The following is a 261,814-nucleotide window of genomic DNA, read 5'->3' as shown; positions in this document are numbered from 1 at the left end:
AGTTTTATCGGCCGTATAAACTTGCAAACATTCGCTTACTAACTAAATCAACAACATAATGCGTAAACGCGACTGAACGAGGACGTAGAAAGAAACAGACACACAGAGACGGCGTTGTCGGGCCTCAAATAAAGGTTGCTGTCTTTTCGCCCACTGGGTGCCGGCCTGTCACTACATCGCGATGCAACAGCAAGTTAAGGGGGGGGGGGGGGGGTTATAACGCAGCTGAGAGCTTGCGCGGACAAGTAACGCCCGGAAAAATCATTTAACCAAAGGGACTATACTGTTTTCGCACATAAGCAGTCTTAAAGGGCCTCTCACTGCAGGTCTGGCCGTTTTGAGCTGACAAGCGCAGGGCATACATAGCGCGATAACAATCGTGTCTGCAAAGTATTACATCGCTACGCGCCGCGAAAAGATCTGAAATTTCAATCCGAATGCAGTTTCCCTCTTCACTCGCGGCCGCCGCGCTCCAAGCCGGACGGTGACGTAATAGTGCCCCTGCGCCTACGTAACCGTGTCCGCAGTGTGACGTCGCTTGTGGTGACACGTGACTTCGAGAATTATTCAAGGCATCATCTGTTATCTGTGGGATCTGTTGCTTGAATTGACGAATTGAAGTTTCGAGAAATAATAAAACACAAACGGAATGTCTGAGCGTTTTTGTTTTTTATTTCGCACCGAAGCCAGAGAGATGTAATTCTGCTTCGTCTGCTTGTTCCCACAGTCGTGTGGTCACGTACGCAGGTACCGAAACTATGCCATTTTCTACCGTGTTCCAGCGCGTGATCATGCTTTGCAATCCGCTTGTTCTGCCTCAGTATTCGTGTAGCACTGAATTATACGGCTAGTCATGTTTCCTTGTGCACAGCGTGCAAAATCGTGCGCTGCGCGAACGAGACAACAGCTCGCGCGGGACGCCGTCGGCGGAAGTGCGTAGCGCCGAAAAAAAAAGCGAGTAGCAAAAAAAATGAAGGCGGGTCCTGTGACGTGTGCGTCACGCAGTCCTCGAAGTCCGGTATGGGAGAACGCAGGGAAGGAATTTCGCTAGCGTAGGCTAGACGGGGCGAGTGGAGAGCGCGTGTAGCTTGGCAGTGGAGCCCGCCTGCTGAAATCATGAGTTCGCGGCACTGAGATATTTCTATCTAGGCCATTAAAGAGCCGATTTGAAAAATTTTTACGGCAGAACGCTCCCTAGAGGACACGTAATAACTCGCAGCGTATAAACGAAATTTGCTATGGGGCCTGGTGAGGGGCCCTTTAAGTGTGTCTGCCGAATTTTACTAGCTGTATAGAGTTTCGTTTAAGTTTCGTTGAAGTTTATTGACATTACGTAATTTTACAATACATGCTGTAAACATTCACTTGCTAAATTCACAAGAACCGTGTCACGCGCGCGCAGGCAAGCATGACAACATCTAATTCAATGACCGCGGACCCTCGCTGTCAGAACGCTAGCACGAAGAAGAGCGGCAGCAGCGGCGAGTCAATTCCCCTTCGTGTTACCTCTCGCTTCAACGCGAAGCAGGCGCGCGAAAACACAGCGCACACGACTCATCAGCTACCTCAGCTCGGCTGGCCTTCGAACCCAGCGTAGATTACCTCCAACACGCGCACTATGCGCACGGCCGCGCTCAGCCGCGGCGTGCGCCGGCATGCGCAGACACGGCCAGAGTGGAAACGGGAGACGCACGCTACCCTGCACCCCATCCCACCACCTTCTAGCGCTAGCGCATCTTCCCACTCCCCCAACCCTTGCGCGCCGAAAGTCGGCGCGCAGCCTCCCCGGCTTCCTCCCTTGCGCACGCATTTAGACGCCGCCTCACCAAGCCACCATCCTTCTCGGTTCACCCCATAGGCGTATTTTGCCCCCCCCCCCCCCCCCCCACACACACACACACTACCACTGTGAGAAGCGGAGGGGCAAAGTACGCCATTTGCCCCCCACCCCCACTTTTGAAAGCGGGCGCTTTCGGCTGCACGCTGGAAAATCCAACAAAACAACAGCTATAAGGCCAAATTTTCTTTCCGAATGCGTTCGTAATCGCATAATTATGCGCTTTTCTTTATTACGTATCCGCTCTTTGGGCAGTGAGGATTGTCTTTCCTGTAGGGTTGGTAATATCGATGAACTAATGATAGATTAAATGTATCCCGCAATACGATTAATCTTCATCGATGTTCACCTTTCATTTAATCGACTTAATCGATTAGACCTGTTCGATTAATCGTTTTCGAGAGCTTGAAAGGAGTGTTGTGAAAATTTTGAAATCGTGTTGCAATGGCGGCGCAGGAGCAGTGACTGTTGCACGGCCGTGGTAGAGACTTTGTCGACTGTTTTTCCGAGTTCCTAGCGATGCCGAGCCGAGCGCTTCCCCTCTCTTCCCCCACATGCCGCCACGTCGCCCGAATCCGGAGGCGTGAAATGTCCTCGCAATTCAAGGCATACTATAGCAACCTTGTCGTTGATCGTCGTGCTACCAGCCGTGGTTGCTCAGTGGCTATAGCGTTGGGATGCTGAGCACGAGGTCGCGGGATCGAATCCCGGCCACGGCGGCCGCATTTCGATGGGGGCGAAATGCGAAAACACCCGTGTACTTACATTTAGGTGCACGTTAAAGAACCCCCGGTGGTCGAAATTGCCGGAGTCCTCCACTACGGCGTGCCTCATAATCAGAAAGTGGTCTTGGCACGTGAAACCCCATATTTTTTTTCTATCGTCGTGCCACTCCCAGTCCACTATTTTTTTTTGTAAAGACGTGGCACAGCATGCGCGCCGGTTCGAAGCATGTCTATTGACAGAGCGATGGCGTTCATGTCGATTCCAGCAAATCTATAGCGTCCGAGGATCTTATCTCGCGTGCTGTTTTTGTGGTCATTCTAAGAAGGTGTCTGTTTCACCCAAACATCCCAGCCAATTGACATCCTTCGCTCTGTGGAAAAGAGCATGTTGGTTTAAAACCCTATACCAGTAAATGACTTTTTCCCTGTGCATATCGCAATTTCTTGCACATTTCAGTTCCAATCAGTTGGCCGAAGTGAACGGACGTGTCGTCGGCGCGCTCCGCAACCACCGAGACTCCGCAACCACCGCCCTTGCCCGGGCCGCTTTCGCCGGGAGTCATATGGGAAGAGGCTTTCTCGCCGTTTCCCACCAACCGCCTTTTCTTCCCGGGATTTTTTGCCGCTCCCCGAGCCTCTACAGCTCTGAAGCAGTTCCAACGCGGCTGCCCCTGCCGGGGCCATAGCTGCCTTCGCGTGTTTTCTACACCATGAACCAAGAGCGCCAAGCGACCAGCTCTTCCGAGGCCCATGTTCTAAACGGGCGTGCAAAGGGCCTTCGGCCAATTCACCGCTCTGTTTCGATGGAGCATTTATCTACCGCAACGTCATTTTCCAACGAGCAGAAGACGCAATCGGCGACGGAGAACGCCGCCGCGCGTCCCTCGACAACAACGAAGACGCCCGAGGTCCGAGGTAGATACCGCGGGAGTGGCCGCCGATCCCATCATCGCCTATTTTCCCTCCCATGAGACACTCCGACCGGGGAAAGGATGGAGGAGGATGCTACCCCGAACATTTACGACGACAAAACTGACGACGACACAGGTGGCTGTTGGAAGACAGTCATACATAAGCGACGCATCCGTCAAACGCACGCTAAGACGCAACCCTCCGAGAACATCTCGGGCATTCCGGACGCCTCCCAGCCTACCGTACGCAAGCGCAGTCGGAATCAGAACCTGCCTCAACTTCCTTTGCACGCGGCCTCACGGAGGACTTTGCCTCGATAAGTGGACGCGCCCAGAACTCGCCAGTGCTCTATGGAGTGCAGCCGGCTTGACCACCGACAATCGTCAGGGCGTCATATTCCGACTGCGACCTCAGCAGAACTTGGCAATCATCAGCACACCCCAGTCACACGTAGCCGACGCATTGTACAAGGTGAGGGAGCTGAACCTTGGTCAGCGGATCTATCCCATCAACACATATTTTGCGGCCCCAGACAACTCATGCAAGGGAATTGTTCCTGGTCTTTTGCCCGGTACACCGTCTTCCAAGCTAGTGGATGAGCTTTTGGCTCCTGGAACTCAAATACTTCAAGCACGAATGATGGGTCAAACCAACGTTGCGTTGGTAACATATGAAGGACTTAAAGTGCCTCGCTACGTGTGTTTCTATGGTGCAGAACTCCGCTGCTACCCCCATCGACCCCGCCAACTGGTCTGCAAGATATGTCACAAGCTCGGCCATTGGGTTAATTACTGTCCTACGCCGCACGTGGTCATTTGCGCGACGTGCGGGACTGACAACCCCACCCCGTCACATCCGTGCACCCCACACTGCAGATCCTGTGTCGGGACCCACCCTACAGCGGATCCAAACTGCCCGCGGCGCGCTAGGCAGACACTGAACAAAGCTTGGGTGCGGAAAGCTCTCGAGAAAGAGCAGCGTGAACTCCAACCCTCCAGCGACCCGACCACTACCACAGATACGGCGGAGACCCGAACGTCGCGCGCCCCTACGAAGGAGACCAGACAAGACCGGTCGGAGACCCGTTCGAGATCCCGTCGCAAGTTCTGGACCCGCTCCAAGTCTCGGTCCCGATCCCGCGAGGCATCGGTGCGCCTCCCAGAGAAGTGTCCTCCTTCCTCATCTTCCCAACAAGCCTGCAAGAAGGCCCTGCAGACCAACGCCCCAGCCAAGGTGACCCTGGTCCCTTCAGGGGTGCAGCGGACCCCGGAGAAGAAAACAGCAGTGGAGGGGCCTCGGGGGGTAGGTCGGGCGGAGGGTCCCCCACAGCTCGCTCCGCCCCGTAAATCTCTCCCTACCCCTTCCCCTGTTACCAATTCGTTATCAAATCCCGATCCTCTAATAGAAATAGTCCGCCTACGTCGTGACATGGAGGCGCGCTGTGAGCGCCTGCAAAAACAAATGGACGCGCTGGTGGCAGACATGAGCACTAGTATGCAGGCGGCTCTGGACAGGATAGAACGCCAAATGGAGGCCCTTCAAATAAGGATTACGGAGCAAGTTAAATCATGTATAGAGTGCACTTTCGCCCGCATGCAAGTTCCTGAGCTTAGCGGTAAATACGAAAGCGCGCTTTCCGACCAAGGCTCTCGGCCGCAACCTTCAAATGTGGGCACCCGGCGCCCGCATCCCTATGCACGACCGCCTGCTTCCTCTCGCGATGATGATGGCGCCACGTAACGCGGAGCAGCTAGTGGTGTGGCAGTGTAATTGTAGGGGATTCCGCCGAAAATGAGGTTCCCTACAGCAGTATATCGCCACATCCACGAACCCTCCCGATGTCATCCTCTTAGAGGAAGTCAATCGCACCCCTTCTTTATCCGGCTACAGCACGCTCTCGGGTGTCTCTCCTCTTGTGGGAGCCTTAGTTTCGAAACATGTTACATGTCGCATGCATACCACTAACATTGACATTCCTCACCAAATATTGGAAATAATTACGCAAGGTAAACGCAGCAAGTGTCTGGTTATACTCAATGCATACAGTTCCCCCCGTTCGCGAACGCAGTGTTTTCAGCACCTACTAACAGAATTTGGTAGGTTTGGACGGGTTTGTGTGGTGGCCGGCGACTTTAACGCTCCGCATACTGCATGGTGTTACGTTAAATCGCAGGCTAAAGGGACCCGCTTATGGAATGCCATCTGTAACATGAGATACACACTGCTTACCGACCCAGAGCACCCCACTCGGATAGGCAACAGCGTATCTCGTGACACCTGCCCTGACCTTACCTTCGTGCGCAATACTGGCCCAGTCGTTGCGCACGGGCCTTTAGAGGAGCACCTTGGTAGTGACCACTACATTGTGGCGACCACCTTGTCATTACGGGGTGCGCGCAGGCCCGAGCGAAATGTGCGTATAACGGATTGGGCGAAATTCAGGGAACGTCGCCAGGACCCACCTGAGCGCCAAGGGTACGAACGCTGGCTTGACTCTCTCGCACAGGATCTAGAGGCCACCACGAGCACACTGCGCACCACAACCTAGACACCAGACATAGACCCGCATTTACTTCATCTTTGGAACTCCCGCAGAGGGTTGACACGACGATGGAAACGACAACGCCTCAACCGAAAACTTAGGAAACGTATAGATCAAATTACACGGGAATCTCAGGAGTATGCAGAGATCCTTACGAGGAATAACTGGCGAGGATTTTGCGATCGCCTCTCAGGCACATTGAGCACAGCAAAAACGTGGTCGATTCTTCGCTCACTCACAGATCCCACCGCAACAAAGGGAAAAACATTTCAACAGCTGCACATCCTAATGCACGAGTACAGGGACGATGCCTCGACACTCCTCAGAGAGCTAGAGAAGCATTGCATACCCACAGGCCCGCCGCCGCCAGTACCCTGACTATCCTTATGTAGGCGAGACGAACGAATTGCTCGATGCAGACATCACATCTGACGAGGTGCGGGTGGTCCTACAAGACCTACGCCGCAACACGGCACCGGGAGCCGACCACATCCGATTCGCCACCCTTCGTAACCTCAGTGACGCGGATATTAACCACCTCACCCATATCTTCAATGATTGCTGGCGCAAGGGCATGCTTCCCCAAGCATGGCGACACGCCGACATCACACTGATCCCCAAACCGGGCAAGCCTGTTAAGGTTGAAAACTTACGACCCATCTCCCTAACGTCATGCATTAGTAAGCTCATGGAGCATGTACTCTTGCGGCGTCTGCAGCCCTTCCTCGAAGAAAAATCATTCTTTTCTAACTCTCAATTCGGATATCGGGCTCATCTGTCTGCCAAAGATGTGCTTTTACAATTGCGGGAGGAAGTCATAGGACCTCCGTCGCCCGCCCAAACGAGAGCACTCATCGCCTTAGACCTAAAAGGGGCATTCGATAATGTTGAACATGACCTCATCCTTCGCAATGTTGCACATTCACACTGTGAAATTCGTATGTACAACTATATCCGCGCATTTCTTCGAGATCGCACAGCCACCGTAGGAATGGGACCGCATCGATCCGGCACGATTCGCCTTGTAGGACGTGGGACACCCCAGGGCTCAGTTCTTTCCCCTACTCTATTCAATATCGCGCTCGCAGGGCTCCCCCGGCTACTCGACCAGATCCCTGATGTCGCCCACGCTATTTATGCGGACGACATTACTATCTAGTCGACACGGGGTTCCGACGGAGCCATCCAGGACCGACTGCAGCAAGCAGTCGATACAGTTTCCGAGTACGCGAGAAAATGCGGCTTAAGATGTGCTCCGGAAAAGTCGGAGCTCATAATCATTCGCCCCCGGAGCCGTTCCTCTACTCCCCCTATCACTGTGCACGTGGATGGCACACCGATACCACAGGTTAATCGTGCTCGTATCCTCGGCCTACACGTCCAAGCTGATGGCAGGCCAAACTACACTGTTTCCCTTCTATCCAGACAGATTGAGCAAATTCTGGCCATGATCCGGAGGGTCTCCAACAGGCGCTCCGGCCTTCGAGAAGAGGACCTGCAGCGCTTGGTGGAGGCATGCGTGAAAAGCCGCCTTACATACCGTCTCCCATTTCAGCGGTTGACCCAAGCGCAACAACTTCGCATAGATGCAATGATTCGCAAAGCGACGAAGCTAGTCCATGGCCTCCCGAATTATACTTCCACACGCCGTCTCCTTAACGTAGGGACACATAACACACTAGGCGAGTTGCTAGAGGCACAATGGGTCAGCCATCGCCAGCGCCTCCTACTCACTCCTACTGGCCGCCATCTTCTCACACGGCTAGGATACTCTGTCCCACCCCTTGAGTCTGAAACCCGTCCAACGATCTTGTCGTCAGCGATACGCCAAGCACTAAGTATTCATCCATTGCCACGTAATATGCACCCCGAGCATGACAAAGGGCGGCGCAAAGCCCGTGTACGATACATTGGCCGCATGCTTGCAAACATCCCGGAAACATATATTTTATACACGGACACATCACGCACTCAAGAGGGCTATACCTTGGTAGTTTTGGATGGCACCGAATCCCTGAGAGACTCTGCTGCAATGCGCGGAACAAATGCCGCTTACGGAGAAATTATCGGTGTTGCTCTTGCAATTCGATACGCCATCCGTGTTCCTGAGGAAGTGTATATATTGACGGACTCGCAACAGGCATGCCGGGCGTTCCTATCAGGACATGGCATCCCGAGAGCGGCGCACCAAATTTTCAAACAGATCCCGCAAAATACACCAACCACACCTCCCCGCATCCACTTACTCTGGACCCCTGGTCATACCTCGCTGCCGGGTAACGAACGCGCACATGCGTTTGCCCGAGAAATTTCCCTCCGGGCGACTCCGCGCGGTGAGGCGACTAGTTCAGAGTGGGGGGATCCCTTGCTCCGTTACAAAGACATACTCCGTCATTATACACGCATTCGTCGCACCCACGCCGCACCACCGCCGTCCTTCTCGCGGGAGGAAGCAGTGGCATTACGCCAGTTACAAACCGCAACTTTTCCAAATCTTGTCTCTCTCAATAAATTCTACCCACACTGTTATGGAGATCGTTGCCCTGGCTGTGGCAGCTCGCCCACAATCTTCCACGTCACGATTGAGTGCACTGCAAACCTCTTTCCTCCCTTGCCAACTCTCCTTTACCCCCTACGCAAGAAAGAGCTGTGGGACGATGCCCTCCGCGACGGACCTCCCGAGGTCCTCCGAGCTGTGATACAACGGGCTCGAAACATCACCGGAATCATCTTAGGGACATTGGACTGAGGGTTCCTCCCACACTGCTCTCGCCATTCAAATATTATTAATAAAGATGTTTTACTCTCTCACCTTCCACTTTTGCCATTTTTTATTTCTTGTTTAAGTGTACTGTATAGAGGGATTCACTAGTGCCGTGTATCTTATCTAATTCTTCACTAAGTGCCAATTTTATAACATATATTGCTTATCTTTTCTAAAGCCACTAGTGCAAACTATATTTAGTCTTTAATAAGTCAAAGATTATACTTTATCAAACGTTTATATTGACACGTGGACTTGTTTATCTTTTTCTAGGTGAGTGCTTTTCACCGCCTAACACATGTTATCGCTCAACGCGTAACGCACCTGCGTGTATCGGAAGTTTCTGGAATGTTATCGATGGTTCTATCCACTGTCTGTTGTCACTGAACCTTATGTAATCTGATTACATGTATGCGCGACGCGAGTGGTGTAGAACTTTCTGGAAGACACACGGGCACCAGCGATTACTCTGGAACGTTCGATGGCTCGTCTATAAAAACCGAAGCACTTGACCGGCAAGTCAGATTTTTGACGATCGCCGACCGTGTTCGCCGCTCTTCCTGCACTTTGAGTGTAACGTGCTTTTGTGGGCGCAAGTTCGCCCAATAAAAAGTCAGTTTCGTCATTCTTCACAGTTTTACAGCTGCATTATTTACCGTCCTACCCCGTGACAATATACTTGTGTGTCTAACTTGATTCTGCCACTCAAACTTTAAAACAGGGTCCTACAAAAGTAGATAGCTATGTTTCAAACTTTTTAAAGGTGCCCTGAAAATTTTCGATTAATCAATTAATCGATACACGCTGCTTTTGCGCAGAAAACTGGCACCATGAAGGTTCCCGCCATGACAAGTTTCACGTTGCACTTCTGTCATCATGCACAGGTTTTTGAGACCGCCTAATCATATTTGAAGACACAAAATTAGCTTGCTGTATTTAACCTCATGACGAGGGGAGGAGGGGGTGGGGCAGATGAATTATATTAGCCACGACCAACGATGACGTGCCTTACGGCATAAAATTGTTGGATTATCAAATACTGGAACTATTGAATACGTTCCCGTTACGTACGTTTTCCCGGCGCCAACTTTCGCAATCGAAAACACAAAAAATGGCCCAAAGAGAGGTACGCTCATTTTTTACCGGTTCATACGTTACCGGAAAACATGATTTTTCGGCACCAACGTCCAGTACATCGCCAAACTGCGATCGTATGATACGTTTTGTGGCCGCTAGATCCCACGTAAACAAGGAAATGCGCGAGGCGCGATCGAGAACAGTATATAGCTGCCCACCGCGGCAACTTCACCGTAATACTCTCCTGCCCATTTCCCGTGAAAACGCCGGCGCGCACTCAGTTTCTCATTTCGGTACCAGCAAATCTTCTCCGGGGTCGTCGCAAAAGGCATTCACAGCTATCACCGTCAATTGCGGTAAGCATCTTCGCATATCTGTTTCACAGCGCGTGGAGCCGTCGGAAGCGTAGCGCACGCTTTTAATAGGCTATAACCGAAACGCGCCGCCGTCCGCCGTTCCCTGCTGCAGACTGCGATCGTATACGTTTTCCCGGCCGCTAGATCCCATGTGATCAAGAAAAGGCGCGAGGCTCGCGCGATCGAGAACAGTATATATAGCCACCCGTCTTAGGTGAAAACGACGGCGCTCTCAGTTCCTTATTCCGGTACTAGCATTCACAGCTATCGCCGCCAAACCTCTTGTGATAAGCATCTTCCCCAAACTGTTTTACAGTTCGTGGTGCGTAGTGCCATGGACAAGAACGGCACCGAGAGCGGCGCTGCTGCGCCGGCGTTGAGAGCGCCGCATGCGAAGCAAAATTCTTTTAGCGGGTGGTACCCCTCTCCCATCTCTCGTTCGCACCGCCTTGATTGCCTCCTGCACTGCGCGTGTTTGGGCACGTTTCGTGCCGCGCGCGGTGTGTGCCTACTGGTGTGCGCGGGGACATTTCATTCGAAGGGCGATGTACAGTCTGTTTCACATTTAGGGGGAAACTCTGAGCACATTGCATCGCGGTGCGGCGAGCGCTTGAGTCAGGCGGAGGCAGCAGCTCGCGCAGGTGCTCGAGGGGCGGGATCTTGAACGGCGTCGTCTGCTACGGCGGCGCGCGCTGGCCGCACTGTCGGGAAACCGTCTACTGTCAATTGCAGGGCGCCCATCTCATCGTTACTGTGTGAAATGAGCCGGTATTTTTTACTAAGCGTTGTGCGACGCCCACTGATACGCCTGCAAGGTAAGTTCATCGCTGCAGGGCAGTCATAGACGACGTACTGATTCCATACATTCTTGACGGCCCGTTTCTGGAAGGCGACTATATATTCTAACGCGATAGGTCGCCGATCCACACTGCTCGCGTTGTGCAACAACTGCTGGAAGAGCGCGCAGTCACTCTCTTGGAGTGGTCGCCTCAATCCCCGGGCGCCAACATCATTTAAAATTTCTGGGGCCCGTTGAATGTATCGCTGCCGCACCATCCCCTCTATCAGTCGCCCGAAGCTAGGCTTCGATCCACCATCGTCAGCGACTGAGACGTGCTGCGAATGAACACATCCCTGATCAAGTCATTCTACACTTCACTGCCTTCAGGATGAGCGCTGTCATCGCTGCCGCTGGGGACATGACGAAATACTAACCGAAGTTCCGAGCGTGACGTGTCCAATTCCCCGCCGGCGGGCAGGGTCTCTCTGGTGTAGTGATTGATTGTCTAGAAAAATCACTTCCAGCTCATTGTCTTAACCTAAAACATTCCTTTAATCGTACCCGTTTGTTTCATCGTGTTCGACCCCCATAGTAATCATTGTTGAGTGCTTTGTTTTCCTTTCGAGTCAAACAAAGACTGAGCACTTTGCACGCACATCTTGGTGCGTCTTGTCGCTGCTTATTACGGTAGCACACACAGTGAACAAATATACGTGCACGCGCTCAGTACCCCACCCTTTCGAAAGAACAAACGAAGCATGCTGTTAAAAGAAGTTTGTGGAACTCCATTATCGCTAATGAAGGCTCAGAGTTTGGCGCCGCACAACGTTTAGTAAAGAATATCAGCTCAGCTCCCGCAGTGCCGATGAAATCGGTACTCTGCCCCTGACAGAGCACGCATCCCGACAATGCGGCCAGCGCGCGCCGCCGTTGCAGACGACGCAGATCACGACTCCGCCCCTCGAGCGTCTGCGCCTGCTCGAGCTGCTGCCGCCGCACGACTCCATTGCTTGCCGCATCGCAATGCAATACGTTCCGAGTTTTCCCCTAAGTGTGAAACAGACTGTACACGCTTCTATTTGCCTTTAAGAAGATCGGTACGCTTGACGATTATTTTTATGGCTGCAATGCGGCGAAAGGGCAGCGTCTGCTTAACCATGTAAGTGACGCTGAGCAGGTAATTGGAAACGACATCGTATGTGCCGCCGGAAAAATCGTCAGCACATACGATGCGGCACATACATACGGCACATACGAGCTAAAGTCATTTTTGCAGTTTCTCACAATATGTTTGCTACAAATCCGTGTTGTCTCTGATGGCGACAACGGATTTCCATCGACACTGTGCGGAAATAAACAAAATATATCGCTGGATAGCACAAGTACGACATGCGCACACAACTTCAACTACTACGTCCCCTACAATATGGAATAGAGGCAGCAATGTAGACAGCTTGGCCATTTTTTAACAGTGCTCAAGAGGCGGAAGTTGAAAGTATTAGTAATCATTCCCGCTTCAGCAATGCCGGCGCGACCAAGACGCGGGCGTGTATCGTCCAGTAACTCGATCGATCGGTGCAGTGGTGAAGCGGGAATGAACTCCGGTCATGTTCAATGCATCGTGCACATATTCAATTCCTCGGCACGCGTGAACTTCGGCCACTGCTAGCGCACACAACAAAAGTGGTTTCCATTCTTGGGCAGCGCACACACAAACGAAACACGAGAAAGAAGACAGGATACAGCGCTCGTCGAACAACTGAAAATTTTTATATGAATAAAAGGATTATGTACCGAGTAATTCTTAAATTCATGTGGGTTACATATAAAAACCGTCATACACTTAGGAGTGATCAATGAACGAGCACGCTTCGTTTGCCAGTTGTTTACTTCGCTCGGCGCACCGCAGTAATTCATGTCTGTCGTCTGCTTTTTTCGTACCATTTTCTTGTGAATCGGCAGAACTTCACTGGTGGCATCAACCCTTTCATGTTTACATTGCTGTCGTGACAGTTAACAACACAATAATAATTTCCGATCATCCGAAGAGGCGCCGTCGCAAACAAGAGACGTTTCGCCCGCAGCGCGAACTGAACGCGGGCGCGATCGTGAAGGGAAGCGGCGGCGGAAACCTACCCCCGTTGGAGGTGAAATCGTTCCGCCAGGGGAGAAACGAGCGCTGGCGTCTAGGATGAAACTTGGCGTGCGGTCGTCCATTCGCACAACACGCTTTTAGTAGGCGATAACCCAAGCGTGTGCGTGTGCGTGCGCGTGCGTGTGCGCGCGTGTCTGTCGAGAGGATGGATGGAAAAACTTTATTGAGGTCCATGAGGTCGCGCTAGTTTCCTAGCCCGAAGCGGGTCGCTCCCACATTGGGACCGAAAGCACCAAAAGGCCTAGCCTTTCGGTCGCTTGTTGTCTTTGTCGCTGCGTAACACGGAGCAACGCCAGAGCATATTACTAAGATCTGGTGTCGTTACATTTATCGCATGTTGTAGCAGTAGAGAACTCCGGATGGATCTTGTTGTTTAATAGCGGGTTGATTGATAGCCTTAGCGTAATGGCCTGAGCTCTATTTAGTTTACTGTGCGGAGGGAGGAAAAACCTGCGTCCTAGGTAGAAGTACTTCGTTAGCTCGTTGTACAAGAGGAGGTGGTCCCTGCAATCTGGAACCTCAGTATCTTCTTGCTTTGTGGCTGTGCGGTTATCAAGTCCTCGTGCAGCATTGTGGGCAGATTCGTCGAGGTTCTCGAGAGCACCGGTGATTTCTCCCATATGAGCTGGAAACCAGATGATCGTGTGGGGTTTGACAACCTTTCCGTCGAGGATTGCCAGGTCCTGTCTAGAGATGACTCCTTTGGCAAATGCTCGGACAGCTGCCCTATAGTCACTGTGGATTCTGGATCTCTTTGGGTCTAAATGTGCCAATGCGATGGCTACCTGTACTGAAATTTCTGGTTGTGTGGTGTATGTGGAAGCCGAGTTGACGAGTTCGTGCACGTTTGTCGTTCAGAAGGACCGCTGTGAAGGCTCGTCTATTGGACATGAAAGCCGCGTCGACGGACGAGCATTCTTCAGCCTGATTTTTAGATCTCTCAAGTAAGGCTTTGGCTCCGGCTTGCCTTCTGCCCACATTATGAATGGGGTGAACATTCCTTGGAATAGGCATGACTGTGATATTCTCCGCAGATCTTTGGGTATTATGTATTGCTCTAATTGGTATACCAATCCGTTTGAGGATGTGTCTTCCTGATCGTGTGATGGAGAGTCTAATGAACTGGGCTCTTTCTTGTGCCTCGGCTATTTTCTCCAATGTATTGTGCAGCCCTAGTTGCATGAGTCTTTCAATTTCCGTGTACAGAGGTAGGCCAAGAGCTACCTTGATTACCTTCCTTAACAATGCATTGAGTTTGCCTCTTTCAGATCTCTGCCACTCGTGCGTGGCTGCTACGTAGGCGAAGTGACATAGCAGAAAGGCGTGAACTAGTCTGACGACGTTGTCTTATTCTCCAAGCCCATCTCGGCGGTTAGTTACTCTTTTGATGAGCCTGAATGTGTCATCCACTTTCTTAGCGATACGTAGAATCATTTGATTATTGGACCCGTTGGCTTCTATCGCCAAGCCTAGAACTCGGTTGGAGTCCACCCTTGGGATGACAGTTCCGCTCCGATAGGATGCCGAATTTCATTTTCTATCGGCACCTACACTACATCTCCAGGCTTGGAGTGGCGCCTGACACCGGCAGAAAGGCTGAGAGCCAGTGGGACTATACTAGTCCAATTAGGAAGACCAACTAAGCTTCAACCAAAGACACTCCCTCACAAGAACAGGAATTGGCCACCCTGGTGCAGTATTCGGCCACTCCCTCCCGAATGACTCATTCGATCAACCAATGGTCCTCAGTCCCCAGCAGCTGCGGAGTACCTGACCAAGGTGGCGGTCCGACCTGTCAGACGCCAGTGGAAATTGATCCTGGCAACAGTTAACACCTGAACTCTCTCGAGTGAAGCTACCTCAGCAGGCCTCATTGAGGAACTATCAGGCATTATTTGGGATATCGTTGGCCTTAGTGAGGTTACACAAGCTGGTGAGGCTTATACAGTGCTGACTAATGGCCACGTCCTCTGCTAGAGGACTTCCAGGTAAGAAGCAATACGGGGTAGGATTCCTAATCTATAATAAGGACATAGCGGACAACATTGACGAATTATACAGCATTAATGAGAGGGTAGCAGTAGTCGTAATAAAATTATTACGTACACAAGAAAGGTACACAATAAAGGTAGTACAAGCCTACACTCCAACCTCCAGTCCTGATGGTGATGAAGCAGATCAATTTTATGAAGATGTTGAATTAGCGATGAAAAAAGTACAAACTAAGTATACTGTAGTAATGGGCGACTTCAATGCAAAAGTGGGGGGAAAAGCCGGCTGGTGAACAAGCAATGGGCAACTACGGCGTCAATTCAAGAAACACTAGAGGAGAGATGCTGGTAGAATTCGCGTCAAGGAATATGCTGTGAATAATGAACACCTTCTTTAGGAAGCGTAGCAACAGAAAGTGGACCTACAAAAGCCCTAATGGTGAAACAAGAAATGAAATGGATTTCATACTTTCTGCCGATCCCAGCATAGTGCAGGATGTAGAAGTGTTAGGTGGGGTAAAGTGCAGTGATCATAGGTTAGTGATGTCTAGGATTCCCCTCCATTTAAAGAGAGAAAGAGTAAACTTGGCCAAGAAGAAACAGGCTAGCCTAGACGCAGTAAGGGTAAAAGAGACCAATTTAGGCTGGTGCTTACAAACAAATATTTAGCCTTAGAACAGAGGGATAAGGATGACACAGAGGTAATGAACGAAACCATAACTAGGCTGACTTCAGAGGCAGCAACTGAAGTGGGAGGTAAGGCACCAAGACAACCAGTAGTCAAGCTCTCCCAAATAACAAAGGACCTAATAAACGACAAAGAATGAAAGTGTCCAACTCAAGAGATCAGATAGAATTCGTAGAACTGTCAAAACTAATCAACAACGAGAAAGTAAGGGGTATTCGAAATTATAACGTGAGAAAGACTGATGAAGCAGTAAATAATGGACGCAGCATGAAATCAGTGAGAAAAAAACATGGCATAGGACAAACCAAAATGTATGCATTGAAAGACAAGCACGTTAATATCATGAGAAATATCGAAGATATAGTAAAAGCAGTGGAAGAATTCTATACTGACCTGTACGGTACCCAGAGCAGCCACGATACCTCCATTAGAAGTAGTGATGAACAGGTTACAGAGGCTCCTCGTATAACTAGCGATGAAGTTGGAAGGGCCTTCCAAGACATGAAACTGGGAAAAGCGGCAGGAGAAGATGGAATATAACAGTCGATTTAATCAAAGATGGAGGAGGCATGCTTGAAAAGCTCTCAGCCCTTTATACTAAATGTCTCACAACTTCAAAAGAAATTGGAGAATGTCAACATTATACTAATCCACAAAAAGGGAGACGTTAAAGAAATGAAAAACTACAGGCACATTAGCCTACTTCCGGTCTTGTTTAATATATTCACCAAGATAATTTCCAGGAGAATAAGGGCAACACTTGACTTCAATCAACCAAGAAAACAGGCTGGCTTCAGGAAGGGACACTCTACAATGGATCACATCCATGTCATCAATCAAATAACGAGAAATATGCAGCGTACAGTCAGCCTCTCTATATGACTTATATGTATTACGAAAACGCATTTGATTCAGTAGATACACCAGTAGTCATAGAGGCATTACGTAATCAAGGAGTACAGGAGACTTACGTAAATATCTTCGAAAATGTCTACAGAGATTCCACAGCTACCGTAATTCTCCACAAGAAAACTAGAAAGTTACCTATCAAGAAAAGGGTCAGACAAGGAGACGCAGTCTCTCCAATGCTATTCACTGCATGCTTGGAAGAATTATTCAAGCTAATAAACTGGCATAGCTTAGGAGGAAGGATCAACAGCGAATATCTCGACCATGCACCTTCGGTTTGCAGATGACATTGTCCAGTTCAGTAACACTGGAGACGAGTTACAACAAATGATTGAGGACCTTCACAGAGAGAGTGTAAGAGTGGGGTTGAAGATTAATATGCAGAAAAAAAAGATAATGATCAATAGCCTGGCAAGGGAACAAGAGTTCAGGATGACCAGTCAGCCTCCAGAGTTTGTGAATGAGTACGTTTACCTAGGTCAATTATTCACAGGGTACCTTGATCATGAGAAGGAAACTTACAGAAGAATAAAAATGGGTTGGAGCGCATACGGCAGACATTCTCAGATCCTGACTGGAAGCTTACCATTATCAGTAAAAATAAAGGTGTACAATCAGTGCATTGTACCGGTGCTAACATATGGGCCAGAAACTTGGGAGACTGACAAAGAAGCTCGAGAACAAGTTAAGGACCGCGCAAAGAGCGATTGAACGAAGAATGTTAGGCGTAACTTTAAGAGACAGGAAGAGAGCGGTGTGGATCATAGAGCAAACGGGGATAGCCAATATTCTAATTGACATTAAGAGAAATAAATGGAGCTGGCCAGGTCATGTGATGCGTAGGTTAGATAAACGATGCAGCATTAGTGTTACAGAATGGGTGCCAAGAGAAGGGAAGCGGAGTCGAGGACTGCCAAAGACTAGGTGGGGTGATGAAATTAAGAAATACGCAGATGCTAGTTGGAATCGGTTGGCGCAGGACAGGTGTAAGTGGAGATCGCAGGGAGAGGCCTTTGTCCTGCAGTGAACAGGAAATAGGCTGATAATGATGATGTGTGACTTCTGACGTTGTCTGTCCGTTTTATTTTTAGGCTGTTTCAACATAAGAGTTACACTAGCACATGTTCCCTATCAGAAGCCGAAAAAAAGTAGACATCTCATATTTTGAGGAAAGGGCTCCTTCTTGGGTGGCATGTACCGAAAGTTTGAACAGTGTAGTTTATTTATGTGCTTTGAAAATATTTACTGAATACCTGCTATCTCACAACTTTTATGCGTTACCCATGATATTTACTTGCTTTTCCATGTTTCCTCGGTAAACTATCTCAAGCACGGTGTTTACATTTCGTTGAAGTAGGAGCTGTGTGCTGAGAGACGAGCGATGGATGTTTAATCTATGTGGATCCATTGCAACCTTTGTAGAAAGCAACTTATTCAACCATTCCAAGGTGTCATTCAGCCGTTAGTCAAAATGTTTCCCAGACTCCGAAAACAACTGCTAGAAGTACGAACTTCAAATTCTGTGTAAATAGGGGAAATTTTTAGTGGAATGCGTTGCGAAACTGTCATGTATTTGCTTGAAATGTAATGTAAATAATTACTGAACCCTGATTTGTTCCTTATGTTAGTTCGTCATATACGAGGCTAGCAGTTTGTTTCACCGGTGCATTTAGTGGACTAAACAAGGCACCTTGTTCATATTTGTGGAAAATTAGGGGCACGGTATGAGTAATGTGTAGGCGAGGTTCCAAAAGGGTGGGCTAAATGCGCATTTTTACCATATATTACGTATACAAGTGGTCCAGAAATGTGGTTAACCGAGGTGCCCGATTTTTATTAATCATATCATAATAAGGCAACAAACAAGGACACCAAGGACAACAGAGGGGAAATTACTTATACTTACTAATTGAAATAAAGAAATGATAAATGATAAATAAAATGTGCGTGTGTGCGTGTGCGTGTGCGTGTGTGTGTGTGTGTGTGTGCGTGCGTGCGTGCGTGCGTGCGCGCGCGCGCGTGTGCGTGTGCGTGTGCGTGCGTGTGTGTGTGTGTGTGTGTGTGTGTGTGTGTGTGTGTGTGTGCGCGCGTGTGCGTGTGTGTGTGTGTGTGTGTAAAATATAAAAGGATCCGAGACTGACAAACTGTTTATTGTTTACATTCGATCTTCTTATTCTCTCTTTTCACTTCCTCTTCTTCTTTTGACCGGGACATTACATCCTCCGGGTCTTTTATTGCCATGTCCATCCGCGGATGGTAAGGCACTAGGTTATCTACAGTTGTAACTTTTATTTTGCCCTGCTGGTGCTTCAAAGTGCATCGACTTCAGTACACCTTGCTGCTTGACCGTTTTGAGGACAACATAAGGGCCCGTGAAAGCATTTTTCGAGCCATCAAGACGTTTTAGTACTAACACCATGTACCTTTATACCTATCGTATTCCTCTGATGTCTTCCTGGATTCTGGAATATGGATATTCCCTACTATGCCAAGTTCATAATCTGCTTGTAACCACGTCGTCTTCTGAAAGGCAGCAAACTGAGGGCTACAGCCAAGTCCAGCTGTGTGAGATTGATTGTGATGCCCAACCGCTGCCTCAAGAGCACACTTCCATCCTCCCCGAAATTTTGCGTATAGAGAAATGAAGGCCTTCAAGTCACGTATTAGGCGTTCCGCCAGGGCATTTCCTTCCGGGTGGTACGGGGCTGAAAATCTCGAAGTGATACCCTTTTCTGCTGCCCACCGACGGAGCCTCTCGCTGCGGAATGCTGGTCCGTTATCAGAGACAATCACCTTGGTGTGTCTAAATGTCTCTCTTTCCATCGTTGCAATCACACTGTTTGCATCTTCTCTTCCGGGTTTGGCTGCCGCCATTCGTGTGCACTGGTCTACAGCCACTATAAAAGGCTGAGTCCGGCGCACACCCTCCCCTTTCTTTTTGATTTCAGCGAAATCGAGATGAACGACTTCGAAGGGGACATCTGAATACACAGGAATGACCATCTGGTTACCTTTTGGGCGGAACTTGGTTTTGATAGTCTGACATTGATGACAAGTCTTGACATACTCATCTGCATCGGCTTTTATGTTCTTCCACGTAAAACGTTTCTGAATCTTCCAGTAGGTACGCCATAAGCCACCATGCCCTCCTGAGTGTGGACTGTCGTGATATAGCCGCAATATTTCAGATATGCAGCTTTAAGGGACAACAAACTTTCCATCGATTAATTTTGGCTCTTCAGTGTCTTCCCATACACTTGCCACGTGTGCCTCTTGATAGGTGTTTATTGGCGGTATGTGCAATCTTGATAACGCGTCTGCGTCAGGTAGCTTTTCACCAGGTCTGTGGCTAACATCAAAAGTGAACTGCTGAATTTCGCTAATCCATTTTGCCAGTCTTCCCTTCGGTTGTGTAAGGCTCAGAAGGTATGTCAAAGCCTGATTATCCGTGAAAAGCTTGAACTGACGGCCCTCCAAATAACTCCTGAAGTATCGTAACGCCAGCACTCCTGCTAAGGCCTCCTTTTCCGTGGCCGTGTAATTTACTTCCGGTTTTGAAAAGGTGTAGGAGTCGGTCTTGGTGTGAATCTCTTTGATATAAAACTGCTCCCGTGCCATAATTGGACGCATCAGTCGAGCTCGAAGGGTTTGGCGAAATCTGGTAATATCCGGATTGGATGTGAAGATATTGAGCGCACCAGTCCTTTATATGCATGATCGCAGCCGTCGCTCCACACAAATGGAAATTCCTTTTGAGTGAGCCTTGTAAGACACCTGGATATCGCCACAAACTCTTTAATGGACGCCCTAAAATGTCCTGCCAGACCTAAGAACATACGCAGTGAGTGAACATCGTAGGGCTTATGCAGTTCCTTGATTCGTTGAACGGACTGTTCCTTTGTCGTCTTCGTGAAGCCTTCCAGGACTCGGCCAAAGAACACCACCTTTCTCTGAAAGAATTCACTTTTCTTCTTGCTTATCTTTAAGTGTGATTTGCTCAATGCTTCTAGTACATGAGAGACATGGGAACACTGCTCTTCCTCGGTACGAGAGTAAATGATCATGTCATCGACATAAACATTGCAGAAATGTCCTATGAAATCTTTAAGTACACTGTTCATCATGCGCTGAAACCAGGCGCCCGAGTTCTTCCAACCGAATGGCAGACGGTTGTATTCATATATATCAAATGGCGTTATAAATGCCGTGTACTTTTTTTATTTTTCCTGGAGGGGTACCTGCCAGTAACCTTCGCACAAATCGATTCATGAGAACCATTGGCATCCTCCAGTATCATTAATGGTGACGTCAATCAAAGGCATAGGGAATGAATACAGCTCTGTTTGTGTGTTGATTTGCCGATAATCAGTACACAGTCGCAGGGAACCATCTTCTTTAGGGACAAAAGTTATGGGTGACGCAAAAGGTGATGTTGAGAGCCTTATTATTCCAGCGCTCAGCATTTGTTGGAGCTCTTGTTTTAGCCATGTTTTGTTTTCATGAGAAATCCTGTAGGCTCTCTTCTTTACAATAGTCAGTTCAGTTCAGTTTATTATTCTTTAAATAAAATGAATTGGTAAGAGAAAATATACAGACGAGGGTCCCAAAGTCAAAGACTGCAACGGGACCCTCGGTTAATAATAACAATGTGGAGATGTATTAAAGAAGAGCAAGCTAACTAAAAGAAACACACAAAATCGCGAAAATACAACATAGAAAAAAATATTGCTACGGAACAGCCGCCACAGTGTGGCTGCACTGAGGAGAAGGAAGACGTCGTGGCCACCGCTTGATATAGCGTCGCCATCATTGCCACCGTTTGTCTACGTGTAAATATATTGTAAATAGACTCGTACGTCAGCTACACGTAACATTAATTTGGTGGAGGTGGACGTTCCCCGTACCCGTCATGGAGCTTCGCAGCGGTCGCAACGGCGACAGTGCAACTTCGGCTCCTGCTGGCGGCACTTCATCTACGCAACCGTCTCCGCCTGCAGCCCCGACCTACGTCGCCATTTCCCCACCTCGGGATCCTGGTGTTTTCAACGGAGTCGGCAGTCCTGATGTTGACGACTGGCTCCGCTTATACGAACGTGTCAGCACCAGTCACAGGTGGGATTCGACTATTATGCTCGCGAACGTTCTTTTCTACCTCGACGGAGCTCCACTTGCATGGTTCCAGACTCACGAAGAGGAGATCTCGAGCTGGGATCTCTTCAAAGAGAAGCTCCGCGACCTTTTTGGCAATCCCTTCGGTCGTCAAGTCAATGCGAAGAAAGCCCTAGCCACACGTGTACAGACGTCGACCGAGTCCTACGTGTCCTACATTCTCGACGTCTTGGCCCTTTGTGCCAAGGCTGACCCGACCATGTCTGAGGACGATAAGGTAAATCACGTCCTCAAAGGGATTGCTGACGACGCCTTCAATTTACTGGTGTTTACCAACGTCACCAGCATCGATACGATCCTCAAGGAGTGCCGCCGTCTTGAGCATGCTAAAAGCCGCCGGGTATCCCAGCACATCACGCGACTTCCCAACACAGCTGCTACGTCATCCTGTGACGACCTCTTCCACCAGCCGTCGCGATGTGACAACTTGACCCGCATCATTCGTCGTGAGGTCGAAGCGGCACAACCGGCGGTCCCTTCATTTCCGTCACCTGATCATTCTCCGGTGACAATCTCCTTGATCCAGGCCATCGTCTGTCAAGAGTTATCCAACGTCGGCCTGCACTCCATTCGTTCCGCATGCTCGGAACCTCTCTCTCCACGCACGGCCCCACCGCGCCCTTCTTACTCTTATGGACAGCGCAACCCCTCCGAATGGCGAACCGTGGACGACAAGCCGATCTGTTTTAACTGCCGACGCATTGGACATGTCGCTCGCCACTGCCGCAGCCGCTGGACTTCCCCGACACGCTATTCTCCTAATTACTACCCTCGCCCCTCTAGTGCGTCCTTTTCCTTCGCCCCTTCTATGCCCACCCCATCATCTGACCCTGCGACGCCTTTGACGCGAGCCCGCTACTCCCGCTCGCCTTCTCCCTCCCGTCGTCAATCTCGCTCGCCCCCGTCTCGCCGTGCTCCTTCTCCGACCTACTCGCCGCACCCCCGACCGGAAAACTAGACAGCACAGATTCTGGAGGTGAAGCTGCAAAGACGACATTGGCTCAAAATCCTCGCTTCACCTTACCGACGAACAAGAATCTTTTGGACGTTCTCGTCGACGATGTTCCTGTGTGCGCGTTGATTGAAACCGGGGCGCATGTGTCCATTATGAGTGCTGCTCTTCGCCGTCGGCTCAAAAACGTTCTGACGCCTGCCCCGAACCGATTTGTACAAGTCGCCGACGGAGGGACTGTCGCTATTGTTGGCATGTGCTCTGCCCGACTCACCATTGCTGAGAGACACACCGTCGTTCTCTTCACCGTCATCGAGCATTGCCCTCACGAAATCATTCTCGGTCTAGATTTTCTTGCCCATCATTCTGCCCTCATTGACTGTTCGGCCGGCTCACTTCGCCTTGACTTGCCTCTTCTTGCCGACCCTGTGGACCCGCCTCCCAGCCATCTGAGCTGCATAGATTTTATTCGCCTACCACCTCACTCTATGACACACGTAGACTTGTTGTCCTCACCAGCTGTACCTGACGGCAATTACGTGGCCGCACCAATTCCGGCCGTTATGCTTACACATGGTGTTATCGTGCCGCACACTGTGCTGAAAATTACTGGCAACCGCACCTGCCTTCCACTCGTCAATTTCGCGCTAACCGCGCAAGTTCTGCCTCAGGGGATCTCCTTGGCTATAATTCGCGCTTTGCAGGATGATGAGGTCGAGCCATTCACAGTGGAAGATCGTTACAGCTCAGCCCATACCGTGACGTCATCGCACAGTACTGACGTCGACATTAAGAAGATGGTCTCCTCTGACCTTACACCTGCTCAAGCTGCAGCCCTTTGCCGCGTTCTTGAAGGCTATCGCGACATTTTTGACTTTGACAATTGACCCTTAGGTCAAACATCCGTCGTGACCCATCGCATAAACACTGGCGATGCGAACCCTATTCACCGACGTCCATATCGTGTTTCTGCGTCAGAACGAGTTGTTATCCAACAGGAAGTCAAAAAGATGCTTGCAAAGGACATTATCGAGCCTTCCTGTAGTCCCTGGGCTTCTTCCGTCGTACTTGTCAAAAAGAAGGATGGAACGTGGCGTTTTTGTGTAGATTATCGCCACCTGAACAAAATAAAAAAAAAGACGTGTACCCTTTGCCACGTATTGATGGCGCTCTAGACTGCCTGTACGGTGCCACTTATTTTTCTTCTATCGACTTGCGGTCCGGATACTGGCAGATATCCGTCGACGACATGGACAGAGAGAAGACTGCATTTGTTACCCCTGACGGCCTTTATCAGTTCAAGGTGATGCCTTTCGGTCTCTGTAACGCGCCCGCCACCTTCGAACGAATGATGGACTCTTTGCTTCAGGGGTTCAAGTGGTCCACCTGTTTGTGCTATCTGGACGACGTCATCGTTTATTCACCCACATTTGACACGCATCTAGACCGCCTTTCAGCGATTCTTGACGTGTTCCGCCGCGCCGGTCTCCAGTTGAACTCGTCAAAATGTCACTTCGCTCGCCGCCAAATCACCGTCCTTGGACACCTCGTGGACGCCAGAGGCGTGCGACCTGACCCGGACAAAATTCGCGCCGTTACGAACTTTCCTGTTCTGAAGTCTACCAAGGACGTTCGTAGTTTCGTAGGGCTGTGCTCATATTTCCGACGCTTTGGGAAGGATTTTGCGACCATCGCCCGTCCCCTTACCGACCTCTTGAAGAAAGACGCCCTATTTTCTTGGGGACCTGACCATGCCGCATCTTTTTCGCAGCTCACTACTCTCCTTACCACGCCTCCAATTCTGGCCCATTTTGACCCGTCTGCTTCAACGGAAGTTCGAACTGATGCCAGTGGTCACGGCATAGGAGCAGTATTAGCACAACACCAGCGTGGACATGATCGCGTTATAGCCTATGCCAGCCGACTTATATCACCCGCCGAGCGCAATTATTCAATCACAGAGCGCGAGTGCCTCGCTCTTGTGTGGGCTGTTGCCAAGTTTCGTCCATACTTGTACGGACGCCCCTTCTGTGTCATCACTGATCACCACGCGCTCTGCTGGCTATCCTCGCTCAAGGACCCCACGGGACGACTCGCTCGCTGGGCGTTACGCCTGCAAGAATATACCTTCTCTGTGGTATACAAGACGGGACGCTTGCACCAGGATGCCGATTGTTTGTCCCGCTACCCCGTCGACGACCCGGCTGATGCGGACACCATCACTTCCGTTTTCTCTGTGTCCCAGTTGCTCGAAGTCGGCAATGAGCAACGCCGCGATCCTTCATTACGAGCCCTCATCGACCATCTGGAGTCAACGCCTGGCGACGCCTCTCTCCGGATGTTTCTCCTTAAGGAAGGGACACTATACCGGCGCAATCTCGATCCACACGGCCATGACCTTCTGCTCGTAATTCCATCACACCTGCGTTCGACTGTCCTCCAACAACTTCACGACGCTCCCGTGGCTGGACACTTGGGCGTCTCGCGCACATACGACCGTGTACGCCGTCGATTCTTTTGGCCGGGTCTCGCCCGCTCCGTGCGGCGCTACGTTGCCGCTTGTGAGCCCTGTCAGCGCCGGAAGAAGCCCTCCACACCTCCAGCTGGATGTCTTCAGCCGATCGACATCCCACCGGAACCCTTTTTCCGTGTTGGTCTATACCTTCTTGGACCGTTTCCTCTCTCGGGCTCCGGAAATAAATGGGTCACCGTCGCTACTGATTATGCTACGCGGTACGCAATCACCAGAGCCCTCCCGACAAGTTGTGCTACTGACGTTGCTGACTTTCTGCTCTATGACATCATTTTAGTGCACGGTGCCCCGCGCCAATTACTCATTGACCGTGGCCGCAGCTTTCTGTCGGCAGTCGTCGAGGACATCCTCCGCTCCTGCTCGACTAAGCACAAGTTCAGCACGTCCTACCACCCACAGACCAACGGCCTCACGGAGCGCCTCAACCGGACCATCACCGACATGCTATCCAAGTACGTCGCGACCGACCACCACGACTGGGATCTTCACTTACCATATGTGACGTTCGCGCATAATTCATCGCGTCACGACACCGCCGGCTATTCACCATTCTATCTCCTATATGGCCGAGAACCCGCGTTGCCCTTGGACACTTTGTTGCCCTCGGCCACACGTTCAACCACTGAATACGCCCGCGACGCGATCGCACACGCCGACCACGCGCGCCAGCTCGCCCGCACCCGTCTCGAGGCCTCGCAGGAGCATCAGAGACGCCTCTATGATTGCCACCATCGCGACGTACAATTTACTCCGGGTTCTCTGGTGCTTCTCTGGTCCCCCATTCGACGTGTGGGCCTTTCCGAAAAGCTGCTGTCGCGCTACACTGGCCCATACCGTGTGGTGCGACAAGTGACCGATGTCACGTATGAAGTCATCCCCGCCAGCCTCTCAGCGTCATCGTCGGCTGCAAGTGACATCGTTCACGTGGCGAGACTAAAGCCATATCACACACCTTTCGCCGCGGATGTGTAGATTAAGCACCGGGACGGTGCTTCTACTGCCGGGGGTGATGCTACGGAACAGCCGCCACAGTGTGGCTGCACTGAGGAGAAGGAAGACGACGTGGCCACCGCTTGATATAGCGTCGCCATCATTGCCACCGTTTGTCTACGTGTAAATATATTGTAAATAGACTCGTACGTCAGCTACACGTAACAATATAAATGAAAACAAATTGAATGTATACAAGCCTAAAGTGCAAAACAAAAAACTGTCGATACACGCAGTTGACAAATGTAGTGTAATGAATGACGTAAACTTAGTTACACATATAAAACAGCTTAACGGCATGACGGTATGAAAGGATGAAGATTTAATGCTGACGGGTAAACCATTCCACGGTTTTATAGCAGCGAATGATGATGTCATTTTCACATAGTTAGAATGAACCATAGGTAGCAGAAAATTGGAGTTACGCGCAAACCTGGTATTCTTGTTATTGATGAGGTGCCTGGAATCGATGAATTGGTATGAGAGCTGTTTAGTCAGTAATTTATAAAACCTAATTATTAGATGATAGTTGAACAAGTTCGTTACAACAAGGATGGTATTTTGACGAAGTAGCAGAGTAGCACTCGTGAAAAACCCACTGTTAGTGATAATGTGTATTGCTTGGTTTTGTAAGTGCTGAATAGACACTACACTGTAAGTGCTAAGAAGCTACACTCTAAAACAAAATTACACCCTTTAGGTCGTATCTTGCCACACAACAATAATCGTCACTTGTCTTGTCCGCATTTCCTTTCTTTAGTCATGTCACGAAGTTCAAAAGGTACTTCAGGTACAGAAGCTGCAGGTGGGTATGTATCGAGGGCTTCGAGGCATATAAGTTCGGGAAAAATTGTCCATATATTATTAGCGCATTTGACAGTCCTCATATGTGTCGGTGGATGGAACGGAGAATGCTAGGCATAACTTTAAGAGACAAAAGAGAGCGGTTTGGATCAGAAAGCAAACGGGTATAGACGATATTCTAATTGACATTAAGAGAAAAAAATGGCGATGGGCAGGTCATGTAGTGCGCAGATTAAATAACCGTTGGATCATTAGGGTGACACAATGGGTACCAAGAGAAGGGAAGCGCAGCAGAGGGCTGCAGAAGACTAGATGGTGCGACAAAATTAGGAAGTTTGCCGGTGCTAATTGGAATCGGTTGGCGCAGGACAGGGGTAATTGGAGATCGCAGGAAGAGGCCTTCGTCCTGCAGTGGACATAAATTATTATTATTATTATTATTATTATTATTATTATTATTATTATTATTATTATTATTATTATTATTATTATTATTATTATTATTATTATTATTACATTTGTCGGTGTCTGGACACTTGAAACCAGGAACTCGGTCACTTCATCTTTCCAAGAAAGGTTCATTCTGAACTCTTAGACAAAGGTACACCCTTTGGGGTGTATATCTGCCACACAACGATAATCGTCATCTGCCTTGCTTGCGTTTCCTTCCTTGAAAACGCCGCGCCCGCTACTTTCCTGTCGGGAATGCCATGTCATGCTGATAACGCGCACGCCGTTCGTTACTGGGAAGTACCGGGCTCGCAGCGTAAAAGAAAGGAAATGCGGACAAGACAAGTGACGATTATTGTTGTGTGGCAAGATACGACCTAAAGGGTGTGATTTTGTTTTAGAGTGTAGCTTCTTCATGTCGGGTCTTGACAGTATAAACAAGAATTCGACATCACATATATAACCAGCGCTTCTATACTGTGAAGTCCTCACCAGCCAAATATATATTGACTTTCGTCCAGGTATGCAGTGTTCGAGATGATCCATCATATGTCATCTGCCTTCACCATGATTTGATTAATCAGACTCACTGAAGCTCCTGTGTCAACTAGAGCACTTACTTCTTTTCCGTTAATACGCAGTGCAGTTTGCAAAACGTTTGATCGAATCAAGTGGACAGCCTCGTTCTGGTTACACGGGTGGGGCTGTGCACCCACGTTTATTCGTTTTTTGTCTCCTTGACGTCTCTGCTGCTGAGGGAATAGTCAGAAGCTGGGCTTCTGGTGGATGCTGTCATCGCTGTCGCTGTATTATCCGGATGAACTCTGGCAGAATGAGTCCAAATATACAGTGCAGCGAGCCCCGGGGCTCCATGGCACACTTCCTTAAGACACCCCAGTAGGTCTTCAATTGTCTTGGATGACCTCATTTGCACTTGCCTTTGACATTCCTTTGTCATGCCGTGAATTACTAACGGCACACTGGACGACTCAGGTAAAGTAGGATCTGCTAATAGTAACAGCCGTCTCTTCTCGTAGAAATAGTCAATTAATGAACTTGAGCGTTGTTTGAAAAATATAGCTTTGTCCCATTGGTCGACCGGGTCTTGGTCAAAAGTTGAGATAAAACTTGCTCTCCAGTGATCCCAAGCGTCATCCTGATGGTCTGTATTGCGAAACTCATACCATTTCTTGGCATCGTGTACAAGGAACAACCTCATATTTTGCACTTTGTGTGTTTTATGTGCTTACAGAATCATGGGCTCAGTCAGACCAGGGTATCGAACCGGAATTGAACCGAAAAGACAAAACTGAAAAAAAAAGAAAACGTTGCTTTGTGCGAACTGAAACGGAAACTTAACGTTATCATTTTTTTACAGCGAAGCTTTAAGGGCTACTTTCCCCAGGATCGTGTCCGTCTGTTAACACAAAACTATCATCACCACGATTGGCTCCAGCGTCATCTTCTTCCACAGCTGGCTCGTTGGCGCCCCTCGGTGCTACCGCGTGAACGCGCTCGTGCAAGTGCTCCTCCGTTCGTCGTCGACCTGAATCAATCAATCAATCAATCAATCAATCAATCAATCAATCAATCAATCAATCAATCAATCAATCAATTAACTAACTAACTAACTATCCAACCAACCAACTAACCGCCTAACAAATTAACAAAACAACTAATTCACCAATTAATTAATCAACTAACTAATAGATCAACCAAATGGGCAACTAATTGAACGAATAATTAATTAGCCAACTAACAAATTAAATGAATCACTAATTAAACAACCAACTATCCAATTAATTAGCCATTATATTAACTAACTAATCAACTAATTAAGTAACTACATAATTAACTAATTAAGTGCCCGACTAATGAGCTAACTCCTTGGTTGATCAACTAACTCATTAATTAACCATCTGCTTAACTACATAAATGGCACATATTTAGCTAATTAATTAACCAGCTAACTACATGAGTAATTAACCAACTAAGTAAAGCTTAATTGCATAATACATTAACTAATTAATTAACTAATTAATTAACTAATTTAATTAACTAATTAATTTTACAGTCTATCCAACTGATTCATTAACCGACTACTTAATTACCTAATTAAATAAGTAACGTTTCTAAACTAATTTCTTAACGAAGTATTTAACTAATTAATTAAGTGATTAAGGATATTATTAACTAATTTCTCAACTAAGTCATTAACAAATCAATTAACTAATCCATTCACTAGATCATCAGCTAATTTATTAACACTATAATGAACTAACTCATTAACTAAGCAATTAATCTATCAGTTAACTAGCTCATTAACTAATTAATTGACCAATTTATTAACTGTTTATTTAGCTAAATAGCTAATCAAGTTGCCAGTTAATTTTATTTATTGATTGACTGACAATTTAGGTAATTAAGAAATTGATTAAGTGATCAGCTCACTGGATAATTAATGAGATAATCCGGTGATTGAGTAGTTAATTAGGTAAGTAAGTTTAATTAATTAATTAACAAGGAGTAATTAGGATTAATTGATTAATTATGGTACTTTTAATTAACAGAAAATAATTATAGGATTTAATTAAATAACCAAATTTTAAATAGATTTAGTTAATTAATCATTTAATTAATTACGTAACATTCAAATAATTCAGAAATAATTAATTGAAATTGATTAATTAAGCAATTTAAAGAATTTTTAATTTAATTTTAATTACGTAACTTTCGAATGAATAAAAATTAATTAATTAATTAATTAATTAATTGAGCAACACGCGGACGTAACCAAATTTACGGCGAAGCTGTTAAGGGCTAGTTCCCCCAGGATCGTGGTCGTCTGTAGACACAAAATTCGCCATACGAGGACCGATCCCGAAGATAGTGCGATACCAGGCCGACCCGCGGCAGAAGTGAAGCAGGCGTGAAGCGCTCTCCATACGTGGACTGATCCCGAAGATGGTGCAATGCCTGGCCGACCCGCGGCGGAGGTACGAGGGCCGATCCCGAAGATAGGGCGATACCGGGCCGACCCGCGGCAGACGTGAAACAGGCGTGAAGAGCTCTCCATACGTGGGCTGATCCCGAAGATGGTGCAATGCCTGGCCGACCCGCGGCGGAGGTACGAGGGCCGATCCCGAAGATAGGGCGATACCGGGCCGACCCGCGGCAGACGTGAAACAGGCGTGAAGAGCTCTCCATACGTGGGCTGATCCCGAAGATGGTGCAATGCCTGGCCGACCCGCGGCGGAGGTACGAGGGCCGATCCCGAAGCTGGGGGGATACCGGGCCGACCCGCGGCAGACGTGAAACAAGCGTGAAGAGCTCTCCATACGTGGGCTGATCCCGAAGATGGTGCAATGCCTGGCCGACCCGCGGCGGAGGTACGAGGGCCGATCCCGAAGATAGGGCGATACCGGGCCGACCCGCGGCAGACGTGAAACAGGCCTGAAGCGCTCTCCATACGTGGACTGATCCCGAAGATGGTGCAATGCCTGGCCGACCCGCGGCGGAGGTACGAGGGCCGATCCCGAAGCTGGGGGGATACCGGGCCGACCCGCGGCAGACGTGAAACAGGCGTGAAGAGCTCTCCATACGTGGGCTGATCCCGAAGATGGTGCAATGCCTGGCCGACCCGCGGCGGAGGTACGAGGGCCGATCCCGAAGATAGGGCGATACCGGGCCGACCCGCGGCAGACGTGAAACAGGCCTGAAGAGCTCTCCATACGTGGGCTGATCCCGAAGATGGTGCAATGCCTGGCCGACCCGCGGCGGAGGTACGAGGGCCGATCCCGAAGATAGGGCGATACCGGGCCGACCCGCGGCAGACGTGAAACAGGCGTGAAGAGCTCTCCATACGTGGGCTGATCCCGAAGATGGTGCAATGCCTGGCCGACCCGCGGCGGAGGTACGAGGGCCGATCCCGAAGCTGGGGGGATACCGGGCCGACCCGCGGCAGACGTGAAACAAGCGTGAAGAGCTCTCCATACGTGGGCTGATCCCGAAGATGGTGCAATGCCTGGCCGACCCGCGGCGGAGGTACGAGGGCCGATCCCGAAGATAGGGCGATACCGGGCCGACCCGCGGCAGACGTGAAACAGGCCTGAAGAGCTCTCCATACGTGGGCTGATCCCGAAGATGGTGCAATGCCTGGCCGACCCGCGGCGGAGGTACGAGGGCCGATCCCGAAGATAGGGCGATACCGGGCCGACCCGCGGCAGACGTGAAACAGGCGTGAAGAGCTCTCCATACGTGGGCTGATCCCGAAGATGGTGCACTGCCTGGCCGACCCGCGGCGGAGGTACGAGGACCGATCCCGAAGATAGGGCGATACCGGGCCGACCCGCGGCAGACGTGACGCAGGCGTGAAGAGCTCTCCATACGTGGGCTGATCCCGAAGATGGTGCAATGCCTGACCGACCCGCGGCGGAGGTACGAGGACCGATCCCGAAGATAGGGCGATACCGGGCCGACCCGCGGCAGACGTGACGCAGGCGTGAAGAGCTCTCCATACGTGGGCTGATCCCGAAGATGGTGCAATGCCTGGCCGACCCGCGGCGGAGGTACGAGGGCCGATCCCGAAGATAGGGCGATACCGGGCCGACCCGCGGCAGACGTGAAACAGGCCTGAAGAGCTCTCCATACGTGGGCTGATCCCGAAGATGGTGCAATGCCTGACCGACCCGCGGCGGAGGTACGAGGGCCGATCCCGAAGATAGGGCGATACTGGGCCGACCCGCGGCAGACGTGAAGCAGGCGTGAAGCGCTCTCCATACGTGGGCTGATCCCGAAGATAGGGCGATACCAGGCCGACCCGCGGCAGACGTGAAACAGGCGTGAAGCGCTCTCCATACGTGGGCTGATCCCGAAGATGGTGCAATGCCGGGCCGACCCGCGGCGGAGGTACGGGGGCCCATTCCGAAGATAGGGCGATACCGGGCCGACCCGCGGCAGACGTGAAGCAGGCGTGAAGCGCTCTCCATACGTGGGCTGATCCCGAAGATGGTGCAATGCCGGGCCGACCCGCGGCGGAGGTACGAGGGCCGATCCTGAAGATAGGGCGATACCAGGCCGACCCGCGGCAGACGTGAAGCAGGCGTGAAGCAGGCGTGAAGCGCTCTCCATACGTGGGCTGATCCCGAAGATGGTGCAATGCCGGGCCGACCCGCGGCGGAGGTATGGGGGCCGATTCCGAAGATAGGGTGATACCGGGCCGACCCGCGGCAGACGTGAAGCAGGCGTGAAGCGCTCTCCATACGTGGGCTGATCCCGAAGATGGTGCAATGCCGGGCCGACCCGCGGCGGAGGTACGAGGGCCGATCCTGAAGATAGGGCGATACCAGGCCGACCCGCGGCAGACGTGAAGCAGGCGTGAAGCAGGCGTGAAGCGCTCTCCATACGTGGGCTGATCCCGAAGATGGTGCAATGCCGGGCCGACCCGCGGCGGAGGTACGGGGGCCGATTCCGAAGATAGGGTGATACCGGGCCGACCCGCGGCAGACGTGAAGCAGGCGTGAAGCGCTCTCCATACGTGGGCTGATCCCGAAGATGGTGCAATGCCGGGCCGACCCGCGGCGGAGGTACGAGGGCCGATCCTGAAGATAGGGCGATACCAGGCCGACCCGCGGCAGACGTGAAGCAGGCGTGAAGCGCTCTCCATACGTGGGCTGATCCCGAAGATGGTGCAATGCCGGGCCGACCCGCGGCGGAGGTACGGGGGCCGATTCCGAAGATAGGGTGATACCGGGCCGACCCGCGGCAGACGTGAAGCAGGCGTGAAGCGCTCTCCATACGTGGGCTGATCCCGAAGATGGTGCAATGCCGGGCCGACCCGCGGCGGAGGTACGAGGGCCGATCCTGAAGATAGGGCGATACCAGGCCGACCCGCGGCAGACGTGAAGCAGGCGTGAAGCAGGCGTGAAGCGCTCTCCATACGTGGACTGATCCCGAAGATGGTGCAATGCCGGGCCGACCCGCGGCGGAGGTACGGGGGCCGATTCCGAAGATAGGGTGATACCGGGCCGACCCGCGGCAGACGTGAAGCAGGCGTGAAGCGCTCTCCATACGTGGGCTGATCCCGAAGATGGTGCAATGCCGGGCCGACCCGCGGCGGAGGTACGAGGGCCGATCCTGAAGATAGGGCGATACCAGGCCGACCCGCGGCAGACGTGAAGCAGGCGTGAAGCAGGCGTGAAGCGCTCTCCATACGTGGGCTGATCCGGAAGATGGTGCAATGCCGGGCCGACCCGCGGCGGAGGTACGGGGGCCGATTCCGAAGATAGGGTGATACCGGGCCGACCCGCGGCAGACGTGAAGCAGGCGTGAAGCGCTCTCCATACGTGGGCTGATCCCGAAGATGGTGCAATGCCGGGCCGACCCGCGGCGGAGGTACGAGGGCCGATCCTGAAGATAGGGCGATACCAGGCCGACCCGCGGCAGACGTGAAGTAGGCGTGAAGCAGGCGTGAAGCGCTCTCCATACGTGGGCTGATCCCGAAGATGGTGCAATGCCGGGCCGACCCGCGGCGGAGGTACGGGGGCCGATTCCGAAGATAGGGTGATACCGGGCCGACCCGCGGCAGACGTGAAGCAGGCGTGAAGCGCTCTCCATACGTGGGCTGATCCCGAAGATGGTGCAATGCCGGGCCGACCCGCGGCGGAGGTACGAGGGCCGATCCTGAAGATAGGGCGATACCAGGCCGACCCGCGGCAGACGTGAAGCAGGCGTGAAGCAGGCGTGAAGCGCTCTCCATACGTGGACTGATCCCGAAGATAGTGCAATGCCGCGCGGACCCGCGGCGGAGGTGCAGTTCACCATTAAGGGGCCCACATACACAGCTTCGCTGGTCATCCTTCTTCACAGAGTGGGAGGGTACTGAATTTTTTCACTCCGGAAAGAAACAGAAAACAAATAATAGTTTTCGGTTCAGGTTGGCCACCATCTCTTAAAATTGTTATACATGCATTGTCTACCCTTGTGGCCCAACCGTGCTGTCTGATTTTTAAGTGCACACGGTTTTGCTTTCATTTTAGAAGTGGCAGCACCGCTATTGCGATTTTCGACATGTCGCGCCAGTAGAGGGCAAGTTAGTAGTACATTTAGAATAAAAGGGAAGCGGCGGAATGCAGAAATGTTGCCATGTCATGTTGCCAGCGCTAACGTTTGCAAATGCCATTCTGTGCCTAAAATTGGATATATTGTCGGGGTTGGAAGTTAACTACAGATCGGTGGGCCGGTTTGCTTTGGGAGCCCACAGCAAAACCGCAGATGAGGCAGTGAAAAGGGACGTGGGTTGGGCCTCGTTTGAAGTCAAAGAGGAGCAGAGCAAAATTACCTTTGAAGAAAGACTCAAAAACATATCAAAATGAATGGACGGCTAAAGTGCCGTGTGTGTCCCCATTCTCGTTCTTTGCCCTGTGTCGGTAACGATGTTTTTAAGTAATATGGAAAGTGCACAAGTATCTGTACCTAAAATGTGTGGACACAGAATGGAGGAAGAGGTCAAGGAATTGGCAACTAAGTACAGGATAATTGAAAGTATATAGACAACCAGGAGTAATCAGAAAGATAGTGAGAGAAAAAGAGACAGCGAATTGGATGCAAAGAATGGAAACAAAAAGACCATGGAGGTTTACAAGAATGAGAAGAAAGGAATTAGAAGGGAAATCTGTAGGATAACACGGAGGGAAGTGCCTTGCTATTTGAGGTTCGAGCTGGTTGCCTAAGGGCTAAGACATACCGGAGAAAATATTCGGAATAGATGAGGCATGTGTAGGCTGCAGCAAAAATCGGGAGACCACTCAGCATATCCTAATGGAATGCGAAGGGATACTAGTAGGTAACGTACAATTTCCAGACGCACTTGGATTCAAAGTAGACGGAAGTATCAATTGGTCAGCAGTCGAGATAAGCAAGAGACGTTTAGAATACTGATGGGAAAAAAAGAAGGGAGAAGATTGATACGACCGGATCGGTTACAGGCATAGGTATAGCGGTACAAGGTAGGCAGAAAAGTTTTGAGGAAAAAAGATTAAGGAGATGTATACAAAAATGCTAGGATAAAAAGCATGTATAGCACACCTGGTTAACTCAAGCAGGCCAGAGGACTATTTGTCATGGCCCCGTTTCAAAGGGGATGCCAATAAATCATCATCATTATCATCGTGAGCATTTGAATTTGGTGACCATTAAATAGTTTTCTGGTAGTGGGACACATGTATAAATCGCTGAAATGAAGAATTAAGTGCTTCCTTGGCCGGGCGGTCGCTTCTGATTACACTTGTATTCAAGCTGAAGTAGGTGTAGTAGAAATAACGTATTGTTTCTGGTGGAGCGGTTCAAAAGAAACGGCTACGCTGATAATTGGGCTGATTCTGTGAGGTCGCACAGGTATACTGACTCTTTTGTAAATGTAGTACTTGCGGCACTTGTGGCTTGATGGAAAAACAGCACGCTTACTTTTTTTTTTAATCTCTCCTTGCAGCTCAGACGCACCGTTTTTGTAGAAAATAAACTTTTCGGTTTTTCTTTCATTGTTCCTAGGTTATGCAAACGGACTTGAACCAGTTCAACCCAGTTTGAACCGTTATATTTTTCTTCCGGAATTGTACAGGGACTGAATCGTTTTTGCGGAACCGGGACGAAAAAAGTTTCGGTTCGACACTGTGGCGGAGGCACTCCCAGACTTACCGGCTGCAGTTTCATCGCAGAGCTAGAGGCTCATAACTGACTCGGAGTCCGAATTATCAGCTCAGGGTAAGAGTGTAGTCGCTCGATCCAGAATCTTATCTATACGTAATGGCGTCACAATCGCGGCGGTTTGGCGCGATCGTCCGCTGCAAGCGCACTTTTGACAGATTTCTTGCGACTGGGTGGGGAAGGCGAGCGGGGAGATGGACGCACGCTGTTCAGTACTGTAAAAAATCACGCAGATGCGACACGCATGTTGGAATGAAGGGAAGCTTTCATGAAGCGGTTATTTAAGTGCTACAAAACTGATCCGCGTTTTGCAGCATATAGCGATTTCGTACCTGCCCGCGCGACCCCTCGATCCACCCACGAGACCGCGGATCGACCGCGGATCGCCCGCCCCACTGCAGGTGTCGGTCAATTTCCAGCATTTACACTTTCCGCGTAACGTCAATCACTGCCTTCCTCGTCAATGTGAGGTGACATTGACCACCTCCCGTCCCGTCCACATATTTCTGCCCGTATCTTGATATCTAACCTGTGCTACTTTTGAGTTAAAAACAATTGGCCATTGCCTTCTTCCTTGGCGCCGTCTTGCCTCCTTACGGAAAATTTCCATTATAGCATGCTGCAATCTATACTTGATATGTGTAGTACTAGGTGGTTCCCCTGACAGTTTCATAACTATGGAACCACCGAATGTAATAACATCGCTGATGCTGTTATCATGTACGCAAGAAAATGAATTAAACTTGAACTTGAACTTCAATTCTCTCTTCGACACCTCTAGCTTTCGATGACTGTTCCGACTTTATTACAGTTAGGAGCTGTACAGATTGACGGTAGCCAATGGGCCATTTGCACTGCACTTCACAAGTTAATGAATCATCCAATACAGTTACGTCGCTAGGGTCCTTGCTGCGATTTTATTTTGTCACGGGTCCTATTATTACTACTTATCAATTATATTTTTCTCTGTTCTTTATTCGCAAATTTTGGCATTTGTTGAAATGTTTGCTAGTTATTTCATTTCTCGATGTGTGGACAATGTGGCATGTGTTGACGATTCTTCATCATCATCATCAATGCGTGCAAGCGGCCTTCCGAGAGGGGGGGAGGAATACCGACATACTTCTAGAGCTTGTTTTAACTTTTATTTTATTTTGATAACAATTTACTACGATGTTCTAGCGAGGACAGAGCCAGACGAAACCATAGCGCAACGCACCGCCACTAGGGACCGGGTTATGCTTAGACAAAATATTCTTCCGAATTGCTTGAAATGTGACAAAAGCTTAGGAGCGCAGATATCTCTTTGTCGGCCTGGGGGAAGCGGCAAGGGGGGTTTGGGAGATAACTTCACCTCCACTTAAATTTTCGCGAGAATATAAATTGTCAAACTTTCGTGAATCGCTCAAGATTCACGAAAAAAGTAGGCACACGAAGAATTCTCGCTTATGTCTCAATATACATGTAGCCCTTCCGTTGCGCCAACTATAGCGTGAATTTTAAACGGACACTAAATGACGCACTATAAATCTATTTATACTGATAAAGTATTATTTCAAAAGTCTATTTTCGTTAATTTCACGGTAAGAGCTATCTTGCTCGAAGAAAAAACGAAGGCCAGTCTTCAGGAATGTCACTATATCGTCAGGAATGTCAATATATTTTCTCGTATTTTGGCCGTTGTGGCGCAGAAAATGCTCTAAAGATTTATTGGGCTCAGTCTTTGGCCCTTTTAGAATATGTGACGTAGTCCGTATTTGCTTATACAAAAATAACAACGGCACGAGCGGACACCGTCAAAACCAACGACCTCACGGCGAGCTTTTACGTGAACTTCAAGGCGGCGTCGCCACCAATTCATTTCGTTTGTTCCTCTTTTCTGGCTTATTGAACCTCTTCTCGCGGTAAAAGTGACCTTTTCGGTATTATTTATAAGGGCAGTTCATACTAACACAGCGGTATACTTATTTTTCTATGCATTGTCCTTTTAAAAGGTTCTTGAACCACCGCTAGGTCATGGCGAAAAAAAACACTATCAGGAGATAGAATATACGCGCATGCTGTGAACATCTCAGCGAAATTTTTCAGTCATGTGCGGCGCGTGAAGTTCACAAGCGGAGTGCGAAGCTACCGCTTTCTCAAACACCCTCTTTTAAATGCGTAAGCATTTCTATGCCTACCCAACGATCGAAACCCGTCCGTCCACCCGTCCGTCCGTCACGTATATAAGACGATCGCTTTCAAGATGGCGCCCGCGCAGCAGCGAGCGAATTGATCTTTGTGCTTGCTTTCGCTTCAACGCGAGCTAAACGACGGGAACACAGCGCGCACGAAGCTATCAGCACTGGGCGCACTCTCTTCACATCGTAGATCGCTTTCAAGATAGGGCCCGCGCGGTCGCGCCATACGCAGCCGCGGCAGGAGTACGGTTGATCGCGGTTGATAATGGCTGGTTGCGGATTGATAAGGCTCTAAAAAAGCGATAACGGCTTATAATGATCGGAACGTCATCAGCGCGCTTGGCGCCGCCACCTGCAGTAATTTACCCGCCGTGGTTGCTTAGTGGTTATCGTGTTTGGTTGCTAAGCACGTGGTCGCGAGATCGAATCTCGGCCACGGCGGCCGTATTTCGATGGGGCGAAAACACCCCTGTACTTAGCATATAGGTGCACGTTAAAGAACCCCTGCTGGTCGAAATTAATCCGGAGTCTCCCACTACGGCGTGCTTCATAATCACGAAGTGGTTTTGGCACGTAAAACCCCATAATTTTTTACCTGCAGTAGTTTGCCTGGGTCATCAATTCACCTTGCGTCGCCGCCGCGCTGTCGTTTGTACTGGTCGGATGAAGTTTCATAACGTTGATAATGAGACTGGGCCGCGTGGAGACGAGCAAGTGGCACAATACTTAGGCACACTTATAAATGACTCTCAGAGGAGTTTCTGCGCGAATGTTTATTTAAACAGAGGCGTGCTCCTTGGTAGAAAAAAAAATTGAAAAGTGCTTGATAGGACCGGATTTTCGAAATGCTATAGAGTGAAAAACACGTATAGCGTACCTGATTAACTCAAGCAGGCTAGGTGACTATTTGTCACCGCGCCCAGTTTCGAAGGGGATGCCAATAAATCATCATCATCACTGTTACGCTATCATCATCAGCAGCAGCAGCAGCAGCCTGGTTACGCCCACTGCAGGGCAAAGGCCTCTCCCATACTTCTCCAACTACCCCGGTCATGTACTAGTTCTCGCCATGTCGTCCCTGCGAACTTCTTAATCTCATCCGCCCACCTAACTTTCTGCCGCCCCCTGCTACGCTTCCCTTCCCTTGGAATCCAGTCCGTAACCCTTAATGACCATCGGTTACCTTCCCTCCTCATTACATGTCCTGCCCATGCCCATTTCTTTTTCTTGATTTCAACTAAGATGTCATTAACTCGCGTTTGTTCGCTCACCCAATCTGCTCTTTTCTTATCCCTTAACGTTACACCCATCATTGTTCTTTCCATAGCTCGTTGCGTCGTCCTCAATTTAAGTAGAACCCTTTTAGTAAGCCTCCAGGTTTCTGCCCCGTACGCGAGTACTGGTAAGACACAGTTGTTATACACTTTTCTCTTGAGGGATAATGGCAACCAGTTGTTCATGATCTGAGAATGCCTGCCAAACGCACCCCAGCCCATTCTTATTCTTCTGATTATTTCAGTCTCATGATCCGGATCAGCGGTCACTACCTGCCCTAAGTAGATGTATTCCCTTACCACTTCCAGTGCCTCGATACCTATCGTAAACTGCTGTACTCTTCCGAGACTGTTAAACATTACTTTAGTTTTCTGCAGATTAATTTTTAGACCCACACTTCTGCTTTGCCTCTCTAGGTCAGTGAGCATACATTGCAATTGGTCTCCTGAGTTACTAAGCAAGGCAATATCATCAGCGAATCGCAAGTTACTAAGGTATTCTCCATTAACTTTTATCCCCAATTCTTTCCAATCCAGGTCTCTGAATACCTCCTGTAAACACGCTGTGAATAGCATTAGAGATATCGTATTTCCCATGCCTGACACCTTTCTTTATTGGGATTTTGTTGCTTTATTTATGGAGGACTACGGTGGCCGTGGAGCCGCTATAGATATCTTTCAGTATTTTTACATAGGGCTCGTCTACACCCTGATTCCGCAATGCCTCCACGACTGTTGAGGTTTCGACTGAATCAAACGCTTTCTCGTAATCAATGAAAGCTATATATAAGGGTTGGTTCCGCACATTTCTCTATCACCTGATTGATAGTGTGAATATGGTCTATTGTTGAGTAGCCTTTACGGAATCCTGCCTGGTCCTTTTGTTGACAGAATTCTAAGGTGTTCCTGATTCTATTTGCGATTACCTTAGTAAATACTTTGTAGGCAACGGACAGTAAGCTGATCGGTCTATAATTTTTCAAGTCTTTGGCGTCCCCTTTCTTATGGATTAGGATTATGTTAGCGTTCTTCCAAGATTCCGGTACGCTCGAGGTCATGAGGCATTGCGTATACAGGGTGGCCAGTCTTTCCAGAACAATCTGCCCACCATCCTTCAACAAATCTGCTGTTACCTGATCCTCCCCAGCTGCCTTCCCTCTTTGCATAGCTCTCAAGGCTTTCTTTACTTCTTCCGGCCACGCTATTGTTACGCTATAGGGATCCCTTAACGCGAGTCCGGAATGCGGCATCCATCGCCGAGCCGACGTGCGCGCTGCCGACGCACTCGCAAAGCACGCCTTTTCTGCGCCAGACTCGGCGTCAAGCACACGCGGTTCACCCGCCGAGGTGCAAGTGCAGGGTGCACATGTGCGCCCCAACAACCGCTCCGAGGCACCCGCCGGACGAACGGCGTGCGCCGCGTGCTGGAAGCTGTAGGACGAAGCGCCGCCCGTTCGCGCGTGTATATAAGGAGACGCGCGGTCGGCCGCGGAAGGCAGACGGTAGGAGTGGCGGTCATGGCGCAGCGGCGCGCACTTCGTCCTCCCGCGCTGCGGTTCGCGCTCCTGCTGCTGGTGCTCGGGCCGCCGTGCCACGAAGCGTGCCGTGGCCTGGCCCAGTACCGCGTCACTCTGGCCACCGCCTGGACGGCCAGCCGCTTCCCCAAGCACTACCCGCAGTGGAGGCCCGCCGCGCAGTGGTCGCAGCTCTTCGGTGCGTATACACACGCCACTGCATGAATGACGCGCAATGCCCGCGGAGGCCGTTCTGATCGGCAGACGAGCGGACGTTCACCGTCACTGGCCATGCACTAGCTTCGCACGAAACGAACTGGCTCATAGCTGGGTATACGTTGTGGCGCAAAATACATTTCTTGAAAAGGGACAGAAGAAAGGAAGACAGTGGAGCGCTTCACTGTCTTCCTTTCTGCTGTCCCTTTTCAAGAAATGTATTTTACGCCACAAAGTATACCCAGGAAACTAAGCAACACACGTGTTGGTTTTTCAAGGCCGGTGCGATGCGCTTCCGTCAAGTGAATGCCGATGGCGCTATCACGCTGCTTTTACGCTTTGCTAGTTAGTAACAAGCTATATTTTTCATAGAAGGTGCATAAAACGTGTATAACTAAACTCGGGTCTGTGTTCTAAACGTAAACAGTTCCGACACTCCATCGAGCAATGTGCCTCACGGTTAATACATCTACCCCTTTTCTCTTTAATTACGATCATGTGCTGAAATGCCTACGAGGTAATTAGGAAGTCGGCATTTAAAAAGGCGACTTTGTGCCGGAATTACAGCCAAGAAAAAGGATTTGGTTTAATATGGTGTAGCAAGTGTTCTGTGCGTGAGGTTACAGCGTCACAGAACATGCAGATGCTCGAATGTGACATGACCTGTGCAACGCGGCATAAACTCCCGTGCTGAGATACTTTCTCTATATACATAGAATCACGCGGATGTGTTAGGGCAAATTTTTGCGTTCCAGCCCTTCCAAACGTGGAGGGCAGCAAAGCAAAAGCACCATATAGAGCTCGCCGCAACCTGCTCTTGTGAGAAGAGCACTTTTATAGAACACTTGAGATCGCTCATATATATATATATATATATATATATATATAGGGAGAGAGAGAGAGACAGATATTTTCTTTATTGGCCAGACTGTTGCTATCGGGAAGCAAAACATCACATGAAATTCTCAGATCAACCGGGACATACAGCTTCACATTTTGTATGATCGTTTTATTGCCTCAGAGGAGCGCTGTGGCTTATAGGAAGTTTCGCCCTGACAAAAACCAGATATCAAATATAGGCGATAGTACTCTTACAGAGAACACTGCGTATGAAAATTCGCCATATAAAGGTAACTTGATGTATACCAAAAGCTTCGTATATGTGAACAACATGCAATTATTGCTATCTACGCACTTGAGCTCTGTATGGCTTAACTGTATGGATATGTGCTAACTAACCGTTTATAGCGAGGGAATCGCACCTGAATTTTGTTGAACGAGGTTGTGCTGCGACATCGGCGTCAGCAAAGATCAAGAAACCTGCACATGCACGTACAGCTTGCCATCGCGTCGTCGTCTGGCGATTAAACGTTGCATTTGCCCGCGTCACGTTTTGATCCCCAGTACAAATGATACACCCTTTACTTTTGTTCGCACCCGGCGACCGTGATCCTAAACAGCGGGGTAACTAAATACTTCACAAACGGTACGTGCACACAATGCATCTATGGAAGAAATATTATTCCAGGGCTTGCGTTTCTATCGTAACGGGTCCGCTAACTATTGTGCACGCTGTTTTGTTCAGAGTGCTTCGTTCAAGTGCTGTTTCGTTCAAAGTGCCAAGCAGTAGCCGCGCGATAGCTATATCACAATATCAAGGCAATACTCGCGCGGTTTCGCGCACTATCATTGCCGGGAAAATTGGCAGTGGGCCACAAACAAGAAAAATATGCCTCGGTTGGTTGTTCCTAATTGTATGACGACGCAACCCACTTGGGGTAATAGGCCAAGGATCACGAGCGCCGAAAAAATGTAAAACGGACGTTGAGAAATATCGTATTGAACGAAATAAATAGGTCAAAAGTTTGAAATGAGGAGTTACCCGATACAAATTTGCATTGAATAATGATAACTAAATATATTAATGTAAAGCAAATCGAGAACAGGAGGAAATAGAAAATTTACCATGCAGCTCTTCTTGTCTCGCTCAGGAAGCCTAAAATGGCTCCACAAAGCATTCTTGTGGTTAAAACGCAGAGCGGCAGCGCCGAACGAAAGGACCATGGACTTCAAGAGTCGAGTTCCCGGCAAGCTTTCCGAATGGGATCCTACAAAAGTATTTCCATTTGAACTAAAGAGAAGGGTGTGCAGAAGTGCGCATATAATGAACGAGGTTATAGTTTGAGGAAGCGAAAGGTGTCAGTGGGGTACGCTGTGTCCACCAGGCCTGCAATGCAGCGCGCTAAAGCAGTTATCTTCTTTAATCTCTGTTTTCCTCTCTGCCTGTCCTGCGTGCGCTTTGCTTGCACTTCATGCATGCCTCCGTTGCGCAGTTGGGTGAAGCTTCATTTTCGCAAGCCTTCGACGCCGGCCAATACAGATACATTCTTTGAAAAAAAAAAAAAAAAAAGAACGGGCGATCAATCCGTGATGTTTTAGAATTTGTTTCCCACTGTGAACTGCAGTCGAGTTGCGGCATGGAGGAAGAGTAGGGCTTGCGTGAAGAAAAATGTAGTTACGGCCAGGTGGGCTCATCAATTGGGTTGTTTGGTATAGGTGATCATTTTTTTTCTGCGTCAACTAACACTAACGCGTGGTATATATATATATGTATATAACGGCTGTAAACGCGCTGCACGTAAAATTAGCTTTCCGACGAAGATCTTGAACTGTAGGAGAATTTGAAGACAAAGCATAAGATACAACAGATTCTCCAGTCTTACAAGAACGGGCAGCTTCTTGTTGCCAGCCAAAATTCATAGAGCGACACCGCTTCCGATAAACTTGCAGCAGAGGAGAATGGGCGAAGTTAATGTTGGGGTTGTAGGATTCGGGAGTCGTGGCCTCAGAGTGTGGCGTCACACAGAGGGTCGCTTCCTCCGCTGGCCGATCGTAAGAGCTCCTCCAGGGCCCAGAAAATCTCGACTGGCCAGCTCTGACAACCGCTGGTCAGGATGAGAATGGCTGGTGACAAAGAAGATGGTTTGTCTCTCTGCAACAACTCCAAACTCGAAATGCCTACAACCATCTCAATTGTTTTTCCAACGTTGTCATTAACTGTCTCGTTACTTCCCTCTACTACGGCCTATCACTTTCCAGCAAAATTCTTTTGAGTTTCTGCCCAGTTTCTTCCTGTTCGCGTGCCTAATTTCTTACTGTTCCTGCCTAACTGCCTCCTGTTCCTGCCTAATTACGTCCTGTTCCTGCCTTCTTCTTAGAATTCTGTTACCGAGATGTTAGATGACTTTCAAATCATTGTCACTTTGAAGAATGGTTTTACGAATCTCGGCTTCCGTTATGTTTTCCTCTACTACTACCTCGAGCTCGTCACACAACCACAACAGGTTAGCTCTCGTCAAACTTCCTAGGACCATGGCCCCTCACCAGGTCGGCCCATTTTGAACTGACAAGCGCAGAGCATACAATGCGCAATAACGATCGTGTCTGCAAAGTATTACATCGCTACGCGCCGCGGAAAGATCTGAAATTTCAAACCGAACACCGTTTTCCCTTCTCCTCACGGCGGGGCCCGTGAGGAGAAGGCGGGGCCCGTGACGTATGCGTCACGCGATCCTCGAGGTCCAGTATGGAAGAACGCAGGGAAGGAATTCCGCTTGCATAGGCTAGACGGGTGGAGTGGAGAGAGTGTCTCACTTGGCAGTGGAGCTCGCCCCCTGAAATCGTGGGTTCACGGCACGGAAGGAGCTGATTTGAAAAATTGTACGGCAGAACGCTCCCTAGAGGACACACAACAAATTCCAGCGTATAACCGAAGTTTGATATGTGGCCTGGTAAGGGGCCGTTTAAGCATTGGCTCTGCCGTCACACAATACTTGCTGCGATACCCACGCAAATCAGAATTCAAGCAAAAGATCCCCAGTAATTCAAATCCACTAATCCAGAGAAATTGAAGTCTGGTAAATATTATAGCCAAAACCAAACGCTTACCCACAGAAGCAGCACCATGTCATTATATGGTCCTTCTCCGCCGTATCCGTTCAGTTGCAAGATGCGGTCATTCCCTAGTCGCCTTGAACTTGATCGGCATACCGGTCGGTCACCACGTCCCAAGGTCCGTGAGGTCAATCTCACCGCTGCCTACCAGTTGTAGGATTTGGGAGTCATGGCCTCGGATTCTGGCGTCACACAGACGGTCGCTTCCCCCGCTGGCCGATCGTAACAGGGTGCGGTATGAGGGAGGACGTTTGCATGATGAGATTATCAATTCCACTGCGCTTAAAGCGATTTGCTGTTAACGAACCACTTTTGCAAATAAGAACGCGATATATTAAAGAGAAAACGTCTGCGCTTGTTAGTAGATCTGCATGACGGAAGAAACAGCACGAGAAATGGTACTTCAAAGAGCAGACAGATCAAAGCGCATGTCTTGTCCGCTCTTTCATGTCATGAATTAAGGGCGCAGTTCTTACTCCGAAGCCGGAATACGCTGCAATGCGTCGATATGTAAACGTGATTGTCCATATGTGTGTTCAATGGAATGTCACAAAATTGAGGGCGCTATGTCGTGGGTCCAATACCGGCCGCGGCAGCTGCGTTTCGATATAGGTGAAATAGATTTAAGTGCACGTCAAAAAACCGCAGGTCGTCAACATTAATCTGGAGCCCCCCGCTATATATCCGGCGTGCCTCATAATCAGAGTGTGGTTTCGGCGCGTAAAACCCAAGAATTCCATTTTATAAATTAAATTGAGGGTGCTGACGTCGATGATCAAACACGGTACTGAATAAATTTAGTTTTATTTATCTCATCTTTTTTAGCCATTTCCGAGATCAGTTCTCACGAGGCGGAAATAGTCGGCAATCTCGCGGACTTGGTGAGTGCTTACGTAGTTCCTATATTATTTGTCGCAAGATGGATGACTGACCAAGTTAATCGTCCGAATTTCTGTCTCCACGCAAGTGAATATAGCCTGCAGCGTTACAGTTCACGGCGTCTATATCGCCTAATGTCCAACCGCGTTACTCGTCGCCGTCCGCTGGGTGGCCGGCTTGAATTCGTGCCACTAGTCACGCGAGTTTGTCAAATGCAAATATGCAAATTGTTTAGAAATAAATCCGCCACATTTCCATCGCCCTCCTGTGGCGTTGAACAGATTTACGTCAGAATGGGCGGAGAGTATGTGACGTGTTTCGTGTTGGTAAACTCGATAGATACCCTTCCGGTTTTCCAGCGATCAACGGCTGGAGATATCTGCCGGAACATTCGCATAAACTGCAGAGTAAACTGAGTAGATAACCTATAGTGCGAGATCGTTTCGGGAGTGTTCAAATAACCGTGTAAGGCAGTACCGCTATAAACAAATCAAGTTACTGCGAAAATTACAGGTAACTGGTTATGTAACTAGTAGCCTGTAATTTTCACAGTAATTTTATTTGTGCGCGCTTTCTCTTTTTTTTTTTTCTTCAGAAAAGCACTACGCAAGGCAGTTATTCAAGAACGGTACTACTCCCACATTTGACGCGATACAGCAAATTTAATTTCGACGGCCGGATCTTAAGTCGCACATAGCATGCCTCCCCATTAAAAAAAAAAAAGAAAAGAGGAAAATTCAATACTGGGCTTCTCCGTGCCAAATGTGTCCTCATCGACTCGTCGTGTGCCTTGCAAAGAGGTCGAATTTGGTGCGTCAAATTTGGTGCGCCGTTATCGCTAATAGGCTTTCTCCAGCGCCTTCGATCGGTTCGCAACGTTAGATGGTCGGAGAGAGAAAAAATACAAAAGAAAAAAAAAGGGGGGGGGGAAATAAAGAAACAGAGAGAGAGGGGTCGTAACAACGGGACTCGCTGCCGGCACCGCGCGTGAACGCCGGCGGCGCCCTTGGCATTGCGTCGGCGGCGATGACATGCAGCGGTCGCTCGTAGGCCGCCCCGCGGCTGGGCACAAAGCCCCTGATGGCCCACACGTGGCGACACTGCGCCGGGCTGTCGCGGCCACAGCAGATGTGGTGAGGATGGCACCTTTTTTTCTGCTTGGCCTTTTTTTTTTTTTTTTTTATTTTTTTTTACCGCGCACCCAACCAATGCACGGTACTGCAGGATGATTTGTGCATTTCGCCCCCATCGCTGCAGTGCGGCCGCCCCGGCTGGGATCGAGCCTTCGACCTCTGCTAAGCATTCTTTCAAACCCCTATTTTCGTTCGACTGGTGGAAAAATCCTGATTGTTACTGGAGGAAAATGAAGTCGAACCTCACTTTAATTGAATTTCGCGCCGTAACATCCGCCGATACGGCAGCGTAACGTCACGGACGTAAAAAATAAATGATCTTGTTGCGCCCGTTTTAACTTCGGAAAAGCGATGAAAACTTGCTAGGCGTTGCTTCCTTTATAATGCTAGGCCATCCTTATCCTTCGCTAACTAGTTGACTAGACCCGATTAAACGCTCTTTAAATTCATGACGTCACGGGAAGCTGGTGCGGCAACTTCAGGTCCCGTCTTTTGTTAATATTTACTTCTTTCTGACTTGCCAAGCCTCCTATAATGCGTCGAGAGCTGCCGTTTTTCTATTGCAGAATCGCACTTTACTAATGCCGCGTAACTTATTATTCCTCGTTAGTGCCGCAAGCATTAAGTGCGTTGTTAATGATTATCTTGCCGGCGTGATCAGCGCAATGATGATTCATCAGGTTTCCCTTAAGAGAGAGAGAGAGAGAGGGAATAAGGGGACACACAGGTAGGTTAACCAGGTAGGAATATCTGTTTTGATACTTTGCACTGGGGAAGAACACCTTAGACTTCTGTCAACCAAAGAACCAGGCAAGATTCCGTAAAGGCTACTCAACAATAGACCATATTCACACTATCAATCAGGTGATAGAGAAATGTGCGGAATATAACCAGCCCTTATATATAGCTTTGATTGATTACGAGAAAACGTTTGATTCAGTCGAAACCTCATCAGTCATGGAGGCATTACGGAATCAGGGTGTAGACGAGCCGTATGTCAAAATACTGAAAGATATCTATAGCGACTCCACAGCCTCCGTAGTCCTCCATAAACAAAGCAACGAAATCCCAATAAAGAAAGGCGTCAGGCAGGGAGATACGATCTCTCCAATGCTATTCACAGCGTGTTTACAGGAGGTATTCAGAGACCTGGATTGGGAAGAATTGGGGATAAGAGTTAATGGAGAATACCTTAGTAACTTGCGATTCGCTGATGATATTGCCTTGCTCTGTAACTCAGGGGACTAATTGCAATGCATGCTCACTGACCTGGAGAGGCAAAGCAGCAGGGTGGGCCTAAAAAATAATCTGCAGAAAACTAAAGTAATGTTTAACAGTCTCGGAAGAGTACAGCAGTTTACGATAGGTAGCGAGGCACTGGAAGTGGCAAGGGAATACATCTACTTATGGCAGGTAGTGACCGCGGATCCGGATCATGAGACTGAAATAATCAGAAGAATAAGAATGGGCTGGGGTGCGTTTGGCAGGCATTCTCAGATCATGAACAACAGGTTGCCATTATCCCTCAAGAGAAAAGTGTATAACAGCTGTGTCTTACCAGTACTCGCGTACGGGGCAGAAACCTGCAGGCTTACGAAAAGGGTTCTACTTAAATTGAGGACGACGCAACGAGCTATGGAAAGAAGAATGATGGGTGTAACGTTAAGGGGGGGGGGGAGGCAATAAGAAAAGAGCAGATTGGGTAAGGGAACAAACGCGAGTTAATGACATCTTATTTGAAATCAAGAAAAATAAATGGGCATGGGCAGGACATGTAATGAGGAGGGAAGATAACCGATGGTCATTAAGGGTTACGAACTGGATTCCGAGGGAAGGGAAGCGTAGCAGGGGGCGGCATAAAGTTAGGTGGGTGGATGAGATTAAGAAGTTTGCAGGGACAACATGGCCACAATTAGTACATGACCGGGGTAGTTGTAGAAGTATGGGAGAGGCCTTTGCCCTGCAGTGGGCGTAACCAGACTGGTGATGATGATGATGATGATGATGATGATGATGATGATGATGATGATGATTGGGAAAGAGAGAAAAGGGGAGGATAAAAGTTGAAGGAAGAGAGCAAGCACACCATAGCGCTAGCGCAACACAGTGCGAAAAAAAAAATACGCTGAAACGTGTACTGGCTCGCACATGCAGGCCAGCTGTCGTCAGGACACCAAACGAAGCTGCAATGGGTTCCTGCAAATTTCGGTATCGCAATAAACACAGAAGCCGACAAACTGGCTAGATAAAGTAGATATGGGCATAATTCCGCTGTTGTCGCACTAAGGGCTGATGCTAAAATGAGAACAAAGTAATTATGCGAGTCTATAATTAAGGTTTCTAGATTAGAAGCCAATTATATTAAGTCTACATTTAATCCCCATCGGCAGTTTTATATTTCCGTTGGTGCTGGCGGACACATAGACTCATTAATCGTCCCTGATCGGAAGTGGCGTGTTCAAGTAGCTTTTTGTGTCGTGTACCTCGTTCAGCTTTATATGCCTTGTTGCGCGAGTGGCCACTCATGGGAGCATGTGCAGCACGTTTTCCCACACGTTCCCAAGTTTGAGCAGCCAAAACGTAAGCAGCGAATCGACTTGATCATCGCGCTTTCACTGTACATAAAGTTGCTTGCATCAGGAGTAACGTTCGCGTCGTTACAATGATCTGCTCTGAAATCCCTAATAACCTTCTTTAATGAAAGTGATATTGTATATATGTATTAACACTTAGCATATGTCCTTGTGTGTGTTTTTTTAATTATTTATTTTGTATTACTTCGATGAATTGATTGATCGATTTGTGTTTAATTGCAGAATGTGCCGCTTTGTTTATTTATTTATATTTATTGATTGTTTACCGTTTATTGCCAGAACGTCTTTTCACATCACCTCATGTTATCTTTGATCATTGGACAATTTATAGTTGCCAGCATTTACAATTACCCCCCCCCCCCCCCCACCTAACTAAATCATTCGCTCACACTCTGCTTTTTTGAGGGTGCGTTAGCCTGGCAGGGTTGCTACCGCTACTTGCCCCTCCCTCATCCTACTATAATGCTGCTGTCACACGGGCAGAGTCGATTGACGTCGAACTTTTTTTGAGCGCAATGAAAGGACAAGGTGTAATCGAGAGTACAAGGTTCGGAATCGAACGTAATTGAAAAGTAATCGATCCACACTGAGTTCGATCTGTATTGACTTCAGCACATTCGAATATGTGTCCGTGTGACAGGTGCATTACCAGGCTTGTAAGCAACGAATTACGTGTAATTAATTACTTGTAATAAATTGCGTTTTGTGGTAATTTTGTAATCCAACGATTACTGAAACGCTGTCCTGCAGCTGCGCCTTGATAACCTAAGCATGCCAGGCTGCAGATTCGCCCACCTCTCTTGAAAGCCCGACCTCTGAGCTTTTCTCTTATCATAAAACTTCTCTCTCTCTCTCTCTCTCTCTCTCTCTCTCTCTCTCTCTCTCTCTCTCTCTCTCTCTCTCTCTCTCTCTCACTTGGAAGCGCTTTTATGTGGCCTTCATAAGCAGTAAGAGTTGCTAATGAATTATTCCTTGCTTAGCGCAGTCTATCACTTATCCGATATAGACAGTTCTTGGCCGTTAAACGCATGTGGTTACTATTCGTTGGATATCCGGGTGTTTTATTTCAACGTTAACAGAATTTTTTTTAAATCGCTTGTGGTACATAGCACAAATCTGCTTATTAATGTGGATCACTCGAAAAGGAGGACATTACTTAGGCTTCAAATCAAAATGCATAACTGGCTAATTAACAAAATTTCGCTAATCAACTTTTTACCTACATCAATTTAGGCACATATTGCAAATACATGAACTGAAGCCAGTGATTTCACAAGGCATTTCCACTTGGAACGAACTTTGTAACTTGCACCAGTTTTGAGATATCCACAGTGAAAATTGCGGTAAAAATCCATCGTTGTTCCACTTACTTGGCAAAACTGCGTTTTATGCATTCAAGCTCAGAAGTTACTGGAACACCAATGCATTTTGTCGCAAACCTTGGGAACGCATATCTCGAAACTGGTGTCATCCTCAGAATTCGTTTCAAATGGATATGGCTTTCGAAGTCACCAGATAAAATTCATAAATTGCGCTATGTGCCGTAAAGTGATTTATTAAAAAAGCCAATTTAAACAGTCGTTAATTAGTCAAATACTCATTCTGATCTCTCGAGCAAATGTTCGCCTCTGAGAGTATCCTACCTCAAGAAGCAGAATTGTGCTACCTGCTGTGATTAAAAAACAAAAAAAAATCGGAACTTCTATATGGCGATATGGCCACTTGTACCGTTGATGCCAGGGAATCACCCATGGGGGATAATTCAGTTTCGATAGCACCGCGATCATGTGGTTCTCAGCGCACGTCGCCACCCCCACCAACCTGAACGAGGTAGCACACCGCTCTGCGCGAGAACTTACCCGCCGCGCAGAAGCGGAGACCGCCTCTTCGAGTTCGGACATCCTGGTTCAAAACACGCGAGAACACTTGGTCAGATATAATGACATCACCAAGCACTACCAGCTAGGCAGGCGGTTAAAGTGTTCAAGTCTGGGTATAACGTATGTTCACAACACAAATAGCCCTCTCACACAGGCAATTTCGATCCTCATCCAAGTACATCTGCATCTAAGTTTTTAAGCGCGATCGAAGCAACAAGCATAAGTTGATTTAGTAGGAAAGAAGTCAAGCATGCTTGATAATGACTTGTGTTAGTGCACGGTCTACATTGTTGCCTCTTTGCATGGATATCATGCATGCTCAAAAGTGTGCCAGGGCTAGAAAACCAGCATACCAGGGCGAAAATTCGGGCTGATTGGGTTTTCATTACCATCTAATAAAAGCGCGTTAAACGAGGGACGAACATAGAAGAGACGTAAGCAACGCTTACTTCCTCTTTTTTTTTTTTTTGCTCTCTCCTTCAGAGAGTGTACATTTATACTCGATACAGCACAAGAAACACCGTTTGCATCATACGCAGAAACACATTTTCCTTTTCCATCCAGAAGGGTTGCTCACACATTTCTCACGAAGGCTGGCAAATCGAATCTGCTTCGATAATGTATCCTGTTTTTTTAAGCCTTTTTAACAACGCGGCATGTTGAAACACCGAGCGCGCACCCGCACCGTGCACAGTAATGAGCCAGATTTCCGTGTTTGTACTTATCTTCATTGTACTGTGCACATTCCTGAGAAGAAACTCTAGTACGGAAGCTAGTAAACGCTTGAGTTACTCCGCGTCAGGCAAATAGCACGAGTGTCTGGTAAGGCTGAGTCATTGCGTGTGGACACCACTTCTTTAAAGCGCTAGCGAATCACATCTTAGCTATTTTTCTCTTAACAAGTCTAGAATGTGTGCAGAGTCATATTAAAGCAGATATTGATTAGCCCGTGGCTCACGCAACCAGCACGTGTGTTCGACAGCAAACGTTAGCTTGAAGTACAGTAATCTAATACAATAAACTCCCGTTAATTCGACCTTTCGCTTAATTCGAACACACCTGAAAGTCCCGGCGAGCAATCACATTGCTATAGGAGGGAAAACTTGTTTAGTTCGAACCCGAAAGCCTGCCGCTTCGGTTAATTCGGCCATCACCGACACCTATTCAGGTGCCCGTGGCGGTTACTGAATTCTCGGGTTTTGCGTGCCAAGATACCTATTTGATTATGAGGCACGCCGTAGTGTGGGACTCCGGATAAGTTTTAACCACCAGTGTATCTTTACCGTGTCCCCAATGCACGGGACACGGGCGTTTTTGCATTTCACCCCCGTCGAAATGCGGTCGCCGCGGCCGGGATTTGATCCCGCGACCTCGTGCTTAGCAGCTCAACACCACTAAGCCACCGCGGCGAGTCCCGTGGCAGTTAGTAAAAGGTTGAAAGCAGAAGAAATTCAGCAGACAGCGCAAGAAATTCAGCAGACAGCGCTTCTGGTTCCCTAGGCGACAACAGTGACGGCAGCAGCCTGTCCTGCAGTGATTAATCACGATGACTCGTGCTGTGCCCTGAGCGATGTCTCTTTTGACAGTTTTGTCATGCCGACGATAGTGTTGAGGTTTGTGGGCGACTGACGGACGACGACATGTATATTATTGTAAATTTTGCATATCGTCCATACTGTACTTAATCATCCTGATTTATATCGACAGTCCAGCATGCGAGGTCTGCGGCACCGAAGAAAATATCGACCACCTGCTGTGCCACTGTCCACGATATGCCCCAGAAAGACAAGAACTTGCTAACGCTCTCCAAAAACTGGACAATCGACCGCTTTCTGTGCAGGTACTGCTGCAACACCGCCGCCCCCATCGCTCGTCGGCCCATAAAGCGGTGAAGGCGTTATTGTGCTTCTTGAGGACGACGGGCTTGTGTGAACGTCTGTGATTATTAGAGCAATTTCTATTCGACCACACATGTCAGCGAACTCACCTATAATTTCCTTCTTTCCTTCCCTCCTCTCTCTCCCTGTCATCCTTGTTTTCCCCTTTCCCATTTCTCCGGTGTAGAGTGGCCAAGCGGACGTTATTCTGGTTAACCTCCCTGCCTTCTGCTTTTCTCTTTCCTCCCTCCCCCCCCCCCCCCCCGATTTAAATCCGTTCATTTTGCCACGGTTAGTTCATTCGACCTTTCGGATAACTCGACCAAGACTTGCGGTCCCCCAAGAGTCGAATTAATGAGAGTCGACTGTACAGTCATCAGCGACCATTTCACGCGCGATTTTCAGCGTAAATAAGCATTCTTTGAATATGGTTAGCATGTTTTCCGCGTCTTCATTCTACAATATGATGACGTTGTCAATTGAGACCAGGAAGTGTTCGACTAATCAACAACTTTTAAAACAATACACCGCAATTGAGGGAACTGAAATGGCGTTTGTCCTGCGGCGCTAAAACCAAATAACTATGGCGGCAAGACACCGACCAATGCACACACCTTGCTTTTGCAGATAAAGACAGTCTCCCAACTCACGTACGTCGAGTGCAATTAAAAAAATTACGAACTCTAAGAAGTCGCCCACAGGTAGCCCAACGCTGTTCTGAAAATTAAAGACAGCGAAGTGACCAATGCTCTCTCTTACACACTTCAACATTAAATCTCATGTGTGCACAGCGCAAAAGACGAGGACTGAAGGAATAACACAACACAGGTGCTGTGGCAATAAATGTGATATGCGCTTTCAAAGGCTTCATGTGAGCGCGATAACTATTCTACGCCGATATTGCAAGACTAAATAAAGTTTTGTCAACTGCTTTTGCGAGAGTAGCGGCTTGTCCCACTCTCAGCCCCATTTTCGAGAACTCTCGTGCCCTAACCCTGGCGGAGCCCGAATTCGCGACTCCAATTCCCGGCGGCTGCATTTCCATGGAAGCGGAATGCAGAAACACTGGTGTATCGAGCGTTGCTAGCACGTTTTCAACTCTGAGCCTTCCACTGGGAGCTTCCGTCACGGCACCGGCCTTGATTTGGGTCTCGAAACTGGAGTTCAATATCGGACAAGCGCTCGCACAAATGTTTGCAGGCGTGAGCCACAACGCCAGCGTGCACATTTGGCGCGAGGGTCGCCTGGCGAGCGAGGGCGTGCGCCAGTTCGCCGAGCACGGCCACGTGGGCCGGCTGAGCAGCCAGCTGGCGCAGGGCTTCGGCGGCGTGCTGGACGTTTTCCACGGGCCAGCCATCGTCAAGGGCAGCGGGGCATCCAACGCCGCCTTCTTCGCCGACGCACGCCATTCCAGGGTCAGTATACACCTCGGAGGCCCAGCGGCACCCGAGACGCTTTGAAAAAAGAAGGAACGCTTCGAAAAGCCATCTAACAGCGGTCTCATCTGCACTTTACGAGCGGGGTCCGTTTGCTGAAATATGCTTACCCCACGACGCAGTTGGGTTTGGTTCGAGGCAGAAGTATCGCTGCGGCGCGAGCGCGCTACCATCCACGCGATCGCGCAAACTCGCTCGTCAGACATGCGCCTGGCTACGGGGGAATCACCTTCCGCCACGGCTGCTTTGGTTGCACGATAAAGAGTGGTCCAAATTAATCAGAAGACATCCACTACGGCGTCCCTCATAAACCCCACTGTGCAGTTTGGGCACGTTAACCACAATGTAATTAATTCGGAAACGGCGCCGTCGCGCAGATGTTCGGCGTCGCTGAAGAAACTCTCTCGACGGGAAAGAATGGTTCGATGCTGCCTGAGATCATGCAGACACAGGGACATGCCACGCCGCGTAAAGCCCATGTAAGCCCCATTTGAGTTCGTCATATGTAAAGTCAGGGCTGTTGTGTGTATTTTGATAAGATTCGTTTCATTTTTTTTTTCTCATTCTTTTGCCTTTCTTTACTGCTCTCCGGAGCGCCGTCGTTGTCTCCGGAATCGGCCTCTCGGAACGACGGGTGATAAGAGATATATATAAAAAGAAAAAACGTTATCCTTCGCGGGATAAGCGCGAACGTGTGTAACATTAATTCTCTTTTGATATACTCATATTATCGTTGGATCACATTTGAGGGTATCATACTCAGTACGCGCAGGGCAGCACAGAATATCCGTCGATTCAGTGTGGCGTATCGCCGCAGGGCGTGACACCACTCAAAAGTGAAAGTATCCCCTAGAGCGATCGATCGAGAATATACGGTCCCTGGCAAAACGCTTTGGCAAGGTAATCTTAATGAGTGACTTCGATGATTTCGCGCCATTCGTCACGGTATAATGCACACGCATAAGTTCAGCGCCGATAATGCACATGCGAGTATACTGAAGACGCAACGGCTGTATTGACGTGGCACGAAGACAGGCGTGTGCGGCCGTATTGTCTAATGATTTATTTAATTATTTATTCTTATTACCGGCACACGCCGTATACGGCTGATCCCGCCGACAACAGTGGCGCGACCGCCTGCGAGCCCATGGCGAATGCAGTGGCGTAGCTAGGTCGTCTGGCACCCGGGGCCCATAGGTCTTCTGTCACCCCCCCCCCCCCCTCCACAGACTCCTTGCACCCGGGGCCCACGGCCCCCCCTATTGCTACGCCAATGGGCGAATGACTTAATTTGTGGGGTTTCACTTCCTGAAACTGCGCCGCATACACACCGCAAATGAATACAGCGGAGGGCTCCGGGTTAACTTTGACCACTTGGGGTTCTTTAACGTGCGCCCAATTATAAGGCACGCGAGCGTTTTTGCAGGAACGCGACCTTGGTCGTGCTCAGTCGCAGAAGGCCTCATCCACTCAGTCACGTACCGCAGTGGGTCATTTCATTTTATTATGGCTAACGACTAAAACGTACGGCGAATGACGTATGGCGAATGACTAAAGCAATAAAAGAAAAATGAAGTGGGCCATTATAAATTCAGTACGGCCTCTAGCTTTTGCTACGCACGCTGATATCGTAGCAATGCAAGCGTGGTTGCAGCACACGGTGCGGATGGTACTGGCTGTCACACGCTCGCGGCTGTTAAAGGGACACTAAAGGCAAATATTAAGTCAAGCTAAAGTGACAGATTAGTGTCCGAGAATCTCTAAGGCGTCAATATTATCTCGCGAAGAGAGCCTTAATACTCGAGGAATTGAGGTAAGTGCAGGACATGATTAGAGACTCTTCCGGGACTTTCAAGCACTTGCCCGATGACGAAAGCACTCCTCAGTTAAATTATCACTAGCACTCAACCACTCGTCGCAAAAAAATATCCTGGCATTGTATTATAAGACGAAATAAAATGCTACTTGTGCAATTCTATTTCACTATTAGAAAAATGAACTCATTGAAATTACCTTTGATGACGACGCGAGCAGTCGAAAGGTTTCGTTTTCGCTCGACTCTGCACCACCCACGCTTTCGCATTTCTTTAGTTTCGTTGTCGCGTAGTGCTGCGCTGATTTTGCTGGCTCGCGAAACTTGCACAAGCTGCAAGTAGCAGAGAATTCAGCTTCCATGTGAAGTCGCCGGATGCCCGAAAGGTCTACGCCATTGGCCAAAAAGCAGCTGCAGCGGCGAGTCATAGAATAAAGAACCTGGGCGAATACGCCGCTCTGACTTTATCTGTGTTGGCTTGGTACCGCCGTCTGTCGGGCGCCGTTTTACTCACCGACGGCAGCAAAGGACGGTGGTGGTGTATGCAACGTCACCACTCCCCCATTGGTGGCGGGAGATTTGAAATTCGAAAAAGGTATTCGGGCCCTTCAGATGCAATTTTCTCGTAAATTCAGTCTTTTATTGGCACGAAACAAGCGTCGCGAAGTTTCTGGAATGATATTTAAGCAGTCCACGTCGACTTAATAATTGCTTTTAGTGCCCCTTTAACACGTATTTTGGAACGATTTTGGAACTATGCATCGCTAGCTGGGAGCCTCTGTGTGATGGTTCACCCTCACGCCGCGGGTTCATGCCAAGGGCGCTTACTGTGCCGCGCATTAAAGCGGTCTCCCATAGAGCAAGTGGGCCAAGGATAGTACTCGGCCCGTGTACTATAATGCTTATGGACTCTAAGGAAATTCCACAGATATGAGGAATAGAGTTCCACTTGTTTTACATTAAAAATAATATCATGAAGTTCACGTCCCTAAACAACATACAGGCTCGAGAGGCGTTGAAGTGAGGGGGCTCCGGTTTAATTTTGATCATCTGTGGTGCTCTTTAATGTGCACCCAAAGTATGTGAAAGCGGAAACGGTAGAGTTTTTTTGCAATCGACCGAAGCAGACAAAGAGAAGTACTTCCGCTCACAGTTGTCATCAGTGTGCCTGTTGGTCTTGCCGTCGCATGTGTTTCTGCGCTTTATTTCGCTGTAACACAGGCTATCAACCAGATGCCTTAAACACACACTTTCAACAGGAAGTCACAAAAAGAAAGAAAGAAAGAAAGAAAGAAAGAAAGAAAGAAAGAAAGAAAGAAAGAAAGAACGCTTTGCGCGCAGCAGGCATGGGCAGGTGGAGAAGCGAAAAAATAATGGAGCCAAGGTTCTTTATTACTGAACAGTCGACAGCAGCTCTACTCCGGCTCAGCTCTAACGTTTCGCGAGACCGCGTCGCGCAGTGACAGACGCTGTTCATTGGCGGTGCTCTCCTTTACGCAACTCGTGAGTCTCACCACAGGTGTCGGCCATGTCGCGGCTGGTTCCCAGCCCGGACTGGTTCGTGGGCGTCGACGGACTCGAGCTATGCGGGGGTGGCCGCTGGCGCGACCTGTTGCTGGTGGACGCACATCCGCTAGACGCCGGCACCGACCGGGGCCTGACGTTCACTGCACCGCGCTGGCCCGCCCAGCCGGCAGAGAACGTCTCGCGCATCACGGCCCGCTTGCCCAGCCATCCGGGAGCCTCGTTCCACTACCCGCACCTCGAGAACCTGCCGCGCATCGGCGTCTTCCAGTTCCGCAAGCTGCGCGAGTACGCCTCGCACGGGGACGCCTTGGCAGACCAGCCACACAGCCATAGGGAGACTGCGGCGTCGGGAACGATGGTCACCACCCACGCACCTTCCGCAGAACCCAGCAGCACCACGGGCAAACCACCGACGGACGACGGTAATGGTGCGCCGAGTCACAGGAGGCCTTTTATTTATTTATTCTTCCTATTTTTTTTTTCTTTTTACGTAGGAGTGGCAGCACTCGGTTAATTATTTATAAGTAAACAGGCGAATGCAGTGGCTTTTGCGCGTAAACACATACAGCTGTCCCGAGCAGGTCGTACTCGCGAACTGCACGGACGTAAAAAAAAACGATAAATAGTTTTTCTCTTCGACGGGCATGCAGCGTGAGGGCGCGCCCGACAGAGCGTAATCGACCACGGCTTTGGCGAAGGTGGCAGGAACTTGAGAGCGTGAGCCAGGGTCTTGCTAAAACACCTGCCCGCCATATACAGAGATACTATCACAGTTTCACTTGCGTACGCCATTTTATACTGGGGACAATCAGTTGGTGGGAATACTTTTAGGGCTCGGCTGACTCCTCGGCGTCGGATTATGATATGTTCAGCGTACCGCAATACGGTTTCTTGCGCGTGGACCGTTATGTGCAGCTTAGATGCCTTGTCTATAATCCCGCCCCGTGCGGTGCCCTACAACGTATATATTTTCACGCGGTTCCACTTTTATTTCTCAGATCAGAGCGCTGACACATCCCTAAGTGATAATGATTAATGGCTTATAGTGCACAACGTTCCAGAGCAAGGGGCCATATGATGGATTCTGTTAGGGCTCCGAATTAGTGTAGACCACTTGGGGTGCTTTAATTACCACAAGCGCTGCAGGGAATCAAACTCGCAGCATCGTGCTCATTAGTATAGAAAGACATATATCATCTTGAGCCACCGACAGCCGGTGACAATCACAGTATCTTCGAGTGCTAGCGAGTCGCCACATGCATTTTCGCAAACCGCGTGCATGAGAGAATACACAGGGTGTTTTTTTTTTTTTTTTTTTTTTTAGCTGCACCAAATTCTTTAAATTAGAAACATATAAATCATGGTAATGTTATGTTTACCATTCGAGTTACAGACTGGCGACCTCTGGATACAGAGCAATTACCGCAACTTCGCTAATTACGCACGTGATTGCGGAAATTGCTCTGCATCTAGAGGCTGCCTATTCGTACACTCTAATGGTAAACATAACGTTAGCGTGATGTATATTTTTTCTAATTTTAAATATTTGGTGCAGCTATAAAAAAAGCACCCTGTATATGTGGCACCCCGCCTCGCCTTCTCTTGAAGCAGGTCAGGCGGCCTCCTCTCGAACCAGGTCATCTGGCGCAAACAGTTTCATTTGCGTCGAGTCGCCTCGTCAAGAATACACGCGTGTTGTCCACGCCAATCAACTGTCAGAAGCGGCGCGTACAAAAGCCATGCTCCACGAGCTCAGTCATCTCCGGTTCCTGCTCAATTTTGGTTTCTTTTATGACGCGCCTTATGCCCAGTGTGTCGTCGCAAGCCAGCAGCTTCGTCGTGACCGCGTTAAAATTTCCGGCGAGCAGCGAAAACAAAAGCAAGACAGGGTCAGCACCGAGCCCGTCAAATGGACAAATTGAAGCTACTTGTGCGCGGCCCGGCACGCGTCACCGACGGCACCCCCTGTCAAACAAGCCTGCTCACTGCAGAACCGTCTGCGGGCGCTCTGCCAAGCCTCAAGACAAACAATTCAGGTTGCCTTCTCTGGTTTTGTTCATTACGAGGCCGAAGGCTAGCCGGGTCGCTTTGTCTGTAGTCTCTGTATACCTGAAGAGCGCGCCAAGTTTTGAAAAGTGAAAGACAAATGTGGTAACCGCCGGTTGTATATACAGTTCGTCGCGCAGGCGCCTCGATTGTGTATAGAATTAGCGAGTTTGGTTCCACACCGCTTGCCAGATGGTCATTTTACGACATAGGTCGTTTTACAAGAGCGACTGGAAAACTTTTCGGGCACAGATCTTGGAAATGCGCGCGCTATCTAAAACATCGGCCATGAATCGGGCCGTCTTGAAATTTGCTGCCAACCGCCCGGCAAAATTTATGAAGGTGAAAAGTCGCCGCCCAAGCACTCCGTACAGATGGTTAACTAGCGAAGATGAAACGTGCGGCCCCGGTGTTTATTACTGGGTTAATCCCGACGGTTCATTAAACGACGGCTTGGTAGGCTGCCGGATCCTCGTACGCAGTTGCTGTTTGCGCTCGGCCGCACGATGCCTGTTTCTGTGCCCGGGCTACATCATCGGCGCGGCGCAGACGAGCTCGTTCCCGGTTCTGCTCGCGGCGTTGCTGATCGGAAGCTGTCTGCTCCTCAGGAGCACGTATGACGCAAAGCCTACCCATTTCGGAGCCGGAGAGAAACTGCTGCGCGCGCGCTCGGCTGCGACGGAGAGCAACGACGTCACTACTGGCGCAGCCAATCGCGCGCCTCTCACTCACTTCATCCCATATTTTCATCCCCCTACTATAAGAATCTCCTCTCTTTTTTTTTTTTTTTTTTCAGGTTGCATCGGAGCAGTTTTCGGCGTACAGGCGACAGACGGAGGGATGGACAGACGAATCGGCTAGCCATGTACAGCTTCGCTGTAATATCAACGGTTCCAGTAATTTTAGCGGATACATCGTGTCAATTCTAATGCTTGCGAATGCCCCCGCTGGCCACTACAGGTGTTATGATGAGCAGGCGTTAACGGTATGCGATCGGGCGTTTTGAAGAAAATTCTCGAGATTTCTCCTCCTGTTTCACACTTATCACTCTGCGCAATTTGTTGAGGGAACGGTATATCAACACTTGCAGAAAAAATCATTTCCATAATCGTTGCTCATCAAAGTGGGATGTACGTCCATTGTCAAACCGATATGCCTTTAAAGCTAACGCGATGACAAACCGCCTTAGCTATGCAGCCACAATATGGAGTTTGGAAGAAAAAAAAAAACAGTTTCTTCCATGAGAATAATCGTTTCCAATAAACACCAAACCACTTCTTCATTTTTCATCTGTTTGGTTGCCGCGATGTGTTTCGTCTTGACGTTTCGTCGCCTTTAACACTTTGTAACCCATCGGCAACGTGTTGCCATAAGTGCAGTACCACATCTCTTGTATGCTAGTTAGACTTCTTACCCCAACGACAACGAAACTGCTACATCGCGCTTGGATAGGTCCCACAAATATGGTAGTATCTAAGGAGTGGTCGCGAATTGTGAGAAATAATTTATGACGTCTCACAGAAAGCACGTTCCCGGCCTACTAAAGGTTTTGCATCTCGCGTGCGTGCGTGCGCGCGCGCGCGCGCGCGTGCGTGCGTGTGTGTGTGTGTGTGTGTGTGTGTGTGTGTGTGTGTGTGTGTGTGTGTGTGTGTGTGTGTATATATATATATATATATATATATATATATATATATATATATATATATATATATATATATATATATATATATATATATATATATATATAGACACGCATAGACAGAAGAACAGAGCTATAGTTATATTTCAGTGGTACGACAATAAAAGTGTTATGGTGGAGTCCAACACGCACAGCGCAACACTAGCCAGATAGAGTAGTCGTTATGGCGGAAATTAAAAAGCAGGAAGTTCAGACGAATGGTTTTAAATCAATCGCTTGTTGTTACATATTACGTGACTTTTGGGAACTACGTGAAAAACAGGACTACACAAGTTCGAGCGCAGATTATCAATAGGCATTTAGTCGAAATACATACATTTATATACTAATATAAGGTGCGCAAACGTTAAAAATTGGACCCCAATTGCAACGTCAAACAAAGCACATCAACGTTACGCGGTGAAAATAAGCTACGCACTATTCATAAATATCAAACGAATTATCCGTCGAAGAAGTCCAACTCCTTGCCAAGTAGAATAATAGCAGGCGCTCTAACGCACGTGGGGCACCTCGTGTGAATAGCGTATGGCTCGAACATGTTTAGTGTTTTTTTTTTCTATATCTTTGTACTTCCTTAGTATATTGCACTAGTCAAAACGGGTTGCACAAACGCACGACGCTACGTTGGTGGCAAGATTGCTCACCCCGGTCATGAGTACCTGCTCGTGCAGACACAAATATTTAACTATAACTTCTGAGTTCTTTAAATGTACCGGGAAGTATATTTCCCATCGAAGCAGCCGCCGAGATGCGAGCGGCCTGGCGCACCCGTTTTGCCCAGATGTCCCGCGCTTGTTTAGACCGCCGCTCTTTCTTCTCGCACGCAGATTTCTGCAAACGTCCCGTTCGCGCCCTTCGGTATACGTGCAGCTCTCCGGAAACACTCACTAGTTCACTGTAGCTATAGTTAGTAGCGCCAGACAAAGTCGGGCAGAGTTGGGCCGAAGTCCGCTCGTCGGGTTCATGTAAACGGTAGCGGGTCGAGCCGGGCAAGGGCCGGTGTGGGTTGGGTCAGCCCACAGTAAGGATGAATGGTTCACTGGATCGACTTGAAAAAGTGCGTGTGAACGGAGCTTATATCCTCTCCACTTGCTTCGTTCTCTCGCCTCGTATGCTAGCCGCTTCTGGCTATCACGTGATCTCCCGTGATCGCCGCGGATGCCACTCCTTCCACCCTCCCGCCTTCCCTGCCGGTATCACTCCTGCGCATCACTTATTGCGACAAACGTGACTGTCACTGAGACAAGTCGATAATTTTTTTATGGGAACAAACACAGGTTATCCACAGGTAAAAAGGAAAATGAATATGTCTGCATGGCTGAAGTGTCACGTGGTCATGAGTGTGCGTATGCAAAGCGGACCGCATGTGGGGCTGCGCAGGCTATTCGTCGTGCCAGGTGTCGGGCTGGTCGGCGTGGTCGGCCTGCAGCCAGACCTGCGGCCTCGGCCAGTCGCGGCGCCATCGGGGAATCCTGCGCTACCCGACCAGAGGCGCCGCTCCCTGCCCGCCGCTGCACGAGCTGCGCTGGTGCGGCAGCGCCAGGACCTGTAGGAAGCCGAACACCTACTTCCGGTGGAACCGCTGAGCCCCGGCCATGCATTAATCGCGCACGGCGCTTCGACGGCAACCGACAGGCTGGCTCCAGGCAGCGTTGCGTATACCCTCTGGTCGGGCTCGCCGCGGGAGGCTGTGATACCCAATCGTCTTCGCTACTCGTCTCAAGGTTCCTGGATGAGTTACTTGTCCAGCACGTTCGCCACTTCGGGACTGTCCGAAGCGAAACGATGTCTAGTCGCACGCCTCGTCGCCACATAGAGCTGGCAAGTAGGTGTAGTAAAACGAAATTTTGGATCAGCCTCAGCTAGCGGTCGGCAATTCATAGCATGCCCCGGAGACCATTTGTCTGGAAGCGTTGGCCCCCCGCCAGAGCAAACGCGATTTTCACACGTTCCGAAGAAACGCGACTGGATCGCGCGTGCGCATTTGCCGGTTTAAATAGATTTGGAATGTTTGGTAGTAAAATCGCAGCTCCACAACTCTATTAAGGAGACGAGCTTCGTTCCCTTCGTATCTGAGTAACGTCAGAACAAGATTAATTTCAGTTCTACGTTGTGTATACAAACAACCATCCGGTTTATATTTAACGATTTGTTCCCGTTGCAGCGTAATCGTGAACAGCGAACATATTAAACACATTCTGAATGACACAAGTACAGCTCTCTCTTACTGTGACATCATCTATGAAGGCCGAAGCTCCAATTGAAAACCATGCTTTGCGAAAATGATGATAGCTCTAGGCATCGTCCAGTGAAATTTAGGGGCGGTCGGTTTGGCCTTCCGGTGCGACCTCGCAGCTAAAGGGAGTATGCGGGCCTTCTGTAGGAAGTACTGACACATTCGGCATAGACACGCCTGCATTGCCGTCTCTCTGTCACCCCCTGTCCTTTTTCATAATTCACAAGTGCGCTTCTTTGCATTGCGCATTTACCGCGATCAACGGCGGCACGGGTCGCGGTTCAGTGCTGGCTGCACATGTTGGCTCTTGTCTCTTGGGCATCACTTGAGCCACGTTTACATTTTCCAGGTCGTATAAGAAAAGCAAATCGTGCTCGTGCGCACCGATTGCAAAAGTTGTTATGCCGCCAATAATTTGACAATCTGCCTCGCAGGAAATCTAGCTTTACAATTAAGAATTATGATTTACATTTACGGGTTTTTTTTTTTTTTTTCGGAACCAAAATAAGCAGAAGTCGCTTCACATTTCGTGAAATCGTCACCTTTCTTTTTTCCCGTATCTCATACCGTGCGTTCACATAAAGGCAGGATAAGTGCTTACATATTTCAGCATCGCAAAAGAATAACAAATAAGCGGAGCGCTTTCGGACGACCGCTGCATCGCCGTGTGCACACGATCATTGTTTCGACACAGCGTGTGCACTTCGCCACATAGCACACCGGTGCATAGTGAAGCCAGCTTGCCGCCAACGTCCAGTCCTTACTGATGCGGACATTTCTCGGACAACGCAAAATAGCCGCCTGTGAACTTGGGAGCTATATAATCCACTACACCAACGCATGTAACTACTTTTAACGATCACCCCTCCCCCTTCTCCATACCCGACCCTACTTTTTCTTTTTCCTTCACAGAACACTAGTAAACACCGAATCGCAGGCAGTTAACGTCCTCCTCCGCTAGGCGTCTGCCATGATGAACCTGATCGCATTAATAAATAGCATTGAATAAACATCTTTGCTTATCCTAATAATTTCAGCGACGTTTCTGTTAGCAAGTAGTACAAACAAAGCAAGCATTCAGACTGCTTTCTTGCAAACACTTGCACCCGTTTTTGATACTGTGCAGAGTTTGGAAGCCGCCTAGGAAATTATGTTCGGTGAAATTAAAGGGTTGAAAGACAAGCGAAAGCTTGTCTGAGAAACTGAGAACAAAATGCGGTGGCGTAATTTCTTATTCTTTTGAATCCCAACGAAGAAAAAGAAGGCTGGGCCACTTAAGAGAAAAAAGTTATTGCCTTATGTTCCGATAAAATGGGAATCACAACTAAGAGTTCTCAGTTTGAGCGCGTGCGTCGGTTGGAAAACAGGTTTCAGATAAATGTAGGACAATAAATGCTAAGCTAAGCTAAACAAGTAATCTTAACCGGTGCAGATAATTTGAAAGATACTAGGTTCTTTATTCGAGAGGATTTTTCGCTAGCTACACGACAAGCGAGCAGAAGATTGATCGAATTCACTAAACAACGATATCCAACTCTCAAACTCACTGGTTAACTTTCGCATCGGTAATAGCACCTACACCTATGGCGGTTCTTCAAATACTTCAGTCCAATCTGCTAGATAGCTAGCCGGTGATGAACGCCGTCCTAAAATCCAGCGACCATCAACTTGTGTGCTTTTGTCTTTAGGTATTTGATACTTTCGGTATCAATCGTGCACATAAAAACAGTGGTGGTGTGATACTTGCCTTCAAAAAAAGAAGAAAAAAAAAAAACGTCGGTAAGGTCCTTCCTTGTTGACACTAACTTTATACTTGAAGTAGTCTGGGTCGCCTGTTCCACCTTATCTGGGAAGTTATTGATAAGCGCATGCTATCGCGCACCTCATTCCGACCGTGTTTTCTTTTTCTTTTTTCTTTTGCGTGTGCAGGAGCTTCATAAAGGTATTACCAGTGCTCTAAATCGCTTTCCTACTGACAAAATTCATGTATATGGACGTGTTAATTATCCAGGCATTGACTGGTCCCACTTCTCTTCTACATGCAGCGCATAAAATGACTTCATCGACCTCTGTTTAGACTTCAATCTTAACCAGATAGTCTTCGCGCCCACTCGCAGCTCAAATATTTTGGATCTTATTCTGACCACAGTCCCGCATACCATAAGTCGTCTTGCAAATTGAGGGTTTTAGTGGCCATAGTGCTGCAGTTTTCAATTAATGTTCCAATAAAATTTGCGGGTATTCAACTTAAAGCAATCGGAGATTATAACAGAGCAAATTACGGTGAAATGAACAGAGAACTAGAAGTCTTTTTGCATTGAAACATTCTTTACCTCATTTTCTTGTCGGTGTGTCGAAGAAAACTGGGTTTTGTTTAAGAATATTAAAGCTCTACTGATAGATAAGTACGGGTCACTAATAACAATAGCTAATGATAAATCTAACACACGGTTCAATAAATAACTTAGATTGCTCAGAAATAAAAAAGAAACGCTCGTATGATTCTGCTAAGCGACTATCCAGCCCTTCTTCGTGGTGTCTAAAAATAAGTGTATCTTAAATCCCACTGTTTTGCTGTAGCTGCAGCCTAAGAGAAACATTTACACTCTTACACACTAGCCCTAAAAAAACTTTGGCAATCTGTTTCTTCAGACCACGGCAATATTGTTATTACATTGCTATGATCTTCATAATGTTCCTGCTTCTGCATCAGTGTGCGCGTCAACATTCAACTCATTTTAATGTGTAAGCATTCTTTGGGTATTTAATGCACTTTCCGGGGGCTATGTATATATCAGTTTGTATCGATGTATGTTTGCACCTAATCGTTTTCCCGCCTTCCTAAATCACTGGGTAGTCCTTGGTCAAATCGTTAGCGCATCGGGTTGCTGTGCTGAGGTAACCGGGTTCGAACTAAACCACCGGACCAACTTGGGTCAATGAGTATATGCTAATGTGCACATGCGTGCCGCTCTTCATTAACGAACCTCTTTCACGCCGACATGGGTCACCGTAGATGCGTGACTGGGTAGGCACCGCTGTTCGAAGAAACTCTTTGACGCCGACTTGGAGCAGTGGGTATCTGCCACTCAGTCTGTGCAGGTCTTCAATGAACCTCTTTGATGCCAATTTGGGTCACTGCAGTGACGTCATTAGAGTGCCTCGATGTCCTCCTCTCGGGAGGAGGAGGACATCGAGGCACCCTAGGGGTCGTCATGAGGAAGTAGCGACACACCAACAAGGAGCAGAATTAGACCACAAGGAGTTAAGAAAAGATACACAAGGTGTAAGTATAGAGACGGTAAAATTTGTTAGATAAACATGCTGGGTGGTCGCGTAGCAGAAAAAAACGGCTGGAAATTCAAACGTAGCTGAGTGACGAAGCTATTAGCGTAACGTATACGCATTGACCTAAACGCATCTAGGAGGTTTGGAGCACACCCCTGTTATTGGCAGTTATGCATGGGAGGGGTGCATCATAATGACTGCGTCAAGGAAAGGCGGAGGCATACTAATTAGGCAAGGCATAAAGTGGCAAAGGGTAAAAGAGACATATGTAAAGAACGTTTATGGATTAGCGGCACATGAGAAAAAAAAAAGACGTGGCTTGGAGTAGCTTACCTATGGACAGGTAGTGATAAAAGAGATAAAAATAAAAAATTGAATGATTGCATTAAAAGCGATATTAATTAGTTCAGGAAATTGGGCCAGGTGGTATTAGCAGGAGATATGAATGCCCACACGGATGATTTAGACGGATATACTATGCACTGAAAGATAAGCAGGGTAATATCAGCAGCAATTTCAAAGATATAGTAAAAACAGTGGAAGAATTCTATACTGACCTGTACCAGAGCAGCCACGATACTTCCATTCGAAGTAGTAATGAACAGGTTACAGAGGCTCCTTCTATAACTAGTGATGAAGTTAGAAGGGGCTTGCAAGACATGAAACGGGGAAGAGCGGCAGTAGAAGATGGAATAATAGTCGATTTAATCAAAGTTGGAGGAGACATCATGCTTGAAAAGCTGGCGGCCCTTTATACGAACTGTCTCACGACTTCAAGGGTCCCAGAGAACTGGAAGAATGCCAACATTATAGTACACTCTAAGAACACACCCTTTGGCGTGCCCCTTCTCCCACACAACAATAATCGTCATCTGCCTTGATGCGTTTCCTTTCTTTAACGCTGCGAGCCCGGAACTTTCCAGTAACGAACGGCACGCGCATTATCAGCATAGAACAGTTTACACCCTTTGGAGTGCCCCTTCTGATAACGCGCGTGCCGTTCGTTACTGGAAAGCTCCGGGCTCGCAGCGTTAAAGGAAACGCATCAAGGCAGATGACGATTATTGTTGTGTGGCAGAAGGGGCACGCCAGAGGGTGTAAACTGTTCTTAGAGTGTAATTCACAAAAAGGGTGACGTTAGAGAATTGAACAATTATAGGCCCATTAGCTTACTTTCAGTATTGTGTAAAATATTCGCCAAGATAGTTTCCAGTAGAATAGGGGCAACACTGGAATTCAGCCAACCAAGGGAACAGGCTGAAGCCTCAGGAAGGGATACTCTACAATGGATCACATCCATGTCATCAATCAGGTAATCGAGAAATACGCAGAGTACAATCAGCCTCTCTATATAGCTTTCATAGATTACGAAAAGGCATTTGATTCAGTAGAGATACCAGCAGTCAAGATGCATTACGTAATCACGGTGTGCAGGGGGCTTACGTAAATATATCTTAGAAAATGTCTACAGAGATTCCACAGCTACCTTAATTATCCACAAGAAAAGTAGGAAGATATCTATAAAGAAAGGGGTCAGACAAGGAGACACAATCTCTCCAAGGCTATTCACTGCATGCTTGGAAGTATTCAAACTATTAAACTGGGAAGGCTTAGGAGTAAAAATCAACGGCGAATATCTCGGCAACCTTCGGTTTACAGATGACATTGTCCTGTTCAGCAACACTGGGGACATGTTACAACAAATGATTGAGGACCTTAACAGTGAGAGTGTAAGAATGGGCTTGAAGATTAATATGTAGAAAACAAATGATAATGAATAATAGCCTGGCAAGGGAACAAGAGTTCAGGATCGCGAGTCAGCCTCTAGAGTATGTGAAGAAGTACGTTTGCCTATAGGTGCCTAGGTCTATTACTCACAGGGAACCCTGACCATGAGAAGGAAACTTACAGAAGAATAAAAATGGGTTGGAGCGCAATATACGGCAGACATAGTCACATCCTGTCTGGAAGCTTACCATTATTATTAAAAAGAAAGGTGTACAATCAGTGCATTCTACCGGTGATTACATATCTGGCAGAAACTTGGAGACTGACAAAGAAGCTTGAGAACAAGTTAAGGACCGCGCAAAGAGCGGTGGTGGATCAGAGAGCAAACCAGGATGGCCGATATTCAAATTGACACTAACATTAAGAAAATGGAGCTCGGCAGGTTATGTATAGCGTAGGTTAGATAACCGGTGGACCATTAGGGTTACATAATGGGCGCCAAGAGAAGGGAAGCGCAGTCGAGGGCGGCAGAAGACTAAATGGGATGATGAATTAAATTAACCCTTTGTGGTTGCTTAGTGGCTGTGGTGTTGGGATACTAAGCACGAGGTCGCAGGATCGAATTCCGAACACGGCGGCCGCATTTCGATGGAGGCGAAACGCGAAAACATCCGTGTACTTATATTTAGGTGCACGTTAACGCAGGTGGTCCAAATTTCCGGAGCCCTTCACTACGGCGTGCCTCATAATCATATCGTGGTTTTGGCACGTAAAACCCCATAATTTAATTTTTTTTAATTTTTAGGTGTAATTGGTTGGCACAGGACAGGGGTAAGTGGAGATCGCAAGGAGAGGTCTTTGTCCCGCAGTGGACATAAAACAGGCTGGTGATGATGATGATGACTCAATACAACGATTCTTTAGTGCAGGATTTGTGCGATAAACAGAACCTTATAGTAGTTAAAAGGGAGAATAATTTTCATGGACAGGTAATGTGGAAATGCTGAAACAGGCAGTCATATATCGACTAGGCCTTAATCTCACAAAAGGTCTACGAACGAGTAGACGAAATGACGATACTTGAACACGGAAAAGATAGCTTGGGTAGTGGTCATACACGGTTAACCTTAAAATTTTGGAGATATAATAATGCACTGCCCAAACCAATATCTGCAGAATGATTTAAAATGAATAAAAAGCAAAAAAAAACAAACAGAGATCGCAAGAAAATTCACGCGCGATTACGACACTCCCTAATCCGAAATTTGAGCGCAGATCTATACGTGTTTTCATTTCGCGATATATTGGCTGGCGCGGACAATCTGTCTCCTGTGGCACCTTGCAAACGGAGCAAATTGCGGCGCGACTGCTTCGCTAATCGGGAGATCGCGAAAGATAGCGCGTGGGTGACGCGTGGGCGCGATTCACAACAGCCGCCGCAAACAGACATGCGCTAATGCAGCGCTTTGTTTCCATCTCTAGTATTGTTGGACGCGCTGGCCGCATGCCATCAGTGAAACAGACGACGCGCGCTACTCTGGCGCCATCGTCGTCGCAGAGCGGCACTACGCTTCTCTTCTAACTTTCGCCATACCCTCCTCCTCCACTTTCCGCCTCATGCTTTCACTTTAGCTTCCTCCACTTTCCTTCTTGCGCTCTCCTCGCTTTTAATCCCCCACTGCACTCCGCGTTCGCGCTTTCATCGTTCTGCTCGTTCGCTCGGTTACGCCGAGGCACGACGACGGTCAACGCAGGAACGGGCGCTTGAGAGCTGGCTCTGAAAACATACAGAAGAAAATGGAAGTCCTTAATTCTTACAACAGCCTGCGAATATAAGGACCTGGTAGACGTTATGCAGCAGGAGATAAGACAGACACTGCAAAAAAAAATTAATGTTGGAGTGGAAAGAGGAACTCAAGCAAGTGGTGGAACAAGGAAATAAAGCAAATAAAGCCGGCAAAAGGTGGCCTCAGAGAGCACCTGATGAGATACATCGCCTCTGCCAGGCCGCGAGGCAAGTGACGATTTGTACAAGTACCATGAGTAAACAACGTTGAATTACTTAGTATACCTGAAGAAAATTCAAGGCCATTCTGCCCCGAGAAAGTGGATGACCAGCGGAGCTGTAAACATTGTGGTAAGAAAACTTTTGGTAAAGATTTTATAGCATCACTCATCATAGGCCAAAAGTTTTCATTTTCTCGGGGGCGGGGCGACCAGCTTTCTGACCCCCCCCCATTTATATATATAAATAAAACCTTTATTAACAGTTGCACTTGAGGAATATTCGTGTGACCTCGAAGAATTGTTCACTTCACCAAATGATGGCCTTATATGAGTATTTACAAGACCTCATAGTAGGAGACAGTTCAATTTCACAGCCCGATGTCCTCTCGCACCACCTAGAATCTGGCGTCTCTCGGTGGTATAATCTTCTATCGTGTACTTCGCTATTACTAATAGTGCTTCGCCTTTCCGGCGAAACTTCAGCCGCTCTCTCTCTTTTTTTTTACTGTGAGTCCGAGTATAAGCGCTGCTACGCATGGCTACTATTGATACCGATATCTAGTGAATCCGGCTTGGCCTCACTTTGGTTGAGTGAATTATATATATTCATAACCTCTGCATCCAAGTTGCTATGTCTGCATCCCTAATAAATGTTGTAAATTATTAGAAGAGCTTCTTTTTTTCATGAGTCGTCAGCATTGCTCACTGGAATGAGAAGATATAATGAGACACACATAATTCACGCGCATTTCACACACCAGTGTTAAAAGACTCTGCCGAAGGGGTCACTGAAGTCTGCAAGTTTTTTAGAATGCAGCGGTGCCCATTGCTGCGTTGAGCGTTGGCGACCCTCGGCGTAACCCAACGAACGAGCACAGCGAAAGATGAAACAGTGAGTGTGGAGCGCAGCAGGGGATGAAAGACGACGATAGCGAAGAGAGTGCCAGGAGGATAGCGGAGGAGGAGGGTATGGCGAAAGCATGAGAAGAAAAGCATAGTGCCACACATGACGGGCTCTGCGACAACGACCGCTAAGAGATGGTGCCAAAGTAGCGCACCGTCATCTGTTCACCGATGATGCCGTTGATACAGCATGCAGCTTTATTGCCTCATTTATATTATATAATTTTTTTTATTGATTGAATGACAGTCTACTGCAGCATTTTGAATTTTCCTCGCTTCAATTTAGGCAATAAAATTAGATTTTTAAATTCACTACCTGAACACACAAGCAAAGTCTGCCCGACTCTTGGCCAATCCCCGTGAGTGCTTATGCACCAAACTCAAGGGCATCATCATCATCATCCCTGGGTGGGAGGCTCTGCCCCCCACCCCTCCAGGAAAACATTGGAGGGGGCCCGAAGCCCCTCAGTAGTCTGCAGCTATGTCACTCACTGTCAGTTAGTAACGATGGTCACAATGGCTTTGTGGTCACTATGACATACACTTATCGGCATACTCGCAACTGCAAACACATTCTTTGATAATGTCAAGTCGATACACATATGTCACTAAGTGGTCGGTTGGATCCGCTGTAAAAATTAACCTTAATTAATTATGGGATATTATTTGCCACTATGATCTGATTATGAGGACTTCGGATTCATTTTGACCACTTGAGGCTTTTTAAGTACACCCAATGCACAGTAGAGTGTATTTTTTTTCTTGTTTTTCTCTCAGCAGCACAATGCCATAGCCACTGGATACACTTTGGCGGCACCTCCAGGACACCAAACAGGGACATCCAAGTTTGGATCGAAAGTGGTCTGTGGGTTAAGGGCTTTGGTATACCCACTGCCCCTTTGGTGCCCTGGAGATCCTGCGCTGCCCACTTTTGAATAATCTCAGTCCGGTACTCTCCTGAGGCCTCCATTTCTTTTCACATGCTAAATGATCTCATAGGTTCCAAACTGCACAGTAAAACCAAATTCCTTCCCGCAGGAAAAAAACGTGAAAGATGAAGAGACGTGCGCAGACAGAAGAGGCGGGCCCTTTTTGGGACAAGAACTGCTCCTGTCTGGCACACTCTAGTCCGGTGATATTCTGAACACCCAATTTCCGTCGTAGTGTCACATTCTGCTGGTAGCATTTTGAGCCTTTTGAGCCAAGAGCCATACTTTTGAATACAATGAATATGAACTCCTTAACGCGACACTAAAGCGAAACAATAAATCAGTTTAGACTAATGAAGCATTGTTTGAGAACCCTGCAGGCAGTCATTTAAAAAAAATAGTTTATTATATGAGAAAATGAAGGTCCAAGTATCAGTATTTGAATTTCGCACCGAAACCTCAGCGCCGGTACATCAGCGTGACGTCAGGGATTCCAAAGTACGTTTTCGCATTTGGGCCGCGTTGGCCGAGTAAAGGTTCCCGAAACTTGCCATGTTTGATATTTGGTTCCTTTAGAACACAATGTAGTCAATCTGTACCGCTATATATAATTAGTAGGCCCTAGAAGATGCCATCAAAATCCAAGACGACACAGCCCCCAGGTGCGGGAACTTAAGTAGGCATCGCCACCCGTATTTCGTTCTTGCGCTTTTTCTGGCTTATCGTTGTAAGAGTGGTGTTTTCGGTGTTGTAGAACGGTAATTTGCTGATACAGAAGAAATCATTTTTCACTTTAGTGTCCCTATAAGTACATATTAACTGTAGCCAGTAAAACAAATCGCGCAATTACAAGCCAAGGCCCATGTCCATATTTACAAACTGCCCTCTCCTGCCAGTTTTACATTTGTCAATGGCTAATGCCTGAGCATGCAAGGATGAGCACCTCCAAGCACATCAATGTAGTTACCTGTAACCAGGAAGAGAGATCCTTCAGGAGGCGTTGACTGAGCACCCAGTGACCATCAAGACAAACGCTTATTTAGGAAGCCTGGCTTGTTTCACTCACACAGCAAGGCATACCGATTACAATATTTGTTTCTTAAGCCCTCTGTAGAGACCCACTGAAAACCAAGTTTGTCAGACCTTTAACTGTTTGTTGCACAGCAGTGGAAGATCATCTAAAGCACATGGAATAGAGTGTGGACATACAGGTGGACTGCCTTTCTGGATCCTTCTGTCAGTAGCAGGAGATTGAAGGCATTGGTGTCACAAGTTTGCCCCAGGCCAAAAACAGACGACAGACATGCAGCATGCTAGTCATACAGTGTTAAGAGCCACCTCAGCACAGTACAGTGAGGTCATATATAAACATCCCAAGTCACACATCCATTCAAGCTAATCAATCCTCTGTTCTCCCCCCTTTGCCATACATGGTATCACCATGCCGCATTCAACAAAATATAAGTAAACTTCTTTCAAGTTTCTTCAAAAGAATATTTCTGCTGTGAATATTCTCATCATCAACATCAGAGTAAAATACTTGTGACGACTTGCACAGTGCACTTCTTTGTGCAATGTCCTTAAGTGCCTACTTGTAATGTGGAACATGCTTCCCAACAATTTGCCACCATGTTTCCAACATGCATTAGCCAACAGGACCAACATGATCTGTCAACAGCAACAATGTTGTGCAATGCGAGCCTTTGGCAACAGAAAAAAATTGACTCGCCATCCCTACCCTGTGAAAGTGGATAGCCAGCGAAGCTGTTAGAAAACCACTCAAATGCCATTTATGGGGATATGAAATCTTTTATTGTTCTGCCTATGTTCTGCCTAGTCTTAGCACGACACCGTTGTTGAGCATTACTATTTTGCGCTCTTCAACGCTCATCATATTCACGCTGCTCTTCGGGAGTCTTAGCCTTGTGTGGTCTATCCATAGCGGTCTTGCAATGAACTGAACGAGTTGCTAGGCAGGTCTCCCTTATATATATGAAGTTTGGTGATGTCACCCACGGATTCGTATGCTGCTCTTGCCCCTTTCCCACCAGAGTAGCTTATGCAACCATAATCTTTACCGGGAAACACACACGGGGAGAAGGAACGTGCCTCGCATTGTTCACAGGCACCTTATCACCCATCATGCGGTTTTGATGCTTGTTTTGTGCTTTTCTTTATTGAAATGAATACTGAACTGTGTGTTGTATGCCTGATTCTAAAGGAGATATGCACTTTTTTTTCCAGTGCAATATATTTTTGTCGACGGACACGAAAAATCCCGACCAACTAGAGGCTAACAGCTTCGCTGTAAAACGACCGACAAAGTCTTGGCGACAGCAAGTGCACACTTTCTTCCGCTTAAATTTTTCTTCCGTGCAATTATTTCGGTGTATACTGTGCACCTAGTTTTTAATTGTAAGGCACTCCAACACATTTTCTACTTTTTTTCTTGACAATTCCCCTTCCATTCAGCCACTTACAGCACACTTCAGCAAGAAATGCCTAACCACAACAGGTGACTACAAAAACTTTGGCTATCAAGAACGAGAACTGCATTCTGGCTTTAAAAGATGTAGCCTGTCCTTCTAGTGTCTCTCCCTGCTGAAGTACCTCCACCGACTTGTGTTGCACATTATTCTCTGCCATTAGCAACGACCACTTCTTGTTTGACAAAGTTAATTGGCAATGCCCCTTTCCCTATACAGCATGCACACATATATCCCAAACATACTAAGCCTACAGTAAATACACAAACAAATAAATAAATAAAACAAGGCTAACCAGACAGGCATCCCTTATGCACATGCATTAATTGAACCTCGTACCATTGTGCCAATAAAAACAGTATTACACAAATGTACACAAACGTCATATGTTAAAGTAAATGTGGAGCAAACAGAGCAGTCAGTGCACATCTCTGTATAGCAATGCATGACATGGAAAGGTAAAAAAAAATTTGTCGTGCTGGCACCCAGAACCTGACTTAGGCGTGCTCAAGGATGCGATGTAGTCATAATTGGAAATTTTGTTGGAATTAATTTGTGGTAGAGGAGAGAGAAAATGTACGCCCTTTGTGCCATCAGCGATTCACTATAATCCGTTCAGGATGAGACATACAAATACCTCCTAAAAATGTTGATTTTCTGTCTAAGTGCATAAAACTCGTTGAGAATAAGCATAATCAATTAAAAGAAAAAATATTTTGCAGGAACTCTTTCAGCAACAGAAGAAAAGCACCAGGAATAAAACTGGACATCGGTTACACCCCAAATCACCTATGGCTTTCTTTGGAACTTTTACAGACACCTCCATCACATAGGTGTAACCATAGGTGTACATTTCATTAGCTTTTCATCAGGTGTGCAATACCACTGCAGCCAGAGACCTTGCATCAGTTTCTCTCCTCTGACCATGCTTTCAAAAGAGAGTTGCATGCAAAACTTCTTCCTAATCCTGCATCCCTGCTCTAAACCAACAAACGACGCTTGCTGCCTGTCATTCAGTGTTGGCCGAAGACATTTCGCCAGAAATTTCATGCTTACCTAATATTGTAACTCAAAAAGAAAAAAAAAATTTTTCTGGCATGTCTGTAGGCAACTCATCCATAAATGGTTAAACTTTTAGAGACAACAATGAAACCACAGCAAATTGAGTGGCTCCTTCAACTAGTACCACCATGTTCCAAACATGCTTTTTAGTGTAACCCACATTGTTGCCCATCCATTATCCAAACAAATTGACGGCACTAGAGGACATTTTTCCCAACATCTGTTGATTGTCCTCTGTGAAGGACTGCTGCGAACAAGTTTCTTGTGCAATTGAAGACACTTGCCAAGAGTAAATAGGCCCAAAAACTTAATTCATCAGAGCATGCCTTGAAATGCTATTACATCACAAATAACATGGCATGACTACATGGAGTGGAAGTAAATCAGCTCAAACAATGAAGTGCTACAGGTATTGCCAAAGGCATTTTTAATCCCGTTATACAACGCCGAGCTCCCTCCGGTCACTTAAGTAGCTGGCGCCAACTTGGCTACTTTCCTTAGTTCTTTAACACTGGACACTGGGCACTGCATGGCTGTCCAGCTGACGGGTACCATCGGGACACCTGGGCGAAGAGAGGCAGGTCTTGATAAAGCTGCAGCATTATACACTAATCTCCACATTCTAGAATGTTCCTCTATTCAATACTCCACACGACTCAAAAAAGCAGATGGCTACACCACTTTTTGGCTGAAGTTGTCACTGCACTTTAAGGGCACTCCATGGGGATTCTCAAGTGATTTTGTAAGCAGGTGTTCTTGGTGTTTACTCAAATGCATAGGAGTGAAGCTGTGGTTCTCCAGCAACTTGTCATAGGAATGACCAAGGAGTGCTGCATCTTCTTCAGCCAAAAGGTGGCACCGTGCTCCACTTTGTAATGTTAAGGAAGAGCGTTGAGACAAGGCCTGTTTGCGAATACGGGGGTAAGAACGGCTTACTTCTGTTGACCTTGAGCTGTGACTTATGTTCCGACTTATGCTGCTGCTTCCACAAATACCAGCACAAAGTGAATAGGAGTTGAAAAGCTACTATTCAGGAAGCTTGGATGGCATTCTTGCAACAGTTTTTCATTAAACTGGCTCTAAAAATGCCAAACTTTGATGCATTGTAAGCACTGCACCCAGGTGCTTAATAAACAACCGAGACTACAAGCAAGAACCCACCAAAGTCATAAATGGGAGCTTTCATGGAAACCATTCATGATTACATACAATATGTAAGTTCAAAGTGGTTAGCGTGCCATCAGTTTTTCATGGAGAAGCAAAAGCTGACAACTATGTCTCAGATGAATATGCTTATTGTTATATACCTTGCACAGTGAATAAAAATTTACAAGGCAAAAATTTCCTACGTGAGAGCATTCAGGAGATGCAATATACATGCAGAGACGCTGCAGGGCAGGAGTTCCTTATAGTGTTAATAAAAATTTACAGCTTACATGTTCGAAAACATTAGAAAAAGGCTGTCATTGCATGAGTGTATGAAAAAAAGAAAACACCAGAAAATTATATAGTTACATCAATAAATGGAAGTATTTTTTTGTTTCTTTGCTGTATTTCCTGTATAGACATAAACTACACATTTTGACTTTTCGTCAATGCACAGGTTGAACTACCAAATGTATGAGCTATGGTGGAAAGAACCATAGACTAAGCTTTGGAATCAGTGGGTAGACTTCCTCACTCAGGTGAAAAGCAAAGCGATGCAAAAGGGCTCTCAAAAGGAGAGTGTGTGTGACTTTAGTGATGTAGTGCTGCTGAAGGAGAAAAATGATGGGTAGAACCAATGGCCAACTTAAAGTTCCACATTATGGAAGTATATTTCTTGTCATTTACGCCCTTCTAAAGCCTTGCTTGGCTGTGGTTACCATGCGCAGCACCAAGTAACTTTACTACCACAATTATGTATTATTTTACTTTTAAGACCTTAAGCTGGTAGCCCTACAATATTAGGTGTTTCTTTAGCTACACAGAATTTCTAAAAAGTTCCTGTTGTAGATAGAAAAATTCTGACCCTTGAGCTAAAGTACTTGAGAGGTGGCAATTGCTTCTATGAGAAAGCAATGCTTAATTGAACAATTAACATAATAAAACTAACTTATTAATTCTTTACTTCACGGCACATAGTGCAACCTACAAATTGAAGCTAGTGAGTTTGAAAGGCATACAGACTTGAAATGAATTAGAAGGATGGCACCAGTTTCAACATATGCACCATCAAACTTGCAGTAAAAAAACACAGTTGTTACACTCACTTCTTTTAAGAAAAATGCTGTTGTATGCACTGAAGCACAAAAGTAACTGGAACACCAATGCATTTCATCAGACACTTTGAAAACTAATATCCCGAAATTGGTGTAGTCCTGAGAATTCATTCCAAGTGGACACGCTTTTCGAACTCCCTGGCTACAATTTGTAAAGTGAAATATGTGCCATACAGTAAATAAATAAAAAAGTGAATGAGTGTAATTATGCTAATTACTAAATTAAGCAGTTATGTGATTATGAGTTATGTTTAATGCCGTCTTGGACCTGCGGTCACGGCAAAACGTCCGGATAATTGGACAGCGAAGAGTTCTTGCGTCCGAAATTTCAGACGTTCTGATACACTGACTCTATGGGGTACGTGGTGGTGCCGCGAAGCCGTCCAAATTGTCAGGAATCCGGAAAGTCGGTCGTTGACTGTACACTGGTAACTCCTCCAGCCGACGACAGGGCGTCAAAGACGATTCATTACGATTCCTGTCTGTTACTCGAGCCAGCATTACCGCGACGTTCGACCCTTTCAATAAAATTACAGCTAATTTTCTCTGATAGAGACACAAATTCCCTGAGTTTTCCCAGACTACTCAAGATCCCTGAGAATTCCCGGTTGGTAGACACCCTGTCAGTGATATATCAGTAGTGGTAAACAGTGGTCAAACAAGGAATATCTCTAACTGGAGCCAACGTCTTGACAAAGGGACTTCGTTTCATCAAAGCAAGAACTCCGACAGTAAGCATCAGAAAGCAATGCATCCTCTGTATTGATTGCATCGGTGTTGTCTTGTTGCTATTGTACCACTCGAGCAGGTGCCAGCTGTGTGCATGTGCTTGGATTATCATAATGTCCATACGTAGTTAGTACCTGGTAGAGGTAGTAACAGTTGCACAACATGCCGTGAAATAATGTTGAAATTGTTCTGCTCTTCACAGCCCTCTACTTACCCAAGGGACCCAAAGCCACAACTACTCCGAGCTTGTTCTCGGCAGTTGACAGGTAGTAAGAAAGTGCATCACCAAGGGATATCTTTCATAAAGTCAAGAATAATAATGTGTTTTACACACATTACGCCATTTCAACCATGGCTTTATCAACTAAAACAGAAATTTGGGCTAGTTGGTCTTGCACAATAGGTAAGCCACAATGCATTAAACAAGAGACAACTTCAGAGACAAGACGAAGGAAAGGATACTACTCTGGCCAGGACGATGTCACCTGTTCGAAAACATTTGTGCATTTCGACCTGAAAAAATAAAAAATCATTCTAGGTCAATCAACCCATTCTACACTCAAGGGTGACACACTACACAAGGCAAACTATTCAGTTACTAGCTGCAACTAGAGAACTGGTTGAAGTAGAACACAAGCACAAAGAAAGCCTCAGGAACGGAACCAGGAGCGAGATAAGTCGGGGAGTTATTTGAACAGCCAGTAGATTGACTTTACTATTCTAATGTGCAAATTTAAAGGTTCTTGCTAATTCAACAACACCGACAATCTGCAACTTTACCAGTAATTTTAGGCACAAGACGGCTTTTAGAGGTATACTAAAGAATGCTACGTATGGGTTTCACCATTATGTTCTACAAGTTTCTTTGACTATACACAAAGGCACATCTCTATTGCTTAGCACAAATGTGTGCATATGTGCACATGTGTGTGCAGGAACACCTGGGAGTGCACATGCAAGAGCCCACCTATGGAAATGATCTGCTTATAGGCATAGTGTCACACCAATACACATTGAACCATACATTCACCTAAAACCCCCATTTAACATATGTGGCAAGCTGTTATCATCTAAATACTACAGCATTTTCCTCATCTTCTCGTTACAAGAAGCTTTTGCATATTGCTGATATTTCAAATTTGTCACTTCTCTCCAGAAATCGCAAATTCAGATGGAACCTTGAAAGAAATACAGGTTGCATGTAATGTACGCACCGATGCAACCATGGTGGCCAGCATCAGCACCATAGCATTTGTACAGCAATATGGAGGGTCACCACTTACAACTGCCATTTGATTCTCAATAATTTTTCTGCTTTACACAATTATCAGCAGAAGGAGTTAAATGGAGTAAGTAGCTGCATCATTCCTCCAGAATATCGTGAAATTGTCACTTTTTTTTTAAAGGCCACATGGAGTAAGCTAACAGGCCTATAACTGAAACATTATAGGCCCATTAGGTTACTCCCAGTATTATATAAAATATTCACCAAGATAATTTCCCATAGAATAAGGGCAACACTGGACTTTACTCAACCAAGGGAACAGGCTGGCTTCAGGAAGGGATACTCTACAATGGATCACATCCATGTCAATCAGGTAATCGAGAAATCCGCAGAGTACAATCAGCCTCTCTATATGGCTTTCATACATTACGAAAAGGCATTTGATTCAGTAGAGATACCAGCAGTCATAGAGGCATTACATAATCAAGGAGTACAGGCTGCTTAAGTAAATATTTTGGAAAGTATCTACAGATTCCACAGCTACCTTAATTTTCCACAAGTAGGAACATACCTATAAAGAAAGGGGTCAGACAATTGGACACAATCTCTTCAGTGCTATTTACTGCGCGCTTGGAAGAAGTATTCAAGTTATTAAAGGATCAATGGCGAATATATCAGCAACGTTCGGTTTGCAGATGACATTGTCCTGTTCAGCAACACTGGAGACGAGTTACAAAAAATGACTGAGGACCTTAACAGAGAGAGTGTAAGAGTCAGGTTGAAGATTAATATGCAGAAGACAAAGATAATACTCAATATTTTGGCAAGGAAACAAGAGTTCAGGATCGCCAGTCAGCCTTGATAGTCTGTGAAGGCATACGTTTACCTAGGTCAATTACTCGCAGGGGACCCTGATCATGAGAACGAAATTTACAGAGGAACAAAAATGGGTTGGTGTGCATATAGCAGGCATCGCCAGATCCTGACTGGAAGCTTACCATTATCATTGAAAAGGAAGGTGTACAATTACTGCTTTCTACCGGTGCTAGCATATGAGGCAGAAACTTGGAAGTTGATAAAGAAGCTCGAGAACAAGTTAAGGACTGCGCAAAGAGCGATGGAACAAAGAATATTAGGTGTAACATAATAAGAGACGGGAAGAGAGCGGTTATGGATCAGAGAGCATACGGGTATAGCCAATATTCTAATTGACATTAAGAGAAAAAATGGAGCTGGGCAAGTAACGTAATGCGTAGGTTAAATAACCGGTGGACCATTAGGGTTACAGAATGGGTGCTAAGAGAAAGGAAGCACAGTCGAGGACGGCAGAAGAAAAGGTGGGGCGATGAAATTAGGAAATTTGCGCACGCTAGTTGGAACCGGTTGACGCAGGACAAGGGTAATTGGAGATGGCAAGGAGAGGCCTTCGTCCTGCAGTGGACATAAAATAGGCTGCTGCTGCTGATGGATTGGCTTCTGACTTTTATATACTGTGACATCCACAGACACATTGTGCACAAACTGTGAACTGTTAAAGTAATTAAGACGAGCAATAGTGTTACTTCTTAGCAGTGAACTACAGAGATGATCAACTTATGGTGTTTGACATGCAGCTTTTGACCTGGATGTGTTGCCAGGACAGCAATGTGAATGCCACTTGTATCAAAACTAATATATGCGAGTATAAGGGAACCTTAAGCTTGGTGGTGACTGGGCTGTTTCTCAGACCCCCACCACCAAGGTTCCACCTACTCCAGTAATGAACAGCGCCTTACACAAACGGAGAGGGACAGAAGGAGGAGGGGATCTGTCACTTGAGGAATGAAACTCTTTCAAAGACAATTGTCATCTGTATCTCTCACAACTATAACAACCAGCCGCCCCTATACCAGCAATGGCATGATGAAACTTGTAGTGACAATGGTCCACATTTCAAAAGAAAAGATGCGAGTTATACAGCACAGCATTTTAGTTTTATTCCTAAAATGTAGTAATAACAAAAATGCACAAGCAGATAAACTTAAATCATACTGGTCTGCTCCTTTCACAGCTACAGTGCTTTTGACACTGTGTTACCTTGCAATTTACAAGATATATGAATACCCCACAGCAACTTTGCCTAGCAGTTACAGAAAACACTGCTCATTGTTGCTCACCAGGTAACAAGCAAACGAATTCTACACCAACCTGGTTGGGCTCAAAATCCTTAACCACATAATTCCCAAGACTAGTGCTTTAGCGATGGTGCCACAAGCCCACCAGCATAAGCACGTGCTCAAAGGTGCTACTGCTTTTCCCTCAAATTTACGATTAATATCAGAGGACAAGAACGACAAAATTCAACAGAAAAGAGCCAAGCTACAAAGAGACCCAGGAAGAACAGGAGCAGGAACCCATTTTGCTTTGAGGGCAATTGCAGCATGTTACCATGTACTCTACTTGAAAAGCAGACAAACCTGCAGAGTGCATGCACATGTGGCTTTAAGGGGGGATGAGAAGAAAGGGGGTTAACCAAGGGGCCACATTTTTATTAATCATATCATAAAAAGCCAACAAACACTAACACCAAGGACAACAAAGGGGAAATTACTTGTGCTTAATAAATGAAATAAAGAAACGATAAATTATTGGAAACGAAATTGGATGAGAAAACAACTTGCCGCAGGTGGGAGCCGAGCCCACAACTTTCGCATTTCGCGTGCGCTGCTCCACCAATTGAGCTACCGCGGCGCCGTTTCCCCATCCACTTTTTTGGGTATTTATGTGTCCTAGTAGAATCCTGGAAGTGTTAGCCAGTGCCACTACTCACAGACCTTGGCGGCGGACGTAGAACATCCTTTCTGCCGCAGGCGTCACGAGAACGGGATCTTTTTTGGGTGAAGGCGACTGGTCAATAAACCCACACATGCTATCTGAAGGCATCAATGCTGCCGGATTTGAGACCCTCGTTATGTAATAAATGAGAAGAAAGTTGATTAACCGAAGGGCCTGATTTTTCTTAATCGTATCATAAGAAGCCAACAAACACTGACACCAAGGACAACATAGGGGAAATTACTTGTGCTTAATAAATCAAAAAAAGAAACGATAAATTATTGGAAATGAAAGTGGATGAAAAAACAACTTGCTGCAGGTGGGAACCGAACCCACAACCTTCGCATTTCGTGTGCGATGCTCTACCAATTGAGCTACCGCGACGCTGTTTCCCCATCAACTTTCTTGGGTATTTATGTGTCCTAGTAGAACCCTGGGAGTGTTAGCCAGTGCCACCACTCACAGACCTTGGCGGCGGGCGTGGCGAAGGTTGTGGGTTCGGTTCCCACCTGCGGCAAGTTGTTTTTTCATCCATTTTCACCTACAATAATTTATCGCTTCTTTATTTAATTTATTAAGCACAAGTAATTTCCGCTATGTTGTCCTTGGTGTCAACGCTTGTTGGCTTCTTATGATATGATTAAATTCTTACCTGAAAATTCCAAAGCTACACCATCATGCTACAATGTGCTGGTAGATTTAGAATAAATTACACGAGAGTCACCTACGTAGACAACATAATTGGCAGCAGTCCATGCTCACATATACTGCCAATCATCCTAAGATAGTTCAATATGCACTGCTGTACTTGTTATGATCCCACAGGGGACCACAACCAACAGTTTTAAAAACACTGGCATGTAAATATGTCTCATATGACAAAAAGTTCAAAAATGCAAGTATTGCAGGGTACACAAACAAAATGAGTAAGAAAAATTACCGTATCTTTTTCAAATTCTCGAACATCTTCCTTTCTGGAAAAGAAGGAACTCGTAAAAGTGAGACTCGCAAGTTATAAGCTTAAAGCATTTCCTAAATTCAAAATTAACTTACCTAATAACACCTCTGAATGGTTCGCAGAGCTCACAATCTTCAATGGCTATGATAGAGCATTTGCAGAATCTGTGTGTGACACTTGTGATTTTCACTGTGACTATATTTCCTGGCGCAGGCACATTCTGCCTAGTGCAACGTTGTACTTCAACCAATGTTTTCTGAAATGACAAATTTTGTCATACCATTTTAATTGCAGTATGACAATTTTGAATATTCAAAATTGACGTGATGACTTGCTAATGCTACAAAGTCCTTCTAAATGCAAAGCAATGTCAGTAACCCGCCATCGAAATCCTCTACTATTCTCTTATGTCAGAAAATAAGCCTATTGAACCAGTTAACTCTTTCCAATACTTAGGCATCACTACTTCTCACGATCTTGACTGGTGTTCACATGTGAATAACGTTACAACATCTGCTAACAAAAAGCTCGGTTTTTTAAACGCTACTTACGAAAAGCTCCTCCCCACGTAAAACTACTAGCATACAAATTGTTCATCAGACCTAAACTTGGAATACGCTTCTGCTATCTGGTGCCCGCATGAAATTTAACTTACTAACGCCTTTGAAGCTATACAGAATCGCGCTGCTAGGTTCATTCACTCAGAATATTCTTAAGACATCAGCGCATCATCCTTAAAAGCAGACTCCAATTTACCAACTTTCGTATCGCGGTCGCATCGCGAGCCTATTATTTAACAATTTTTTTACAGTCCGCTCACCATCGCATCATACATTGCACCGCCGGCACAAACATCACGTCGTACTGGTCATTCATTAAGTGTCGCTCGCCCCAAAACGCGCACTGTCACTTTTTCGTCCTCGTTTTCCCCTCGTGTAGTTGTAGACTGGAACGGCCTTCCTTACGAAATCGCTGCCATCACCAGTTCATCTGCATTCACGGAAGAAGTGTCATCGATTCTCTCACCTTAATAATGTTTAAACTATTGTTGTAAACCCACCCCTTATGTAGTACCCCCGTGTGGTGTCTTTAAGGCAATAAAGAAAGACAGTTGCGGACCCCCCCTCCCCCCCATTCACATTTGCAGATCATTAAATTTACTGAGAAAACCAATGAATTATTCGGTGACATTCTTTATACATCAGTGCTTAAGCGGATATTTAGTTCTAAACTTCTTGCCCTTGCACTCCTCCGTTAACTTGAAGCTTTTTATAAGTCAGTCCCATTTCGTGAATAAGTGGTTAAGAATGTATCTGCCCGCTTTGAAAAACGACACCGTGCAGCTCAAGTACACACACAAATATACACAGGAAAATCCACCACGACTCCTTTATTAGAGGTGAGTACGACTAATTAATTAATTATGGGGTTTAACGTGCCAAAACCACTTTCTGATTATGAGGCACGCCGTAGTGGAGGACTCCGGAAATTTCGACCACCTGGGGATCTTTAACGTGCACCTAAATCTAAGTACACGGGTGTTTTCGCATTTCGCCCCCATCGAAATGCGGCCGCTGTGGCCGGGATTCGATCCCGCGACCTCGTGCTCAGCAGCCCAACACCATAGCCACTGGGAGGTGAGTACGACTGTGTTGGTCACTGAAATATGGCGCATAACCTAAGATACTTTGCAAAATTTCATAACAAATTGCACTGGTGGTGCGTGCTAACAAGCACGCACGCACAAGGCACACTTAATTATGCACTCACCTTGTCCTTTTGACGCAAGATTTTGATCAAACCTGTAAGACTGGAATAAATATAGCCGTTCTGGACATAAGTGCCATCTCCTCCAAGAAATCGATCACCAGAGGCGCAGAGCCTTTGCCCTATAAATGGTAAACAGGACATCACTTGAACACAGACGGCAGCAATGAATGGAGGTCATCGTCCTGGTATCCAACTAATACACCGGTTAATTGAATCAGCGGCAAACTCAAGAGCTAGAAAAGCAACCACGCTACAGGCTAGTGATGGGAATGCATGCGATCGCTTCCTGGCTACTGCATTCACATTCGTCCTTAGATGCCGTGGACAAAATATACCAACTTAAGCGTACATACTAGAACTTACCTGGAATGCAATACATTCTACAGCAAAAGTTTCACAGACGAACACACAAAAGCGAATCCATATAATCACGAGCGCCTGCACAGTACCACCAGCTCAACCACACTTGACACAAAACTGCAATGGCTTGGCTTCGTGTGCGTCTTGGATTGGATTGTCTAAAGCCAATGTTTCCGGTGGTTTCTAGATGACGCCGTCGCATCGTACATCCTTGTCGCATTTAGCTCGGGCCTAACTCCGACGCGGCCTATTCAAATACATATAAAACGCAGAAACGCTTTTCTGAGATAACCCCTGGACCGATGTTAATGAAATTTGTTACAATTGAGAGGGAAAGTTAAATTCTAGTAACTGTTGGAAGCGGAATTTCGATTTAGGGCCTGAATTTTGTTAAACGAATTATCAAAAATTCGAAAGTGTGACAGGAATAGAAGCACGAAGTTAAAAAATTGCTCTGCATCAAGAATAGGTATCGCGATTCTGTAAACAACATCCATTAGATCAATCAAAGCGGACAAATTCGATGTGTCAATTTGTCTTACATGAATTCGCTACGTTGCGTACTAGGGTTCTCCGAAAGATGTATTTTCATATTACTAAATTTTTTACGTTCACGTGTAACATATCAGTTTCGTCCGCTTTAGATGTTCTATTTGATGCAATTCACAGAATTGCGATACCATTTTTCATTGCCGAATTAGAGTGGTAAACTTGATTGCTTAGATTTCTGAAAATATGCTATTTTCGTCAATTCCCAATAAAAAATTGACCTAAATAAAAAATTTGAAACCAACAGTCACTAGATTATAAGTTTTTCTTTCAAATGCAGCAAACGTCAAGTTTCATGCAGTGGTTCCAAAGAAAAACGAATTCTCCTGTTACATGTATTTAGATAGGAGTACCTGAGCTAAAGCTAAGTCCTCTCAAGTTTGTGGATGGATAATGAATAATGCAAAGAAAGGTGAAAAGCACAAGGAAATGTGAATAACTTAAAAGGGCCTTTTATTGATGTACACTCAGTGAACATAAATATGTAGCACAGTACAGCGAACACCAGAAAGTCCTGGCCGTGTCTCAACAAGAGTGAGGATGCATACAGCAGGTACAACAACAAAATGATGTTCTAAAAACCCACTCACTAATAATAATAAAAAAAAACAGCAAGTCCCACACTCCACATTTGTTTGTGCACACCCCGTGAGAGTCCCTAGAGCACTGTGTCCCATCAGACTCCCCCGACATTGAAGCGGCGAAGGTCGGGCAGCGGGTCGAGTGGCCGCACGGGCCAAGTGCGTGTCTTCTTGATGGACAAGGCGTCGTTCCACAGCTTCTCCAGGCGCAGCACCCATGGGTAGATGTTCTGCTCGATCCACTCTGCCACAGTGTACTCATCGAAGACTTCGCGCAGCACGTCACGCGCTTGATGTATGAGGGAGGTGAGCGTGTACAGTGTGGACGAGTGTTCTTCAAGCACTTGGTCCACGCGGCTGGGCAGCGTCAGGTTGCGGCGAACATTGTACTCAGTGATCCAGGCTTTGCCTATCGTCACATCATGCATGTAGTCATCTGCCTTCTTGATGGCTTCGCTATGCGTCTGCGTTAGGCGGAAGACTGCTGAACCTGGGAAAAAGCAGCCATAGCCCTTCTGCCAAAGGTAAGGGTCATTTTGCAGGTCCATTGGTGACCGCGAGTGGCTACACTTGAGCAGGCTGTGAAACCGTGACAGCAGTTCGGTACTGTATGCACCATTGGAGAGCACCAGTAGGTTGAGTATCAGGGACGGTAGGCCTGCGGGAAAGAGCTCACACAGTGTTGCAAAGTGATCATAGCGTTGCCAGCCAGTTACGACAATGCCACGGAAGTGAGGAAACTTCGCATGCTGCTCATTCATCACTTCAAGCCACCCTTCATTGTTCTCCAGGTGCATGCGTACGTTGGGCACAGTCAAGGTCTCGCCAAATGCACCCTTAAATGCACTGGCAGCCCAGATGGCTTCAAATGCTTCACTATAGGTAGCCCAGTTGCTATAGCTGATGAACCGGTACACATCCTTGACATAGGACCACACCATGGGCTCCACAAGCTTGCCCAGTGGCTTTAACTTTTCAGCACTGATCTGACGCAGCATGTCATCCCAGATAATAGGTACCCGGCCATGGCGGTCTCTTACGTGGTGCGCCACACGCTGAACATGTGTCAGAAATAATTCTTCCCGGTCTCGTTGCATGCAGCGTGAACAGTAACCCATGTGGAACACTTCATCACACCCAATGTGCAACCATTTGACATTTGGGTGTAGTTCCAATACTTGATCTACAATGGTACTCACTACCGTGAAGCTTTCATTCCGTGAAGGGCACAGAGCTGTTGGGTGTTCATCAGCTTCTCGTATATGCCTAAACTCTGGGAGCTTAAGCACAAACTCCATATGTCCAAATGTCTGCACCAGAGGGATCACTTCCAAGTTGTTTTCTTTGGCAGCAGCCAGAATCTCTTCAATCTCGGACTTCTTGAAAGCATTCTTTGCACGTATTGGCTCTAATGAGCCGTGGTATGGAAACATGTCTTCATACTCCAACAGGATGCCATTGGCACCAGCTTCTCGGATAAGCAGAAAGACCTGCTTGAGATAAGCCACCTTGGGAGGTGCCCCCTTCAGGTCAAAGTGGACAAACCGCAGCTGGGGGATGAAAACTTTGCTCTTCTGTCCACTAGGTGCTGGCTCCTTGACAGGCTTGGCTTCTCCGGCCGCCGACTTCTGCTGTTGCTGCTGCTGGGCGGCCCAATGCTGCTCTGGAGCTGCTGGAGGAGCCATGCCGAATGGGGAGGCCAGCAGTGACTCGCCCCGTGCATTGTGACTGCCCAGGGAGCTATACTGGACTAACACAACCAGCAGCACCACCACCAGCACCACGAAAAGTAGAATGGGCTTCCTGCGCCACATGGCCAAAATAATCTGATGCACGCACAGCTTCCCTGTGGCGAACATTGCCCCCGCTCACTGCAGCAACCTGAAACAGACCAACCCCGGCATGAGCACGACGGATTACAGCACCACACGAGTGCACTCATGCAGTGTCGCACACTCTGAACTACTGCAGCGTTAAGTTGGGCAAGACGAAAACAAATGCGCAATGCACGCGTCCATAGTCAAATTTGAAATGCCGAGGAACTCGGACGCAGACACAATTTAGAACCACTGCCGCGTACTGAAAACTGCAATCACGGCCAATGCTATTAGTACACAGTTACGATTTGTACATGGTTACGACTGGTTCCACGAAAGCGGGGAATCCCGAACGCAAACCAGCAGCAGGGAAACAACTTGCCCCGCCACGATTTCGCATCTGGAAATCCACGCGGAAAAACGCGTGCATGCAAAAAAAGCAGCAGGTGTCAATTTAACTGCAGCTTTTTTTCCGAACATCTGCATCAGCAAAGAATCACAAGTGGTGGAGCATTCGAACTTTGTAAACAGCGGAATCACGAATGTGCTGGCGGTAGAGTGACCACCCAGGAGTAAAACACTCCTGGACAGTCGCGTATCGGGGAACAAATAAGTATGCGAACGCTTTCATCAACGTACAAGGTTAATGCAAATACAGTGTGGCGCCTGTCTACCGATCGTCGTCTTTCCGTGCTCATAAGCTGAAAAAAAAAAAAAAAGAAAAGTCGAGTGGCCATCGTAACACCTTGCGCTAACTACGGGACGCTAATCACAAAAACCGGCGCCTCCGTATGGGCACAAGAACGCAAAAACGGCACTTGAAGTAGATGCTCCATGCATACGAAGTACACCATACCAGTGCGCTAATCGCTGGCATCTAATTATGTAGCATCGAACGTTCCACACACAGGCACGTCTAAAAGCTGAAATTTCTACTGAGAGCAGAAAGGCTCCTCGTGGGTGGACATTGTACTACAGTGCACGCACAAGCACAACACAACCGTTGGGGAAAAGCCTACAGTCTGGCAAAACGAGCTCCTGTCTTCTAGGAACAGATATCCAAATGACACTTCTCAACGAAATACTTGTAAGAAAGAAAAAAGGAAAACGCTACGTTACCCCGCGTCTTGCATGATTGCCGGCGACAACGATGATTTGCCGAGGAACGACAAGTGAAGATTTCAAGGTAGGTTTAGGAAGGTACTAGGGGAAAAAGCTAATGAACGGGGGCCAAAATGAAGCGAACAAAAATGGATATGCGGATGAAACTTGGAAATGTTCTAGTGTTACGTAGACTCTCTGGTCAGAACGACTCCTTCCTTTTCTTTCTACTTACGTTATGCAGTGGAAAGGCGCGCCACCTACACAAGCAATCAAAGCTAAGCGGGCTAAGCGCCGAAATCGGCAAAGGTGATAAGGAACGCTAAAAGATCTGACGTGATTAACTACTGTGTGGAAAAAAAAAATAGAATGAGTGACGCATTAGGAAATTATCTGTAGAAGTACGCTGATTCCACAGATATTCTCCCGCAGCTCCGCAGCGTCCACATCGCATATGAACACACACGCAAGAAGATTGGCGAACCAAAGTTGGTTCCTTATTCTATGGGCGAACTAACAACGGATTGTGCGGATCACCGTGCAGGTGCGTCTGAAGAGAGCGCGGTGGTAGTCATACCACGTACAATACGGTCTGTCACATTGGCCTTGCATTTACTTCACTGCGAAAGTTCGCTACTGTTCTCAAATGTCGCCCACTCGCTGGTCGCTCCGATTCCTGTCTTTGTGTGTCAAAAAACAAATTGTGCTTGCATTCTGTATGAATCATTGCTGTTTGTACATACAATTAAAGAATCAGCACCGTGGATTATTAATAGCTTAAGATGCGACAGCATATCATGACACGAGGATCTCACGGTTGGTGCATGCTGTAACTTCCGTGCAGCCATTGTCGTCGTCGCCGCAGTTTTGTTTATGTTTTAACTGTTTGCGCTCTCCCTACGATGTTACAGTTGTCATTGTAAGAGACTGTTTTGGCTTCGCTTGGGGCACGTTACAGCGCAAAGCCATGCAACTACGGCACGCTCAGTTATGGGAGCCCCTTGTCACCGGGGCTAAGGAGAGCAGGCCTTGCTTAGAAACTGCGTTGTAATAATTTTTATTGGCATTGCGCAAAGTCAAGTCTTGCACCTATGCTAGAAAACAGTACAAGTGAAATATCCCGAACGGTATATTGCAGATAGGTGCATGGGTGACATGTTCAGAAGTGCTACGCGATGGCTTGCATTGCCATTGCAACTGAAAAGTGAATGTGTCATTTTTGTGTGACATTTTAAACATAAGCGAGAAGAATCGGGAACCGAGGGGTTCAATTTTTTTGTCAGTAACAACCTTATGACGCCCATGAAAGCATAGGGCTAGTTAACTTTTTTTGAATGAAATGTACACATAATAATGAAAGTGTAAGACAATATAACTTGCTTCTAGTGAGAGTCAAATATACAGCATAAGCTGTCTCCGCTCGGCTTGCTCGGGTATTTGTGAATGTGTACTAGACAGAGCAAGTGGCTCGATCCAGGCCTGGAAATGTTATCAGCGCCACTCGCGGCTATTTTCCATTATGCTTTCCCTGGCTTTATTGTCTGCTTTGTGTAGGTCTTATACCATGCATACATTAAGTGGCGCTTAATATTGTATGCGGGATCGCTAGAAAGACAGACATGTGGGGAAGTGAACTTGTCCACTTGCAGATTCCCAACAGCATGGGAGACTTTCAAAACAATTGCATATCTTGCTTTAGTTAATGTGGCTACAAATTTGACCTTACGGTTCTGTATTCAGTGAATACCAGCTGTTTGTTTGCAATGGCAAATCTCGGTATTATTTTTCTCATCTCAACCACATGCCTACAGGCATCCTGTAAAATTTTGCACTTGCCAGGCATTGCATGCAACTTATCAAGTATTTTTTCACAACCTTCAAAGGCAGCACGGTGGTTATATCATCCAGTAAATTCGGTCTCCTCTACTAAATGGTGTCCCATCTCTTGCGAGATCTCTTGGCATGCAAAAAATTTCACTCATGGCAAAGGCTGGATGCAGTCTCGTAAATAGTGTCTTGAAATTGAAATACTAGCGTTGAGTTGCCGTAGTGCTTCTAGGTGGCCATGCATGATACATAATGGTATGAACACTTGTAGCTGCTTGCTTGTTTCAGTGCATCTTCCAGTGTACAGTATTTCGCGTGTACTATGCAGAACTTAAGTTGTTTTAGTTCTTAACCATGAAATCAAAATTATTCAGTATGAACACTAACGAGCAGAGCCAGTTACCTTCAGCCTGGTGAAATCTTTGAGACTTCATTTGGGCACTTATTTAGTGGAAAAGGAGTGATTACTAGCAAAGAGAATGAAGGCCAAATTTTCCCTTTTTGAATCTGCGTCTGAGCCATGGAGTTGGTATATAAGTGCAAGGCCACAGATTAAAGTATTATTTTCATGTATGGGTCAGTTTTGTACAGAAAAAGTTACTAAACCTGCTAGGTTGTCTTTCCGTCCTATAGAATGCAATGTACTCCTTGTTCGTCAATAAACAACTGACCTACTCTGAGCAGAAGCTGTCAAAATTTGCGACATCATGAAAAGCTAGTGGGGGAATTTCAAGGTGGCATCATCAACTTTCTTTTGCATCTCTGTTTTGGCTTTTTGAGCGCCCATTCACAATTTCACCAATCTTTATGGCTCCCATTCTAGAATGCCATTTACCAATTCAGCTTAATTTAACATTCAGCTTTAGTGCCCCTTTAGGAGTCTGATGCCTGTTTTCACAGCCTGCATGCTTAATTTTTTAAATCATCCAAAAGTAAATCAACCACTGCTCACTCGGTATAGTCTTTGCACCAATGAATATCTTAAATGAATCTGCTTTTTTGATTGTATTCATGAAGCTGAAGAAGGAATATAAAACAGTACAAGTGACCAGGCTCATAATTTAGTAATACCATTTGCACATTGGTCTAACACAGCAGAGATCCCTGCCTTCCCTTTTCAGCTCTAGCACCCACTTCAGTAGTCAAGAGTTTGTTACAAAAGTGCAGAAGCCACAGTTGCTGTTGCTGAAGAATACTAGCTCCCATGCTTTGGTGATGCAGTCACTGATGCTCGGCTGCAGTAGTATAGGGCATTAACATAGCTATTAAAAGGCCAGTGACCTGACACAAAAGAGCTGACACACTTCGGCAATGAAAGTTGAGGCCTCTAAACTTGTGACAGGGTTCAGCATTTTTGGTTTAAAAAAAATAAAAAATAAAATATGCCAAATGCTTTTCCGCTGGAATTCAGTTCTAACCTAAAAGGGTCAGAGAAAGCAAAATTACCAAGTAGCTAGGACAGTCATTGGTGTGCAGCTTTGATCCTACATGCGCTCCAATGCAAGGAGCCTGGCAAATTCAAGGATGTGACAGCCCCAATGCCTCTCAAGTTTACTTTTCTTATTTGTATCCATTTTGCCTGCCACTGCGATAAAAACAAGAAGTAGTGATGGGGCCAGGTGTACGCAGAGGGATCAGGGGAGCCTTGGCACAGGCCCTTGCAGTCTTTGTGCTGCAGCTGCTGCGATGGATGGACTGGGCAAGTTCGCTGATGCCAACACAGGGTGGTATCAACCTAGTCAATTTTTCTGTGTTATTGATTGGCACTACGTACCTGCGTTATGCTGCAAATAAACTCTCATTCTATTTGTGTTCAAATATCTAATATACTTGCTCATAATTCCTGCATAGTCAGATCGCCTAATGGCACTGTGCCATTGCTCATCTCTAAAGCTCATCTCTGCATCTCTAAAGCTTTGTTATTTTGTGTACTAAATGCAACTACAGGGTTGAAGGGTAGGATCACCAATCATATAGCATGTCTAAGCATCAGCAAAATTAGTGAACCAGATATTCACAGAAAGAAAATTTGGGCACGGACAATCTGTCTCGTGTGGCACGTTGCAAATGGAGCGAAGTGTGCCGCGACCAATGTTTTTAGATTCCTCTCAGTTTGCAAGCTCCCCCGAGCCGTGCGCGAAAAGGTGACCCCCTTCCATTTCCACTCGCCACGCGGCACTGCTGTCGCTGTCGGCCCGAAGCACTCGCGCTCGGCAGCTGTTGCAACAGCTTTCTCCGCCGGCCTTTTCTGAGCTGTCACGTTGAAACTTCAGTCTCATGGTTAAAGAACTGTTTGGCCTGAGTGGTAAGGGTGCAGATAAAGAGCAGCCTAATGCAAGGTTGCGAAAAACTTATCGTTTCATTTCTTTGCGCTTTGTTTATCGCACGCACTTCTGACGTTTACCCCAAAAATTTTAGTGTTTGTTAAGAGTAACCCTTATTTGGAAGAATGCACAAAACAATAAGGAAAAGCTATAATTAGCTGTGTTCTGTTTCAAGACCACAGTCACGAAATTCCATGCTGTGTTGCTGACGCATGGAGCACCGCACAGACTAGAGCAGGGTTTTGCATGTTAATTTTTAGAATGGTAATTTCAGTCAACACAAACAAGCATTAAAGGGACCCTGAAACGATTTTGATTATTTTGTGAAAACATACCGAGTCGTTAGAGTAGGTCCTTCTGATCATTAATTGACGGATCTAAGTGCTCCGCGTAAAGCGTGTAATTTATTATAAGGTATTAAAATGTACATCGCGTCCGATCGCAGCACACTGCTCGGCGGAATTTTCAGCCGCCCCTACCCATATGATGTAAATCACTCAATTTACACCAGTAGGGCGAGCTATCTGATTGGCTGCCCAGGGCGCGTCATGGATAATTTGTCCACCTTTATGGTGAACAAATGATGTTCGTAATAGTTGGAATGTTAGTTAATTTGTTTCTATAAAAAGGAAGTAACAGAAAGAGAATGCGCAAGAACAATTTCTCACTACTCTTAAGCACTTCCGGCACACAGCAAGCATTGTCTGCTTGTGTTGCAACATGCTCCATTTTGACGAGAGCTCCGCGGTCAGAGTCGGTCTCAGTCTTTTCACGAGCACTATGATTCGACTTTGTTGCGTTGTGCACTGGAAATGTAGCGACTGGCAATATGTCAAGGTGTGACATCGTGTCCCTCTGCAAGGCAGCGGACGAGCGGACTTGCTGCAGCGCATCAGACTGCCGCTATCCGATCGGTGCCAGGATTTGCGCATTTGCAGCCGTCACTTTACACCGGAAGATTACTAACACAATAGTGTTTCGTGAGTCCGGCATTAGGGTAAACGCAAGAGCAAGGGAACAGGGCCTGGCCGTTTGACCGTGTTGTTTTACGGGATGAGCAGAAGCGCAAATGTGAATGGTCTGCACGGTGCAGCCACCTGGTGGCACAGAGCTCAACCACACACAGTAGCAGTAACGAAATGTATTCTTCTTTGGTGCTGGTGAAAATTTTTCGCAGGAGTGTAATCGTTAACACGTTTTTGTAAATGTTTAAAATGTTTTACACTTAATTAGAGCAATATTAGCTCTTTGTTTTACTGGTTAAGTTCTGTGTCAACAGGTGGCTAGGCAGCTCACATACTATCGTGGACAAATGAAACGTGAACAGCAGAGCACGTAGCCAATAGTACAATGAGCGCAACCTGCTGGCCATGCTCAATTCAGGCAGTGAGTGCGAGTGTATGTGTCCCACTTCGATATGTTTGACCGCAGCTTCCTGTGTGCTAATTTTGTCATACCGGTGCGTCGCTGACATTGCCGTCAAAGCAGCTGTTCATGCCACGTTTGCTTTGTTCGCTATCAAGCGTGGCTTTTTATTATTTATTTATTTTTGCCACCATCGTCTCCTCGCTATAACCGACACTTTAACTGCTGGAATTGGCAGCACTGCTCCTGCCACTCAATTGTATAGTTAAAAACGCCACTTGCACACGAGCCACATCTTAACGGGCTGGTGTTGCCGTGTCGGCGCTATTGTGTATAACTGCAGGAACCGGTGCTCCTAAGGCCACTAGAACTCGCCCATGTGTGTCGACAGAAGACACACTTCAGATGATTGGTCTTTACTGGTACAATGTGCCGCAGCATGATATTGCCAGCATTACGGGCTGCCAGCTGTCGACTGTTGATCGGATTCTCCAGGCATACTGTGACGAGGTACGGCTTAGAAATCTACCTCGTGAACACAGACGTCGAGCTACGACAGAGAACCGATATCTTCAAATCGTGGCATGCGCAACTGAAGCCCCATTTTTCACACCGAGAGGAATAGTTGACGAACTTCGTGTGGACGCTAGCTCGAAAACCATGCGAAGACGGTTGGACGAAGCAAACCTCCACAATAGGGTGCCTGCACAAAACCTCTGCTGTCAGGCCAACAGGCACGCACTGCTTTTATTTTCTGAAGAGCATTTGTCATGGACGGCTACGGACTGGAGTTATGTCACGTTCACAGACGAATCCACGTATTCCTCGCGATAAGACCAGCGCCAGCGCATATAAAGAACAGAAAACACCAGGTTTATTTGTTCTCTTATGCGCTGAGATAATACCCTATTTACTTCAGACACTTAATCCTTTTGTAAACTAGTTAAGCAGAAATAAACAGACGAATTGCGCATCATTATTTGGAATAGGGGGCCATTTTTCCGTATCCAGTGTTTCCACTTGCAAGGCATCTGCCAACGCTACCCAATGCACCAAACAATTTTCTTTTGCAGGTTCGAGCCACGTAACCTCCAGCGTGTTGTCAGTAGTGGCCTGTGCACTGTCGGCATCTGGGGAGCCCTTTCCAAGGATGGCCTAGGTCCACTCATCCGCCTAGAAAGCCAGTTAACCGTCGAAGTGTATCGAAGGATTATTGAGGACGTTATTGTTCCGTATGCTCTTGAAGGCCCGTTCTCAGATGGCCTATTTTACCTGCAGCAGGCATGTACGCAGGATTTCGGGGCGGGCCCAACCCAAGGTAACATTTCTATGCAAATGAGGGGGAGGGTACTTTTACTAATACAAATGTGAATAGTGCCCACCATTCGTCATAAAGATGCGTAAACCCGCAAAAGAGAATTGAAATAATGTGTATCTCACAGGTACACCTGTGAGAAACAACTCTTCTTTACTCTTCTTTACCACATCAAATGGACTCGCGCATGGAAGATGCCAGGAAGAACCTTGCCAAGAACAAGTTAACAAGCGAAAGTGCCAACTAAAGATTTCTAGTGGCATTTTTTTAATTCGCTCTGGAAGAATTATAGAGAAATGTATATTTGCGGAACAATCACAGTTCTTTTGCATCCCTCGTTTACTGCTCTACCAAGTGCCAAAACCAATTCGTGTTGTTATTTGGGAAGTTGCGTAATGATTCGTAGTTCTCCAGTCCCGTACAACCGCGTAGAGCGCAGGACGCGGTTCTATGGGGTTCTAGACGTACTGAGGCCACCGCGGAAGATTAGAAAAACCCCCATTAGCACAGCAGGGAAGTGGATACGTCAAGCGGCTCGATTCATAACTGTAGAAGTGTAATTGATCTGCCATACGCGGTTTGGACCACGACTATGGCATCTGATATACCAGAGATGTGCACACGGAATTATTCTCAACTTCCGGTGGCGTTTTCTCTACTTCCTGTTTAAATAAAAAGATATTGATCTACAAATATTTTCACGAACAATTTTCGCTTTTCCTCCCTGTTTGGCTGCTGCCGTGGCTTTCTCCCTAAGTAGATCGCTTAATTTCTCATCTGCTTGCGACTCTTGTTTCCAGTTGCCAATTTCGCACGAAAAGTGCTGTACAAGTAGGGAAAAACCAGACGAGGTAACGGGTCACAGTCTTATTGCTTATGAGTTTAACGGTTATTGCAGGGTCTGATGATGGACGCTGTTTCGGAATATCTAATTTTGCACCTTATCTAACCCATATCGCGGATATATGGTTCTGAAGATCTGCCAGCGTCGCGGCGAGCTGTCACTAGAGCAAATAATGAAGCAAAAGGAAAAGTTAAACGCAACTGACAGTTTCTCCGGCAACAACTCGTTCCACGAGCATACAGACCAGCTGACTATGAACCGATTACATTTCCTGGCCCCTGGATCAGTCTAAATAAGGAAGGTTGAACTAACGAAGCAACAGCGATGCGCGTGATGGTTGAATAGATGGTCAGATAAAAATTTTGTTGGGCATTATAAATAAAATATTATAATTAAAACAGTAAACTACGCCCTGCCTGCTACAACAGATGGTGACAACTGAATTCACTTTGAGTTAGTAGCGCGGGCCGATGAGAAAACTGATCTCCACACCCCAGGAGATGCTGATAACTACCGCCATCCGAAAGAGTGAAGATGGCATGGCTGCGAAAGCTGACGACAGTTAAAGCTCTCAAACGAGAAGCAAAGTGTTTCACCTCCGCTGCGGGTCGGCCAGAAGATAATGCAATATTGGGCCGACCCGCGGCGGAAGTGAAGCGGGCGTTAAGCACCCAGCATACGTGGGCCGATCCCGAAGATAGTGCAACACCGGGCCGACCCCGGCGGAGGTGAAGCAAGCATTAAAAACTCCCCATACGTAGGCCATTCCAAAGATATTGCAATACTAGGCCCACCCACGGTGGAGGCGAAGCAGGCGTTAAGAGCTCCCCATACGTGGGCCCGTCCCGAAGACTCCGAAGGGTGCGTTGTAAGTTCCTGAGTCCAAAGGGGTATGTGCCATTGATCTTCGACCCTTTCTTCACTATCACCAGGATCGGTCCACATGATGATTTTTTCTGTTAACGGACGCCCAAAAAAACTACAGAAGTTATTCATACATTGCTTTCGCTTGTAAAAGGCGGCAAAATGTTGACCGCCAAGTAGATTGATTTGTCGGCGCTTTAGGAATGTGTATGAGGAGTGGTGGCGTGGGTTGATAGGGGGGGGGGGGGGGGGGGGCTTAATTTCGGGGGGGGGGGGCGGGCCCCCCCTTGGGTACGTGCCTGACCTGCAGCATGATCGCAGCCCAGTACACATGGCCCGATCAGTAATGAAACTGACAGAAGAACTGGGCGTGATACTGCTTCACTGGCCCGCTCAAGGTGCCGACATGAACCTATGTGAGAATATCTGGGGCGCAATGAAAAAGGCTCTCTCCCGCCTATCCCTACAGAGGGGCTCGCAGGATGCACTGTGGGGAGCTGTTCAGGAAGAGTAAACGTGGCACCGGCGTGCCTATGGAGCTCCGATATAGCTATGTTGCTCTTCAAAAGCTTGGCCCTAAGAATGACGGCAGTCGCTGCAGCCTGAGGAGATTTCACAAAATATTAGAGCCCTGTAAACAATTCTACAACTGCAATGGAAAGCTCTTAAATACGGATGGCTTAGTTGTACCACAAGTTCAACTTTCATTTCATAAAAGTCGTGAGACAGTCTTCATTTAGAAATGAATGCGTTTCGTTTGTTGTTACTTTTCGCCTGCTATATTTCCTGCAGCTGGAATCTACGCCAGATCAGCATCTTCTAGCACATTACACAGGTTTCAAAGTGTTGCGTGTGAATAAAGAAAACGGTATTAGTCACGCGAAATCGGTCTGCGCTGCTCCTTCAGTATCTTTTTTGTCTAATACTTGAGAAACGGTTGAAAAGAGAATGTCGCTGGAATGCTTGTATTATGGAAGCAAACGGCTATAATGATACAATTGAGTGGCACGAGCAGTGCTGCCAATTCCAGCAGTTAAAGTGTCGGTGATAGCGAGGAGATGATGGTGGCAAAAATAAATATATAAATAAAAAGCCACGCTTGATAGTGAACAAAGCAAACGTGGCACGAACAGCTGCTTTGATGGCAATGTGAGCGGCGTGCCGGTGCGGCAGTATGACAAAACTAGCACACAGGAAGCTGTGGTCGAACATATCGAAGTGGGACATGTACTCTCACACTCACCGCCTGAATTGAGCATGACCAGCTTGCGCTGATTGTACTATCAGCCACATGCTCCGCTGTTCGCGTTTCATTCATCCACGATAATGCGTCTACGCTAAAGTTCCTTCATCAGTTTGAGTTTATGCCTCCACCGTTCCGTCGAAATGCCCAGCTCGCCTGTGGTTACCAGAACACTAGACACGTTCGACGCTGCGACAGAATGCTCGCAACGCATGCTGCTTCGATAGCTCTCGCTTGGGTCTGATTGCCAAGCAGCTGATAGAGAGTTTGGAGAGGCTGCGCGCGCTCGCTCCCGGAGAACCGGAAGTCGACAACACGACGTGCCATCGTGACACAGAGCCAGTGAAGGAGGAGCTTAGCCCCAATCACTCGGCAAACGAGTTGAGGAGAAAATGCATGACTCTAGAGGAGGGTAACTAGTAATCGCCCGTAGCTCTCTTAATGTGAGACGTTTCATACAAATTGTGGTGCGAATGATTAATTTTATCTGTACCCTACACGTCTACAAAATTTGTCCAAACCGTTTAAGGGGCCCTTTAAATGAAGACAAACTTAGTCAAAAGCATGGAAGGAACAGCTACAAAAGAAGAGCTTTTTTTTATTTGCAATGGCGTCCTTTTCTCTGTTTTCCAGCCGGCGATTCACGTCTCTCGCATAAAAATGCATGCGAGTCACAATGACGAAATGCCGCACCTGGCATGTAAAAGTGGCCATGTGGTCTGCACATCCAAGTCGAGCAAGGTTTAGCAATTGCAGCTTGTCTAGCACGTCCCAAAAGATATCCCCCAAAAAGGCACCTTCTCTTAACGGGGGACATTGGTTTTACAGACCACAAAATCGCGGAAAAAATCAATATTTTGAAAACGGTATTTTCGGTATTTCCAACCATTATTCTACCACTTCGCCAAATTTCGTGCATTCTAAATCAATATTTTAGCCGTAATATAAATTTTTGGCACCAGTGTGAGCTAAATATGAGCTAAAGTTTCAGTAAAGAAGGACTTTTTCTACGACAGTGACGGCCCCCGCAGTTATCGTTTGAAAGAGCGGTCCATGAGCAGTCTCTCGTCTTCATTTTCCTACCACCACTGGCTCCGTCCGCACATTGACAGTGAAGAAATTCTGCCTCAAAAAGAAGACTTAATGCGTGCTGTAATTGGTCGACATAGGCACGTGACCCTGAGCTAGCCACGCCATTGCCTAGACTGGCGTCATCTGCATCTCTCCACGGCCACTCCGCACACACCGTGCATACCAATGAGGTTTCCCATGCCGACAGCGATGCCAACCTTGACTCCGAAGTTCGCTACGAAGTATTTGTAAACTGTAACATGTTTTTCATGGGATGCTTTAGGCACCCTTGCTTGAAGCTCTTGTATGCCGTAAGGTATGAGTCACTGCCAACAAGTGGCACTGGAGAGCTGATATCTTCCATACAGGAAGGGAAAGTTGTGCTCTTGGAGAATTTGTGCACCACATTTTTTTTTCTTCTTTCTTTTTTTGAAGTGAACATTAGGAGAGGTTAACGCATTTATGGCAGCACTGGCTACTCCTTGTCACTTAGCAAAGGAAACAAATATGCGCAAAAAGGGAGAATAACACAAAATATGGCACTCAGAAGAACACCAGATGAATAAAAACTATACAGTCTAACAGTACATGAATCGCAAAGTTTTGTGCATGAGTTCAGTACACATTTGCATATATATGGACAGATATTTTGAATAGCCAAACACACAACACATGTATACTTACACTGCAAGCACAGAACACAATCAAATACTGCATAGAAATCACAATCACCACATAAATCAATCTTTAACTCACAACAACACCCATATCACTCATTAAGCTTATTAGGATCAACTGAAATTTAATTTTTCCCCAAAATGGTGGTGTCCTCGAAAAACTTCTTGAAAGCAAGGTGCTCTATTCTGAAGGCTCGCAGTTGGCCATGGACCAAGTATCTGTTTTAGAGTGAATGGTCTTCTGTCTAAAAGCAACAAATTTGCTTGCAATACCCTTCGTTGTGAATCGTACTTATTGTAGTCGAAGAGGAGATGATACACTTCTTCGTCTGAATGGCCACAAGAACACTGCGGACTAGAGGCACGTTTTATCCTGTATAAGAAGTGTCTTGTAAATGCAGTTTCAAGCCGCAGGCGGTGTACCAATGTTTCAAATGTTCTGTTTTCTCTTAGATTTTCCGGAATTGATAAGTTTATACATGGGTCTATAAAGTATAACTCCGAGTTCTTAGATTGCTGATCAAACCAGGTAGTTTTGCTGAGACGACAGTAAATCTGTCTTGGAAGCAGACTGACTTCACTACGCAAAAGGGGAAGATTGATTGCCTCTGCGTTATTGTGCGCCCGGTTTGCAGCTGCGTCCGCTGCAGTATTACCAGGAATATTGCGGTGCCTCGGTATCCACTGGAATGCAATTACGTGATTCATTGCGCTTGCTTTTGTATGTTCTTTGAGCGTCTCATACAATAGTAAAGTGTTCAAATAATTTTTCTTATTGCTTTGTAGTAATGTGAGAGCGGCTTGCAAATTGCTAAAAATAACCCATTTTTGCTAATTATTTTCTGATGTTATGAAACGCAAGCACACAGGATTGTGAACAGTTCTGCCACGGTGGAAGATGTCTCTCGGGATAATTTAAATGTTTGCTCTAGCACCAAATGTGGAATAACCAAAGCTGAAGTCGAGAATTTTTATGAGACGAACTGTCTGTATATACGTGGATGTACTGGGGATATTATGAGTAAATTTGGAAGCACACCATTGGAAGCAAGCTCGCCTGCATGAACTGATCAAGTCCACAATGCTTGAGTTAACTTCTGAAGCTGACTCACCCAAAGACAGTGATAGTGACCACATTTACTCCAAGAAAGAAGTGTATGATAGCATCTCGTACTACTTTTCAGGCTGTGCACCACATAGTGCTCGCTACTTCTATCAGGTGGCGGCGACAATGGGAAGGGACCGCGCCGGTCGGGATGGATGGATGGATGGATGGATGTTATGAGCGTCCCCTTTAAAACGGGGCGGTGGGCTGCGCCACCAAGCTCTTGCTATTATACTGCCTAATGTCCTACCTAAGTTAAACAGTTAAAAAAAGAAAACACCACTATGAACTACCACGCCCATATTTTCTGATCCCCTATTGCAAACTGTGCTTTTGTATGTCTCCGTCGTTTGTCGTTTCCCTACTTTTCTTCCACCAATCCTCCAATTGTCTCTTACTAATGCCTATTACGGACATGTTTGCTTTACCACTGCTCCCGCTGAACCCAAGGGCTTCAAGGAGGCCAGTGGTGCCTAAATCGACCGCTGGGTAGACGTTTTCACATTCTCATAAAACATGCTCCGTCGTTTCCCTAGCTTTACCGCAGCAAGCACATGCTTCTTCCTTCTTATATCTTGCTTTATAGGTGCGTGTTCTAAGGCATCCCGATCTCGCTTCGAAAAGTAATGAGCTTCCCTTTGAGTTATCATAAATGGTTTCTTTCCTGATTTCGTTTTTTCCTCTTAAGTAGTTACTCATGGCAGGTTTCTTTTCCATTGCCGCCACCCATGAGATTATTTCAGCCTCTCTGACTTTCCACTTGACCTTCTTTGTTGCTGTGTTGCCCACCATACAGGCTGCATACTTGCTGGTAAGCTTCCTAGTTCTTTTCCTCCACTGTGAATCAATGTTTTTCCTGTACAGATACCTGAACACCCTCCCAACCCATTTACCTCAGCCGTTCTTCATACTCAATTTTACTGCGAGCTTCCCTCACTTCAAAAGTAGTCCAGCCCATATCACCCTGCACAGCGTCATTTGTAGTCTTCCCGTGAGCGCCCAATGCGAGGCGACCCACTGACCTTTGGTTCCCTTTGAGTCCTGATTGTACCCCTGATTTACAGCAAACAACTGCATTTCCAAAAGTAAGTCCTGGAACCATTACACCTTCCCACATACCTCGGAGGACCTCGCACCTATTGTATCCCCATAGCGCTCTGTGCTTCATTATGGCTGCATTTCTCTTCCCCTTTACTGTTATGGTTTTTTCCTGTGTTTCCATATATCTATTGCCTTCGTTTATCCATATACCAAGGTATTTATATTCTGTTACCCGAGGTATTTCTTGGCCCTGTATCTCCACTGTCTGTTCACTGTTTTCATTGAATACCATAACACCTGATTTTCTAACACTAAATTTCAAACCTAAATTGTTGCCTTCCTGTGCACAGATCTTAGTCAGACGTTGCAAATTACTTTGCTTGTTAGCTAGCAACACAATGTCGTCCGCATAAAATAAAACTGGGAGTTGCTGCTCTACTACTGTACCCGCCTGTTTGTATGAGAGATTAAACCCGATATTACTTCCTTCTAGTGCGCTCACCGTCCTCACCGTGTACATCATAAACAGCAGCGGGGATAAAGGGCACCCCTGCCTCAGTCCCTTGTTGATATGAACTTTCTCCTCGCTCCTCATCCCTTTCCATTCAACGCAAACGGTATTTTCTAGATAAATCTCTCAAAAGCTGTATACAATCGTTGCCCAAGCCTTCCCCTTCCAGAATATCCCACAAAATGTTGCGGTCTACGTTGTCGTAGGCTCCTGTAATGTCTAAAAAGGCCACATACAACGGTCTGCTTTCTGCTTTTGATATTTCAATACACTGAGTAAGAACAAACAAGTTATCATCCAAACGCCTACCTATTCTGAAGCCATTCTGAAGCTCTCCCAAAATGCCATTATTCTCTGCCCATGCTTGAAGCTATAATTTGATAGCCTGCATTGCTAGCCTGTATATTACTGATGTAATGGTCAACGGTCTATACGAGTGAATTCTGTCCTTCTCCCCCTTACCTTTATAAATTAAATTCATTCTACTTTGTCGCCAACTGTCTGGTATTCGTCTATCTTTTAAAGTTTTTTCCACTGCTTTCACCAGAGCTTCCTTACTTTTTGGTCCTAGTTCATTTATCAGCCTAACGGGAACCTCGTCTAGCCCTGTGGCTGTGCGCTTAGGAATTTTCTCTTCTGCTGTCTTCCAGTTTAAATTTGTCAGCACCAGCTCCTTTTCCACTTGGGTCTCTTTCATGCTCTTTTTTTCTTCAAATACAGCCTCGTCATTGCCTTGGAAAGATTTGGCTGTTACTTTTCGGATGTAATTTATTGCCGCTTCTCCTTCCAGTCTGTTTTCATCTTCGTCTAGGATATGTTGTTGTATTGCTGTTGACTTCCTGCCTAATAACTTTATGTGGTTCCAAAATATTCTAGGTGCGGCCTTCTTTTTCTCACGTATTTCTGCCAACCAACGTTCACTTTCACCTTTTAATTTTGCTTGCACCAGTATTTGAACCATAGACTTTTTCTCTCGGTATATTTCCCATTTACTGATTACTTCATCCTGCGGCAACTTCGCCTTCTTTGCCTGCCTGTGCTCTCGAGATGCTTTCTGTCGTTTGACGATCGCTTCTCGTATCTCCTTGTTCCACCAGCTTTTCGGTTTCTTTTTTCCTTTCCAACGAACATGTTGTTTCTCTTTCCGTATTTCCGTCGTTATTACACTTAGAAGCTCACCATCATCCCAATCTTTACTTGGCCATTTGCCAAGTTCTTCCTCGACTCTAGTGACTATATTTGCTATTTGTTCAGCATTCAAATTTGGACTGGCGATTTTGCTCTCCTTGCTCTCTTTCCCAACTACATATCCCATTTTTAAAATGATGCGTTTATGGTCACTCCCTATGCTGCTATGCCCTTCCTCATCAATAACCATTTCTCTCAAATTATCATGAATTCCTTCTGTCATCAGACAGTAATCAATGGTTGATTGCCGGTTTCCCACTTCCCACGTGATCTGCCCTTCACACTTAGGCCCTGTATCATGATAACGAGGTTATGTTGCTCACAGAGATCTAGCACTGACTTCCCGTTGTTGTCGGTATAGCCATCTAAATGCTGTTGGTGGGCATTCGTGTCACCTAATAGGACAATTTCAGCACCATTCCCGAAACCCTTAATATCAGCGCTTATGCATTCCACTAACTCTTTATTCTTATCTGTGCAATTTTTTCCGGTCCACAAATACGTAACGCCCAGCCAAGTTTCTTTCCCACTCATTGTACCTGCTAACCAAAGATGCTCTTGACATTGTGAATTTACTCTTTTCCATTTGGCTCCCTGGTGGATGAGCATTCCGACTCCCCCTCCCTTTCTTTCCAGTTCTGTCGCGAGCTACTCCAGCGCCATCTCGTAGCCGTCGTCGAGGAGACGTTCATTTGAGGGATCGCCCAGTCGTTTGTACGCAAGCGTTCTGAGCAGCTCCTCCCACGTCTGTTGTGAGAGGGTAAGCCCTCGCACCCCCAAAGAATGTGATTTTGGGTAGCCAATGTTTAATTTGTGCAGTTTTGACATATTGGGTTCCATTGCCCGTTGGTAATTATGGCCTCGTTGCCTGGGCCGAAAGGGTCGCTCCTCGTGAGGGGCCATCCTAGGACTCGGGCCTGCCAGATCAAAACTGAGCAGAATCTCAATATAGTTGTTACCACCTGTACTCAAGTGCGAGTACGAGCGGGCGCGAGAGAGAAAATGTGGGGCTTTTGCTCCTTGAATATATATGACTATGCCTAGGCACTACAGAGGAGGTTTCTCAGTGCGTGTTGTATGCGTTTGTCCCCTAGACCGCTCCGCCGCTGGCTGCCGGACGCCCCATTAGGTGATCGCTGTGTCTGAAGGGGCAAAGTTCTGAAGTTGTGGGTCGCTTTTTTCGTTGCGACGATAGATTGGGTTTTTTACAAGCACTGCTCCAGAAGGATACATGTAACTGGCAAACGGAGGCCTCAGGAGAGCACCTGAAGTTATAATAAAGCAGGTGGTGCAGGACCTCCAGGGCACCCAAAGGGTAGCAGGGGGGATCAAAGCTGGAAGCAGGGCGGCCCGTGGGTTGGGCCGCAAAGGCCTCAGCGAGCCCCAACCCATGGACCAGTCTAGGTTCAAGCTTTGGTGACCCCGTTGCCGCTTTGGTGTCCTGAAGGACACCAAATTGGACGGTGCCAATAATGTGAAATAATGACACGTTGTTACGATTAGTAAAACACACGATTGAATAAATATAATTACGTACAGCCACCAACTTGTGACGCTAAGTTCAGCACTACTGCACCGCGCGACTTCTGCAACACCAGTCAGAACTTTGCCTCTGAAGGTACGTCAGTTAGACATTCTCGTGCCTGCGGCGATGGTGCAGCGTGCTGATTAAGTCAGTCATCGTCACCGGCGGTCTTTCAGCCACTTGCGCTCAACTGACTTAGCACGAGCGCCGCAGGTGGAGAGACAGTCTGTCCGACACAGCGGTCGCCAAATCGGGCGTCAGTGCCCGCTGCTTCATATATTTTACGGCGCCGGCAGCTAACGTCCGAGCGTAAACAAACTCAAACTGGACCCCACTCTGCAATGCCGGCACGCCTAGGGACAAACGCCTACAACACTCGCTAAGAAACCTTCTCCATAGTGCTATGGCCACCATAAGACGTCAGCACACCAAGTTTCATCCTAAATACCCTCAATCTCCCAAAGTAAAGTCCCTTGATAACTTGAAAGTAGCGACACTCTTTGAACTCTGCCGCCGCCGCGCGACCTCCTCGTCCCTTGCGTGTTCCCCCGTGGCAACCAATTTTGCCGCCGTTTTTCTGCACGTTGATTGGTCTCCCTGCCGTTGCCCTTGGAAACGTGCGGATCTTGAGTTTTCCTTGTGTTTTTCTTTTTTGTTCGCGCCATTTTCCTCCTGAGCACGGCTAGCTTGACGCTTTAGCTCGGCGTAGCGAATGTTGTACGCTGTGTTTCCTGCTCTATGTGCTAGCGCTATGCCGAGCTGTTGCGCATATAACTGCAGCAAGAAGCCTGAAGATGGTTATGCCGTTTTTATGATACCACAAGGAAAGCGTGACAGCTTGTGCAGGAAGCAGTGGCTGCATGACATTGGCCGAAAGAACTTGGTTCCGACAAAGAACAGCGTTGTTTGCGAGCTGAGGCGTCTTCAAAGCATCCCGTAACGCTGCATTTTTTTTTTTTTATTCTTCCGGCCTGCTCACCAGCGTGTTTGTTGCGATTGTCCTCAGTATGCTTAATATTCCGGGGCGGCTCCATCACCTCGCATGTCGCCAACTGTTGTTATTCAGTCGGAAGTGCAGCATTATAGATTCTAATTTGCGCCCTGAAAAAATGTGGCAAGTATCCCCGTGGTATTGCAGGTGATGAGCGTTAGCTAGTCAACATTGAGTTTTTTTTTTTAAGTTTTAAGGCTCGTAGATCAAGGTCTTTAGATCTTTAGATCAAGACCTTGATCAAAGGTCGTGTTGTAAACTGGAAGTATCACGTGACCCAAGGAAGGCCAGAGGTGACCCAAAGCATGTCCACCCCTGTATAAGAGAATTATTACCCAAGTTAATTAATGAATCATTAGTGATTGACATAAGGTGGATTAGGGAGGATTAAGGTTGATTAGAGTGCATTAAAGAAGATTAAGGTGGATTGAAGTGCATTAAGGATTAAGATGCATTAATAAAGATTAAGGTGGGTGGAGGAGGACTAAGGTGGATTAAGTTGAAGGGTTGATGAAAGGGTGTTATGACCGATTATGGTGGATTAGGGAGCATGAACATGGATTAGGGGGATTAAGGTCGATTAATGTGGATTAAGGTGAATCAGGGTTGATAAAGGAGGATTAAGACCGATTAGGGTAGATTAAGGTGGATTAGGGGCTATGGAGCTGGATTATGTTTGACAGAGGTGGATTAGGGTGTATTAAGGTAGATTGGGACTACTAAGCAGGATTAAGATTAAGGTGCATGAATAAGGATTAAGGTGGATAAGGGAGGACTAAGGCGGATTAGGGTTGATAAGGTAGATTAAAGCCGTATAGGGTAGGCTAAGGTGCATTAGGGGCGATGTAGGTTGATTAGGCTGTATTAAGGTGGATTGGAAGCATTAAGGTGGGTGAAGAGCATTAAGGTGGTTTAGGGTGGACTAAGGTGAATTAAGGTTAATTCAGTATTAAGACCGATTAGTCTACCATAATCCTCCTAATGCACATTAATCCACCGAATCCACATTCATCGACCTTAATCCTCCTCCTTTCACTTTAATCCACGAAAGTCCTCCTTAATGCACTTTAATCCACCTTAATCAACCGTAATGCTCCCTCTTTCACTTTAATCCAACCTAATCCACTATAATCGTCCTTAGTCCATCCGAATCCACATTCACCTACCTTAGTCCACCCTAATCCTCCTTCATTCACTTTATTTAACCCTAGCCCACCATAATCCTCCTTAATCCAACCTTATCCTTCTTCATGCACTTTAATCCACCCTAATCGTCCTTAATGCACCTCAACGCACCTTCATCCACCCTAATTCACCTTCATGGACCTTAATCCAACCTAGTCCTCCTTTATACACCTTCATTCACCCTAATGCACATTCATCGACTTTAATCCTCCTTAATACACCCGAAATCATCTTAATCCAATCAATCATTACTTTGCTAATCATTAATCATCTCTTATACGCGGCTGCACATGCTTTGGTTCGCTTCCCGCCTTCCTTCGGTCACGTGATATTTTCTGTAGCTCACAACGGGACCTTGAAACAGAGGTCTAAGGCTTTCGCTTAATAAGCCACACACAAATGGATGTGTCACTAGCAATACTAGATCAGACGCACGAAGTTAAGCATCTGATCATGTGGCAGAAAAATCGTCTGGAGTATAGAACTCGCCTCAAAGCTCCCTTTACATCGGTATACCCCGTTCATACGGCTTTAAGAAAAAAAAAAAAAACGTCCTTATAAACGTGGCCTCCAGCATCATCGATGCTGTTATTAGCATTTCTCAATATTTTCAACCCTACTGGGGCGCGCAAGTGGCCCAAAATGACACGCCTCCATAGAATACTGTGGCCCGTCCGCGGGAGCCCAGGAGGAAAAGAGCGCCGTGCGCAGCCGGCGGGCGAGGAGGATGGATGGATGGATGGATGTTATGAGCGTCCCCTTTGGAACGGGGCGGTGGCTTGCGCCACCAAGCTCTTACTACTATGCTGCCTAATATCCTACCTATGTTCACCAATGAAAAAAAAAAAAAAAAAAAAAAAAAAAAAAAACCACTATGAACTACCACGTCCAAATTTTCTGATACCCTATTGCGAACTGTGCTTTTGTACGTCTCCGTCTTTTGTCGTTTCCCTACTTTTCTTCCACCAATCCTCCAATCGCCTCTTACTGATGTCTATTGCGGACCTGTTTGCTTTACCACTGCTCCCGCTGAACCCAAGGGCTTCAAGGAGGCCAGTGGTGCCTAAATCGACCGCTGGGTAGACGTCCTCACATTCTAATAAAATATGTTCCGTCGTTTCCCTAGCTTTACCGCAGCAAGCACATGTTTCTTCTTCATTCTTATATCTCGCTTTATAGGTGCGTGTTCTAAGGCATCCCGATCTCGCTTCGAAAAGTAATGAGCTTCCCTTTGAGTTATCATAAATGGTTTCTTTCCTAATTTCGTTTTTTCCCCTTAAGTAGTTACTCATGGCAGGTTTCTTTTCCATTGCCGCCACCCATGAGATTAATTCAGCCTCTCTGACTTTCCGCTTGACCTTCTTTGTTGCTGTGTTGCCCACCCCACAGGCCGCATACTTGCTGGTAAGCTTCCTAGTTCTTTTCCTCCACTGTGAATCAATGTTTTGCCTGTACAGATACCTGAACACTCTCCCAGCCCATTTACTTTCCTCCATATTCCTCAGCCGTTCTTCGTACTCAATTTTACTGCGGGCTTCCCTCACTTCAAAACTAGTCCAGCCCATATCCCCTTGCACAGCTTCATTTGTAGTCTTCCCGTGAGCGCCCAATGCGAGGCGACCCACTGACCTTTGGTTCCCGTCGAGTCCTGATTGTACCCCTGATTTAAAGCAAACAACCGCATTTCCAAAAGTAAGTCCTGGAACCATTACCCCTTTCCACATACCTCGGAGGACCTCGTACCTATTGTATCCCCATAGCGCTCTGTGCTTCATTATGGCTGCATTTCTCTTCCCCTTGACTGTTATGGTTTTTTCCTGTGTTTCCATATATCCGTTGCCTTCGTTTATCCATATACCAAGGTATTTATATTCTGTTACCCGAGGTATTTCTTGGCCCTGTATCTCCACTGTCTGTTCACTGTTTTCATTGAATACAATAACACCTGATTTTCTAACACTAAATTTCAAACCTAACTTGTTGCCCTCCTGTCCACAGATATTAGCCAGACGTTGCAAATCACTTTGCTTGTTTGCGAGCAACACAATGTCGTCCGCATAAAATAAACCTGGGAGTTGCTGCTCTATTACTGTACCTGCCTGTTTGTATGAGAGATTAAACCCGATATTACTTCCTTCTAGCGCCCTCTCCATCCTCACCATGTACATCATAAACAGCAGCGGGGATAAAGGGCACCCCTGCCTCAGTCCCTTGTTGATATGAACTTTCTCCGCGCTCCTCATCCCTTCCCATTCAACGCAAACAGTATTTTCTAGGTAAATCTCTCTCAAGAGCTGTATACAATCGTTACCTAAGCCTTCCCATTCCAGAATATCCCACAAAATGCTGCGGTCTACGTTGTCGTATGCTCCTGTAATGTCCAAAAAGGCTACATACAACGGTCTGCTTTCTGCTTTTGATATTTCAATACACTGAGTAAGAACAAACAAGTTATCATCCAAACGCCTACCTATTCTAAAGCCATTCTGAAGCTCTCCCAAAATGCCATTATTTTCTGCCCATGCTTGAAGCTTTAATTTCACTGCCTGCATTGCTAGCCTGTATATTACCGATGTAATGGTCAACGGTCTATACGAGTGAATTCTGTCTTTCTCCCCCTTACCTTTATAAATTAAATTCATTCTACTTTGTCGCCAACTGTCTGGTATTCGTCTATCTTTTAAAGTTTTTTCAACTGCTTTCACGAGAGCTTCCTTACTTTTTGGTCCCAGTTCATTTATCAGCCTAACGGGAACCTCGTCTAGCCCTGTGGCTGTGCGCTTAGGAATTTTCTCTTCCGCTTTCTTCCAGTTTAAATTTGTAAGCACTAGCTCCTTTCCCACTTGGGTCTCTTTCATGCTCTTTTTTTCTTCAAATACAACCTTGTCCTTGCCTTGGAAAGATTCGGCTGTTACTTTTTGGATGTAATTTATTGCTGCTTCTCCTTCCAGTCTGTTTTCATCTTCGTCTAGGATATGTTGTTGTATTGTTGTTGCCTTCCTGCCTAATAATTTTATGTGATTCCAAAATATTCTAGGTGCAGCCTTCTTTTTCTCACGTATTTCTGACAACCAACGTTCACTTTCACCTTTTAATTTTGCTTGCACCAGTATTTGAACCATGGACTTTTTCTCCCGGTATATTTCCCATTTACTGGTTACTTCATCCTGTGGCAACTGCGCCTTCTTTGCCTGCCTGTGCTCTCGAGATGCTTTCTGTCGTTCGGCGATGGCTTCTCGTATCTCCTTGTTCCACCAGCTTTTCGGTTTCTTTTTTCCTTTCCAATGAACATGTTGTTTCTCTTTCCGTATTTCTGTCGTTACTACACTTAGAAGCTCACCATATTCCCACCCCTTACTTGGCAACTTGCCAATTTCTTCCTCCACTCTAGTGACTATATTTGCTATTTGTTCAGCGTTCAAATTTGGACTGGCCATTTTGCTTTCGTTGCTCTCTTTCCCAACTACATATCCCATTTTCAAAATGATGCGTTTATGGTCACTCCCTATGCTGCTAAACCCTTCCTCATCGATGACCATTTCTCTCAACTTATCATGAATTCCTTCTGTCATCAGACAGTAATCAATGGTCGATTGCCGGTTTCCCACTTCCCACGTGATCTGTCCTTCACACCTAGGCCCTGTATTCACGATCACGAGATTATGTTGCTCGCAAAGGTCTAGCATTGACTTCCCGTTATTGTCGGTATAGCCGTCTAAATCCTGTATGTGGGCATTCATGTCACCTAATAGGACTATCTCAGCACCATTCCCGAAACCCCTGATATCAGCGCTTATGCATTCCACTAACTCTTTATTCTTCTCTGTGCAATTTATTCCGGTCCACAAATACGTAACTCCAAGCCAAGTTTCTTTCCCACTCATTGTACCTGATAACCAAAGATGCTCTTGACATTGTGAATTTACTCTTTTCCATTTGGCTCCCTGATGGATGAGCATTCCGACTCCCCCTCCCTTTCTTTCCGACTTAGTTCTGTTGCACCCTTCCCATACATAATTCCCAATAACTGGCGGCTCTTCTGAGTCTCTAAGGTGCGTTTCTGTAACCGCATACACCCCTATTTGTTCTCTATGTAACTGCTCCTCAATCTCTGCCCACGAGGAGGAATCGCCGAGGAGGAGAATCGAGGAGGAAAGCGCCGTGAGGAGGACAGTGTCGCTACTTTCAAATCATCAAGGGGTTTTATCCCAAAGTAGCGCCCAACGCGCCAATCACTTCTCTCCTCCTCCGCTCGGCGCGGCCTCGACGGTGGCGCCGCCGGTGCTGGGCCTGCCGTAGCAGACGACGGCTAACACGCTACAGGAAGAAATCCGCGGAAAAGCTTGTTCGAGCCCTGCGGAGCAGTTTTTTTAATAGAGATTTTGCTTCGTCAGTCGGTAACTGGCCTTAAAAATGTCGTTGGAATTGTGGAAGAAATAGAGAAAGGGACTATTATTCAAGGCGTACTTAAGGCGTAAAGTGCGCGCATGTTGAGAGTTCGTGTTGTTGAAACACGACGCAAGCAGGCGGTGTGCTCAAACACGCGCGTAATTACCAGTTTCAGGTTTTGACAGCGTGAAAGTATGTGTACGTGGTTTCATAGGTTCATTTACGTACCTGCAGGATACTTTTGTTCGGCCGGCGCGTGAGAGATTCCGACTGTTTGCGGTCAGCAGTGCCTGGCAACAGGGCGGCTTTTTTCATTGCGGGGTGCTTTGGTAATCGTGACGATAGTTTTTTTTTTTTTTTTTTTTTTTTTTTTTTTTTTTTTTTACAAGTACTACTCCAGGAGGGCACATGTAACGGCTAACGGAGGCCTCTGAAGCGCACGTGACATTACAATAAAGCAAGCGGCGCAGGGAGTCTTCGGATACAAAATTGGCTGTCCGCTATAGCGGACAGCCTATTTTTTATACTCCCTTGGCATGCACAGGCTTCGGCGAGCCCCATCCAGCCCTGGTTCTAGCTTTGGTGCTCCCATTGCAGGTTTGGTGCCCTGGAGGCGCCATCAATAGTACGAAACAATGACACGTTGTTACAACTAGTAAATAAAATAAATTGAAGAAATACAATCGCGCTGAGGCGCCAACTTCTAAAAAGCAGCGCAAGCGCGCCCGCGCGATAATTATGAAACGCCAACGAGGAATTTACCGGCCCACGTACGGCTCTACGATCAAAGTGCACGTTAAAGATCCCCTGGCGACCTAGATAAAGTTATCCGGAGCCATCCACTACGACCTCCATCATAGCTTTAGTCGCTTCGGGACGTTAAAAACGTTAATCATCACAAACCAAATCAATACATGCGGGCGTACATTGGAAGCTAAAAGACGGTATCCATAAGTCATAGTGCGCCTTGCAAAAGCGTCGAGAATGTGCTAACTTCTGGTGGAGCTCAAAAACACGCCCAGTATAAAGTTGCTTCTATGTCACAGGCCAGCTGCAGATGCGTGCACTTTCACCGCAAGACGAAACTACATGAAACAAAGAGCACATTCGAAAAAAAAAAAGTCAACTTCAACGCGCTAAAAACCACACAGAGCATGAACTAGGCTCAAAAGAAGAGGTTGTGTGGAGCCGTGGCACTTACTTCACGAAGCCGTGCGTTCTTTGCCACTTCCTCGAAGTCAACCCGTCCGATCCTGTTAATCCACACTTTTCTTTTTGCGTTGCGCCCGCCGGATGGCAAAACAAAAAGCTTTTTGCCCTCGCTGTCTCTGCTGTGCCTCGCGCAGCAGCACGGCATCGCAATTAAGTTCTCGGCCCTAACACATTCTATTACGCTAACGCATTCCGTCAGTCCGCCTGCCGTACTTTCGTCGCGCAGGCCCAACAATGGGCGTCTTGCGCTGGAGTTTGAGGTATAGTGGCGGCGCCTGGTGGCGGCGCGCGAAACGTTATCTAGGTAGTACCGGCTTGGGTAGTATTGAGCCCTGGATGTGGCGAAGCACGTTTTTGGCCCGAGTTTTGCGTCGATTCGCACTTTTTTCTGCCCTGTTGCGAGTGCGAAAAGGCTTGTCACTTATCACAGACCATGCCGACCACGCTGCGAGCTAGCTGCAGCCTATAGTTTAATGAAAACGGACTCTCCGTGAGACGTAATGCTGGAAGCAGAAGGAATCGGCGACGCCGATCCGGAGAGACCTAGCTCAGCCTCGAAAAAGCGCCACCGTCGTTACTTCTGCGTCGTGGGCTGCCATGAAAAAGAAGGCCTGAATCCCAACATCAGATTCTACCCTTTTCCTTCAAGGCTTCACGAAGCGGAGCGTCGGGCGCGCTGGATAGCTGCAGTTCGTCGCGCTGGGTAAGCGAAACTTCGCGCCATGCTGACTGCTTCGCCTGTCTTGAAGCTTGCTTGATTATCTGCGTTCTAAAATTCGGTCTTTTGCACCTACAGTCCTGACGGCAGACCGACATAGCAGCAGGCATGGCTATTGATTCACGATTCGAGACCCGGCCACAGCGACAATTAACAATTCGACTGGTGCGAAGTGGTGAAGTGACCAGTTCTGTGCAAATTACCACAAATGGTCGGGCTGATTCGGTGACAATTCACTACCCCACTACGAGCAGCACAGGTTAGACAGTTAAATGTGCTCATCCTTGACCTCAAGCCAGCACGTTGAGGCAGCGCAGCGAGGTAGTATTGATTGTAGCACATCGATGTTCGAGCGCTGTCATTAAAAGCTACATCAAGTGAGCAGCGCACGAGCTCGCGCTGCAGCGCGATTCGCACGTACGTTACTGCGAGCTCATATGCATTGCAACAGTTATTTATCAGTTGCTAAAGGGACAGATGGCCGCTACTACAGTGCAGGCATAACTACTTGTCTAGCGGCATGCAGCCAACAATGATTGCAGGAGGCCCTCCGTTTCGCGGCATGTCGAAAGGCCGCTGCCGTCGCGGCGCGTACGATCGCGCGTTCAAGCAGTTCCGTACACGTCTGCTTATCGCTGCTCTGAATTGATTTATACCAAGCATTTCCTCGCGTTTGTGCGCCTGAATCTAGCAGCGTGCAGACCTTACCTGAAGTTCAACTTCGTACGCGACTCGCTTCGCTTGCGATTGACACCGCGCTAAATCTTCGCCGCTTATTTCTTGAACGGCGTACACGTATTCGGCGTTGCATAATTTATTGCCTTTACGCAGCGTGCCACCCCTGAAAAATATCTTCGGCGCCCGATATTCGTTGCAAGCCGTGGTACAACAAAACCGAAAGTGGCGGGTCCATATTGTAAACGTGCTTTCCGAAGCAGACGACCGAGCTTGGTACTGGTACTACAGGACAGAGGGCGCTTTTTAGCACCATTTTCGCAGCGCCCCCTGGGCAATGCAAGAGCCCCATGGAGGTTAAAGCCCCTCCATCCACGCGCCACCACCGCTTTCTTTTAACCTGGTCGGCGGAAACTTGTATGGAGGGGCTTTAATGGAGGTCGGAGCCCGCTGGAAAGAAAAAATATACAAAAGCGCGGGGCCTGCTCCGCTCTGGAAAGAAAAAAAAATATACAAAAGCGCGGCTCCTGCTTCCACGTGACACAGATTGGCCAATGGGGGAGCGGAGGAGGCGTGGAGGAGAAAGCGCCAGGGTGAGCGGGGTGGCGGAAAGATTTACGAATGGCGCTACTTTGGAAAAATTGAGGGGCTTTATTTCATCCTAGAGTTACTGTATATGCTACCGCAGGTAGCAGAGTTGCGCGTAGGTCCGCCATCTTGCCTGGGAAGCAACCAAATCTATGCGGCGAAGCCGCACTCAGTTTTTGCAGGCGGCATGCCTACCGTATCGTCGACCGACAGTTGGTGGTTTTGCATCGCTTTTGGACTGCTTGTCCGCCTAATCGCAAACAAAGCGCATCGAAACAGCTGACTGCATAAGATCGTCAAAAAAAAAAAGGCGCTGAGATCGGTCCCCACCGAAGCTTAGGCCTAGCGTATCCGCCGAGTCCGTCTGCACGCTCTCGGCGCGCCTAGGATCAGGAATCAAGAAGTCTAACACGAATAAATCACCATATTTCAGCTTTCGCATCGGTGTTCTTAAATAAACCATTTTTTCATGTTTACAGTGCCAGCACAAGTAGCGATGAGCGCCGATGTGACGCGTCATAAACACAGGTATGTGCTGTCGCGGAAGGCTCCCGGCACTAGCCTGCGCTTCTCTGACGAAGATATATGACTAGACAGACGTGTCGACTGAAAGGCATCACTGAACTAAGAAAACGTTGCATATTCTTCGCGTGAAGAACAAGAAACAGCTATCCAAATCAGTAGTAACAGCCCATACAGCGTCCCGGGTCGGCGGTTCATTTAGGACTTTTTTCAAGGTTAAAATGCCAGTCGCAAGTGAAAATCGATGTTGTGGCACTTCCGAGCATGCTGCTGAATACGGACAGCAAAATTTTCTTTGTGGTACACGCGTGAGTTTTATATGCAGGGCGATAGCGCATCTACCATGACTGAGCGAGACATCTCTGTGAAACTAAAACTGCTTCTCAATCCTTGACATGGCATATTATCCACTCATGTTCTCCTCCTCGCGTGGCGCAGTGGTAAAGTACCGGGCTTTATTGCACCAAATCGCTCTTTGTGCTTTTTGTATTCCAACAAAATATATACGATGTCCAGGCACTGCGTATTTAACGCGCTATAGTTATTTTTCGCACCAGTACCCTGTGCTTCCGAGTACGCCGCGCCTGCCCAGCATCCAGCGCGCGGCATAATCCCATAATCCAATGGGATTATGGGATTATGGCAGGCCCATAATCCGGCGCTGCACTGAACACTGGATAATGGGTACTCGGTTTTGCATTAGCGATACCTGCTTATGTGCCAAAGCTCTCAACGTGTAGGCAGTCTAAAACATTACTGGTGAATCAATGACCAACCATTAGTATTTCGACACTGGTACCCCAATTAGACTTGCTGTAGAAGCGTACCCACCTACTAGCAGGCACTGGATATCAGCCACACCTGCAAGTACCACTTCATTATGTGCCTTTTCACTGCAGGGATACCAAAAGTAACCTTCTGTGGGAGTGTAGTGAAAGTTTTTTTCTCACAGGATTGACATAGCCACATTGACATAGCTATATAGCTATCTCTCCGCAGCTAGCCCGCACGCGAACAGCGAGCGCCAAGGTCGGCCGGATTCGCTTTGAATTTGACTGGCGATAACTTGTGTCAGTGCCTCCTCTATAAAGAGGAGGCACTGCTTGTGTCAATCCAGTTCGCTGCAGCGGCAGCGTCGGGAAATACAAAAATTGGCCCGAGCATCTGCTTCTCCGCAACGCACGGTTGCTTGACTACCACGTGATGACGCTCTGCCAATAGAGGCGCTAGCGGCGTGATAAAACAGACGCGCAACTCTGCTACCTGTGGTAGCATATACAGTAACTCTAGGCGCGCAACTCTGCTACCTGTGGTAGCATATACAGTAACTCTAGGATGAGTTACTGTATATGCTACCACAGGTAGCAGAGTTGCGCGTCTGTTTTATCACGCCGCTAGCGCCTCTATTGGCAGAGCGTCATCACGTGGTAGTCAAGCAACCGTGCATTGCGGAGAAGCAGATGCTCGGGCCAATTTTTGTATTTCCCGACGCCGCCGCTGCAGCGAACTGGATTGACACAAGTTATCGCCAGTCAAATTCAAAGCGAATCCGGCCGACCTTGGCGTTTGCTGTTCGCGTGCGGGCTAGCTGCGGAGAGCTAGCTATATAGCTATGTCAATGTAGCTATGTCAATCCTGTGAGAGAAAAACTTTCACTACACTCCCACAGAAGGTTACTTTTGGTATCCCTGCAGTGAAAAGGCACATAATGAAGTGGTACTTGCAGGTGTGGCTGATATCCAGTGTGGCTGATATCCAGTGCCTGCTGCTAGTAGGTGGGTACGCTTCTACAGCAAGTCTAATGGGGTACCAGTGTCGAAATACTAATGGTTGGTCATTGATTCACCAGTAATGTTTTAGACTGCCTACACGTTGAGAGCTTTGGCACATAAGCAGGTATCCCTAATATATTTTGTTGGAATACAAAAAGCAACAAAGAGCGATTTGGTGCAAAAAAAGAAAGAAAGCTAGGACCAGGATTCGATCGTCGGACCTACTGATCCCAAGCCCGGTACTTTACCACTGCGCCACGCCAGGAGGAGAACGTGAGGGGATAATATGCCATGTCAAGGATCGAGAAGCAGTTTTAGTTTCACAGAGATGTCTCGCTCAGTCATGGTAGATGCGCTATCGCCCTGCATATAAAACTCACGCGTGTACCACAAAGAAAATTTTGCTGTCCGTATTCAGCAGCATGCTCGGAAGTGCCACAACATCGATTTTCACTTGCGACTGGCATTTTAACTTTGAAAAAAGTCCTAAATAAACCGCCGACCCGGGACGCTGTATGGGCTGTACTGCTGATTTGGATAGCTGTTTCTTGTTCTTCACGCGAAGAATATGCAACGTTTTCTTAGTTCAGTGATGCCTTTCAGTTGACACGTCTGTCTAGTCATATATCTTCGTCAGAGAAGCGCAGGCTAGTGCCGGGAGCCTTCCGCGACAGCACATATATACCTGTGTTTATGACGCGTCACATCGGCGCTCATCACTACTTGTGCTGGCACTGTAAACATGAAAAAATGGTTTATTTAACAACACCGATGCGAAAGCTGAAATATAGAGTGATTTATCCGTGTTAGACTTCTTGATTCCTGAGTCTAGACGCGCCGAGAGCGTGCAGACGGACTCGGCGGATACGCTAGGCCTAAGCTTCGGTGGGGACCGATCTCGGCGCCTTTTTCTTGACGATCTTATGCTGTCAGCTGTTTCGATGCGCTTTGTTTGCGATTAGGCGGACAAGCAGTCCAAAAGCGATGCAAAACCACCAACTGTCGATCGACGATACGGTAGGCATGCCGCCTGCAAAAACGGAGAGCGGCTTCACCGCACAGATTTGGTTGCTTCCCAGGCAAGATGGCGGACCTACGCGCAACTCTGCTACCTGTGGTAGCATATACAGTAACTCTATTTCATCCTAGACGACAGCGCTCGTTTCTCCCCTGGCGGTATATGTTTCCGCCGCTTCCCTTCACGGTCGCGCCCGCGTTCAGTTCGCGCTGCGCGCGAAACGTCTCTTGTTTGCGACGGCGCCTCTTTGGATGAGCGGAAATTATTATTGTGTTGTTAACTGTCACGACAGCAATGTAAACACGAAAGAGTTGATGCCACCAGTGAAATTCTGCCGATTCACAAGAAAATGGTACGAAAAAAGCAGATGACAGACACGGATTACTGCGGTGCGCCGAACGAAGTAAACAACTGGCAAACGAAGCGAGCTCGTTCATTGATCACTCGTGAGTGTATGACGGTTTTTATATGTAACCCACATGAATTTCATGATTACTCGGTATATAAACCTTTTATTCATATATAAACTTTCAGTTGTTCGACCAGCGCTTGTCCTGTCTTCTTTCTCGTGTTTCGTTTGTATGTGCGCTGCCCAAGAATGGAAACCAATTCTGTTGCATGCGCTAGCAAGGGCCGAAGTTCACGCGTACCGAGAAATTGAATATTTGCACGATGTATTGAACATGACTGGAGTTCATTCCTGCATCACCACTGCACCGATCGATCGAGTTACCGGACGATACACGCCCGCGTCTTGGTCGCGCCGGCATTGCTGAAGCAGAAATGATTACTAATACTTTCAACTTTCGTCTCTTGAGCACTGTTAAAAATGGCCAAGCTATTTACATTGCTACCTCTATTCTATACTGCAGGGGACGTACTAGTTAAAGTTGTGTACCCATGTCGTACTTGTGCTATGCGGCGATATATTTTGTTTATTTCCGCACAGTGTCGATGGAAGTCCGTTGTCGCCATCAGAGACAACACGGATTTGCAGCAAACGTTTTGTGGGAAACTGCAAAAATGACTTCAGCTAACACGCATCGTATATGCCGACGATTTTTCCGGCGGCACATACGATGTCGTTTCCAATTACCTGCTCAGCGTCACTTACATGGCTAAGCAGACGCTGCCCTTTCGCGGCATTGCAGCCATAAAAATAATCGCCAAGCGTACCGGTCTTAAAGGCAAATAGAAGGGTGTACATCGTCCTTCGAATAAAACGTCCATGCACACACACGTAGGCACACACTGCGCGCGGTACCAAACGTGCCCAAACGCGCAGTGGAAGAGGCATACACCCGCTAGTTGAATTTTGTCCCGCATGCGGCGCTCTCACGCCGGCGCAGCAGCGCCGCTTGCGGTGCCGTTCTTGTCTATATTCAAGGAGCAAAAGCCCCCAGATTTCCTCTCGCGCCCGCTCTCAAGCCTGTTTCACATGCAAGCGAAAATGCTCGCGAATCCTGCCGCCGCGCCGCAGAAATCTGTTTCGAGCGGCGGCGGCGGCACTAGCGGCGGGAGCGGCGAGGTTCGGGCAAGTTGGAATTTCGTCGCAGCGGCAGAGCGGCAGCACCGCTTCCGAACGGATGGATATGGCTACGTGGATGGCTACGAACGTGGATATGGCTACGCGTTATTTGCGTAGCCATATCCACGTTTTAGACGAAGCCTCTTACAACACCAGCCAACACGAGCCTCGCAGACACATATACCGTCATTCCCATGACGGCACGGTGTCCCCTTAAGAAACTCCCATAGACGGTGGCGCCAGATTACCCTCTAGGTGTTATAGTGAGACACTCTATGCTGCCCCTTCGCTACAGTGTACTAGAATAGGGGCAGTGTGTTCAGGAAGCGCTCGCCGCTGAGGCGCTTCATGTAGATAGCACGAGATGGCGCTGCAGGAACATGGGTTGTTTAATGGGCTGTACGGAACGTACGACGCAGCGCCAGCGCTGCATGCTGATATTTTGATAATCATTTTCTGTCGCAATCAAATAGACGTGCAAATCCTCGGCGGGTGTTAAGATGCACACCCGAAACTTACTTCATATAAAAGATGAATTGTATGTGCACTCCTAGCGCATCTCAACGCCAATTAGACGAATTTATTAACCTGACAGCAAAGGTTTTGCAGACACCGAAGTAGTGGCGTAAAGCCGTTAAATTTGTTTTGAACCACGGTGCCTCGTAACCAGAAATAATTTGAACGGAAAAGTCCGCTGCAAATAACGCAGTAGTAAAGGAGATCGAATTGATTTAAACTAACTCGGATTCCAGGTGCACACATTTTCTTTTGCGGTTCGCATTCATAAAAAAGCGGCCGTGGCATTCGCGACCCAACGTCAAGCGCTTAGTTCCTCAGCCGCTGTTGTAGGAGAGAAGGCAAAACATTATGTACGTACATAGCCCAAAGCTAAAGAGCTTGCCTGCTTAATTGGCCTTTACCTTCTTTCGCGATAAACATTTGTCCCTCGTTCTTTCATTCTGTTTTGCGAGCCCCCCGCAACTACATTTGCACAGCTTATTCGTGAATTTTTTTATTTACATCATGAAGTGTTCCCGAACGTCAGGCTCATGTGCGAGTATGAGACATACCGACATCGTACACTTCTATGGAACGAATAAAACAGGTAGGAATGACGCCAAGTAAAAGGTATCTCTGCAAAACTACACACGTGCACCAGTATGCCAAACACAGAAAAACAGTGCAAGTACATTCCTACCCAAACAATGGAGACCTACAGCGGAATTAATATGCGCAAATATATTACTTAATTCATTTTTAATTATATTCACAAAATTAGCTTTTTGAATGTACCAGAAAAAGTTGTGCATTCAGACGAAAAAGACAAAGAAGGTTCAGCATACATATGTTGCACCAGCCTGCTAAGAACATTATAGCTAACTTTAAAGTGCAATTTCCTTTTTCGTCGTGCTTCCCTTCACTGATTAACACCTTTAACGTAAAAGTACAGCCTTGTTAGGAGATAAAAACGCACAACTGCTGATGTGAAATCTTCAGCATGTAATTTGCAGCCTATGGCATAGCCAAATTTAAAGCTTTCACTAGAATTATGACATCAACTACGATGTTGCTGCAAAGCTCTTTGCTGAAGAAGGTTGTAAATATATTCCCTCAAGTTTCTTTAGTGCTTCAAAAAGCAACTTGGAGGGATACAGCAATCCTCCCCTGTCACAAATTTCGTGAATTTTGAGACTGCTACTGACACTAGAGTTCTGCAAAAGAAGAGAGCGGCAGTCCTCACATTTCTTGCGAATAAAAAATTTCTGCGCGACATACCCTGCCATATATAATGGATGAGGCGGTCATCGCTCCTTTCCTCCACATAAGCCCAGTGCTCTGCTGGAGTATTGTTTAGCCTTTGCTCTACCAGCGTCAGATTTCCAGCTTCAACTAACTCGTCAATTGTGACGCAACGTCCCCTTCCTTGTCAGAATTGTCAGGTGAGTGAAGTAGCGATACCAAATCTTTATTGACCTCTGTGTTCCCTGTTTGCATTGCCTTCGCCAAGATATAAAAAGGCAATTCACAACAATCAAAAATTGAGACGGCGTTGGATGATCGTTGGATCCGCGCACGACTACCTCACAAGACGTTCTCCAACTTTTATTGGCTTAGTCTAGATGTCAATAGGTATTTAAAACCCTCTCCTTCCAAGTATTCTAACAGAGCTAAAGTGCTGCACAATGTCACACAGAGCCTATCTGCCGTCGACTGGCTCAAGCCGCAAAGCCCTTTTGCAATGGAAAGCATATTTAGCGCCAGCGAACAAGGACAGAAGGGAGACGACACCACAACGTGCTAACTTCAACAACTTGATATTCAGGAAACACCCGCCTATTTAACACATGCACAGTTAAATAGGCGGGTGTTTCCTGAAAATCAAGTTGAAGTTAGCGCATTGTGGTGTCGTCTCCCTTCTGTCCTAGTTCGCTGGCGCTAAATATGCTTTCCAAGTCAGTCTACCAACACGCCCAACAAATGGCAATCCTTCTGCATGTGACTCCCAAGGAGACAGAAACTCTAGGAATTCCTTCACAGCCTTTCAGAGCAAACACACGGCAAGCACGCTGCAACTGGCCGCAACACACGGAGAACGCGTCCGTACAGCCCGTGCAACTGCAGCGCCGCCGCATACATCCGGGACCTGTCTACGCTCCCGGCTTCAAAGCGGTGCGTGGCGCGCTCCGCCGTCTGAACACACTGCCCCTATCTAGTACAATGTACCTACGCTATAGTATAGTGTACGCTACGCAGCGCACGTTTGTTACAGTTTTAGTTGCCCTGCGAGATGTTCGGATCTCAGAGGCCATATGCCGTCATTGCGGCTATCTACCAACTGCAGCAATAGATGGCGCTGACATCTCGAACGTTTCTTTCGTTAGGCTTCGACTCGTTCGAAACGAGAAGCGATCTCAAAAACTGCAAGGTTAACCACACCACTCTGTCGTTGAAGCTGCCTGAGACTAAGCGAAAGCCGTTTACACAGTAATTTGCTATGAACGAAGTGAATTTTACAAAAGCAACGCCAAATTCAATTCTAAGCGGGCAGTCGGGACCGCCGCCATGTTTCACGCAAACCACGCGAAGACGCTAAATCTGAGAAGTAGCGTGTATACGCTATGGGTCAGTTAGCGTTCTGCGCATGTGCAACAACGACCCACTATATTATAGCGTACGCAATGGTATAGCGCACGCTAAACTAAAGCTGTCCAACTCTAGCCCACGCACTCATAACCGCCAGCCACTGTTCCTCTGCGAGGCTGCAGGTAGTTCGCACTTCAAACTTTCCCTGCTAACTAAATAAGGCGGTAACCACAAAAATATCATTATAAGCACGTAATTTTGGACGTTTTCACTCGTCTATTATAGTGGAACGGTGAAAGCCTAATTCTTTATTGAACTGAAATAAAATGCATGCTTTGTTGCAACTACTTATTGTCAAGTTTCACTTCAGTTGGCAGTGAAGTTTCATGAGTAAAACGGGGTCAGCAGTGAAATGAATTGTGCTGTGGACTTTTGAAGAGTGAAATGCTCAGGCTGTCATGCACTTCGTCCATGTCTGTTGCACACCTCATCGCTTCCACCCATGAAAAGACTTTTCAAGTACAGCAGACGCACTGGAGGTATCAAGTATGACGCCATTTTGAAATGGTTGCATGACGACGATTTTGTTTGCTTCTGTGATTGGCTGGCAGAGTAACAACCATGAGCGGTCCGTGCGCTTTGGGTGCCAACTGCTGTTTTTTTTAAGCTGTATTCCACTACAGAAGGGGTAGGGCAGCGGGTGGCACTATAGTTGGATACAACTTAAAAACACAGCAGTTGGCTACCAAGGCACACCGACGATGCCAGGTTGTTTTTCTGCCAGCCAATCACAGAAGCAGACAAAATCGTCGTAATGCGACCATTTCAAGATGGCATCGTACTTGATATTTCCAGAGCATCCACTGTTCTTGAAGAGTCTTTTCATCGGTGGAAGTGATGAGGTGTGCAACAGACATGGACAAAGTACATTTAGTCTGAGCATTTCGCTCTTCAAAAGTCTGCGGTACACTTCATTTCACTGCTGATCCCGGGATGTTTTACTCATGAAACTTCACTGCCAACTGACGAGGTAGCAATGAACAGGTTACAGAGGCTCCTTCTATAACTAGCGATGAAGTTAGAAGGGCCTTGCAAGACATGAAACGGGGAAAAGTGGCAGGAGATGGACTACCAGTCGATTTAATCAAAGATGGAGGAGACATAATGCTTTAAAAACTAGTGGCCCTTTATATGAACTGTCTATCGACTTCAAGAGTCGCAGAGAACTGGTGGAATGCCAACATTATACTAATCCACAAGCCCGATTTTTGAGTATGGGTCCGTCGTCTGGGATCCACATAGCGATATCAAAATAAAAAAGGTGGAAAAAATTCAGAGAAAGGCAATAAGATTTGTATTCAATTCCTTCAGCCGGTATGCATCACCAAGTGCTATGCTCGAAACAGCAGAACTAGTTAGCCTTCAATAACGGCGATATAAAGAACGATTAAAGTACATGTATCTGCTCTATCATGGAAAATCAGGCATCAACAAGGACACGTATGGCGAGCCTCTCGCTCGTCGATCAACTCGGTCTAACTGCGCTAAGCAGCTTAAAGATTACTACTGCAAAACAGAAGCCTTTAGAAATTCATATTTTCCCCGAACCATTAGGGAATGGAATGTACTTCCTGCTGCGGTGGTTGCCTGCGACACCACTGAATCATTCTTAAAGCTGCTTAAAGAAATTTTATAAATGATCGGGGTACATCCCTGCCCTCCTTTCCTTTTTTTCTTTTCTTTTTGGCCTGTCCTTCCATATAATTGAACGCATGTGCTTTCTGATGCTTCTGCCACTGCTACACATTTTTACACACTACCACATTACGTTTGTCTGATAGGATGTATGTTCTGAAATCGTTTGCCACGCGTTGTATACATATATTCTTCTAGTTTAGTTTTTCTGTCTCTTGAGTGTTCGTCAACTTGGCGCTAAGAGCAGTTTACATTTTCTTCTTCTGGAATAGTTTCACATTGTTAGCGCTAAATGCTACATTTTCGCAAATGACAGGCTGCTCATGTTTTCAAATTCAGTGTTATTTCATTTTGCTCACGCTTCACACCTTGTACTCAATGTATTGTTCGTCATGTATGTAACCACTCCTGCTTAAGGCCTCTAACCAGAGGCTGGCAGTAATCTTGAAATAAATAAATAAATAAATAAACAAATAAATAAATAAATAAATAAATAAATAAATAAATAAATAAAAAGGGAGACGTTAAAGAATTGAAAAATTATAGGCCAGTTAGCTTACTTCCAGTATTATATAAAATATTCACCAAAATAATCTCCGATAGAATAAGGGCAACACTGGAATTTAGTCAACCAAGGGAACAGGCAGGTTTCAGGAAGGGACACTCTACAATGGATCACATCCATGTCATCAATCAAGTAATCGAGAAGTTCGCACAGTACAATCAGCCTCTCTATATGGTTTTCATAGATAACGAAAAGGCATTTGATTTAGTTAAGATACCAGCAGTCATAGAGGTATTATGTAATCAGGGAGTACAGGATGCTTACATAAATATCTTGGAAAGTAACCGCAGAGATTTCACAGCTACCTTAATTTTCCACAAGTAGGAAGATACCTATAAAGAAAGGGGTCAAACAATTATACACAATTTCTCCAATGCTATTCACTGCGTGCTTGGAAGAAGTATTCAAGCTATTAAACTGGGAAGGCTTAGGAGTAAGGATCAACGGCGAATATCTCTGCAACCTTCGATTTGCAGATGACATTGTCCTGTTCAGCAACACTGGGGACGAGTTACAACAAATGATTGAGGACCTTAACAGAGCTATATAGAGTGGGGTTGAAGATTAATATGCAGAAGACAAAGATAATGATCAATAGCCAGGCAAGGGAACAAAAGTTCAGGATCGCCAGTCAGCCTCTTGAGTATGTGAAGGAGTATGTTTACCTTGGTCAATTACTCACAGGGGATCCTGATCATGAGAAGGAAACTTATAGAAGAATAAAATTGGGTTGGAGCACATTCGGCAAACATTGTCAGATCCTGACTGGAAGCTTATGGCTCCCATTGAAAAGTAAGGTGCACAATCAGTGCATTTTACCGGTGCTGACATATGGGGCAGAGACTTGGTGATTGACAAAGAAGCTTGAGACCAAGTTAAGGACCGCGCAAAGAGCGATGGAAGGAAGAATGTTAGGCATAACGTTAAGAGACAGAAAGAGAGTGGTCTGGATCAGAGAGGAAACAGGGATAGCCGATATTCTAATTGACATTAAGAGAAAGAAATGGAGCTGGGCAGGTCATGTAATGCGTAGGTAAGATAACCAGTGGACCATTAGGGTTACAGAATGGCTGCAAAGAGAAAGGAAGCGCAGTCGAGGACGACAGAAGACTAGGTGGGGTGATGAAATTAAATTCGCAGGCGCTAACTGGAATCAGTTGGCACAGGACAGGAGTAATTGGAGATCGCAGGGAGAGGCCTTCGTCCTGCAGTGGACATAAAATAGGCTGATGACGAAGTGAAACTTGGCAATAAATAGTTGCAGCGAAGCAAGCATTTTATTTCAGTTCAATAAAGAATTAGGCTTTCACCATTACACTACAATAGACGAGTGAAAACATAAAATTGCGTGCTTATAGTTTTATTTTTGTGGTTACTACCTTACTTCGGTAACAGGGAAAGTTTGAACTACGAACTATTTGCAGCCTCACAGAGGAACAGTGTCTTGCGATTATAAGGGCGTGGGCGAGGCTTCACTACAGACTTGAATTGTATTCGACTGTACTCCGTTTCACACATCAGGTGTAACGCTGTGGAAGCTACGCAAGTAGTGTAGTCTCCAAATTTTATCACTCCGCGTGTTCCGTGTATGCTTCGCTGGGCGGCAGCGGCGTTTGCTTGCACGAGCATGCACATGAGGCTACCATGAAAGGAGGCAAATAAAAAACAATAACAAGCAAATTGATATAATACAATATGTTAGCAGCCGAATCAGCACATGGTTTGTCTGCTTCTAAGGGCAAATTCTTATTTTCATTCAGAACTGACCTTATATAAAGAACATTTTGACAAAAATTGGTCAAAAGACACTGAACTGTTTCTAAGTGCGAACACAGCCACTGCAAAAAGTACCTCTAGCCTCCACAGCATTGCACCTGATGCATGAAACCGAGCACTCTCCACATGGCTCTGGTGGCGTCGCCAGTAGCGGCGGCGCTGCAATCGACCACTCCTTAAAAAGCAGCAGACGAAACGCTTGCATTCACAGTGACGCATGTAAATGCTTGGTGCGCACAGGTTTTGATCCGATTTTTCTCCCGAAGAACTTTATTTATTCTGTAGTCTATCAGACAATAAAATGCGCATTGTTTTTCCTACACATGCTAAAGCAGTCTCTAGCCTTGCTCTGAAGAATACGCACTTTCGATCGCAATTTAGTCCCATCCGGATGAACTATTTTTCCACACTATAGAAAATGATCACTCGTACACGTTCAGCAATCAGGATTGAGTTTGTTTAGCTTACAGTGCTCAGGGAACAGACGACAGTCTATATACGATCGCGAGGGATCAGATTCGGATTGTACATAATCACAATCGAGTGATGGCGTGAGAGGGAATTAAACGTAGCTGTCACCACAACATTGAAAGTAAGTTTAAATTAAGCAGAAGGGTACGCATTTGGGGTGGTTGGTTCATGATTACGAGCAGAAAGCAGCGCTAAACGACAGGGCAAAGAGAAGGACAAAGACCACAGCGCTGACTAACAATAAGGTGCTTTATTCTTTTGGAAGCATATGTATATTCTACCACTACCACGAAGAACAGAACAAAGAAAAAGTGACAAATTCAAAAGTTGTAATCAATGAGATAGGAACGCTATCTACTTCGGAAGGAGTGAAACCAAGGGGTGGCTTACACATGTGTCACCGCTATTATGGATGTGAAAGGCTTCATAAATAAGGCACGTGCGTTCATCATGGTATTTTGACAAAAAGGCTAATCTTTAAGACGGCTGCGGAATGCGACCTTGTCGGACAAAACATAAGGCCTGCACCATGTCTGCACCTTGGCATTCATTTCAACTGTCACGCTGAGCCTGCACCGTAGAAATCGAGCAGCATAATTTCTTAACTTCTCGTGAACCACTGTGAACTGGTTGACAGTGGTGCACGCAAACTGAACGGACCTAATAAGTAATTATTGTATGAAACTCTATGGGCACGCCCGCCCGCTGTCACTACAGCGCGCAGTGTATTCTGTCTAGCGGCAGCCACGTATAGGTTTTCTGTGATAGGATGTGCTCTATCTCCACGCTGGTGCCACTGAGGACGCCAAAGGCAGCTGGGCACGCCAGCAACGCCGTGACGCGAAACTGTGCAGTTTTTAGCGGCGATGTCTAACCGCGACATGTGTGGCCGCACGCACGCATTGCACAAGAATATACTTGCTTGCCCTTAAGAGCTGTGCCCTAAAGCAATTGCAAACCATGAGAATCGAAACAAGCGCGAGCGAGAGCTGACGCGAGCAGACGATAGTACAAAACAAGCGGTTCGGCTGAGGCCAGGTACGAGTACGCATCGAGCAGTCAGATGGGTTCACACGACACCAGTTTCCTGCATGCGCACGTCACTGAAGGGGCCGCTCTCATTGGTCTCTGCCTTTCGTGGCTTTTATTTCCCGCTCCGCGTTCGCTCGGTTACGCCGACGCTCGCCACAGGAACAGGCGCTTAAGAGCTACGCTCTAAAAGTAAAGGAAATATGGCGAAATTCAAGAAAATAAAGATTGAAAATGCTGAACCCTAACCGTACCTTTAAACACCGAGGTTTGGACCACTGAAATAACACCAAGAGTGCTCTGCTTGGCCAGTTACGGAATATTAAGCATATCTTCATTAGAATGTAAACAGCTTATTTCTCACACACATTTCGTAAAGACACAATATTCTGGAGACAAACTTTCACGCCAGCAATTGCTACAACTTAAAGGTATAAAAATACCAAGTAAAAATTTTGTAAAAGACATGTTTGTTGCTCACCACTGTTCGCAAAATGGCTTCCGGTTAAATTTTGGCTGAGATATCACGCTTCAGATGTCAGTACTTTAGTTTTGGCAAATCAGTATGGCAGTTAGAGACTAAACCTAAAATGGGGTTGAGGGGGGTGGATAACCAAAAGAGGGTGCAAATTTGTTTCAGTACAGCAAACAGCGCAAAAGCTTACAACATGGATAAACTTGTAGACCGCATGGCCTGGTATTTCAATAAACATACACCAGGGGGGCTATTCTCTGAGTGTCCACCTAGTGGACATGTTCATTTCGTGTGCTGCTGAACTGATTGGCTGAAGGCACCTGTCTCCTTCTTACGCCGTACCCCAGCTCAGCCAATCAGAACTTCAGCAGCAGAAGACGAAATGGAGATGTCCACTAGGTGGACACTTACAGAATACCCCCCCCCACCCCCCCCCCCCCCTCCCGGATGAGTTGCACACAGACTTGGAGGAACAAGCTTAAAGTGCAAGCCACTAAAAATTCAACATACACAAACCTGCAAAATACATCAGAGTAATTAAATGTGTACCTTCAAGTATGCAAACTTTTTTCTTCAGCAGGGGTAAGCTCCTACTCTGGGAAAGCTAGAAAGTAAACTGTTGCTGATTGTGCAGCCGAGGTTCCAGTCCCTAGATTTTCCTCATGCGTTGCTAGGCTAGACACGACCTTCAATGAACAGCCTTTTTTATAAGGCAGACATCCAGTTGTGATCACTCGAAATGTCAGAAACTATGAGAAGGCTGAGAAAGCAGGCAGACAGCTACTCTTCTCAGTGGTCAAAGGTACACGCTAGTTCATGCCATTTGAGTGACAAATGCTGCACTGATGGGTTCGGAGTAGCAGAGGCTGTGCCATTGTATTATGAAAAAACCAGCCAAAAAAAGACGCACACAGGAAACATACAAGAAGACAGGAAAGAGGCTATTCCTTCTTTTTTTGGCTGGTTTTTCTTAATACAATGCACCAACTAGCCCAACAATGTGTTTTGTTGTGCCATTGCATTGTAAAAGCAAACCTCTTTGCCATTAACTGCACGGGTCTGTGATTTTTGCCTTGGAGCTGACCAGGCATACAGGCGACTAGAAAAAAGAATTGATGAGACTTGATAAATGAATGCTGGTGTCAAAGCATTCCCTCTGACAGAAAATACTCATACTATTACACCTTACTATTCAATCTTCATTTAAAGGGTTAAAAGATGTTGGGTTGACAATTTGCATGAACCCAAAATTCTCAAAATGGCAAAATGTTAAAGATCCAGGGAAAACACGGGGAAGGCGGGAGATGGAAATTCAAGATGATGAGAACAAGCAAAATGAGAACGAGGCAAAAGTGGGAGCCAATGATTTGACAAGTGGACTTGTCTTTTTCAAGGTGACATACGCTTTCCTCGGCACAGTATATATAGGTACGGTTCTTCCAAAGAGGAGAGGGGGTAGGGCAGGTGGGCGAGGCAACAACCGAGTGTATTAACGACAAGCATGTAGAATTTAAAAGCAAGATGTACTATTCAACATCGGTGGAGAAATGTGAGGTAGTGCAGTGGGTGAGCCGGCCATGTGTTTTTTCGTGGAAGGGGCCTGGACAACAAAAAGGGGGGGGGGGGATTATCTGCTCCTCTGGAGGTCAGTGAGCTATCATCTCTCTGAAAGAGAGAATAAAAGAAGCGGCAGAAAATGGTGCTCATGGAAAAAGAAAAAAGTTACTAAAATGGAATAAATATATAAATAAAACAATAAAGGAAAAGAAGAAAAGAAAAAAAAAACACTAAGCAACCCAATGAAAAATAACTAAGTGCTGTTGCCTATAGCTTGAAATTTAGCATAGTGAATTGATTCTAAAGCTCCCTTTGAAACGTTTATGCCTATGGGTTGCAATGTATTGAACTTATGGATGAGGTATAATTCTCTGTATTTTCTGTCTTGCGCAGAATGGTAATTTGACCGCAGGATGTAAAGCTTAAGTTGATCAAAGTTATGACCTGGTTGGTCGAAGTGCTCGGCGACAGCTTTGGGAAGCTCTTTAACTGTGTCCACACAATGTCCGTCTAACCTAACGTTCATTGAATGCCTCGTTTCACCGATATATTGTTTCTTACAGAAAGAATATTCAAGCATATAAACTATATCAGAACTAGTGCAAGTAAAGCCAGTTTTCACTTCGTGTGTATAACTATTTGCGGTGCTTTTAATTTCAATATCACTTTGAAGTTCCTGCAAGTTTTGCACCTGGGATGACAACATACCTTTATTACGGGGGAATGATGCTGGCTGACTTTTGCATGCACTAACATGTGTTTAAAGTTTCTGTTGCTGCGATAGGTCAACCTTAGTACCACCGGGAACGCTTTTCTCAGAAGCTCGTTACTTGATAATATTGGGTGGTATTTTTGTAGGATGTTGTTTATGTTTGGGAGGGCATTAGAATATTCTGTTATAAAGGCTGGTGGTCTCTCAGATTATGGCATAGGCTGTTTCTTAGCTAATTCCAACTGCGTCTCCAATTTCGACGTGGCGTCATAAGCTCTATTGAGGCAACAGAAACTTTAAAGACATGTTAGTGCATGCCAAAGTCTGTCAACATCATTCCCCCATTTTAGCACAGAGAAATCGGGAATTATGATATTTAATGAAGAGACGAGTAATTACGTAGCGTCAATTCAACAGCAAGTCATACCCATAGTTAAGCAATCTAAATACCTTGGTGTTTACATAAACGAAGGAAAGACTTACTCAAACACCCATCAAGATAATCTGAAAATAAAGGGGAAGCGGAACGCGGCAATAATGAAACATACAGTACTTTGGGGCCACAATAAATATGATGTGGTGCGTGGAATATGGAAAGGAGTAATGGCGCCAGCACAAACGCCATTCTATGCTTAAAATCAGATATTTTGTCGGGGTTAAAAGTTAACCAAAGATCAGTAGGCCTTGGGAGCCCACGGCAAAACCACAAATGAGGCAGTGCAGGGTGACATGGGTTGGGCTTCGTTTGAAGTCATAGAAGCCCAGAGCAATAGTATTTTTCAAGAAAGACTCGGAAACGTGGATCAAAATAACTGGGCGGCTAAAGTGCACAAGTATCTGCGCTTGAAAAGCATGGATACAGAATGGAGGAAGAGATCAAGAAAGTTGGAAACAAAGTACAGGGTAATTGAAAGTGTAAATAGACGACCAGGAGTTGTAAAAAAAAAGTGAGAGATCCAGAGACAGTGAAGTGGATGCAAAGAATGGAAAGAAAACAGACCACGGATTTACAGTAATGAGAAGAAATTAGAAGGGAAAATCTGTCCAATAAAACGAAGGGAAGTGCCTTGTATTTGAGGCTTGGGCTGGTTGCCAAAGGGCAAAAACATACCAGAGCAAATATTTGCAACAAGATGAGGCACGTATATGCTGCAGCAAAAATCTGGAGACCACTCATCACATCTTAATGGAATGCAAAGGGATTCACCCAGTAAGACCTGTAGGTAATATACGCCTTCCAGAAGTTCTTGGATTTCAAGTGGACAGAAGCATCAACATAAGCAAGAGTAGTTTGAGTATTGGTAGGAAAAATCAGGGAAGAGACTGATATGACCAGATCCGTAACAGGTATAGGTAGCGGTACAAGATAGATAGAGAAGTTTTGAGGAAGAGAAAAAAGATTAAGGAGATGTAAACAAAAATGCTAGAATGAGAAGCATGCATAGCATACCTGAGTAGCTCAAGGAGGCTAGGTGATTATTTGTCACTGCCCCATTTCAAAGGGGATGCCAATAGATCATCATCATCATCATCATCGAGTCGAGGTGGAGTGTTGACTGGAAGAACATTCTAGAACATGAGGGTGAATTGACATAAAATTCCAGCCTCAAAATAGAGAACACATACCGTATAGGCCACTTATGGAACTTAGACGGATATGTTCGGTAAGCTTGTTAACATTCATGATTTTGAAGCAGCACAGAAAACATGACTACGAAAGGAAACATGCCCTTAGCCCTCATGTGCGCTTCCTTTCTGCATCAACTTTTTTTTTCTTTCTTTTTTTTGTGCTGCTCTCATATCAACTCCCACCAAAAATGCTGCATGCCTCAGTGCACATTTTTCTGCACTCATAAACAAGAAAGCAGACTACTGTGATGTGATGAGCAAAGATATTAACATTATAAGAAATTAATCAAGTAGGAAATTCCACATTTGAAATTTTTTTGTGATTGCACACAGTGCATGTAGAAGTATGATGCAAGCACACACAGTTTGCAAGGTTGAAGAGCTGGAATAAGAAAATTTTATTGTGCAATAAAATCAATTAATGCACATTATCAGTGTCAACAACCAGCACCTCTAGTGGCTGTGACCTCCATCGAAAACACTTTCTTTTTTGATCAATATTATGGGACAACTAAGTACACAGTTCATGAAATAGAAATTTCCGGAAAAAATGGCGCCTATATATTAAGTTGCACGTCAAACATTCAACAATGCCAGCACAAAATGGCGTTTGCTTTTAGGGTCAACTTAATAGCATGTGCAATTCTAAGCACGGAAGCCTGCGAAAAATAACCCAAAACTGGCGCTATTTCTTCCTGTTAAAACAAATGCATGATTAAAATTTGCCAGCAGCTGCACATAGTTTATAGCATACGTTTCCAGCTCATTAAAACAGAGCATCCATAGAATACATGCAAATGTGTGAACAGCTCAACTTTTTAAAGGATAGTTTAACAACATTACTGGTATAAATTTGTCCAAGTTGTGTTGAGTGATTTCGATCACTGCACATCGGATAACATTAAGATCAATGCAAGTTTGCTAGCATGATAGCAGCTGTTACTTAGTTTTCTAAGTGGCTAACATAAATTATGTCCACTAGGAATTTAGAAGGCTGCAGAACAAAAAATGCCAGTGCAACATATCCAGGATTCCTGGGTGTGGTTCAAAATGGCTGGGAAAAAAAAAAAAAAAGCATGTCACCTTGTCACCATGAGCTGCTCACATTAAGGTTGCCAGACATACTGTTCTAGCCTGGACAGTCTAATTTTGTGGCTTCCAACCAGCTGTACATCTATTTTCTGTCAACAGTGTCAAAGTTACACAAAAATTCCATCTTGCAAATACTGCTCTTGCACCTTCTGTGTCACTGCACATGTTTCACGCAGAAAAGTGACAAGCTAAAGGTTCAGTCATGGCTTGTGATGTACGCAGCAGATTTAAGGGGTCGTTGCCTGCTATGTACTTAAGATTCAGCCAAATTTTGGGGGACCGCTGTACTTCCGAAGGCAGCAACTGCAACCAAGCAAATGCTTTTAATTTGCATCTCAATGCCTTCTACTTTGCCTTAATGAACCTCTCAGTGCCAAAGTTATTTTAATAAACAACTCCACCAAAAGTGTCATCGAGACAAATGCTTCCTGTGAACTACATGAGAAACTTCAATAAAGAACTGTCTTTAATCAGTACATATTCTTACAGGACTACCATAATAAAATCAATAACTATATGATAATAATTCTAGGTCACCTCCTTCCCTTTATAGCCGAAGTTTCCACTCATAATATTGAGAGGTTTGCTCTTGAAGGAGCGAAATCTCCTCCAAACTTTTTTGTTCATGCAGAGTTGAGCTAATCAATGTTTGCATTTTATTTATTACCCCCTGCAAGTAGTCGCAATAAAGATTAAAAAGGCGGCAGCAGTAGTGGTAGTGGTGGGGGGGGGGTGACATGTTTTACAAAGACTGCAACAAAATGGGTTAGTATTCCATGGTACAAAATTAATATGAGGGTGCGACAATAACAAGTGTTGAACAAGTTGCATACAGGCAGGGTAAGAGTGACAAGTGCTTTTCATCGCCTTCTAATCAGATACAAAGTAAGCAAATCACCTGCAACATAACAGGCACTTTCAGCAGTTTTATCAATATATAAAGCAGCATTCTTTTTGGGCATTACACATTTATTATACTCTATTCACACAAGGCACTTTCGAGCGTCAGATCATGATCAAATTTCTCAATCGTGATCGGCTCTTTTGTTCAAGGTGTGGAAGAGAGAAGATTGTAATTGAGATATTCTATACCAATTAGGTCCAATCGCAATCAAAAGTGCCTCGTGTGAGCAGGACATTAACAAAAGGAAATATGACCATTGCATGGATCACAACTATTTCAGTAGCGCCATTGGTCAGCTGAATTCAGTGCTAAGAAAATTGCCTCAAAAGGCTATGAATTAGCTTGTGTGCAGTTACCTTTATCATTTTCACGTGGCATTTCCCAAGCAAGATAAAAGAAGCCCTTTCACTTTTTCTGGATTACATTGATGATGTAAGTGACATCATAAGCAAGTCAGCTCAGCTAAGGTTGTTTGCAGATGCCTGCATTTCATTCAGCGAACTTGCTAGTCAAAATTACCATGTAGTGCTAATCCTGGCCTTGGTAAGTCTTTTCTGTGGTGTTAGAAATGGAGCATACAACAATTTTGACACAACTGTTTTCATGAGAGTAACCGACAGGCAAAATACCTTGGCAAAAAGTCAGAAAGCCAGTGTAAAACTCAGTGCAATGCAATCATAATCATGAAGACAAAGTAAAGCTCAATTCTACGTTACTTACTGCTTTAGTTTTCTATTGTGTCAACTGAATGAGACAATGTATTGATGCAAATAACGTCCTTTCCACTGGGGCCATTTTTAGGATTCACGACACACTGTACAAGCATGAACGAACAGGACAGAAATTGAAGCAGACACTGCCACAGCGCTTCTACGTTGCTTGCAGACGACTCGTCCAGTCGCACTTGCACATTGTATCATGAATCTAAACCAACTAGCCCGCCAATGTATTTTAGCCATTTTTAGGTCCTATAGCAAGCTGCAAAACACAAAAGGCTCCTACCATGTCCTAAACTCAATAAAATTCACTTCAGGTCAACCGTCATATCTTAATTACTCTCCCAAAATGTACACCTTCCCAAATGCAAAATGTGCTAGCTTTTGAAGCAAACAAAGCAGCTGTTGCTGATGGATGAGTTAACTAAAATTCGGGAACACTTTCTTGAATGTAAGGCAGAGTTCTTACACTATAAATCACAGTGCAATATAGTGCTGGGCTCCATGTGTACTTTCAGGGTGTCTACCAAGTTGACATTTCCAAATTCCTTGAGTTTTCCAGGTTTTCCCCGAGTGCCTTTGAAAAATTCCCTGATTGATGCAGAACTATGTTTTATGTCAAGATGGGCTGAAACCATATCACCCGATGCTGTCACTCTCTAGTAAGCATGCGAAAAATTTAAAAAAAGAACGACATAGTCCAATTTGAATACCAAGGAGTAGTAGTGTTTATGTTATTCAAAAAGAGAATAGAAGGGAGGGGTTAGTAATATGTGCAGCAAATAAAATGTCTTCGAAAAAATTGCAAATCGAGTCAGACATTCTCAAATACGAATAACAAGGAGATGCATACAGAAGCAAATATTTTTGAATATGAGCTATTTCTATCAACTGATAGCAACCTCAGTGGTATGAGGCCTGAACGTTGTCACAATTGAGATTCTCTCTCAACAGCTCTTAAATCAACCTCAACTGTCCTGACATACTCTCAGCCCACGCACAATACCTCAGTGTTGTGTTTGACTGCTTTAAAGAGTTTATTTTGGTTTGGATGAGGGACATCTGCATCTCAGCATCAGCCAACACTGTTTTTTGAGCCCAAGCTCCTTCAAAACGGCGGCAGCGCGCTTCCTTTCCCGTACATTCCTCAATGCGTAAGTCCTTTCTGTTCTTGTCCTCCTTCCGCCACTCGTTCGCCCCACAAACCACTTGAAGGATCTTCTTGATCAGTTGCACAGTCCATGTCCAATTTTTCGAACTCCCTAGGGGCCGCGAAAACATCAGAAAAATCGTCCAGTTGGAAAAAATAAATGCATGTAATTTACTGCCCTTAAGGGCTCAAAACGCCACAGGCACATTCGAAAACACTCTGAAGGCCTGCCGGTACACGTATTAGGCATATCGGTGCTCGTACTGTGACAGGAAATACCAAGTGCACGCATGTATAATTAAGGAATACATACTGTGTCCCATGGCAATAGCCCCTTCCCACGCTTGTTATGGTTCACTGCAATACTTTTGTGTATGCTTCAAGTAATATTCGTGTATGGGGCGAAGCCGACTTTCGGGAACCGGCATTATGCAACGCACCATGCTTTCCAAGCTTCTAAGCCAATCGCGAGGACCACAAAGGCGGAGTCCGTGCCATTGCTAACAGCAGCGAATTCTTTCAATAAAAAACGCGGCACTCAACGGCAAGAAGCTTCATAGCGAACGTCGAAAGAGCTAGGCCTAGCGTTGCCGCAGTAGTGGCTACGACTGCCAGCGGATCTGCGTAGTTCGAAGCGGCAAGGTAATCAAAACGGCAGCGGTGGTGGATTTGATTAATGCCGTTTCGGACCTGCAGCAACGGCAAAACCTCCAGAAAATCGGGCGGCGAAGAGCTTTTACGTTCGAAATTTCAGACGTTCTGATACACTGACTCTATGGGGTACGTGGTGGTGCCGCGAAGCCGTCCAAATTATCGGGAATCCAGAAAGTCGATCGTTGATGGCACAATGGCAACTCCTCCAGCCGACGACAGGGCATTAAAGACGACTCATTACGATTCCTGTCTGTTACTCGAGCCAGCATTACTCGACTTTCGACCTTTTCAATAAAATTACAGCTAATTTTCCCTGATAGAAGCACAAATTCCCTGAGTTTTCCCTGAGTTTTTCCAGACTACTCAAAATCCCCGAGAATTCCCAGTTTTCCCGATTGGTAGACACCCTGACTTTGAATTCAGTGAATCCTCTGCACAGAAGCAAGGCTGGTTTTAAGCCAGATGTCCCTAATAACTACAACTGCTGATTGATGGTTAACAAGTTTTTCAGAGACATTGCTGCAGTCCTGCATGCTTTTCTTATATTTCTTTTTCTCATTATGTCACGCAGCAAATCCATCAAAGAAAAAAAATGAGCAAACTTTGCCCGAGTACATGCAGGAAGGGGAGAAGGTTCTCGTGGCTCTATATCCAAGAACATGCACCTTCCTGCCAAATATGACAATTTTTTCAAAGGCTTAAGCAAAAACAGATATCTGAGACTCAAGTTCGATGTTATGTCCACATACTCTTTTTCAGCCACATTTAAAGTTTCAAAAACTTGTATTTTCCTAAACAGGTACCTCATACAGGTGTTTCGTTTGGTCTGCCTCTAGGGCCAACATTCAGAGTAAAGTTTCAGTGCAGAGATACCCTTCAATGCACTGAAAAGCTTCACTCACCTGTGTGCTCTCAGCAAGCAAACAAAAGGTAATGTGTTATGACTGTGTTGTTCCTTAAAACTGTTGTCTGCCCTTTTGCTCATCAAGAACACCAGAACACCTAGGGTTCTGCTTCCATGAGCTGCTTTGTGATGCAGAACAGCAGGCAAAGAGTATTTAAAAAATGTTCGATGTGTTTCAGATGACCTCTTCCACTGAATGTGTTGTGACCCTTCTTGGGGTCATTACTTAAATTTTGGGAAGCACAGGCCCACTGGATTAAAAAATGTGCCCAAATATTAGGGTGTAGATTTTCTTACTATACCCATGAATAAAAGCAGAGGAAACCACTGGTGCCTTAAGTGGTCGAACAAGGAATGTCGCTGGAGCCAACATTGCGACAAGCCCTTTCGACGACAGTAGTTCCAGTGACATTTCTTGTTCGACCACTACTCATCACTTCAAGCCTTTATCTTCCTGTGAACTTCTGTCTTGCAAGGAGTATATTGTATTTCATATGCACTGTAGCATGCTCAAAGTAAATCAGTATTGGTAAACTTTGAACAGGCACTCTGTGGTTATAACAAGGTACAGACAGCACCACAATGTAAAGATAACAAAAGACAAGCCTGTTACAGCACAGGCTTGACTTAACACTAAGTGAGGGTAGGCTCACACAAAGAAAACAAAACTAGAATATTGACGTCTAAGATTTTAAAAAATAAAGAAAGCATAAGGCACATTTTTTTCTTATTATTATTATTATTACTAAAGAAACGTCTTTTGTCACTGAATGCACATAATGGAATTGTTTATGGCCTGGTATTCTATGCCTTCTAATGTGCAGCTCATGCCTCTTCTAGGTTATACCCAAAGCTTCACTTTCTATCACATGTTACGGTCATGCGCACAAAAAGATACGTCCAGACCTAGTTCTGCTTGCTACCCTGTTTGAAATGGTACAGCCGTGTGGAATTTTCTTTGAAGTTGATAGGCAGCTTGCAGTCGACCAATGAAGCCCCATAGCATGCGGCTCCCAGTGCAGCTGATACAATTGGCTGGAGGAGAGTGAACTCGCAAACTTTGGGGCAGAGCACATCTTCAAAACCTGGAAAAATAAATATATCATTTCACATCATGTTTCAGAGAAATTGGCAGGCACCAGGCCTTGGTTAAGCACTGCTACAACATCAATATTACAACTTAGGTTTTTCCCAGGTTCCTAGTGGGCACTAAAAAGAAACACTAAATCAGTTTCGATTGACAAAGAATTCTTCAAAACTTTATTTTTGTTAATTTCATGGTAGTAGGTTGACCATTAAAGAAGTTAAAATGGAGGTCAAATTTGCTTTCGTTTAATTTCGTGCTGAAACCCCAACACCGATACATCAGTGTGACATCACAAAATCTAAGGTACTTTTTCATAATTGGGCCACTGTGGCTCAGTAAATGGTCTTTAAACTGTTTTAGTTCACTCTTTGGATCTTCTAGAATACAATGCAGTCAATCTTTACCAATGCCAAGCAAAGGCGATAAAAATGTATGACATCATGGCGAGCTGGTGTGCGTACTTCAAGGCACAGTCCCCACCAATCTTCTGTTTTTCTTTTCTGTCTTACCAATTCTGATCTCAAAGTAAGAGTGGCTTTAGTGCATTGCAGAAGTGCAGTTTACTATACGTATCAAATAGTTTTTTCTTTTTAGTGGCCATTTAAACTTCATAATGAGGAACTCTGACCAAATATAGTCGAATGGCAGCTACTAGGCTGCTCATCATCGTAACTGTGGACTGACTCATTGGACATAGAGTTATGAGCCAGTTGCCCTGCGGGTATAGAGGATGCTGAAGTGTAGAGCGGATAATAGGAGGACGAAGTGAGGTCTGCTGTCTGCCATCTTTATTGTTGCTGCCGCACTTTTAGCGCCCTTGTACATAGTGTAAATAAACCCCCTTTTCTGTAGATCTCCTCATAACATCTTTGGTGGAGGTGCGAGGTATATCTGAAGGACACCATAGAACTTCGCAGCGGGCATCTTGCGGGCAATACTACGATGTCAACTGACAGGCCCACTCGCTCAACTTCGGCTACCACAACATTGGTTATCCTGGCCCAACTCCGAGACCCTGGTACCTTCTCCAGTACTGATACCATGGACGTTGAAAACTGGTTAACCGAATATGAGCGAGCCAGCAAGAACACGAGGTGGGACCCAATCATCATGCTGGCTAACGTTATCTACTACCTCAAGGAAATGGCCCGTGTTTGGTTCCAAACACACGAGGAGGAATTGAATAGTTGTGTCCCCTGCAAGCAAAAACTACAGGAGGACTTTGGGAAGCCAATCGGGCGCCAGCGAGCCGCCAAGACAGAACTTTCGTGCTGGGCCCAAACATTAACTGAACCATACATCGTGTACATTCAGGGCGTGTTAGCTCTGTATCGGCGGGTTGACAACAAAATGCCTGAAGCTGACAAAGTTAACCACATTCTTAAAGGCATCACCAATAACGCCTTTAATTTACTCGTATATTACAAGGACTGCTCAACCGTCGACGACATTATAAGAGAGTGCTAACGCTTTGAAGAAGCAAAGAGCCATTGTGTCTCACAACAATTTGTTCGGCTCCCTAATACCGCTGCTACCTCATCGTGCGAAGACGTCCAGCCACCTGGTGCCAAAAACTTACGTCTTGTCTGGCGAGAGATTGAGGCTGCATCTCCGTCAGTTCCTCATGCTCGTTCTTACGAGTCCCGCCCGGAGTATCTTTGATTCAAGCTGTCGTACACAAACAGTTGGCAAATGCAGGCATCCGCCCTGTCTGTGCTGTAAGTAGCCCTATGGTTGGGAATTTCTTTTGACCTATCTCGAATACCACAACCCAAACCAGTGGCGCACACACGACGACAAGGCAATATGCTCCAAGTGCAACGGGATAGGTCATATTTCCCGCCACTGTCGCTATCGTCGGTTTTGTCTCTTCGTCCCGTGTACAGTTACTGCCCAGAAGACAGCCGGTCCTCACCCTTTCATGACCGCAATGACCCGCCGCACTATGATGTTCCTGCTCCGACTCCACGCTACGACTGCCATTCGTTGTCCCCATAGAACCAGCGTTCTCGCTCACCGATTGCCCGTCGTTCATCGTCACCATACCCTGTCATCCCTCTTTGGAAAACTGACTAGTGCAGCTCCGATAAGTGATGCCGCATTGGCCAACCGACCTCGAAATCCTCTGTTTACCCTAGTCACCCGACAATCTTTTGGACAGAAGTGGAGGACATGCCTGTTTTGGCACTCATAGACACAGGAGTGCAATTATTGGTTATGAGCACCCGCCTTTTTCGTCGTCTCCGCAAGGTTCTGACACCCGCCACATTGCTTGTAGTATGTGTTGTCGACGGTGGTACATACTGCGTCGTTGGCATGTGTAATGCGTGTGTGAGCTTCACTAGCCACCAAACCTCAGTTCTATTTGCTGTTCTGCACCAGTGTCCACATGAAGTCACTCTCGGCCATGACTTCTTGAGTACCCATTCTGCCCTTCTACGGTTAGAATTCCCTTCTGTGCCTGATCTCACCATCGCATTTTATGTGTCGCAGAGTTTGTTCACCTTTAACCAGCTACCGCAATGTATGTCACATTGACCTCAGATCCCTCAGTTAGTGACACTATGTAATCTCTCCTTCCCTAGACACTCCTTTGACAAGGCATGTAACCCTCCCTCATTCCGCTGTAACTGTTTCTGTGAACCAGGCATGTATCCCGTTCTGAACTTTGAACGCACACCACAGTTGTTTCCCGAAGGCATCACGCTGGGCAGCATACTACCTTTAGATGCACACAACCCTCTGGCCCTTACTATCGATGATCCGCAATCTTGTGAAAGCCCTGACACCAGCACTTCATCTGATACCCATTTTTACGCAATGACTGCTCCAGACCTTTCCGCTGCTCAGTCCGACGACCTTCGTGGTTTGCTAGCCGCTTACAGCGACATTTTCAATTTTACTTCACCCTATCTCAGCCAGACAAAAGCTGTGACTCATCCCACTGACACTGGAAATATCATTTCCAACCATAGGCGTCTGCGACTATTACAGTGTCTGCGACTGAGAGGCAGATAGGGGACCACAGACCAAGTAAATCCAGGCCACTGCGGTGACTGACATGACTGATGTCACTTACGAAATCACTCTACTTGTTATATTCAGTTTTTTTATTCATTTCAGTTCTTTATTCCCCAGGGAACGCTTCTGTTCTTCATTATATATATTGGTTGTATACGTTAAATAAAACGGCTTTTTACTTTGGGACGGCTGGAGTCTGACTTCCACTTTCGGTCAACACCACATTGGCGACGAGGATGCAGTGAACATACCCCCAGCCCCGCTGCGCCGTCCGTATCCGCCCACCATGAGCTTCACCGGGCTTGCTCCGCCACCGTTTTTCCTTCCGGCGCCTGGCCGTCCCTCATTGCCATGGGAGCAGTGGGAGCAGATGTTCAACGTGTACTTGCTGGCATCCGGAGCCGCCCCATTCAAGCCGGAGCAACGCAAGGCTATTCTTTTGCATTGTTTGGGGGCGGAGGGCCAGCGTATTTATCAGACGCTACATGCAGGGACCAGCGCCGCAGCACGCGCCGATGACAAGTCTATCGTGGCCCCTCCTGACGAATACGACTCTGCATTTGCCGCATTACGGCACCAGTTTTCGACGTCGCGCAACGTTATCATCGAGCGTCATCGCTTTCACTGCCGCAGCCAACATACAGGCGAGTCCGTTCACGACTTTGTTGCCGCTCTACGGGAGCTAGCGTCACATTGTTCGTTTGCCTCCCAAGATGATGCTCTGCGGGATCAATTCGTTGCCGGCGTAGCTTCCACTCGCGTACGTGAGCGGTTACTGCTCGAGGGTTCCACACTTTCATTCGAGAATTCCGTTCGAATTGCACTTCAGTTTGAGCAGGCGGCTGAAGAGCTAAAGGAGCTTTCTGCTTCGGTCGAAGCAATTTCATTGCAGCAGCATCGAAAACCATCCTCGCATTCTTCGAAAAAAAGGAATTCACAACCGGCAGCCACCTTAGAGCAGAATTTAACGAGGAGCGCGGGCGGCTCACGTGCGCCGCAGCGGAACCGTCCCCCTGAGCGGAACCGAGAACAGAGTAGTCGCTCCGGTTCGCCACATTGTTTCCGATGCGGCTCGCGGGACCACATCGCGTCAGCGCCGCAGTGCCCAGCGCATGGCAAGATTTGTTCATTTTGCGGTCGCAAGGGCCACTTTCAAAGGGTATGCAACCGCAAGCTAACCCAAATGCAAGGCCGAGTCCGTGAAGTTGAATTTCATGAAGATGTTTCGTCATCCAGCAGTGCTGAGGAAGTTTTGACTGTGCAAATTTCCGCGCGTAGCGGAATTCATATTCAAGTGCAAGTCACGAATGTCACTTTGACATTCCTTGTTGATTCAGAGTCGTCTGTTTCAATCCTGTCGGAGCAAGAATTCGGTCAATATTTTCAGAGCGTTCCACTCCTGCCTGCTCCGCATGTTAGTCTGTTGGACTACTCTCAACGGCCGATTCCAGTGCTAGGTTGTTTCCAGGCAGACGTTCGGTTTAAAGGCCGCACGCACACAGCGTCGCTACGTTTTTATGTTGTTCACCGAGGAACTTGTCTGATCGGTCTTGACGGCATTAAAGCCTTGGATCTTCGCATTGAGGGTTCTGCTCTCAAGTGCTTATACACGTCCATTGCTCCGCAGCCGACTGTTGTTGACCCGCTATCCTGTTCTATTTCCACACCGTCAAGCACGCAGCCCCATAACAAAGCTCTTCCGCCAGCCTTAGCACATGAGTTTGGTTCACTTTTCAGTCCAGTGTTGGGTCTTGCTAAGGGGTTCACGCATCGCATCAAGACACGGCAAGGCGTGCAGCCTGTAACTTCGAAGCTTCGCCGTCTGCCGTATTCTCTCCGGTCACCAGTATCAAATGAGCTTCAGAGGTTGCTGAGCCTCGACATCATCGAGCGGATCGATGCTTCTGAATGGGTGTCCCCCATTGTTGTTGTTAACAAGAAAGATGGTAGCATCAGGATATGCGTAGACCTTCGAGAACCGAACAAAGCTATTGTTCCAGACAGTTTCCCATTGCCCCACACAGAGGAGCTGCTTCACGCTTTGGTAGGCGCTACACACTTCTCCAAACTTGACTTGGCTTCCGCTTACCATCAGGTTCTCTTGCACCCTGACAGCAGGGATCTGACAGCTTTCATCACTCATGATGGCCTTTTCCGTTTTAAAAGAGTTTGCTTTGGGTTGGTTTCTGCCCCAGCGGCATTTCAGAAGATGATGGCGAAAATCCTTGACCACTGCCCTGGCGTGTTGTTCTACATTGATGATGTCATCATTTTTGGCAAGACCGCAGAAGAACACCTTTCAAACTTGAAGACCGTGCTGCAAAAGATCAAGAATGCAGGTTTGAAACTGAACAACAAATGCCTTTTCGACGTTCCAGAACTTGCCTTTCTAGGGCACAAGGTCACTGCACGTGGTATCTCGCCACTTCCAGAGAAAGTAGACTCCATAGTTAACACACCAGTGCCAACTGATGTGGCCACTCTTCATTCATTCCTTGGTCTCGTAGAATACTACTCCAAGTTTGTTCCACACTTGGCACAAGTGGTTGAGCCTATGAGAGTCTTACTTCGCAAAAATGAGCCATTCATCTGGTCTGCCGAAGCAGACAGCAGTTTCTGGAGGGTCAAGGAAATGCTTTTGTCGAGTACAGTCCTCCAGATGTTCGATCAGTCATTGCCAGTCATTGTGTCGACCGACGCGTCCGACTGTGGGCTGGGAGCAGTCCTGCAGCAACAAAGTGGCCACGAGCTCCGCACAGTCGCTTTCGCATCTCGTACACTGTCGCCTGCAGAGAGAAAATATTCAGTCGGTGAACGAGAAGCTCTTGCGTGCATTTGGGCGTGTGAGCGATGGCACACGTACCTGTGGGGTCGCCATTTCACAATTCGAACAGACCACCAGGCACTGGTGTCCTTGCTGTCGTCACAAGGACATGGAAGACGCCCACTCCTAATCGCACGCTGGAGTGCACGACTGCTTTGCTACAATTTCACTGTTGAATACCGCAAGGGATCCACGAACACTGTAGCTGATGCACTTTCTCGGCTACCAGCACCTACCTCGGAGGCAGAGATTGCTAAGGAGGAAGAAATTGTCTCGTTCATTGAGCCAGCCTGCGTGACTAAGGAGAAGTTCAGGCAGGCCGCCCTCGACGACAGTTGCCTGGAAACCGTCAAGTCATTCGTGCTGAGTTCCTGGCCGCCAAAGAAGTCCATACCAGAAGAGGCGAAACCATTCTACGCCATTCGGGAAGAACTTTCTGTTGTCGATAACCTGTTTCTGCGTGGAGAACGCCTCGTTGTTCCGTCCTCCCTCACGGCTCAGATCATCGGCACCGCGCACGAGACACATCCGGGTATCACGCGCATGAAGGCGTGACTGCGTGAGCGGTTCTGGTGGCCACGAATGGATAAGCAAGTGGAAACGGCAGTAAAAAACTGCCATATCTGCCTGGAGGCAGATAAGTCCGCCAAAACATCACCAGCACCGTTGCAACCTGTTGAATGGCCTGAGTGACCGTGGCAAAAGCTTGGCCTAGACATTGTTGGTCCTTTGGAGCATGCAGCTTACAACAGCAGATTTGCTGTAACGCTTGTTGACTACCATTCTAAATGGCCAGAGGTGTATTTTTGCAGCGAAGTGTCCACGAGCACCGTGAAAGACTTTTTAACAAGTGTTTTTGCCCGTGAAGGCAACCCGGAAGAGATCGTTTGTGACAATGGACCTCAGTTCACTTCGCGTGAATTCATCACTTTCCTGCAAAACAGAGGCATCAGTCTTTCACATTCTTCGGTATACTACCCCCAAGCCAATGGGCAAATAGAACGTTTCAATCGCACACAGAAAAACTTCATTCAAGTATCACTCCTCGAAAGACGACCACTCCGGCAAGCTGTCACAGAATACCTTGCCATTTACCGCTGTACTCCGCACGCCACCACCGGGGTCGCCCCAGCAGTCCTGCTGCATGGTAGAATGCCCTGAACCAGGCTGGATGTCGTGGGTTTCTCAGCACCAGCATTTGCTGAAGACCCAGCCAAGGAGTTGGCGCGACTTCGTCAAAGGGTTAGGCATCAGCAGCAAAGCAGCAAGCACTACACGGACAAAAGGAGAGCCGCCAAGAAGACTAAGATAGTCGTAGGCGATTTTGTCCGCATCAAAAAACCGACCGTTCGGTTCAAGGGAGACTGCGCCTTTTCTTCACCAACTGAGGTGATCAAGAGGAGGGGACCAGCCTCTTTCCGACTTGGAGACGGCCGTACGTGGAATGCCTCCAAGCTTTCCAGGGTTCCGGAGAGGGGCACCTGGGAACCAGGCCCACCTGCCACGCCGCAGCCGCGGTCTCCTGATGCGCTGCAGCCCACCACGTCGCAGCTTCCTGATGCACTGCAACCTGCCACGCCGCAGCCGCGGTCTCCTGAGGCGCTGCAGCCTGCCACGCCGCAGCCGCGGTCTCCTGAGGCACTACAGCCTGCCACACCGCAACCGCTGTCTCCCGATGTGCTGCAGTCTGCCGTGCTACAGCCTCCTTCTCCCAGGGCGCAGGCACTGTCTCCTGGCATACCGCAGCAGCAGTCAACGAGCCCGTCGCCAGTGCGACGTCCAACGCGGCCGACCCGAGAGCGCCGGCCACCAGCCTGGCTCCAAGACTATCAGACCAATTAGTTGGCGGTCTGACATTGTGTACATAGGTTGTATATATGTGTAAATAAGTACAGTGTGCATGCTTTGGGGTTTTCCTTACTAATACTTACTAACAACTAACCACTAGAAATAAGGGAGGGAGTATGTTATATTCAGTTTCGTTATTCATTTCAGTTCTTTATTCCCCAGGGGGCGCTTCTGTTCTTCATTATATATATTGGTTGTATATGTTAAATAAAATGGCTTTTTACTTCGGGACGGCTGGAGTCTGACTTCCACCTTCGGTCAACACCACACTACTGTTGCCTTCATCATCAACTGCTCATCCCTACACGGACATAGTACACGTTGCCAGTCTCAAGCTGTATCGTGCCCCGGACACCCCTTAATACCTTGTGTGCTAGTTTTCGCATGCAGTCTTTGTTCACCTGTACCAAGTATGTGCTTTCGCTGCCGGAGGGTAGTGTTATGAGCCAGTTACCCTGCGGATATAGAAGATGCTCAAGTGGACAAGAGGACGAAGTGAGGTCTACCGTCCGCCATTTTTGTTGTTGCTGCCCCACTTTTAGCCTCCTTGTACATAGCATAAATAAACCCCATTTCCACTAGATCTCTTTGTAACAATACCTTTTTTTTTTAGTTTGCTGCCTTTCAAGCTTCTTCCAAGATTTAATGGCTCAGTTACTGCCATCACAGCACTGCTAAATGTGAACCGAGCCTCAGTAAGTAAAAGCTAACTCTCGCTAGGTTACAGCTTACCTTTCTGCAAGAGGTCCCAGCTTTTGAAAATTGATCCCACACAGACTATGGGAAGGCCACCTTCACCTTCTAAAAGGCTCTGCAAGGCAATGTTGCAAGATTAGGTTAAAACTTTCAACATGTGCACTCCCGAAAATCAAGTGATTTCCAAACAGCAAGACAAACCAAAATGACAGACAATTCCTCAGCTGTTCAATGGACACACAACTTGAAAGGCAAGAAAAGTATCAAGGAGAAAGACAACTGCAGTTTTATTTCCTTGTGCATAAGCTGGATCTGGAGCACAGCGGCGCTTCATCATCAATAAAGCTAATATCACTCTTCTAGAAAAGTACACTGAAAGTTAGAGACAAAATGGAGTGCACTGAAATAGCATCTAGGAAACCTGTGCTAAGCTCTTGCTGCTGACAGCCAACACATGACACCACAACACGTGGCTTAGCAAGCTAAGAAAGAGGATCTGGGTGATTGTGCCATGGCATGTGAATGCCTACATCTTGCTAAAGGTACAACTGCATCTTCCCTGCATGACTGAGCACAGCAACAGCTAAATGCAGAAGTGCTGAGTGAGTGTGAGCACACAGACACCGAAGTCCAAGCACCAACTGGAAAGGCTGTATGCAGTAATCACAGGCGAGCAATGAAACAAACCAATGTGTCTTGTGATTTATAATGTCACTGCGGAGCCTGTGAGGCTGCTGCCTGTAGCTTCAGTGAATGTGTGGCCACTGTCTGGCCAGCACAAGATATATGTAGTAGTTCAAGTGCACTACCTACCCCACTAGGGATGGTCAATTAATTTTTTTATTCGATTAAAAATTAATCATTCATCGTTTTAGCCTTTAATTGATTTTAATCGTACAAAGGCGCAATAAGATGTTCACAGGCGTTCCTGCGTTTTCCTTTCTTTACAATATTACAACAAACAAACAAAAAAATGGTGAAAGTTAAAGGTGAAGTACAACTAAAATATGCAAGAAATTGCAATATGCACAGGGGAAAAGAAAATTACCAGTTTAGGATATTAAGCCACATGCTCTTTCCTTCAGAGCAAAGGAATGTCAATTGGCTGGGATGCTTGGGTAAAACAGACACCTTCTTTGAATGGCCACACAACTAGCATGCAAGAATAGACGCTCCAAAGCTACAGATTCGCTAGAATCAACATGAACTCCATCGCTATGTGAAATACATGCTCCAAACTGGCACAAATGCTGTGCCACGTCTTTAGTGGACTGGGAGTGAAACGAGATCAACGACTGGATTTCTATAGTATGCCATGAATTGCAAGGATATTTCAAGCCTTCGGCTCCGAGCAGCGTGGTGGCGCGTGGAGGAAGAGAGGGGAAGCACTCGGCTCAGCATCCGTTGGGACTCAGAAGAACAGTCAACAAACGATCTATCGCAGCCGCAGTCAGTGCTCGTGCTCCGCCATTCTAGTACGATCTCAAAATTTTTCGCACCACTCCTATTAAACTCTAGAAAATGATTAATCGAACGTGCCCAATCGATTAAGTCAATGAAATGAAAGGTGGACACTGATGATAATTGTTTTGTGGGATACTGTTAACCAATAAATCGATTAATTGTTCATCAATATCATTGATATTACCAACCCTATGCCCCACCTGGAGCTGCACTTCAGTTTTTTAGTCTCAGCTCTGCTGCACTTCTTGACGCTTCACTCAATCACCTTGCCTGCAAAGCGACTTTACTCTGCCACTTGCGGCTAGATGTAGCTATGCGGCTAGATGCGGCTCTACGAACACCTGGTCTTTCCTTATCAGTTCGATTTTCAACTGCTACTGCAGTGCAGTTGACATTTGACAAAAGCTGCTGAGACACATATACCCCCCCCTACCCCCCCCCCCCAAAAAAAAAGAAAAAGGAAAGACTAAGTCTTATTGTGTTTTTCGACGGGACATAAATGGACCTTAGTGTGTTGCCAAAACCTTGTTGTGCCCAACTCGTTACAAATGGATATCGCTGTAGGTCCAGTTAGTGTTAGGTCAGATTGGGCATCACTGTGTGCCCTATTGGCACTTACTTGCAGCCAAAGAGTCAATAGCTTAGATCCACATTAGTCAATTGGTTATTCATTCCCCCATAAATATGAACAGATTTTAACGGGATCATAAATGCCAGGAGGTTTTAATGGGACAAGATATGCCAATTGTTATTAATTGAAAATCACATAGATGAGCAATGCCATGAAATAAGCTTAATAAATATAATATCTTAATCAATGTTCAAGTCTTCAAATAAGAGATCATTGTAGTTTGGCATGACCAATTGGAGTGCCGCCATTGTGGAATTAAACTTTTCTTTGTGTTATAAGATCTGCTATAAAACTTTACCCATTTGTTTTCAAGCAGGCACCACTTGGTGACAAATTTTTTCCCTGGGATATTAGCATGCGAGTGAGATCAAATTTAGCAAAAACGGTGAGTACGTCTATCAAATAAATTGCTGTTGCGTGTTTGTACACAAGTATGCTTCTTGAATTAAATACTGGTGCGAATAGGTTTGAAGTATTGTGAATTCAAGATAACGATGGCGGCCCGAAAGCTAGACTGCATGAGCAGAGCACAACTACATAGTACAGGGGCTCGAAACTTTCACATCAACAAGGACAGCAGGTAAGCGTCGCAGGCGTCAACCATGGCGGCACGAGCAGAAGCGAGCAAGAGGCCAGGCCTATGCCAAGACACAGTTATCACTCATGCACGAGAGCAAACGGTCAGGAATCAGCCAAGTCACTGGTCGGCTCCCAGCCAGAGGAAGGACTCCATGTGCATGGTCTCTTTCGTCCTTTTATACCCTTTTTCGTGGTTTGCACCAACCTTGCAAAGGATGGAGGGAATAACCTTCTAGGATGGGGTGGCGATGCTCAGGTATATCCCTCTGTTATGTAGTCAGGCAACTGCTTATATTTATTTTTTGTTAAAGAATATAAGTGGTGCACGCTATGTTACAGCACCAAGCGTTTGTGCTCTATGACCTAGTTAACATTTTGAGCGTCTAGGGTTCATCTTTCTTTGGGCTGACTAGTTGGTACCAAGATCTAATGAAGTTAGTGAGGCCAATTGTGTTTGAAGAACAAATTTATCCAATTTTAAATTCCAATGGTTTCTTTCCTTTTAGAGGAAAGGGGTGGAGTAATTCCACAGGCCTCATAAAGCACCACCATTAAGCAGGTATGTAAATTCTATCTCTGCATATGGCCACAGGCCTTACCAATTTCTTCCATCTGCCCTTCATATTTTTGTCTATATACACAGTCCCAGACACTGTCTTCCAAACCCAGCTACTATAATTCATCATTTACTCGCACTTTAATTTGAACCGTAACTTTCAAGTACATTGTAGTTTTCTTTATTTCTCTAATGTTTTTCACCATGTTGACCACTGCCATACGATTACAAAATTGACTGCACTAAAGCTAGACTCACTTACACTATCCTGGCTCTGCAACTTGCTCTCCGATCACCAACAGTTCACTGTCATCAACAGCTGCTCCTCTGCTCTTTCTGTTGTAAAATCTGGTATGCCACAGGGCAGCATCCTTACGTTTTAATGCGATTAGCATTCTTTGCCTACTTCAGGCACCTGTCTAGCTATCTGTCTCGCCTCTTATGCCGACCCAGTGGCCCTAGTTGTCTACCAGCTTGGGCCACCAGGTATGTGCTCATGGTCGTCATGCCAACGTGGTCGTTCCAGTCGTCGTCATCATGTCTTCTATGCCTACCCAGTGGCCCAACTGTCTAATAGCATGGGCCGCTAGGTATAGACCAGAATTTCCAGTGCCTGTAGGAGGCCGCCATCTTTCTGTTATGATGACGATGATAGTGAGGGGACTGCAGAAACAGAGTGGGCGGCAGCGGTCACAGCGGGATCACATTTCAGATCATAAAAATATACCAAGGAGATGATTTAGCAAGAGCACCCTGCAGTATTGCTTGCCTCGATGGAGCTGCAGTGTTGTCTGCTTCATTGCAGTTGCAATGTCATGCAGTTGGCCAAGCTTTTTTTGTGCAAGGTCTGCGTAACTATACACATTTTTTAGGACTTCAGGAACAGTACGAAAGATACTAGATGACATCTAGTATGCTGTACTTTGTTCTTTAAAGACGACTATCATATTAGCACCGCGCACTACCACAATACACTGTGCTGAATTTTTACCCTGCTTTATCACCTTGATCGCCGCGTGATTTTAGCACACAACGACCTATACGAAAACAATAAAGTTAATTTTCATATTTGGCAAGCTGCACACAGTCGCAAGGAAAGCTCTAGCTCCTACGTGTTTATGTAAGACTTTGACACTCAGCAAACATGAGCAGTCTTTCACAATGACAACGGACACACTCAGCAGCGTAACCAATTAGTGAATCAGTGCAGTGTGCACGAAATAGAAGCACTAAATTTTTTATCGCGTGGGCTACCAGTTAAAGGTGCTTTATTATTTTTTTTATAAGAACTGATCCAGCTCACACTTTGTCTATATCAGCAGGTAAGACGACCATTCGTCGTTCGCTTGAAATACCATGTAAGCCCTGCAGTTAGGCTAGGTTAGGTTAGAAGAACTCTTTCACACTGAATCTTGAAATACATGTTTATTCTTTCTCTCTCTCGCAGTCAATAGAGAACACGCAATAATCTGCATATCCACATACAATATCACTGAAGGGGGAACCAGCTCTGTTAGGAATGCCTGAACATGCTTCTCGTGGATCAAGTATGAGCATCGCACAATTATAGCAGTTCAAGTGCCCACAAATTGCGCAAAAGAAAGAAAAATCAAGTGTGGCATTGACGCGTGCGCAGCCCTGTTTCTGTGCACGCTAGTCATATGCTGCTTTCGCTTTTTGCAGTTGCGAGTACTCGAATGCGGCTCATTTGTGTGCATAAAAACACAGGACATAAAAACCATCAAGTTACATGCAGTCTCGTTGATTTGCTGACACAGAACAATCGCTGCACAGGTTACGAAGTAGACACGTGCACCTGAACGCTTTCTGCCTACCTTTCTTTCGTATCCAAAACTGCGTTTTGAGTACAGGTTGACCTCTGTGGGCTTTCCGTCCGAAAAGTGAACCGAGCCGGCCCAAATTAAACACGCCGGAAGGTCTTAAATGGCACTGTTATGCTGTTATCGCAGGCCCGCAGTGCAGGAAGGCAATATGTACATTATGGTGTATTCCACACCAACAAAATGAACACCCACCTGAGCAAGATTGCTGAGCACGAAGTATTTTCTGTATACTCATATACGGTTACATACGGTTAAAGCCACTATCCTATATTGTGACGTTTCTCGCAAGATTGCTGGGCATGAAATCCTTTTTATTTAAAGCCACCATCCTATAGTGAAGTTTCAAAGGCGCAGCAGGAACATTGTGTGTATAGCAAATGCACTTCACACAAACACAAACTTCTTGTGCCTCAGTGAACGTCGATCGCAGGACTCTTGCATGAGCAGCTTCCTCATGCACAGGTTGTTGGTGCAGCCAACGACGGCACAGTGCTGCTTGGATGAATATCATATTTACTCGAATCTAACGCGCACCTTTTTTCCAATAAAACGGGTCAAAAAATTGCATGCGTATTAGAATCGAGTACGACCCTAAATCCGCGTTGCGATATCGCCATCGGCATTCGAAAAATGGCCGCATTGTAGGCGCTTCTAGCCTAGCTGCTGTAGCTTCCTCCATGTGCATACCTCTGTTTTGTATGTGTAACCTAGTCTACCGCTTGTCTTCCCGTTTTCTGCACTTATTCAATCAGCATGGAAGAGCTGACTGCGAAGACACGACGAGTCCACCATAATGCCGCATTTAAAAGCAAAGTTATCATGTGCGCGGAGACGGACGGAAATCGGGCTGCATCACAGGCGTTCAGAATTCCCGAAACTTGCGTGCGGGACTGGCGCAAACAGAAGGAGAATATTTTTGCCAGCAAAGCAACAAGGAAAGGGTTCAGTGGAACAAAGCAGGGCCGCTTCGCCGAAATAGAAGAGCTGCTCACAGTATGCATGCAAGAGCAGCAAGCGGCACAGCGGCCTGTGACGACTGATCTTCTCAAAGTACGAGCGATGCAGTTAGCCCTACAGAAAGGGCTAATGCGGAGCGACTTCAAAGCGAGCAGGTGCTGGCTATCAAATTTTATGAAAAGGCTTTTCTTTTCGAAGGCGGACAGGGATATGCCAAATATTGCCAGAACAATATGAAGAGAAATTGCACAGTTTATAGCGGTACATTTTGAAGTTGCGCCATAGAAACGGCTACCACTTCGGACAGATTGGAAATGCTGATCAGACACCGCTCTACTTTGACATACCTGCCACCACAACCGTTGAAAAGAAGAGGGTGAAGCAAGTGCGCATGTTGTCTTCCGGCCGCAAAAAAAACTAGAGTCACTGCAATGCTTTGTTGCACTGCGGGTGGGCACAAGCTGCCCCCGTATCTTATCTTCAGACGAAAGACGCTCCTGAAAGGAATAGTGTTTCCGAGTGACGTGATTGTGCGCGCAAATGAAAAAGGTTGGATGCCTACGGACTTGGTCGCTGACTGGATTGATAACGTTTGGCGGAAGAGACCTGGCAGCAGTTTGGGTCTGCGCACAATGCTTGTGCTCAACGCATTCAGGTGTCACCTTGACCAGCGCATCAAGGATAAGCTGGCTGCATGCAACACCAACCTTGTCGTGATACCCGGTGGCATGTCATCGCAGCTCGAGCCACTCTATTTTTGTTTGAACAAGCCAGTGAAAAAGTTAGAATTCGGGCGCTCTACATTGAATGGCTTGTCAGTGGCTGCCACGAATTCACGCCCATCAATAAAATGAAGTGCGCCTCGCTGCAGGACTTGGCTGGATGGGCGAAAGATGCATGGTGCACGATCCCGTCTGCCAGGGTCAACAAGGCCTTTAAAAAGTGCGGGATTTTGAATGCCATGGACGGCACCGACGATGAACTGCTTTGGTCTGTTGATAGCAATAAGGATGTCTGATAGCGACGACAAGTGATATCTATTGCTCCACGCGATTCGTACCGGCGCAGTGAAAATCTTAGTGGCAAGGTACGCCGCTTTCATTTGTGTTTTTATTCATCACAACTTTAGTGTATCAGGAATAAATCTGTTTTTCTTTTCCAAATGAGAGAAAATAGTATTTTTATATGAAAGCACGAGGTGCGCGGTATTGTACTCTGTTATTCTGCGCAGAAGATGCGGTAAGAACATGTCTAAAGCAAATATCTCAGCGGATACGGCAAGAACACATAGAAAAACACAACAATATGTGAATAAACACCACTAGTGCAGGCAAGCCATAAGCTTGTCAAGCTATGTACCAACTGGCCCAGCACCACTCTTCTCCCATTTCCCGCAGTCCTCACAAGAAGGTGGCACCTGGCGTCAAGAGTAGCAGCACGGCTGACACTCGCACTACGGGGCTATAAAAAATCTGGTTTATATGCTCATAGTCATGATGCCATCATGGTCATTGCAGTGTCATCATTCCAGCTTTGTTATCAGACTCTCGTCATGCCGTCATCATCATACTGCCATTATGCATTTATTGTCATATCGTCACTGTGATGCCGTCATGGTCGTTCAATTCAATTATGCTTCAATTCAACTATGCTTCAATTGCCGCCACTCCAGCTTCGTCATGCCATTGTTGCCATACCATTGTACACATACTGTTGTCATGCCATCATGGTCATTGTGCCGTCGTAATGCCGCCATGGTTGTTTCATCGTCATCATTCTGTCATATTACTCTCGTCACGATATCGTCATCACGCCATTGTCATCACTTCAGAAACGTCATCCCATAGTCCTCATGCCATTGCAATCATACTGCCTTGATTGTTCCATTGAAATCATTCTTTGCCATCACTCTATAGTAATCATGATGTCATTCAATCACGATTATGCTGCCATTGTCATGCCATCATCATCATTACATTGTTGCCGGAGAGTCGCTGGCATGCATGCATTGTCACACCATCGTCCTCACGCCATCTTGGTTATGCCATCGTCGTTATTTGGTTGTCTTCATACAGTCATCATCATACACTCGTCATCATCCCTTTGTCCTCATGCTGTTGTCGTCGCACTGTCAATGTTATGCCGTCATCATAATTTCGGAATTGTCATCTCATTGCTGTCATGTCGCTGTCGTCACACCGCCTTTGTCATTCCATCGAAGTCATTCCTTCTTCGCCATTACATCACCATCACTTGTACTTGCGATACAGTCATCGTCATGCTGTCATGCTCATGGGCGGCCTTCGCCTTTGGAAAGCGAGCATCATTCCAAAGTGGGCTGATACCGGAGACAGCATATGTTGCATATAGCGGAACCAATGGAAGCCTTGGAATGAGCACTACAGATTTTATACCGGTGTCTCACTGCCACTTTCAATCGTGGTCAAACCCGATCTGTCGGAATACAATGCCTATTGGGCCCAATCACGATTGAAAGTGTGCTGTGCGACACGCGTATAAAATAAATGTGACTTCAGCAATATGGTGTGTTGCAACATTGCTTTAATGCTAATTGCATTACTGTCGACAGTCATCACGAGATTGGCTCTGTGGTAATTTCTCTTTAATATATGTTAATGACCTTGTTTGTAGTATTTCGTGGTGTTAAAATTTTTGCAGATGGCTGCATCATTTACGGACTAAATAATGCTCCAGCTGACTACAGTAACCAACAAAGTGACCGCTGGCTAGTAGCTGAATGGTGCTACACCTGATTAATGTTTCTTAGCCTTTTTGAATTTATCTCATTAATAACAGTGCTGCATTGTGTATCATCCTTCAAATATCCAGGAGTTACTCTGTCAACAAACCTCTCCTGGTCTTCTCACATTACCACTGTCCGAGCTAGTGCTTCTAGATCTTTAGGGTACTCATGCCAAAACTTACACAACTGCCCATCTAAAATTCGTAAATTAGCCTTTAAAACACTTGCCCATCATCAACTTGAGTATGCAGCTCCAATCTGGTCACCCTATTATAATAATTTAATTAACCTTCTAGAATATGGGTAGAAAAGTTGTGCTCATTTTGTCTGTCAAAATTATCGCTGTAGCATTCGAGAAATAAACGTGCTCCTTTACTACCATGTATACGCCTCCATCGTGACGTGCTTCTGTGTTTGTTTCACAAATGTGTTTATTGCGCCAACCTTTCTACTTTACATCTCACAGTCCTGTTTTGCACATTACGTATATTACATAATCACCTCAGCTTAATGCGTATCTATGGCATGATGGTCGCCTTCAATTCGTCAGCGCTCCCATGCGCCATCTGCCTGTCAAATGACCTCCCCTCTTTTATCGCCTCCAAATGCGATAGTAAAAAGTTCAACCAATCTAACCACACACCACAGGATGACATAGATTAGAAGATTTACATTATTTTGTCGTTTTTCTTTGTATCAGACCTTTCCTTGTTCATTTGCATTTTTCCACATGAAGTGGCTATGAGCATCGTACCTTAAACTTTCTTGATCTATTTTTTTATTCACTTAGTTCTCTTACTAGTCATACTTATTTGAAAGTTCATGGGTTTAACACGTGCCTTCGAATAGCTCTTCTAATACATATTGAACTGATATGTGCGGATTTACGCCTTTTTGCTGGTGTCTGTATTGTTAATAGGCTTTCATAAATTCTCTAAATTCGTTTTTTGTTTTTGTTTTGAATTGTCATTGCACTACCGCCCCCCTCCCTTCTTACACAATGCCTCAAATAGAGGCTTGTAAGGTTCTTCGAATGAATGAATGAATGACCTTTCTACATTTCCTCTGTGCTCAACTATATTTCTCTTTGTATCAAAGTATGAAAATATTATATACCTACATATCTTGAAAAGCAAAACACTCATCAAGAGGTTAGCCCTCTTGAGTTTGTTTACCCCACAGGAGATGTGATAAGCCAGGGCTGATAACTGCCCGGTCAAAGAACCAACTCCCAGAAAGCTCAAATGACACAGTGGTGAGTGCACAGCCCACAGCCAAAATGAGGGTCAGCAATTGTTGCATGAACATGGTAAGCGATTATGTCTTTCGTCAGCAGCATGATATTTCACCATTTCCAATCCATAGCCAATTAAATAACTTTTGTTCACCTGATGCTTGTTCAATTACAGTCCTTTAGAACATCAACCTTCTTATCCCTACTTCTGTACTACAGTAGTACTAGGATTCAATTCTGCCTTATTTCTACTACCACCAATCTCTGACACTTCTACTTTGATTACAGTTATTCTTGTAAGAAAACAACCAATATAATTGAAGGAAGTGCCCTTTCTTCAATCTTTAAAATTAAGGAACCACGAAACTTGTAAAGATAAAAAAATGTGCTCTTCAAGGTGTAAAAAAATTAAATTATGGGGTTTAACGTGCCAAAACCACTTTCTGATTATGAGGCACGCCGTAGTGGGGGACTACGGAAATTTCGACCACCTGGGGTTTTTTAACGTGCACCTAAATCTAAGTACACGGGTGTTTTCGCATTTCGCCCCTATCGAAATGCGGCCGCCGTGGCCGGGATTCGATCCCGCAACCTCGTGCTCAGCAGCCTAACACCATAGCCACTGAGCAACCACGGCGGGTCTTCAAGGTGTATGTGTTTGTGTGTGTGTGAGTACACACATTGTAATCAACACAGATTAAAATCAGCCATGGTGCAACAACACAACAGTAACGAAGCACACTTAACAAATTAAAGCTTATCACAGCATTGTTACCTTTAGCTAGATTGTTACATTTAGTTAGTTACATTTAAAATAAGGCAGTGAAAATGATGTAAATGTACATTCTCTGCAGGCATGCTAAGGCTATGTCTTTCACTATGCTATAATTAAAAATCTTTCAAAACTAATGCATCAGGAGTATACAGCTCAGCATCTTTCAAATAATTTAGACAGAAGAGAAACATTCCAATGTTATCATTTTGGTCGCTTTTGTTCAAATTCATAAATAAGTAAACAAAAATGAAATGAATACCTTTTCTGCATGAGGCAAGACTGCTGCAACATGGTCTGCCAGGTCTTTTCCTGCCATTTGAAACAGATGCTGGCTTAGCTTGTCTCCTTCCCTGGCCACTGATGCAAAAGAGAAAGCATCAGGAGTGTGTGCAACAGGTATATTCACTTTTACACCAGGGCACAACGTCTCATGGAATATATGACGAAAAGACTGCAGTTTCACAAGTTCAGCATCGCCCATGCCCAACCATCACCTTTTATTGGACCAGGAGAATGCACCATTAACATGCATCTCCAGTGAAAATGTCACTGTGCAGAAGCGTGCTTCAGCAAATGCCATGGAATGGGACAAGTAGGACCAACAATTTAAACAATCATATCATAACTGAACAATTCTACATGCACATGTATGTGTATTGAACAAAGCTGTGACATTACTCAAACAAATCTTCACATCATAATTAATGCATTGGGAAAGCGTTTGACTATTTTTTGAACTGCTGATTGTGGAATAGTTGCAAAGTTATATAAATAACTAAAAATGGCAATGACTAATGCCACACTAAAGAAGTTTGCTTTGCTGCAATAAAAGTGGTGGACAGTCTGTGAAACCAAGGACAGTCAGTGAAGTGTAATCACTTTCATGGCATAGGTCAAGTGAGGAGAAGTGCAAAAAAAGATAACAGAGAAAAAAGAAATAAGAACTGGAACACAGCTCTCCGTGCCAAACATGAAAGTCTAGCTACTATTAAAGGCCTGCTGGCTTTTGTTTCACTTTATTTTACTGCATGTGCAATTCATCTAAAAATTAAAAATAAAAATCCCAGTTTACTTTCACCAAAGTTTCACTCACTGTTAACCTCTACAGCCCAACATTCTTCAATCAGCCAATGAGTCAAAAAGTCAATTCCACATTCAATGTGGTGCCTCTGTTTGTTTGTGGTATGGCCAAAGTCATGTCAGCCTGATAAAATGTTCCACATCCACCACCATAGTCGGCAGTAGATCTCTCAATGCCAAGTTAAATGTTCATATGTGTAGATGCCCATGCATTAACATGCTCGAAGGAAGGGAAGCGACCACCACAGCTTATTCAATGGCACAATGCCTACAGGCACTAGCGATGGGCGTGGCTCCTACCAGTAACCAGTGCTGTCTCTTTTTGCTGCCTGATATAACAACAATGATGACCACCACAACAACAAAAACAACAACTAATTTCCAATTTGCTTCCTTTCCTTACTGCTCAATTCACCCCACTTCAATGGACCTTTTCAAAAAGTCACATGTGCCCCTAGCAGCAGCCCGCTGAGGAACCCAGATGAAAATGCACCAGCTCTACTATCATTTGTTACTGCCGTGTGTGTTTGCATGGACATTGTGACGGGCACAAGCAACATCAAGTGTTTCTGTGCTGTTGTAAGTCAGCAAGTCCTGTGCAAACATCCTTAATTATTATCGTATATACAGTATATAAATTCGCTTATCACACTTTAAAACTTCAAAAATCATCTAAGTCAGTAGTTGTTTGTATTGCTTGTTACTGAGAGCACCGTCGGCAAGGGTCTTATACAGGGGCATGAGTTTTTCTCTTAAAATTGTAGAAAAAAGATTTTGCATTTACTGCAGCTATATTCTTGCTCAAATATTGCAGAAGGATCAAATTTTTTTCACCCAGATCATAAAAGTAACACTTGGCATTGTTACTTGCCTAGTTTGTGAAGAAAGAACTGCGAATTTGTGTTTGTTAGCACCTCTCAGATGCACCCTTGAGCAATTTTTGCAAGCGAATCTCGAAGACTCTTTTCTGTCGTATTGCCGACGGCGGATGTCACATTACAGATGTGTCCAAGATATTATGAACTGTGAGGAGTGCAGACAAAGACAAATTCGTAGTTCTTTTTCTTGAACACACTGGTAAGTAATTGCAGAAAGCTTTACGGGTCTAAATATGTCTAAACACGCTGGCTGTCACTTCTTTTGTCTGCAATAAGGCAGAGCATAGCCTTCGAGATTCACTTCCAATAATTGCTCAAGGGTGCATCTAAAAGGTGCAGACGAAGACCAATTCATAGCTATTTCTTGCAAACTAGGCAAAAAACAACGTCATGTGTTGCAATGAACGATCCAGGCTACAAAATGTGATCTTTCTGCAAAATTTTATCAAGAATGGAGCTGGAGTAGGCTCGAGAACTTTTTTCTACGATTGTATGTGTTCCATTCTGGCTGATCTAAGCTTCACCTCAACACAAATATGTATTGTTGTGAGATCATTTAGCACGCAAAGGTAAAAATAATGGGGTTGTCCGCATACAAGATCGGCTGTCCGCATTTCTCACTTTTCCCAACAATACACCACGTACACTTCATTATATTGCACAACAATGACGCAGCAAGGCTATATAAGCCCCTTACCGAAACGTCTCCTTTATTAAGCTCTTATTGTTGTGGTTGCCTACAGAATATTTTGCTGGGTATACAGCACCTTTGCCTGCCAGTTCTTTTTCTGCCGCATGCTTAACGCAGTAAAATAATAGTAAAATGCTTGCCAAAAGTTCTGCAGTATGCACAGCAGCTGCTCACAACTGGCAACCACGAAAGATAAGTCAGAACTTTGAAAAGAAAGAATTTTGCACGAAGCCTTCACATTTGCATTGATGGCAGCTACCCGGCGCACCCTCTCACCAAAAGCTGCCACCAGGGGAAAGTGCGGCACTTCATGTGTCTGAAAAAGGTCCCTTCGGTTCAGTTCATCTATATTTCATTCGATTAGCCTCACTCCCTTCATTTTCTATGAGGCTATGGTAATATGTGCACACAGACAGGCTGCGCAGTAGTCCCAGTGAGCTGCATAGGAATAAAAAACAGCTGCAGCCAGCTACAAGGTCACAGACAACACAGCATGATGGGTTGTTCATCTTCAGTGCTTGTCCATGGCAAACAGTAGTCTGTGACAGCACACTTCATAGTGCATATCCATAATATAATACAAGAACACAACAATGATGTTAAAATAAACAGACATTATATATTACACAAATCAGCTGTTAAAAGTAAAATCATTAGAAAATCTGAAATAAGAAAATTTAGTGTGAAAATGAACACAGAAAGCTGGCCAGTTGTAAGTGTGCCATAGGTCAAATGGGCTAGCCTGAATTTAATGTAGGCCTGGACACACTGACATTTTCTCTGTTCACTTAAATTCTGTAGAAAAGTAATATAACCTGACAAAACAATGCGGTACATAGCTCAGACCACACACTCTTCTTTAGCCATGCATTATTTCTGCTTGTAGCAGCATGTGCTACATAAATGTTACTTGGCTATGACTCACTCTGTGTTGATCAGCAAATAAAAAAAAAGTTTCAGAGAATTAAGAATTGCTCACACTTTGCCACCTTCACACACATTGCCGCAATGAACTGTTTCTTGAAGTTGGTATAACAGAAAGGCAGAAGCTCCAGCATTTCCTTAACCTGTAGTAAAAAAAAAAGATTTTTGATCACTAAATGTTCAAGCAGATATTCTTTTTCCAAATATGCTTAATATGCACAAACCAGAAGCAAAAATGAAAAAAATGCAACATAATTTTGCATGCTCTTTGTGAAAAAACTACAAGCACCCCTAATCATCATTAAGTTCAATCAATCAATCACATTTATTTTCCTTCTGAGAAAGGAAAGCCTAGGACTAAAAGCTGTGCTTAGGCTTGACTGAGGTCCCAACTCCCTGTTACATGGCAACATTGCAGCGTGGATACAATGCATACACTTTACAAATACTGTGTAGTACTCTATAAAAAAATTGTCAGAACAACTAATATTCATACTAAGAAAAATCATTCAAATGAAAAATGTTAAATACATAAAATGTTCACAGTGGTGAAAATCTTTCAATGCAATTAAAGTTTGCTTTGATAGAATGACTTGATTACAAAGTTACAGCTATAAAGAGGGTACAAGTTTCATTTGGAGAGATAATTTAATAGCACAGGTACAGGGTAACAAAGGCTATTGTAATACAGCTGGGAAGTAGGGACTTTCCACGGCTCTTTATACACCTTGCACCCATATTCTCTAGCAGATCTGCCAAAAAAATAACAATATTATTATTGTACAAAGTAGATTTGTAACATGCAATAAACTTGTAATCATACAAAAAAAATACTACAAGAATATCATACTCAGTAAAAAGTTCTCAAGTTCTCAAGGTAAGTGTACGGAAGATTTGCTATAAAACGAGCGGCCTTCTTTTGAAGTGCAACTTACTCAGATCTGTGATGCCTGTATTTACAACACAATGCTACAATACTGAAGGAGCAAGTACACTGGTGAATTGTACAGGATAACTTTGACTGTGACGGGGAGAATGTGCCTTAGGCTCACAATTATACTCGCAGAAAAAGAAATTTTGCCTTTAAGATAAATGTCCAGAAAATACCTATTACACTGAGTGTCTTTACAGAATTTACAAGCTCTACAGCTTCAGAGATTCTACAAAGATTCCACAGCTACCTTGGTTCTCCACAAGAAAAGTAGAAAGTTACCTATCAAGAAAGGGGTCAGGCAAGGAGACACAATCGCTCCAATGCTAATCACTGCATGCTTGGAAGAAGTATTCAAGCTATTAAACTAGGAAGGCTTAGGAGTGAGGATCAATGGCGAATATCTCAGCAACCCTCAGCTTACAGATGACATTGTCCTGTCCAGCAACACTGGGAACGAGTTACGACAAGTGACTGGTGACCTTAACAGAGTGTGAGAGTAGGGTTGAAGATTATTATGCAGAAGACAAAAATAATGTTCAAGAGCCTGGCAAGGGAACAGGAGTTCAGGATAGCCAGTCAGCCTCTAGAATCTGTGAAGGAGTAAGTTTATCTAGGTCAATTACTCACAGGGGACCCTGATCATGAGAAGGAAATTCACAGAAGAATAAAAATGGGTTGGAGTGCATACGGCAGGCATTGCCAGATCCTGACTGGGAGCTTACCTCTATCATTGAAAAGAAAGGTATACAAAATACTGCATTCTACCGGTGCTAATGCATGGGGAAGAAAGTTGGAAGTTAACAAAGAAGCTCAAGAACAAGTTAAGGACCTCGCAAAGAGCGATGAAATTAAACATGTTAGGAGTAACATTGAGAGACAGAAAGAGCGCGGTTTGGATCAGAGAGCAAACAGGGATAGCCGATATTCTGATTGACATTAGGAGAAAGAAATGGAGCTGGGCAGGTCATGTAATGTATAGGATGGATAACCAGCGGACCATTCAAGTTACAGAATGGGTGCCATGAGAAGGGAAACACAGTCAAGAATGGCAGAAAACTAGGTGGGGTGATGAAATTAGGAAATTTGCAATCGGAAGCTGGAATCGGTTGGCGCAGGGCAGGGATAATTGGAGCTCGCAGGAAGAGGCCTACGTCCTGCAGTGGACATAAAAATAAGCTGCTGATGATGATGATAGCTTCAAATACTAAGTAAATGTGCATAGGCCAAGCTGCATTTTCCCCTTTCAGCACATAAAGAACTGCTTTAGTTCTGTTCAAAGTTATTTTTAAACAGTTACCATTCAGCCCATAAATTTACATTTTGTTTGGTGTGGGTCTGAAGTCAGAAAATTTAACTGGGACCTCCTGTACAAACTGTGAGTAAGAATGTTAACATTGTAACCTAAATGCTGCAGCAACAATACGAAGGGGGAAAAATGAGTAAATGAACTATAAGCTGACGACTGTAATAGTAAAACAACATTAGAAGCAAATATGACATCTAATTTAAGACATTTGACAGATATTAATATGCACAAGACACAAGGAAATGCGCTATAATACAGGAAACAAAAACAAATGCTTGAAATGGAGAATGTTTCAAAATTTTATAAGTTAAAACATGCGAGGCATTGAACCAGGCCTCTAGTTGGTGCATGCATCAAACTGACGGTGAAACATGCACCCAACAATGTAAGCTCCTCATGATAATGCATTATAAGTGGCCTGTGTGCTATACTATGATCAGGCATTCAGTTGCTGGCAATTCACAATGTGAGCTGCATTAAACATGTCTGTTGGATTTGAGATTCATGGCGCCTTAGTTCACTTTCCAAAGCGTAGCATCAACACGCACTTGCAGGTAACAACACTCACATAAAGACAGTACAACAGGTCATAATTTTATCTGGAAATAGCCTTAGACTGCAACCCAGTAATAGTTATACATATTTTTTCTTTGGAAATGGAACGTAAAAGCAGCACAGTATTTAAAGCAGCTCTGTCATTAGCAATTTGTATATGCCTGACTCCAGAGCTGAAGAAGTCATATGGTGAATATTAAGCTGCGAAAAGTGAAATGCTGATTAAACTGCTTTGAACAACTAAAGAAAATATTGTGTTATGTTCTAACCAAAACAAAAGGTCCTTCCAGTGAAAGGAGAACATCATAATCCAGCTGCTTCACCTAAATTGACAGCTGTCCAGTCGGACTGCTGGAAATTGTGCAATAAATCATGGGAGTGTACTTACGTAACCATTTGTTATGACTCCTGTCCATACCGGCATTGTTTATTAACAAAATTTAACACAGCAGTTTTTAAAAGACAGAATTTGAATGTTCTACCCTGTGTGTAATTATATTTACATCACGACACATGGCACAATGTGCTGCATAGAGTCAGTGAAGAAGGTGTTGTAATATTACAGTGGACAATAATTGTAAATATTATTAGTAGTATATGTCCACAATAAGTGAATTACTCATACTTATATGACAAGAAGCACACCAGCAGGCAATCTTTTACTACCAATAAAGTTGCTGTGCAGAGAAACAAGTTCACCACTCGTACAGCCTTACTTATTACCATATAAATTTCATTTGTGTTATAGTATCTTAATACATGACCATATTCACTGAGGACAGAAATAAAAAATAACTCGCACACCACAAGCAGCATAACTTCGTGATACAGGGATAAATAAAGTAGTGCCTCAATGGTGGTGGAAAGTATGCGAAAATGTACAGAGAACATGCAAAAGGCCAACGAAAACAATGTACTATTTTTGAAATTTTCGTTATTAATTAGAATGTGTGTTTAAGTATGCACCACAAATTCGTGCTCACCTGAAAGTGCTCCTTTACGAGTTCACGAATCTTTTGGCAACTCCACTGAGGAGCCCGAAAATTTTCATCTTCATGCAGGACCATTTTGATGGCTTGTACCGAGATAGTGAAACCTGTTTTGTCAAGTGAAGCCAGGAAACACAGGCATGCACATATAAATCAAATGAGCAGGCTTTGAGAGTATGTTTCATCTGAGCAAAATTAAAAAAGAAAAAGGAAGATAATTTATGCATGTCTGTACTGGCAATACTATAACAAGAGAAATGGTATGGCAAAACAAACCATGGTAACCATGACATTCTCAAGTGTGGCTTTATACTTGCACACTGGGTCCAACGTTTCTTAATATAACCTTAATGAAGGACATCATTTTAAACCAAAATATGCTCTAATTAGAGAATGCAAGAAAAGCCACAGACAAGTTGCTAGCCAAACCTTAGACAAGAATGGCAGCAACCAAAAGAAGACTTACACAAAGCAGTTTGTATTTCACAACAGTGCATAAAAGTGCTACAAGAAAAGAGTGCCTCTCTATTAAGAAGACTACTGGCATGAAAGAAATACATTTTCAACACCATAGTAACTTATGTACCAGTTCAGAAACACCGATGCATAACATGGTTTTCATGCTTCGATATGCCCCTTAATCCTCACATGTTGGCACCTGGCAGCAACCGACCCTGTAAGTGTCAGGGGCTGCCAGTCTGAAGATGCAACAAAGTTTGTGGGTGCGTGTGCGGAACGAAAAGACAAGCGTGCGTCCAGGTACCTCGATGATAACTGAATTTATTTTCTTTCTGCTGGTGCATTCTCGGGATGCTGGTTTCCCTTTCTCATGGTTGTCGTACTGGCAGCGCCACAGCTTAGTTGTGGTGCATTCCGCATTTACCACAAGTTGAAAAAATTTTTTTTTTGTCCCAACTAGTCACAATTTACAGCAAGAATGGTGCAGTATGAATGCCTAACACAGCTACCAATACAAATAGAGGTACAATGAACAGTTATGGCCTGCCTACAACATAGGTAGAACCTCAACAAAAACGAAACTGCCTTTATATTTGTGACAATGCAATGGAATACAAAAAAGAAGCATCTGCAATTGAGCTGCCAGGCATTTAAAAATTAAATCTGGTCTATTTATTGTCATGCAGTAAACAAAAAATTAGAATCATAAAAGAAAAAGCAAATGTCTGGACATTTCGTCATCCCAACTGGGTCAAGTTGGGAGATGGGACATTTAATCAAGAGTCGGGATTGTTTCACTAAAATTGGAATGGTTGGTAACCCTACTTATTACTGCAAGGGAACATACATACACCTATGAGCATGATGCAATACCAGGTGTTTCTGCGAAGACGTTAACCAATATTTAAAAATTGCATGCGGCAAATAGCACAATTCTAATCCTTGAGTTGAACTGCTCAAGGGGGGGGGGGGGGGGCACATTATTTGCATGAGAAATTGAAATGTATAACTGAGTAATTAACACAATTTCAATTAATTTTTTAACTACACACATATTACAATTAACAAATTGTAGCCAGTGGGTTTGCAAGGCAGATCCACTTGGAACGATTTCTCAGGATGACATCAGTTTCAAGAAATTAATTCCCAAACATTGCAAAGAAATACATTGGCGGTCTTGTTGCTTTTGTGCTTCAATGCCTAAATCGGTATTTTGTTTAAGAAGTAAGTGGAACAAAACTGTATTTTTGCTGCAAATTGATGGCGCACATCTCGAAAGTGGTGTTATCCAAAGAATTCTTTTTTGAGGGGATGTGCCTTGCAGTCTCACCAGCTACAATTTTTAAACTGCAATATGTGCCGTAAGGTAAGTTATCAAATTCTGTGTTTTAACGTGCCAACACCACAATATGATTATGAGGCATGCTGCAGTCGGAAACACTGAAATAAATTTGACTACCTGGGGCTCTTTATTGTGCACCATATGCACAGTACCACAGACATTATTGCATTTCGCCCCCATTAAAATCTGACCGCCATGACTGGAATTCGATTGCACACCCTCAGGCTTAGCAGCGCAGCGCCAAAGCCACTACGTCATCACAGCAGGTGCGTGCCGTAAGGTAATCAGTTAAAATCTTAATTAGTGAACTATTGCTACTAAGTCAATTACACATTTTCATTTCTTATGCAAGTAATGTTCGCCTCTTCAAGGGGTCGTGCTCAAGAACTAAAATTGCCACAGGTGATTTTTAAATATTGCTTAGACTCTTCACAGAAACACCTGGTATATATCCATCTCTAAACATTTCTATGTACATTTCATTTGGAGGTGACGACTTTAAACTGTGGTGATAGTAGCAGTAATTATTTTATTTACAGAGCACAAAAAAAAGGGAGGGGGGGGGGAGGAAAGGCCACAGGTATCGTTCATAATGTACTGTCTCACTTTCCAGTAGACGCCTGAACAATCTCCCAAACTTGGTTAAAAAAAATAATAAAAAATACTGGATTAAATAATATAAATAAGCACACAAACTACCAGTTGGAGAATTCTCCACACTTTCTTTTATTGTTATTATTATTTACCTTTCACCAGTGCCAACAAAAAACAAGCTGCATTTTTGCACGGAGACACCATAAATGCAAAGAATAATAATAACAACAATAATTCAAGAAACACTTACCAGAACCTTCATCTCCAAGAATATGTCCCCAGCCTCCACAGCGATGCATTGAATCATTAGGATTGACAAGCAAACAGTTGGATCCTGTACCGGCTATCAGGACAACACCTCCTGCACAAAGTTTGTCTGCTTGTAAAACAGTTCTAACTTTGGCATCAAAAGTAACAGGCTCACATATTCTTGCTTTTTTTAAAGCACAGATGTGAAAAGTTTGGCAACAGACTTAATGTAACAACTCTCAAACGAAGGTTCAAGATGCAAAAGGTGCAGCACTTTCATTTGTAGTGGAAATCACTACATTGATTCAGTGTATGTTATGTGGCATACATGAACACCTGTGAACAAGGAATGAAGTTCAAGGCATGCAAGCATCCAAACAAAGACAAAAATAAAAGGCAGACCATGACCTGCCACTCATTTGTGGTATAATAGTTGATGACATGTGATTTTACATATTACCCAGCTGTAATGAAAAGTGAATAGAAATGGACAGAAATCTCGATGCACTTTATTAGTTCATTACATTATGTCAGTGAGTAATCATTAACTAAATATGCATGAATCTTCATGTCAAACCCTCATCACATCAGCTTCTCACAAGCATTAATGTACTTGTTGTGGTTGCAATAATAGCAATAGTGATGGTTGCAATAACAGCAACATCTGCCATTGACAACTGTCATTGAGAACTGTTTAGCACCAATGTTTTCAACATCTCTGGCCTTTGTATTGCCACAATGTCCTTTTTTTAAATATCAAGCACGAAATTCATAGCATCATCAAAAACTCCAATTTTTTGCTCTTTGCCAGATTATGTTAAATGCTGTTTCATAACCATAGTAGTTATGCTGAACTTGTGCACTCCACACTGAAGGAAGTAACATTGGAATTTTGTTAACTTCTGTGTCTTCGTTACACATCTAGATAAGTGTTGCTGTGACAGCAATCAATATTGAGATGGAAAAACAGGCTTGTCTTCAGGCAGCTAAGGGCACTAACCATTTGGTGAAACTGTCTTGAGTGCTCCAATGACATCGCTTTGTACCACAACTGATGATGCAATGTCAGGGTGCTCCTTCAGGATAAGTTCTTTTAGATCATTATTTGTTGTCTCTTGCTCACAGCCACTGAGACAAAGACTCTGAAAAGTTAAATGGATCAGTATTCACAATACAAGTAGCATACCACACTGGCAGGCAGAGATAGTGTTCTGTTTCCAAAACTGATCTCAAACAAGCACATGCTCTTTACTATTGCAAGCAGGTGTTGTAACCTTCCGAATGCTTTCAAGGTTCTCATGTGCACTTGCAAATATTAGAACATGGATTACGGTGGCATCCAGGGAGGAGTATCAGTTGGTTACATTTATATATGGACACATCTTGGAACAGCCACTTATGGAAATTGCATGCTCGTGTAAGTACAGCACATATTTTGATAACCTAGCTCTAAAAATGGCAGAGCCTTGACTATACACACAAACTCATATTAAAATGTTTAAGATGTCTTAGGTATTGCATAGTCAGCTGCAGAAAAGTGAAATGTTCCGTTAAGCATTAAGGCACAAAAAAAGAAAGCATGTTTTCGCTGGATGTGAAGTAAGAAAAATCACATTATGTACTGCATGTCATTTCTGCACATGTACCAGCAGGTGTTTGGACCATATAAAACCTTGCAGGGCCTGCAATCTAGATCAACATTAACAGCTCAGTGAAATTTCACTGTTCTGCTTCATAATGCCCAATTTTTCCAGAAGAATGGTTCTCACAAACCAGAATTTGATCATTGTATTCAATGCGTGACAGAAAATTGCATTGTTACATGCAGTTTATTTTTTGGATATCGTCAAAAGGTGATTATGCAAAACTGGGTAATGTTTAAAAGCAACATATCACATGTGGTATCGCTATAAAGGTACTGCACTAGACCAAAAATGCAACTCACTAGTGATGCGAGGCAAACTTCGGGACCAAGACCAGCATTTTCCTTGGCAGCCAGAACAAGTTCATAGACACGTCTTTGGCATTCTTTCATTCCAACAAGCCAGTGGTTTACAGGGTGACCTTCTGACCATCCCAGGATTCGGCCGCTTTCATCTACTACAACTGCTTTTGACAAAGTGGCTCCCCTAAAATGTCACGAGACAGAAGATACACAACAATCGACGATACGTTTTCTGAAAGGTCACACGTTACACGACACATGCGTGGGAAGACGCCGCTGCATACAGCTCAGACACGAGAAAAAAATAAAAATAACGTACGTCGATCCTCAGCCAAGCTAACTGATTTGTGCCCGGCCAAAGGCTGCCTGCAAACCAATTCAAAGCGCAAGCAAAAAGAGTACATGTTGCTTGTTACTAAAGTGAGAAAGTAGAACACCTTGGCAAAATTGTACCTCTGCAATTTTAACTATTACTCAGCTCGGAAAGTTCGACGAGACGCCGGTGACGCACTAAACTTCCCGCGCTCGGGTTTCGCCGTGTAGGTTGAAGTAGGCGCAAACACGCGTGCCTCTTGGCTTCTGTTGAAGTTCGTTATCTGCACGATAACTGGCGACCACGAAAGATGGTCACAGAACTCAAGAAGCGCCACTGAGGCATGTGCGTACGCGGTAGTTCAAAAACGCGGTTGTTATCTCGCCATGTGATGCTATGCATTCGCGCTCACAACTGCTCCTATTCCTGCATGCCGGAGCTAACTGGGAAATTGATGTGTAAAAAAAAAAAAGAAAAGAAAGACTTCGGCTTAACTTTAGTGCAGCTGTAAGAATCGTTGAGCTGCATGTAACGAAATTAGTAATCAATCGGCAATCAACCTACCCTTCGACGCCGCCAAACAGCTTCATCGTTCTTCGATGTAGTAAACAAAAAATTGGCAACGTGGTACGTGTATCCACAGGTGTCACACCGACTGTACGGCTTCAACACATATGGGATTTTATAAAACGCAACAAGAAAAAAAAATTGTGGCAGGTAAAAAAAACCCAAGTAGCTGCCTACTCGCTAAAAGAACCGCCCCCCCCCCCCCTTTTTTTTTTTCTTTCTTTTTTTTTTTTGGTGCAACGTGAGCCTTGCAAAGGGTGACACAAAAATGTGTATCTCGTGTAGCTACCCATATATCATACCGCGTCGTTTCCTTTGCGCTACGCGATTCTTGGCATTACACCTTTACCGGCGCTATGCATAGCGCAGGTGCCAGGGGATATATCAGATACGTTGAACGGTCAACCAGCTGTTTTTCGTTGCCACAAGGCATTTGCTTTTTTAGTGTGCCCCAGACGCGTTGCAACTGCGCTCGAGGGGAGTACCATTACAGCCATTACTGGTACTGCGGCACGTGCGCAGGAAAACAAATCGGATCCGATACAACGAGTATAAATAATTGTCTTTGAAATTATTACGCGTTTATTTACTGCATTTGTCGGCTTGCAGTAAATCGTTGCACACTTTTTGCAGCATGTGAGCGTAATTCTTTCTGCTGTAGGCCCGTTATAAAATTACATAATCATTACGAAAACTGCGACTTCTGCACGCGCCCGCTGCGCCTGCATTGTTTAAATACAAATAGTCACAGGATCCTGAATATATCGCTGCGCGTGTTCAAAAAAAGATTTTGCGCTCACCACTCCACTGTTCTTGCTCAAACTTTGCAGAACAGACGCATTTTGGCGTCGACTTCGTTTAGTATAACACTTGGCACAGTTAATTGTTTAGTTTATAAGGAAAAGGTGGAAATTTGCCTCCACTTATGGGGATACCAGCTGCTGCCGCGACTGCGCAAGCTTAAACTTGTGTCTCCACCTGTCTTCACTGCAGAAAGCGGCGTTTCAGGGAGCGCAGTCGCCTGTTCCAGGAGCGGGCAACACGCGGCAGCCCATAGCTTCTATGCGGCAGCCCTCCCTCGAACGCTGCTTTCTACAGATGATGGCAGGTGACGACACAAGACTGTGCCAGGGACGGCTTTTCAGACGCCGTTTTTCCCATAGGCAAAAACAGTTTCTCATTTTTGTCTTCAAAAAACAAGCAGTTAATCGTGCCAAGTGTTACACTAAACAAAGTCGACGCCATAATGCGACCGTTCTGCAAAATTTGAAGAACAGTGCAGCGTTGAGCGCAAATTTTTTTTTTTTTTTGAACACGCGGAGTCAAAATAACTGCTCCATATGGAATGCATGGAGTGCAACGTACGAGTGTGCTGCGGCCTGGTGAAAAACCTCAGAGTGGACTGCTCCCATTATGCCCATTCTAAAACAATTGGTACGGATTAGAATACACTCTTAGGCAAAGTTACACCCTTTGGCTTGCCCCTTCTGCCACACAACAATAATCGTTATCTGCCTTCATGCGTTTCCTTTCTTTAACGCTGCGAGCCCGGAACTTTCCAGTAACGAACGGCACGCGTTCTTTATTCTATGCGGCACGCGCGTTATCAGAAAGGGCACTCCAAAGGGTGTAAACTGTTCTATGCTGATAACGCGTGTGCCGTTCGTTACTGAAAAGTACCGGGCTCGCAGCGTTAAAGAAAGGAAACGCATCAAGGCAGATAACGATTATCGTTGTGTGGCAGAAGGGGCAAGCCAAAGAATGTAACTTCGCCTAAGAGTGTAGACGTGTACAATGGACATTCTATTGCTACTATAATACTATGGACATGCGAGGGACCTTGCATGTACAATCATCTACAGCTTTTTAGCACCCGCCACCACCATTGCAAGTGGTAAAAATTAGCCCGGAGTCCCCCACTACGGTGTGCCTCATAATCATATTGTGGTTTTTGCGCGTAAAACCAGAAAAACCCAGAACTTAACAGTTGTTTTGCTGGTACGGATAGAAGCTCTCCTATGCGTGCTTCCACTTAGGTGGGCACTAGGGGCCGCCAGGGTAGCTAGGGTCCCGAGCCACAGCATGGCCACAGCCTAAAAATAATGTCTCGCCTGAGCTGCACAGGTTTGATGAGCGTTTGATATTGGATGTTTGAGTGATCGTTTATTTTGTTATATGTTATGTGCCTTTATCCTATGCATCCTTAGTACTGGCGTTCGAGGGCCTTCTTTTGGGTACGGAGCTAATCGATCAGCTAAGTTCAGCGGAGCTGCTCCCGAGCCTCCGCGCATCAGCAATCCGTGTTTCGGAGAGGAGAGGCACAAACTATAGAACCATGTCGCTACTGAAGGCGCTTGTTTCAGCGACGTTCTTGCTTAGCTGCAGCTGCTTCGGTGAGTATTGAAACCGCCTAACTGCATTATATGCTCGCTTTACATCGCGTTAACCAAACGCTGAATTTCGCATTCGGCTTATGTCGTACAGGTGCGAAACTCCAAGATTTCAGAAACCAGGTGCTGCAGACTACTGAAGTTTTTCATTTTTATATCGATAAAGATATGTTTGACGCATCAATAGGTACGCAATCGTGCTTCGTATGAAGAAGATGATTTAAAAAAGCTCACTTGGTGTAACGAGTGATCATGTGGCCTATCTTTATTATTCAACAGATAGCTATGGGCGCACAGAATTTAGAGCTGCTTTGTTAGGAAAGCCGGATCTACCAAAGTGGATGTTCCTACGCCAAACAGGCAATTCAAATAGGGCACTTTTGTACGGTTCGTATCAAGACAACGGAGAACTCAATATTGAGGTGAGTTGTGCGTTATTATTTATTATTGTGACAAGTGGTTAAATGTTCCTTTCTTATTTCTTCCTGATAACATTAAGGTCTTTGCCATCAACAAGTACAACTACAAAACATCTCTTCGTGTAATTAGTCTTCAAGTGGAAAAAAGGCCTAGTGAGTTTATCATGTATCCTATTTCAAATGACATACTGTGGCACTCATATCTAATCAGCTAGATGCAGTTCACGTGTTGAAGATATCGCTTATATCTATTATGGTGATCTGTGTTAGGTTTTTAACGTCGTATTTTCATTTCTCTTCTCCCTTCCTCTCTTTATTTGGTTTTCAGGAGAAGCACTTTACGAGGTAGAGATGAAGTTCTTAAATCTTAATATTGAAGACCTCTTTGAGGGTGACTGGCTGTCCGACCTGGAAGAAATTTTTCGAGATCACTTATGGAAAGAAAGCCCAGTAATCTATGTGACAAAAGTGGCTTCAGTGGTGGACATTGGTGGCAGGGTACCTGTAAATCCAAAGGACAAGGAAGGGTAAGCCTGCAGTGAAGTTAGTGGAAGCGCCCATAAGTTATGCTTGTACAGTTAGGAAGAGAACTTGTAGTGCAATTTCTGAGCACTGAACCATGCATCCTTTTTTTTTTTTTGGAGTATACTACTGCAACCTACCAATGCCTTGTCTGTGCAATTGGAATATTAACGTATAGAACTCTGGAGAGTTGGATTCAATTCATTGAGGCTAAAAGAAGCACAACAGACAAAGAATGCTGGATGAGCACTGACTGCAGCTTGTTTATTCTGGAAAAAAAAATTTTCTATATCTTGCAAAAAAAAAAGTCCAAAGGAAAATTTTGTTGTCACCCTCTCAAGAAGCTTTCTTTTGAATTTTTTTGTTGCAACATAGATACAAATTTCAATAACTTGTTGAAAGTCAGCATTTTCCTTGTGTGTTTGTAGTCATTTGCCCTTTTTCTATTGTGCTCTTAACCACAGTAACCAGGTAACGAGATCCTAAATAACAGAATTGAGTCTGAACTGTTGAAATTAGGCAGAAATGAGGCTATTGCACGGCAAAAAAAAAATTATTTAGATCCCATGCAGTGTGAAAATCAGTGTTTGCGAAGGTCTTATGAGCCAGTAAGTCAGAATGGTGCATTACAACAGGAGGCGCGCTGCAGATATTTCAGTGATGAATGCGTCCCTCAACCACCATAGTGGAACTTGCTGAGAAAACAAAACTTTTATTCAACATTAAAACATGTTGAATCACAAGAACATGACATGCTTGACCTTGCAGAAATGCACAGCAAATTTCAGTGACAAACACGTCCCATAACATCTATCTTCCTCATCAGCTAGATGTGCACGCTCACAAAGCACTGGTTTTCATAAGGGAATTTCGTAAAAGTGATTGTTTAGGCATATGGCTATGCTGGGGGAACTGTGTTATAAACCAATCATTGGAAATTTAATTTCATCATATACATGGTGTTTTTACAAACACCAAGTAATATTTAAAAATAGCCGTTTTTAAATGAAAAGACAGTTCCTTCAGAGACATGCCATCAGTGATGGCAACGGTGAAGTGATGGATGATACATGGTAATTAGTTGCTAATTAACTAGAGTATAATAATTAACTTTGATACTTTTAATTTCAGTGGGCTCATCATAATTAGGAAGTTGAAACGAGCTCTCCGTACGAGCCACATCAACTTTTGGATCTAGAAAAATGCATTCCCCGCAGAATTGTGTCATGACAAAATTCGGTTATCGGAGTGCGTGAAACCAAAACTGGGAGGCTGCAGCGAGTGTAAAGCCACACCCCTTGAGGCGACACATTCCGCTTATGTCACTGAGCAATGGCCAGCCAATGTGATGTGACAGCTAGGAGCACAGAGCCTAGCTTGCTGGCTGCCCGCTGCTGGTAAGAAGAATGCCACTTTGATGGGTGTGGCTTTGTGCTCACTGCAGCCTCCCAGTTTGAATTTAGCATGCTCTGATAGCCGAATTTCATTGTGCCACAATTTCACAAGGAATCACATTTTTCTAGGTCTGAAAGTTCATATGACTTGAGAAAACCAGCAAACTGAGAGTTCGCTTCAATTTCCCAATTATGATGAGCCCGCTGAAACTAAAAGCTTAAAAGTTAATTTTTTTAATTAGCAACTAATTACCATGTATTACTCGTCACCTCATTGTTGCCACTACTGACAGCATGTCTCCGGAGGAAATACGTAGCTGGGGGATAGAACTGAGGTAATGTTAAGTGCTGCATGACTAGTCATGCAGCACTTATTTGTATTTCGCTGACTTTCTTTCAGGTTTGGAAAAACTTTTATGTAGCAATAGAAAGCTGGATTGGGAATCTTTCAGGATGTTCTACAATTTTCTCATCAACACTTTCGCTCTGTTTATAATATTTGAGAAGTTGATTAATTAATAACTAATTATGTAGTTAGTCAATATTAAAAAAAAACAGCCCGACTAGCTCCAAGTGATGGCAAACATCATTACCTTGGTTCTGTCCTGCTACATAGCAGTTACATATTTAAAAATTTTAGCACAATTTATGTGGGAGACATGGTGTGTGTGCATGTGTACGTGTTTGTGTCAAGATCACCCTCAAGGTCACATAATCTTGTATGGTATGGGGGTTATTAGATTTAAACGTTACACAACTCGCACAGTCTTTAATAGACTATCTATTTGTAAACAGAGTGATTAAAAATTCTCCGTCTATGCAGCTGCTTTGTCTCAAAAAGAGTAATGATCACTGATCTATGAGTATGTTATGATATTTGGTGTAAAGCAGTGTGTACAAAACAATTGATCCCGAGTTTGCGCGGGCTCTGTTTGTGTTGAAACATTACATTAAGCAAACACTACTAACTTGCTCGGCAATGAATCCTTCCTCCCTTAGGCTTATGGATTAAATTGTTTACCCATTGGTGATCATTCTATTGAATACTTTTGTGCATGTTGCTAGTGCTTTAATCAAGGCACTGCTGTCATGAAAAGTGCAAAAAAGAAAAGCGATGTTGTTACGCAGCTCATCAGAAATTTGTGCTTCAGTATTACCGAATATTTCCTTCAAAAGTATCATTGATAACACTGCTAATCTCCGAAAACAGAATATTATCCAAGAAGCATTCATGTGTCATGTAGGGCACGACTCTTTCAGCATAGTGGTACGCATTGGAGGGACAACCAACTTTTCTCAGGAGCTGCGCACTCTAGAAGTTGAAGCCAATCAACTGCGAAACAGGGTCTCTTGTCCACGTGACTACAAACGAACATCTGCTGAGTACCGTTTCCGGAGTAGGAGCTTTCTGCCTGACTGGTGTGGATTCCGGCTAATCACGGTGAGTAATCTTAACATAGCTTTAAAGGTATCCCACTGAGCAGTTGCGTTTAGAGCCTAAGAAAGGTCTTGGGAGATAATGTAACTGTCTCCACGGTATGTGAACTGAAAGGGGAAAAAGAAAAGACGTATTCTAGAACAAAAAACATCAGCTCAGCATTTATGAAAGGTAAAATTTCTCCTTCCTCTCCCATCACTTTTAATCTTTAATGAAGTTGGCACTTTAATCTTTTGTGGTGGTTCAGTGGCTGTGGCATTCTGCTGCTGAGCACATGAGTGTCACGCATGGGGTAGGGAGAACTTTACCCCCCATCCACTTTTAAAAATCTCCTGAGGGGGTTGGAGAGAAAATGGGTGTGGAGGGAGTGCATTGGCTCCCTTCAGGTGTAATTTTTCCTTCTGATATTTTCTTGCTGTAACTCCTTCACAAAAGGTTATTGCCTTGGTTTAGCCCCCTCATAGAGCACATGAGCTCACAACTAAGCTCACTACTGCTTTCTAATCCGGACATTAGCCCGCTAGAATGCGATGTGAGAGCTTTGAATGTACGCTGTGTTGCACATCCACGAAACCTTGGGTTGCAAGATCTGTGCATGAAGAATCACATTTGTTGGGAGTTTGTTAACTCCTTCACAGACTTAGCTTCATGAAACCTCGCCTCAGCTGGTTCAGGCAATTTCAAAAGGAAGGAAATCTTGCCCTCAGGCAGTTCTGTAGAATGAGATGCAAACTGATGGAATTCTCACTCCTGTCCTTATCCAGTAACATTACCACAATAGTGCTGTTCTGCTTCATGCTTTTATTTCATGAAGACAGTGACCCAGGAGCAAAGGTGAATGGGTATAGAAAGAAACTACAGAATTTTAATTTCTATTTCATGCTAAGGCTTATGCTTTTTATAGTGCTTCTTGCCTTTGATGCAGAAGAGCTAATATTGAAGGCTGTAAAACAGCATCACTGGCTCTGCCATGATTTTTCTTGTTATCGGAGCAATGCAACAACTAATGCAAAAGAAATAATTGAGGTTGGAGATCCAAGCATCATGAAAAGCCAGGTGAAACTGCACTATCATGAAAATTCATGTTGATGTGCATTCCATGCACTGGAGGATTTCTATTCTTAGCACTACTGTCAAGTTATAAACATGGCACCCATTTCACCTACGCAATCTGCTTTCCAGCAAAACTGGGATAGCATGACATGAGTGAAGTTATTGACAAGTACAGATGACAGCACCTATGTGCGAGTTCTATAAAGAGGATCTTAGTGCAAGTTGTCTCCAGCTCCAGAAGGATATGTTAATTGATGTAATAAAGAAATATGATTTGTGCTTCTGCTTTATATCAAGATGCGAGAGAGACTTTTTCAGAAAAAACAATAACCTTAAGGAGTGCTCTTACCAATGGTAGTTAGGCTTCCTCGAATAGCACTGAAGATCCTGGTAACTTTCTGCACATCAGAAAGGGATTTCTCATGCCTTTGGAAGTTAAGACTTATCTGTTTTCTACAACGAGGCTGGCAACATTAAACCATGCTACCTTACCTAACTGTCACAGAATAATGCCATGGCACGTTGACCTATATGCTATGTTGTAGCAAGTGAGTTCTTTAGCGAACAAGCAGTTCGTAGAGAAAATGTGTTTCATATTGCAAGTTTACGAAGATTGTGCTTTGTATGTCAATGTGTATGGATTGCAGTGCTTCAAGTTTGCTTAAGGTGCTTTCATGCAAAACCGTTTTGTTAGAGTGAATTCTGTACAGCGGACCCTCATTTTTATTAAGAATATAATTTATGGGCTATGTCTTCTCCGTTGTGCATGCATTTCTTGCTCAAGTTCTTTATCAGGGTGGCTCATTTATTTTTAATGGGCATGCTGTCATCTGCATAAGGTATTAAAAAGAAATTAGCTTCTGTACTCTGCTGGGAGAGGAGTCATTGCAACTCCTAGCCTAAAGCTGTTTAGCTTTGGTAAGCTCGCAACAACTGGCACATTTATGCAGCTTTGCATTGCCAATGGCCACTGTACTGAAGGCTGGAAATGTGAATTTGGATTTTTATATGTTTTGCAAGTGTTGCACAAAAAAATAAGACCATAATAAACTGCAGTGATTATGTGGGAATAAAGCAAAAAGTATATGTGCACCTTCGGCACACCTGTGCAGCGCATCTATTAGCACCCCTCTGGCAAAATTAAATGATCACACTGCTTATGGCTGAGCACAAGGTTGTTAATTGGGCTTTGATTTCTGGGAGCCTTTCTGCTCTCACGGGGACATATTGTGAGAGTTCCCACGCGACAAGTTCTTTATGCATCTCTTGTACAGCATCTCTCGTAGCTCAGGTAGCTCTTGCAGCTGAGGGATAAATCAGTTTGGCAGATTCATGTTTCAAAATTTCACCCATATTTCTTACTGTTTTGGTCATTGTGGTTGATTATTTTCAAAGAAAATGAAATCCAGGCTTCTCCTTTTTGAATTCTGCTACCATAGCATTGAGCCTGTAAAGTCTGGGTGAAGTCATGCATTTCACAGTAGTTTGTAGATATATTTTTATGCATAAGTCCTCAAGAGTCTTTGTTTACTTTCAAATGTAATCTAGCTGCTTTAAGTATGCTTTGTATAATTATTTTTCTTGATAAACAATTATCTAAAGCCTACAATTTCTTTGGCACCTGTGTGCTGCCGATATCACTGAAGTTCACCCTCTTGATGATTCGTGGTAGCATTCTTGCTAGAGGCAAAAGATCTTTTTCTCTGCTCCTTTCAAGGATAAGAAGTAAGATAGAAGTTCAGTGTGGAGCACTGAAAGGTCTCCAAAGGAGACATGCTGTGGTACTGAAATGTAACCACGTAGTGGGCGAAGCAAGCACCTCTCCTCTGAATGAAAGTGCCATTATTATCTGTGCAGAGAGTTGCAGATTCTGTGGAGTAGCAGTATAAGAATATGGCAGCTAACTCTTTGATATAGGGAAGGGACACTTTGGTGGTTGCAAATCAGCTGTATGCAACTCCAGCTGCTACCCTCTGTGGCAGCCCTGTGGCTATGGCATTGTGCTGCTCAGCTTGAGGTCATGGATTTTATCCCGGATGCAGGGGCCCCATTTCGTTGGGCAGAAATGCAAAAATGCTTATGTACTTAGATTTAGGTGCATGTTAATGAATTTCAGGTGGTCGAAATTAATCCGAAGTTTTCCGCTACGGCTTGTAAAATCCCAGAATTTAACTTCTTTTTTTTTAACTCTAGCTGCTATGTGAACCAGCAAGCTTGCATCAGTCTTGCCTCGGCTCCTTTTGGCACTAAGACCTCTTTGCATAGTTTGTCATTTCATCCTTGGTGCAGCTGCCGGAGCAGCTAGATGGTGAAGGAATGATGCAGCACCAAGATGCTGCCTTTTCACCCATCCCACTAGAAGAGGACAGCTATAATCCACCCGACATGGGTCACCTGCCCCGGAGGGACTTGCTGGCAGATTTTCTGCTCTCTCTACTGCTGCCAGGTTTTGTCACAGCTATGCTGCTCAGCACACTCACCTGCTTCATGTGCTGCCAGCACGAGTGAGTGTATGTTCTTACTTACAGTGACCATGGAGTGACAACTGTATCGTTTGGTCAAACTATGACTCTGGTCTGCCGTGGTTGTACCTTGATGGGAGCAGAATACAAAAACACTCATGTACTGAGCTTTGAGTGCCTGTTAAGGAGTCCCAGATGGGCAAAATTATTCTGTAGTTCTCCTCTGTAGCGCGTCTCATTGCCTCTGTGTTTCTTTGGGACATTGGACCCAATCAACCAATAATCAGTCACAAGCAATAATTGACAGACGTGTAGCTTGCATGTGAACCCAGAAAGGCACAAGATACCACTTCACAATTGGTTCTCTGTTTTGACCCCCATTTTTCTTGCCCTTGTTTTCAGAGAGGATGTCCCGAGGTGAGGAAGCTGCTGCTTCTACATGACTGTTGTGTTGTCCCTTCCCTCCGTGGCTGACATCCTGTGCAGTACGCAGGTGGAACAGCACAGCTCCATTGAGCGCGCCACCAATGCCCTGCGCCAAATGGCCACAAAGCGTAATCTCTCCTCGGCAGCCTCATCTCGAGTCCATTCCCGTGCTGGCAGCCCCCTTGATGCTTCACTTCCTCGGCCGTGCGTATCCCCTAGCTCTTCCAAGTCATTTTTGGGGACCACTCTGACATATTAGGGCTGGGAATTTGATTGATAAACCATGCAATTAAGCATGGCATTTAATTAAGCATGGGAACATCTCTAGCCATTAGAAAAACCGGTGTGTTTCCGGCACCACTGGTATTTTAATCCAGTACATCCCACATATGAGGCAGATACTGTACCACTAGGCCATCGCTGTGGCTGTAGGAGGTCCCCCTACAGCCCAGAGCTTTGGGATCTCCACCTGTATTGTGTTACTGTGTATATTTCCGAGAGAGAATGAATAAGTGTTTCTTCTTAGCATATGCACCAAATTTCCCAGTTCAATATATTGAAATGCAGTGCTATCACTTCAAGGAGGAAATATAATATGCGCTGCATGAATGGTTGTCAAACATTTTACCACGATTGAGAACAAGGTGTACAAAAACGTACCTTTCTTTATTGCAATAAAAATAAATATAGGAGTTGTTGCCGCTTGCAGTTTCTTCTGTAGGGTCTTTCCTTCGTGCAAGTGTGACCAACCTTTGGACAAAGGTCCCCCATTGAGAAACTTTATGGCATCTTAATATCATTCAGAAGATAGCAGAATTGGCTTCATACTTTTGTTTTTCTGAAATGACATTTTCGCTGGCTTGTTCGTGTAGGTCTCGGCAAGGAACACTCAAGCTTCGGGCCCTCCCACCACCACCATACTCTGCTGCCCAGAATGATGCCTGAATCTGGAGATGAGCATGGTAGGAACCTAAGACAAGCTGGTTCACACTCATTCCCAGCTTGTCTTCTTTAGCCGAAGCCATTAGCAAACTTGTGAAGTAGATCTTAGCTTTGACTGCACATAGCTGCATCTTTGGTACAAGTCCTTCATTGGCTATTGACATCTTGCGAGCTTCCACGGCAGGAGGTAAACATATAGGTATGTTCCATTTCTTACAACTCCAACCTTTCTTGTGCCAAGTCTGTGTCACCTTTAGCATACTAGTCCTTGAAGCTATGTCATAGCCTTTGCATTTCATTTATCTGGCAGTTTAAACCAACTGTTCATTTTGTTTAGTGGATCATTTCCTTCTTGGGAAAATAGTTGTGAAGTCATGTGGGCCATGAAACTTGTATGTTGTAAAATTGGATCTTTTGCGGAAGTACAGACATTATATATATATTTGTTGAAACCTGGGCATAGTACTTTGCATTGTGTAATTACTGTGCAGTCATAGTGAGCATCAATATTATTTATGGAAAAAGCCAGTTTCCATTATGTCACTTGTCCATTATTATGTTAGCCCAGACGCGATAAAAGAAGGCTACTTTAAAGAAAACTTTCCTATAGTATATTTGAGTTTTTCTTTAATTGAATAAAAGTGATGTACAAATTACTTCAATATACTTGACACTGCACAGAATGGAAACTGTGGAGAAGTTAGGATGGTATATTTATTGTGTCCGGTCATGACAAATGCACAAGACTCTTTTCATGTGCGTCACTATGTTTGTTATCAGCCTTGTAATGTTAGTGTAGGGAGTGGACATCGAAGTCACTAAGCAATATTTGAGTCTTCATCAATGGGACTCGCGCTATAGTTGTGAAGAAAAAAAAAAAAGGAAGCTTGCTCTTGAACTATGGCTGCCACTGCTCTTTAATTACCATTACCAACCGAATAATGTGGCCAATGCCATAAGAAGACTCCCTTCCCTCTCTCTATCTCGCCCTTTGGTACTGACACAAACAGCAAGACCAATTGTTTGCAAAGCCTTGTTCATCCCTTGCACGCAAATATAAATGTCTTCAAAATTCAAATAACTTCCTAGTCAGTCAGTACCAAAACATGGCAGACCTTTTCGCCAGTAACAGCTGAAAATTCACTGACATTGCATTCTGTGAAATTCTAGAGCTCTGAAATTGTGTGTTGGCCATGTTACTGCAGTTTCAGCTGGTTGTCTATTTATTTATTTATTTTATTTATACATGTGTAAAACACGTTGGTGTGTCTTTTCCTTAATTTTGTTCCTCATTATGTGTTTGGATTGGTCTTTCAGCACACTAAGACTTCAGTAGGTGGGCAGTAAAAAATGTTGATGACTATAAATGGTAGCGTTATGATTTTATTTAGGCAACAAATGCACACAGCTTATAGTACTTACTTTGTGGTGTTCCTGGTGTTATTCTTCTTTCTCAAATGCAAAGATATCAAATTTCATATAAAATTAATGTATAACTAGGGTTGCCAACCATGCCAGATTTTGTAGGGCTGTCTAAGCTCTTAATCAGGACTCCCTAGTCCGAACTTGGCCTTGCCATGACAGCCATTTGTATTGGTGATACTCAAGTTGAATATTCTTGGACAGCAAGGATCACTCCGTGCACCTTCTGCGTCATTCATGTTGCTTGTGACTGTGCAAACATTGTAAGCTATGCAGAGCCTTTTCAATATATCTACCCTGGGCAGCAGTCCTTTAGTGGAGAGTGTATTCTTAATCATTAAATGTTTCCTGGAGATGACAAAAATGCATGCTGAAAGGGAATGTTGCATGGCTTAGCCTAAATTTCCTCCCACATGGTCATGGCCAAAATCACATCGAGGGGCTTCCATTTTCTTCGCAAAATGCTAGCCTATGCGACATATAATGAAAACAATGGAAAATACATGTGGGAGTGGCTTTTAGCTGTGGCTTGGCGTGCTCATGGCAGTGCATGTAAGGAAGTGATGCACGTACTGCACATTAGTATTTTACCTAGCATTTTCCGACTTTGTAACACTCCATCAAAGGTGCTGCAAGTGCAGTGGTTAATGAAGTGGCAGTGGCTTCCAAGATAGCAACACACTGCTCCGAGAGCCGCCTGCACAATGCTTGATGCAATGCTGCCATGGAAGCCACGAGTTTGGCATTTTGCAGCCTTTAGTGGAACATCTTGTTCACGAGCTGAACTGGATCGCAAAAGCAGAGCTTGTTCTGCTGCATGAAATTTTCAGCATCAGATTTGTGGTTTGAGGTGAGAACACCGAAACACTCATTGGCACTTGCATATAGAGGCAATGATATGTGCACCACAACACTGGAAACTCCCTAGAGGCCATTGGCGACATTGAAGGGTGCCATGCATGTACACCAGCTATTGCACAATTACATTATGAAGAAAGATTGTGTTTTAAGTATCATGAACAGTAAGTAGCCAAGACAAGCACAACTTCAAACAAAAAACCAAAAACAAATTTGTGAAAGTGCAAATTTTACTAGCTCATTTTTCATGCATTCTTGTCCCAAATTCCTTCCGAGTTGACAGTCCTATGCATAAGCGATATATATTATGCAGTTGCTTGCCCCTGCAGGCGCTTCTGATGAGGAATATGCAATCTTAAAATGCATTTGCACATGGAGAGACTGAAAGGCTCTGACTGGCCAGAGGATGTCATCAAAGTAGGTGTGTTGATGCTTGTCACAATTAAAATGTGTACTAAAACTGTGATTGTTATTCATTTCATGCTTGATTCAAGAATTTGTTGCTCAAAGTTAAGCAGTTTGCTCACTACATGACCTTACTATGACTGGGATCTGAAAGGAGCAGAAATCCACAAAATTTGTTGCTGTCAGCTGGCCACTCCAAATCAGTCGAGCACTCAACTATTCCTGTAGATGCTCTTCCAAGTTCGAGATGTCCTGCTGCTGCAGGCACTGAGTGAGCCATCACTGAATGAGCTTGGAATAGCTTAGTTGAAGAAGATAAGGATCTTTATACTTTTCTCATAGTAAACTTGTGACATTAAGGTACCTCATTGTGCTTTTGTCTGTGGATTTGTTGTATTGATCAATGAGAGGTCTTGCTGTTCTTTCGCTGGATCTCGATAAGTTGTATAGCATTGTGAAGTCTTAACCCTTTGAGGGTCGATTTTTTTTATTGCAGATACCAATTTTTGAGGGACCTATTTCGAAAAAAATTTACCGTACTTTTTCTAGGGGACCGTAAAGTGAGAAAAAACATTTTGCGTTGGTATATATGTACTGTTTATTCATGAATAACAATAAAAAAAGGAAATAAACTTATAAGAATTAAAGATTTGATGCATTTTTATACACAGAAGGCTTAGAAAATGTGCACACGAGAATATTTCGCAAGTGTCAAATGTTCCTGCCCTTACACTAATATTTACGTCCATAGCGTAATCAAACTGCGTAGGTGGCGTAGGTGCGCGCATTAAAGAAAACTGTGTGGTTGTGTGCCCGTCAAAAAAGCAAAACGTGTGACAAACTTCCGCTAATGTTCATCTTATTGCCAACCAGAGGCAATTAGTTTTCACGAGTCTCCCCCCCAAAAAAATGAAATGCATGCACTGTGGCATCTTTCCTGTGCGCACTAAACGAGCGAGAAACAGGCGGTCGCCCTTTGAGCAATTAGTAACGAGATAGCCAAAAGTTTTGCTTGCGCAAGAAGCCGAAACTGCTTGCGGAACAAAACCCAAACCGCCGCCCGCGCGTGCGCCAATGTGCAAGCGGTAGTGTATAGATTCGCCAGGGCAAACTAGCTCTAAAACAAACCGTGCAACAAAAACCGAGAAAGGGAGGTGCGAGAAAAAAATTCCCTGTATTCCCACATAGTGGTAGCACATGCCAGAAAAAAGTTAAGAAATTGGCGCACATTTTAAACGTACAGATGGCGCTGTAAATATAGGGCGTCGACCATTTTGGACTTTTTCGCGGCTCCGTTTATTTACACCATTGACCCTGAAAGGGTTAAATTGATACAGTCTGAGCAATATTAGCAGTCATTTTCAGTCTTTCACGAAATGTTACCAAGAGCACTTTCTAAATATATGTATATAATAGTAGTTGTGTTTGACTTTATTGCCACCATCACGATCGTGTAAATTACAGCTTTTTTTTTATCTTGTGCATTTGCATGGCATTTGTCTGTTTTATTTGATTTTGCTATTGCCTTGCAGCGAGGGAGCAGCAAAGCATTGAGACAGCATTTGGACATAGTTTTCCTCATGTGCATTAAGGATTCCAGGATGTGCTAGATGATATTGACTCCTTTACCTTTCCTATTGAGCTCCTCTTGTGCACTGCAAACATTTTCTTAAACTGAGCTTTACGGGTTTATCTTTGCAGCACACAACAGACCTCCGTTTCTATAGTATCAGTGACCAGTATGAACCTGCTCAGACTTAGTTCTGTGAAGGACTGAAGCAAGCTATTTTCCCATGACTTAGCTGTACTAAGTTTCAGAAGAAATAAGTTAGTTGATGAGGTCTGGTGCAACAGTCTGCGTGTGCCACCAGTCTGGAATGGAAATGAGTAATAATACAGGGCTTGCTGTAAAACTGATGTGTCTTGCAACCTTTTTGAAGCTATTATGTCATCACAACGTAGTTATATTACAGCAAGTAATTTCAGTTAGCCTCTTCATGCTGTACCGCTCACTTCACAGGAAAATTGTAGCACGCAGAAATTTGGGAGAAGTTCATCCATAGTAAGAATGTTCACAAGATGTTTGCAAGTTTGCCGAAATAAAGGTGTCTTACCCTTTGTTACAAGTTGTACATAAATGTTTATTGCAGAGGAACAGCATACATAGTTCAACACTAGGCACTAGATATTTTGACCAGTGTTCTAAAAGTGCTTTACAGGAGTCTTCAGTACTAGTTGCAGATAATGCAATGCATATTTTTTCAGGGGGAGGGGGGAAAGGGTCGGCGGACTGTGTGTCGAAGTGATCCACATGAACCTCTTCTGCACCCAGGCAACTTTCTTTAAGGGTCCAGCCTGGTTTTATCCTGAAAATGCCACTATCCTAAAATCATGCACTCTTTGGACACACATCAAATAAATATAAAGACATGGACATGGCTATTTACAAATATTTATGAGATAAACATGTAAAGAACCGTAGGTTTGTTCTGTGCACACACAAATTGAAAGTGCTGTTTCAGATTTGAAATGGGCAGCACATCCAGAACATTGAGTATGGTCATTGTGAAACAGTTGAAAAAGGACTTAAGAGAAAGCTTTAGCTCGGGCCTAACTCCAATGTGGCCTGTTCAAATACATGTAAAACGCAAGAACGCTTGTCCGAGATAACCCCTAGACTAATTTTAATGAAATTTGTGGCATTTGAGATAAAGTTAAATTCTAGTGACTGCTGAAAGCGAAATTTCCATTTAGGGCTTGAAGTTTGTTGAAAGAATTTTCAAGAATTTAAAAGTAAAAAAAATGGAAGTACGAAGTTTACAAATTAATAGCTCTCCATCAAGAACAAATATCATGGTTCAACAAGTAGCATCAATTAGATAATTCAAAGTGGACAAATTTGATGTCACTTTATATGTTACGTTGTGTACAAGGGTTCTGCAAAAGCTGTAGTTCCATATTGCTAAATTTGAGATTCATGTGTAACATGCTAATATTGTCCACTTTAGATGTACCATTAGATGCAATTTACAGAATTGTGGTATCACTTGTCCTTGCTGAGTTACAGAATTATAAACTTGATAGTTTTGTTTCCTGAAAATGTGCGAATTTTGCCAATTTTTAGTAAAAAGTTGACAACCTAAATAAAGATTCTAAACGAACAGCGACTAGAACTTAAGTTTATTTTAAATGCAACAAACCTCATCAAGTTTGGTGCAGTTGTTGCCGAGAAAAACAAATTCTCCTTTAAATACACGTAAGATACGAGCACCCAAGCTAAAGCTTCCTCCCAAGTTCCAAGTATGCTACATGATAATGTCTGTTGATGTGGAATATGTAACCTTGCCTTCGTATGACTTCTTGTCATGAATGGCAAGTACAGCAATCTAAGGTCTTGCAAAATAATATATGCCCTGGTGGCCAGTTATGCGTTACAGGAGCCTAGACAATCCTGGCTAGAGAACAGTGCACAGCTGGTCTTCCTCACCTCCAGCAGAGCTTGTAATAGAAATATCACAGCAGCAGTCATCACAAAGCAACTGTGAAAACGTACTACAGTGTGTACAGTTGGACATGAATATAACAAATTACATAATGATAATTCCAAAAGAAATTTGGTTTTGCTTTATTTCAAGAAGTATTCCACTGCTACGACGACCAAAAATGCAAGATCAGAGACAACAGTTATAGCAAAATCTGTAACTGTTCACTCGCAGCTCTTAATATGTATTCTGGTCGCGAAAATGTAAAATACTTGGATAGAGCAACTGTGTCGAGTTTCTCAATCAAGGCACTTCTAAACATCTGCACATCTTGGCCAGAGACGTGGCTGCGCCGCAGTCGGCAAGCCAACATGCCGATCCCACATGATCACACTGACTCCTTGGTTGGCTGTAACAATCGTGCAAGGGACGATTTTGTAATTCAGCGTTCCTCACGTGCCACGCATCAGCACTGCAAGCTGCCGACGGGCCGTTAAAAACGTGCCATAGGAAGCATCACGTTTGAGTTTCTATTGCAGAGACTTGATTGCAATTTTTTTTTGCTATAAATGTGTATGCTTATAACAAATATCGGATATAATGAAGGTGTTTTTGTGTTCTTTATAGCGAGGTTTGACTGCACTGCCTTTTTGGTTATGCAAGCTTTTGTATATGGCAACCTGACTTCGCTGGTCCATGTTGCGAAGATGAAACTCTTGCCTATGCATTTAACTATGTGCAGGGTTTTGCCCCCACCCCAATCACATTTTGTGCAATATGTGCATACTAGAGTGGGTTGCAGCATAGATATGTGCTGCTCGGTATAATTGACACACCAGAAGAATTAATGCACAGCAATTTTTTTTAACAACATTTGGAATGCCAAGGTTAAGTGTGCTGTCCTGCAGCACATGGTGACAAAGCCAGAGTATGACACTAGGTTCTACTACAAGTCTCAAATAGAGAAATAATGGAGATAGAGGAGGTAGAATTGTAAACTCATGTCTGAGCATTGGTGCATTTAAATGGAAACCTTGTCTGGTATACTTCGGCACTATGCAGGATGGCACGAGAACATTGGGGATATTAAAAAGGCATGGTGATCTGGCAAAGCAGGCCATGTGCAGACATGGGTAGCTTTGCCAGATTACTATGGTGTAGTTGTGACGCGGGAGACAGATTGTAAATTCCAAAGTACAAAAAACAAACACACAGAAGATACAGCAGCACATTGCGGGTTAAGCAGTGACAACTTGGGGGTAGAGCACAGGGGCCTTGTTTATTTGTATACAGCTGGTGCACTGCTGTATAGACGTGCAGTAGCAATGTGCATCAATGTGCTAACCGATTTTTTTTTTTTTTTTGCAAAATCTTCGTGAACTTTGCTGAAGTGTGTCAAGTTCAGTGAATAAATTGTAATAACTATACCATCTGTATGCTAATGCTTCAGAGCACATTTGTGTTTCAGTATGAACCATTGTGCACATTTCGTGAAGATAGCCTTCTGTTCTCGGGGTTTTCTAAATATTATTTAAAAAATTGTCAAGTGTATGCTTCAACAACCAGCTACATGTTTCTTAATCCACTTGAAAAACATCCTATCGTACTGCAAAAAAAAAAATGGACCGTCATGCTTTTTCAAATGCTCAAAACAAAAAAGAAAATTAATGTTCTAGTAGAGTCTTCGTACTTGAAAAAAATTGCTTATAACAGCCATTTTTCATACGGAAGCGAGCATTACCCTTGAGCTCAAATGTGAACGAAGATGATGTGGCGAGAAGCAATACAGCATAAATATTTTGTGGAACTATTATGCACCACACAGTAAACCAGACATGAGAGAAATAGGCCTGAAGTTAAATTCAGCTTCCACATGCTAACAACAGCACTCGCTGTGCAAGGTCAACTGTGTGAGCAACTGTACGGCATGCGAATATGACTTATTTGACCATTTTGTTGCTGAAAAAACTATTAGCAAGTTGCCAGTGTTGCCACAGATCCCTTGCTTCGCTCACAGCAGCACACAGCAATGGGAAGACATCACAGATAAAAGATGAAAGCAGCAACTATGAGGTCTAGTGAGCAGATTTACTTTGCCATACCATCGGCATGGCGCTTACTGCAGTGTTGATAGATGGCACTTTATACCCAGCAGGGGATAAATATGAATTACATTGAAGCTAGCCTGTCCTCAATCAGCCAGAGTATGGGATGCAATGGCAGTACAGCATTTGCTTGGTGCGCAGCATCTGGCCACATTCAGTACGCACAACCTCCATTACAATGAAAACATGCAAGCATATCACAGCTAAAGTGCTTGCCACGTGCCAGCAAAGTTTTGGGAAGCCGGTACATTGTCCATAAGGCTCGTCTGCGTGTGTGCCTGTTATTTGACCAGGAGAGGGCTGCGGTTGATGACTGAGGCAGTTCAGCTCGGTCTATACATACCTAAATGCAAATGTTGAGATCATGCTGCATTTAGCACACAAGCAGGTGCCATGCTATCGCACTTGCCTTCAGAGAAGGTCTAGTGAAAGTGAAGCCCATTACTGCCGATGATGTGCATGGATGTGTAGTAGTGTGTGTGTGTGTCTCGCCTCTGGTGGTGGCAGGCCCACTATGCAGGGCTGTCAAACACATGAGGATGGGTGTTATGCGGTTCATGTGGAGCACAGCAACCCGTGCTGTGGACTTGGGGGGGAAAGGCAAGGCAGGAAAGTTTGAATGTATAAACAGGGATGGGAAGACAAAGCATGCCTATCACTGGTATTCATCATAAATGCCAGCGAGGTCATTGCCGACCTGATCTCCCAGTGTAGCTGGCTGGCACTGGGCTGCTGTGCAGTGCAACCCGCCAGCACATGGGCAAAGCAGCGTGTAGGTGGCACTGTTCTTCTGCTGGACACCTCCGTTGTACGGGTACCAGAGGGTGCGGTTCTCGGGCGTATTGTACGGTCGGCATGTGTCGCCGATCTGGCCCAGCTTCTGGCAAATTGGCACACTGTAGCGCTGCATTCCTGCAATTTGACGCAAGTCTCGAGTCGGTATGTGTGCATGGGACAGCGACGGCAAAGAAACTCGCGAGACAGTGTGGCATGGTTAAATTTTCAACACTGAAGAATTCACCCATCCCCGAGTTTGTTGCCATTTTTGGACTGTTGGAACATTTGAACAAGTTCATATATATTGGCTTGTGCAGAGATTAGTACATGTCAAAGATACAAGTTGGTTGTCACAGTAGTCTGGGAGCATTCAAGGGGCCCCTCGCCAATTTTGGCCATTGCAAACTCAAGTGCGGTGCGTTGATCACGTGGTGACAATCATGTATCTAAAGTATCAAACAGTGGCACAGCTGCAAGAACAGCCGAAATTTTTAACGGAAGACTGCACGCCCTTCCTCGCTAGGTAACCTCGCTTCCAATCAGTCAAGTTCAAGTGCACAAATGCGTCTACGCAAGGTGTACTGTCTTGCATGCAGCCTCACCGGCAGTATGTCAATTAATTTGGCAACTCATTCATTTCCTCAGGCATTTCCCAGTCTCTTCTAATAATGAACAAATTTGATAAATGCTTGCGATAGAACGCTCCCTAGACGCCGTGCCCAACAACTTTCAGTGTATATAACAAAAATTTGTGATGTGGCCTGGTGAGAGGTCGTTTAAAACCTGGCTTGCAAGCCCAGTTCAAATTCAGAGAGAGAGAGAGAAAGAACCTACGTAATTCTGTACAATTGTACTCTACTTATGGTGTTTGAGCAGAAAGCATAAATGTGGTATTTTTAGAGCAGTACACCCTAGTATTTTGGAAAGTTGTTCACAGCTAGTGCAGGATGTTGGATGTTTTGCCGAAGGCAATTAAAGCATTGAAAAATAGTGTATATGGTTTAAGGCAAAGGGAGGTTTTAAAAAAGTTGTGGAGTGGAGATGATGTCCTGGAGCGAAGCCAGGCCACCATCATCTTACTCGGGGCACGAAGAGACGTCAAGGAATAGTGGAATACAGGAAGCACCTTATTTTCACCGCCATGTTTCGGATGACTAATTTCACTGTAGAAATCCTATTAAATGAATATCTTTGTTTCACTGGTTTTAGGAGGAGAAACCTGAATGCTTGTGGCACATTTTTTTTTTAAGGAGTTCCCAACATCAATACTTTGACAAATATAATATTTTAGCTACAAGCAATGTGCTTTTATTTTCCAATTACCCTAGCATTTACATTCACAAAACAAAGCCACTTGCTAAGTTGTGAGCGGACTGTAGCCTGCACGCCACTCTAGGTGAAGTCAGGGCAAGCGCTGGCTTCAGAATTTAAAACCTCCTTGGTTTAAGGTTACAACGCTCGAGCTCCTCGGACGGTGTTCTCCTCTACACATTACGCGAAACTGAAATGCAAAACAGCGCCTTGCTAGTCAACAACGTTGGCGCGGTGGGTAACGCCGGCAGCGGCGTTGCAGGCGCCATACCTTGATGGTGCATCAGCGCGACGGAAAATTATCGGCGTCTGTCCGCATCCACTGAAAGGATTATAGATTTAGCTTGACGTTTACTGTCCGTAATGTATGCATGGACCATATAGCGTGGCATGCACACAGCTGCTGAGCATGAGGAACGCTAGTGTACTGTATATGTACACACAATGCTAGATCATGCCAGCAGCGGAAGGCAGAACGCTGACTGTGCGTCCACTTGGCTTTGTAGTTTCTGCAGCCAAACACACTGCGCATCTCTGGTAAGTAACCCGGCCTACACGCGCGCGAGCCGTGCATGCGCCGTTGATACAGTGACAGCACAACGGCGCGAATGTGGCTCAAGCACAATACTGGCAGAGAAAAGTAAAAACATCCACACGCTCGAAAAGCAGGGTAAGTGTACAGCTGGTGTGTCCTGTGTTTAACTGGCTAAATTACATTTCGGAGGAAGCTTCACCTCTGGAGCTGCAGTTTAAAAGCATGGGAACGGGGAATTTTACTTTTTTCGGCATCCACTGCACGGAATTTGACAAGAGTCATTGCATTTAAATGAAAGATAACACCTACCGACTGTAGATATATATATTTTTTTATTTACATCATTTATGTATATTGTTAACAAAAATTGCAGAAAGTCTCAAAGTTTAAGAAGATAAGCATCGAGCTTACTACTCTCAGTCTCGAATAAAAAATAAAATAAAATAAAAAAACGTCACAATTCCGTAAACTGCACCTTAGACATCTAAAGCGGATAAAATGATGCATTATGCACTGCCAAGATACATATTTAATTTGGGAGTAAGACTTAGTTGAACATTTACGAAGCCTTTGCCAGATTCACGTAAGCTAGAAACTCGCATATTGTATTTGTTCGCTTCAGATACTCTGACAATGTGATTTAAAGAACTGCGATATCCGTTTCTGGTGCACATTTATGGATTTGCAAACATTGTGCTGCAGATTTTTTGTTCTTAGCTTACTCCGGCAGTTTCTGTAAATATGAGGCCATAAGTAAAAATTTTGCTCCCTATAGTCTGTAGAATTCAGCATTTTCTCCTACAAATTTTCTCTAACATTCTCTCCTCTACAAATTCAAATTTGTGCAGGGGTTGTCTAATGAGAGCATTCCTGCGTTTCAGATAGACTACTCCATTAATTCGGCTGTTCGCGTGATTCGAACACACTGCAAAGGCACAGTGCAAAACGAGGCATTGCTATTGCAGGAAAACTCGTTTAGCTGGAACTTGAAAGCATGCCTCTTTGTTTAATGAGACCACACAAAAAATTCAGCAGACAGTGCTGCGGTTTCTCTATTCGTGGAAAGCCGTTTTATTTAAATTTATTTTTCTTTTAGTGGCCGACGCTTCTACCGCCCATGATACGGCCGTTCCCGCTTGTTTAATGTAGTAGTGTCGCGCTGAGGCAGCCTTTAAAGACTGCGCCTTTCGCTTGACTGTGGTTTGAGTCGTTGAAGAGCAAGAAACAAAATGAGATCACAGGCTACGCCAAGCAAAAAAAAAAAAAAAATGTGAAGTTGTTCATTTTGCTGTCGTTAATTCGACCAAATCGTGCAGTCATGCAAGGGTTGAGTTAACGGGTGTCGACTGTAGTATATGAATAGGGACATTCCTCGAGATTAAGCTACCTCTCAAGAAGTGGTTTTACCTTTTACTATAACACATGAGTAATGAATTGACTTCTTTAGCCACCCGAAATGCATGCACTTGGCAAGTATTAAACTGCACGACAAAGCAGCACATGGAATGACGCAGCCGTTCCAGAGGTTGCAGTTGTTTCAAGATGGTGTCGCAGAAAACATAGTGGAGGAAAGAATAACTGTTGTTCCGGACACCTCTGTGGTCGCATGGTTAAGTGCGAGCTTAAATGGAGTCATACAAATGCGCAAGCTGACAAAGACAGATTCTCCTGTCTTGTGTCATCAGTTCGCACGTTACAGTCTTCAGTCTGCACAACAGGCTTGACACAGCACCGATATGAACTAGAAGAATAGAGGACTATAGTGTATATGATCTTTATTTAAGGTAAGAATTGGGGCAAAAACATGACAAGAAAGCACGGACTACATGAGCACTCGGGTCCTCCGTTTCTTGTGCCCTATCTGTTTCGTGCAGCCCTTTACGTCCTGAACTAATTCACCTATAAAGTCGCCCAGAATCCGTGTGGTTACGTTGACTCCTACAGGGAAGCTGCTGCGGTGCATTAGACATGGCGTACTCGTATACTATTGCGTGTACCAAGCACTCTGGCGTCGCACTCACCGACAACGCAGCACTCGTCATGGAGGCAGTCCTGTGGACCAGTGCAAGATTGCGGCAGCCGGAAGGTCCATGCAGTGCCAATCTGAAATCATGGGAAGGAAAATCATGAACACGCGAATATTTGAGAACTGCTTTATTTCCTTCTTTGCGGTCTCTCTTTTCATATACGACAAAGATATAGGATGGTATCCTTAAGATGTTCCCAGACCTGCTGTTCTACCACCTTTCATGTGGTGGCAGTGCACATGCACCGGCCGTTGCGGCACAGTGCGTTCTTCCGTCTGCCAGTCCTCGGGTGCTAGTTCTTGCAGAGAATTTGTAGAAGTGGGGTTTTTCCCGCTGTTCATATGGCGTCATGAATTTGGTGCAATGAATGAACAAATCATGGGGTTTTACGTGCCAAAACCACTTTCTGATTATGAGGCACGCCGTAGTGGAGGACTCCGGAAATTTTGACCACCTAGGGTTCTTTAACGTGCACCTAAAACTAAGTACACGGGTGTTTTCGCATTTCGCCCCCATCGAAATGTGGCCGCCGTGGCCGGAATTCGATCCCGCGACCTTGTGTTCAGATTTCGATGCAATGTCGTGTCATCCGCATTCCGACGGGCTGTGCGGACGCCCCCCGCGTTTCGTTACACACCGAAGCGAATACTACAATCCACATTGGTAGCAAAATTGCAGAACGAGCTTTCTTGATTATTGTAAGATAAAGGGGGAGGGGGACGCGCGTATCTTATTCGAACTTATGGAACGCCTGGCGAATTGTTCAGTTACTTTTCATGTATGGTTGAGACTATACAGCTGCTCGGGACGTCGGCCATGCGTGACTGAGCGCCTTCGGAAGCCTGCCTTGAACCATTGTGAAGGCTCCTTCGCGAGAGTCTGAATTGATGAGGTGTAACAGCGATGCACCGTCTGCCGAGCTGCAAGGCGAGGAAAAAAAAGAAACCTGCGCGGGTTGCCTGGTCTACCATGCGCACATTTTAGCAGTAAGGGCGAAAAGCAAAAGCCGCTTAGCGATAACGTGGGACTGCCCGAGGTAGCGACCCTGCCCGAGCTGCCGACGCGTCGTCGCGCCGCGCAAAGCGCTCGCTCGCCCACGTGCTTAGCGGCCGCGCTATCGGAGAAGCGAGTTTGAGACTTCCTTCCATACAGCCGCAGGGACTAAGCGCCGTGAGGTCCTGCCGTCGATTCCAGGAGGCAAGTTGGAGAAGAGACTTCGCACGGTATACAGAGGCACCATACTGCTTCAGTATTATGTAGTGGTGGGTTGTTCACGCCGCGTTTGGATGCACAGGCGTTGAGATAAATATCGTATCGGGCACACACGGTCATTGTGTGCATTCAAAATTTTCCACAGCAGTCGTGCTTGTTTGGATTGGATAAACTAATCCAATCCAAACGAGCAGTGCGCTACATTTAAGACTGACCTGAACGCATAGATCTCGCAAGATGAAGATGCACAAGTCCAAAACGTAGGAACACCCGTTCTGTTTTCAGTGGCGGTATTCTGATCGCGGCGTATGTATATGCACAACGTGACATTTTGAGACTCTTCGCGGCGTCAAAAACTTCGAAGCGCGCAGTCCCCCATGTGACTCGTCGGTTCGCCCGCGCGTTGTATAGGTGCGTACAAGATATACCGTCGGTGTTAAAGTATGCCGCGTGTAACATTCCGCTGTTTCGAGCCGACAAACATGCTCCCCCGCGGGAAGGTCGCTGAGCTGTCGCAGCCAGGGAAAGGCGTCGCACGCACGCACGCCACCGCACTTCACTGGGGCGGTCGATTGCAATCGCTCAACGACGCGAACGAAGTTGCGTCAGCACACTGAGCAGCTTACACCAGGCGGCTCAGCGACTGTGGCGAACGAAAGAAAGAAGAGAAACGAGGATGGGTGGGAAGTAAAAGAAAAAAGTATCATTTTGTTCTCATCTTACGCCTTATCGGATAGGCTGCTGTCGAGCTGCTATACCGCAAAGAGCGAATCAGACGCAAACCCCTTCGGAATGCGGCCTCCGCGGCCAGGAGTCGAACCGGCGACCTCGTGCTCAGCAGCATAATGTCATATAGACACCGAAGCCACCGCGACGTATTTCGAGACCGCGTGGCCAACGAACGTCCAAGTGTCCTTGGGTCACCAACGTCCTTGGGTCACCCTTCGGGAGGCGGGGCTCGTAGGGCCGCGACCAGTGTATGGCGCGCGCACTCACACGCGCTCTCAAATATATATATCATCATCAGCCTGGTTACGCCCACTGCAGGGCAACGGCCACACACACACGCACACATTCTCGGGTTATTTTCATTCCGCCTGGTTACATAATTAATCCTAATTAATAAAACAACTTCTCACATATGATAATTAGATGAAAAGTGGGAATGAGAAAATTGTAGAGCGACATGAAAAACTCCCGCGAAGAGCCTAGAGAGGCCAGTCGCGCAGTAATTTTGCGTGGATTCGCGGGCTTCTTTTACGCTCGGAAAAACATTTAAGTAGCACGTATTGAGCAACAGAAAGCCGTGTCGGGAGTTTTTCATGTAGCTCTACAATTTTTTCATTGACAATGTTCACTTAATCAACATGGAAATTATTGTGTTTAAGACTAATTATCTAGTTAGGCGAAATGAAAAAAATAATTTGAGTTTCTCCAAGTGACGGCAAACATCGCATTGGTTTTGTCCAGCTACGTTGCATTCGCATATTTTTAAACTCTAGCTAAATTTAGCTGGGACACCCTGTATATGACTGGAATGGCACTCCTTATGATATTGGGTTTGGTGTGTGCCTTACTGGGGCCTTCCTATTACTAAATGCGATTCTACGTGACAGTCGGCTTCGTTGCATTTCTCACAGGCCACAGAAGTGTTGTTCGGGACGTTCACTTTTTGTTTACTGGCGCTGAAGAAAGCTCATTTCAAGGAGTGTACGGAAGTCAACTTTCTCTAGAATTAAGCAAATTTTATGGGTGTTCTGTAAAGAAATATATTATTATGAGTTATATTATAATTAATATTATAAATATATTCTATATTTCGGGCATATACTTAATGTATCGATTCAATCAAGCATTTTGAAAAAAGTGGCATTTTGGAGAAGTCTTCAAAAATAACTCTGGAGGTAAAGCGTTACCGATATGTGAACTCAAAGCAAAAAAATGTCGCAGTTTCGCCCGTAAGGCGAAGCATCGATTGCGACAGCAAATTAGTAGGAAGCTATACGAAGTAAGGATAGATTTATCGGCTTTATAAATTTGTAAACATTCTTTTACTAAAGGAACAAGCATGGTGTAACGCGCCCACAAGCAAACGAACACATCTGATTCGATGACCGCGGAAACTAGTCAAAACGCTGGAGTGAGGAAGCGCGGCAGCAGCAGCGAGCGAATTGAACTTCGTGCTGCCTCTCGCTTCAACGCGAACTAAGCGGCGAGAACACAGCGCACACAAATATCAGCACTCGTCGCAACTAGACTGTCCCCATCGCAGATCGCTTTCAAGATGGGGCCCGCGCGGCCGCACCATACGCGGCCGCCGCCGGAGTACATAACGCCGGATCGCGATTGAATAATTAATATAAGCATTGGGAGAGTTAGAATTGCCCCGCGTAAGGCAATCCTGGTAATAAAATCGCCTCCAGCGCTTGTCGAGTGGGTGCCGCAATGCTACAGTTGACCTGGGAAGGAAGTGGGGTCGAGCCCATTAAAAAAAAAAAAAAATGGAGGGGGGGTACGCTGCCCTGACTAAGCACTGCTGACGCCAAAACTTGGAATCCGCGTGGTATTTGGTAATGGTAACCTAAAATAATTGGCAACCGAATTTTTTATGTAGCCCACGCTCCGTGCGCTACCTAAAAATTTTGCCCCCCCCCCTTTTTTTTTTTTAAATTCTCCCGCGGCTGACATGTGCAAAGTGTGTATGCACACAATCGTCTGGACGGTCTCGCAAGGAAACTTCGGCCTCGGAGACATCGTATCGCCCGTGGTGTTTTCCCGTAGTGCGGCTTGCCAGGTAGGTTTTTTTCTCTTTTCTTTTTTCTTTTGCAGCGCCTGGCTCTGAGAGCGGGTCTGGTGTCCCGATTACAGACTGTTCCCCGCCCAGCGGTTTCCATTTGCGCGCTTCGTCCTTGTTTTGAGTCTTCATTTCTCCCGAGTCCGCAGCGAGCTGTACTGCGTGATGAGGGCAGTATATACGTTTAGACTGTAAACAACTTCGTGCTATGCGCAAGGCGAAGAGTTAGCCCGGCTAGGGTGGGCGTGGGAGTTTTTAACGCCCGTTATCGCCCGATTTCATCGGCACGTGCACACGCAATTATGCGCGGGGCTTCCTTATCCGCCGTCCATAGAATACGTATACAGGTACCTACCATAAGGCACACGCAGAGCACTCCCAAGGTCAGCGACGATGTCATCTTCGAGCCTGGTTACGTACGGCGGCGACCTGCATAGAAAACGGTGGGACCAATGTTTAAAAAAAAACTTGTTTAATCAGAAATGTTGATAGGGGGCACCTGGAGTGCGTTTCTGTACAGTGTCAAATTGCGCCAACTGTGCGTTTTTGAGCTAATTGGAGAGGGCGTAATCGCCCTGTCAGCCAATCGGCGCTGACAAAAAGGTGGCGAATTTGACAGTATGGCGGAATTCTGGAGCTTCGAGAACAGCAACAGAGAAGAAAGTACGTCACATAATCGCTGGCTTTGTATTCTGTTTAAGGTGTGATTGCAATGTACCAAACAAGCTGAGCGAATCCTTTCACTTTCCTTGAAATGACGTCTCAAGCAATGTGCGCTACAGGCACTATTTTTTTGTTCAGGTGTCGTATATACTTACCATAGGCTTTTAGGCGACGTTCAGTGATCAGGTCATGACGGCACGTGCGGGGAATTGAGTTGCGAACCATGCACAACTCTCCTCCATGCTTATTCGCAGGTTACCTGGTTTCAAGTGGTGGCACGCAATTTTGCTTGCTTAGGTCTCGATTTGTATCGATCACTCTTTGCTAGTCTCCGCGCCTTATCCTTCCGCTATCATACCCATACAAAACACTCCATTAACGTCACGAGAGCACGGGAAGTCATGTTGCCATTATAGACCCCCCCCCCCCCACACACACACACACTCGCAAAGACGGCGAAGAAAAAAAAAATGAACTTGAAAAAAATATGCGTAGAATGATGTAAGAACAGACAGCTCGCGCAAAAGTGAACGAGCGTGCATCGTGCGCCATCCCGATTCTCGTACGTATAGAAGCAGGCGTACTCTAGACTTGTTGCAAACCGTTTCTTTCATTACTCGGTGTCACAAGATCTATTTAAGCAAGCGACTAACGTAATTGCCGAGTAGCAAACGTAATGTCTATTGGTGACGGTGAAAAAGCAAATAATACGGCATACGTGCGTCAGCGAACGCCAACCGTGAAAAGGAAGGATAAAAAAAAAAAAAAAAACATACCTTAACCATTTTTGAGTAACGATACGGAAGGCTCACTGACGCAGGAATCGACGCATTTTTTTCTTTTCACGAAAGCTAGGGAAATCTCGGGCGTTCGCTGTTGCGGATGTCTTTTCAAGGTTATGCCGTTCCTCGAAGGCTGTGAATACATACGCATATACGTGCGAACATGGCTCGCCAGGTAACTACTATACTATACCAGATTTTTATACATGAACGAGAAGAAAGAACCGAGGGGCCCGATTTTTTATTAACGATATCATAAGAAACCAACAAAGGCACCAACTTCGTTTGTTGGCTTCTTATGATTAATATAAAACCAATATAGTAGCGCACTCTGCCCGACTTCACACTTTGCTACCTACACTCGTCAAGACTGCGGTGTAGAAAATGTGCTTATACTACAGTAGTGCTATAAAAATAGTTTCATGTAGGTGGGTGGAGCTACATCAGATAAAAATTAAGGTCACTGCGAAGGTGGATGACCAGCAGAGCTATAAATGTCTTGGGAAGAAAACATGTGGTGAAGGCTTTATTGCATCGCTCACTGTCACTTAGTAACGACGGTCACAATACCTTTGAGGTCGCTATGATATACATGATTTGCATACTCGCAACTGCAGACACATTCTCCGAGAACAATTACTAACTGCAGCTATTCAGCGTGTCGAGGTGGCCAAATCGAAATGCGCGAAGCGTCTCAACGCGCCGACTTGTCCGCAAGAAATTCAGAAGGGCTTGTTGATGCCGCTTGTCGATGCATGCGTCCGTGGTGTAATGGTTTCTATATCGGGCTTCTGTACTAGAGGCTCCGTGTTCGCATCCTGCCGTCGGACAGGTTTAACAATGTCTGCGTACTTATTTGTTACACAGTGCTTTGTTGAAAATGACGGGTTTACAAAGTCACGAGCGGCATTTTCGTGCGCTTGAAGCCAGAAGGACGAAGTTTAGGCAAATCCGCGCACTTCCCATAACCCCCATGCTGCCTCAACCGCCCCGATTGCAGCTCCCGTAGACACTAGGGCCGGAGTTCCCTCTAGTAATTATTCTATGAAACTATGGAATTTGGGTGGCTTCTGAGCTTTCCTCTTGCTACGCCACATGTCAGCACATGCCTTACTGGTTTGCTCTGCCTCCTCATAGAGCGTGCGGGAGCTTTGAGGCAGGGACATTAAAAAATCTATGAGAAGGTAGACATATACAGCTCCGCTGTAAAATATGGTGTCTTGCGACACTCGTTCAACCGATGTAGGTAAAAAAAAAAAAAATTGCATCACCTCTAAGCTCGATATCCGTCCCCGAAATCTGCTAAAACATGTACCGTAGCTTGAGAATTGATTTGTCGAATGTGCTGCTGCTGTAAGGATTTTTGCTAAGCAGACAAACTTACGACTGCTCGGCTTCAGCTTAGCATTTGGAACGTGTGATAATGTACATGCTTTAGAAAGCCAACTTGTGAATATTTAATTAGCTCCATGGACGTCACGATTCCTCACGCAAATAATCTCCGCTGAAATGCACAAGTATTTCAAAAGTCGGCGCTAACGTTCACGGGCAATGTTGAACAGTGCTAGCTTTCACAGGAGCCTGTTTATAAAGATGTCTAATTTAAAAAAGGAGAAAAATTACAGGGTCTCTTAAGTCCTCTCTTAAGAGGTGAGCGGCGGAAGCCCACTCTTCCTCCGCTTATCATTCGCCTCTTTCTATTCTTTTTTTTTAGACATTACTGCTCACTACTAAGCATTTTTAGCCATGTGTAATCAATTGTGGTCATTACAAGCCGTCGATAGACATGTTAGTCATATCATAGTCATCAATAGTAATGACAAGTCATTTCAGTCACTGTTAGTCATTACTTGTCATTACTAAGCATTTTTAGTCATTTCTAATCAATAGTAGTCGTTACAAGGCCTCGTTAGACACATGGGCCATTTCGGAGTCATTAGTAGTCACTAGTCATTATTAACCTCTACCAATCTATTATAACGTTATCATTCACTAACTGTCACTATCAATCATTTTTCATTCTTTAATTTGTCTTCATATGGCGTGATGACGCTTCGGCGGACACTCCGGCGGTCAGGTCTGCTGACACAAACTTCACCATGAGCCTAGAAAGGCTTTCGCCTGAACATTCACCGACGATTACGATACTCCCGAACCCGAAATTTCAGCTCTATACGCGTGTTCATTTCGCGACACATTGGCTGGCGCGGACAATCTGTCTCGTGCGGCACGTCGCAAACGGAGCGAAGTGTGGCGCGACTGCCTCACTAATGTGGAGATCGCGACAGGCAGCGCGTGGGTGACGCGTGGGCCCCACTCGTAGCAGCTGCCGCAGACGGACCTCTCAAACGACGCGCACCACTCTGGCGTCATCTCGTAGCCATCGCCGCCGCCCTACGCTTCTCACGCCCTCCTCTTTCCCCACGTCTTTTCATCCCCCGCTGTGTTCTGCGATCGCTTTTCATCCTTCACTATATGCTCGTTCGCTCGGTTACACCGATGCTCGCCGCAGGAACGGGTGCGAAGAGCTGTGCTCGAGAAGAAATGAAACGGTATAATTTGTATGTGCGGCGCCCCTTAGAGTCTCTGCGCGCTCCCGCTACCTAACGCCTCTTTATTCTTTGCTAACGCGACGGCCAAGTCGACCAAATGCAGTTTGCAAACATTTCCTTGCCGCATGTGACGTAGGACGGACACGCGTTCTTTGTAACAGGTTGTTTCTCTTCGCAGACAGTTTTGCCATGCACATATATAGTGGAGTCCCGTAACCTCGCGCTTTGTTTGGTGATGCGTTTCCTCACAGAGCAGGTCGTGCGGTAGCGAATTTTCCTTGTATTGAGAAGGGGCCGAATCATGCTGCAGATACACCAGTTCTCGTTGTGAATGCCGTTGATCGCGAGAACGGATACGGTTGCCTCACCAGGAGCTTGTCCCCGCGAGATAGACAACCCATGGCCGATTCGAAAACATCAAGTGGCGTTCGATTATATTGTTCTTCGGGTGAACAAACTATACGTGTCCGCCCCATCGATAACGCAGCTGTTTTTAGCGCCGATACCTCTCCTGCCTGTATGCTGCGATAACCTTGACGTCACGTTATTGTTTATGGGGAGAATCTCTTCCGCATTCTGACATCTGCACCACCGCATTGCACCCACATGGGTTTGTTACAAATTGCCAAGTCCGTTTCGGTTGACGGACGCCGAAAAAAAAAAAAAAAAAAAAACTACGGAAGGTTCGTGATATACAATTTTCGTTGTAAAAAAAAAAAAAAAAAAAGACATACAGGACAAGCGGTGAGGCTATAGTCCTGCGTGGTATGCGTATTTACGCACTACAAGAAGAATGTTACCCTCTATGCCTGCTGGCCCTGATATTAGGACATATTTCAGACGGTAAAAATTAAGCTATGGGATTTCACGTGCCAGAACTATAGGATCTGATTATGAGGCACGCCGCATTGGGGGACTCCGGATTAAGTTTTACCACACCTGGGTATCTTTTAACGTGCACCTAAACGCCGACGTTAATGCGATGAGCATTGAACCAATGTAGCAACACGCCGTATTGTAATCGCCGAGACGCGTCATGTATGAGGAGTGTGTGCAGTCGGGCTCCTCACTTGCGCATTCATCTCGTCACGCTGCGCCATCCAGCGGAGCTGCCGCCAAGTCCGCGCGTGGGCGAATGTATATTCACGCAAGATTGAATATCAGTGACGAGGGTCCCATTCCGCCAAGCACCGGAAGAATATTAAAGGTCTTTTTTCCTCACTGAAGACGGGCACATATCCAGTGACCCAAAATGGCGTCGAATAGGTTAACTGAAATCCGGCCCAGTGACGCAAGTTGGTTTTGAACCCGGTTCACTCAACTCAACAGCCCAGTGTTCGACCCATTTGACCATGGACTACTGAGTTACCTAAGTTGGAGGGAACACACAGACCGCAAACTGGGTGCCATGGAATGCTAATCACATAACACATGTGCAACGCACAAATTGTCTCGTTAGATAGCCGCTGAACAAACTTGAATAAACCTTGAAGCACAAAGGATGTATAATTCAACGAAATTCCGGAGTTTTACGGCCTCAACATTTTTTTTTTTATAGATATAACGCTGAAAATGGGTAAATTTCAAAAGCGCAATGTTTACGAACCGCTTAACTACGCGCCAAAAAACATTGTCTGCTTTAGACGGTTTAAACATGATGTGTTCGTTTACACCTTACGTAAAATTATTACATCGTTTACGCGAGCTCTGCAAAAAAGCTGTACGCACAAATTAGGTAGCGGCATATTTCAGACGGGCGACCGCATTAGATGTCTCCATGGACACAGTTTACAGAATTGTGATATAGTTATTTTAATCGCCGAGTGACAGCTGTAAACCATTATGTTTCTAGGTAATTACTTATATACCATCGACAGTTCGTAGATATTAATCATACGACAACGAACCTACGAAAGCTAGTTGAGCGGATGCCAGGAAAATCGATTTCGCCATTCCCGTGTAATTCAAATAAGATCATGTATAGTTAGTGTAGCGGAAACGGAATCCACATGGCGGCAAAAAGACTGTGCTACTAACCGAGTCTTATCGCGCTTGATCGACGTATGTCACTGTACAAAAGAAAGGGAAAAAAATCACCGCCTAAGCACTCCGTACAGATTGTTAAGCAGCGAAGCTGAAACGTGCGGCCCCGGTGTTTATCACTGGGTTAATACCGACAATTCATTAAACGACGGCTTCGTAGGCTGCCAGATCTTCGGTGCGCAGTTGCTGCTTGCACTCGGCTGCATGCACGAGCCTGTTCTTGTGCCCGGGCTGCAGCATCGACACGGCGTGGACGAGCTCGTTCCCGGTTCTGCTCGCGGCGTTTCTGATCGAAAGCTGCCTGCTCCTAAGGAGTACGTATGACAGGTCACATACCCATTTTGGAGCCGGAGAGAAACTGCTGCGCGCGCGCTCGGCTGCGACGGAGAGCAACGACGTTACTACCGGCGCAGTTAATCCACCACCACCTAGATAGCACACGGCCTTTTCACTCCGATCGATGACGTGTTACTTGGCCCGACTGCCATAGAATCTAATGAGGATGCTCCCGAGTAGGCAACAGTGATTTTGACGTCGCCGCTGTCATCACAACAGCCTTGTCAATGGAAATTTCGGGCCAGGTAGCATGACGTCATGGATCGGAGTAAGCAGGCCTTGTGCTACGAGGTGGTGTTGGCTAACCGCGCGCCTCTTTTTTTGCGCATGCGCATAGGGTTGCACCGGAGGAGTTTTCGGCGTACAGGTGACAGACGGACGGACGAATCGGCTAGCCGAAAAGGCATAAATGCACTGTAAAAGAATGCGAAGTTGTATATATATACAACTTCGCTGTAGAACACTAAGATCTTCCGTAAAGCTTCCGTTTAGGCCGCGAAGTATTTGTGCCTTTTCGCAGAGCTCGCATCACTAAACCTTCTGGGCAGGCGCACTTGTCTTTAATGTGCTCTTACATAGAAACATTGTGCGATCGTACAGCAAGATGAGTAGGAGAGGGGCAGAGGAATACGACTCGCATGTCTACCGTCCCGGTTTCCTCGGGACGAATGTGGCCATTACGACCGACCAATGCCGTCCGTTTTGGTGACATGTATAAGATCGTGGCGGGTGTTTCCTGCAAGCGAGGCGAACGGCTGTCATTACGGTGCAGACAATCCCTGTATGTGACGCGAACGATGGGGCGGGTCTGCCTTCGGGCTCGGCGACACTGTCACGACACGCGCCTGCACGGCATATGCGTCGGCAGCTGGCACGGACAAAACGTTTTTCTTCATTTCCCATGACAGCGGGACTCTAGAGGGGATGAGTAACGTGCCCAGTAGCCGCAGTAACGACATTCGGACTGCTGACTTCGTCACAGTCTGCAACAGGGTTATGGGAACGCGCTATTTGGGAACCCATGGAAACGAAACTGCGCGAAAAACAGATGCATGCACAATACTGTCACCGTCTGCAGAATAGTCATCCTCCGTCCGATTTAACCGAGCACGTTGAATGTATACTCTGAGTGAGCAAGCGCTTGATATGGTGTATACACTTGAATGGAGTAAATGTGGGCGGAAGGGGGGGGGGATGACGCATGAAAGGAAGAGTGTGTCCTTGGCCAATTAGGAGGCTCGCTCGCGAAGGGCGCGTTCCAGATCACAAGAACGATTAGGGGAAGCCATGGTGAGTGCAATCCATGGCGGCCGCCGAGCCCCGCAGGCGGAAGCGTGGTGGGCCGATAGACGCGGCGCACCGAATAGCGCAACCAAGATGAGAGATTGCCTGTGGTGCGAACCATCCGGCAGGGTGGTTGTTTTTTTTTTCTTTCTTTTTCCGAGCCAGCAAAAGTTGAGATAGGCATCTGGCCGTTTCGTCAGCGAGGCATCTAAAGAAGGTTGGAAAAAGAAATCTCTAGAAGAAAGCTCGGCTGCAACACTGCAGGCGTAGATAAGCAATAAAAAAAAAAAAAACGCTATGCTGCAGGCGTCATGGGGTTCCGTTTTCCGCACCGGTCCACGGTTGCCCGAACAGTCGTCGGCACAGCAGGCGCGAAGGAAAAAAAGGAAAGCGCAGTTTGGGTATATTTGACAGTCGAAGAATGCAGAAGTTTCTCCCGCCAAAAAGAAAGACAGACAGAAAGAAAGAAAGAAACGTTATGCGTCTTCCATTTAGCCATCCGTGCTACAAAAAAATAGTTTCCTTACAAATGCCACCGGCACGAAGAAGAGGAACCCTATAGCAAAAATGAGCACGCCATGGGCACCGACCGCACGTACGAGCGGCCAAAATAGCCAAATGCGGGGACGGGTAGTTTGAAAACGGAGTTAAAAGTATTTCACTGACCTTGTGCACAAAAGTACCTCGTTGCCAACATCCCTCTTTATGTGTGGGGGCTCGTTATACTGTCGAGATGTACCAGGAAAGGCGGAATTTATCACTTCACTGACCTATCACTCACACTTCGTCTGAGTCGAACCAGCTTCAGAGGCAAGCGAAGGCGGGAATGTGGACACAAGGATACGAAAGACGAGCAGGAGTAGAGATGACGCGATTCGCTGCTGGCGCATGCATACGCGCTCGCTGTGACGGACACTTGCCGCTGCGTTCTTGACCAGATTTGAAACCCCTTGTTCGTTTTAGCAAATAAATGCCGTTCTAAGGCACAGCTAGCTTTGAAGTATGAAACAAAATATATTGGGGAGCCATTCCACTTTGTGAAGGTGGATGCCAGCGAAGCTGTATAGCCGCTCGAGGCACTTCGCGTGTATTCGCGGGCTTCTTTCACGCTCCGAAAAACACTTATGTAGCACGCATTGAACAAGAGAAAACTGTATTGGTAGTTTTCATATTGCTCTACAATTTTCTCATTTACACTTTTCATCTAATTATAATATTTGAGAAATGATTAATTAATTGAGACTAACTACGTAATTAGACGGAATGAAAAAATAATTTGAGTACCTTCAAGCGACGGCAAGCAACATTACCTTGGTCCTGTCCAGCTATTTTTTAAACTCTGGACGAAGTTAGCTAGGCCATCCTGTATACACAGTGGATATCACAATTCCGTCTTTCGTTTGGGCGGCACAGACACGCCCATAGCCGGTAACATTGTCCTCTGCGAGTCAAACGTGTATGGTTGTACATGCATAGTGTCCTTTGCGTATATGGCAATGCCTCCTGCTCGTGAGTCCATGTGCTGTTCACAAACGAGTCCAGTATACCCATCGACTTGAAACAAGTTATCTTTGAGTTAGTTATTAGCGGCGGAGTGCTTGAAAGCCTGCGTCACCTTGGCCGCGGGTCGGCTCGGCATTGCACTACAACCGGGATCGGTCCACATTTTTTTGCCCATTGAAACGACAAATGTATTGCGGGGTAGAGGTATACAGCTTCGCTGCGAAAAAAGCCCACCCCTTTTACAACGGGTTACTGAGCGCGCCACCCGAGTTACGAATGCAGCAAAGAAGGGAGAGCAGACCCCCTCCACCTTGCACGCAACGTGGCTCGGCGGAAATCCTGGCTACGCAGACATTGGCCTGCAACGCGTAAGCAGAACTGTACAGACATGAATCGAGATGCGTTCACATACCAGAATTTTGCATTGCCGCTATAACAAGTACATTAACGTCGTCGACACTGGGGGCACTCTGAGTCAGTGGGGTACATAGAACGTTTTGTATGCGGGTATAAGTGCTTGCCGGGCCGCGCACACGTGATCGGTTCACGGGCCGGCCAGTCACGGTCGACCCAGAGAGCAGCATCGGACAGCGCTGCGCGGGCAAGGACAGGTACGCCTGCCAATAGCCGCGTCCTCAGCAGTAGCCGCTCGTGAAAGATGACCGCGCGTACGCAAGAGCCGCTCTGTATCCCTGGTCATTAATCTGCAGTCACTAAAAAGGCACAAACGCGTGGTGCCGCCCGTGCGTCCGCTTTCGGTTCGTAGAAATTAGCCTCGAGTTCTTTAGCCGCCGATATCTTTCGCCGTTCTAGCGTGCCAATGCGCTACGGTTCCCGTCGGTCACACATATGTCTACTGCGCACATGTGCGCGTGTCCTGTAGAGAAGGTAATGTGGGAACGTCAGGACCTACCGCACGAAAGTGACTGGGCTCTGGTCGTAGTCTCTTGCGCAAATGCGCAGCCGCCCTGGCTCGAAACGAAGTCGTCAACTATGCCACGATTGGTGGCGATATGGACAATCCACCGGCGAATCCTTTACGCGCAAGAGGCTGTAACGATGTACAGCTATAGGGTAGCGTACGTAAACGTTTCGCTTATATACAACGGCCTCATAACGGGCATCTAATGAATGAGCAATATAATCTGATCAAGTGCAACAGAATACCTCAGCCTTCCCAGCACTCCGCACCCTCTGGTCAAGCGGACGTGCGCCGAAGAGTGTTAAAATGAGCCACGACGGGCTCACCTTGTCGCGCCAGGCCCAAATCGCAGTAGTGACACTGACAGTCCAGGGGCGAAGCGACGGCAGCGCTCATTTGCACAAGCACGACCAAAGCGTGCCGCCGAGTCAAGGCCAGCCCGGAAAGGCCGCGGGAGGGAGACCTCAAGGCCAATGACCCTGGACGGGCGCGCGACTGCCCACGGGAGGTCGACCGGCGCGCCCGCCGGGTCGAGCACCTCTCCCACCCTTTCACGGCATCTGCCGCTGCGCAGGGCCCGGGCCCTGCTGATGGATGCCCCCAACCCCCACCCAGGCTGACAGGCCTGACACACGGAATCGCCGCGCCTAGGCCGGCCCGAGTTTATGGGCCGAGAGCGGCGCCGTTTAACACGACGTGACTGGGCAGCCCCGTGTGTCCCGAAGTTGGTTGCATGTTTCGCGTCTCTATTCGCCGATCTCGTGCCGGATGCGCGAGCCGTAAAAATGTTGCTTTCTCCCGCGATCGCCAAGTTGTGCTCACGGACCGCACGGGCGAAGAGCGCGTGGCCCCTGCGTCAACCACAGTGGTGCTCGGGCAGAGTTACTTTGCGCGCTTCAGCCGCCCGGGTTTAGGATTCAGTACAGGTCCTCGAAAAACTTTCTTGGTGTCGCCAAAATTGAGCCCTTTGCAGTCGTTCTGCGGTTTTCGTAGGTAGTGATCGTGCAGAGAGAGAGGGAAAGCGCACGGTTTATATGAACAGGCTGGGGTTTGTTGTGGCGTTCAAGATTTAGTGACAAGTTCTTCCTGCCATATTCGTACGTTACAGTCCTTAACGAGACTCGGTCATCCGATGGAATCTCGTCGTTCACGACTTTCGTTGTTCTTTAAGCAATAAACACCGCAATATTTTGTTTGACCCTAGCTTTGGACCTTGCCAGCAAATTGTTCCCGCCTCGCGGCTGATGGTTTCCAAACGACCGCCCGGACTAGCGCTTCCACGACGCTTCTGAGGCCAGCATTCCCGCTTGGGTGCCGGCGAGCTCATGCAGAGAAAACATTGACCTTTCTTCTTTATTTTTTCTTGTTCCACACGTTTACAGTCGCGCCGTTTCGTTACGCTTACGGCTGGCAAAAGGCGCCAACATCACCTTGGCCGAAGCGACTTCTCGGAAGGCGCGTGAGTGAAATGAAGCGCGTGTTCTCGTAATGAATGCTCTGCTTCTCAAGCCAACGGGCAAGAAAAATGCATCCGCGAATAGCAAACGCTCAGTCTGGTAACATGCAGCTTTGACCGTGGTTTTATAAGCGCTCAGGAAGGCGGCCTTGACAGGCAAGACCCGAAGCGTCTGAACAACGGCAGTGCCTATACTCTGGCAAGCGCACTCTTATTTTACTTTGAAGTGGGCTGCCTCAATGCGCATGTAAGTCGTCTGAAGTCTGGCGCCCGGATTATAGTATACATGAGAGACGCTGAGGTGGGGTTTTCGGATTGATCTTAACAATATGGAGTTCTCTAGAATTCAGCAGATGACGGAAAGAACTGGCAAGTAAATGTGTATAACGGTGAACTTCAGGTGTATATATGCATATCGTAACAAAAAAAAAAAAAAAAATACTGACGCATGTATAACAAAGCTACTGCAAAGGTAAAATTAGAGAGGCTGGAAGGCCAAAGCTTCTAGCTTCTATGGTAGAATCTCACGCGCTATTTTATTGCGGCATGCATCACAACCGGAAGGCCAGTAATAAATTTTTAGCGCGAAAGTTGAGCATTGTGTCGTACTCTTCCTTTATGTATAGTCGTGAGCAATACGAGTGAGAACACACAATTTGAGTACAAGAAAAAAAAAAAGTACTCGTGATGCGCAAATTCGAATGTTACTTTGTACATGCAGCAGGTAGACCTCCCTCTAACATCTGTGGAATTAAGCACTTTTGCACTTGGGATGCGTGTTTCGAAGACCATTCTTTTGATTCCCTTTCATATTGCTCGAGAGGTGCACGTGTGTGCCACCCGCTAGCCATCAGCGCGGGCGGCACTCCGCCATTCTCTCTGCCTCCGCTGCCCACCTTCTCCACAACAGGCTCTCGTGCTTCTCCACTAATCCTCTACTCCAGGCTGCTATATAGTAGCACAAATATAGCGCGCCCCGTGCCGTCGAAATTGGATATTAAGTAGCCAGCTTGAGAAGCGGCTCTTACGCGGCCGAAGGGGGCCGCATACCAGACGACAAGAGAAGAACGAAGCTGCGTGCCAGTCGGATCGCAATAAATGCGCCGTGCATTTCTCGGTTTGACAAGTGCTTGCCAACTGAAATAGATTTTTTTTTTTTTTTCATTTGATACCGCCCTGTCTCGAGCGGTTGTCATGCCACGCAGTTGTCGCGGTACACTGTGTCGTCTCAGTCGTATATAGGCTAGAGTCTTCGGCCGGCGCAAGTTGGTTTTCCGGTGTTTCGTTGAACTCGGACGATTCCTCGTCGCGCATGTACTGGATTCAGGTTGCCAAGCTCGTTCGATGAAGGATTAGTGAAGTGATCCGTTTGGTTCTCGGACGGCGGTGCGGGCATGGCAACGGAAACGAAAAATTCCTCTTTGTGTGCTCTCTATGATTAAAGGGTTGTTCCGTGAATAGAGCACGGATGTTCCTATAAGAGCTACTCCTATGTTCCAAGAATATAGCTGGAACAAAACGGAATGTAGAAGGAGGTTTAGTTTCCGATCATAACACTTTTGTAGGCGGCACACAGAGTCGAACTCTGTGTGCCGTTTCCTGCGACGTCAACCATCCATACTTTCAAATAAACATTGTGTAATGATGCGCATGCTTAAAAGCCTAAATATCCCAATGGTTGGTTTGCTAGTAAAAGCGTGAACAGGCTGTGGGGTGGAGATAGTGAAGGCTGCATGTGAAAAGTTTGCGGGGATTGAAAGGTAACCAGATTGTGCCGTAAATGCATTCAAATTCATTTAGCAGTCGTCGAGCGAGAACATTTGTCACCCGCCGTGTTCGCGTAATGACTTTCGTGTTGCGCTGATAAAGCCAAGGGCGCGCGATTAAATCGCGGCAGCCACATCTCGACGGGGGTGAAATGCGAAAAACACCCGTGCACTTTGAAGAACCCCAGGTGGTCAAAATTAATCCGGATTTCCTCACTACGGCGGGCCTCAGTCATATCGTTGTTTTGGCACGTGAAAACCGAGAATTTAAGAACATTTATCCACGATGATCGTGGAAAGCGAACGTCAACACGTGAGCGTCTGCAACGTGGGCTGAAATAGACGACGAAGATACAGTATGCACACTCATATGGCGACAAGCGACATACAACGCAAGCACCTGTAGCAGGAGTTGAAGACGACACACTGGGCGGACGCTGCAGACACAGCAGCGAAAGAAACGAGCAAAATCTAGCGGCTGGCGCGGAGTGTCGCCATCTGAACAAGTGGCAAACGTGCCCCTTCGCTGCGGCAAAAGGCGAAAACGAATCAGTTCAGCCGGCTCTCCTGTGTATCCGTGGTCCAAGACGTGTGTTGAGTTCTGGGAAATTTAGGTTGCGTGAGCTAGCTTATGTATTCCGTCTCTTCGGCCATTAAGAGTCCGCTTACACCTGCGCCAAGTGAAGTTGTTAGAGCTGAAAGCGCCTTAAGATGGAAAATATTCCGGCTATATGTAACTTGAAACAAAAAAAGTATGATGACATCTAATCGTTGGGCTGGCTTCTTGCCCGTGTATGGACTGTTTTCTTCAGGTTTCACACCGTTTCCCGATAGTACACATACGCCAAAATCTCTACTGGACCGATTTCTTCAGAGTTGCGCCACCATCGGAATGCGGCCGCTAGGACGGGAAGTAGAAGCCGTAACTTCGTACTGTGAGGCAGAACATCATTCCGCAGTCACTGCACCACCGCAGGCACTCAGATACCGCGGCACATATAGATAGCTGTGACGTGCAATTACAAGCGAGTTTTTGGCAACGGTTGGAGGCGCTTGCGCGCGGAACTGCTGATGCCTGCAGATGCATGCGCCACAACCGCAATGCTAAAGGAATTTTATCATTTGTGGCAGGCATCACATGTGCTTACATGGGCGCTAGCTAGCAGTGCCCAAACCTGGGTCACAGATTCTGTTCCAATCACATTCCTTCCGAGCTTTACCACAGGCCCGAGCAGCGCATCGCCCGTCATCACTCGGATCGGCCGGCACGCCCGGAGTGGTAAGAATGGAATAAGAACCGAGAGAAAGTAATCGTGGCTCTGTTCTGTATCGCTGCAGGGGCAACTGTCCGAGTGAGGCGGAGATCGCGCGTCTCAGCTTCCGGGTTAAGAGGTTAGCGTGAGCTCCTCCCTGGAAAGCCTACATTGCGCAACGCCCTGCTCCCCACTTCAAGGTCGTGCTCTCGGCTTCGACTGAACGGGGACGCCGCTGTCGTTATTGGAACAAAGCGCCGCGTTCTTTTCTTTTTTTTTCCCTTCGGCGGCGCACTCGAAAGGATTGCGCCACCGGATGCAACTACGCCGAAAGGACGCCCCCTCCTTCAAGCGGCATGCCGTCCCTGCGCCGTGAGAGGCGTCCGAGTCTCCGTCTTGCTTTTATAGTTGCATTTGCGGTGCTTAATGTCAATTCTTTGTACGACAAGTTGACGCTACGACGTCGCTGTCTGCCGGCATATGCATCCTCCCTCTCTCTCTCTGCAGGCACTGGTCCCTCTTTCTGGCGACGTAAATGCGCCGCGTTGTATATACACACGTCTTGAGGGACATACCTATAGCCCGCGAGAGACCGAAGCGTATCCTGCGGCCCTACGGGATGAAACGTGAGCACCGGTGTATCCAAACTGACAATCAGCGATTGTATATAATCAGATGGCGCGAAAGCCTTAGAGCGCTATGCTTACTACTGACTTGGGGTATTCAGCTTCCTCGTTCAACGTATACAGGGTCTGTCCTGAAAGTAATGTCAGTGAATTTATTGCGACGCGACTGTACGTCGGAGCGCGGTCTAACCAATTGAAACTGGTAGTGGGGGAACCCAGCTAAGCAGCGCTCCGTCGCTCAGTGTGCTCCGAGCATGGGAGAGTGTAGGGCGAGCCTGTCCGTGAGAGTTGTTTTTTTTATTCTTGTGCAAGTGAATCTGCAGCGCTGGTTAGAACAAACATTTGCGATCAACTTTTGCTTGAAACTTGGCAAGACCGCTGCGGAAACTGTTAATATGCTCAAGACTGCTTACAAAGAACATGCCCTGTCAGATCGGCAAGTGTTTTGGTGGCACAAGGCCTATTTGGAAGGCCAGGAAGAGGTCGACAACGAGGACCGCGCCGGACGGCCATCCACGACCACCACAGCTGACAATGTGACGCGAGTGAGGAAACTAACTCAGACCGACGAATAGGTGTTCGTCTAATGGCCGGCACGTTAAACATTCCGAAAACTCAAGTCCATGAAATCGTTACAAACAATATCGGCATGCGGAAGGTGTGCGCAAAAATGGCTCCAAAAGTGCTCACTGACGACCAAAAGTCACGCCGCGTTGAAACGTGCAAAGAAAACCTCGACATATGCAAACGTGATCGAAAATTTTTGGACAGCGTCATTACAGGGGACGAGACTTGGGTATTTGAATGTGACCCGCGGACGAAAAGGCAATCATCGGAGTGGCACATGCTATCGTCCGCTCGCCAGAAGAAAGCCAGGATGAGCAAATCAAAGATCAAGATCATGCTCATCGTTTTTTTTTTTTTTTTTGACGCCCATGGACTGGTTCATCACGAATTTGTAGAACCTGGAGCTACTGTGAGCTCCAAATTTTATGTGGAAGTCCTCAAAAGACGGAAACGCAGAGTTCAACGCATCCGGGCGGACATCACAGACAACTGGCCGTTGCACCACGATAATGCGCCGGCCCATAGTGCCTTCATCGTCACCGACTACCTGGTTAAAGCAGAGGTGCCAACGATCCCCCAGCCCCCGTACAGCCCCCAGACCCCCCCCCCCTCCCACGTTTTTTTTTTGTTTGTTTGTTTCCACGTCTCAAAACACCCCTGAAAGACAAGCATTTTGGGACAGTGGACGGGATCAAAGCAGGTTGTACCGCAACATTAAAGGCCCATGCGGAGGAGAACCACCGCAACACATTCGGGAGCTCGAAGTCTCGCTGGAGATCATGTATCGACGCAAAAGGAGAGTATTTTGAAGATTTTTAAACACTCGCAACGATAAATTCAATAAATGATTTCCAATGGCCTTCCTTACTGACATTACTTTCAGGACAGACACTATATAACAGAAGTGGTGCTGGTGCAGTCCCCTTTCTATTGCCGTTTTGAGCAGTGAAGATGAACATTAGTCCAGGTTCGATACGCCGGTTATTGTCCTCCTCCTGCCTTCCTTTCCCGTATCCTTGCTATCCTTTTCCCTTTCGGGCAGGCGAGGGTCGTGCCCGTTTCGGAGTCAGTTTCCAGCCCGTCTTATGTTTTCATTTCAAGTAACAATAAGCACTGATCGTGCGGGTTCTTTTCCGCACCCTCTGTAACCTCTTTACGCGTAAACGGAAGTCGTAACAAAAGTGTGTCCCGTCAAATATGGCCCCTTAGTGCAGCAAAATTGTGCACACTTCGCAAAACCAGCTAGCCCGAATTAAAGAATTCCCCGTGTTGCGGCCCTGCATAGATTTGTCAGACGAATTCACGTGAGCCGTTGTGCACGTAGACGTACCCACCGTGGTTGCTTAGTGGCTTCGGCGTTGCGCTGTTATGCACGAGGTCGAATCGCTGGCATGCAAATCATGTTTCCACATGGGTTAGGAGGAGGAGATTATAATGGAGGAAGTAAGAGAGGTCGACCTGGAGAGCGCGTCTCTATAGCCTGCTACTCCTCACCGGGGTGAGGGGAACATGCAGGGAAAGAGAGCTAGATGGCAGGTGACTATTTTACAACTACAATGAGCTACTATGTACACGTTGTACGCGCCGTGGTGGCGTATTCGCTTTGGCGTTGCGCTACTAAGCCCGAGGGATCGAATCCCGTTCGCGGCGGCCGCATTTCGGTGGAACGAAATGCGAAAACGCCCGTGTACCGTGCGTTGGGTGTACGTTAAAGAACTCCAGGTGGTCAAAATTAAGCCGAAGTCCCCTCACTGCGGCGTTCCTCATAATCGGATAGTGGTTTTGGCACGTAAAATCCAAAATGTTACTTTTGATTGTAGACGTCTGAAAGACGCATCATGAGCCGCTTTCTCAGTCGTGCGGTCTTCATAAGGCACACGTCACGAGCTGCCGTTGGCCTAACGCAGTTTTATTCTCAAATCACTATAGGGAACTCTGGTGCTGCGGTCGTTCAGCTGCACCATGGGAATGACGGGTAGTATACAGCGACTTCTCTAACCTTCAGAGGTTCAGAGGCTTCAGAGGTTCGTGCAGGTTTATTTAGTACGCCTTATCGGCCTTTATTAGACGAAATTTTCTAGCGATATTTTTATTTCTATACGCACGAGGACAATAACTATGCGCACATGCACAACCATTGGGAATTTGTGCATTCATAAAGCAATATTTTGCCGAGAACAATCAATTTGCGAAGTGACAGTCGTTTGAAGGTACAGTGAGTAAGTTTAGGTAAATCCATGTACTGCACTCATCATTCCTATGCATGCTGAACGCACAATGCTTACAGATCCCGTAGATATTATAGCGCTACATTTCCCTCTAAGACTTCTTGCAGAAAACAAACTAATTTTGAACACCGGTATAATTTTGAGCACCTGCAGGGGTTCTTTAACGTGCACCCAATGCACGGTACGCGGGCGTTCTTGCATTTCACCCTCATCGAAATGCGGTCGCCGAGGCCGGGATTCGATCCCGCGCCCTCGGGCTTTTTAGCGCAACGGCATAGCTACTATACGCCACCACGGCGCGTGGGAAACACGTCGCTCGCGCATCCCGAGAAAAAAAATACACGAACGCGAGGGAAAGGGCGTGTGCCACACTGCGAAGCTTTGCCTCGAGCAATACCGTTCTCGGCAGGAGTCGCTGCTCGCTGTTAAGTCAGGTCGCATTCAGATTTCGAAAGCGATAACAGCAGCAGACGGGCACAGAAGCACGAGCACACGGCAGAACAAGAATAGAGCGACCCCGTCCGCCTTATTAGTCTTTTAAAGCCCCTTGAAAGAAACTCTTTCTCACAATAGTCCACGGCCCTGCGGTATAGAGACGCACACTTTGCCTATAACTCGACCGTTATAAGGCAAAACTTATGGGACTGTACCAGTACAGTGATGTGGACAGAAAGGAAAGGTTATTCGAGCAAAAGCTGTGGCGTAAGCAGCAGCAGTGCCTCCTAGCTCTTCCCCGACAATCGGTAACTGCCAGTCACATCCGCAGACGTCTTGCCGCTGCACAGAAAGAACAGCTGCTTCCGCGTACAAAATTTGGAGCGAAGTGCCGCGCCGGAAGGCAGGCGCCTAATATCTACTCCTTGCACATTTGCATTATAAGTATGCGCTTTGAAGGCAGATGTGAAAATGAGGACGGCAATAGATATAGCATGTCCCGCGACCGTTCAGACATGGTGCAGGACTTCAGCTTTGTTACTGTTTTTGTTTTGTTACTTGCATATCATGCTTTAAATTGGTGGCACATATAGGCTCCACGAGGAAATCTCGTCTAAAGTTAACAGCGGCAATAAAGCTTATATTTGTACGCGACCACACAACCTTATGTAATTTCTCCTAGAACGCAATACGCGAATAAGTTGTAGCCGCCTCATGAAAATGAACCGAGCACAAACGGTCCACAACAGAAACAACATGTACGAACACACTCCGCGCAGCTTATTGCGAGACACAGTCATTCAAGAGTATCTGCCGTCTAGGCCGCATACCCGTACGCCGGCCGCGAAGGCTTCCACTCAGTGCTGACATCTGACCGTCGTGACTCGGCGCCCGCGCGCGCGTGCGTGCGTGCGTGCGTGCGCGCCGACTACGAGAGGAGTAAAGCAACGGACACACACACACGCGCGCACGCTAACGCAGCCTTGTCCTCAAAGCATGCAAATGAAAAGCGAGCATGTCTCGCCCTCGCGATCACTCGTATCTCTGCAGAAAAGTCGCAGTGGAAGGACGCATTTCTTTCATTATGGCGATTAACTAACCGAAAGCAACGGACACGAGGTGGGGGGGTCTTGGAGAGCCAAGGCCGCGCACTCTCCGCTCCGGACAGCCCATCATCCCGGAATTCCTGACAAACGGGAAGCGTGTAAGTGCGAGACGGAGGGTGAGCGGCGCGGCGCCAGGCATCCTCGCGCAACGGCTTCCGATAAGCCACTAAAACACTGACTGACTGCGTCACTGCGGCCAAGGACGAATTCCTGGAGGGGTCAAGCCGGCCCGGAACCGGCGTCCAAAGACAAACCCGACTCCGGGACCATGCGCGGGCGCTTCGCCGGTGCGCCCGCTCTCAATCAGAACCGCTATCTATTCGGAACTGGATGCTGCGCGACGATCGGAAGCCGCGGATGAGTTATATACACTGGGTGCGCGAGCTCCTGTACTCACCCTTCTCCTCCGATAGTTGCTGGCGGCCCCTGGGCGCGAACTGCGGGTGCAACTGGTGCGCGACTGAGAGAGCGGTGCCCTGGGTGAGGCGGGATGGCAGTCTGGTTCGAGCGGGGCTCGTCTTGCAGACTGAACGCGCGCGCACCTTGAAGAACGGCGAAGACGGACGAAGCTCGCGGGGGATGATGGCACGTGGGACGCGCAGCGCTGGCTTTTTATGCGGGCGAGGGGGGTAAGCGCACCGGCGACGGCGCTGCCGTCGGCTTTTGCACGCCGCCGCTTCGTCGGCGAGGAGGAGCAGACGCCGCAGCCACGTGCTCGGCGGCGGCCACGCGTCAGCATCTGCATACTGGCGCCAAAACTGGCCGCTGCCGTGGGCAGGGCTGTCATCCGGCTTGCGACAGGCCGTCCGTTTTGCTGGACCTCTTCCTCCATAGCCACAGGCTGCCGTTGAAAGAAGAGGGGGCGTGCTCGTCTCTGTTTGGCTCCACCACTCTCGGGACGGCGCGAACTAATAGTTCGCCATTAAATGTAGCCGTGATATAATTTGCATTTACGACAGGTTGCCACAATCGTATCAGGGCAAAGCAAAATGCCGGGGCTCACATACGTGACGTACGATGCAGTATGCTTAGTAGCGCCTGTGACGCGTCCTGTGTTCTCTTCTTTGTGGCTGTGCCCTTGCGCTACATCATGCCAATAAACAAACACCAACTTGCCCACAACGTGTACTTCTGCAGTATGCTTAGTATGTGTCAAAAAAGAGGAGGAGGGGGAGTAGCTATGTGCAGCGTTACCGTTAACAGGAGCAGTTCATTGCCCACTTCACTTTTGCACCGGTACGGTATGACATGGCACTATGGTTCGCGTGCTGCTGTGGTAACAAGCTTATACGTAGCTAGAAGCCACGAGGGCGCATGTTGTGTGTCCCTTCTTCGTTCGACGTCCTGTTTCTATGGGCGCAAAAGTCTCCAAAAGACCGTGTACAACCAACTCGCCCAAAACGTAACGTTTCTGGGGAAGTACCTTCCGCTGTAGCGATGACACCGAGGCTTTACGCTTTACGTTGCTGACCCCACACTGTAAAAAAAGTTTACACCCTTCGGGGTGAATATCTTCCACACAACGATAATCGCCATCTGTCTTGCTTGCGTTTCCTTTCTTGAAAACGCTGCGCTCGCTACTTTCCTGTCGAGAAAGCTCTGTGATGCTGATAACATGCATGCCGTTCGTAACTTGGAAGTACCGGGCTCGCAGCGTTAAGGAAAGGAAATGCGGGCAAGACTGATGACGATTATAGTTGTGTGGCAAGATATGGCCCAAAGGGTGTAAATTTGCTTAAGAGTGTACACTCTAAGCCGTTTTTACGCCCTTCGGGGCTTATCTCGCCCACCAATCGTCGTCAATCCTGCGTACACTTTATTTACCGTTTTGCGCTCGCTACTTTCGTGTCAGTAACGTTTTCACCCTGATACGAGCATGCTGTTCGTGACCTGAACGTATTGGGCGTGCAGCATGAAAAAAAGACGCGCGAGACAGATGATCATTGTTCGGAGTCGAGATAAGCTCTAAATGGCGCGGCGGGTTGCAATATGAAATTATAAAGCGTCTGACGACCGAACACCGTAGTACTTCAAATAATATCTTTTTGCGTGTTTCTTTTTTTTTTTTTGCGTTGAACAGTTTGGCTATTGTTAGCTGGGATACGCATATACAGGGTGTCCCAGCTAAGTTTAGCCAGAGTTAAAGAATATGCGAATGCCACGTAGCTGGGCAGAAGCAAGGTAATGTTGTTTGCCGTCGTTGGAGACATTCAGATTATTTTTTTCTCATTCCGCCTAATTACGTAATTAGTCGTTAATTGGTCAACTTTTCAAATATTATAATTACATTAAACGTGTCAATGAGAAAATTGTAGAGCGACATGAAAAATCTCCCGATGCAGCTATCTGTTGCTCAATATACAGGCTACATAAAAGTGTTTTTTCCGAGCGTGAAAGAAGCCCGCAAATGCACGCGAAATTGCCACGCGACTGGCCGCTCGAAAGAAAAGGGTACAGATATGCATGGTATAGAAACGGCAAGATCTTGTTGCGCAAGACAGAGGGCGACCCTGCTATCACGATGCGAAGTGAGAAAGACCTTTTGTGTCTTAGGCTATCTCTGAATCAGTTTGACAGCAACAGCCTTTCTTTTTTTCTAAACGTCTTATACAAAGAGTTATGCTTAGATTTATCAGCAAGACTTCAATTATGTTGTCGCAGCTGAAAGCAAAATGTCGTTAAGATGCCTTCATTTCAATGATTGTTCGTTCGCTCTGTAACTAAGAAAGCGATGTACATGTCTTTAAATCTGGTTTTTCGTTCCTCTTCGATGCTATTATGACAGCAGAAACGTCGTGCAAAGATGACAGCGCCGGCCTCAAACTAGCCTCTCATTAATGCCACTGTTTGAACCGAACAAATCGTCGTGCGGGCGGTGTCGTGTTATTGTTAAAAGAAACTATACCACGCGAACAAATTCCTTATTTCTGCGTAACCTGTGACGATTTTGAAATGTTGACAATGCGCTCTGGAAAATATGTATTTTCTGCGTGCTACAGGCCACCGAATGGGAACATTGGCAGTGTTGTTTTCTTTCTATGAACAGTTATTGCAGTTCGTTTCTAATAATCAATGCTACCTCGTATATATCTGCAGGAAAATCAATGTAGACTTCTCAGCAGATTCTACGTCACAGAAAGCCTTAACAATGTTAATTGCTTCAGGTGGGTGTGAAAACTACATTGCTTTGCCAACTAGAATCACAGAACAGAATGATAGATTACTCGACCTATTCATAACAAGTTTTGAAACTGGAAATTGTACTGCAGGGGTATTATCACAGATATCAGGGACCACCTTCCAATATATGCTTGACGGTAAAAAAAACGCAACTTCAAAAACAAGAAAGGACAGCGCATTTCCTTCCATGGAGTCAATTACTGAAACTTTTATCTGGGGAGGCGGAAGTATCCGCCGCCGCACAGTAAATTGAACATGCCTCAGGCATTGACACTCAGACTCCTGCAAGTCGGGGCATACCCTATAGTCCTGCCCTCTCACACCGAATCTATGTCGAAATTCAAACGTCAAACACTTGCACCCTGTGCTCAGACTTTGCCCACTTAGACCACGTGCTCTGGCGGTAGCCCGCGTTACGGGGCGACGAAGATGTTACGTCGTCCAAGTGGGAGGCTGCCATACGCAGTGCCGATTTTGAATCCCAACTATGGGCACTCCAACGGGCCCGCGACGTGGCGGAGAGGCTATAGGTCTTTCTGTCCCGACGTATAGAGCGGGCCGCTACGGGCTAGTGCACGTTCCGATGGACCTCAATAAAGTTTTTCCATCCATCCAATTACTGAAACAAATTTACATGCCTTCAAAAACGAGCTACCTTTTTGTGACCTGGAGCGCATTCGATGGATTACTAACGTTGAAAAAGTCTATAACACTTTTATGAATCCCATGACAGAATTATACAGATGTCACTTTCCCGAAAAGAAAATGAAAATCAGAAAACCATAGATAACGCCCGACCTGTATAAAAAGATATGCTTCAATTGTAATAAATTATACCACGACTTTATTAAAAGTAGGGAATCCAACGTTCTAAAGCAATATAATACGTACCGCGACAAACTAAACAAAGAAATCAAGGCGAGTAGGTCGCGATACATTCAGTTAGAACTTGAAGGTTGCTCGCATAAAACCGATCTCTTGCGGAAGAAGTTGAATTCACACTTAAACCACAATAAATTATTTACGGGGGTTGAAAAGATAAGAGTTAAATGGATCTGAAGTATCTGGCAATGCTCTTGCAAATTATTTTAACAATTATTGAGTTTGTAGCGCAAACATGAGTTCTTTTTATGATTTTTCGGAATCTATAGCTGAAAGAAATACTTTGTTTTGACGGCCTGTTGAGGGAAAAGTTGGTACTTGTTTTATCTCCCTTAAGAATACCTGTTCGTGCGATGTTAATGGTATGCAAAATAGGACCAATTAAATATGTGCTAGATATTTTTGTCTCCGCACCTTACGCACATTTTTAATCTTTGCTTATCGCTTGGCGTTTTTCCCAGAATAATGCAGATTGCAAAAGTGATTGCTATCTTTAAATAGGGGGATACGAACGAGATAAGGAAGTATAGGCGGGTTTCGGTCTTGCCTATACCTTCCAAAGGGCTCGAAAAGCTTATGCACTGCCAAATAAATAGCTCCCCCCCCCCCCCCCCCCCCCCCCCCAGTAAAAACATGATATCATTTAAACTGCGCAATACGGCTACACAAAGTTTAGGTCTACGGAACTTGCACTCCTGGAACAAAAATATATTATTTTGTCAGAGTTTGAAGAAAAACAATTAGTGCTCGGTATTTATGTGGATTTTAACAACGCTTTTGGTAACACTGACCGTAATATAATGCTTAAGAAACTTGAAAGTTATGGTATCAGAGGGACGCGTTAAACGTGATCACGTCTTACTTAAACAACAGAAAACAGATTGTGCAAATTCAAACTTACCGCTCCACCTTGAAGCTTATTGCGAAGAGCGTACCACAAAGTAGTATACTCGGACCTCTTCTTGTTAATGTATACATTAACGATTAACGAAACACCCACACGGAAGCTAAATATGTTCTATATGCTGATGATGCGTCAGTATTTCTATTTGGTAAGGACTACAACGGACTTCAAAATACGGTAAGCTTGATTCTCTCTCATTTACATAAATGGTCTGATGTAAATGATTTAGAAATAAACGCAAATAAGACGAAAGGCATAGTATACCGACCAAAAAATAAACACGTACATGGCGTTCTTAATCTCTTGTATGGAGAGACAGCTATAGAGTTGGTTAGTAGTAATAAAATATTGGGGGTAACTTTTTCGCAAAATATGACTTGGAATGACCCATCGATCACGTTTCCAAAAAATTGGCCCAAATCGGTGGCATGACAGGTCAGTGTAACCCATTTACACTTCTCTATTCTAGTCGTATACCTTTACTACTGCCTCCTAGTGTGGGGCACTACGACATTCACAAACACACAAAAAATAATTCCTCTTCAAAAAATGTTTATAAGAACACTGTTTAATGTTTCGAACGACTGTCATACATCTAATCTATTCCCACTTGCATATGTACTACCCATACTTGAATTATACCAGTACAAACTAACCGTGACTTTCAAAAGCGAATTAAGGGAGAACCGCCGATTGCTGAGCAACCTTGCCGGACTTGTACACAACGTGACGTCATGTGCCACTCGACATAAATAAATTTAGAAGGTGCATGGCAACTGCAAAAAACGAATTACTCAAAAGAAACATTTTCAAGTACGCTGCCTACACTTTTGAATGAACACAATAGAACTGGAATTAATATTTGAAGAACTACACAACAAAACCTTCGAATTTATTTTTCTTTACGCAAATAGATAATTTGATTAACGAATTACCTCGTTATTTTTACTTCTTTTGGTGCACGTAAGTTTTGGCATTAATCTGCGCATTTTCTGAAGTTTCCTTTTTTTTTCTCCTTCCCATCTGCTTGATAGGTGTTTCCACATGGAGTGAGGTGTCTCACGTTAGCTGCTGTCACCAACTGCAATGTACAGAAGGGGCAGTGGGTTCCTGTCAAGCTTCTCTTAGCGGACGCTTTTACCCACAACAGCCTCCTTCATCTTTTTGATGGAAACAAAATTATATTGAATTGTATTGTACTGCATTGTATTGTTTGATGCGAGTTAAATAGTCTGGAGTAAATGATGGAAGGAATAGAAAAAGAAAGAAAAAACGATATTGTAATTGCGGTAAGTTGCTTTGCACTACCAATTTATTATATATATATATATATATATATATATATATGAACACTCGCCACAATCATTGGGGTGACTCTGCCACTGCCGGTACCAGCGACCGGGCCGAGCTGTTTGCGAAGTAGATGCGCGTGTCCGTGGCGTACTGCTGCGTGGGTTTTGTTTTTTCCGCGAGTCTCGGAAATGATGTCCGCGAAGGGATGGGCAAACACCTCCGTGGGCGTGCCCGTCCTTCCAGTGTCGTCTATACTTCGTTAGCTCGAGCCGCTTTCAAGGCATCACGCTCGTGACACGTGATGCTCGTATCCTGAAGGCAACCGTAGCAAAATGGTGACCGTGTACAGCAGGGGCCTCATACATGTGAAACGCCTGCCTGCCGCGTTCAGCAGATTTCATCGTTATTATTATTATTACTACCACCACAACCACCACCGTCATCATCATCATCATAATCAACAACAACATTAAAGAACTCAGTGACGAAAAAGTTCACCAGCCGCGGTTACTGAGTGGCTTTGGCGTGAGCACGAGGTCTGCGTGAGCACGAGGTCGGGGGTTAGAGTACCGGCTGCGGCGGCGCTATCCGATAGGTGCGGAAGGCAAAAATATTTGTGTGTTTAGATTAGGTGAACGTTGAAGAATTTCGGTTGGTCAGTATTAACCTGGAACCTTCCACTACGGCGCCTCTCTCGTATAGTCGAGGTATTTCAATCCCATCTATCATTCGACAAGAGAGTTTATAGCTTGCGAGCTTCAAGGCCTGCTACGGAGTATTTTTTCTCGACTGCCGAGCACACTTTCCGTCAACAAAAAAAAAGGCTATCAAGACAATTATCCAGGCGGTAGCACACCGAGCACGTTCCCGGTGTGTCACCCCCTGGCTACGCCACTGGCCGTGACCACGTGGTAGGGCCTCAGCGGGGTCATAAAAAAGGCAGGGGGTAAGTTTTCTTCAGCACCCGCTCATTCTTAACCATAGCGGTCACACAGAGGAGGTAGAAGAAAGCCACAGCAATAGTGCCATCAACTGATATGAACTAAATCTGTCAAGTTACGTTGCACATACGTAGAGCACAGGTCGAGTGCTTGGGAAATTTTCGGGAATAAGTTTTCAGTTGCCAGTAATCGCTAGTGTTGTTTTTATTGTCTTCTCCGTGTTGGCGTTTTCTTTTTGCGTTGTGGCTAAGAATAGGGGTCATCATATCGCGCACCTGTATTGTGAACACCCCTACTGGCAAGCTTGCGCTGTCTCAGGCTGAAAACGGTATACATGTATAGGCTATGGAATGATGAGCTACGCCCATCAAGTTGTCGGTGGGCCACGCTGTACCGCTCTGTGGCGTCACCGTTTCATAAAAACATCTCGATTCAAGTTGAACAGGCGTAAATGGCGTCTAAATTGACGAAGACGAGCCGAGTGTTCCTGCTACGAGCCACTTCACGATTGAAGTGGTCAAAGTGTATAGCGACCAGGAAGTGGGACTGTTTACGGCTGACGGCGGAATGACAGGCGTATCTCGTCGTTCTATAATCTCCCTGTTTCTTTAGCCTTCGCAAGCCGGCCAGTGCCCGACCAAACTGTTGTCACCTACTGGAAACACCGAACTCGGTATCCCCAGGTCATAGTCTCCAGCGCAACACTGTCGATTGGCGCTTTCCGTCGATGCATGATAAAAGGAAATGTTCGCGCACAAATATACGGTACGCCGGTGACTCCTCTCTCTCTCTCTCTCTCTCTCTCTCTCGAACAGGTGGTACAGCTACGTATATAGCTTTGTGTACTTTTGCACACAGTTTATTAGGAGACAGAGCAGAAGATGGTGAAAAACCGTGAATGCACACATAGCGAAGTCCTATCACATAGCAGTCAAAACAATACAGCGAGATTACAAAGAAACTATCAGAACACTAGTGCGAGCAATAGTATCACATATCATACATCATGTCACTCAAGAGGAACTCTATAGGTGACCATAGATGACAAGAGCAAACGATCCTCTTATGGATCACGACGGCATCAGCTGTGAGGCTGTTTCGCATCTATGCTGCCACTGCCGCCTCCGTCCCTTAGAAGCTTACAGATAAATAGAATAAACTTTAATGTCCAACGGAAAAGGTGATCTACCCACCCCCCGACACACAAGTCAGGGGGCGAGTGCCGCCGCCTCAGATGCAGGCTGGGAGGTCTTGGGTCCCAGCAGCCTCTTCAGCCAGTTGGACGAGCCGGAGCTGGAGCTCAGAGTCCGAGCTGCGCAGCAGGGTCTCCCAGGTGTCTCTACTACCTATTTTGTGCGTTCCCCCGGGAGAGTACGGACATTCCCATATTATGTGGTCGAGGGTCCCTCTCGCCCCACAAAGATTACATTTATCGCTCCTGGCCTCGGGGAACATGTGGTTCAGAAGCTTACAATTCCTCATGAACTAGTGATGATGTTCCTGCTACATGGAAGCTTGCAGAAAGTATCCCTGTAGTCAAGCCATGTAAGCAGCCAACAAGTTTTGCTTCTTTTCGACCTATCGCCCTCCTTAGCTGTGTTGGTAAGGTGATGAAAAAAAAAGGGGGGGGATTCACAAGAGGGTGACGTGGTTCCTATAGGATCAAGAGACGCGTATCCGCAGGAAATGAACGGATTTCGGCAAAACAAATGGGCACTGGACAACATTGTTGCGTTCTTTCCATCAGTTGAAAAAGAAATAGCTTGTGTACCCGTTTCACTCGCAGTTTCCTTAGACATCAAAGCCGCCTTCGACTTTGTTCTTCATACAGCAATCCTCGATGTCCTCGAAGCTGATGGCTTTGGAGGATAGCGGTATTCTTGGATTTCCCGTTATCTAAGAGGGCAGCAACTTTTCATGGATACACACCAACGTCCAATTACTGTCGAAAAATGAGTCCCCCAAGACGCTGTTCTCAGCCCTATACTCTTCAACCTCATACATCTTAATAAGTGCCTAACGAGAGGTGTTAACATCACGCTATACGCAGACGACATCTGTATTTGTAGCGCGTCGCGTTCTCGTCGATCTGCTCAAAAGCGACTTCAAAGAGCACTCTTAATTGAATGTGTTGACGTATCTAGCAGCTGTGTAAAGGACTGCAACTATCGCCCGAAAAAACAGTGCTGCCATGGCGTTCACCCGCAAGTTGATGGATAGCTATCCGCTGATAGCTGACGGTCGAGCCCTTCGTTATACCCAGACTCCAAGGTTCCTTGACATCATGATTGACCGGAATCTTTTTACGGTAGATCCAAGAGGCTAAAAGATTACGCGAGCGGATTTTCGGCGTATCTCAGCTGATGAGCTACCTATGCTGGACAGCGATGGGGCAGCGACTGCCGCTTCATGGTAGAGGTACACAATGCCTGTGTCGACGGTATACTGCACCATAGCCTTCGAGCCGTGCAGCGGCTATTCCCTACCTGCAAGAAAAACCTAAAACCTTGAAGCGGCACGAAATAACTGCTTACGTATCTGCCTTGAGCTTCTCAAAGACTCGTCGTGTGTGGGAACTGAAGCGGAAGGTAAGTGCTTCCCCCTTGACTTACTACAAGTTCAAGAAACGACCCGTATTCATCTTAGGCACATACTTCAAGAAAAGAAATATTTTCTGAGGGGCATCGCAACAACAGCAAGAAAATTCACAGGGTCTCTTACGTTACCTCTAAGACGACTTGAAGGCGAAAGCCCAAGTGCCGATGCATTACAGACAGACCCATGGCGTACACATCCCTCTTAACTCGCTTAGTCATCCCTCTTAATTCGCTTACTCTACTTCGCTTAGTCATCCTCTTAATTCGCTTAGTCATCATCTTAAATCACCTAGTCCTAAACCTTAATAAAGCGAATGAAGTGGATTACTCAGGTGAGTTAAAGTAAATAGACTAACTCACCCGAGTCAACCACTTAATTCGCTTTATCATCCTTAGTAATTCGCTTTATCATCCATCTTAATTCGCTTTATCATTCATCTTTATCATCCATCTTGCTTGCTTACGGGGGCATGATCCATTGATGATGAAGGTAGTGTTCGTAGCTTTCGTATCGTCGCCGCGTTTTCGCTCAAGGACATTGAAGGTCAACTGAACGATGACACATATAAGGCTTTCGCGTTAATAAAGGTGACGCCGTTAATTAAAGGCGTTAAAGGTGACGCCGTTAATTTTGTGGCGCCGTTGGTTGCACCCAGCTTGCAATCTCCACGCAAGCACGGGAAATAATGCCACCACACTGCACTCCGTGGCAAACAGCATCTGACCAACAGCATTGGGTTATATCAGAGCGGAATACTCGAACATGACACATATATGTTAAGTTTGTCTAGGCAACTTATCGAAGCCAGAAGGCTTGCGCAGTAAAATAGAAATGGCGCATTGTATAAAATAGATGTAACACCTATTTATAATCTGTTTTCACGCACTCGCCGCCCTCGAGCGCACCCGTGGCAGACGCTGATGCACGGATCGGCGAAACTCTGATAACAGAGTCGGACATTTTAAACTTGCTTTTGCAAATGGACACCAAGAAGGAACCGGGGCCCGATAACATACCAAACGTATTTTCGAAAGGATACGCGCAGCAACTGTCTCCCCTTTTCGCAGATTATACTTTCCACATGGCTGAGTACAGCTGCGCTTCCCACGGATTGGCTATGTGCCAAAGTAATTCCCATCCATAAAGAAGGCAATAAATTACACGTGGAAACATACAGACCAATATCACTAACAAGTTGCTGCTGTAAATTAATGGAACACACAGTAAGTAAAGCCACCATGACGTACTTAGAATGAAATAACGTACTATGTCCTATATGCGGCATGGTTTTAGAAAAGGTTTGCCTACTATTTAACACAATTATTAGAGATAACACATAATTTCACACCAATAATTAACTCTAAATTCCAAGCGGATGCCATTTTTATTGATTTTTCTGAAGCATATGATGGCGTCGTGCACTGTAAACGAATCGAGAAAGTTAGGTCTATCGGAATTGAACACAATATAGTGAAATTGATAGCAGCCCATCTGCCAAACCGAAGCCAGTATGTTGACATAAATAATTATGACTCTGACCAACTCGAAGTTCATTCAGGGGTGCCACAGGGGTCCGTATTTAGACCATTGTTAGTTCTTATATAAGTTAATGTCATTGATGGTTGCGCAGGAAATGGAGTGAAATTGCGGCTCTTTGCCGATGACTTGGTAATTTACACTTTCGTGCGAGTAATCGATGAACAGCTTAGATTAGGTACTACACTAAACAACATAACCCGTTGGTGTGACACGTAGGCAATGGAACTTAGTCTTAGGAAAACAACGAATATGTGACCACAACTCACAGAAAGGCCATATTTAGAGTCAATTATATATTATAAATAGTCGGTAACGATTAACTATAAACAGACACAGTAAAATATTTAGGCGTGACCTTTACAAATGCGTTGAAATGGAATAATCATATTGATAACACATTTACGAGGGCCTTCCGAACGCTCGGTTTCTTGCGAATGAAATTAACTGCGGCATCATCCTATGTGAAACACGTCTCCGTCCTTCCTTTCCTACTTTCGTGCGCTACGCCAACACCGCCGTTATGATCATGTAAAACTTTAGCAAGGCCGATCCTCGAGTATGGTAGCATAGTGTGGATCTCGTACTAGAAACGACTCGCACGGAATTTAGAAAGTATCCAAAGTAAATAGTTCTGATTTATATACTCTAAATAAACATTCTCGGCACGAGAGCGTTAGCGCTCATAGAAACCAAGCAGCACTGACTACATTTGTTTGCCGGCGTCGTGGGGCTATCAAGATGTTTCTTTTAATGATATATCGTGACAGTATTATTATAAGTAAGCGAGATTACGTGCAGCCACCGCAACTGACATTCTATCAAAACCTGTCATCATAAACACATCAGACAGTATCTCACATACTGCGACACGTTCAAATATTCATTTTTTTTCCGTTGGCAATCGATATGTGGAATGCATTGCCAAAGGAAATTGTTGAATCTGGATTCTGTGGATGGCTTTGTTGCAAAATAGGAGCCATATTTTGGTTGCGCATGAGGGTATTCGAGCGCGTAGCTCACAATTTGTATGCTGCTTTAAGATTTGAGATGTAATTCTTAAAATATACTGAAGAGTTGTATTTGGTTGAACTCCCGTAAATACAATAATGCCATACGACTAATATTGTAATTGTTGTGAACAGCTCTTTTTATTCCTTCTTGATTCACGGGAGACAAAGAAGGTTCATTGTTGTGTTGAATGCCAGTGTTGTACCGTAGTGTTTTCTTTTTTTTTCGTTCCTTTCCTTTGCCCTGTTATTCCATGCTTATGTGCATTTTTGGTGGCTACTTCCTGTTTGCGCCGGTGCAAAAGGCCCACAGTATTGTTAAATAAATAAAATAAATATCTTCACTGATGACTCATAAATACCTCCAAGCTCATCTTGCGGTTTGTTTATGCGCTTCACAGGAAAAACACTATCTTATCGCCCTGAAAGAACAAATGATCGAAGTTAGCCAAGCTTTGTGCGATCAAAGAAGCGATCAGATACCTATTACCGCATCTTCCGCGACAGTGGACGATCTTTACTGACTTGAAAGCAGCTTTGCAAAGTCTGCGTTTGAAAAAAAAACGAACTCGAACTAGCAATTGCAGGCCATTGACGCCATTACATACTTACACCACTTAGCATCTAAAGCTGGTCATCTCGTAACCTTTCAGAAGATTCCATCGCACCGCGGCATACCAGGTAATGAAAAAGCAGTGAAGCGGCTCGTAAGAGCCAACCTCAGAAATTCACTTAATATAGGTACTGACTAGTTGGCTACAGTTCGCAATCGATGATTTTGGGGAAGCAGCGCAACTGGAAAAAATGACGTTCATGCACACATGAATGATGATCACACACACGCGCTTTTTCCAAGTTCGCTGCTTCACAAAAATAAGAAATTCACGGAAGATATCTTTTACAGGAACTGATGCATCAGCATTGACAAAACAGTATGTTCTTAAGGAGCGGAAAAAAAAAAAAAAACTCTGGTCTTGCTGCCTCGGAGACTACGAATTCCTGTACTATATTGGCTCTGAACTTCAATAATCAAGGCTTCCAAGACGAATATCACGGGATTTAGAGACACTCTACGATCGTCTACGACTTGACATGACGTAAACAAACAACCTCCTTTACCGCCTTGGTAAAACTCCAAGCCTCTGTTGCTACAACTGTGGCTCTGTGGAATTGATCGAACATACTTTACTAGACTTTAGAGCGTACAATGATGAAGGGGTCACATGCAGGACAAATACAGCCGCAATCAGTCACGGCTCGGTAACACTACAGCGCATATTAGGTCCCCGGCACTCTCCATCAATCTCCGTCAAGCGCTCTACTTCTTGTTCGATTACCTTCAATCAACTGGCTTCGTCTCAAAGCTTTAGCTGTTATTCTGACTATACATCGTATAAAAGGCCAGCAGTGAAGTCAAGACGGCTCATATATTCGGACAAGTAGGACTCGAAATTAAGTTATATTCTGGGATTTTACGTGCCAAAACGGCGATATATGATTATGAGGCAGGCCGTAGTGGGGGACTGCGGATTAACTTTGACCACCTAGGGTTCTTTAACGTGCACCCAATGCACGCTACACGGGCATTTTTGCACTCGCACCCCCATAGAAATGCGGCCGCCGCGGCCGGGATTCGATCCCGCGCCCTCGTGCTTTAGCAGCGCATCGCCCAAGGCCACTACGCCATCACGGCGGGTGGGGACGCAAAAGCGAAATCAAGATATCAAGGGATAATATTTATTTATTTTCAATTTCGTCCGCCCTCCTCCTCCTAGGGCCCTTTTCTCCCTTCTCCTCTTCCCTTGCAGTCTAGCATGTAGGCGAACACTCCTACGCCGGCAAATCTGTCTGCTTTTGAATAAGGAGCTCTCTCTCTCTCTCTCTCTCTCTCTCTCTCTCATGTCATATATACAGTGACAGTACAAATACAGAACCATCTTGTAAACAAAACGTTTTTATACATGCGTCAATAACACCTAACAATGCCGTTGTAATTTTTTTTTTTTTTTTTGTAATGCCCGGAAAGAGCATTTTTGCATGACCATTGTTGGTAACGGGTCCACTAATGTCTTCAAATTTCGTGTCGAAATCAATGGTACCTGGCGATTATTACGCTGAGCAAATACCGAACATTGCATGCAAACGATAAAGTGTATTTGCTTTCAGTCAATGGAATCTTTCGATTTGGAATTGCAGGTGATCACTGATGGTTCGTTGCCTATGACGCTTGTCGGGCCCTTGGCCCTCTCTGCAGCGCGCACGGGGGAAGCCTTTGAAACGCGCGCCACAACGGCACTCGTCGCATGGAGCATGCGCATCGATCGCGGAATCGTAAGAACTCGCGCGGGGACTGCCGGGAAGGCGGCTGCCCGATAAGAAGGCAGCGGAGACTGCACTCGTGGCTTTTTTCCGGGGCGCGGGCCTGGGGAGGCGCTGGTGGGGCGTGGCCCGTCTAGGTTTCTTTCCGAGCGTGCTGCAGAGCAGGGGGAAAGCGTATTTGCATTGTGTCCGCGGAAAGAGTGCTCTTGTTGTTCGCTTTTGGAACTGTGTTGGCGCGCCTGGTTCGGTGCTTGCTTGCTTTCTGCGCTTTATGCATTGTGTTATTGACCGAAAGATTGTGTTGGTTGATGGTTTGTAACGGCCGTTCTTTCGTCGCTCTCTTTGGCTTGTATATTTTGTTGCCTCGCTCTTTTGCTGCTTGCTTCTTTGCTTTTGCTGCTTTGCTGTTTGCTTCTTTTCTCCTTTGGCCGCGAGGCTGCGGTAATTGTTTGAGTGTTTCATATTATCGTAAATTAAAGCGGTTTTTGTTCTTTGCGCCACTGGTCCTCTGTCGTGCTGGTAGCGGCTCGCGGACCCCCTGAGCGAAGGCGAGGGGCCTTCACGCTGTATAAGGAGAGGTGACAGGGCATTAAGAATGCATGCATACGAAAAACGTGAACGTTTTTACTTCTCAGGAAACTTCCTCCGCATTGCAGATTTTCGCCAAGCTGATTTGCCATAGTTCACTGTGTCGAATACTTCAGCGCATCTATAGCGTCGGAAGGTTTGTCGTAATCATTTCTCGCGAACGACTTTTATCCAATTAAATACATTATAGTTATTGGTTAGTGCACTGAGTTTATATACTTCTAACGTGTGGTGGACTTTGTAAAACGTCTTTGCAAAATCAAGAAATAAACAGTTAGTACAGAAATTCTGTGTCGGGATTATTGAATTCAAGTCTTTATAGTAAAATTATAAACCTGGGTGTCACAAGAGAACATTTTGCCAGAACCGTGTTGGCGGAGAAAAAAGAAGTTAAATTCGATAAAACGTTTAATTTGAGAGTAAACAACGCGTGCTCCACTGTTTTACAGAAAACTGACGTCAGCGATGGGCCCATAATTAGAAAGGTCATGGGTATCACCAGCTTTATGAACACGTTGTTTATCAAATGATGAGATCTCGGTATACGATTTATATCCAGACCGTTTTACAATCCAGAGACGCCGTGCCGCATTGAAGCGACTGTTAAAAAAAGAAAAGAAAAAGTAATTCCATAATGCTAGAACAATATTCACTAGTATTTCGTCTGGAGGACGTTCGCTCTGCTTGGTCACGAAGATAAAAACAAAAATTATTTTAAGAATTTGGGGTTATACGTACCAAAACCACAATCTGACTATGAGACACGCTGTTGTGGGGAACTCCATTAGCTTCATACAGCAGAGTGACGGCAGCTCAATGTATCGGTGGGGCACTTGCTTGGACTTGACTGATATCAAGGCGCTTTGCTGCGTCTACACACAGTGTTCAATCTCTCCCACTTTCACTATTTCTGTTCCCTCTTTCCCTTGTCCCCAGCGTAGGGTAGCAAACCGGGCGCTCGTCTGTTTGACCTTCCTGCCATTCTTCTCCTTGCTCTCTCTCTCTCTCTCTCTCTAGATTAATTCTTACCACCTGGGGCTCGCCAACGTGCACCCAGTGCACGTTACACGGGCGTTCTTGCATTTCGTCCCCGTCGAAATGCGGCCGCCGCGGCCGGGATTTGATCCCGCGACCTCGTGCTTGGAAGCGTAACGCCAGAACCACTAAGGAACTACGGCGGCTATATACGATAGCCTTGTGGAATACTGCTTAGCACTGCATTGAACACGAAGCCGTATACTCCTGTAGCAGGGCCGACTAATTACGGCTCCGGCGCCGACAAACGTGACACATCTATCTTTTCCTCCAGTTTGTTCGACAGACCGACCAATGTTGGCTTCTATTCGCAGTGTAGTGGAACATACTGAATCGCGAGAAATTATAAAGACACCTCGTCGCGAGCACCTTTACGTATGCCGTTTCCTGCAGTTAGAACTATAACGGTGCATTGGCCAGCCGTTATGATGTGCAGGTTCCGCGAGAGAGCTTAATTTATGCATATGGCTTCTGTCTGCAGCCAGTAAACAGTACAGAACTCTTTAGGTCGTACGTGGTATATAGTGGCGCGAGTCTGGATTCCAGCGAATCAATACTAGATCCTGGCACGTATCGACGACCGGCGCTGCTTTCTAAATGTCTTCTTTTGGGTCCATGGCCAAAATACTGCGCGTGTCAGGCCATGAAGGCCATTGTGACTTTCTTGAGAGAGAATGAACTAGATATGCGACTGTAACAAGTGTTTCCAGCCTTTTTTTTTTTTAAATGAATGCGCGTCTACTTTTCTGTGGTTATCCTCGTCATCTTTATTTCCTCCCTCTACATTTGTTCCCGTTACACGAACGCTGAATATCAGGCTAGAACATAGTAGCTCAAGCCGACCTCTCAGCTCTAAACTCTTGTAATAAATTTCTCTCCTTGAATACCAGGTTTCGCGCCTATGTCACGAAAACAGACAGTTTTAGCCCTGACAGGTTTCCATATCAACAGCTCAGTAATATGATAACTATATGCCTTGTACGTGCTTCGTATTGCCGGGCGAAAGCAGTCGCCGTACAATAAGGCGCTTCTGCGAATGGCGTGGCTATATTCGGTGGCAAACTAAGAATGCACCATGGCGTCAAATTCACCGCCGTCAAATTCTAAGAGAATTCGTATGGATGAGCCTCCAGTTACGTTGGCTCATTTGAATGAAGTCACAACGGAGACAAACTTCTTTCAATACCGAAGCCTCGCGGCAACTATGTTTTGGAGCGTGCAGGCACAGGGGGCAGATGCAGTGCGGTTTTGTGGGCGGAGCTTCTACTGAGTTCGTACGTTATCACCGGCTATAAGAGTACCTAAAATCCAACCGTTATCTTTTTTTTTTCCTTTTTCGCGGATTTTGAGCCCCGCCCCAACCTTTCGACACCGACAGTACGTACTCAGTATTCGACACCCACTGCGGAGTTGTGTCGACAGGCCTATAGAGTGTCACGCGCCGACGAAGCCTGCGCGCTTTTTTAGCGGCCCAGTTTGCGAGCACAGGGGACGAACGCACAAAGTTTTTCGTTCGTAAGTGCTCTTTGCCACTGGCTGACCGCCTTCGCTAATGATATGTCCAGCATCAGGAACTGGCTGAAAATTTTCTTTTACGTACAATTCTAGCGTTAGAGAGGTTTTCGCGAATGCGGGCCCAGAATTTCACTTGAGTGCGTAGCGCGCCCGGCGTGTAGAGGTCTCCTTCACGATGCGCGGCTGACACACGGCGGCGGGCGGAATGTTGGCGGGTTTTCCTGAGACGGATGTACGAGAAACCAACACGAGCGCACCACGTGCCACTGGGAGCGCTCGCTGCTTGCGTCTGTAGCGCCTCGGTTACGTCTTGCCGGTTCGCTTGCAGTGGCAGCCGCTGGGCAGGTCTCCCTGCCTGGTTTGTGTTCCCGCGAACAGACGCGTGCTCTGCGTGGCCATAACATGCCTTCGACATTCATCCTCCCCCACACTTTCTTTCTCCCCTCTCTTCATGATGTTGAGCTTTGGCCAAGTGTCATGAAAGCTGATGGGCAGCGCGTGACCTGACGTCGTGCATGGTTTCGTCACCACCACCGTCAAAAGGCTTCTGCGGATGCGTGTGACGGACAGGTTAATCGGTGCTGACACCTGCGCGGACGAGTGTGTACCTTTGCCTGTGAGTGCGTGGGCGCGGCGAGCAGATAGGACATCGATTTGGCTGTGCACGGTTTCCGCTCTGTGACACACTGATTTCCAAAGCGGAGTGAACTGGGGTTTCTACTCGGGTATATAGGCGCGTCAGGAAGCGTACACACCTCGCTACTCTCGTACCTTGTCATCTGCATAGACTGCAAAAAAAAAAAAAAAAATTAGCAGCTTTATTTTCGCTAGAACGCGGATAACCGGCTAAAATAAAGGTGGGAAAATGGTACAAATGCGTCAGTGATTTAGCACTCCTTATCACGTTCCTGTGATATTTGTTTATCGTATCACTCTACCACGTTCGTTTTGGCCGCCACGAGTAATCTACGATACGATCGCGGCTGTCCCGCATGCATCTGGCTGGAAAAGAGGCGACTCTTTCCCTTCATTGCCGATGCGGCGAAAACCGTTTTCGCCGCGAGCGAGGCGGCTGCCGGCTTCTTCCTCGTCACACGGCGCTGTAGGCGTTGAGGTCCCACTTACAACTCGGGCACCATTTTCCTCAACGTGGTCACTCTGCTGGCTGTGCGACACAAGATGGAGAACAAACTCCGTGATTGAACTGTGCCGTGCCGAGACTTACGACCGATCAAGTTAAACCGATTTTCGGCAGGACATCGCGCGGACGACACACACGAGCGCCGTATCGCCAGCGTCGTGTGTGCCGATTGATTTATGACTCATTGAAAAGCGCTGTTTTCTTTTCTTTCATCGTTTATTTATTTATTTATTTATTCATTTACCCTCAGGGCCTGAGCGCATTACAGAGGGGAGTGGATTACATTCGTTAAAAGTAAGAAAGAAAAAGCAGAAGTAAATTTATATAAAACTAAAACAAAAAACAAGAAAAGAGAAGGGGTTGATCAATACAATAAAGGAAATTAACAATAAATAGCGTGCAGTGCAAGGAGAGAAAAAAAGAACTAGCTGAGCGTACAAAGCATAAAGTTATATTTTGTAACAAAGAAACACAACGAAAGAAATGGCACTCAAAGCAGTAATATATGCGGACAAAACAAAAAAACATCCGTATTGAAAAAAAAAATTGTGCAATAAACAAAATAATAAAAAAATAAAAGAAAATATTGGCTAAGCAAAAAGAAGGATGGCAATGCTTTCTTGTGTTTATGACAACAGTAGGTTAGTTAATGCAGCTTTGAACTCAGAGTTAACAGGTATTTCGGCGACAGATCGGGGAAGCCGATTACAACTTGTTGGAAATAACATCCAAACGGCTCCCTCTGGCTAAGTGTCACTTACACCCCACGGCACCCTGACTACTGCGTCTGTCACACTATAGAGAGACTATACAGGTATGCATATCTCACACGTTGCGTGTGCTCTCAATACGCGGCTGCAGACGAAGGACACTTAAGTTTGCTTTTGACCGTCTGGACTCCCGGCTCTTTTCGAAAGAGAAGATTTTGCGCGCATGCAAACGGGTTAACCATGCCCAACGCGCCATAATATCCCTGCTGCACTCGTCTCTATGTGTGCTGTGAATACTGCGAAATGTGCTTTGCGCGAGATCGTTATGGCGTGGATACATTGCTCCCTCGCGTAGTGCGTCTGTAGTTCACATCCGCGTATTGACATACGTATGTATAGTACATCATTGTACTATATGGAAGCGACCTTCCTCTCTTTCCCCTGTATCTTCCACTTCCCCCGGTGAGGATTCTGGAGTCACGCTATCCAGGCCGACCACTCCTCCGTTTCCTTCCTTAAAATATACTCCTCCTAGCCCATGTGAAAACAATGTGTGTGCACACGAATGCCTCTAGAAATATTGCAGCTTGTTGCAGGCGCTGTACAATGGTTCATTGACCATAGGTATGAATCGATTTTGATTATCTGCTTCCCAGTATAGAAAATGAAATTCGAACAACAGGACGTTTTGCCACTGATTCTGGACGTGTCACGTGGTGGCATTCCTTCGAGGCAACCACCACGCGTGCGTGATATTACAGCGAAAGAGCACAAGATGTGCACTCTCGACAGCAGCGACTAGAACGCGTTAGGAGCTGAACCAAACCAGCGTCAAAGCAGTGTTTACTGATGGGCGACGGCGGATTCGGATCATGCGGCGTGTTGTTTTGATTGATGTTGGTTGGCGCTTCTTTTCATTTTATTGCGACAGCAGTAGAGCATTTCGTAAATAGCGCACCGAAGCGGCTCAACGCGCCCGAAAACCACATACACCGACAATATGTTTCGATTTCTTAGTTTTAGCAATGCAATACCAACATGCCCACTCTTCAAGAGTCTGCTGCTGTCGCAGTTAATGAGTTCAGAGCCGGAGGAATGCTAAGTCTGCTGACATTTCTTAAGCGTTTTTTTAGAACTATAAGGCACGGTGGTGCGCATTTACCATCAAACGCGCATAGAAGACGCAGCATTTGACTGGAGCTGACAAATGATTGTGTAGCAAATTAAGATATTGTCGTATCTCCGTCACTATGTGCGTACGCTTCGGTAATTTGACCGGTCCTCACCACGCAGAACTGAGCCCCACGTATCTGACAACCACTGCGACCTGTATAACCGCAGGTAGGGGATAGGCTTCTTTCAGTGCATAAAACAGACTGAAGACGATACACTGTCGTTTAGCAGCGACATGATGAGTTCGTAATACGTATATGGGCTTTGCCTTCACGTTAGTAGAATGCGGAAGCCGTAAGGAACCGTCTTTTATTGAGCATAAAAAAAAGAGTACACATACGTGAAGAAGTAACACTGGTTCGTGTGCACACCTTCGTAACATCTAATTTATCATGACAACATTAAAATGAGAATTGCACCACAGGCGTCAAGCGAAAGGAAAGCGCAGACATCGCACGACGCGGGCATGAAAAATACGCTTTGTGACGTCACAGCCACCTTGCCTGCACGGTCGCTCGCTCGCTTCCCTACAGGCTACGCGGGGCTGACCCGGACGCGGAGCTCGAAATTGTTTGCCACATTCTTCACTCATCGGCGCGTGAGTCATGCGGCGGCGTGGGCCTTGTGTAGATATACGTATACGTTCGCGCCTCCTCACTTCGAAACTCTAGGCTTTAAAGGCTGTATACTCTGCGCACGTTCCACGCGGACACGCACGTTGCAGCTTTCGCAACATCTCTGAGAAAGTCTTGTACACAGCGTAGTAGCAAAAGTTGCAAATGGTGGCGTTTATATTTTCTGTGCCAGATCGTAGATTCAACTCTCGTGCATCGAGTTACATACAAGGGGAAAAAGAAAAAAAGAAACAGCAGTTCCTGGGCTCTAAACGGGACTGCTTTTTTCTTCTCGCCTTGGTGAATTTCATAACTAGCTATCAGCGATGGTTAAAAACTAGAAACATTCGAGAGGCATGCTTACATGTGCAACTTACTGTAATGGCAGAAATACGTGTATGTTAAAGTGTAGTTACGAAAAAAAAAATGAGACAAAACATGATCTTAAGATGTGATGTTCGCAGTTGGGGTTGAATTTTTGAAAGTTAGTTCCAAGGACATGCATGTATTGGAGTCTGACCAAGAGCTAAAGCGAGCTGTCGAGGCAAATTAAAAAGAAAGCCGCAGTTTCGCCCGATACGCGAAGCATCGAGTGCGATAGCAAATTAGTAGACAGCTATATGAAGTAAGGATAGTACGTAGTCCTATTGGTCGTAAAAACTTGTAAACATTCGCTTACTAACTAAATTAACAAGCATGGTGTCCCGCGTGCACAAGCAAACATGAACACATCTCACTCTGTGACCGCGCACACTTGATGTCAAAACGCTAGAGTGAAATAGCGCGGCAGAAGCAGCGAGCGAATTGACCCTCGTGCTGTCTCTCGCTTGAACGCGAACTAAGCGGCGAGAACACAGCGCACACGAAGCTCTCAGCACTCGGCGCACTGTGTCCCCATCGCAGGTCGCTTTCAAGATAGGGCCCGCGCGTTCGCCCCAAACGCAGCCGCCGCCGGAGTAGAACGCCCCCTGTTGTAATCGTACCGCTGGCACGAGTTGTTGGGGTCTCGGTGCTGACGCCCGTTATTGCGAATGGGTCGCAAGCCCCAAGGGTAGCGTTGGCCTGGCGGCCTGGGGCACTGGAAGCATCCGAAGGTCCCGGCAAAGCATGAGAAGACTGGTAACAGAACAACTGGTTTATTCTAACATAGCAAAAGAGCGGCCGGTCAGGTCGACCGGAGTGGAGAGACGGGAGAGCACGTAACTCAACAGTACAAATCGGAGCCTCTCTCCTGGCGTCCGGGGGCAGCTGCTCTTATACTCTCGGCGTCGCGGTCCAAAAGGGAAGGTCACGGGATGAAGGTCACGGGATGAAGGTCACGGGACGGCGCAGCAGGAGCCCCCGACGGCGCGAGCGGTTGAGCCGAGAGACCTGCTGAACCGAGTGTAGTGACGCATCGCCAACCGCCCACACGACGGCGCGAACTGTTGAGCCGAGAGACCTCCAGGCTCCTCATTCGGGGAACTCCGCTCCCCGGCTGCCGCGCTTTGACAAGCGAGGGCACACACACACACACGCACACACGAAGACACGTGGCACTGAAACACGCCTGGACACGCTTGGCGGGTAGGCGTCGCGGCGGCGTCGGACGGGCCAAAATGTCCGCCGCTTTGAACAAAGCCCCGGCGTCCGTTGCATCCGCGCCGGCATTACCGCGCGTTGTAGGCGAAACGTAACAGACCGCCCCGCCGGGGGAAGGAGATCCCGATGGTCAGGGGACTGCATCCGCTGTCCGGAGGGATGTCGCTCGATGATGCTCATAACCGAAGTTGGGCGTCCTTGGGCGTTTCTTGAGCGCAGCGCACAGAGAAGGCCTCGTTCTCACGTTCAGGTGCACACAGGACACTGCAAAGTGACTTCGGGAGAGTTGACATTTTTGTTCTCGTTTCCGGCAAGCGTTAGAACCACGCCAAAAGTCAACCGCTCAGTCAGCAAGCACGGCACAACCCTCACTAAGCCCTGCCAGGCTCTTCCCCCTTTTATACTGCTGCCTAGTTCCTTACAGTAGTTTAGCAGCACTCAGAACGCGTCCACAAATCGGAAAAATTGCACTAAAAAGCACATCATCACTTTGAAACACTACACAAAAGCAATAGGTTAAAAATCCTGCCTCAGGAAGAAAAACATCAGTAACAAGTAATTTTGAGGCTGATTCCCACGTTAGGGGCTTCGACTTAAGCCATCGGCGTTACCGTTGAGACTCCCCTTTTTGTAACGCACCTCAAAGGAATATTGTTGCAAAGCGAGGCTCCAGCGCAGGAGGCGGCCATTTTTGGGAGAGATGGTCTGCAGCCATTGGAGAGGGCAGTGATCCGTTTCAATGATAAACCTCGAGCCAGCTAGGTAACATGACAATTTCTGAACGGCCCACACGATACACGCACACTCTTTCTCGGTGGCGCTATACGCCTGCTCACGACTCGTCAGCTTACGACTAGCATACAGGACGGGGTGTTCTACTTCTCCATTTTCCCGTTGGCACAGTACAACGCCCATGCCTCGCTCACTAGCATCACACTGAACAACGAACCCTTTTGTGTAGTCGGGCGATCGTAGCACAGGCTGGCTTGTTAGGGCGCTCTTTAGGGCGCTAAAAGCTCTTTCCTTTGTCTCGTCCCAGACGACTGTTTGCGGCTCTGTCTTTCTTAGAGCATCCGTTAGGGATGCCGCGATATCAGAGTACCTGGGGATGTACCTCTGATAGTAGCCGGCGACACCTAAGAACGACCGAATATCGGTCTTCGTACGCGGTTGCGGGAAGTCTCGCACAGCGGCTACCTTTATTTCAGAGGGGCGGCGACGACCCCGACCAATCACGTGTCCGAGGTAGACAACCTCGGCCTGTGCTAACTGGCACTTGGGAGCCTTGACTGTCAAGCCCGCATCGCGCAGGCGGGTTAGCACTGCCCGCAAGTGCGCCATATGCTCAGGCCAGGATGCGGAGAATATCGCTACGTCGTCTAGATACGGTAAAGCGAATTCTTGCTGTCCCCGCAACACTTTATCCATGAGGCTTGAAAAGCAGTATGGCGCGTTCTTCAAACCAAAACTCAAAACTTTAGGACGGAATGTCCCCATTGGTGAAATGAACGCCGCATACCTACTAGCCTCTTCTGTAAGTGGAACCTGCCAATAACCCCTGACAAGATCTAGGGTGGAAATAAACTGAGCGCTACTCACTTTCTCAAGGCGCTCCTCGATGTTAGGGATCGGATAAATTTGATCCTTAGTGATGGAATTAAGCCTGCGGTAGTCGACGCAAGGACGAGGTTCCTTGCCCGGTACCTCAACTAAAATCAAAGGGGAGGTATAATCACTCTCACCCGCTTCAATAACACCGAGCTGTAGCATTTTCTTTACCTCAGCCTCCATAATATCGCTCTGGCGGGGTGACACCCGGTACGCCTTGGATCGTACTGGCTCTGGGGAGGTAAGTTCTATGTCATGAGTAAGGACAGAAGTCCTACCAGGCCTCTCAGAGAACAGACCTTGAAACTCTTGTAAGAGCTGGTGTAGTTCGGTTTTCTGCTCAGGCGACAGCGATGCTTTACTTATTAAGTCACTAATGACTTGATCGGTGTCTTTCCTGTTCGTCACTGAGCCTAGTCCCGGAAGCTCGACCGGAAGCTCTTCTAACTTTCCCGCATCGGGAATTTCCTCTCCAGTATCTGGTGCCTTTAACGCTACAGGCTCAATTTTATCCCGTTCGGGCGTGCTCTGAATACCAGCTTGCTGCGCCTCTGACCCTTTTTCATCGTTCAACAACGTCGGCCCCGCAACTACCGCCTTTGCAGCGAGCTCCCGAACCTTCGATCTGGTTAAGGCCTGAACGCTAGCCTCACCAAACAAAAGCCTCTTCTCGCGCAGGAGGTGATCGGACCTGTTCGAAAATAGGTACGGGTACTGGGGGGGCAGCATAGATGACACTGCGGCCTCCGTCTCAAGTGCTCCGAAAGGTCCTTCAATAAGCACTTTTGCTACCGGCAGACACACGCTACGAGCTTCCACTGCTTGCTTGATCCATGCGCACTCGCCCGTGAACATATCGGGTTCTACGTAAGAGGGGTGAACTACATCCATTGTAGCTGCGGAATCGCGAAGCACTCGGCACTCTTTCCCGTTCACGAGGAGGTCTCGCATGTAAGGCTCGAGAAGCTTCATGTTCTCGTCAGTGCTGCATATAGACAAAAACACGACTTGTGTTTTTGTTTCTGGACACTGCGCCAAAAAGTGACCCGGCTTCTGGCACGTATAACAAACGCGCGCTTGCCTCGTCTCGAACCGCTTTCTGCGTTCGGCTTCGGTTGCCGCCGTCTCCTTACGTTCGGTCGGACTGCTTTCACTCGCATCCGCACTACGTGTATCCCCCTTTGCTCTCATGGGTGTGAACTTCGGCCTCTCAAACTTGGAGCCAAATTCACCCTTTTGACCGTCCTTAGCTCCGCGAGCCCGACGCGTCACAAACTCCTCGGCTAACTCAGCGGCTCTAGCCACCGTACTAACGTCTGGCCTATCCAAGACCCAGTACCGCACGTTCTCAGGTAACCGACTATAAAACTGTTCTAGCCCGAAACACTGCAGAACTTTCTCGTGGTCACCAAACGCTTTCTCTTCTTTGAGCCACTCCTGCATGTTTGACATAAGCCTGTACGCAAACTCTGTATATGACTCACTTTTGCCTTTCTCATTTTCCCGAAACTTCCGACGGAACGCCTCCGCTGACAGCCGGTACTTTTTTAGCAGACTCGATTTCACTTTGTCGAAATCCTCTGCCTCCTCTCTCTCCAAGCGAGCGACTACGTCGGCCGCCTCGCCGGGTAGCAAAGTGAGCAAGCGCTGTGGCCACGTTTCCCGAGAGAACCCCTGCTTCTCGCACGTTCGCTCAAAGTTAACCAGGAACAAACCAATGTCCTCTCCAAGCTTAAACGGCCGCATCAGGTCAGTCATTTTGAACAATACTCGTTCTCCTGCACCGTGTGCCTGACTTCCATTACGAGCGCGTTCCATCTCTAACTCGAGACGCTTCATTTCCAAAGCGTGTTCACGCTCATCTTTCTCTTTCTGTTCTTTTCGTTCACGCTCATCTTTCTCTTTCTGTTCTTTTCGTTCACGCTCATCTTTCTCTTTCTGTTCTTTAAGTTCACGCTCCTGTCTTTTTGCCGTCTCCCTCTCCTCAATGGTCTCAAGGCATTCCGACAGCTCGTCATCCTCAGCTTCTAACTCAAGAATAGCCCTTAGCAGTTCTGGTTTTCTGAGTTTGTCTGAGACATCCAGACCCAACTCTCTCGCAAGCTCCAGCAATTTCGGTTTGCGCAACGACTTCAAATCCATGGCTGCTCTGAATGCTGCTTTCTCTACTGCCTACTATTGTCTTGCCGCAAACTAACCCGGTAGCAACGACAACCACAATTACCAGCTCTGTTTCTGACACTAACAAAAGCCTGGCAAAACTCAGAAGAAGAAAGTCCCGCACTCACCAAACCTCGCAGCCAAGAATTCAGCGCAGTCGTTCCGCTGCAGGCAACCAGTCATCACACAGGGCTCGTTGCGCTGCTCCCGGATGGTCGTTGTGCTGCTCAGCATACTTTCAACCGCATCTCTTCGCTGCTGGCCTCCGTTGTCGCGATCCCACCGCTGCCACCAGATGTTGTAATCGTACCGCTGGCACGAGTTGTTGGGGTCTCGGTGCTGACGCCCGTTATTGCGAATGGGTCGCAAGCCCCAAGGGTAGCGTTGGCCTGGCGGCCTGGGGCACTGGAAGCATCCGAAGGTCCCGGCAAAGCATGAGAAGACTGGTAACAGAACAACTGGTTTATTCTAACATAGCAAAAGAGCGGCCGGTCAGGTCGACCGGAGTGGAGAGACGGGAGAGCACGTAACTCAACAGTACAAATCGGAGCCTCTCTCCTGGCGTCCGGGGGCAGCTGCTCTTATACTCTCGGCGTCGCGGTCCAAAAGGGAAGGTCACGGGATGAAGGTCACGGGATGAAGGTCACGGGACGGCGCAGCAGGAGCCCCCGACGGCGCGAGCGGTTGAGCCGAGAGACCTGCTGAACCGAGTGTAGTGACGCATCGCCAACCGCCCACACGACGGCGCGAACTGTTGAGCCGAGAGACCTCCAGGCTCCTCATTCGGGGAACTCCGCTCCCCGGCTGCCGCGCTTTGACAAGCGAGGGCACACACACACACACGCACACACGAAGACACGTGGCACTGAAACACGCCTGGACACGCTTGGCGGGTAGGCGTCGCGGCGGCGTCGGACGGGCCAAAATGTCCGCCGCTTTGAACAAAGCCCCGGCGTCCGTTGCATCCGCGCCGGCATTACCGCGCGTTGTAGGCGAAACGTAACACCCCGGTGCCTGCGCGCGATGGAAGACGGCGCGCTTCCTCCCCGCTTTCCTGCCTTGCGCGCGCGAGTCTGAGCCACCATCGTCGGCTCACCCTCGCACCATACACTCGCACATATAGCATATACGGCGCGCGCCGACGATGTTATCGCCCTTCGACATTATACAGAACATTACGTCGACGGCGACGCCACCAGCGACGGCAGAAATCAGCCTGGAGTATCCGTATAATTGCTATCGTAATAAAAAAAGTGGGGGAGGGGATCCGACAGCGCGAGGTGTCTGTAGCACCTCCGCTCGTGTGCTCAGCTTTCTCTCTCATATCACATAAATGAAAACACCAAAGAAGGCGCCGGTCTGCTTTCTTTTCGGTGGAGGAGAGTAACATATAACTCTACTTCTATTCAACTCCACGAACCTCAATCACCCTTCCACATCAAAGAAAATTAAAATTTGTTAACCTTTATTTCTAGCCATGAGAGTACATACGAAAAAATAAGAAGGAAAGAACGTTACCAGAGTAAACATTAATTCGTATAGTGATTAATAGTTTATGGGGTTTTACGTGCTAAAACCACTTTCTGATTATGAGGCACGCCGTAGTGGAGGACTCCGAAAATTTCGACCACCTGGGTTCCTTTAACGTGCACCTAAATCTAAGTACACGGGTGTTTTCGCCCTCATCGAAATGCGGCCGCCGTAGCCGGGATTCGATCCCGCGACCTCGTGCTCAGCAGCCCAACACCATAGCCACTGAGCAACCTCGGCGGGTAGTAATTAATTAGGAATAGGTTGGAGAAGCTATTCAAAACTGGGAAAATTCTGAGCAGCCCAGCAGCTAATCAGTTAGGAGGAATGCAAGCGTATGTTAGATATTTCTTTCTTTCTTTCTTTCTTTCTTTCTTTCTTTCTTTCTTTCTTTCTTTCTTTCTATACTCTTTAGTTTAAAAATGCTTAAGGGATGTACGCGATTACAACACGACGTGCAATGCATAACAAAGAACATGTATTTAGTCAAATAAATCAACCCATCTGCCCAACCCAACCAATCAGTCCACCTACATCTAGAAACGCAGTCAGCCACAAGTGGCGGCGTCACAGTGCCGTTTATACGCGTATCTTAATTTCGTGCATTGTTGGTGATAAAGGGTGATTCTAGTATTGTGGCTATTGCGGTTATACTGGGCCCTGACGTTGTAGTTTTCTGTCACCATACCGTCCCTTTTGGTGGCACGCAATGATTTCGTTTGCTTTGTTTTCTTATCTTTTTTTGTAATCTTTTAGTCCGCGTCAGTCCCCCGACTTCCCCCCCCCCTCCAACCTTCTTCTTTTTTTTTTTTTTTTAAGGTGTATAGGTGTGGCCGCCAGGAAAATCCTTTGAACATAAAACGCTGCTGAATTGGAAGAGAGAGAGAGATCGAAATTATAAGAAATCCAGAGAGGTTGGCCTGAGCTAGTACGTTCTGGCCTGCTACATATCACGGGAAAGGAAGAGAGGGCACACGCACAAAAATAAATAGCGGCGAAGAAAGGCGGAAGGGATGCATGCGATAAAACCGATTGGCTCACGATCACGAGGCGGCTGACGGAAACATAACCGTCCCACTGAACGATGGAAATCTAAGCTGTGGCGGCGGATGAGAGAGAAAATTGAGTTTCCTTTAAAGAAAGAAAATGTTGAAAAAAAAATGGTGGGGGGGGGGGGAGCTGTATGAAAGCCTGAGAGAAATTCTGAACGAGACATTAGGCACATGGGAAACACATACTGAAGTCAACTGTGAAAGAAAAAAATAATTTAAGTATCAAAGTGTGCGCTTTGTGACATCTTACTTTTTAACGTGGAAACGCGTCAACGTCTGAGAGCGTGAGACGAAGGATACCCGTTGAAAAACTCTGGTGGTATAGCCGTCCCGTCGTCCAATCGCACATTTCTGTGATTACCGTGCACTGTGGACAGGCGCCGTGTGGAAGAACATCGCGTGCGGTTCTGACGCGCGTCGATTTTAAGCTTGTGCGGCAGACTCTCAGAGATCTGTCTTGTTGGAGGAGCTCGATCACACGGGGAACTTCATCGTGGTTTATTGCGGAAGCATCAGTGCCGACTCTCTTGCAGCTGAGAGAATCGCATCCCACAGCTGAGTGATTCTGCAGTCCTATGGTCCACGAGCACAGCCATTGCGCATATGATGTGGACGAGATTGGCTTGAAGAACATGAAAAGGCGCACTCAAAGGCACTTCGTCAAATCACTCAGTGGCCATCAAACGACAGAGCGACGGGGCTGTGATCACGATCAACTTATGGTGGCTGTGCGTTAACTTGGCCGACGATCGTAAGTAATACTGGTCAAACTGCAGAAGAGCACGCATTTGGGCTGGTTGGTTCATGATTACGAGCAATAAAAACAGCGCTAAACGACAGGACGAGTGAAGGGACACAGACAACAGCGCTGACTAACAACCAAAGTGTCTTTATTTTTTCAGTCAGCATATATATGCTCCGCCGCTATCTGAAACCACAGAATCAACAGAATTGGGCATGCGCAGGGGGATTGCAATTAATGCGATAGGAAGGCAATCTCCTTCGGAAGGAGAGAAATAGAAGGGAGGCTTACACATGCTTCGCCACTAACGTGAATGTGGAAAGCTTCGGAAATGAGGCGTGCGCGGTCATCGCGGTATTTTGACAGGTAGGTCACACCTTCGCGGTCATCGCGGTCATCGCGGTCAAAATACCGCAATGACCGCGCACGCCTCATTTCCGAAGCTTTCCACATTCACGTTAGTGGCGAAGCATGTGTAAGCCTCCCTTCTATTTCTCTCCTTCCGAAGGAGATTGCCTTCCTATCGCATTAATTGCAATCCCCCTGCGCATGCCCAATTCTGTTGATTCTGTGGTTTCAGATAGCGGCGGAGCATATATATGCTGACTGAAAGAATAAAGACACTTTGGTCGTTAGTCAGCGCTGTTGTCTGTGTCCCTTCACTCGTCCTGTCGTTTAGCGCTGTTTTTATTGCTCGTAATACTGGTCCTTGAGACAAAATGAAAGCACGAAATGGAAAAACAGGTGTCATCGGTCTAGTGTCTTTAACGAGCTCCTCCCACCCCAATTACCTCCAGGCAAAATATGATAGCCACAAAAGGTACACAAGAAAAATGTGTTGCGACTAAATGTATGCAGGAAAATATTATACTATAGTGAGATTATAGACAAAAGCAACAACGACGACGAAGACAACAAGGCAAAACACAGAATGAAAGCCCAAGAAGAGCTTTCAGTTCCATAACAATGCACTGGTTCATTCGGTGCTGAAGGAGAAGGCGGCACACGCGGTCTCTTTGGGAAAAGAAAACTTGACTCATTACCCTTTTCAGCTGACCACGAGCTTAGCGGCTGCTTCCTGTTGCTTCATATAAACAGGCCAATCAGTTCACGACGACGACCAACTGCTTAAGTGTCCTGAACACTCGACATGGGGTTGTCTAACAGAATGGTCTGCTCCATGCTTACCCACCACCAACGGCAGTGCGTGATCTCGAGATCATCTGAGCTTCCACGCAACACTCATAGTTTGACCTGTGTTCGCAGCAGGCAGTTGAAAACTGGCGCCGTATATTACTCCTGATTTCAGCTCTTTGCTTCTTGCAGAGGGAATGATTACGGAATCGCGGACACGAAGGAAGATGAGCAGTGCGTATACACCGCATCCCTGGCATTCAAATTACACAAGAAATGTGACTGGCGACAAATGCACCGAAGTCCTGGGCTGCTACTGTTAATTAGCTACTGGGCCTGTTGGGGTCTCGGTGCTGGCGCCCGTTATTGCGAATGGGTCGCAAGCCCCGAGGGTAGCGTTGGCCTGGCGGCCTGGGGCACTGGAAGCATCCGAAGGTCCCGGCAAAGCAAGAGTAGACTGGTAACAGAACAACTTGTTTATTCTAACATAGCAAAAGAGCGGCCGGTCAGGTCGACCGAAGTGGAGAGACGGGAGAGCACGTAACTCAACAGAAGAAATCGGAGCCTCTCTCCTGGCGTCCGGGGGCAGCTGCTCTTATACTCTCGGCGTCGCGGGCCAGAAGGAAGGTCACGGGATGAGCCCACGCGACGGCGGAGCATGAGCCCACGATGGCGCGCACGGTCGAGCCGAGAGACATGGTGAGCCGAGTGTAGTGACGCATCGCCAACCCGCCGACGGACAGACCTGCTGGCTCCTCACTTGGGGAGCTCCGCTCCCCGGCTGCCGCGCTTTGACAAGCGTGGGCACACACACACACACGCACATACGAAGACACGTGGCACTGAAACACGCCTGGACACGCTTGGCGGGGAGGCGTTGCGGCGGCGTCGAACGGGCCAAAATGTCCGCCGCTTTGAACGAAGCCCCGGCGTCCGTTGCATCCGCGCCGGCATTACCGCGCGTTGTAGGCGAAACGTAACAGACCGCCCCGCCGGGGGAAGGAAATCCCGATGGTCAGGGGACTGCATCCGCTGTCCGGAGGGATGTCGCTCGATGATGCTCATAACCGAAGTCGGGCGTCCTTTGGCGTTTCTTGAGCGCAGCGCACAGAGAAGGCCTCGTTCTCACGTTCAGGTTCACACAGGACACTGCAAAGTGACTTCGGGAGAGTTGACATTTTTGTTCTCGTTTCCGGCAAGCGTTAGAACCACGCCTGAAAGTCAACCGCTCAGTCAGCAAGCACGGCACAACCCTCACTAAGCCCTGCCAGGCTCTTTCCCCTTTTATACTGCCGCCTAGTTCCTTACAGTAGTTTAGCAGCACTCAGAACGCGTCCACAAATCGGAGAATTGCACTAGAAAGCACATCATCACTTTGAAACACTACACGAAAGCAATAGGTTAAAAAAATCCTGCCTCAGGAAGAAAAACATCAGTAACAAGCAATTTTGAGGCTGATTCCCACGTTAGGGGCTTCGACTTAAGCCATCGGCGTTACCGTTGAGACTCCCCTTTTTGTAACGCACCTCAAAGGAATATTGTTGCAAAGCGAGGCTCCAGCGCAGGAGGCGGCCATTTTTGGGAGAGATGGTCTGCAGCCATTGGAGAGGGCAGTGATCCGTTTCAATGATAAACCTCGAGCCGGCTAGGTAACATGACAATTTCTGAACGGCCCACACGATACACGCACACTCTTTCTCAGTGGCGCTATACGCCTGCTCACGACTCGTCAGCTTACGACTAGCATACAGGACGGGGTGTTCTACTTCTCCATTTTCCCGTTGGCACAGTACAACGCCCATGCCTCGCTCACTAGCATCACACTGAACAACGAACCCTTTTGTGTAGTCGGGCGATCGTAGCACAGGCTGGCTTGTTAGGGCGCTCTTTAGGGCGCTAAAAGCTCTTTCCTTTGTCTCATCCCAGACGACTGTTTGCGGCTCTGTCTTCCTTAGAGCATCCGTTAGGGGAGCCGCGATATCAGAGTACCTGGGGATGTACCTCTGATAGTAGCCGGCGACACCTAAGAACGACCGAATATCGGTCTTCGTGCGCGGTTGCGGGAAGTCTCGCACAGCGGCCACCTTTATTTCAGAGGGGCGGCGACGACCCCGACCAATCACGTGTCCGAGGTAGACAACCTCGGCCTGTGCTAACTGGCACTTGGGAGCCTTGACTGTCAAGCCCGCATCGCGCAGGCGGGTTAGCACTGCCCGCAAGTGGGCCATATGCTCAGGCCAGGATGCGGAGAATATCGCTACGTCGTCTAGATACGGTAAAGCGAATTTTTGCTGTCCCCGCAACACTTTATCCATGAGGCTTGAAAAGCAGTATGGCGCGTTCTTCAAACCAAAACTCAAAACTTTAGGACGGAATGTCCCCATTGGTGAAATGAATGCCGCATATCCTACTAGCCTCTTCTGTAAGTGGAACCTGCCAATAACCCCTGACAAGATCTAGGGTGGAAATAAACTGAGCGCTACTCACTCTCTCAAGGCGCTCCTCGATGTTAGGGATCGGATAAATTTGATCCTTAGTGATGGAATTAAGCCTGCGGTAGTCGACGCAAGGACGAGGTTCCTTGCCCGGTACCTCAACTAAAATCAAAGGGGAGGTATAATCACTCTCACCCGCCTCAATAACACCGAGCTGTAGCATTTTCTTTACCTCAGCCTCCATAATATCGCTCTGGCGGGGTGACACCCGGTACGCCTTGGATCGTACTGGCTCTGGGGAGGTAAGTTCTATGTCATGAGTAAGGACAGAAGTCCTACCAGGCCTCTCAGAGAACAGACCTTGAAACTCTTGTAAGAGCTGGTGTAGTTCGGTTTTCTGCTCAGGCGACAGCGATGCTTTACTTATTAAGTCACTAATGACTTGATCGGTGTCTTTCCTGTTCGTCACTGAGCCTAGTCCCGGAAGCTCGACCGGAAGCTCTTCTAACTTTCCCGCATCGGGAATTTCCTCTCCAGTATCTGGTGCCTTTAACGCTACAGGCTCAATTTTATCCCGTTCGGGCGTGCTCTGAATACCAGCTTGCTGCGCCTCTGACCCTTTCTCATCGTTCAACAACGTCGGCCCCGCAACTACCGCCTTTGCAGCGAGCTCCCGAACCTTCGATCTGGTTAAGGCCTGAACGCTAGCCTCACCAAACAAAAGCCCCTTCTCGCGCAGGAGGTGATCGGACCTGTTCGAAAATAGGTACGGGTACTGGGGGGGCAGCATAGATGACACTGCGGCCTCCGTCTCAAGTGCTCCGAAAGGTCCTTCAATAAGCACTTTGGCTACCGGCAGACACACGCTATGAGCTTCCACTGCTTGCTTGATCCATGCGCACTCGCCCGTGAACATATCGGGTTCTACGTAAGAGGGGTGAACTACATCCATCGTAGCTGCGGTATCGCGAAGCACTCGGCACTCTCCCGTTCACGAGGAGGTCTCGCATGTAAGGCTCGAGAAGCTTGATGTTCTCGTCAGTGCTGCATAATGACAAAAACACGACTTTTGGTTTTGTTTCTGGACACTGCGCCGAAAAGTGACCCGGCTTCTGACACGTATAACACACGCGCACTTGCCTCATCTCGAACCGCTTTCTGCGTTCGGCTTCGGCTGCCGCCGTCTCCTCACGTTCGGTCGGACACTGCGCCGAAAAGTGACCCGGCTTCTGGCACGTATAACACACGCGCGCTCGCCTCGTCTCGAACCGCTTTCTCATGGGCGTGAACTTCGGCCTCTCAAACTTGGAGCCAAATTCACCCTTTTGACCGTCCTTAGCTCCGCGAGCCCGACGCGTCACAAACTCCTCGGCTAGCTCAGCGGCTCGAGCCACCGTACTAACGTCTGGCCTATCCAAGACCCAGTACCGCACGTTCTCAGGTAACCGACTATAAAACTGTTCTAGCCCGAAACACTGCAGAACTTTCTCGTGGTCACCAAACGCTTTCTCTTCTTTGAGCCACTCCTGCATGTTTGACATAAGCCTGTACGCAAACTCTGTATATGACTCACTTTTGCCTTTCTCATTTTCCCGAAACTTCTGACGGAACGCCTCCGCTGACAGCCTGTACTTTTTTAGCAGACTCGATTTCACTTTGTCGAAATCCTCTGCCTCCTCTCTCTCCAAGCGAGCGACTACGTCGGCCGCCTCGCCGGGTAGCAAAGTGAGCAAGCGCTGTGGCCACGTTTCCCGAGAGAACCCCTGCTTCTCGCACGTTCGCTCAAAGTTAACCAGGAACAAACCAATGTCCTCTCCAAGCTTAAACGGCCGCATCAGGTCAGTCATTTTGAACAATACTCGTTCTCCTGCACCGTGTGCCTGACTTCCATTACGAGCGCGTTCCATCTCTAACTCGAGACGCTTCATTTCCAAAGCGTGTTCGCGCTCTTCTTTTTCTTTCTGTTCTTTTCGTTCACGCTCATCTTTCTCTTTCTGTTCTTTAAGTTCGCGCTCCTGTTTCTCTTTTTGCTCTTTAAGTTCGCGCTCCTGTCTTTTTGCCGTCTCCCTCTCCTCAATGGTCTCAAGGCATTCCGACAGCTCGTCATCCTCAGCTTCTAACTCAAGAATAGCCCTTAGCAGTTCTGGTTTTCTGAGTTTGTCTGAGACATCCAGACCCAACTCTCTTGCAAGCTCCAGCAATTTCGGTTTGCGCAACGACTTCAAATCCATGGCTGCTCTGAATGCTGCTTTCTCTACTGCCTACTATTGTCTTGCCGCAAACTAACCCGACAGCAACGACAACCACAATTACCAGCTCTGTTTCTGACACTAACAAAAGCCTGGCAAAACTCAGAAGAAGAAAGTCCCGCACTCACCAAACCTCGCAGCCAAGACTTCAGCGCAGTCGTTCCGCTGCAGGCAACCAGTCATCACACAGGGCTCGTTGCACTGCTCCCGGATGGTCGTTGTGCTGCTCAGCATACATTCAACCGCATCTCTTCGCTGCTGGCCTCCGTTGTCGCGATCTCACCGCTGGCAACCAGTTGTTGGGGTCTCGGTGCTGGCGCCCGTTATTGCGAATGGGTCGCAAGCCCCAAGGGTAGCGTTGGCCTGGCGGCCTGGGGCACTGGAAGCATCCGAAGGTCCCGGCAAAGCAAGAGTAGACTGGTAACAGAACAACTTGTTTATTCTAACATAGCAAAAGAGCGGCCGGTCAGGTCGACCGAAGTGGAGAGACGGGAGAGCACGTAACTCAACAGAAGAAATCGGAGCCTCTCTCCTGGCGTCCGGGGGCAGCTGCTCTTATACTCTCGGCGTCGCGGGCCAGAAGGAAGGTCACGGGATGAGCCCACGCGACGGCGGAGCATGAGCCCACGACGGCGCGCACGGTCGAGCCGAGAGACATGGTGAGCCGAGTGTAGTGACGCATCGCCAACCCGCCGACGGACAGACCTGCTGGCTCCTCACTTGGGGAGCTCCGCTCCCCGGCTGCCGCGCTTTGACAAGCGTGGGCACACACACACACACGCACATACGAAGACACGTGGCACTGAAACACGCCTGGACACGCTTGGCGGGGAGGCGTTGCGGCGGCGTCGAACGGGCCAAAATGTCCGCCGCTTTGAACGAAGCCCCGGCGTCCGTTGCATCCGCGCCGGCATTACCGCGCGTTGTAGGCGAAACGTAACAGGCCCAACATCGACGACCTCCCACAGCTATGGGTATGGAAAACGTATGCCTCCCCAAATACACATGAAATCTTGCTCTCTCCCCTTGCAAGCCTCGACCTTTTACAGCACCGACCTCATCGAACCCCAGCCCTTGACAGATTATATTGTAGTTAATACCTGGTTCCAGTGAGAAAGAAGAACTTTTAGCTCGGTTGCTCCCATCTGAATGCATGTAAAAGGAGAATTCGTTTTGTTTAGGCAACTACTGCACCAAATTTGACGAGGTTTGTTGCATTTAAATGAAAAACTTAAATCTGGCTACTGTTCGTTTCTAATTTTTAATTTATATTGTCAATACTTTATTAAAAATTGGCAAAAAGTGCAAAATTTCAGAAAACGGAACTATCACGTTTACAACTCTGTCTCTCGGCACTGAAAAATGATATCACAATTCTGTGCATTACATCTAATAGTATTTCTAAAGCGGACAAAATTAATATGTTACACATGAATCTCAAAAATTTAGTAATATGGGAATACCGCTTTTGCAGACCCCTTGTACACAACATAACGAATTCACGTAAGATATAAAATGACACATCTGATTTGTCCGCTTTGAATGTTCTAATAGTTGCCGTTAACAGAACCACGATATCTGTTGTTGATGCAGAGCTATTAATTTGTAAACTTCGTGCTTCTACTTTTTTTCGAACTTGCGAATTTTTGAAAATATATTTCTTACAATTCAGGCCATAAATCGTAATTCCGCATCAAACAATCACTAGAATTTAACTTTCTCTCTCATATGCAACAAATTTAATTAAAATCCGTCCAGGGGTTATCTGAGAAAACCGTTTCTGCGTTTTACATGTATTTGAATAGGAGTTAGGCCGCGTCGGCCCGAGCTAAAGCTTCCTCTCAAGGCGTTTGAATCTACTAGCCACAGTTAGCGTCTAGTACTAGACGCTAGCTCCCCTTTTGTCGTTACCGTGCAGCTATACGTAGCACCACGGTAACGACAAAACGGGAGATTTCGTTGCATTGGCCATCAGTGTAAATACGCGCATGATGGTTATGCTGCCTCTGGCACAGAACAGAATTGTACTGAAAAGCAGCCAAAAGGTTCCGATCGATGACATGTACCATTATATATACCATTTATAGCGCATACGGAGACTTCAACAGTGACAGTATCAAAATCCGAGATGGAATAGCAGCCGTGCGTATCAGTTGGAAGCCGTGGACGCAGCTGGCCTAAATTCCCTGCTATTGTCTTAGTAACAGCCGACATCAGAGACGATAGAAAGTACAAAAGGCTCGTTTCTAATCGTGTTTACTTCGTGGGAACAATGTGTGCTATCTACGAGAGTGAGTGAGTGAGTGAAAACTTTATTCATCATCATCATCATCAGCCTGATTACGCCCACTGCAGGGCAAAGGCCTCTCCCATACTTCTCCAACTACCCCGGTCATGTACTAATTGTGGCCATGTTGGCCCTCCAAACTTCCTAATCTCATCTGCCCACCTAACTTTCTGTCGCCCCCTGCTACGCTTTCCTTCCCTCGGAATCCAGTCCGTAACCCTTAATGACCATCGGTTATCTTCCCTCCTCATTACATGTCCTGCCCATGCCCATTTCTTTTTCTTGATTTCAACTAAGATGTCATTAACGCGCGTTTGTTCCCTCACCCAATCTGCTCTTTTCTTATCCCTTAACGTTACACCTATCATTTTTCTTTCCATAGCTCGTTGCGTCGTCCTCAATTTAAGTAGAACCCTTTTCGTAAGCCTCCAGGTTTCTGCCCCGTACGTGAGCACTGGTAAGACACAGCTGTTATACACTTTTCTCTTGAGGGATAATGGCAACCTGCTGTTCATGATCTGCGAATGCCTGCCAAACGCACCCCAGCCCATTCTTATTCTTCTGATTATTTCACTCTCATGATCTGGATCAGCAGTCACTACCTGTCCTAAGTAGATGTATTCTCTTACCACTTCCAGTGCCTCGCTACCTATCGTAAACTGCTGTTCCCTTCCGAGACTGTTAAACATTACTTTAGTTTTCTGCAGATTCATTTTTAGTCCCACCCTTCTGCTCTGCCTCTCCAGATCAGTGAGCATGCATTGCAGTTGGTCCCCTGAGTTACTAAGCAAGGCAATATCATCAGCGAAGCGCAAGTTACTAAGGTATTCTCCATTTACTCTTATCCCCAATTCTTCCCAATCCAGGTCTCTGAATACCTCCTGTAAACACGCTGTGAATAGCATTGGAGAGATCGTATCTCCCTGCCTGACGCCTTTCTTTATTGGGATATTGTTGCTTTCTTTATGGAGGAGTACAGTGGCTGTGGAGCCGCTATAGATATCTTTCAGTATTTTTACATACGGCTCGTCTACACCCTGATTCCGCAATGCCTCCATGACTGCTGAGGTTTCGACTGAATCAAATGCTTTCTCATAATCAATGAAAGCTACATATAATGGTTGGTTATATTCCGCACATTTCTCTATCACCTGATTGATAGTGTGAATATGATCTATTGTTGAGTAGCCTTTACGGAATCCTGCCTGGTCCTTTGGTTGACGGAAGTCTAAGGTGTTCCGGATTCTATTTGCAATTACCTTAGTAAATACTTTGTAGGCAACGGACAGTAAGCTGATCGGTCTATAATTTTTCAAGTCTTTGGCGTCGCCTTTCTTATGGATTAGGATTATGTTAGCGTTCTTCCAAGATTCCGGTACGCTCGAGGTCTTGAGGCATTGCGTATAGAGGCTGGCCAGTTTTTCTAGAACAATCTGCCCACCATCCTTCAGCAAATCTGCTGTTACCTGATCCTCCCCAGCTGCCTTCCCCCTTTGTATAGCTCCCAAGGCGTTCTTTACTTCTTCCGGCGTTACTTCTGGGATATCGAATTCCTCTAGATTATTCTCTCTTCCATTATCATCGTGGGTGCCACTCGTACTGTATAAATCTCTATAGAACTCCTCAGCCACTTGAACTATCTCATCCATATTAGTAATGATATTGCCCGCTTTGTCTCTTAAGGCATACATCTGATTCTTGCCAATTCCTAGTTTCTTCTTCACTGCTTTTAGGCTTCCTCCGTTCCTGAGAGCTTGTTCAATTCTATCCATGTTATACTTCCTTATGTCAGCTGTCTTACGCTTGTTGATTAACTTCGAAAGTTCTGCCAGTTCTATTCTAGCTGTAGGGTTAGAGGCTTTCATACATTGGCGTTTCTTGATCAGATCTTTCGTCTCCTGCGATAGCTTACTGGTATCC

At 46.3% G+C, this 261,814-nt stretch overlaps 6 protein-coding genes and 1 long non-coding RNA gene across 14 annotated transcripts; 4 read left to right on the top strand and 3 right to left on the bottom strand.

The window, feature by feature from the left end:
- Positions 1 to 41,155: 41,155 nt before the first annotated feature.
- Positions 41,156 to 65,608, top strand: mspo (M-spondin). The gene is made up of 4 exons (XM_050193199.3): positions 41,156 to 41,505; positions 55,040 to 55,254; positions 58,608 to 59,037; positions 63,741 to 65,608. Exons 1-4 carry the CDS (start codon positions 41,310 to 41,312, stop codon positions 63,944 to 63,946), a joined length of 1,047 nt encoding a protein of 348 aa, XP_050049156.1. The 5' UTR covers positions 41,156 to 41,309; the 3' UTR covers positions 63,947 to 65,608.
- An 11,792-nt stretch (positions 65,609 to 77,400) lies between these two features.
- Positions 77,401 to 86,912, bottom strand: Csl4 (exosome component 1 Csl4). The gene is made up of 6 exons (XM_050193208.1): positions 86,757 to 86,912; positions 85,082 to 85,242; positions 84,969 to 85,002; positions 80,452 to 80,502; positions 80,204 to 80,285; positions 77,401 to 77,562 (listed from the first exon to the last, which is right to left on the bottom strand). The coding sequence occupies exons 1-6, from the start codon at positions 86,895 to 86,897 to the stop codon at positions 77,465 to 77,467; spliced, it is 567 nt and encodes a 188-aa protein (XP_050049165.1). The 5' UTR covers positions 86,898 to 86,912; the 3' UTR covers positions 77,401 to 77,464.
- Positions 86,757 to 174,379, bottom strand: LOC126545368 (hexosaminidase D-like). 3 transcript variants are annotated; one of them, XR_011895078.1, is made up of 12 exons: positions 174,179 to 174,379; positions 173,302 to 173,485; positions 172,357 to 172,498; positions 171,358 to 171,468; positions 168,707 to 168,819; positions 164,984 to 165,071; positions 161,615 to 161,712; positions 150,588 to 150,666; positions 141,982 to 142,160; positions 135,477 to 135,595; positions 131,764 to 131,867; positions 86,757 to 86,875 (listed from the first exon to the last, which is right to left on the bottom strand). XR_011895078.1 is itself a non-coding variant. In XM_050193179.3 (3 exons), the coding sequence occupies exon 3, from the start codon at positions 90,103 to 90,105 to the stop codon at positions 88,342 to 88,344; it is 1,764 nt and encodes a 587-aa protein (XP_050049136.1). In that variant the 5' UTR covers positions 90,106 to 90,127; positions 131,764 to 131,867; positions 135,477 to 141,984; the 3' UTR covers positions 88,096 to 88,341. The 3 variants fall into 3 exon arrangements, 2 of the variants coding, with proteins under 2 accessions (XP_050049136.1, XP_050049137.1); XM_050193179.3 differs by lacking the exons at positions 86,757 to 86,875; positions 150,588 to 150,666; positions 161,615 to 161,712; ... (4 more) ...; positions 173,302 to 173,485; positions 174,179 to 174,379 and adding an exon at positions 88,096 to 90,127 and having other exon boundaries at positions 135,477 to 141,984; XM_050193180.2 differs by lacking the exons at positions 86,757 to 86,875; positions 131,764 to 131,867; positions 135,477 to 135,595; ... (7 more) ...; positions 173,302 to 173,485; positions 174,179 to 174,379 and adding exons at positions 88,096 to 90,127; positions 91,183 to 91,393.
- On the top strand, positions 91,401 to 98,703 carry LOC140218960 (uncharacterized). Its single transcript, XR_011895152.1, has 2 exons — positions 91,401 to 91,708; positions 97,754 to 98,703. It is a non-coding gene; the product is annotated as an uncharacterized lncRNA (long non-coding RNA).
- On the top strand, positions 145,199 to 148,562 carry LOC129387976 (uncharacterized). The gene is made up of 2 exons (XM_072285970.1): positions 145,199 to 146,597; positions 148,509 to 148,562. The coding sequence occupies exons 1-2, from the start codon at positions 145,470 to 145,472 to the stop codon at positions 148,560 to 148,562; spliced, it is 1,182 nt and encodes a 393-aa protein (XP_072142071.1). The 5' UTR covers positions 145,199 to 145,469.
- A 602-nt stretch (positions 174,380 to 174,981) lies between the features above and the next one.
- Scgalpha (sarcoglycan alpha) lies at positions 174,982 to 190,038 on the top strand. Of its 6 annotated transcripts, none has more exons than XM_055061464.1 (12): positions 174,982 to 175,615; positions 176,389 to 176,574; positions 176,666 to 176,758; positions 176,851 to 176,993; positions 177,071 to 177,143; positions 177,319 to 177,517; positions 180,167 to 180,347; positions 183,663 to 183,901; positions 184,262 to 184,276; positions 184,346 to 184,489; positions 185,158 to 185,247; positions 187,837 to 190,038. In XM_055061464.1, exons 1-11 carry the CDS (start codon positions 175,522 to 175,524, stop codon positions 185,228 to 185,230), a joined length of 1,440 nt encoding a protein of 479 aa, XP_054917439.1. In that variant the 5' UTR covers positions 174,982 to 175,521; the 3' UTR covers positions 185,231 to 185,247; positions 187,837 to 190,038. The 6 variants fall into 6 exon arrangements, with proteins under 6 accessions (XP_054917439.1, XP_054917438.1, XP_050049150.2 ...); XM_055061463.1 differs by having other exon boundaries at positions 187,821 to 190,038; XM_050193193.2 differs by having other exon boundaries at positions 183,687 to 183,901; positions 185,158 to 190,038.
- Positions 190,039 to 191,499: 1,461 nt separating this feature from the next.
- On the bottom strand, positions 191,500 to 222,277 carry LOC140218955 (astakine-like). The gene is made up of 4 exons (XM_072288698.1): positions 222,075 to 222,277; positions 202,511 to 202,584; positions 198,144 to 198,225; positions 191,500 to 194,411 (listed from the first exon to the last, which is right to left on the bottom strand). The coding sequence occupies exons 2-4, from the start codon at positions 202,553 to 202,555 to the stop codon at positions 194,155 to 194,157; spliced, it is 384 nt and encodes a 127-aa protein (XP_072144799.1). The 5' UTR covers positions 202,556 to 202,584; positions 222,075 to 222,277; the 3' UTR covers positions 191,500 to 194,154.
- Between the last annotated feature and the right edge of the window lie 39,537 nt (positions 222,278 to 261,814).

This window comes from Dermacentor andersoni, chromosome 1 (assembly GCF_023375885.2).
Source record: "Dermacentor andersoni chromosome 1, qqDerAnde1_hic_scaffold, whole genome shotgun sequence".
In the NCBI taxonomy this organism is placed as follows: Eukaryota; Metazoa; Arthropoda; class Arachnida; order Ixodida; family Ixodidae; genus Dermacentor; species Dermacentor andersoni.
Note: the sequence above shows the minus strand (reverse complement) of the source record. Positions and strands in the feature narration are given on the sequence as shown.

What these genes read in the sequence shown, in the direction of transcription:
- LOC129387976 (XM_072285970.1), top strand. Translation starts at nt 145,470, where the DNA reads ATGAGCTTCACCGGGCTTGCTCCGCCACCGTTTTTCCTTCCGGCGCCT. An exon ending in CACTCCTGCCTGCTCCGCAT is followed by an intron (nt 146,598 to 148,508) that starts GTTAGTCTGTTG and finishes CTCACGGCTCAG; the next exon opens with ATCATCGGCACCGCGCACGA.
- LOC126545368 (XM_050193179.3), bottom strand. Translation starts at nt 90,105, where the DNA reads ATGTTCGCCACAGGGAAGCTGTGCGTGCATCAGATTATTTTGGCCATG.
- Scgalpha (XM_055061464.1), top strand. Translation starts at nt 175,522, where the DNA reads ATGGAATGCATGGAGTGCAACGTACGAGTGTGCTGCGGCCTGGTGAAA. An exon ending in ACGGAGAACTCAATATTGAG is followed by an intron (nt 176,994 to 177,070) that starts GTGAGTTGTGCG and finishes GATAACATTAAG; the next exon opens with GTCTTTGCCATCAACAAGTA. An exon ending in TCAAGTGGAAAAAAGGCCTA is followed by an intron (nt 177,144 to 177,318) that starts GTGAGTTTATCA and finishes TTTGGTTTTCAG; the next exon opens with GAGAAGCACTTTACGAGGTA.
- LOC140218955 (XM_072288698.1), bottom strand. Translation starts at nt 202,555, where the DNA reads ATGACATCGTCGCTGACCTTGGGAGTGCTCTGCGTGTGCCTTATG. An exon ending in TGCTCTGCGTGTGCCTTATG is followed by an intron (nt 198,226 to 202,510) that starts GTAGGTACCTGT and finishes CCATGATTTCAG; the next exon opens with ATTGGCACTGCATGGACCTT. An exon ending in TGACGAGTGCTGCGTTGTCG is followed by an intron (nt 194,412 to 198,143) that starts GTGAGTGCGACG and finishes GTCAAATTGCAG; the next exon opens with GAATGCAGCGCTACAGTGTG.
- mspo (XM_050193199.3), top strand. Translation starts at nt 41,310, where the DNA reads ATGGCGCAGCGGCGCGCACTTCGTCCTCCCGCGCTGCGGTTCGCGCTC. An exon ending in CCGACGCACGCCATTCCAGG is followed by an intron (nt 55,255 to 58,607) that starts GTCAGTATACAC and finishes GTCTCACCACAG; the next exon opens with GTGTCGGCCATGTCGCGGCT. An exon ending in CAAACCACCGACGGACGACG is followed by an intron (nt 59,038 to 63,740) that starts GTAATGGTGCGC and finishes GGGGCTGCGCAG; the next exon opens with GCTATTCGTCGTGCCAGGTG.
- Csl4 (XM_050193208.1), bottom strand. Translation starts at nt 86,897, where the DNA reads ATGTCCTGTTTACCATTTATAGGGCAAAGGCTCTGCGCCTCTGGTGAT. An exon ending in TCTTGCGTCAAAAGGACAAG is followed by an intron (nt 85,243 to 86,756) that starts GTGAGTGCATAA and finishes TTGTCATTTCAG; the next exon opens with AAAACATTGGTTGAAGTACA. An exon ending in TGTGGCTTTGGGTCCCTTGG is followed by an intron (nt 77,563 to 80,203) that starts GTAAGTAGAGGG and finishes CTCTTCGCCCAG; the next exon opens with GTGTCCCGATGGTACCCGTC.